General features: G+C 42.4%; 2 protein-coding genes and 1 long non-coding RNA gene across 8 annotated transcripts; 1 reads left to right on the plus strand and 2 right to left on the minus strand.

The window, feature by feature from the left end:
* Positions 1 to 16,070: 16,070 nt before the first annotated feature.
* On the minus strand, positions 16,071 to 126,102 carry FGD3 (FYVE, RhoGEF and PH domain containing 3). 3 transcript variants are annotated; one of them, XM_035106318.3, is made up of 19 exons: positions 125,785 to 126,102; positions 72,360 to 72,530; positions 69,031 to 69,202; positions 67,383 to 67,980; positions 57,855 to 57,944; positions 57,016 to 57,152; positions 55,109 to 55,265; positions 54,050 to 54,188; positions 52,030 to 52,088; positions 49,064 to 49,210; positions 47,588 to 47,680; positions 46,744 to 46,823; positions 46,405 to 46,435; positions 44,343 to 44,444; positions 41,512 to 41,574; positions 35,432 to 35,554; positions 26,633 to 26,785; positions 19,708 to 19,848; positions 16,071 to 17,590 (listed from the first exon to the last, which is right to left on the minus strand). In XM_035106318.3, the coding sequence occupies exons 1-19, from the start codon at positions 125,795 to 125,797 to the stop codon at positions 17,366 to 17,368; spliced, it is 2,694 nt and encodes an 897-aa protein (XP_034962209.2). In that variant the 5' UTR covers positions 125,798 to 126,102; the 3' UTR covers positions 16,071 to 17,365. The 3 variants fall into 3 exon arrangements, with proteins under 3 accessions (XP_034962209.2, XP_088518358.1, XP_088518359.1); XM_088662232.1 differs by lacking the exon at positions 125,785 to 126,102 and adding an exon at positions 77,210 to 77,340; XM_088662233.1 differs by lacking the exons at positions 72,360 to 72,530; positions 125,785 to 126,102 and adding an exon at positions 69,370 to 69,611.
* Positions 125,561 to 142,461, plus strand: LOC132591708 (uncharacterized). 2 transcript variants are annotated; one of them, XR_009557104.2, is made up of 5 exons: positions 125,561 to 125,694; positions 133,920 to 134,027; positions 134,817 to 134,895; positions 135,712 to 135,803; positions 142,430 to 142,461. It is a non-coding gene; the product is annotated as an uncharacterized LOC132591708 (long non-coding RNA). The 2 variants fall into 2 exon arrangements; XR_015948230.1 differs by lacking the exons at positions 134,817 to 134,895; positions 142,430 to 142,461 and having other exon boundaries at positions 135,712 to 135,792.
* On the minus strand, positions 141,902 to 235,106 carry BICD2 (BICD cargo adaptor 2). Of its 3 annotated transcripts, none has more exons than XM_035106323.3 (8): positions 234,372 to 235,106; positions 177,095 to 177,307; positions 153,808 to 153,960; positions 153,010 to 153,462; positions 151,250 to 152,269; positions 150,800 to 150,951; positions 147,795 to 147,960; positions 141,902 to 144,235 (listed from the first exon to the last, which is right to left on the minus strand). In XM_035106323.3, the coding sequence occupies exons 1-8, from the start codon at positions 234,609 to 234,611 to the stop codon at positions 144,230 to 144,232; spliced, it is 2,403 nt and encodes an 800-aa protein (XP_034962214.1). In that variant the 5' UTR covers positions 234,612 to 235,106; the 3' UTR covers positions 141,902 to 144,229. The 3 variants fall into 3 exon arrangements, with proteins under 3 accessions (XP_034962214.1, XP_034962213.1, XP_034962212.1); XM_035106322.3 differs by having other exon boundaries at positions 147,750 to 147,960; XM_035106321.3 differs by lacking the exon at positions 141,902 to 144,235 and having other exon boundaries at positions 147,564 to 147,960.
* Between the last annotated feature and the right edge of the window lie 18,409 nt (positions 235,107 to 253,515).

Genomic DNA, 253,515 nt, shown 5'->3' on the forward strand with positions numbered 1-253,515 from the left:
ACTTAGTTGGTCTCTAAGGTGCTACTGGAAGAATTTTTTTTTTATTTTTTGTTTCGACTACGTCAGACCAACACGGCTACCTACCTGTAAGGTGTAAGTAAGGTTTGTTTCATAAGGATTCAGTGTTGCATGGCTAATTCTGCTTTTTGGAAGCTGAAAAAAAGAGAAAATAACATGGTTGTGTCTATCAAGAGCTTCATGTTGCATTACAATAGCTCAGTGAAATGTCACAAGCTGTAGAATAAAAATAAATAAAAATACATGATTCAGAGATGAGTCAAAACAAAACAAAACAAAATCCTTCCAGCAGAAGCTTAGAGACCAACTAAGTTTGTCATTGGTATGAGCTTTTGTTGTGCATGCACACTTCTTCAGATGATGAGTCAAATACTGTATTGGGGGGGGGGCTTTTTAAAAAAAATCATAATATTAAAATGTTCCTTATAAAAGCTGCAAGTCACACTGGGTTTCCTCCAAACTATTGTAAACCTAGAGAGTAAATGCTTGCTCTCCCCCAGGACGAACTGGATCATTTCCTGCAGGATCAAAAGAGCCATTGTAATTCAGGCTTAACCTCCCCCTTTCGGATCTTCCCAGAAATGATGAGAAAATGAAAGACCAGGGGGAATCAAGGAAATTACAGACTGGGCAGCTAGCATCCACGCCAGGTAAATTGGTGAATAGCATTATTAAAGATATGAATATACAAGTATACTGAAGAAAAAGTCCTACTGAAGAATTAGCATGGCTTCTGCAAAGGTAAGTCCTGTCTCATTAACCTTTTAGATCTATTCAGGAGTTTCAACAAGCAGATAGAGGGGAATGATTTGATAGACATAGTGTACTTTTGGCAGTCGAAAGCATTTCACAAAGTCCCTCACCAAAGAGTACTGAGCAGACTTAGCATTCATGGAATAACAAGTAGCAGAGAAAAGGAACAAATGGGTATTATAATAATAGATAAAGCTGTAGTTGAAGTTGAAGTTGTAGTTGTAGATGTTGATGATGTTGATGTTACTCTATTTATTTCTATCCTGCCTCTCCCCCTGACAATTCAGTTTCACATTAGATAAGACATGGACAATGCGACTCTCAGAGCAGCATGGGAGCAACCACAAAGGTTAAGCAACACGTAAAGCAAAACATAGAAGGGAGTTCCCATTGACATGGCAATGAGTTTCTATAGAACGTAAATGCACAAGCCTGTGGTTGCATCTAGCAAAGTCGGCCTGTTAGCGTAAGGACCTCTGCCTGTTCATGCTCCCTGTGTGGCCCCACTAATCTGTTCTGGGGTCTCCAAAGCCCCCTGGAGCTAATTGGGGGGGGGACATGCAGGGAAAAGAGAGGGAGAGGAAGTTCATGATGACTTTGTCAGGTGCAACCGAGAGCTAGATCAAGCTCACACACCAAGCTACTTTGTCAACTTCTTTTAAACAATTCGGAACAAGGCCAGACCTTAGAGAACCAAACATGGTAAAAGGTGCTCTCGAGTGGCTTTGAATGGCAATGATTTTCTTGTCATCAGCACATTTTATCCAAAACCATGAGAATATATAAATAATTGACTAGGACCCCTCACTCCCCTCATAGCTGTTTTTGCCTCTCATTGTGAGGTAACTTGTTTTGCCTCAGCCTGCTTCCCAACTCCACCACACTAACCCCGCCGCCCATTTAGCTAGATTGAAAAATTAATAGAAAAGCACTCACACAGAAAATTGCACAGCAACAGTATTAAGTCCAACTAATTGATTTGTTAATCCATGCCTCCAGGAACAAAATGGATTTCCCATTTGTCTCCCCAGTTGTGTCCTGCATAGGCAAAAGGCTTTCATTTACAACAAGCACGGGGTGAAAATGAGGTGTGTTGGTCAGGTACTAAACTCTGGTTAACCTACATAACAATTATACAACAAGCGTAACCGGCTGCTATAATCAATCACTAATTTATAAACATATTTCTAGTTACAGGTAGGTAGCCGTGTTGGTCTGAGTCGAAGCAAAATAAAAAAATTCCTTCAGTAGCACCTTAAAGACCAACTAAGTTTATATTTTGGTATGAGCTTTCGTGTGCATGCACACTTCTTCAGATACGGTATCTGAAGAAGTGTGCATGCACACGAAAGCTCATACCAAAATATAAACTTAGTTGGTCTTTAAGGTGCTACTGAAGGAATTTTTTTATTTTATAAACATATAACGCAGAATAACTTAAATAACACAACCATAAACGTAATATCACTTGTGAGTCAATCCAACATCAGTTCAATGTATTCAGTCATATGTTGTAGTTCTTGTCCTTAAAAAAAAACAAACCCTCAAGTATTTCACATCCGTTTGGAAGTACATTTGAACCAATTTATATGTCATATGGATACCCAATATGAACTACAGCATATGACTGAATAAATTGAGCTGATGTTGGATTGAATCACGAGTGATATTACGTTTATGGTTGTGTTATTTAAGTTATTCTGCGTTATATGTTTATAAATTAGTGATTGATTATAGCAGCCGGTTACGCTTGTTGTATAATTGATACTTGCTACTCGTAACCTAGGTTTGTATTGTGTGTGGTACACGTTTTTAACCTACATAACAGGCAATGCTTGGAATTTCAAAGCTTGCTCTGTGAATGACAAATTTGTTTCATAAGCATTTTTGCAATTTAGTGTGTGAAAATTTGTTTTAAAACATAGCTTGACTTCTAGCAAACATGAGGGCATGGGCTTTACAGCACATTGTATTTTCCCCCTTATATTTTTGGCAGTTCTTATTTTATGTAAGCTGCCTTGTGTCTCATCAGGGGAAGTGGTATGAAAAAAAATGATTAATAATAATTATGATGAATATAATATGATGGTATAGCTAAAATAAACTAACCCTCAATTTATAATGTTACACTTTGGAAGCAAATGTTGGTAAGCTAAAAGCAGGATCCAGACATGTGATGATGTCATTTGTGAAAACCAGCACCTTCTCATAGGGGCTAAATGAATTATGGCACAAATTATGCCAGGCATTTGGGGAGTCCTTGGATTGCGGTGCTAATTCTGGCAAGCTCCCTGCTTGGGAAAAGCTCTTATGCATTCCCACAGAACATGCATGCCAGTGCTGCAGGTCAGACCTGGGCTCTTAGTATCATGGAATCATATAATTGTAGAGTTGGAAGGAACCCTGAGGGACCTCTAGTTCAACCCTCTGCAGTGCTGGAAACCTTTGTCCAATATGGGGCTCGAACCCATGACCCAGAGATTAAGACTCTCATGCTCTACCAACTGAGCTAGCAGCCAGGGTAATATACACCTCGTAGAATCAGTGCTTTTTCTGGTGGTACTCAAGGGCACATGGTACTGCCGCCACCCCCATGTTAAAAGTGTGGCACTTACTGTAACAACTTCGTGGGGAGTACTGGCACCTTTTTTCTCTTAAAAAAGCACTGCATAGAACCATAGAATTGTCTCTAGTCATTGTCATCATCATTAGAGGTGCTTGTCTCTTTCCACAAAAAGTATTGAAGCAACTCATGAAGTGAAGAAGAAGAAGAAGAAGAAGAAGAAGAAGAAGAAGAAGAAGAAGAAGAAGAAGAAGAAGAAGAAGAAGAAGAAGAAGAAGAAGAAGAAGAAGAAGAAGAATTGTAGCAACATACCTGTTAAAGCAAAAACGTACGACACTGGGATGAACAGCCAAGAATATCCAAAATGGCCACAAAAACCTCAGTTGGTGCCCAACCACATGGCAGAATAAATCTCTTTTCAGCTGGTGACAAAAAGATGTCAAACTTGGTGCCAGTGCTCAGCACTGTTGTACTCCAGTCCTGTTTTGGGGCTTTTTTTGCAAGCGTCTGGTAGGTCACTGCAAGAACCGAGGCTGACCTAGATGGGCCTTTGCCCTGATCCAGCAGGACTTTTCGGATGTTCTTTTGCTATGCTTCCTTGAGAGAGCATCCCACATATGTGGGGCAGCCACTGAACAGACCCATTCTATCACTGCTGCCCTGTGGAGGAAGGTATGCAGAGAAGGGAGTCAAAGGATGGTCTTAGGATCTGAATTCTGCACTAGCTGCATCTTCCAAACTGTCCTCAAACATATGAAACACACTGCAGCGATCTAATCCAAAAATAAAAGTTTAGACCAATGAAACTAGGCAATGCCTGTCCAGATAGTGTCATAGCTGAACCACCAGCTGAAGCTGATCAAAGGCACTCCATACCTTGGAGCCCACCAGAGCTTCCAGTCACAGTGAGGGATCCAGGAAGGATAGATGACTAGATTACCGTCGTCGTCTTCTTCTTCTTCTTCTTCTTCAAAAAAGGAATTTTGATACTCCTCCATTACTACTCCATTGCTCAGATATTCTTTTTGATTAGACACATTCCTCTTGATTTATTTAGCAAGTCTCTTAGTGACAGATTAATAAAGTTGTAGCAAATGAGAGTCAGGCCTCATGTTACATTCCCTGACGTGCTCAACATATTTCTACTGACACCATTCCAGAAATAAAACATCCAGGCAAAAACTGTTCTAAGACGAACTAGGTTGTACCCACTTGTAGCATGTCGTCACAGCTGCCAGAAAATGACATTTTTGGTGGGTGGGAAGGAAGTGGAGAGGGAATTAACTTGTTAAAAAAAAAGTTCCCTCAAGACTTGTTTGCACACCAAACTGATTTGATTTACAGATCTTCATTACAAACCCAATGCGTACAGAGCAAAGGTCCTGTTTTACTGACAGAGATCAATTTCAATCAGTCTTTGCAAGAAAATTTGCAGTTCCCCCCCCCCAACTGTACAGGCAGGGCATGCTGAACAAATTTATTATTTGCATTACAGTGGTAATCTATATTGTAATGCATAAATTGATTTTGTGGTTGTGGGGCCCTAATGTCACCAGAGAACAGGACAGGCCTGCCTACTCATTCATTCTTCAGATGCTTTATTCTTTCCTTGCAACTGAGATACTGAAGAACTTATAAAAGGTTGGCGTGATATTGTAACGATTGACATTGTCTACTGTGCTGTCTCATTAAAAACCTGCAAGGCAGAATGTGTGCTTTTGAACCTGCATATTTCGTAAGATATTCTAAAGGCATTTTTTTTACAACTCATTTCTCCCTTTTCAGAATCTAATAGCAATCCAAGGAAGCAAAATAAACGAATTGGCTAACATGATTTGCAGTGCCACTCTTAGTTAATCTCACTGCTTAATTTGCAATGTCTGTTGCTTGTGTTTTAAGATTATTTACTGTTTATCCACTCCTTATTTTTAGGGGGAAGGACCATAACTCAGTAGCAGAGCATCTGCTTTGTATGCAAATGTGGCTCGGAGAGCCAGTGTGGTGTAGTGGTTAAGAGCGGTAGACTCGTAATCTGGGGAACCAGGTTGACGTCTCCGCTCCTCCACATGCAGCTGCTGGGTGACCTTGGGCTAGTCACACTTCTTTGAAGTCTCTCAGCCCCACTCACCTCACAGAGTGTTTGTTGTGGGGGAGGAAGGGAAAGGAGATTGTTAGCCGTGTTGAGACTCCTTCAGGTAGTGATAAAGCGGGATATCAAATACCTCCTCCTCCTCCTCCTCCTCCTCCTCTTCTTCTTCTTCTTCTTCTTCTTCTTCTTCTTCTTCTTCTTCTTCTTCTTCTTCTTCTTCTTCTTCTTCTTCTTCTTCTTCTTCTTCTTCTTCTTCTTCCCTGTCTATGTGGCCCCCAGGACTCTCCCTGGGCCACATACCCTCCATAGCCACTGTCAGGAGTATGGGCAGGAGTCAGGCTCTGGGGCCTGTAGTGCTTTGCAGGACTGGGGCCTGCCTCAGCTTGTGCTGGAGAAGCAAGGAGTGGCCACACAGGTGAAGACCTCAGCTTGTGCTGGAGAGGCAAGGAGTGGTCACTCAGGTGAGGCCTCTTGATACCTCACTGCACCTGATGGCAGGAGCTGGGAGGGATAAAAGCTCAGCATTTCCCTTCAGCTCTTTGCCACAGCAACGCTATTCCTGCCTGGTTGCCTCTGGCCTCTTGCTCCTTGGACCCTTGCCTTGCCGACGCCTTGTTCCTTGGACCCCTGCCTCGCTGACGCCTTGCTCCATGGACCCTCGCCTTGCCAACGCCTTGATCCTCGACCCTTGGACCTTTGCCTTGCCAACGCCTTGCTCCTTGACTCCCAGACCTTCACCTCTGCCTTGCTCCTTGACCCTGCAACTGCCTGCTGCTGGACCCTCAGCCCTGCACCTGTTCCTGCTTCTACATCACCATCTTGCCTCTGGTCCTGACGTCTATGTGCCGACCAGACCATGACAGCCATCTGCTTATAGCAAATCCCTTAACTGTCCCAATTTAATTGGGACATTGTTTTGTGGGGCTGTGCTCTTGTGTGTGATTGTGGCCCCCAAAGACATGCATTTTGGGGCACCAGGCTCTCATGTGGGTCTCATGACTCGCATGTGAGCTTGGCCCCAAAGACGCACAAGCTGGTTTTCCTCTGGGATATGTTGGCTGATTTGTTATAAGTTCTGCTTTGCACTTTCCCTGAGTGTTTTTGCCTGACTGGAATGTGTCCTTCAACTCTGACAATGCAAGTGTGTGTGGATCCAAGACTCTGTCCCCTTTTGCCTCTGGCCATACCAGAGGGCACATGGAAGGATACCCAGAAGGCAATGCGGCCCTCAGGTTGAAAAAGGTTTCCAAACCACACTGGAAAGTTAAATCAGCACCTCATATGAGTTCTGTGTGATCAATATGTATGTCAGTTTACAAAGTAAAAGAGGAGAGGCTCCTCCACAAAGTGTCTTTCGGGCCACAATTTGACACTGGGAAGAAGGGGGAAAAGGAGGCAGGTGGTAGCTGGGGGTAGAATTTTCCTTTGTTTCATTCACAGAGCAATCATGGGGTTGAGAGGTTACGCCAAAAGCTTTCCAGGAAAAGCAGGTTTAGAGGAAGGACTGAGAGAAATCACACAAGTGTTCTGGGAGATCAGTTTGGGTACGGGGCAGTTTTCCAAAGAGAACAAATGTCTTCTTTTAATACATAATCAATGTTCAGTCTCTAACTTTTCTGCAAGGTAAAGGGGAAAAAATGAGAAGAAAATTGAATTGTTAGTTTTCTCCTCAGATTTTATGCCCATGGCAATAGCAGATCAGTCACTGAAAGGCATCAGATGGAGGAAGAGTTAAGTGTACATTTCATCAATTTCAGTTTGCCACATCCTCAAATCATAGGCTGTAAATCCTACTCCAATTCTGTGTGGGCTTCTGTATGAAATAGACAGCTTGCTTAATTCAGTGGAAAGATAGAGAGACCCAATGTTTAGTCAGGAAGAAAAATGATTTGGGGCAGTACATCTGAAAGGTTGCAAAGTGCCCTACGGAGACTGTCGCTGGAATGTGTTGATCTACAGAGTTTCCTTTCCATTACCCTCAGCTAATGGAAGAAATGGTTCTTCTCCCAGACCCAGCTTTATTAATATGTGTAAATGAGGCATGAGGCATATTTTGACCTGCAAGTAATTATAACACTGTTTAATGTGGGAGCTAAGTCATGGAAACTTTTTGGAAGCTTTACTTAGATAGACAGTCCCAAGGAATTTGTCTGATTTTATTTTATTTTTTACAAAGCTGCCCTGGCACCCACAATCCATTATGACAGTTGTATTTGATCCACATCCATTTCTTTTGAGTGTAGTGTTGAAAAATGCTCGTAACTGATTCTGAATGGTTATATCCTGTATCATTCAAAGAGGTGTTGACACATCATTATGAAGACTACGCTCTTGAGAAAGGTGACCACTACAGAGATTTTGTCCATTTGCCATGATTCCCAAATTCAGTTAAACTCTCATGCGCATTCAAAGTTCTTGCATGCCCCATTAGTGCCCTCAACTCACATCTGTGATAGCATAGCTGAACATTTACATTCCCTTTTTGCACATGGGCCTGGCATTTCTGTGGCTGCATTCTGTGCTGCAGAGGCTGCATTCTGTCATAACTTTAGATATTAGCATGTTAAAAAGCCATGAGGGATCTTGAACATGATTGCTTGTGACAGCCAGCACACACAACATATACTGCAAATGAACAGCTATCATGGAACACCCAGACTGGAAAGCAATAAGATGAACCAAACTGCATATGACATTCAAGAATTAGTAGAGACACAAAACAATAAGCAGCATGATGGCTCTGGTATCCCATTCTGGTCATGCACAGACCCATAATCCTTGGCACGAATAGGGATGGGGGAGGAATCCAGTTTGGCTTCATTTTAATGTGAACCTACCTAATTCACATTTTCAAAAACACATGAAGTGATGCAGATATGCATCAAAAATAATCATTCTCCAAATTTGGGAGTGCAGCTCTCCAACCAAATTATGTGTACAAAAATGTATAGTTTAGCGTAATGTGTACATAAAAATGCATATATTATTTAACATAGTCAGAGAAATTGCTTGCAAAAATGTGCATATTCAGTAGAATTGCATACAAAAATGTGTAGGAGAAATGTACACTAGAATGCTGATCAATTTTCACGAGGATTTAAAATTATATATCACAAACTGATGTGGAAATGCAGAGAACTGAATTTTTAACTGGAAAAATGAGTAATGCAGTCCATGGTCATGACATATTTAGGGTTGAATCTAACAAAGTTACTGCACGAGCAGAATGACTTCTACTTGCACAATGGAAAGTCCCTTCCCTTTCCTCCCTTCTGTGCCCTCTGACACACACACCCAAATCTGCTCTGGAGGATCGTAGGAACCGCAGAACAGAATCGATGCGTGCCGGCCATGCATGGAGAGAAAAGAGGGAAGGGAAGTTTGGCTCATATGATATCATGATACAACCCCTAGTTATGAGTTTGAGTTTCCAGTCCACAAGTCATAGGCAACAATCCAAACAATGCCAGGTTTGTATACACTGACTTTGGGAAATTAAAATTTCAACTTCACACTGGGGGTGGGGGACCAAACAAGCAAAGCTGCACACTTGCTGGAAGTTTACCAAAATAAAGACTCATTGTGAATTTGTGGGCCAATAAGCAAAAGTTTGAGTTTTTCATTTTGTTCCATGGACTAGATTTAAAGCATAACATTTATAAATTCTTCATAGCCATGCTTATTTTTTAGTATATCCCATTGATTTCAGTGGGACTTAGTTTCTAGTAAACACACATTGGAATGTGGTCTAAACTTTACAATGAATATATTTATTCATATGAATGGCTTTAGTTGAATATATCAAACAGACCGCCTGCAGCATTATCAGGATGCATTTGGAGTAAGGATAGATGTGATTTCAGCAGTGTTTTAACAGCTCCACCCGCCCCAGTTTACTGGAACTCAGTGAAATAACCTTGAAAAACAAAGCAAGTCTTGAGGGTGAGAGAGATTCATAGGATGAGCAAAAGCACAAAATATTCATAAAACTTTTGAAATTAGTTTGAACTGCTTTTCATCTCAGAGTATGATGAAAGGGTGCTTCATTTATTCAATCCAACTTAAAACACACACAAACTTTATCACATACAAAGTAAGTACACAATTTGTGATAAGTACCGCACATAGAAAAGACAGTGCAAAACAAAGCTAAAAGCCTTAATTCTACATAGTATTGTGGAATCCTACTTCTTTGTAACCATGCTTAGAAACTCTGATGGAAAGCTAACTACAATACCTAAAACTTAGCATAGTCAGAAGTTTCCAGAAATTGCCATCTTGATTATACAGTAATTCATATTATTTTGTACTGTATTGCAGTCATGTATTATATTGAACAATGTACTCAAAAAGCAGTGAACTACAAGGTTACCCCTAAGGGCCAGCTTCCACAGCTACTGCTCAGAAGTAATTTTGAATTACTGCCTTTTACTTCACTTCCCATTGGTTTCAACACAGTTGACATGGATAGATGACAGCAAGATTAGATTACTTCCATGTTTTAAAAGAAAGCTACGTAGGATATGGCTGTGCATCTTGCAAATTTAGCAAACGGTGCAGATGCCTAATTTACTAGATTATAGATGGGGAACATTTGGCCCTTCAGACGTTGTTGAGACTCCAGTTCCCATTAGCTCCAGTCAGCACAGCCAATGATCAGGAATTATGGGAGTTGCAGTCAAGCTGCATATGTAGCATCACACGTCTCCCATCCCTGTACTAGATGGAGCATCTCAAGAGCAAATGATAAGGAACATATGATGTAACAACAGGAAGAATACCACCTTATACATTTCACTTTACCTACCCAACACCCACCCAAAACAATAGGTAAATTTTGAGGGCTTTTTAATTTCAGAAGGACATCCACATATATCTTCCAGACCAAACTGCATGTCTAAAGAGGTGCTGTGGTGCAGTGGTAAGAGCATCTGCCTTACAGACCTATGGCTCCAGGTTCAGTCCCCAACATCTTCAGGTAGGTCTAGGAATGTCCCTGGCTTGAAACCTTGGGGAGCTGTTGGTCAGTGTATAGACAGAACTGAACTAAATAGGCCAATAGTCTGATTCAGCATAAGGAAGCTCAATTCTTCATATGCTGCAGATAGATTACAATCCCCTAATGACAAGCTGGTATCTGCTTTTAGGGTTGTAATGTAAACACTGGAATAGCCACCAATAAGAGTCTCTAAGGCCTCTGTAGAGTTAAAACAGTCTGCAGTTGAGTTGAGTTTAATTGTACATTTAAAAAAAATACACAAACACACCAAGATTGCTTCGTTTTCAGTATGAAATTGTGGAGAGGCTGAGGGTTGAGGTAGAAGCAAAGGGACTTTAAGTATAGGAAAATGATTTATTTTCAAGCTTGAGCAAGAGTTATGGCCCAGGTCGCTGTTGATGCTACCAACTATACCAATAAACTAGCTTTTCGATCACAGACATCCTGTTATTTCATTATCCACCAACATCTAGCCCCTGCAGAATAAATCTGGATTCCAGAATGAGATTAGGTTTTGAGTGAAGACACAGATATTTGAGGTTATCAAATATTTGAAACCAAAGCTCCTAACTTTAGTATATTAAAACAGTATCCATAAGTCTGCCTTCCTTGCTTGCTGTCAACAGAAACATGCCCTGCTGGATTTAAAATGTTCTTTTTTAAAAAGAAAAATATATGAAGCAAAAGTCACAAAATCAACATAAAATCCACTTCTTTCATGATCTGTAAAAGCAACAGGCAGAGAGGGAGGCACTAATGGGTCCACCTATTTACAAGCCCCAGTTATGAATCCATATAAGTACACACACAATTTCCATCCACTGCATGTAGTGGGGAACATGCAGACTGCAGAAGATCTGAAATGACTTTTTGGATAAGAAAGAACCCCCCCCCCTCTATTGCAGGTGCAGAGAGAGAAAATAATGGCAATGGGGAGAGGAGTGAAAGGAGGGAACATTCTCAATAATTCACACATTTTTTAAAAATATACTTTAGTTCCCAGAAAGCTCTACTTGGGATATGAAAATCAAAATCGATGGCATACCCTCTAACATGCCTCGTTATCATTTCAGAACTGGCAAGGGTTATTCCTTTTGACTGGCCAGTCCTAGTTAGCAATTGTGCCACTGCATTTTGAATTGGTTAGCTGTATGGTTTATTGGAATCTGGTCAATAGTCAGATCTGCTTTAAGAAAAAACTAATGCTCTCTTTTGTTCTCCCACAATCCTCTGCCAGTATCCCTTTTATCTTTTGTCCCCTTTAACACATCACATCCAGGCTTTTAGCCGTTGCTTGCCGGTCCATGATAAAAACACTGAATCAAAAGTTCATCACATACCCATCAACTGTTCCTATTTCAGTGGGACATCCTGGAATTACAGAGGTCATCCTGGCTTCTGATTGGATCCCAGGATTTCCTGTTTTGGCTCCTGCAAGAATGTGGCCCTAAGAGACACCCATTTTGGAGGGCTATGCTCTTGTGTGAGCCACCTGGCTCCTGCGAAAGCATGGCCCCAAAACATGGGTTTTTTTTTTGGGGGGGTGCTCTCATGTGACTTGTGCGGGAGCGCATCTCCGACAGACACACATCCCTGGATGGCTATGGCATGCACTCTTCCAGGAAGGCAAGCAGCCTGGCATCATTTTGCCACTAGATTGCTGACTGCTCTGGAACTCTTATTTGACTGAAAAGGAGGATAATAAAACAATAAGTAAATGTTCCCAAGATGGTACAAATGCTCCTAAGCGGGCTTTCAAAAGTAGCTTACAAGGTGGAATTGTGGATTTGCTCTCTAAGGGAAAGTCAATCTCTCCCTGGGCATGGATCCCAGCCACTGCATGTAAGCAAATATTTAGGAGTACACGTACTGTTCACAATGAACGGAATGAAGGCAGAAGTGGGGAACGACAGCGGGGCACGGCTATTGCTCCCCCGGTCCTTCTCGATGTCAGACACTGTGGATGCTAGAGAAGCAATATAGATGTATGAAAGAATATATGGGAAAGTCAGGAAAGTTACATCCATGTAACTTCATTGTAATAAACTAGTGCAGGAAAGTCAAGGCCAAGAATGGAAAGGGAATTTGTCACAGTAGCTTAATATGACTAACACTGTCCAGTTTAAAGAGACCTTGTAATGGATTGGGAGACAATCCATTTAGAATCTACAATTGAAGACCTCTAATATTATTTACCATATTTAGATATTTAGATGTGGACTGCCGTTAGACAGTCATCTTAAAACTATTCCTCATACTAGCCTTTGGTTTCTCCACTTCCCAGCTATAATCATTTAGTAAGTGTAACAGCATCTACTCACATTTCTGCCTCTCTCCTTCGTTTCCCCCATTGTCTTTTATTTTGTACTTGCTAAAATAATCATGCTTCACAGCTATTTTACCTGTAAATTAACTTTCCTTTCTTGCTTAGTCTGAGCGCATGTAGGTCTGCCCTTCAACAGATGCCTTATTTGTTATTTATGTTTGCAATTCTCTCCAGGCTACCCCCATTCTTCCTCCCAGAAACTCATAGCACTGTGTTAGCCACAGAACCACGGCACTTTCGGAAGAGAAACTGCAGCATGCCCCAAGGCTAAGCAGGAAGCTTCGGAAACCAAACATGGAATTGATTCTGGGCTTCAGATGACTAACTGAACTAGGAATCTTTTTGGCAGTGGTGGGAATGCAAGAACAGCTCAGGGTTCCTTTCCCCATGGGGAGGGGTTTGCCTTATCTGTTCTGTATATGACTGCAAAAAAGTAGTCTGTTTCAATAGCTGTTTGCAACCCAGATTGGGGAAAAAAACATGTCTGTGAGAAGACAAACCATAAAAGTCTGTCATCGGATTGTGAGCCTTTTCTACAGAGTGATGCATGTAAAAACATACAGTACTTTGTCTACTCAAGGAGGCAGACAGCAGTAGACGCTGTAACTGTCTGAAACCTGTCTTTCTTGGACCGGGGACCAATAGACTCATTTTATATTTTGAGAAAGTTGTTGTTGGCGGCAACGTCCATCTGCCTCAGGAGACAATGGAAGAGTGTGTCTTCAGGGGTAAAGACAAACTGTTGGAGAATTACTGAACCTGCTGTGTCTGCAGAGACCGATCCAGGAGAGAAATGTTTTATTGCAGGTGGGACAGGTGAAGGGGTACAGTGGTACCTCTGGTTACGAACGTTTCTGGTTATGAATGCTTCTGGTTATGAACTTCGCTAACCCGGAAGTAGCTGCTCCTGGTTGCGAACTTTGGCCCAGGATGCGAATGGAAACCGCGCGCACAGTGGGAGGCCCCATTAGTGGAAGTGCGCCTCAGGATAAGAACGGTTTCAGCTTAAGAACGGACCCCTGGAATGAATCAAGTTCGTAACCAGAGGTACCACTGTATTTTATTTTGCTGCTGCCGAAACCATGGTGTGCTCCTCCTGGTGGCCATTCCTCTTCTGGTCACTGCTGTGGATACATTACCTGCTGTGGGCACTACTTACAAAATGGCTATGGAGCCATGGCATATCACAAAATTAGAAAGTGTACATTCATCCCCCCTCTCCTTGGACAACCTAAGGCTTACTCTGCTTTGTCCTGCTGGTCCCAATTGTGTGATTTCTCTCTCTCTCTCTCAGGGGTCAGCAACCTTTTTCAGCTGTGGGCCGGTCCCCCATCCCTCAGACCATGTGGTGGGCCGGACTATATTTTGAAAAAAAAAAAATGAACGAATTCCTATGCCCCACAAATAACCCAGAAATGCATTTTAAATAAAAGGACACATTCTACTCATGGAAAAACCCACTGTTTCCTGGAACGTCCGTTGGCTGGATTGAGAAGGCGATTGGGCCCAGAACTGAATCTTGATTTAGGAGACTCAGACTCGGGAAAATATAAGGAAGAAGAAGAAAAGGAAGAAGAAATGGAAGAGGAAGAGGAAGAGGAAGAAGAAGAGGAGGAGGAAGAAGAAGAAGAAGAAGAAGAAGAAGAAGAAGAAGAAGAAGAAGAAGAAGAAGAAGAAGAAGAAGAAGAAGAAGAAGAAGAAGAGAGGGAAATTAGTGTTCCTCCGGTGGGAGGGGAGGAACAGGAAATGGACTTGATACAAATGTCCCCCCCAAAAGGGAAATTTAGTAAGGCTGCCACCCCAGTAAGAGAGGGGGGGCGGAGGATGCAGGTGGGGGACAGAAAGAAAAGGAGATTGAAGATAAAGAGTTGGGAATGCAGCAGGGGAGGAAGAGGGTTGAGCAAGGGGTGGAATGGGACAGAGCAGGAGTGGGGTGAAGGTGGAATATGGGCTTAATTTCTATTGAGTGGATAAAGACGGTCTGAACCTGGAAAGTTTTAAGGAACTAGCTGAAATCTCTGGAGACATCGATTCCAAGGGAAGGGGGGTTGAATTAGTTTTTAAGGATGGGATTAAAAGGGGGGGGGAAAGATATAGAAAATATGTATGGATATTTTTGGGTAGAGAATAAGGTGGGGTAAGTAAAGAGAATTATGATGTAATATATAGGATATGGAATAAAAATGAGAAAGATTTTGGCAAGGATAAATGTTTAAGATAAAGTTTTACATTATGAGATAGGACGTAAAATTAAGATTTGGAAACTGCAAAATATAATTAAAAAGGAACTCAAGAGGGGGAAGCGAGGAAGTCCGCAGGGTTAAGAAAGGCGATTAGATATTGTATTTTGCCTTTTTTTTCTTTGTTACTTTGTTTTTCATTTTTTCTTCCATGTAAAATCAATAAAAATCATTTACCAAAAAAAGAGAGAGAAGGCGATTGGGCCACATCCGGCCCACGGGCCTTAGGTTGCCTACCCCTGGTCTAGTTCACAGATGTTATATACAGTGACAAAAAGCTTTGACTCCGCCAATAGCCAGCCCAATACTCCTCAGCAACCGAGAAAGGAACCTGCACCTTCCCACCACTTCTGCCATGTTCCTGGTCTTGGGCACTGCAGGAAGGAAGACAGAGTGCTTTTAATCCATTTAGCCAAAGCAATCCCTTGCACCAGGATTCCCCTTTTAAAAAATAAATTTAAATTGTATCTGTGCAAGCTGCTTTGCTTTTTCATATAGCCATGGCTATGTGCACTACTTCTGTTCCTCAGTTGACTAGGATTGATGGGAGTCTCACACACCTGCCACCTCCCTCCCTGTCACGCCCCATTCATTTAACCCAGGTGGCTGATGGGATGGGCCTGGCTTGTGACCAGGTTTGCAGTAGCTACTGAGGAGGAGGAATGAGGGCAGAGAAGAATCAAAGGCTGATCAACATTTCGGCTCCAGCAGCAAATTCCTCACCTACTCGGACAAGTGCCCCAGCTCCACTTTTTCTGTAGCGCCTCAACACGCTGCTTCCTTCTTTTTCTTCTGACTGGTTGGTAGAAAGGGCGTGTGGTCTCATTCTCTTATGGTATCGTGTTGCAAAAGGAGCCCACGGGATGCACGATGAAGTCCTGGCCTGCATACTGAGAACACTGGAATGGAGAGGTGTGGCAAGCTGCATTGGACATGTCCATGGAAGCCATGATGAGGGAAAAACAAGAGGATTCGCAGACCAAAAGAGCCACGTGACCCAAGTGACTGAATCCAAGAATGCTGGTTTTACCTCTTAGGTGATACTCACCTAAAATTTCTACGTTGAGTACCTGGCTCAGGAATCAATGACATGGGTTTTTATTTGCATACATAAATATTTTTGCAAACAAAAGTACACAGGAAACAAATTACAAATTCAATTTATACAGGTGTCTTAACTGACAGACTAAGTTTCAGTTAGATCACTTTTGTAAAAAAAACAACAACAACAGCTTAATATGTGGTATTTACAAATTATATAAATAAATCCTTGATTACTCAAAAAAGTTAATCGTCCTAAAAAAAGTCACCTTTACTGGGTGTACTAAAATTGTCCATTTATTGGGAACATCCCAGTTTGCAGTGTAAAACATTTGATTGCATACGTTAAAAAGGAGGTTGTATAAAGAAATAAGAAAAGTGTGGGTAAAGGTAAAAAACAAATATATATATACTCGATATTTGAGATTTCAAGGTGTCTTCCACAATGCCTTTCAGAAATCTCTACAGACGTATTCTACAGTATCTGTCTAGTGAAAAAAATCATTGTAAGAAAGGACAGAGTTACCAAAAGAAACAGATCCACCACGTTATTCTTACAGCACAGAGGAGACCATTAATTTTTTTAAAAAAACCCAAAACAGAAGACAGAAAACAGCATGTCAGTGGCCAGCCACAAGCCTTGTACAACATTTAACTTAAAGGCAGCACTTTTGTAACGCACGGACTATACATATCCTTCACTTAAACAGCAATTGAAAGGAACAAAAATACAGGGTAAGGGAGTGGAGTAAGAGAATCATAGAATTGTAGCGTTGGGAGGGATCCCAAGGGTCATCTAGTCCAGCCCCCTGCAATGCAGGAATCCCAACTAGACCATACATCAACCTCTGCTTAAAAACCTCCAAGGAAGGAGAGTCCACCACGTATCGTGGGAGTCTGTTCCACTGACAAACAGCTCTTGCTGTCAGAAAGTTCTTCCTGATGTTTAGACGGAATCTCCTTTCTTGTAACTTGAAGTGGTTTGGGTCCTACCTTCTGGAGCAGGAGAAAACAAGCTTGCTCCATCTTCCATGTGACAGCCCTTTAGGTGTTTGAAGATGGCTATCTTGAATTATGATTTTTTTTTTTGCAGTTACTCTCGATAAAATTAATGCTTGCTCCTTCTTTTCTTTTCCATCAATGTCAACAAGAACACCATTAATTACTACATTTACTTTTCCCATCTAACATATATGCCAGACAATCAGTACTATGTGTGATGAATGTACAATATTAATGGGGGGGGGGGAGAAAACCATACAGATTTTGAAAGTGCCATGATTATTGAGTTCAGCCCCCTGCTCCTGAAATCTATCTTGGACCGTAGAAAAAGGCTTTAGGGCTCACTGGCTCCTTCACTTAGATCATAAATCTCCCCTTTAGATGCTTTGGTGAGAATATCCATCCATTTTATTTGCAACTCTTCGTCGTCTGCACTGAAATACATAGTCTGTTGGGACTGGCAGAGTTTGAAAACATGTTTTGAGTCAAACTTCTCACCAGAATGCGGAAATCCAACTTCATATCCTGGTAGGGGTATGCTTCGTGGAATCCGTCCATCCTAAACACACACAAAAGAAAAGCAGGAGTCAAAACCCAAAACTGGCTGGAAATAAAAAAGAAAGCAGGGAACAGGTAAGCTGGAGAAAAAAATTCAAGAGGGTAGCCATTATTTCCCGATTTCAAGAGTTTTCTAGGAATGTGTAGTACTTGAAGATAAAACATTATACAAAACACATGCATTTATCAGCATGTATTTTAAAGAAATTATTAGTGAGAGGTCATCTTATCATGATGACTGAATTATTGTGCTGTGGACCAGGGCTGGGATGATTCTGAATCCAAGAAGTCCTGGAATGCTAGCGACACAGAGGTCAAGGAAGAGACTCTCCCCAAACTGTATCAAGAACCAGCTCTGAGGAATCTTCCTCTTTGCAGAAACCTCCTGGGATGATGAAGAGCTGCCCTGTGGGGATGTCTCCCTGCCCATGTTCTCAGACACCAGTGATTTTTCCTTGTGAAATTCCACAGATCATAGCAGTCTGCATTCGGAAAGATGCCTTGCCTGTCCCTAATCACTGAACCACCTACACTTGGAGTGGCAAGCAGTCTCTATAGACTTTGCTATGCAGTGGCCTCTTTGCACTCCTTGGTCTTGAATAGTATTAGCTTGTAAACTGCCTTGGGTTTTTAGAAAAGAAAAGAAAAGAAAAGGGAATCTAGAATCTAGTTCGTGGTTTTCATTTTGTTTTTTAACAGAACTAAACAAACACAAAAATGGTTGACTCGTGTATTTGTTTTGCCTTGAGGGGTTTTAAAAGAAAACCACAACAAATGTTACAAAGTTTGGATTCAAGAGTTATGAGGCCCAGATTGCCTTCTCTCAATAACAACCTCTCTAGTGATTCTATGAGCACATTCCACCAGCTTTCTGCAAAGAGGTATATTTCAAAGAAAGCAACATTCTCTTCACTTTATTACAAGAGCAGCTACTGTTAAGACTGCATTAGCTGACGTGCCCTGCAGATCCCTCACAAATCCATGTGGGAATGCAGGAATGATAACCAGAGTAGAACCAGAGAATGCATCAGGAAGCATTCATGCACAGAGATGCACCAAGCTGCTGGGCTTTTTAAGGTATCCACTGTGATTCTTTTTCATAACAATATTAGCAAATTACTACTATTCGCTCTCACTGGCTCCTGGGGCTACCGTAGATGCGCATATGTTGACACTGCACACATAGTGATTTTCAACCCAATTGGGATGAGAAAACAATTTTTCTACATATTCTGTCAGTCAACATATTGCTCCTCTTTATCATCCCAGTATAAACGCCAGGGAGAGATCTGAAGATTGCTTCTATTACTGTATTAATCCTGTATGTATCTGGTGAATTTGATTTAGTTGTAAGTATGCCCGAGCTGAGGAAATCTACTTGTTTCATGCATTATCAAAACACATCCTCAGCACTTCTGCAAGTGCACAGATCTAATACTGTCAGAACGCTGAGCTTCATAAATCAAATGAAGATTTAAAGGCATGCCGTCTTACTGCCTCTGCCTTGTGATTTTTATCTATGGGGAGGATGAATGCTTTTCAAAGCTCAATAAACCCTTTGAGGTCTTAATTTTTTTTGGTGGGGGGAAATGCATCTCTTAAAAACGGGAGTGGGGGGTCGGATAAATAATTATCATAGTTGTACACCTTTTTGATGAAAGCAAGAAGTTCATTTATCATTTCCAAAAGACGAGAATGCTTTCTCTGAATGCTTGCAAGACATTCTGTTATTGAAAGCAAGCCAAATCCTTCTAGCCAAATCATCTGATATCAGAGCACACTTCCCCCTGCAAATAAAATTGGGGGGTGTAAGAGTCATCTGCGCTTACTGTAAAAGGTACAATGAGCTGGCTCCCTAGAGGATAGCTAATTCTCCCCAGAGGAAGCTGACTGAAGAAAGGAAAAGGGCAGAGTACTGGATCTGCAGTGGCAGGCAGCCTCAGTGGGATGTACAAAAACCTACAAATTAATCCATTAGTTTCCTGAACCTGTACGGTTCTCACGCAGCACACTCACAAGCTCTGGCACATAGCTTAGCAATAACTGTTCCAGACCATTTCTCAGTATGACATGTTTAATATCTATTTTAAGTGCTATGTAAGATGCTCTGCTTTTTACCTGACTGCCTCCTTGTAGATATAAGACGAGAGGTTCAGCCTTAGGGATGTTGACCCAAACTTTACACCAAGTCTTTCCTTTTTCTTGAAACAGGAGGTGACTGCTGAAAAGGCTGCTTTCTGCTCCCAAAACGCTTTGCTTCTATACATAACAAACAAACCAAGCAGTGTTTATTCACGCGCTTGTGCTGAAGGCATTTACAATTTATTACGCACCTTAATGGTTTATTGGTTTATGTTCAAATATTTGTTCATGAGTGGTCCATGGGAGCAGAAGTGTGATTACCAAGGTATTAATCCTTAAGCATACAGAGGTTTAATCATCATTACATATAATCAGGATTAAAAGACACGCACGTAGGTGCTGAACTGTTTTTAGAGAACGTTAAGCTGAAAACCCCACCTCCACAGTCAAAGTTGAGAACAGCAATTAAGATGATACAGCTACTTTCTTACGTAAAGTAGGTTGGAAGGAGAATGAAAATTAATTAGGAAGCTGCTTCAGCACAAGTGAATAGAGTCACAGCGCAGTGTTGCTGCAAGGATAAATAAAATCTCCAGGGTTTTTAAATTATTATTTAGGGAGGGGATTTTTTAAAATAAAAACCCCACACACATTTCCACTCCAAATCAGTGAGAACAGCCAAATCCAGTGTATATTTATTAAGAAGTAGCATTTATAGTGTTCAGTGGGACTTCCTTCCAGGCAAGTATTCACAGGATTGCTGCTAGGCAGAGCATAACCCTGCTGTTTCAGAGATGCCAGACATATTTGAAGTCTGTAATGCTGAGATTTCTATACGTCTCCTCTTTCCATAATATATGACTTTCATTAATTTGCGAGCAAACAAAACCTGGTATTGTTAAGACCATGGACCTGTAAAAGGGTAAAATAGAATTGGGATATAATTTATAATGAATTGAGGGAAAAAATGTTTAAAAACATTTTCCAAAAAAACCCCAGAGTCCTTTCTGTTGGGGATAATTCAGACTGAAATTCCCATGTGTCAAAAAATGTGGCCCGTTTTTTGTTAGCCCCAAAACGGCAAACGAGCGAGGTCCCACCTAAAGAAGAATGGGATCTTAAACTCATGGAATATGTGCAGCTTGCGGACCTAACATACAGAATAAGAGAACAAGAAGAAAATATGTTTAAAGAAGACTGGGAAATGTTTATTGAACATACTGGGGGAAATTGTGTACACTTGACATTGGCAGCATTAAGATAAATTCAACAGTGTAAATAAGTTTTGATGGATGTAATCACGGGTGTCAAACACAAGGCCCGGGGGCCTAATCCGGCCCGTCAGACCTCGTCATGTGGCCCGCATAGCCACCGCCGACAATAGCCGCTGACAGTAGTTCTGGAGCCTGCGATTGGCCGAGGGTCAAAACCGGGGGCGGGGCTGCAGGCTGAGGCCGGGGCGCTGGAGCCGCGCTGACGGCCTTGGCCAGGGAATTTCATTTTCGAATGAGGCTGAGGGAGGCGGTGGCACAGCGGCCAGAAGGGGAAGTGAGATGCAGGAGGAGGAAGCCCGCTGAGGAGGTAGGAAAGCCCTACAGGCGCCGCCGGCAAAGTTGGTGCCGGGACGGAGCAGCGCTGGATTTTTTTTTGGCGGGCTTTGCTGTTGTCTCCGAGAGCGAGTGAGGCGGCACTGGGGAGCCGCCGCCCGCCGCTTCCCTTCCTCTCCTCGGCTGCATCCGGGAGGTGGGCGAGCGAGCGGGCGAAAGGGACGCGGAGTGAGCCTGAGGGGGAAGTAGGCGAAGCGCAACAGTCGCTCTCTTGATGGAGCCGGGTTTCTCTTCCCTCTTCCCCCGTTTTCTCCTCATAGACACTCGGGAGGGTGCCTGGCTTTTGCTCTGGCCCCCACCCCCGAGCCGCCCTTTGGCTTCTCAGTTCCGGCGGAGCTGCTCCCCGGGGGTTCCTGCTCTTCCCGCTCTGCCGCCGCCTCCTCTCAGCCCCTCGTGATGTAGGGCTCCAGATGGAGTCGCCTCGCGGTTTGAGTAGGTGGGAGGGGAATTTTTTTTGGGGGGGGGAGGTTTTCAAGCCTCCTCTGCCTGCAGTCCCGGTAGGGAGAGGTGGCGGTGAAGACGACAACAGCACGGGTGGGGGGAAGAGCAGCTCTGAGGCGAAGATGCACGCCCGCTGGGGCTGCCGCCGCCTTCCTCCTCGGGAAATCCGCTGCCCTCCCTCAGCGCGAGGGGAAGGGACTCTGTCGCTGAGGAAGGAGGATGCAAAAGCAAAGCAGGGAGTTGGCGCTGCACCGCATGTTCCTGCCCCTCTCCAAAGCATGGGGTGGGTTGCAGCATGTGGCATCCTGCCTAGTGGGGTTTGGGTGTGCGTAGGGCGGGAGAGGGAAGCCCTCTTTCCATCTGCAGGTTTTTAATCCCAGCAGTGGCTTTCTCCTTCCTGCCGAAGGTTTAGTTGAGCCCCCCCCCCGGAAGCCGTCGATCCCCACCTTTTGTTCAAATTTCCCTCGTTTACATCCCCTCCCACACACGCGCCACGACGCGGGAATGTGATCCGCGTGGGGGCGGGAATGAGCTTACATTATTACAAAAAACAGTAATAATTGAATGCAGTGACAATAATTTATGATAATAAAGAGTGGACACATAGTCCTACAGACACAACCGGCCCTTTGAGGGTGACCAAACTGCTGATGCGGCCCCCGATGAATTTGAGTTTGACACCCCTGGATGTAATAATGGAATCAGGACGCAGGTGAAGCTGTGGTCTAAACTGCTGAGCCTAGGGCTTGCTGATCAGAAGGTTGGCCGTTTGAATCCTCACGACGGGGTGAGCTCCCGTTGCTCGGCCCCAGCTCCTGCCAACCTAGCAGTTCGAAAGCACGTCAAAGTGCAAGCAGATAAATAAGTGCAGCAGGAAGGTAAACGGCATTTCCGTGCACTGCTCTGGTTTTGCCAGAAGCGGCTTAGTCATGCTGGCCACATGACCTCAAAAAACTGTCTGTGGACAAATGTCGGCTCCCTCGGCCAGTAAAATGAGATTAGCGCCACAACCCCAGAGTCATTTGCGACTGGACTTAACTGTCAGGGGTCCTTTACCTTTGATAATGGAATACTGTATGGTTTAGTTTATATAAAATATGCAGGGATTTATGTTATGCAAAATGAACCATGGAAAGAGAAGAAGGGAAGTTTTTGTTATTTTAAGGTTGTTTAAATGAACATTCTAAACTGCAAAACAGAAAATTTAATTAATTAATTTGTGTGTGTGTGTGTGTGTGTGTGTGTGTGTGTGTATGAGACCGTCATAACAAAATGCAAGGGAACAACTCCTTTTTGTTTCAACAGGTCTTGCATAGGGATGGTTTTTGTGAGACTGCATCATCTAATAGCAGCATTTGCCCAAGTGTCAGGTACTGACAACTCTCAATTTGCGCCTCAGCATGCAGACAAAACTTTGAGGAGTTGGATATGCTCTGCTCCCCTTAGTAAGATATACTTTCGATTTTTTTTTTAAGCTGAAACTGTGGCATCTCCTTTGCGAAATTTACAGTCTGCAAATCCTTGCATTGGCTATGTGAACAGGCACGAGACAAGGGTGGGCTGAATGAGCACACTTGAGATGGAAAAATACCTCTGAAGAAAAACCATTAGAAATCATAGCGGCGCTATGTTCTGCAAATTGCAAATGGCAAGAGGGTTGGGTGTCCTGCCACTGACTTCACTGGAGTCTTTAGAAAAAAGAAAATCCTATTCTGTGATATGCAAATGATAGTGGTGGCGGTGGTGGTGAATTAAATCAATAATTTCCCCAGAACAAAAAAGCAGAAGAGCCTCTAGGAATGGAAACACTGTACCTATTACATTTTGTATAACAAATCTCCAGAGAAACTACACATCTGCTAATAGATCAGGAAAAAAGGCAAATCCTTGAAGAGCCACTGAGTTCATGAAATATTAATTCAGGGGAAACTCTTGAACCCCTAATCCTAGGAGCATTTCCTTGAATGCAACCCAAAGACGTCCATCCATTACTTCATAGTACAAGGAGCAGCCCAGATTAGGCTGCATTCTGTGCTATTCCCTTGTGTGTTTTACCTGAATCTCTAAGACTTAGCACAGAGCTAAATGCCTAACCCTATTAAGGAGAAGAGCTTCCATTCTCCTGAATGTGAACAGTATGCTGCCCTACTTGAGAGAGAGAGCAGGTCATATTTTACTGTATTTTAAGCATTTGCATGGCTTTAAGGATTATCCAAAAACTTGGATTTGGGGCAGCGATTCCCCCATTGCAGTTCCTCTGCAACAGCTTTCGACTGCAGTGCAAGGAACTGCTTGTAGCGCTACGAGGAGCATATTTCCAAGTAGAAGAGTAAGAAAGGTTATTAAAGCCATCTGCTGGGTCCATATATTCTCTTTGCCTCCTGTTGCTGAAACCACCAAACTTCAAGTTACTAACAGGAGCCAAACTTTTAAGTTGCCAGCAGTAACATCTAGTGGGGTGCTGCTGCCCTCCCAACCATGGTGCTGATGCTGCTTCTGAGATGGTGCAGAGAGGTCGCAGCTGCATAGGTTCAACAATAGGAGCACTAGATTGGCTCCACTGTTGTGCCCTGCAGCCTCAACCTCGTCCCTGCCCTGCCTCAACCCCCCAGGCAGTTCCAGTAAGCAGAAGTGAGGCTGCTGCTGGGAGGGTGGGGCAGTGGGGCTTCCCTCCATGCCAGGTTGCTTCTGGCTGGTGGATTGCCAAGACTTTTATTCTTTCTCCATGGCAGGTTAAGTCATTTGACAGAAGCAAAGGGAGGTCTGATCTGCAGTGAAAGCTAAGGATGGGGATTCCTAAGAGCAGAGTTCGGAGAGAGGCAAAAATAAGTCAGTAGTAGTCGTCAATATAAGGTTATCTCTCACTTGGACTACTGCAATGAGCTCTATGTGGGGTTACTTTTGAAGGTGACCCGGAAACTACAACTAATCCAGAATGTGGCAGCTAGATTGATGACTGAGAGCAGCCGCCGAGACCACATAACACCCGTCTTGAAAGACATACATCGGCTCCCAGTACGTTTCCGAGCACAATTCAAAGCGTTGGTAAAAGGTAAAGGGAACCCTGACCATTAGGTCCAGTCGTGGACGACTCTGGGGTTGTGGCGCTCAACCCGCTTTACTGGCTGAGGGAGCCAGTACAGCTTCCAGGTCATGTGGCCAGCATGACTAAGCCGCTTCTGGCAAACCAGAGCAGTGCACGGAAACGCCGTTTACCTTCCCGCCAGAGTGCTACCTATTTCTCTACTTGCACTTTGACATGCTTTCAAACTGCTAGTTTGGCAGGAGCAGGGACTGAGCAACGGGAGCTCACCCTGTCGTGGGGATTCAAACCGCCGACCTTCTGATCGGCAAGCCCTAGCCCTAAATGGCCTCGGCCCAGGATACCTGAAAGAGTGTCTCCACCCCCATTGTTTTACCCGGACACTGAGGTCCAGCGCTGAGGGCCTTCTGGCAGTTCCCTCACTGCGAGAAGCCAAGTTACAGGGAACCAGGCAGAGGGTCTTCTCAGTAGTGGCACCCACCCTGTGGAACACCCTCCCACCAGATGTCAAAGAGAACAACAACTACCAGACTTTTAGAAGACATCTGAAGGCAGCCCTTTTTAGGGAAGCTTTTAATGTTTGATGGACTACTGTATTTTAATATTCTGTTGGAAGCCACCCAGAGTGGCTGGGGAATAAATAATGAGTTGTTGTTGTTGTTGTTGTTGTTGTTGTTGTTGTTGTTGTTGTTGTTGTTGTTGTTGTTGTTGTTGTTGTTAGAGAACAGAGGAGCCAGAAAGCACCCCTGGGGGTGAAGTCAAGCACCTATGATAGCAGCACACCCAACTGGGTGCAAGCCTGGGCAATGTGTATGGAAGTCCTGAGCTTCCCAGACGACAAGTCCCCTCTCTCAACCTTGCTGATGTGGTCCAAAGTAAAACAGAGCAATATGTTTGGCACCAGCTTAGCCGCAGGAGTTGCTGGAAGGAGGCGTACAAGGTGCCATCCAACCGTCTGAGGGACTCCACAGTATATAAAAGAACTACAATAGAACAAAACCATTTGGGCAGAAAAAAACTAATACACAGCCACAGTTTTAATTCTGGAGGGAGAAGAAGAGGAAGCACTACAAATTATATAATCTGGTACACTCATCAGGTTTATGTTCCTTGCATCTATTAAAACCTTGTGTACCTTCTTGCACTGAGAATTTATTCTAAACTTTTGCAGCACAACTGTATCAATGACTTGCATGCTTACTGTTTATAGTTCTTATCCTTGATGCATGCTGACACCCATCTCTCCCTGTGTAATATGGCCATATAGCTAAAAGTGAAAGGGCAACTGCCACACACAGAACAAGCCTTGGCACAGGTTTAACTGCTTAGCTTGGATCTAAATCTTCAAGTTCCACATCCTAGCACAACAATTTGTCTGCTGCGCCAAACCAATTCTCAATATAGCAGCTGCTATTGCCTCCCCCCCCCCTTGGTTACTCTCAGATATCCACACAATCCACATTTTAAAGGAAATGAAGATTTCAGAAGGGAGAATTCTCTAATGTGCAAGTGTCAGTACATAATTGCTCTAACACAAAACAATTTCATTATACATCTATAGCTCTGCTCTTGAGAACTGGGCTTCATTCCATAATGCGCAACCCCCGTTCATGCTGAAAATTATGTGCATGGGGATGGGTTTGAGGCAGGGAGAAAGAAGGTACATATAAAATAAAATTGAAAGGACTGAAAAGACATAATGCAGCAGCAGCAACCATGAAACCAGCCCTCTGGTAGGTCTATGTAATAAATGATGGATTTCTGAATGTTTAAGTATTGTGAGGCAAGACCATGAAATGATTTTAACAATGAAAAGTATGCTTCTGCTGAGGTAACTAGTCGATTTAGGTGTTAATATGACAAAATATACCTCCGTTGCCATTTTTTTCTTTTGTTCTCCTGCACTTTCATTACCCAAGACACACGTAGTTGCTGACGGCAGTTGAAAACATTCTTTACACACTCGGTTGTGGCGGCTGTTATCAGCAAGTGTTTTAAATTCAGAGCATTTTGCGCAGATAACCTGGATGAAAAAGCACAGTACTTTATTCTTAAGTCATTATTGGAAACAAAAAAACACCGTTATAATTAGAACCACTTTGGTTCCTGTTCACAAAAGCAATGATCTTGAATGATAATAACACAGGAATTTCAGGTATTATGTCCAAGTTATGATTACTTCCTACCTGACTGGCACAAGAATGATTTTGCTATTCCATACTATCTGTTAAAACTCTACCTACAATGCGGGGGGGGGGGGGGACAAGGCTACCCTATATGGGTTTGCCTTCCTGTTCAGTGTTATGAAAAGAATTTTCAGTTACACTGGATTAAAATTTTATCAGGTTTCCTAGAAGCCCATCTAAATATAAATTTATAAGGACCCCATTAATGAAAGGATGCTAACTGGAGCTTCATAAATATGACATAAACATGACATCTTGTTTACACCAGTTCTGCATAATGCAGGGGAGAGGTAGGAATTAAGCAGTTCAATCATTTTGGCCACGTTGAACTTGAACAAGTAAGGGCATCAATATTTATTTGTTGGAAATTTTTCCAAACAGCAGAGCAACAATTAGCAAATCATTCTTTTCAAAGCAGCAAAAATTCAACAATGCAACAAACCGTGAGACAGAAGGTACTTCAACATAAGAATTTACATCTGCAAATTGATGGGTGAATAACGACTTGCTTTTTCACAGGATTCTTCCGAACACTACTTGAAACAGGAACAGCAGCAAGGAACAGGAAGCACCCCAGAGAGATATTTCTGTTGTGGGTTTTTTAGAACTATTATTGCTGTAGAGACACGGTGACAGTCGTACTAACCATTCTGATACTGCTATTTTGGGTGCAGTAACAGCAGTCTATTTTGTACAGGACCGTGAGTGACTGGAGCATTGATAATCCACAAGACAGCATGTCTTGACACACTTAACTAACTCTCATACTGGTAAGGCATTAACTGAAAGCATCCTTTTAGGTAATGGCCTTTCATATCTGGAACGCAGACTTGCAGCTAGATCCAAAACATAATGTTTGATAAAATAGATTACAATTAATGCACTGACCTATGGCTGCAGGATGCAGGGGAAGATTATACAGTGGTGCCGCGCTAGACGAATTTAATTCGTTCCACGGGTCTTTTCTTATAACGAAAAATTCGTCTAGCGAATCCCATAGGAATGCATTGAATTTTCTTTTGCCCATAGGAACACATTAATTGAATTTCAATGCATTCCTATGGGAAACCGCGATTCGCTAGACGAATTTTTCATAAAACGAATTCATCTAGCGAGGCAACCTCCGCTCGAAAAATCCTTTCGTTAAGCGGAAATTTCGTTAAGCGGGGCATTCGTTAAACGAGGCACCACTGTACCTCAATAATTTTAAAGCACAGAATGCATGAAAAATGTGATACGTATATTATTTGTGAAAGCTCATCATACCCTATTTGACTCTAATAATGGAGCTAAACTTTCCCAAAGCACGTTCTCTTATCAATAGAAAGTCCAGAATGAATTGAAGTTGTTGTTGTTGTTGTTGTTTAGTCGTTTAGTCGTGTCCGACTCTTCGTGACCCCATGGACCAGAGCACGCCAGGCACTCCTGTCTTGCACTGCCTCCCGCAGTTTGGTCAAACTCATGTTGGTAGCTTCGAGAACACTGTCCAACCATCTTGTCCTCTGTCGTCCCCTTCTCCTAGTGCCCTCAATCTTTCCCAACATCAGGGTCTTTTCCAAGGATTCTTCTCTTCTCATGAGGTGGCCAAAGTATTGGAGCCTCAGCTTCACGATCTGTCCTTCCAGGGAGCACTCAGGGCTGATTTCCTTAAGAATGGATAGGTTTGATCTTCTTGCAGTCCATGGGACTCTCAAGAGTCTCCTCCAGCACCATAATTCAAAAGCATCAATTCTTCGGCGATCAGCCTTCTTTATGGTCCAACTCTCACTTCCATACATCACTACTGGGAAAACCATAGCTTTAACTATACGGACCTTTGTCGGCAAGGTGATGTCTCTGCTTTTTAAGATGCTGTCTAGGTTTGTCATTGCTTTTCTCCCAAGAAGCAGGCGTCTTTTAATTTCGTGACTGCTGTCACCATCTGCAGTGATCAAGGAGCCCAAGAAAGTAAAATCTCTCACTGCCTCCATTTCTTCCCCTTCTATTTGCCAGGAGGTGATGGGACCAGTGGCCATGATCTTGGTTTTTTTGATGTTGAGCTTCAGACCATATTTTGCGCTCTCCTCTTTCACCCTCATTAAAAGGTTCTTTAATTCCTCCTCGCTTTCTGCCATCAAGGTTGTGTCATCTGCATATCTGAGGTTGTTGATATTTCTTCCGGCAATCTTAATTCCGGCTTGGGATTCATCTAGTCCAGCCTTTCGCATGATGAATTCTGCATATAAGTTAAATAAGCAGGGAGACAATATACAACCTTGTCGTACTCCTTTCCCAATTTTGAACCAATCAGTTGTTCCATATCCAGTTCTAACTGTAGCTTCTTGTCCCACATAGAGATTTCTCAGGAGACAGATGAGGTGATCAGGCACTCCCATTTCTTTAAGAACTTGCCATAGTTTGCTGTGGTCGACACAGTCAAAGGCTTTTGCATAGTCAATGAAGCAAAAGTAGACGTTTTTCTGGAACTCTCTAGCTTTCTCCATAATCCAGCGCATGTTTGCTATTTGGTCTCTGGTTCCTCTGCCCTTTCGAAATCCAGCTTGCACTTCTGGGAGTTCTCGGTCCACATACTGCCTAAGCCTGCCTTGTAGAATTTTAAGCATAACCTTGCTAGCGTGTGAAATGAGCGCAATTGTGCGGTAGTTGCAGCATTCTTTGGCACTGCCCTTCTTTGGAATTGGGATGTAGACTGATCTTCTCCAATCCTCTGGCCATTGCTGAGTTTTCCAAACTTGCTGGCATATTGGGTGTAGCACCTTAACAGCATCATCTTTTAAAATTTTAAACAGTTCAGCTGGAATATCATCACTTCCACTGGCCTTGTTATTAGCAATGCTTTCTAAGGCCCATTTGACTTCACTCTCCAAGATGTCTGGCTCAAGGTCAGCAACCACACTACCTGAGGTGTACGAGATCTCCATATCTTTCTGGTATAATTCCTCTGTGTATTCTTGCCACCTCTTCTTGATGTCTTCTGCTTCTGTTAGGTCCTTACCACTTTTGTCCTTGATTATGGTAATCTTTGTACGAAATGTTCCTTTCATATCTCCAATTTTCTTGAACAGATCTCTGGTTTTCCCCATTCTATTGTTTTCCTCTATTTCTTTGCATTGCTCATTTAAGAAGACCCTCTTGTCTCTCCTTGCTGTTTTTTGGAAATCTGCATTCAGTTTCCTGTATCTTTCCCTATCTCCCTTGCATTTTGCTTGCCTCCTCTCCTCCGCTATTTGTAAGGCCTCGTTGGACAGCCATTTTGCTTTCTTGCATTTCCTTTTCCTTGGGATGGTTTTCATTGCTGCCTCCTGTATAATGTTACGAGCCTCCATCCATAGTTCTTCAGGCACTCTGTCCACCAAATCTAAATCCTTAAACCTGTTCCTCACTTCCACTGTGTATTCATAAGGGATTTGATTCAGATTGTATCTTACTGGCCCAGTGGTTTTTCCTACTTTCTTCAGTTTAAGCTGGAATTTTGCTATAAGAAGCTGATGATCTGAGTTACAGTCAGCTCCAGGTCTTGTTTTTGCTGACTGTATAGAGCTTCTCCATCTTTGGCTGCAGAGAATATAATCAATCTGATTTTGATGCTGTCCATTTGGTGATATCCATGTGTAGAGTCGTCTCTTGTGTTGTTGGAATAGAGTGTTTGTGATGACCAGCTTGTTCTCTTGACAGAACTCTATTAGCCTTTGCCCTGCTTCATTTTGAACTCCAAGGCCAAACTTGCCAGTTGTTCCTTTTATCTCTTGATTCCCTACTTTAGCATTCCAGTCCCCTGTAATGAGAAGAACATCCTTCTTTGGTGTCATTTCTAGAAGGTGTTGTAGGTCTTCATAGAATTGGTCAATTTCACTTTCTTCAGCACCGGTAGTTGGTGCATAAACTTGGATTACTGTGATGTTAAAAGGTCTGCCTTGGATTCGTATCGAGATCATTCTGTCATTTTTGAGATTGCATCCCATTACAGCTTTTGCCACTCTTTTGTTGACTATGAGGGCCACTCCATTTCTGCTACAGGATTCTTGCCCACAGTAGTAGATATGATAGTCATCCGAACTGAATTCGCCCATTCCCTTCCATTTTAGTTCACTGATGCCCAGGATGTCGATATTTATTCTTGTCATCTCATTTTTGACCACATCCAGCTTACCTCTATTCATGGTTCTTACATTCCAGGTTCCTATGCAATATTTTTCTTTACAGCATCGGACTTTCCTTTCGCTTCCAGGCATATCCGCAACTGAGCGTCCTTTCGGCTTTGGCCCAGCCGCTTCATCAGCTCTGAATCTACTTGTACTTGTCCTCCGCTCTTCCTCAGTAGCATGTTGGACGCCTTCCGACCTGAGGGGCTCATCTTCCAGCGTCATAACTTTTATATGCCTGTTGTCTTTGTCCATGGAGTTTTCTTGGCAGGGATACTGGAGTGGCTTGCCAGTTCCTTCTCCAGGTGGATCACGTTTAGTCAAAACTCTCCACTATGACCTGTCCATCTTGGGTGGCCCTGCATGGCATAGCTCATAGCTTCTCTGAGTTATTCAAGCCCCTTCGCCACGACAAGGCATTGATCCATGAAGGGGGAATTGAAGTTAGTACAGTACTTTGAAATGAGTGAAGGCGAAAGGCTGAAATAAAGTCCAAATATGATTTTGGATAGGAATCTGACATATCAGCTTAATAACACTTTACCTTGTAAAAAAAAAAAAATATATGTGGATACTGGCAATAAGTGGGTTTCTTCCCCAGGTCATAAAAGTCTCTATATATTCAGCCTACATATGTGCTTGAAAATCAAACCTCATCAGACTTTGTGAATTTTCTGGAGAATCTTCTGGGAGAAATGCAGGATGTCATTCATTAGATGGGAATTGGATAGCTATATGCCAGGGGTGGAGAATCTTCTGGGAGCCATGTCAGTAGTGGGCAGGGCCAGAGAGGAAAAAGGTGGAGCAATAGGTGTGACTCCTGCCTTTGTACAGCTGGCTACATGCAGATATCAGATGTTTCTATCTACACACGCATATCTCTGCTCTCCATCCAGACAAGCAAGAGGCATCATTGTAGTTTAGGGACCAAATCGAGCCAGGGAAAGGCACCCAAGGGGGCCAAGTGAGCAGGGTGAGCAACGAGGGGTGTGGCCTGTGTAGGAGGAATGGCCATAGGAGAGTCCCAGGCCCAAATACAGATTAGGCTCCTCACCCTTGGTTTAGGCTAACAAATTGGCTCAGTGAGTTTTGATTAACAAAAAAGAAAGGTGAATCTACCATCTTTTAGTTGCAGTAGTTGGTAATTAGGGACGCATTCAGCTGGCTTACATCTGGGAGCAAGACCATGCAATGTACACTAGTGGCATGGTCTTTTGTAAAAAGTGTATTTCTGACATCTGATGGCTCATAACACCACTTTTTTGGGGGAGCAATACCATAAAATTATACATCAATGGAAAGATAATTTAATGAAGACTGTAATGCAACAAAGTTTGTTCAATTATCTGTGTTCTATCAAAAGCTATAGCCAAATAACCAGAAAAAGAAGCACAACTGGCTTCGGCTGACATGTACTGTAGTAGCTTTCCTTCATTTGAATGTAGCCAATGAGCATGAGTGTTTAGAAAACCAATCAGGTGTTATGAGCCAAAATGTTTCCACAATTTTGGCCACTAGTTAACTAAACATGTTTGGGGTTTCCCATTTAATAAGATCAGTTTCCTAGCAATATTGTCTAGAGCAGTGTTTCTCAACCAGTGTGCCTCCAGATGTTTTGGGACTACAACTCCCATCATCCCTAGCTAGCAAGACCAGTGGTCAGGAATGATGGGAGTTGTAGTCCCAAAACATCTGGAGGCACACTGGTTGAGAAATACTGGTCTAGAGTACTCTTCCTAAAGAAATGACCCATAAGCCTCATGAGATCCACAGACTCTCTGACTCAGGGATCCCCAAACCTCGGCCCTCCAGATGTTTTGGACTACAATTCCCATCATCCCTCACCACTGGTCCTCTTAGCTAGGGATCATGAGAGTTGTAGGCCAAAACATCTGGAGGGCCGCAGTTTGGGGATGCCTGCTCTGACTCTTTCCCTTCCATCACCATTGCCCCTGAATTGGTCTCTGCTTCTCTTGGGCACTGCCAGTACCTCAAACCTATTTGCTTCAATTCTGCACCACTATTGGTAATTCATACTGAAGAGGGATGATAGCTCAGAGGTTGAGCAAATGTCTTGCTCCAATATTGAATTTAATTAATGTAATCATCAAGGAAGAGTGACATAATGTTTGCTTTGTAATTGCAGGTACTCCCGAGGACAAATAGCATGGTAAGAAAATGAAATGCTCATCAGGAGAATGGTGAATTGATAACGTCTCTATCGCACAATAAACCAAACAAATAGATGCCATAAGATGGAGAGGTTTTGATTTCAAAACAAAAGAATGCAAATAAAGATGGCCACCATCCAAAATGAGATATATAAATGGGGTCAGGAGAACTCTCTATTTTAAGAATTTCTGTTGTTCTGCAAATCAAGGGACAGAACAACATATTCCCAATTATTCAAAGTTGCTTGAGAAGTATTGTGCACTTTCAATAAGCAAGTCCTGGAAAGAGGAATATGAAAATATATACATTTTCTTTTTCTAGAAGCAGGCATGTTGCTACTCTTTGAACCGCATATCAAGAAAGTAGTTTTTTAATAATAAAAAAGGAAAAAGGAAAATATCTATACAGCAAAGCTGGCAACGTAGTTGTAATTCAAAATGTATGAGATTTTAAACTCTGGCTGAAATAGGCATGGAAACTGCTGATATTTCAAACATTATCAGCTAAAACTGTTACAAAGCTGTTCATTTTTGCCCTATCAATAGGTATGTTTCACCCATCTACCCCCGACCTCCACGAATCCGCTACACAGAGATGGGACGGTCTATGATGAAGTATTTGCTATAAAAATCTGGAAAATGAGGGTATGCATTTTCTGCGGCATGCATTTTATCTTAAAACCTTTCTAATGGATTCCTAGTTCCATGCTATTCTTTGTAAATAATGTGTTGCAGCAAACTATACATTAAGATTACCATAACCATTTCTTAACAGTGTGCAGTTCCTAGATGAAAGGAAAGAGGTACTGAAAGAGGCAGATGTTGCAAAACATTTCCTGGCTTCACCTCTCAGGCCATGTCTGTGTCTCTTCCTAATGCTTGCAGTATTACACATACTTTTTTGACTCGGCATTTTGGACTTGCTGTTTTTTATTTATTTATAAATAAATTTTTAAAAAACCTCACTGATAAATAAAATAGATTCTTCAAAAGTGGCTATGAAATTCTTGTTAGATTAATACCAACAAGTCATTCAACAGATATTAGATGTCTTGATAGGTTCAGGTTTACTGAGATAATTTGCAGGAAACCAAATGCAGCCTAGTAAACACCAATATAATTTAACAAAAGTCTCTAGCCTCATTAGCTTGTTTTATATTACTCTACTGAGCTCAGAAAATTCAAACGTCCTTCATTTGTGCAGTTACCAGAAGAAGTGTTGGTGCTGACCTTTAAAGCCATAAATGGCCTCAGCCCTGTATACCTGAAGGAATGTGTCCACCCCCATTGTTTAACCCGAACACTGAGATCTAGCTCCAATGGCCTTCTGGCGGTTCCCTCACGGAGAGAAGTGAAGTTATAGGGAACCAGACAGAGGACCATCTCAGTAGTGGCGCCCGCCCTGTGGAATGCCTTCTCATCAGATGACAAGTACATAAGTAACTATATAACCTTCATAAGGCATCTGAAGGCAGCTCTGTATAGGGAATGTCTTTAATATTTAATGTTTTATTATGTTTTTATTTTTGTTGGAAGCTGCCCAGAGTGGCTGGGGCAACCCAGTCAGATGGGTGAGGTAAAAATATTAAAACTATTAAAACTATTGTTGTTGTTATATTAGAATGTAAGTGGTTAAGGAACAAAGCTATTTAAAAGTTGGGGTTAATTATTTATCAATGAGAGGTACATCTGACACTGGGTTCCGTTAGATGAGAAAGATAATCTGTAGCTTTAAATAACAGCAAGTTTTAATGTTTGGATGATTCGTGTTAAATTAAGCAAAACATGGGCAAAATAGCTGTGATTGGAAAAAACTGAAAACAAATACCAATTACTGGATTTCAACAGAATTTAATTCGAAGTATCTATGTTTAAAAAGAAAAAAAACTTTTTTCTTATTTAGAAATAGTATGAAATTTGTCCTAAGACCTTTTGATCCTGATTTTCCCATTGTTAAGGAGCATGGCATACCAGAAGATAAAAACATGGAAAGGGGTCAATCAGTCTACTTATGCAGACAGTCTTGGGAACTGAAGGACAGTATAATACTTGAGAAGATGATATTCTTTTTTCTTTTCTTTTTGCAGAATTTTATAAAGAAAAACCAGCTTGTTCCAAATGAGTAAAAATGCACATACATATAAATAGTAATTTTCACTCCAATACTCACTGCCCCACATTGCTTGCAATGGTGACGCCTTTTCGTAATGGAGTTGAAGCTTTCACTGCAACTTTTGCAAGCTTGCTTCTCCTTTTCTCTCTTTGATTTGGAGGATTTTCTGCAACACTCAGGCTGGAATGAAAAAATAAAATTGAAATGTTAAACAATGTGACTTTGAACCAGTGAGGGCAGCTTGAGCTCCACAAGTGTATTATTATTATTATTATTATTATTATTATTATTATTATTATTATTATTATTATTATTATTTTAAAGTTTGGTATCTATAATGTTGAGATTTTAACACACATGGTTAGCAGAGTTGCATTTAGAGTGCCAGATATACCTTAACTTAAGTTTTGCCAGTTGTTTTGGGCCAATAAAACTTTCACAGCCAAACAGTTCTAGACATTTAGAATGATGGCTAGACCAGCTATTTTAAAAGCCTCTAACAAGGGTTGAACTAGCACTGTTTAGTTAAGAATTACAGATTTTCTAATAAGTCTATTATTTGCATGCTCAAGGTCTCTTTACCCTTCCTGATACGTGAGCTGCCTTCTCCCTCAGAAAGTATTTCCTGCTGTGCAAGCAGCATGCAAGAAAACTACCTGCAAGGATGTATATTTTGAACGAGACTTCTTTGTCTGAAGAATTTGAGACAACTACTCAAAAGGAAGAATGCAGGTCTTCCCAGGCAGTTACAGGCAGATGTCAGGAGAACTTCAAACCTATTGAAAAGCCAACAACTGGTCATGGTTTCAGAATGGCTACAAATCATAATCTGTTAGGATGAAACAAATTACGATCCTGCATTTGGACATAACATTCCTGCATTTGTTTACCTGCTCTCACTGGGAAGGAGCTAAGTGGAAACAACTAGGCTGCATGCACAGCCAAGAACCTTAGCCTGCCAAGTACCATACGTGTGCACGAGCAGATTTTAATCGTTCAATCCCATTGTTTACAAGCAAAGCAGCAACTGCAACACTTTCCAGTTCAGAACCGAGCATATGGTTCATTTCAGAGAAGTTGTTTAATTTATATTAACATTCATTTCTTGCCCCAAAGTGCACAAAGATCGTTTTTTAAAGGTATAGGTATGGCCTGTAATTAAACTTTATGGAGTGCTTTATCCATGCACTGCCTTTTCTGCTCACATTACAAACCACACAATCAGAGGCTGTTTCAGCATGTCACTTGGTTGTAAAGAAGCTTTCCATTACTATAGCAACTAAGAAATACAAGTGTCCTGAATATTAGCTAATAATGACATTTATTTCAGGTGTACACAAAAGCTTTTGAAATAAATAAATTAAAGGGCCATTCCACATCAGGCTAGCATTGTGTTGCTGATCATTCAGGCTCAGACTACAACACCACCACCACCACCAATTTGCACCTTTGCTGTCACTGGGGCCTGTGATTTGCCTCAGCCTTAGTGCTAGGGATTTCCACCAAGTTGTACTTTATCAGGTGCAACATCTATTAGAGAGCCCTGCAAATAACACTGAGTGAAAGAAATGCCTTGCCAGCTCCTACATTCCCCAACAACCCTGCATGCAGTGAACAGGTCTCAGCCCTCCTTAACCACCAAAAGGATCCAACAGAAAGGAATTGGGCAAATGTCATCAGAACCCAATTCAGCTTCCCCCCAGGATATTTCAGTGGTAGTGGGTGAAGCACTTCCCATCCATCACCAAAAAGAGTCTTGTTGCACGGCAACTTCAGGGAAGTGGAAAAATAAAGGATGCAAGGGTTTTTTCTTTCTTCTTTGGCGATCACGCGTAGCCGAGTAAGATTGTCTTCCATAAACACAGTTTTAATAATGGGTCCGTAAGTGACTGTGGAGGCCAATTCTGGACCCACACGTCCTTCCACAGTGGGGAAATTGGTTCCCGGGTGGGAGTTGATCACGGTGTGGATTTGCCAAGCGTGCCTTCCTCTTAGCATGTTTCTCCCTTACGTTCTGAGTTCAAGTGTCTTCAAAGTCCATGGCACCTTTGGTAAAGGCTGATCTCCAACTGGACCACTCACAGGCCAGTGTTTCCCAGTTGTCAGTGTTTATACTACATTTTTTTTAGATTTGCCTTGAGACAGATGCAACGGTTACCGATGCCAGCGCCTTGGAACTCTCGGGGTATGAGTATTGCCTCCCCTGAATCCTCCTGCCTTGTGGATGTGTGCTGGTGCCTTGAGGAAATGGTACATGTGCAGCCTGCATTGAGTGCACTTTGTGGTTCTGCGTAGGTTGAGAGTTTATTCCCACAGCCCCACTACTTTTCTACAAGAATAGGGGGTTCTCCAACATAAGAATAGCCTGCTTGATCAGGTCAATGGACCCTGTGGTCCTGCATCCAGTACCCACAGTGGCTAACCAGATGCCTGTAGGACACCAGCAAGCAAGACCCGAGCACAAGAGCCCTCTCTCCTCCCGTGTGATTTCCAGCAACAGGTATTCAGAAGCATTGCTGCCTCCAACTGCAACAGCAGAGCGTAGCCATCAATATCCCTCTCCTCCATGAATTTGTCTGAGTCTGGTGAGCATCATGGCCTTCTGGGGGAGTGAGTTTCATAGACCCCTTTCCAGCACAGCAGAATCCCTAGTGTTCTGCCTTCAGCATTTGCATGCCGGCATGGAAACTCACTAACCAGGGAAACAGGCATGATTTCACAATGATGGGAGTGAAACTGACAGAATGCTCAATTACTCAACCCCGTGTAATGCTACAGGCTTTGCAATTTACTTCCGTTTATATTTTAGAGAGTGACTGTATGATGTAAATAACGCAACCTATATAAAAATGGCAGTGAAGACATGGTCACTGCTCAATGACAATTCTGAAAAGAATGCCAACCAGCAAATAATAAAAAAAAGCAACAGAAACTTCAGTGTATTTGGGATGCAAAAAGTGCAGTATTTACTAATGTATTTTACATCATTTGAATACCCTACCCCACAATTTTAACTATCTGGTATAGCTTTCTTAATTAATACTGGCCATATCGCAATGTCTTAAGCATTCCTTTAGGAAGCTGGAAAGAATAAAGAAGGCAGCTTCTAGTTTGCTGCCTATCACCACCACCAAGTGGTTCAGCTGTATAAAGACTTAAGGGGGGGGGGGCTGTGCTTAACACAGAAGCTCTTGAATGGCACAATCCAGCTAGCTGCTGATGGGTGCTTTTCAAACGCTAGGAGAAAGATTCACACACAAATGTATAAATATGAACCTTGATTTCAACTTTTACCGAGAGCTTTAAGTGGCATTCCTATTAAACAGAAAAGCCATCTGGCTTTTTATTAAAAAGTAGCATGTCTATTGTAAGCAAAATACACGGATTAATTTTTTAAAAAACAACAACAACAACAACAACAATGAAGATTTAAATGGGTAACACAATTGAGATGAAGTACAGAAATGTTATAATGCAAAATATATAAAGCTGCTATCTTCTTTAATGCTTTTGTAGTTCAAAAAACCTAATTGATACTTATAATAATATTGTACATTAATATAAAAAAGGTAACCACTGTTCACAGCAAGACCCAAAGAATTCCCCACAGCAAAAAGCTCTCCAAGGCATTTATGCATTTCCTCTTCTCCCATACCAGGGCAAGCAGCCAAGCCCTGGCAAACACCAGATGTTAACAGCGATTTACCATCCCCGCCAGCTGCCATTCAAGAACTGATGGGACTGCTGGGACTATTCAGAGCAGTTGCAACAAATCCCAACCAAGAAATTAAGTTGTCATGTCCCTACAGTTGTCCACCAAGCCCTTTATGAAAATGCCAGGCAGTTGCGCAGCATCTCCAATTGTTGAATGACAAACAGAATATGCTGTTTCCCAGCCCAAATTTATATATATATATATATATATATATATATATATATATATATATGTGTGTGTGTGTGTGTGTGTGTGTGTGTGTGTGTGTGTCTATATACCCTGTTTCTCATATTTTAAGACATGCCCATAAAATAAGCCATAGCAGGATTTTTAAGCATTCAAGGAATATAAGCCATACCCCGAAAATAAGACATAGTGATAGGCGCAGCAACAATGCCGGCCGCGGCAGGAGGAGGAGGAAAAAAATAAGACATCCCTTGAAAATAAGCCATAGTGTGTTTTTTTGAGGAAAAAATAAATATAAGACGTGTCTTATAATATGAGAAACACGGTATATATATATATATATATATATATATATATATATATATATATATATATATATATATATATAAATAATTATAATTATATACTGCTGGATCATTTAAAAAATCAAAACAGCTTGCAACAGCGACTACCTCTAATAAAAACTTTGATGTTTCTACAGATGATCTCAATGACTGAATTAGGTTATAAGGGTTTAGGCCAGGCATGGCCAAACTTGGACCTCCAAGTGTTTTGGGGCTACAACTCCCATCATCCCTAGATAACAGGACCAGTGGTCAGGGATGATGGGAATTGGTAGTCCCAAAAAATCTGGACGGCCAACTTTGGCCATGCCTGGTTTAGGCAATCCAGGACCCAGGTTTTTCAGGGCTCTGTTAATTAATGTAAGGATCTAGAATCTGGTTTGGTAGTAGATGGACAGCAAATGCAGATTTTCTAAGAAAGGTATTGCATGTTGAGTTTATTGAAGGGCCTGGGACTATGTCTCCAGGTGTTGCTAGACTACAACTCCCATTAGCTATGCTGACTGAGGATGATAGGAGACAGAATTCTGGAGGGTACCACAATGACTACCCCTTCCGTTGAGTTACACAGCATAATGGTCTTGTGGACTGTGGCAGGGGAACCCCCCCCCCCCTTTTAGCCACATGATCTTTTTCTTCAAAACCTCATAGGAAATCATTCTGGCAGCACACTTTATTATGGGTCGTACTTAACTCAGTTTCACTCAGGGTAGACCACTGAAATTAGTGGGCCTAACTTAGTCAAATAGCCTGTATGAATCCCTGGAGTGCACGCTTGTTTACAACAAGACATTTTGAGTTTGAGAATACTATGGTGTGACTGAAGCAAGCTAAACTGTAAGAAGGGCTGCAATACTTAATCAGTGAATATACCTAATTACCATTTGAGTGGCTAAAAATGTGCCCTTCATTTAAGCAGGCAGCATATTTTTAAAATGGAAAATGGTTTAAATGCAAGTGCTTCCAAAAACTGTAGGTGACAGGCACCATCTCAGAAAGGGGACTCCACCTCCTGCTCTCTCGCAAAGGATGCCTCTTCTAAGATGATGCCTGCTGGGACATATGAGTGTGACATCGAAAAAACAAGAGATATATGTCCCCCCAGCATTACTATTCACATGCAAATTTACACAGATTTAATCAACCAATCTTACTAGAATGAAACTCATCTGATTAATTGGCTACAATTTCTTTCATCAGGTGAAAGCCCTAATTATAAAGAATGCCAAGTACAGCACGCTGAATTAAAGCAGTTTAGCCTAGAGCGGCAGCTTTTCATGTAAGAAACACCATCTGATATCTTAGCTGGTGAACATCCAAACCAGACCTAAGACTATAGTTTCCTAATAAAAGACATCTGTGGCATATTATGTATATGAGCTATGATTTGCAGTGCTTACATTGAAAACCATCATTAGGGGGGAAATTACTGTGCCTTTCCCAGCTGCCGAAAGTAAAGCGTTTCTGCTGATAATTCAAAGACTTCTAGTGAAACACAGAATGGACAAGCTTATATTTCTAGTCTTCAGCTCAAACTTAAGGAAACATGTATGTCAAGTAACAATGGCTTATTTTGTACTGGCTTCAGGAGTCCTACTCGCTTTTAAATAGAAGACAATGATTTCTTTTCCAACAGTATTCAAAGGAAGCTAACTCAGTCTGCATATGGACTCGTGTTTCAGAAGTGAGGTAAGTGTTAAAAGTTTTACATTAGAAAAGGTCAGGAGCAATTTTCACTAATGGTGAAAAGGCACAGTTCAAGTAAATAAATTCAAATATAGAATATAGGCTAATGCATGACCATGTCTGGAATGGGCCTGCTCCCCCCCCCTCCCCAAAACAAAACATTTGAACATTTGATTTAATGAGGCATCCTCCTCACAATCGCTTACCCCTCCAGATGTGCTGCTACCATCTGTTCCTGGCATGGATTCCACAGAACTGGTGCTCGCTATCTGTTGTGGGAAAGCCATCAGAAAGCACATGAATACTAATAAAACACCTAGCTCTTTAATCGCTCATTACTATGAGCTCATGCACTGGCAAAGGAGTGTTTGGGAAGGGTCACTGTGACCACTGTTACACCGTTCTTGTGGTTGCAAGGTGACCCAGAGGTGCAATGAAGGTCTGCACTGTTACATGGGCACCAGACTGTAATGGTATATGACACCACTGAAGAAAGAGCTCTCGTGAAACATACACAGAACAGCCAAAGACAATGGGCGGCAACACAAAATACCACATTTTTGTAGAGGCATTTTAGCCACTATGGATACAGTTCTACCCAACATTGTAATTTAACTTTGTGGAATGATAAATGAGGCACCAGAATAGACCTTCTCTGTCTAATATACACAGGATATCAGTAGTTATACTTTATTAAAGTCTATCCAGCTTTTGTCCAGGGAGTTCCCATTTTAGCATTTCCCAGCAAAGCACCCGCATGTTAGGACTGCCCAAGATATATTGGCTTGCTCAAGGACCCAGTGAACTTCATATCTGTGGCGATTTGAACCTGGATTCAAAAGGCTCATACAAACATGCCATAGGCTAGACCGCACTGGCTCTTTTGGTGCACCCCAACTTATATCTGCCCATGATATAACGTTTTGGTCCTAATAGAACAAAAAATCATTGTATTTAGAATTCTTTAAAGCTAGCAACACTGGAAGGGGTGTCACTATGTACATCAATGGGTACGGTGTCCAACAAGCTAGAAATCCCCAAAGGGGCTCCTCCACATAACTGTTGTGGGTGGCTTCCAAGAGCAATTTAGTACTGGGGGTGTACTATCATCACCCTGACCAAAGTGCTGAGAGAATCTTGAGATGGAGAATAAAATCCAGCAGACATCCAAAGGAGAACTGCTGTAGTAATGGATGACTTTAATTACCCTCATACAGACAGGCTATATGCTCCAAACATAACAAACTGGTAACATCTATTTCTAGATATCCTAAATCAGTGTTCCCCAACCTTGGGCCTCCAGCTGTTTTTGGACTACAATTCCCATCATCCCTGACCACTGGTCTTGCTAGCTAGCGATGATGGGAGTTGTAGTCCAACATCAGCTGGAGGCCCAAGGTTGGGGAACACTGTCCTAAATGATGGCGTTCTATGGAATCAACTAGAGGGGTAGCACTCAGAACCTGGTGTGAGATATAAGTACTGTTGAGCCAATTGGGAACAGTGATCCATAATGCTATCCAATTTAACATGTATGTAAGCAGACAATTGCCCAGAAAGTTCTACACAGTCACATTTGATTTCAAAAGAGAAAAGCTCCCCAGAATGAAGGAACTGGTAAAAAGGAAGCTAAGAGGCAAAGTAAAGAGGACCCAATTTCTCCAGAATGCTTGGGGTTTTTCAAAACCACAATGAAAGCTCGACTAGAATGTATACCGCAGTTCGAGAAAGATACCACCAGGGCCAAGGGGATGTCAGCGTGGTTAGCAAGCGGAGAAAAGGAAGCTCTTAGAGGCTATTAGAGAACGTTTTCTTGAGAAAATTGCAGCTTTGTTGAAAAGGGAGGGAGAGGAATTCAAGGAACACATTGTTAAAAACATAAAGACCACCAACAAAAAAACTCTTTAAATACATGAATAGCAGGAAACCAGCTAGGAAAGCAGCTGGATTTTTGAATGACATGGGTATCAAAAGACTGTTAAAGGATAGAAGAGAAAGTTCAGAGAAGCTGAATGAATTCTTGTGCCTGCCTTCACAGAAGATGTAGGATAAATCCCTGTGTCTCAACTTTCTTAGAGATGGAGTATGAGAATAGCAGTGATAAGAGACTATGTTCTAGGTCTTATGGGCAAATTGAAAACTGACAAATCACTGGGTCCAGATGGCATCCACTTGAGAGTTCTTAAAGAGTTTAAATATGAAATTGCTGATCTTCTAAGAAAAATATGTAACATGTGCCTAATATCAACCCACATGCCTGAGGAGTGGAAAGTAGCCAACTTAACATGAATCTCTTTTAAAGGGATCCAGCAAATTACAGACCAGTTTACTTATTCCTGGAAAACTGGTGAAAAGCTTTATTAAAGGTAGAACTCCCAAACATATAGAAGAACAAGTTTCAGCAAAGGTAGATCCTGTCTCACTAACTTTTCTTAGTACTTTGAGAGTGTCAACAAGTTTATAGATAAAAGTACATAATCAAATATTCCTGGGTTAGTTTATCAGTCACAGAGGAGAGGTCCTCTTAAGAGTCAGTTACTGGGTAAGAAACAGGAAGCAGAGAGCAGGAATAAGTGGATAGTTCTCCTAATGGATGGAAGCAGAAAGTGGAATCCACCAAGCAGGAGAGCCAACCTTGCATAATCAATCAAAGACACAGCACACACATGCTATTTGAATGGGAATGCCCATCTACTTTAGGTGGAGGGGGCCCTCAAATATTTTATGGGGGAGAGCGAAAGGACCTTGACCCATAGGAGTTGGTTCCTATGCCACCAAGAATTGGTACTAGGACCTGTGCTTTTAAGCATGTTCATAAAGTGACTAATGTAACTCAATATAAGCAAGTGTCAAGAGATGGAGAAAATTGCCACCCTTTGTCCAGTTCCCCAATGGAAAGCCCGAGGAGTGAAGTTCCACTTACGGGAACTCTGGATCAAAACCACAGGCTACAAATTAAAAACAAAAAGATTGCAAGTTTAAGTGCAATATATATGACAGCAAAGACCCACAGGAATAATGATCACTAAATGCTTACTGATGAATCTGGGAGATGCTCATCTTCTTGAGAAAAAGAGCTATTATAAGCTCTAAACGTTTCACTGTTCTGTTTATGTTTTTCAATTGTTGCTTGAATGACCTGCAATAAAATTCCAAGAAATGCAGTAAGTAAAAGTAACCTGCAAAATCTTATTTAGAACACAAAACCAAAAACCTTTTAAAAACAAAACAAAACTGTTTGCAGATGTCATTACTTAAGAGTGTTGTTTCTACAAGATGAAGAATTTCCAAGTATGACTTACAAAAGTAGAGCCTCAAATTAAGAATGTATTCTGTAAAAACTGAAGGGTCACTTCAGTTAACTAACTATAAGGAATAAAAGCACTATCAGAATTATATAAATGTAATGGGAGAGGTAGGCAATGGGTCTTCTGCTAAAACACCAATAAGATTTCATTGCAGAAGTCATCAGTTCCTCACCCCGAAGCAATATTTTCCATTACTGTAATAGAGTACATGTGAGGCTACCATTGAAGATGCAGTTAGTGTAAAATACTATTGTGAAAATGCTAACTGGGACTCGGCATTAGGAATCCATCTTGCTTGTTCTGAAGCATCTACATTGGCTATTCGTCTATGTCCAGGCTCACATTAAAGTGATTACCGTATAAGACGACTGGGCATATAAGACGACCCCCAACTTTTCCAGTTAAAATATAGAGTTTGGGATATACTCGCCGTATAAGAAATACGACCCGGCGTATAAGATGACTCCCAACTTTTGAGAAGATTTTCCTGGGTTAAAAAGTAGTCTTATACGCAGGAATATACAGGTATATGCTCACTTTTAAAGTTATTTCTTCATGGCTTGGGACATATTTGACCATTTTCTTCACGAGTGCCTTAAGACAGTGTTTCTCAACCTTTTTTGGGCCAAGGCACACTTGTTCCATGAAAAAAATCACGAGGCACACCACCATTAAAAAAGTTAAAAAATTTAACTCTGTGCCGCCCTATATTGACTATATAATTATGACTGTAAGAAACACTTGCCAATTGCTGTGTTGGTTGCAATCTCCTGTAATAAGGCTTCACAAGCCGCTGATTTCTCTGCCAGCACAATCCTTTGCTCAGCAAGTTTCAGGTTGAGCTCATCCAGCCAGCTTCTTTAAGTTTGTCTAAAACCACCCTCCCGTGGTGGTGGCTGTTGAGAGCTGCGCTCGCCCCGCGTCGTGACCCGGCCGGCTTCCTTTCCGGCGGGTCAGTGCTGTATATTGGCGGCCGCCAGGCACGTGACAATGCAAATCGCCCTTCTCGTCGCCACACGTCGCGGCACACCAGCCAGCGTCTCGCGGCACACTAGTGTGCCGCGGAACAGCGGTTGAGAAACGCTGCCTTAAGATAATCCTAAGAGACTTTGGATACCCACCATGAATACAGGGCTGTATCCGACCAAGCTACATAATTACTTCTGCTTGCATAAGGGGACTTCCTCTCCCTCTACTCCCTCACCAATCTGCTGTGGAGGGTTGGAGGAAACCCCAGGATAGATCTGGGTGGAGTGCAGCATTACATAGGGCAGAGAGGCTGTTCTGTTGTTCAGGCAGAAGTCCTTGCACTAATAGGATGGCTTTGCTAGATACAACCCTTTGTGGATTATGATTAGGGAGCAGCCTTTTCTGTTACAGTCCTAGTTATGAAATACCATCGGGAGGTTCACATTTGCCTACTCTGATGTCATCTTAGCACCAAAGTCTATCTCAGGCATGTTAATGGCATGCTTTCATCTCCAGTGTCTGTTTTTTTATAATGCTTTAAAACAACAACAACAACAACAACAACAACAACAACAACAACAACTTTTGCTAGCTTTATTGTTCTTTTACTCAGCTTTAATTATCTTTGTATAGTTGTATTTTATTGTTCTATTCTAAGTTGCTCAGAGATATGTGTCTTTTTGGCAGGGTGGGGTATAACAGCTTGGAAATAATGAAATGGAGGAAAAAGTTCCTATATGCAGCTTAATGTACTTAGCAAAGAAGAACACCGAAAATGAAATGGGCTGGCACAAAGGCTAAGTAAAATATGCTTATATTGACCTGGATCCATTCTTTCTTCTCTTCTTCTGTCCTATAAAATGCAGAAAAGGCATACATGTTATATACATGTAGTATATTCAGGAGCTGTTTTAATATCTGCAGTCTTATAAGCAAATAGTCTTATTCATCTCTACAGTAAATTCGTGTTTTGTTGCTGGAATCTGATATGCCTATTCTAAACTCAGCAGCATATAATTGAAAACTACCCTTTCCTTTCCCTTTACCTTACTGAGGATTTAAAACAATAGAATGGACTAGAATGAATTATTTTACCAATTGCTCCTACAGCCTAACATTCCTTGCTCAAAACATGCAGAATGAATGAACAAAATTCTGTACCTGGCTTGTAGCTCCAATGATCTCTTCTTTCCGGTTATTGAGAATGTATGAGCCACGTTCTGCTTGCTGATTTCCTGGACCTAGAAAACCAAGAATATTTTGCTATAATTTAAAATGTAATTTCCCAAACACTTTTAAGATTACCAAACAAACATTTACCCTCTCTAAATAAACAGCAGCAACTATTAATAATAATTAACTGTTTGTTTAAAAGTAACATCAAGTGTCTACTTTTTAATGGCAATTCTTTCAGAGGCATTATTTACACAAAGGTTTTTCTGAGATACAAACAAGGTTTGCCAGCTGTAAGGTGCAGAAGCAGTTGGTGGAAGAGACTCGAACTCTAACCTAGACTGTATTTGCGACTTGTCTAGGCATGGAGAAATATATGGGTCCACATCCACTATGTTTTAAGCTCAGTGGCTTTCAAGTGGCACTGACGGTACTGCAATGCCAAAGGAGAAACTGACTGTGGTTTTATTGTTGTTATTGTTTGCATGGTCCCCCTGTTGAAGTCTGCAATACTGCATACTCATTTCCTGCAGTTCCATCTTCAATAACAGCATGTCATGTTCCGCCTTCCACACTGCCTGTGTTTTACTTTGTTATGCATTTGGGGAATGGCCAAAGTGCTTGTTTCTCAACAAGACTGACAAATCCTGAATCACAGAAGGGAACCTGAGGATCAACTAGTCCAACCTTCTGCAATGCAGGACTAAGCAGTTGTCCCTTATGGGGATCGAACCTGCAACCTTGGCATTATCAGCAGCATGCTCTAACCAACTGAGCCATCCAAGCACTGTTATAAAAGTATATTATAAATGCAAGCAAACAAGATACAAACCTGCAATCCTGCAATATCGATCTTTTCTCGCACACTGAATTTCTGGCCTATTAATCTCAGTTTGGGCACACAGTACAACACCATGCTGTTAAACTGCAATTGATGGAAAATTCTTGTTATGGTATGTGGAAATCACTTTAATATTCAGCTCAGCCACACCCTTCATTATAAAATCAGTAAGCATAGCCACACACTTAATGGCAAAATCAGTTGTTATAGTTCATTTCTTCAGGTGCTCTAGAACTTAAATAATCCAATAAAGGATGAAATTTCTAGCACTGTGGTGTGTGAAATTTATCAGGAATTCATTTTTATAGCAACAGCTCATGGGGGGACTGAGGAAAGCTCGATTTTGACTGTGAATCGTCTACATCCTATGAATTGTGATTTATTATTATTATTATTAAATTTCTTGGCCGCTTTATCTTGCCCAGGGCAACCCAAAGCAACTTACAACCAAGCAGACAAACAAACAACACCCCACAATAAATACATTAAAAGCAAGAGGAAAAAGAAACACATTAAAAACACCCTGGCCATGTACACAGATATAGTTAAAGGTCAAAGGCCTGCTTACAGAAGAAAAAAATTGCCTGGCAATAATTGTAAGTGAAATTCAATGCCGTTGCCAGACAGAATGACACTCCCCACCGCCACCGCCCCCACTGCCCTCTTCTCCACACGCACTATATTGGTTGTTCTCCTACTCACCCACCCCAGAGCCAATTTCCAGGGAGGGAAAAGACCCCTTGCACAAGCAGAAGTCCTCATGTGGGGCTTGTGACAACAGGAGTCAGGTGAATCCTGCCCTATACCTGCAATGTACAATATACCTGTGCAAAACCAACCCACAACATGCTGGGAAAATGCCAGAGTGTTTTCCAGCAGATATTTCAGTAGTATTCTCTGCAGAACTATAAAAATAAGAAAAGCCTTCTATGTCACATGTGGACTCACACAGAGAGAAACTATGTGTGGATATTATATTCAGAGAGCTATGTCAGAAGATCAACAGCTAATGGCTGGCCGGGCCTGACCTCAGATTTCCAAAGTGCTGCTCCTGTTTTTTGCATGAAATGGTTGACGCTGTCCACAGAAGCCTGTGATTGTTAATGATAATTTAGAAGATAATTTAGGAGAATTTAGAAGATAATTTAGATTATACTTAAGTCTGGTTGCAATGGGTTTGTCATGTTAATGTCTGTGGACTATTTAATATTCAGCAGCATAATACTATGGGATAAACTAATAAAAGAAAAGTGCCAATTACACAAAAACCAAAGCATCATCAAATAGTGGTATGGCAACAGAATGAACATTTTCTTTAAAACAGAATAGAATCTGCTTTTGTGAAAGAAGTGTACATGTGCAATACAGAGCAGACTCCACCAGCACGACCTGACCAATCAGATGAAAGGAGACTTTGTGTCTACAAAGTAGGTGAACACTTGACTCCTGGGAAATGAAGTAACTCACCAGAAATAGATACCTATCCTGAGCGGTGCCATTCTTTGCTGAGAGTTTCTGAATATGCCCTTCTTTAATCAATTCATTGGCTGGATTAACAATATCCTCTTCTCCTCCAAGGCGCTCATACACTTCTAACAGCTTGTGCATCTTTTCCTACAAGCACAAAAAGGAAATGCCAACTCAGCTTACAGCTAGTCTTTGTCTATTGCTTTATGATACACACACTAGAAGAAAAAAAATAATTCAGTTAATTAATGGGGGAAATGCTACCTACTGAAGAATTACTAAATATTGGTATTAAAAAACAAAAAACAACGAACCAACAAAAAAATACATGAAAGAAGAAATATACAGTACAAGTCCGTGGTTTTTCACAGCCTTAAAAAAGCAACCATGAAAACAGAATTCACTCTAGCAACATAAAGCATTTAATCCTCTCTATTTTAATCATCTCTTGGTACTTCATTGCATTGCCACAGAATCCCAAATAGCTCTTCTGTCAAAGTAGTCAGGAAATTGATTCCCAAGATCATAAAGAAGATAAAAGTCTAGCCCCCATAGCAGCAGTAATAAGAGCTGGAAGCTAGAGAAAGACACTTCACGGGGATCTGATGCCCACATATGAATTTTAGCAAGCAGGGGCTGCCTTATATGTGTCACAAAGGTCTGTATACCAATTTCCAGTGCAGCCATTACAGTGGTACCTTGGTTTAAGACCGTCCGGTTTACGAACTATTCAGTTTACAAACTCAGCACAACCGGAAATAGTGTCTTGGTTTGAGAACTTTATCTTGGTCTAAGAACGGAAGCCAAATGGTGGAAGGGCACTGGCGGCGGGAGGCGTCATTAGGGAAAGTGCACCTCAGTTTAAGAACAGTTTGGTTTAAGAACGGGCTTCTGGAAAGTATTAAGTTCGTAAACCAAGGTACTACTGTAAATTTTTCCTGACAACCAAATTCTTCTCAGGGTAGACCCATTGGCATTGAAGTACATGAGGTACTAATGTTTATTGATTTCAACAGATCTATTCTGAGTACAACTAGCATGTTGTTGTTGTTGTTGATGATCCCTCAACCCATTTTCCCTGACATAGTTCAAGGTGGCTTACAAGTACATTAAAAACCGCTAAAAACAATAATTAAAAAACAATTAAACATTGATAGGATTAAAACTACACACACTTCAGCTTCCTTAGCAACTGTTCCCCATGCCTTGCTATACGTGTGTGTTGCAAGCTGCATGGTTTCTTTATTATTGCCAGCCTTTGATCCCATCCACTTGGCACTCGGAGCACTGGCAAGATAAGACCCTTTGCATCCAAATGTTCCCTACTCTTGTGCAAGAATAATGGTGTCTCAATAAGGAAGATGAAAACACCTCTAACTTGTGAATCTGAGAAAGAGAAGAAGCCACAACTACTTCCTGTAAAGAACGCCCAGAGTGAGAAACGAGTGGGTTCATTTAAAACATTGCCTATAATTATTTCTTACAAAAACAGAAGTGTTGTTGGGAGGTAAAATTAGACAAGTAAATATGTAACATCTAAAACAAACCTTGTATTTTCTTTAAAATGTTTTCAAGAGAAGGCAGGATGATTTTTATTAAATAAACACATACACAAAGCTTGGGTCTTATAGAAATTGTCTCAGTATCACACACACACACACACAGTTTTATGGAGTTTCGGTGTTTCAACATGATTACAAAGAAGAATTGCTAATCTTTGTAAATGGAAATCAGACTATGCCTGCCTTTCAGAGTTTGACTAACTTAAACATCATCTGCTCAACCACATGAACACTAACACTTAAAGAAGCTCTACAACAGGCATCCCCAAACTGCGGCCCTCCAGATGTTTTGGCCTACAACTCCCATGATCCCTAGCTAAAAGGACCAGTGGCCAGGGATTATGGGAATTGTAGTCCAAAACATCTGGAGGGCCGAAGTTTGGGGATGCCTGCTCTACAACTATTGAAACTAGAAACTTCTGCAGGCAAAGCATATGCTCTGCTGCTTATTCCATCACTGTTATATTTCTTATACCGTGTTTCTCATATTATAAGACATGTCTTATATTTATTTTTTCCTCAAAAAACCACACTATGGCTTATTTTCAAGGGATGTCTTATTTTTTTCCTCCTCCTCCTGCTGCGGCCGGCATTGCTGCTGTGCCTATCACTATGTCTTATTTTCGGGGTATGGCTTATATTCCTTGAATGCTTAAAAATCCTGCTATGGCTTATTTTATGGGTATGTCTTAAAATATGAGAAACAGGGTAGGATCTACAGTTATAAACAACTGTCTTTATATATGTCTTCTTAATGACAAAAACATGGTCTTTAATTTGAGTTTGACTTATTTTTCACTTGGCAGAGCTGGGATGAACCTTAGGAACATGTTCACTTGCCACACTATGAATAAGCTCATTGTGAGCCATGCATTAATTTGCCTAATGATCAGAATACCTTCTGCCCCCAAAATGGTATTAGGGTCACAGGCAATTGCAATTTCACACAACACCTATCTCATATACAGTATGTTCATGTTCATATATGGGTAAAAAAGGTAAATATATGGACCTGCTCTCTGCCATATATAGGGTCAAACCCCCTAATTGGCCTGTTTCATTTGCAAGAACAACGGCTGAATATTTTAACTATGCTAAAACTTATGAACATTTTTAGAATACACAGGAAAGAAACTACAACAAAAGATGAGTTTTTGAAAATAGCTACATAAATTAGTATCAGTCACAAGAGAGAAAATGCCGGGGGGACAGACCTCATATACATAAATAATAGATAATAACTATAGAAAGGCACTAACTTATACTTCAGTTTGATCTAGATAGTTTGAATAAGTATGAAAAACCAACATTAAGGTTTCATGTAGTAATGAGAAAACCACTGGTTCAAATAGGCAGCTCAGTTAATGGCTCAGGTGATGATTCAGTTACACAATTTCTACTCACCATCTTTCGGATGGCTGCATTTGAATGGTTTGCCGCAGTAGAAATGAGCTCCAGTGATTCTGCAATAAAGCAGCAGCAGTTACACATTCTTGAGATCATTATCGGTTAATAGTGCAGTTTTTTATTTCCCTGATGTGTACAGCATTCCTGCAAAAATGCGGCTGCACATAAATGACAGCTTGTAAGGAGAAATCCATTGCATCATATTCCTGCGCTTGTGACGGTCAAGTGTGTATGCAAGAGTATTAACATAGGACACATTTTTAAAAACTGAAATAAGTAGCGCAGATAACTTGCAACTTGTGTGCATTCAAATTTACATGCTTGGCAAAAGAACTAAAAAATAAAATAAAAAGGGGAAGGAGGGAGGTTGTTCCAGGAAAAATGACTTTGGCAATCCTACCTGCCATTGAACCCAATGAGTTTTGATTATATGCAATTTTGGTTTTATGTGTGATACCCTGAATGTAACTCCTGCGTAAGTCGAGAGTCCCCTGTCTACAGTGGGCAACAGTAAATTACCCAGCATAGCTGCCAAGTTATCCCTTTTTTACAGGGATTTTCCCTTATGCTGAATAGGCTTCCTCGCGAGAAAAGGGAAAACTTGGCAGCTATGTTACCCAGTAAATTACCAAGAGAGGAAAGCATTGCTTAGGCACAGCCCTATTTATACAATGTCCTGTGCAGGAACAGGAATTTCTCTTCCCTAATTTATGCTTGGTGTTAATGTAGGTTCTTAATGTTCAAGCCCAGCCTCAAACACCTCTCTGAAGGTGTTTCACATCTGAAACATAATTTGTGCTTTTTCTGGTTGCTTCCAAGGCACATATTCATTATATAGAAGGAAGTTGTCTTTAGCAAATGCTTCTCTTCAGTTGCCCAGAATCAGCATAAGGCACTGCAAGTCCCCTTTTGTCTGTACTTTTCTTTGTGGAAGGAAACCTGCAGGGGAACTGATATCACATTAGACTTTCAGCCAGTTAAGCATACAAAGCAGATCAGGCAAGACTGAGCGTATGGCAAGCTATGCGAGGAAGGCTTGCTTCTCTGTCCCAGAACATGTTGAGTCTATATATGTGGGTGGGAGGATTGCATGAACTGGCCTGAATACTTTTGAACAGGAAGAATCCTACATCCAACTCATAGCACCTAGGGGAGGGAATGGCCAAAGATACATTCTTTACATGTAATACATACAATAATGTATTATGGCATTAAAAAGATATAGATCAGCATATGGGGAACCTATGCCACTCCATATTTATTTATTGTTATTGTTATTAAATTTTATATACCTTCATCTGAAGATCACAAGACAGTTTACAATATAAAAACACATAAATGGTCAAAGAGTCTTGGGTTGATGGGATTTGGCGTCCAACAACATCTGGAGGGCACAGGTTGCCCATCCCTGAACTAGATGATTACTACCAATCAATTACTTTAAGGATCTAAACCTAGCAGCCATTGTGACCCGCTGTCTTTGTCCTTGTCTCAGATTCCTTTCTTACTCCCATGCCCATTGTTCTCCCAGCTCTATTGCCTCTTGAGCTCTGCCTCTTAGTTTACCTATTTCCAATGATATCTTCCTTATACTGAGACTCCTCTCAAATCTATTTCTGTCCCTGTGTAAAGTTGAAATCCTACCCAATCAGAAACTTCAATTTCTCTCTCAAAAAAGTTGGCTGGCAAACGGTTGAAATGTCAGGAAACGTTATGCACCATCATGACACTTCAGCCAACTGATGTCAGAAGATTTACTACCACAGAATAAGTTAATTGGAACTACTGTATCATGATCATGCAATAGGTATGTATCAGGTGCTGTGCACTAAGTAAAAAAGAAATGACACGTTTCGTTTAACAGGTTCACAATTGAAATCCATCCGTCAAAGAGAGTTGTTGTCAGATTTTGACAGAAGAGGAAAAGGTTTAATTTTGGAAAGCTATAACTTGATGCATATTATTTGCCCCCACACAGAATAAGATGCCGAACCATGTCGATGAAAAGTGTACATACTTTCAGCATCTTTTCGGTCTAGTGACTCTTCAGGAAGTTTTTTAAGGTAATCCTTTAGCAGAAGCTCATAGCGTGGAATTCTCTGTACAGGTTCCAGCATGTGATGCTGTAACGTCAAGTTTCCACATATTTCTTCTTTCTGTAATTAAAGGAAAACAGGCTGATTTTCTGAATAATTTTTTTTTTGCCATATCCTTGTACTTAAACCATTTAATGATGTAGGACTGTAGAAAGAGATTCATATGCTTAATTAGTTTTTTAGATTATAAAGATGCTGGCGGTCATGGCAAGGTAAATACAAAATCAAGCAAAGTGTTCTATAGAACTGCTTTCAGGTGTACAAATCATAATAAAAAGGGACATTTAGTTACTATATCATGCTGGATTCAGGCCCAAAGGCATCTCTTACTGATACCTTGGTTTCAACCTAGGCTCAGTCCACCACAGCAGTCCATCCCCACATCTACTACCCAATTCATGTTCCTTTCCTGTAACAGCATTATTTATTTCATTATCTCTCAGTGGTATAGTCATCACAAAACAAACAAGTACGAAGTGTTGTATATAGAATAGACCCAATGGAAGGAAGTCAACATCAAGGTCTTCTGATCATTCCACCAGTGCAAGCATTTCACCTTACTGGGCAGAACAATCCCGTCTCCTCCCACCATCCACTGTTCTGGGAGTTCTCCTGACCACCCTACCACCACAACCAGTCACTTTAGGGAGGTGTAGGGGTGCATGCAGGGGGAGGAGAAGGCTCACTGTGCAGGAAGAAATCTGGACCTAATGGTCAGGGGTCCCTTTACCCTTTACCTATTTATACAATAGTCTTTGTGTAAAACCAATGAGCTGGCCAGAGATCTAGCTGGCACAATCACATGTAACTAAAATCAACCCTGCCTTCCCTAAAAGGTTTTCTTGGCTACAGAGCTACATAGGCAGACCTATCCAGAATATAATACCATAAAATAAGTGTGTGGAGTGGAACTTTTCCTGGTTTCACTCCCTCTCATGTGTAATGTCAACAAGGTTGTGAGAAGTACAAATGATTTATACCTGTATGTTTTGAATAACAGCTTTAAAAGGAACAGATCTCTGCATCCATGTGTTCAACATGTCCATTGCTCTGTCAAAATTCTTTACATATTCTCCATACATCTTCAGAAACGGAGCAAGTTTTTGGACGATGTCTCCGAGCCTTGGGTTTGTATTCCTGTAGACAGAAGAAACAACAAAACAAATTTAAAGAAAAACACGGAAATGGAAGATGACATCAGCTGGGAACTGCAAGTGCTCATCCTATGTTTGAATGCAGTCTGATATAATTGATCTTAATAAATTACGAGCATAGTTAAAATGACGTGGATGGGTGGGGAAATTCTACTTACTCACTTGCATCAAAATTAAAGACGAGTTTGAAAACAACACTTCCATTGTTTTGTAAACAAGTGCTTCTATTATTACACCATTTGGAATTCAAAATTACAAGTTTTGTAAAAGTGCATATTTGAATTATCTTGCATCAAGTTGTGTGGCACTAAAGCTGTTAGCATGTTTGCTAAGCTAAGCAGGGCACAGTATCGTTTAAAACTGGATGGGGGGGTTGTGTGTTAAGATTCCTGCATTGCAGGGGGTTGGGCTAGATGGCCCCCGGGGTGCCTTCAAACTCTACAATTCTATGATTGTACAGGCAAACACCAGTTGGAGTCCTCACACCAGTGGTGTATGGGGGGAGCAGCAGTAGCAGCAGCCTCCTTGCATTGGAGCTGGCAGTGATGGAGATGGGAAGCCCTAGGATGGCAGTGGTGGCCCCACAAGCACACACATGCCCTGTTGCCAAGCTGCAGCTCCTCCGATCTCACCACACCCCATCCTAGCAAGTACAGCATCATTGCAAGTAGGGAGCAACAGTCATGCTGCCCCTTCTCAAGGATTGATGCTGTAATTTCATAAATGTTTAGGAAATTGTATTCCTGTTCTCTATGAAACTTTATTCTTTCTCCCATGCTTTAATACCCGGGACTGACCAATTCGAATGATTTGGTGTCTTCTGCAATTATGGATGCTACCATATTATTTGCATTTTTCAAGAACAAGTTAAACAGCAATGAAGATTCACGAGGGACAGCCATGGTTACACCTCTGTTCATTATGAAAATTCGTTTATACATATATTTTCCCCATCTTTTAACCAGGTTCTCATCCTTAAGAGGAGCTGTCCTCTTATCCAAGGACAGCTTTATTTCCATACAGGAACTCAACCAAAACTTTTTAACAATCTAAATGTATGTTTTTCAATAAGCAAAGTGTACATGACTTTTTAAAGGACATGTCAAAGGGGACTGAGCACACGCCTCACTGCATTTTTGGCTGCAGGTGTGAAATAGTCACACAAAAACTAAACAGATAGCTATCTCCACGCATGAATTCTTATTGGGGAATACTTTTTCCAAAGACATTTGGGTGCTTATAGTGCAATTCTATTTCCCGTCCAAGGCTTTGGATGCTAGATTTGGAAATGGAGCTTTCACAAAGATGGGCTTCCCTGGGGCTAGTTCCAAGCATGCAGTTCAGATGGAAGCAGGTAACAGTGCCTAACATTGAAGACAATGAGAAAGAGCATTGTTCCTGCACCAGCTTCTGATCCCTGCCTCTGAAAGCAAAACAAGATAGAAGCTTGTGTTAATATGGGCGAGGCTTAGTGGGTGCTATAGTTTCAGATGCAGCAGGGGTTTCAAAGCTAGTGAAACCACATGGTGGAACTATTTCAGGAGGGCCATCTCCTGAACTTTATTCTGTAAAGTTCATGGAACACTCAGGAGTGTAGGGATGTGACATACAGATACATTCCAATAACAGTGCATTATATTTTGTTGTGCTAGCACGTTACAGAAGTGGACGTTTTCAGTTTCTAGGAAATTCTTAACATAGAAACATTTGTTTGTAGTCCTTCATTTACCCACCACTCATCTGTAATCCTTGTTTTGAGCTCAGGCAGAAGAAACTGTTCGTGGAAGCGATAGATGGAAGAAATATTTGAAAAGATTCCTGTTACCACATCAGGTGGAATCCCCGCCTCAAACAATTTAGTGCAAAAAACCTGCACCAAAAACACACACACAACATCAGAACCAAAAGTATATTATTTATACTAATTTAAGCAGCTGGATGTTGACAGATAACGGATATGGATTTTTGAATTTCTCCTCAAGATGTATTCAATAGACATGTCTAGCTTGTTAGAAGGACTCATCAACTAAACACATCCATATATATTTCCAATAAATCTGCCACCTGCTTATTTCAGAGGCATTTGTTATGTTAGCCATTTAGAGTGAAAGCCAACTAAAGAAAAACAATGGATGTAAAAGAGCAACTCAACATATAAATCAAAAGGTGCTTTACAAATATTTTCAAGTATCATTCTTAATTAACATTTGGCTAAACAGAAAATCTAGTGAAAGAAAGAAAGAAAGAAAGAAAGAAAGAAAGAAAGAAAGAAAGAAAGAAAGAAAGAAAGAAAGAAAGAAAGAAAGAGGCTAAATGGAAAGGTTTCTTTACAATGTGGTTCAATTATATATGTTTCTACTTCCGCACTAGACATTGCACAATTGGTTAAAAGACAACAGACATCTGACTCAGCTATTACAGATATATATGACTTATGAGGAAGTTAATTGTCCAAAATAACTACCATCAGCTATACAGACAAACTTGTTCAAAATGAACTGATCTAGTAGAGAAAAATGAAGTTTTCTTACAAGTTTTTAGCAAGGCTGATTTCCCATAGAAGTAGACTTACCTGATCCAGAAGATGAAGCCTTTTAACATAAGCTTCTTCCGTATGAAGAAGTTCACTTGCAATGTTAAACAGCTTCTGTGGCTCTGAACACTGCAGACAACATGAAAAAGGCAATGTGAATTTTCAGTCAAGATTACAAATGCTGAGGAAGTAATCATTTTCATATTATGTTCTTGCAACTGATGAAGAGCACACTACCGTAAAAAGAAGTATTCCATTTTACTGAGCTGATGAAGTACGCATTTGCATAGTTCACAAATCTCTTTATGGATGGTGTACATTTCACCGTTTCTCTAAAATCTATTTAGTACAGAGCAACCTCTTACAGTATAGTTACAACCATCTAATTTACATATTTCACTCATTGTCATCAAATGTGAACTATGGAACCCTCTCACAAGGCATCCTTTAGTAAAATTTAGTACGATGTGGAGCAAAAAAAGGGATAGTATGCCTATCCTGTGGTTCACTAGTGGTAATCACCTCCACAGAAAATGTCCAAATTCAACTTATGACCTTAAAACATTGCTGCTGCTGCTTCTTAAAAAAACCACAAAAACACCCCAAGAAATGAAAAAGGGAAAGCAAACACGTTTAGGTGCAAAGTATGACAGATTCTCTTATTGATTTGTGATCTTGCATAGTCAATAGCTAATCAAATGCTTTTATGAGGAACAAAAAAGTTAAAAGGTGTTTATGGGTTGTTGTTGTTGTTGTTGTTGTTATGTCTCTCTAGCCCTGAAATCCCTTCTCCCTAGGAAAAAAAAGCTATAGTCCATGCATTAGGGCAAAAAAAAAGAGGGCAAAACCACTCTCAACTTTTTTTTAAATTTGGCTCCGAATTACTGGTTTCAGAAAACTAGATAAAAATACCTACCGTAACCTTTGCAATGCAATGTGGGTTTTTTCAAAACTTCCTTATTGACTTCTGGCCTGAGCAAATCTGATGACAAAACTCTTAACAGATGGCTTTGGAGCAAGACCCAAAAACATTTCAATTTAAGGCTCCCTGCACCTCCTAAGCACTGCATCACACACCAAGTTTATTTGTTACCAGGGCTGATGGTAACAGCCAAGCATTACACTTGATCAGAGCAAGGAGATGAAGCAGCCTAAGTTCTCAGCCCAGAACTTCATCTCTGGATTTCAGGGTTTATGGAGACACATTCACAACTATTACTCTATTCTGCTTCCTCCTCAGGATACAATGCTGCTCACCAGCAGGAAGAGAAGAGGGCAAAGGAAGTGAAGACCGAGTAAGTGAACTGAGACAATCCCACTCTTTACATGCTGGTAGCTAATAAAATATGATAACATGGCAACTGTCTTCCATCTCCAAAAACAATAGACTTCAATGAAAAGAAAGCCTTCACTTGATTAGCTTATTCATCTCTATACAAGATATGCTTGGGCCTCTCTCATTCCTACCACTTAGCACTAATACTGTATAGAATATTTCCATATCTCTTCTTTCCACTTTTTTATTACCAGTCTAGTTAACCAAATAAAATATAGTATGGCAGTTGTGCTTGAACATGGGTACACTCTTGCAAAATCGCTAAAATTAATCGCTTTCATGTCATTTCTTCTTTTAGAAGTATCCAGGCTGAGATATCCCATATACAACGCCAGCAACGTCAGTCAGAGAGACATTATCAAAACTAATAAGCTCCTTCTTGTCTGTTTCCATTGGGCAAAAGACAGAGAAGACACACAATTATTCAGTCATGTGTGTTCAGGTTGTAATAAATGCTCAATGACATAGATGCCTTATAGCATAAAATAAGACTCCATAAAAGAATGGTGTGGAATGAGGCATTTCGTACTTTCAGGAATACTATCTTTAACAAGGTTAATCAGTATTTTCATTTCTGTATTTTACACACAAATGTGGCCATTAATTGTTAATTATTGCCCATTTTCTCACTATGGTTTTTTGGGGGGAGGGGTCTAAATAGAATGCACAGCAAAGTATTAGTCGGCCAAAATTAGAGTAATTTAAGAATAATGCCGTGAAATGGCTATTTATTTGGATTTTTTAAAAAAGAAAATATCAATAATTTATTTCATCTTTCCACTCATAGAAACAGTGAGTAACTTAAGGAAAAACAATTTAATGTGATCCAGTGATATTTCAACACTGAATTTCTCAAGTATCTGTTTTTCTGTATTCCATTATGAATTGACCTTATCATTACCTCTTGACTAATGTGTAGATAAGAACTCAGTAATCCACCAGTTTTCACATTTCCTAGAATTGTAGGGTCATCCAATCTAATCCTCTGCATTGCAGGAATCTCAACTATATCATACAGGACAGATGACCATCTGCAACAGTTCTTTCAGATTAAAAAAAACTTAACATGTGTATTTTGAGAGAAAATACAATTTAAAATATGTATTCTTTTAAAGTTGTGATTAAAAAAAAATCACAGATTTACGCAGAAATAGAACACAGGAGACTTATGGGTAAAGACATGCTAAAGTGACATGGAATGGTATCTCTACCCCAGCATCAACACTCAAACTAAGCTGAGTGAAAAAGAGCAGAGATCATGGCAAAAGAATGGAGAACCTATCATTTTGTGAAATAATCTGGATGATGTGCTCAAATGGTTTTTCATGCCCAAGGTCCCAAGTTCAATGATTCACAATGAAGAATCTCAGGTAATAGGCTAGGAAATACCTATCTTCAGAGACCTTGGCCAACAGTCAACATAACTGGCATCAGGTTAGACCACTGGTTTTCAACTGGTGAGTCATGACTTGACAAGAGCATAAGAAGAACCCATGTGGGTCTCTCCAGGGCAAATTATAATTATAACTATAATTATACTCCACCCATCTGACTGGGTTGCCCCAGCCACTCTGGGCGGCTTCCAACACATATAAAAAAACATAATAAAACATTAATAGTAGGAATCTGATCCAATATAAAAAGTCACAATAACTTTAAAATAAACAACTTATATCAAACAAAGCAACATTTAACAATTCATCAGAATCTAAATTAAACTTCAGCAAATAATAATGAAACAGTTTATATTTATCAACAACAATAAAGAATTACCAATCTATAATAAATAAAAATAACAGCAAATCACAATGCATAACATACCACAAAACATACAAAACCATGTAAAAAGATCAAATTGAGAAGCAAGGACACATAACTTATAAAACTATTTTTTTAAATACCCCTGAGCTCCGCTCTTCCCAGCTGCTGCTGCTGCTGCTGCTGCTGCTGTTCTCAAAGTCATGGTCTGGGAAAGGCTTCCAGGGCTGGAGGGTGGGGCAAGGCAGGTGGGAACGCCATTGCCTGATGAAGAACAGAAAGTCTCTCTCCCCTCACCTAGTCCAACATCCTATACTCCCAGTGACCAATCAAATATCTCTGGAAAGCTCAGAAACAGGACCTGAGAACAACAGCCCCAGCAGCAGCAGCAGCAACTGGTATTCAGAGACAAGCTGCCTCTGATAGTGGAAGCAGAACATAGCTATTATGGCTAGTAGCCATTAAGAGCCTTATCCTCCACGAAGGATGGGTTGCAACATCAGCACTACTGCATACAAATATCGGGGGGGGGGGATTAAGGAGCAGGCTTCCAAACACATGTTTGGATTAAAGGAGGATTTGAGTCTAATAGACTGAAGACTGCTGGATTAGACAAATCAATGACCTGCCTTCACATAAGGAAGCTCCTACCAATTACCATCACAGTAGTCAGCTATTGTTGCAATGACTATAGAGAAAGGTTTGTTTTGAACAGAGTGCAATATAAAAAGAACTGAAAAATGCTATTGAAAAATAATTGTTGTGCACACTACAAAAAGACACTAATTTAGGAGATGAAGAGGTGCAACAGAGCAAATGAAAACCTGAATTAGTGTTTTCAAGAGGTTTCTACTCATAATTATAAAGAGTAGCTCAGTCTTTTGAAGAGATCTCATCAAACTTACAACAATGTATCTCTCTACATTATGAATGCCTACATCACACCAGGAAGTGCCCAGAAAACAGCACATGTAAATGTGATCAAGAATCCTTATCCTGGTTTTAAAAAGAGTAAAGAAAATTGAAATTGGGGTGGGAGTGGAAGTACCCTCTCAAGTGCTCCACTTAAGACTCTTCTTGTGACATTGCTGGTCCTCCTTTATTCCCCATAGCTAGTTATATTAATTACTTCAACTGTGTCATTTTTGGTTAAGTGATGTCAACAACATTCTGGAGTCCCCAGAGCAAGACAGGCTATCAGACACATTTGATCAGGAACTTACCACACTTCCTGTCCAGAGCTTTAGTGCAGAAAGTAGCTCCTGTGCAATGAATGCAATGCAATGTTATGCCTATCAATATTAATCCTTTCACCATGAATTGGGAAATAGAGCATATGCACATTCAGCAGTTCCACACTTCAGTTCTGTGGACATGAGTAGAGGGTGGAGTCCATGCCCAGGAGGACTATGTGGCTTGCATGGATAAGGTGTACTGAATTATTAGCGTACACAACATGATGGTCATGATAATACCTGCATGTAAAGGTAAAGGTAAAGGGACCCCTGACCATTAGGTCCAGTCGTGATCGACTCTGGGGTTGCAGAGCTCATCTGGCGTTATTGGCCAAGGGAGCCAGCGTACAGCTTCTGGGTCATGTGGCCAGCATGACAAAGCCGCTTCTGGCGAACCAGAGCAGCACACAAAAATGCCGTTTACCTTCCCACCGGAGCGGTACCTATTTATCTACTTGCACTTTGATGTGCTTCCGAACTGCTAGGTTGGCAGGAGCAGGGACTGAGCAACGGGAGCTCACCCCATCGCGGGGATTCGAACTGCCGACCATCTGATCGGCAAGCCCTAGGCTCTGTGGTTTAACCCACGTCCCCCCCCCCAAAAAAAAAATTGGGTAGAATTGCCCAAAATCCAAGTGCACTTTTAAAAAACAAAACAGGGAAACAGAAATTGGTTAACACAGGATTCACTTTCCTCGTTTAGCTAATTTCAGAACATGCCATACCACTGCAGAAGAACACAGGCAATTCACGTGCCGTTGGAATGTACTGGGCCCCAGAGTATTGCCTGAAGGCAAATGAAGCTGTCACCCTATCGGAGCTAAGCAGGTCTGCTTCTAGCCAGTATCTAGGTGGGCTACCTTGGATTCCATGAAAGAAGAAAGGAAATTGGGGAAATGTAACAAAGTAAATAATTTAATTTCCCATTTTTAGTTTGAACAAAATCTGCCTTTAACATTACAATTCTAGTTCTCCAAACAGTAATACTCCTAGCATTTACCCTACAACAGCAGGAACTGAAGAGTATATCAGTCCTGCATACCTGAGGCCCATGGTCTTCCCTCCCTTATCTATTTCTAGACCTCCTTGTGGAGCATGCTCTACAGAATGCTGAGAAAGAAGGTGAACGGGGTGGGAGGGATGGAACGATATGGGTTGCAAAGAAGGAGAAAGGTTAGCAAATTTAAAAAGAAAAAAAAATCAAATTGTATGAGTTGTGAATCCCTGCCTCAGAGAAAGCCTCACTGTACTTTGCATCTTCAGGTCTATAGAAGAAGGCATTTGAACAGGGATGCCATGGATATTAAAAAAAATAACAACACATCACATCTGCATAATATACAAGCAAAACGTAGCCCAGTATCATACAATGGTGGAGGAAAATGGTCAAACATATATGAGATCTTGCTATAATTGAACATGGGGAAATTTAACTTCCAACTAAATGAAAGCCATTCAAAACATTTGGTCAAACTAATTTAAAAGTCATTCCATATATATTGCCAATTTAAAGGTTCAGGTTAAAAATATTCTAAGCTTCATGTTGCAGTTATAAAGTTATTTATTTCCTGTTTTTATTCAAGGGAAAGGTCAAAACACCCCACAGATAACATTATTTGTTAAAATAATGCATTATATTAATATGTATATTAATAAAATGTATTATTCAATTAAGATGATTATTAATAAAATGGATTGATTACCGTATATAATGCATCTCATATGTATGGGCATCTAGGTATGCATAGTTAAATAAAATAGCTGGAAAACTGATCCTAAGAATTGATGTGTACTTAAAAGATCCATCAGCTATGGTTGTAATTAAATCTGGACTCCCACTATATAGATATTACTAGCTCCATATCTATAAATTAATTTTTTGCCATGACATATTTTATTGTATTGGAGACTGTGTTCGTTCATCATGCTATATTCTAGAGCAAAGCACACACACTGAGAGACTACATTCTTTAGAATATACTTCCAGGTTTTGCCTCAATGTTGGCCATTACTCTACCATTAATGGTTGCAATGACACCAAAATCAATGTTTCTTGCCCTTTCTTCTGACTTGACTCATATTAATACACTGATTAGTCTCAGACATATGAATAAAGAAGCAAACTATTTCAGAGCCTAAGCCCAAGTGAGTCAATTGCAGTACTTACTATATCTCTGATGTGGAAAGGTAGCAAACTATGTCTTTATGGCTATTTGAACTCATAATGTTACTTATGATTCTATTAATGCTATGCTTGCTAACAAAACTGTAAACTGCTTCAGAAGTTCTGCCTAAATATGGAATATACGGTACATCTTTTAAATTGCCCCCGTCACTACCGGTAGAAGCTGTGCAAGTACCCACACTTCAATCTTAATGATTCATTTCATCCTCTCATTTTCTAACTCATGACATCTCCCCCTAGATCTCCTCTGTAAATCCAAATCCTTCAAGATCTATTGATAGAAAGCTGTATATAAATGAGTTAAATAAATAAAGACATTTCCATGGCGGCCCCCCGGCTTAATGCTAGTTTGGAGTCAACCTGGATTTTGAATTACATCCTCTTGAAAAATAATCAAGAGCAGTGTAGTATCTTTGTTGTTGGGACTAAAGACTATTAATACAGTCATCCCTATGGACCTTGTTGCAGATGTACATGATAAGCTTCAGGGCAAAAAGAAGCCACAATATTTATTACTGCTGATTGAAAACATTATTATAAGGTTTTGGGGCAGGTGAGCAATCATTGACTTATCAATATGGTGATACGAGTATTCCATAGAATTTTAGCTTTGGAAGAGAACCCAATGGGCATCCAGTCCAACCCCCCTGCATTGCAGGATTCACAACTAAAGCATACATGACAGATAGGCATCCAAGCTCTGCTTAAAAACCTCCAGGGAAGAAGAGTCCACTACGTCCCGAGGGTTACCGTTCCACTGTTGAACAGCTCTTACAGCATGGTTACTAAACTCTGGGAGCAGGTCATCAGAAGAAAAGCCCTGCAGAATCAGGATAAGGGTGATCCAGTCCAGCATCCTGCTCTCACAGTGGCCAATCAGATGCATATGGGAAGCAGGAAATGAGTGTGACAACACTTTCCCCACTCGTGGTTTCTGGCACTGCTAGCAGCTCCATTAATCAGTCTATAAGGAGTATCTTCTATAATAATATTTCCGATGTATGTGCATGTAAAAACTTGTCTATGTGAAAATCTTTACTTCTTAATCATATCAGTGACACAGACAGGAGCTAAAAGCGAAAGGGAACCTCTGAATAGAGACACATACCCCCGTTCTCCAAAAAAGAGCAGTAATAAACAGGTGCTTAATGGAGAGTGAAAAGAAATTGTGGTATCAGCTTGCTTTGTCTGCCCCTCCCTCTGCCCTTTGCATGTCTGGAAGTTTTGAATATCAACCATGAAGCTGCTGGCCTGTATGCTGCAGATTTCAAAATGAGAACAGCAATCACATTTCAGTCTAACAGGCAGATTTAAAAGGCCAACAACAGGCTTCCGGTTCCACTCTGCCTTATTGGAGGCAGCCCCCATGACAGTGAGAAATCGTTGGAGAAGGAAAAACAAGGATGATTGAGGGTAATTATGCCTGACAGGCTTCACACACAGTTTGTCTTGGGACCTGGCTCTCACTCCAGCATGGAATGTGGGGGAAAGGGAGAAGCGGAGTGTAAAAGCACTTTGCCTGTCGAAAACCCTCCAAAGCCGCCATTAAGTACATTAAGTACATTAAGTACAGGTGCGTGCTAGAAGAGATGAGATCACAAACTGTGGAAGAAATCAGCTACAAGATTTTAAGGTCTGAACTTGAGATAAGTTCAAGAGACATGGAGCTAAAGACAGTGGGGAGCGTACGGTTTCTTTCTTTAAAGTTTTCTTCTCTACATTTATGATTCGGCAACCCTCCTCTGAATGTTAGTTCAAATTATATTTGTACAAGCGAGGGTGGAATTAATTGGATTATAAATATGGAATATAACATCAAACGGAACTGTGTGTGTAAAAAAAGGAAAAAGGGAGGGAAGCTCTATTTTGCAAAAAGGTTTATGATGGAAATTTAGAGTTGACTCTTCCCCATCCTTTACTATTTATGAAGTGAACTGAATAACACTAAGAGGACTTGGAATTTAATTTAATTTGGAAGTATAATTGCTCAGGTATCTTCAGTTAGAAGACAGGATGAAAGGAGTCTGTGAACTGCCAAAGGAACTGATAAGGTTCTTTACTGAGTCATCTGCAGTTCTACAGAATGCTCTTCTTCCCAGGCTGAGGGGGGAAATGGTGACAACAGGTTATTTGCTGGGACCGAGTGACTTTTGCAACTGTTATTAAAGTTGCAAAACAATGAAGCACAGGACGGAGCGATGGAGAAACTTTTGGAACAACAATGGGATATCAGCTCTGACCAAGGCATGATGGATAACAGCAACAACTGGGGGAAAGAAAGACATAACATCTTACAAGGAAAGGAAGAAACAGCATGGACAGAATAACTGCCACACAAAGGAAGAACAAGGATATAGCTTGAGTTCTTCACTTGTAGTTTTATAAATCATTTAATGGATCAACACGAATATAAGTTATTAATATTGCAGTTGTTCTATAAGGGATTATTTTTTGACTGGAATGAAACTGAAATCAATAAGATTTTGGAACGTAGAAATAAATAAAGTCATCAAACTTATCACACAGGGGGGAACACTTTATCTAAATTATATAGTTCAGTATTTGAACGATTGGCATTAATAATTGTATTATAAGTTGGTATTGTTATCATGAGGCTATTATTGGACTATAATTTAAAACTAATAAAAATAATTAAATAAAAAAAATAAAAGGCCAACATCAATACTTCCCAGAAAACAATAACAAACCAAGGGGAAGTTGGAGACCTCAGAAAGAAAGAAGGCTGGGTCTGAAACTCAAACTGACTACATAGCCACGATAGACTAGGACTGAAGAAAAGAAAATAATAGGAAAGACAAGGGAGCTCACTCCTCAGCAACGGAACAACGCTTTGCATACAAGTGACAGGCGTCTGACTGAAGGCCTTAGAGAGTCACTGCCAAACAGTACTCAGTTACTGGGGAAGAAGTGTCACAGACTATCTGACTCAAAATCATGCAGCTTCACATGCTCAGCAAATTTTGAAGATCATTCTGAAAGTGAACTTGCGCACTGCATCCTGTTATCAAACCAATACAAAAGATAATATTTACCTTGTTAATGTCCACACATTCCAGTTTTGGCACCTCCACTGTCTCTTGCTCCTCACTGCTTCCCTCGTCTATGTCACTGTCTTCATCCTGAGCAGAGTCTCTTTTCTGCTCTCCAGCGGAAAACCTGGCAGCCTTTTTGTCCGTCTCCACCTCCGCTGGGTTTCCTGTCACAGTGACCTTTTTCTGCTCCGCACCGTCTTCATTCAGGAAAGTCTCTCCCGCCACACTACAAGAAGGGCTGTCAATCCCACTGTCCCTATTGGGAATTTTACCATTACTGTTCAGCTCCACGGATGAGTCCTTAGGCCCAGGCTCTTCCGTGGGGTCTTTCCTGACCTGCACATCAGCACAATCTTCAGCGCTTGTGGTGTCATCTATATTTAGTTCTTTAATTTTCATTATGTCTGCGTTAGACAGTTCAGTGCTACATAACATGCCAGGTTCGTTCTCATCCAGCTCTTTATTTTCATTGGTAGAAGATGCAGTAGAACCTACTGCATCACAGATGCTTGGGCAACACTGTTTGGAAGAGTCTGTCTCAGGTTCCATTTTAAAAGCTAAGTTGAACTGGTTTCTTTGAACAGCATGGATGGGCCTCCTGCAAATGAAGACAAAGACAAAGACACTGGGTCGTTGGCATCACATACAAATCCACTTTGAAGCTAGTGTCCTTGGTTTAACCTCTAGTGCCTTTCAGACCAGAGGCTATGTCTAATTTCAGATTGAGTGAGGTGGCCTGCCTCAAGTGGCAAATTCTGGGTCTGTCATTAAAAAGCCAGCTAATTGTCAAGCTTGCTTACCACTACGAGGTATGTCAGCTGAACTTTCTGCTTCATGCCCTCAAATGCTTTGGGCTGTCTCTGTAAGCTTCTTCTTTTCATTTATTTAAAACTACAACCGGGTACAGAAATGTCTTTAAAATATCTTTAAAATATAACAAGTGGTTGCCATAAATATTTATATTATATTAAACCATAACAAATTTCAGTTTTTAAAGGAATTGAAACCCACAAATTCGTCCCATTAGAAATTTAAGAGAACCATATTGAGGAAGTCATGGCCTTCAGCAAAGTCACTCCTAAATAATGAATAAATCATTTATGGTTTGCTAAAAGACTAGCCAGATATATTTATCTTCATAACAGACTGCAACATCCCAAGGGAATGAAATTATAAAAGTAATTTATAGCATACTTACTCAACATTTTTAACACCAAGAAACAGTCATATCAGTTCTTGGTTCTCTGATAAGTTAACCAGTTTTAAAATCAATCATGTCTAGAGAAAATCTGTCCAACCTAAATAAATCACTTGTTGTCCAAGCACACCTATGCCAGGACTGAATCGTGTCTCTTAGTGTATGGTTATGTATTTATCCTATTGGAATCTGGGCTGGCAGCCCAACATCATTTTTACTGGTGCATAAAAAACTTGTAAACCATCATCAATTATCAGGCACATTTCAAAACTCTCCATTAGGTTTTAGATGGACTTGGCTTAATTGCTGTATTAAAATAGACACACCATTTTATGTATTTCACATTTTTGAGTTGTTATACTTTCATTCTGCATTGTTACAACGTATTTTCCCCTCCATGAGTTATTTAAGGAAGAGAGGTGGACAGCAAAAGTAACCAAAAGTACTTACCTAATACTTTCGAATTTTTCAATGAGTCTGTTAATGTCTGGTGAGGTCTGTGTTGTTTCTTCTTCAGGCACTGGGCTTCTTGTTGACTTGGGATCTGCTGGCAAAGGCCTAGATGGTGCTGGAGGAATCTTCTCATGCCCGGCAGGCTGGAGATGAACAGGTTTTGGAGGTACTGAAAACAAACAAGAGAGAGAAAAAGGAATGTTCTGTCTTTCAGCGACCAAGCCGATTGCTCCACCTCTACAAAGCTGAAAAGGCCATTGCTTTATTACAGTAACATCAATGTAGCGCCAGGCTGTCTTTATATATAAGAGCAATTTGTTTCAAGCCAAGACTCACTGGGCTTCTCTTTTGCATTTTGGTAGATCTTTCAAAGACTGACAGAACGTAACCACTTCCTTGTTGCTAAACAGGATGCATAGCACACATAGACACTGCATTTTGCAAAAGCTCTACCACAACCCCCAGTCTTGAGATGAGCATTTTCGGTAGTAGTGACCCAGAACTTTGAGTTCTTTTGGATTAAAGCACTGAACAAAACTGATTAGCTTTAATAGCGATTTTTAAAGATCTTCTCTCATGCTTATTCTCCTGGAAATTCAGAAAGCAAATCAAGAATTGACCGTATTCCTTTCTTTTTTCCTGCCCCCACCTCTTTAAGGTATAAACCGCAGAAATTTCCTTCCTCTTTTGCTGCTGCACTAAACATGCTACTGTAAGAAAGCCCTTACCAAGTACTGCACTCTACTCTTTTGGTGGGGGCGGGAAAGAGCATTAGTCCTACTGCAGCAGTCTTTTGGAAAATGCAGCAAGCCATGCGAGGTCCTCATATTGTTCACAAGTAAATAGTAGTTTTTCAAGCATGCAAGTGGTTACCCATAGCAACAGGGTTCATGTCATCTCACTGTTCCATACAGCCGAAAGCAACTTAACTTAACTGGCCTTTAAACTAGATACTGTAAAAAAAGGGCAATTAACTCCAGTTGTTCGCATCCTTCAACAGTTGCTGGCAAAATATGCTCAGGTTCAGACTGCTTAATGGGGAAAAGGGTAAAGTTTAAAATTTTGAGACTCTCTCTAAAGCGTGTTGGGTTCAACATTAAAATAAATATGCACTGTGTTTTTGTATAATATCATCAACATATATGACACGTTACAAAGAAACATATGCAAAACAGACAGGAATTTTTTAAAAAATATTTAACCCAGTGGGAAACATCAAAGTAAAACATAAAATGTTGTCAACTTCCTCTTAACTTGAAGCAGGTGGAGGGTGCGGTGGGCGGGGGGGGGGGAGGATGGGACAAAAGTGGCTAAAATGAAAAGAGAAAGAAAAGGTTTGGAAAACTATTACGTTTTAACACTTACTGGCACTGTAAGTGCTAAGGTATGAATATATCACCTGCAATGGACAAAGCAAAGTAAAGATATAAAAATTGATGTCCACGAGGAACATTTTGCATTGCGATTTGTCAGGTAACCCATTAAAATATATGTTGGAACGCTGATTTCTGCCTTAAAGGGAGGGACCCCTGACCATTAGGTCCAGTCGTGACCGACTCTGGGGTTGCGCGCTCATCTCGCATTCTTGGCCGGCATACAGCTTCCAGGTCATGTGGCCAGCATGACAAAGCCGCTTCTGGCAAACCAGAGCAGCACATGGAAACGCCGTTTACCTTCCCGCTGTAGCGGTTCCTATTTATCTACTTGCATTTTGACGTGCTTTCGAACTTAAAGGAGTTCATTAAAGAACATCAGCTTACAAGACATCATTTGGGGGCATTACAGTTAGAATCCATCAAGGGGTCTGGTTTCCAGGTTCAGAGGGAGCTGGTTATTAGTCCCAAATAAGCATGATCCCAGGTAAGGTCCAAAAATGGCAACCACTGGGCAGAAGGTGGTCACATGATAGGCAAGAGGTAAAGTTCCAATATTTTTTTTCAGCAGCGACACATCATTCATTCAACCTGTATTCTAAGAAAGAACATGCCAGACCTGGAGATGGTGCAAGAAATGTGTGGTTGTGAGTGGATGGAAGGGCTTCCAGGCTGTATCCTGTTAAAGGATATAATTTGATTATTAATGATCCAACCCATCTTTTTCTATATATACTGGCATAGAAAACAATTTAATAGATCTTGCAGATTGTGAAATTTAGACTGCATACACACTATACCTTCAAAGCACATTCCTTCCCTCAAACAATTCTAGGCACTGCAGTTTATCCCTCACTGCCTTGCAATTTTTTAGCAAACCCTTAACAAACTACAGTGCTCAGAATTCTTTGAAGGGGAAAATGTGTTTTGAATATGCTTTAAAGGTATACTGTGTATGCAGTCACACATTTTTCATACAACAGATCCTGGAGAAATCTCTTTGGAATGAACCTTTTAAATATATATTTATTACCCTTAGACTGGATTTCAATTGCTAACACGTTATTTCAATTAAATTTAGCATGCTATACTTTTTTTAGTTCAGAAGCAGCCATTCTTCAAGATTGTCCTGGCCCACCTGCCATGTGCAAATGTCTCAATCCCTGAAGATTTTAATGGAACAGAATGGCAGCAAATTAGTCTATCATACTAGTTTTAGGGAAGTTTTTAATCTGTGATATTTGATGTATTTTAATGTTTGTTGGAAGCCGCCCAGAGTGATAGGGGAAGCCCAGCCAGATGGGCGGGGTATGAATATATTATTATTATTATTATTATTATTATTATTATTATTATTATTCAGAACATGCCTTCGAGGTGAATAGTGGGCAAATGGTGCACTGCAATAAAAATCAACACAAAAAGTGGAACCCAAACCGTACCTTTCTGTTCCATTGATATCAACCCAGTTGAAGTAATAAACCTCCGTGCCACTGCAATGTGCTTCAGATCAAAACTTACACCACTTATGCTACTTTCTGAATAGCCTTGTGAAGTCCAGCCCTCACTATTATTACTATAATTAATAAATTTCTATATTGCCCTTCATCCAAGGATCGCAGGGAGGTTTAAAATAAAAAACCACAAATATACTAACACAGTAACAAACAAAAACAATAACCCACCTAGTTATCGTTACAGGTAGGTAGCCGTGTTGGTCTGAGTCGAAGCAAAATAATAAAAAAAATTCCTTCAGTAGCACCTTAAAGACCAACTAAGTTTTTATTTTGGTATGAGCTTTCGTGTGCATGCACACTTCATCAGATACACTTGAAACAGTTATCGCAATCCATACATGGAAGCCCTCTAGCTCATACAGCCTCTCAGAAGGCCTAATGGGGTAAGCATGTATTTTTCAACACATTTTTTTAATAACACCAATAAATTACAAACCTTGGGGTTTTGGCAGAGGATGTTTTTTGGCCAAATGGCATTTGGTTTTGGGCTTTCTTCCAGGTTGAAGAGTGCACTGAATGGGATCCACACGCTGCAACTCACTACATGTTTCCAGCACTGTCCTTGAGTCAATGTGACATTTGATTTGAAAAGAAGAATGAGGGCAACCTGGAATAAAGAAATGAATTCGTATTTACTCCCTCCTTTTGCGAATGAGTAAGCAAAAGACTCTGTCACGTGAAGTGATCTAATGATTGACACATCTACTGTACGCCAAAGTCATCAGTTTAAATTTATCCATCCCTACTGTCATCATGCAAAGGATGGCTGATAACAGAAAGATAGCAGCTTTCATGAACAATTTTTCAAGAAGAGTATTACATAATCTGCATTGAGGTTCTTCTGCAATCAAGTGGTGTATACATTTTAGAAATAAACAAATAATCCAGACCAGGGCTGTGGAAACTATGACCCTGAAGGCATGGTGTTGGCTTCCAACTCCCATCAGTCCTAGTCAGCATGACCAATTGTCAGGAATGATGGGAGCTGTAGTCCGGCAATGTTTGGAGGGCCACAGATTCCTCAACCTTGCTCTAAATTTATTAAAATAATCTAAACTTGAATGGCTGTGGGGATACTCATATAATTGGGGGAAAAAATTGTGTGGTGACAGGGACCATGTCAACCCCCACCTCTGATGTACATGTGCTGAAAAATTCAAAATATTATATAACACGCTAGCAGGCATTAGTAATAGCTACCAGTTAGGTATTATCAGGAACTGATTGGTCGTTTAACCAACTGAGCTGGTGTGTTTGCTCATTTAAAGTACTAGAAGGAAAAGAAAAACACCATTATGAATATATGTGCCATCAGTGTTGCATTTCAGAAGTTCTGAGGACCTGCCCTCTTCCTCAACCCAGTATGGTTAATGTTCATGAGCAACTCAAAAAGTAATGTTATCCATATTTTTACTTCAATTTTGAGAAAACTGAAAACAAACCCATATGCTCCCTTAAAAGGACCAAGTTGAAAATAACACTACAGCTCTATGTGGTCTGTCTGCTGATCTCAAAGAGTCAATACTAGTGATAAGTGCCAACCAATGACCACAAAAAAACCAGAATCGTAGAGTTGGAAGGCACACCAAGGGGGATATAGTCCAACCCCCTGCAATGTAGGAATCGCGACTAAAGTATCCATGAAACTAATACCCTGGTTCATGCAAGCAATGTAATGACACGCAAGCAAACAAACATAGATGTTCACACACCCCCTTCTGTGAACTCTGAAACCACAACTTGCCAAAGTTCCCATTCACAAAAAAGTAACTGCAATGCGTCATGTGAATTCATAACTTCGATATCATAGTGGTCATTACTTTAAGGTTACCAGGCGTCCCCGTTTCCCGGGGACAGTCCCCGGATTTACAAATCAGTCCCCTGACAAAATCCATCTATTTAGTAGGAAGTTGAAAAGTGTTCCTGGATTCTTTTTTTTTGGGGGGGGGGAATTGGTAACCTTACATTACTTGGCATCATTTATCTCTCTGCCTCTGTCTCTCTGTCATTCTCAAAGGTTATACACTTGCTAGTCAAAGACTAAAAAGAATCACACTTGCATATCCAGGTTGAAATGCAGCTAGGAGGTGAGGAAGAGAGGAGACCAAAGGAGTTGTGTGTCCACTCCTGGCTTCATGAGTGCAGCCACAACACACAGCACTTTCCAGATGAAAGTGTGGGGGGGAGAGGGGCCTTGGAACTGGGTTTATGTGATCACTCAGCAGAGCTGCAGGCTGAGTGGAAGGGTTTGAGCAACCATCCCTGGACTGCTTATTCTCAAGACTGAATCATTACAGGGTGTTTGTGAAATAGTGGTAAAAACATTATTTCATCCTCCTACTTTTAAAAGCATTATTTATTTCTAATACTTGCTTTGGAAATGCATCCATGTATCACAAACTGATAAAAGCAGCGTTTTCTGGGATGGTGCAAGCTAACAGCTCAGTTGTTTTAAATGGACCTCATCAATCTATATCAGCTAACAATCTTTCTCAGAGAATGCAAAGAACATGGTTCAGTGAACTCCTAGTTGATTATTAAAAAGCCACTTCCTTATCAAAAGTCACCACCTACGTCATAAGTGAAAACAAGAAACAAGCAATGCTTTAAGAAAAAGAAAAACCCAACATCATGCAATAGAAGCAAGCTACACAGTACACTCTTCCACTCCCCCCCCAAAAAAAACCACCTTATGGTGACATTATATTTATATTAATAATAATTTATAACTGCACTAGAAATATAGGCGCAGTACAGAAATAAAAATTCCCAATCCTGTCCATAGGTCGCAATCTAAAGTGCATGAGACAAATAGCAGGGGCACAGCAATAACAAAATTACTGCCCCTTCTCTTCTGGGCTGCCTATGGGACAAGTATAGCAGAACCCTGAAAGTGGCAGACAGATGGTGGAAGAACCCTGAGGGAAATGGACTGGATCATGAGTCCACTTTAGTCCTGTGGATACCATTACAAGGTGGTATGAGGGCTGCAGCACTGCCTTTGTCCATTCCTCACTGCTTTTACAAAGCTCCAGAAGTCACCCAGTCACTCACAGCCTTGTGTGTTAGTGTGCTGGGCTCCTTGCTGCTGTGTGCTTTGAAAGGAATTGAGCAAATTCCCCTGGGAGTGAGGGCACCTGATGACATTCTGTTGCTCTCAGAAGAAGCTGTATTAGGGAAAACATGGCTGCCTCCAGTAAAAACTGAGGGCTGTCATTCTTTTTACCTTGTATGAGATCCCTCTGAGAGCCAGCGTGGTGCAGTGGACCTGGGAGACCAGGGTTCATATCCCCACTTGGCCATGAAGCTCACTGGGTGACCTTGGGCCAGTCACTCACTGCTAGGGTTGCCAGACTCAATAGTGGACAGGACTTCTGTGCCTTTAATTGCCCTGCTCTCTTTTGAGTCTGGAAACCTTTAAGAGAAACCAGCAGACCCTTTGCTTGGAAATTAAACAAAGGGTCTGCTGGTTTCTCTTTAAGGTTTCCAGACTCAAAAGAGAGCAGGGCAATTAAAGGCATAGAGGTCCTGTCCACTATTGAGTCTGGCAACCCTATTCACTGCCTCTCAGCCTAAGCTGCCTCATAGGGCTGTTGTAATGATAAAATGGGGAGCAGGAGAACTATGTATGCTATCTTGAGTTTCTTGAAGAAAGAGGCAGGAGAGAAATGAAATGAAATGCTTGGTGCCACCTGTGCTGGTAAGGTACTATCCCATCTAATCAGCCCACTCAACAATATTATCTAGTTCATATCATATGCTATCTAGCCACGGGAACCAACAGCCACAGTTAAGACAAACTGGCCTTATCCAAGACATGTAACTATGTCGCACAATAGCAAGAAACTACTCACAAACACTATATAGCCTGGCCTGAGCTACTAAAATGTCGCCTTACATATCCTATTTGGGACGTTGCTTCTCTAATTCAGCTGACACTCACACTTAGACCACACATCTGAAAACAAGAAGCAAGAGTGAATCTGTCAATGGGAACCAAATCATCTCAAGAATTAATATTTTCTTTCCAAATGAAGTAACTCTTTAGGACTGTTTAGGTTTTTAAATTAAAACCTTTATCTTTTAACAATTCCAGTTCAAACAAGATAACTATAAACAGTCAATTAATAAAGCAATAGAAGTTGACCACTTAGTTCATCATCTAAGGCCCCATCTGCACTATACATTGAAAACACTATCAAACAACTTTAAACAGTCATGGCTTCTTCCAAAAATTCCTGGGAAATGTAGTTTGTTAATGTGTTCTGCACATTCTGAGGAAACTCCTATTCCATTCACAGAACTTCCATTCGCAAAGTTCCCTGGGAAGAGGGACTGACTGTTAAAAACCCTCTGAGACCGATATCTCTGTGAGGAAACATGGGTTTCCTAAATATGCATCATCCACCATTGTGCTATCATATAGCTGCTCCTACACCATTCCCAGTAACATATTCAAATTTCAGCATATGTTGATAGGGCAGATTGCATAGTTACATTTTACTCTAACAATGACTGCAGCTTCAGGGTTTAAAAAATGTGTACAATAAAAGTATATTTAAATATAGTTGTTGCAAGTACTTGTCCACATTACATATTCCACTGAAGGAATTAGCAGAAGCAGAAAAAGATAACTGCCAAGAGTTGTTCACAGTAAATTTTCTAACAAAAATTTTGTTGCATAGAGCAACCACTGCTTGATAGTCTTCAACTGCAATCCTACACACACCTGGGAGAAAGTCCCATTGAAGTCAAAGAGGTTTCCTGCTGAGTAGGCATGTATAGGATTGTGCTATTATTGATTTACTTCAAATAGGTGTTTGTCTGCCCTTCATTGCAAAGCAACATCATGGCAGACTCCATAATCACTGAAGCAGCGCATATATTAAAATACTCTTCGTAGCCAGGAAATGACACATAAATAAGAACAGACATTAAAGGAAAAGCAACTAAATGCCTGGACAAAAAGATATGTCCTCAGCTACTGCCTAAAACCCATAAGAGGAGGTGAAAGCCATATCTCAAGACAGAAGGGCTTGGGTTGTCACAAAGAGAGTCTTAGCAAGCTGCGAAACCACCAGGTCTCTCCTCCCCCACAGATGGGCAGGTCAATATGGGAGAAGGTCAGGGTATTTTCAAGTGCTTGCAGCACTTACTAAGTACACTGTGAGCACCCAGATATCAAGAAGATTGTGGGGTGGAGGGAGGGGTAGTCAATAAAAGCATTCCAGTACAGTCTGTAGTTGCACCTTTAATGGTAAAAGCAAGCCAGCAAGCAATACTTACATGCGCTTCAGTTGTTTCCAGATATAAAACGCATGCTCCTCTGTGAACTTTCACTTCACCCGCTGCCAAAGTGAATCTCGTTTTTTTACTTCTGCTTTGCTCTATGCACTACCTTTGCATTTAACAGGAACTGAGCTTTTGTAAAAACACATGAACTGCAGTTGTCATAGCAAAGACTGATAAAAATCAACCCACTTTGTATCCCTGAAAAACTTTGCTTAATAAATAAAAGGATGCTATTTCATGTTAAGGAGAAGCAAATGCTGTTTAAAAACCATTTGTTTTAAAGCAAAACATGGCTTATACAATACAATAAAGTAGGAAACTAATATTTTTGTAAGGAAACCTTCAACTTTCGAGATCAGCTGGACAGAGAAAATGGGAGGCTTGAGAGAAGCACCACTGTTGCTTAGTGAAATAGGATAACTAGACCAAGCAAGAAGTCTTTTGGCATGCCTTTCATAAAAGCACCAATGTTTTAATCTCAGCTATTGACAGAGCAAAATTATCCTTATAGATAAAAAGTTGAGACGTATAAAAGGAAAGTATACAAGTAAGCATGCCCAGACTCACAAAGATTAAGTGAAAGAACTTACTAGAATGTATCAATAAAATGTTCCCATGAAACAAGACAACAGAAACAAGCACTGTGTATTTCAAGTAATAAAACCCATCACACATCTTGATGCAATTTACGTGTGTATATGAAAAGAAACAATTAAAACTACCCAGGTCAGGGAGCAAGGTTGTACACACATGGAAACGGAGTGTACAACCCCCCCTCAACATAGTCCACACACAATCTAGATCTTTTGCCTATTTTTTTGCTAAAGAGCACTTCTTAAGAATCTGGTTTCATTGCAGGAATAAAAACTCATTGCTGATTGATTCTGATTTGCCCTGCAGTGTGTCCACTGAAAACAGATGGGGGCAGTTGTGGCAATGGGACCCGTGCCAAATGACACTGTGGGTCAATGTATACCAAGATCACAATCACACTTCCTTCTTTGCTTACCTGAAAGATTGGCACCAAAGGAAAGGCAGTAGAATGCCAGTATGCTTACATTTATTAAAAATATAACTTTGCAAGGGATTGTAACTGATGAGATTTTGTGGGTATATTTTGGAATGGCAAAGAAAAATGTCTGATAACTGTGACTGGTGCCCTTCTTCCAACAGAAACTAAACCCAGATAAGAATTGCACCCCTGAAGCCTTCCCCCTACTCAGACCAGTGTGGTGATTATAAACATATAATTTTATAACCTGAAAATACATTGTTTCTCTGTATGTTATTACTAGCTAAGCAATCTGATCCCAGTCTTCATTTTAATGTGGAGGAATAATCTGCTCATAGTATGAATGTCTTTTGTTCTTCAGGCCTAAATCTCTTCTCTTTATAATCATCTGTGCCATTGAGAAATCTAGCAGCTGCTCTGGCCTTCCATACTGAGTTTACATACCACACTTCTGACTGCAGAAATCCATTGTTGTGACTTTAAGTATGTTGTCCAGAGCACAAAAACAGCTCAAATTAAATGAGGTCTGCAGTTAATTAGACAGTTGATTTTTGCATGAAGGTGCATCAAAGCTCCAGAACTATCAAGCCAAAGTACAATGTAACTATCAAACACAATCATTTGACAAAGGCATCCAAGGTACCTCTAATATCAACACTGTACATTCATCACCATACAGTATTTGGAAGGCAGCTGTGACTAAGGGTTTACTAAAGGGAAGGAGCTGGATTGGAATATAGAGGAAAAACATACATCATTTGGCAGAAACTATCTGACTTTGTCTCTAAAGACTAATTATGCATCTTGAAACGAAAACCACTAGCATGGTAATATTCCATGAATACAAAGAAATTACTAAAAAAGAAAAAGCAGATACATTTCATATTCACTGAGTAAACTGGGTGATGACAAAAGAAGACCTGAAGATAACACAGCTGGGGCAAACAGCTTCTCTTTGTGCACCCAGAAAAGAAAACATGAAAACAAAAAACAGTAATACTCAAAAGAGATCAAATGAAAAACAAATCCACCATTTATCTAAAGTTTTTAAAGTTCTGTTAGTTTATAATAGATGACAATCTGATTACAAATTTATTTAGGAGCCTTTTGGCACTTTGTTGTTGTTTAGTCGTTTAGTCGTGTCCACCTCTTCGTGACCCCATGGACCAGAGCATGCCAGGCACTCCTGTCTTCCACTGCCTCCCGCAGTTTGGTCAAACTCATGTTTGTAGCTTCGAGAACACTGTCCAACCATCTTGTCCTCTGTCGTCCCCTTCTCCTAGTGCCCTCCATCTTTCCCAACATCAGGGTCTTTTCCAAGGATTCTTCTCTTCTCATGAGGTGGCCAAAGTATTGGAGCCTCAGCTTCACGATCTGTCCTTCCAGTGAGCACTCAGGGCTGATTTCCTTAAGAATGGATAGGTTTGATCTTCTTGCAGTCCATGGGACTCTCAAGAGTCTCCTCCAGCACCATAATTCAAAAGCATCAATTCTTCGGCGATCAGCCTTCTTTATGGTCCAGCTCTCACTTCCATACATCACTACTGGGAAAACCATACCCTGATTCTCATATTTTAAGACATACCCATAAAATAAGCCATAGCAGGATTTTTAAGCATTCAAGGAATATAAGCCATACCCCGAAAATAAGACATAGTGATAGGCGCAGCAGCAATGCCGGCCGCGGCAGGAGGAGGAGGAAAAAATAAGACATCCCTTGAAAATAAGCCACAGTGTGTTTTTTTGAGGAAAAAATAAATATAAGACGTGTCTTATAATATGAGAAACACGGTAGCTTTAACTATACGGACCTTTGTCGGCAAGGTGATGTCTCTGCTTTTTAAGATGCTGTCTAGGTTTGTCATTGCTTTTCTCCCAAGAAGCAGGCGTCTTTTAATTTCGTGACTGCTGTCACCATCTGCAGTGATCAAGGAGCCCAAGAAAGTAAAATCTGTTCCCCTCGATGATGGTGAGAGGAAGATATTTGGGTCTCCCAGAATCAGAGCGTCTCTGCAAATGTAGTAAACAGGAACCTGATACTTTGGAGCATATTTTCTTTTCCTGTGAATTTGGAACTCATGCCAGAAGACAACTATTAGAGGCCTTGCAACTCAATTGGCTGATTTCCAAACTACCAACCGTTCAGGTCCTACTATCGGACAGGGATGATCAAATTACTACATCCGTAGCTGAATTTTTGAGTGCTGTCCATGCAGAAAGGCTGGGCCATTACAAAGAGAGTTAGTGCTCCTTAATTGGTAGGTGGTGTGGCAGTGTTTGGTGTAGTATTTATATATATCTATACTCTTCCTGGAGTTAAGGAACTGACTGGGATAAGCCTTGCTCAACTGAGTCTGTATTTTATATAATCTGTATATAAATTTTATGTGATAATGTGTGGTTTGATATGCCTAATAAAGGATATTTGAACGTAAAATCTCTCACTGCCTCCATTTCTTCCCCTTCTATTTGCCAGGAGGTGATGGGACCAGTGGCCATGATCTTGGTTTTTTTTATGTTGAGCTTCAGACCATATTTTGCACTCTCCTCTTTCACCCTCATTAAAAGGTTCTTTAATTCCTCCTCGCTTTCTGCCATCAAGGTTGTCTCATCTGCATATCTGAGGTTGTTGATATTTCTTCCAGCAATCTTAATTCCGGCTTGGGATTCATCTAGTCCAGCCTTTCGCATGATGAATTCTGCATATAAGTTAAATAAGCAGGGAGACAATATACAACCTTGTCGTACTCCTTTCCCAATTTTGAACCAATCAGTTGTTCCATATCCAGTTCTAACTGTAGCTTCTTGTCCCACATAGAGATTTCTCAGGAGACAGATGAGGTGATCAGGCACTCCCATTTCTTTAAGAACTTGCCATAGTTTGCTGTGGTCGACACAGTCAAAGGCTTTTGCATAGTCAATGAAGCAGAAGTAGACGTTTTGGCACTTTAAAAGTGATCCCCCCTCCCCATCCCCACCCCTCCCCACCCCTTCTCTACATAAGTGCCTGGAAACTTCCATTTCACTGTATCTGAAGAAGTGTGCATGCACACGAAAGCTCATACCAAAATAAAAACTTAGTTGGTCTTTAAGGTGCTACTGAAGGAATTTTTTTATTGGCACTTTAAAGAATAACAGATTTATGAGATTCATGAAGTAGAAAGATGGTGGAGAATTTCATTCTGTTTGTTCTTTAATGCCAAACTACCTAATTTGCACTAGCGGCAGCTAGACTGGTGACTGGGAGCGGCCGCCAAGACCACAGAACACCGGTCCTGAAAGATCTACATTGGCTCCCAGTATGTTTCCAAGCACAGTTCAAAGTGTTGGTGCTGACCTTTAAAGCCCTAAATGGCCTCGGTCCAGTATACCTGAAGGAGCGTCTCCACCCCCATCATTCTGCCCGGACACTGAGGTCCAGTACCGAGGGCCTTCTGGCGGTTCCCTCGTTGCGAGAAGCCAAGTTACAGGGAACCAGGCAGAGGGCCTTCTCGGTGGTGGCGCCCGCCCTGTGGAACGCCCTCCCATCAGATGTCAAAGAGAAAAACAGCTACCAAATTTTTAGAAGACATCTGAAGGCAGCCCTGTTTAGGGAGGCTTTTAATGTTTAATAGATTATTTTATTTCATTTTTCTGTTGTAAGCCGCCCAGAGTGGCTGGGGAAACCCAGCCAGATGGGCGGGGTATAAATAATAAATTATTATTATTATTGTGCTTTTACAAATGTGGGGAACACGATCAGGCTAAAAGAAAGCAATAATAAAAGCTCTATGTATTTCAATATAATGAGGTAAAACCAGAGCCACGAAGTTATACTCAATTAGCAATACTCCAGAGACTTGGGGAAGGGCAGTCTCTCGGTGGTACACCATTTCTTCTGGATGTATCCCAGGATCAATCTCTGAAATCTGCAGGTAGGGTGGGAAATGTCTCATGTCTGAAACCCTGGATAGCCACCTCTGGCTAGAGAGGCCAATAATTTATAGAATCATATAATTGCAGAATTGGAAGGGGTACCAATGGTAATCTAGTTCAGGCCCCTACAAAGCAGGAATCTTTTGCCCAACGTGGGGCTCGAACCCATGATATTGAGATTAAGAGTCCCATGCTCTACCAACTGAGCTATCCCAGCTCAATATAAGGCAGCTTCCTATGTCTATTTTCTACAAATACATGTACACTCCAAGTGGCTTATAGAAAACAAAAAGTCTACAACAACAATACAGTCTGAGAATAGGAAACTCTGGGCTTCCAGTTCCTGTCCTGCGCCATGGCGATGGCTCTCTCAACATCAGGCACAGGCTGAAAAAAGGGGATGGACGGGGTTAAACCATCCCTTATAAACCTCTCAGGGTACACACAGATCAGCGCATGGATAGGTGGAGGCGCTAGGAGGTTCTACGCACTTTGCCCTGATGCGAACCCCCCCCCTCCCAAATCGCCATTGGATGCTGTGATGTTCCTATGGACCCACTGAAGTTCCTATAGAGATTATAAACTTGGCTAAGCAATGCCCACAAATTACACAGCAAGCTAGAACCAAGCCACGTGTGTCATCTTTTACAAGGTGATGGTTCATGACTCATACCATCTTATGACCACAGTTAATGAGCTCACCACAGAGAATGACAAGATTTAAGAAGGACGTAAAGTAAATCCAACACACATAACTAAAGTCTTGGCAGTCAGGATTTCCCCCCCTTCAAATGAGAACTCATCCAACCTGCATGGAAAAGAAACAAAATTACTTACATTCAGGTTGGTGAGTAATAGCCAAATCCTCTCCCACATACAAAAGAGAGTATACAAGTTACTGAAAAAAGGAGCGAACTACAACGTCTAGACATTTGTGTCACAGCACCAAGTCATTTTAGATCAAATTTACACAAAAGTTTAGGGATTAGCCGCAGATTCAGAATGCTAGCTTACATCTTGAGCTAACTATGCTTGCTAACAGGGATGAAAAGCCTTTTTGTGTTCATGAGCACATTTGCAAACTAGAAAAGCTGCCATGCGTACCCCCCACCACACACACGCCACAACCTATTCTATTAGCTACAATAGAATTCTTCATTTAAACCAAATGTCAGTATTGGGAGGGACCCTGTATTAGCAAAACCATCAGTTTATTTTTGCTCACTAGATTTTTGTTTCATTTCATTCTTTCAACTGCAAAATAGCTATCTAGAATTTGTGGTCTGTTCATGCTGAGTCTAAGTGACGACTGGCAAATCTGCTTTGGATTGTGATGTATTTTAATGCATTTTAATCTTTGATTTATTGTCTCATTGTGAACTGACCTTCCATTATTGATGTGGGGTGGCGTAAAATGTTTTAAATTATTATTACTATTACTGCCACCCCTTTTCAGATGTTCAGTAGTACTCAATGTGTTTAAACTAACACGAGGAAGAATACGAGACTGTCACGCATTCATGCTTTTGTACAGCTGCAAAGCTACATAAACACACAGTGTTCCCAATTATGTGGAGACAGGTTGCAGAATACACAAGCAAATGTGTGCATTGCTAGGCGGACTGCTGCAGAGATGCTTCCTCCACTGATCATGCATCACACTGCCAGAACATATGAAAAGGCCTCACATGGCATCACTAGGCCCATTCCAGGCAAAGGGAACTGTGGATAAATCATTAAAAAAATTCCTTCAGTAGCACCTTAAAGACCAACTAAGTTTTTATTTTGGTATGAGCTTTCGTGTGCATGCACACTTCATCAGTTAGCTTTCAGTCGCTTACACGTTCTTCTGGGAAATATGTAGGGCTGCTCCACTTGTTACATATATCCAGTGAAGAGTATTTCTAAATGATGAGTATTCCGTGCTAAAAGGATGCTACAAATCTCTTGTCCCATTCTTCTAGTTCCTCATCAAAGGGATGTGCCAGCCCCACCACCACTATGATGGTGCCAATGCAGACAAGAAACAAGTCAGCAGAGAATAGTGTACATATGCCCGAGACAGTCAGAGCTCCAACAACAAAACAACGAACAGATTCAAAACAACTAAAACAGCTCTAACAAATCTAATATAACAAAGGCGGCAGCAAAAAAACATCATGTAAATAGCAACTGAGCAATATTTGCCTCCAACATCAGTGAAGCATCAATCTGACAAAGGCATTTTTCCAAGGCTAGCAGAGAATGGCACATCTGTGCCATCTAATTCAGTTAAACACACATAGCCTAAATAATTCACAGATTCAAAAGCAGCTCTTGCAAGACACACCAAGAGCTGTAGTTTACTAAAAATCCTTCCTAGATAGCTCCTACACAAAAGCATTTGACTGTGTCGACCACAGCAAACTATGGCAAGCTCCTAGGCAGTATGTGCAGGCTTCAGCAGTATGTGGACCGAGAACTCCCAGAAGTGCAAGCTAGATTTCAAAGGGGCAGAGGAACCAGAGACCAAATAGCAAACATGCTCTGGATTATGGAGAAAGCTGGAGAGTTCCAGAAAGACATATACATTACTTCTGCTTCATCGACTATGCAAAAGCCTTTGACTTTGTCGACCACAGCAAACTACGGCAAGTTCTTAAAGAAATGGGAGTGCCTGATCACTTCATCTGTCTCCTCATCTGTCTCCTGAGAAATCTCTATGTGGGACAAGAAGCTACAGTTAGAACTGGATATGGAATAACTGATTGGTTCCAAATTGGGAAAGGAGTACGACAAGGCTATATATCGCTCCCTGCTTATTTAACTTATATGCAGAATTCATCATGCAAAAGGCTGGACTGGATGAATCCCAAACGGGAATTAAGATTGCCGGAAGAATTATCAACAACCTCAGATATGCTGATGACACAACCCTGATGGCAGAAAGTGAGGAGGAATTAAAGAACCTCTTAATGAGGGTGAAAGAGGAGAGCACAAAATATGGTCTAAAGCTCAACATCAAAAAACCAAGATCATGGCCACTGGTCCCATCACCTCCTGGCAAATAGAAAGGGAAGAAATGGAGACAATGAGAGATTTTACTTTCTTGGGTTCCATGATCACTGCAGATGGTGACAGCAGTCACGAAATTAAAAGACGCCTGCTTCTTGGGAGAAAAGCAATGACAAACCTAACAGCATCTTAAAAAGCAGAGACATCACCTTGCCGACAAAGGTCCATATAGTTAAAGCTATTGTTTTCCCAGTAGTGATGTATGGAAGTGAGAACTGGACCATAAAGAAGGCTGATCGCCAAAGAATTGATGCTTTTGAATTATGGTGCTGGAGGAGACTCTTGAGAGTCCCATGGACTGCAAGAAGATTAAACCTATCCATTCTGAAGGAAATCAGCCCTGAGTGCTCACTAGAAGGACAGATCCTGAAGCTGAGGCTCCAATACTTTGGCCACCTCATGAGAAGAGAAGACTCCCGGGAAAAGACCCTGATGCTGGGAAAGATTGAGGGCACTAGGAGAAGTGGACGACAGAGGACAAGATGGTTGGACAGTGTTCTTGAAGCTACGAACATGAGTCTGACCAAACTGCGGGAGGCAGTGGGAGACAGGAGTGCCTGGCATGCTCTGGTCCATGGGGTCACGAAGAGTCAGACACGACTAAACGACTAAACAACAACAAGATAGTTCCTGTAAATTCTGAAGATGTTGGGTTTACCTAAATATTTGACCTGAGCCAAAATTGATGTTCACATGGATGTTTAGCAAAGCTTTCTCTCACCCTGCAAAAATGTCCCACCTTCTAGCTGAAGCAACTGCATGACACTACCATGACTTTGAGCACTGTGAAAAACAATGAACTCCCCCCCTCCTTACAGTGCAGCATGGGAAATGCAACATGCCCGGTTGCCTCGGTGGGAGAGGAAAGGAAGAAGGCAAATGAGCACCACTCTCAGTCTTCCTGCTCTACAATGCAAGGGTGGGTTCATAACCCCTCTTGGCAATGGAAGATGTTGAGCAATTTGGTTCAGCCATTAGGAAAATATTCTTCTCCTTTACAGTGGGGGCAATGCAGCTTCATATGCCCTCAGTAATAAAAGTATATAGCTAAATAGGATTTGGTACTATAGCAGTGTGATGTCCTCTTGCTCATTTCTGAGATCCTTGATTGGTTTAGTGTGGGGAAGAGAAATGGTGCTGGAAAAACATAATCACTGCCAAGAAAAGGATCTGAATGAATCCATTATTGACCATTATTTAGTCAATGTCTGTCTTTAAAATGAATTCTCTGGCATTTCTACTGATTACTTGACACAGAATTTCATTGCAAACTACTACACTAATGAGGATCAAAGCTTCAACTCCATCCACATATGCACCTCAAGTGTTTTCTAACTGGCAGGAAAGCATGTCTACTTTGCTTGCTGTCCAGGTATGGGAAGGTATAATTTACAAACAAAGCACTAGCTAAGAAAGATGCTTTGCTACCTCTGCAATAAATATAGTAAGTTAGAGAATGTCATCTGGATTCTGTATAACCTGAGGACTTTTGCTAGCACATTGCATTTCTAGTACTAAAAACAATTCATTGGGAAGGGGCCTGAGAAATCTCTTCTCAAATTATTGAGATATTCAAGCAGTTACAGATGGGGTTTCTCAGCTTTCCCCACAGTTGAAATAGCTTTTAGCAAATGTGCCATAGCCAAATCTGAAGTATGAAATGAAATGAACTACAGTGGTACCTCTGGTTAAGAACTTAATTCGTTCCGGAGGTCCGTTCTTAACCCGAAACTGTTCTTAACCTGAAGCACCACTTTAGCTAATGGGGCCTCCTGCTGCCACCGTGCCGCTGTAGCACAATTTCTGTTCTCATCCTGAAGCAAAGTTCTTAACCAAAGGTACTATTTCTGGGTTAGCGGAGTCTGTAACCTGAAGCGTTTGTAACCCGAGGTACCACTGTACATATGTAGCAAACACTACATATGTAGTTCCCCGGGTCTTGAAATACAGAGTCACTATTAAGTAGCAACTGAGCACTAAAGGGGCAGCAAGGAGTGAAGTGTCAACTTTATGCTGCTGCTCCATCAGTAATCCAAACTTTTGCTGGATTTTCCATCAGTAAGCCTAAGCTGGAGGTCTGAATTCTGCTGAAGTACTGTCAAAGCACAACATAAAAGTATTGGTAGGATCTCTTGTGTGCAATCTGAGCAGTACAAACTTGGGCTGAAATGTTTGTATGAATGACCTTTGCATAGGAACATGGGTGTTTACTATGATTGATTGTTCTGATAGCAATCTACCAGTCATATATTTGTGCAAAGGCAACACCAGCTGAAGGGATGCTGGTGGCACTGTGGTCTAAACCACTGAGCCTAGGGCTTGCCGATCAGAAGGTCGGCAGTTTGAATCCCCGTGACGGAGTGAGCTCCCGTTGCTCAGTCCCAGCTCCTGCCCACCTAGCAGTTCGAAAGCACATCAAAGTAGATAAATAGGTACCACTCCGGCGGGAATGTAAATGGCATTTCCGTGTGCTGCTCTGGTTCGCCAGAAGCGGCTTAGTCATGCTGGCCACATGACCCGGAAGCTGTCTGCGGACAAACGCCAGCTCCCTCGGCCTATAGAGTGAGATGAGCGTGCAACCCCAGAGTCGTTCACGACTGTACCTAACGGTCAGGGGTACCTTTACCTTTACCTTTACCACCAGCTGAATTCATGTCCAAGCACTCATAACCAATTCATTAGTTTTAGCACCTACGTATTTTGAACTTTGAGCCAAAATGTGTTGTTGTATGAGCAGAAGGCGCTGCAATTCAAGCAATGGGGTTCCCAATTTTTGGCAGTTTCCCCAGCTACATATCATTCTTCTACAGAGGGTCTCCCAACCCTTAGAAATGAATTTCCAAGAAGTGTAAAAGTCTGCAAAGGGAAGGGAGAGTCAGAAATGCTTGATTATGTGAACAGAATTCCATTCTGTTCATGGGATAGAAATTAGGGCTCTGTTTCGGTGTTTAAGAAATCCCTAGCATTATTTTTTTTTAAAAAAAAAAGACTGTAGAAACTTTTAAAGTTTTGCTAGGAACCAGCAAGGAAGATTAGTAGCTGCTGAGGGTAAAACTCTGTCTCTGCAATTTGCATGTCCTCCCTTCTAATAGGAAAGTATGGTAATAAACTCACTGTCACTTCCATAACAACAAATTCAGTTGCAGATGCAGGTTTTTTTTGTTTTTTTGTTTACTCCTCTAGGAATTAAACTAAGCTGTAAGACTTCTCCAGAAGAATCACATCTAGAAACTTTTCTGACACCCCAATTTTAAATAGTCACCCAAGCCATCTGTCTATGATGCCATAGCATCTCTGGTGCAAAACCATCAAACCTCACGCTTTATATTCTTAATGGCTCGATCATGCAGCTGTTATTATAACTTTCTCCTAAGCTGTCCCCAGAAATGCTGTGCTGTTCTCAGAAGTCCAGAGATTGATTAGGCTATCAGGGATCTATCAAAATGCCTTTATTAGTACATATCACTTCTTCTTCTTTTGTCTCTATGCCAAATGTTTTTTTTGAAATGGAGCAGATGCGTACTGCTGAATTTGTTCATGATAAAATAAAAAACCTATACACATATTTATAGACACTAAAACACATTCTAAAAGAATGCTCTGATTCCATCGCAGGAAGCCATGCTGAATGGAAACAGGGAATGCAGAGAAGGAAAGGTCAAGCTTCAAGGATACAGAGTAGAAGCATCGGGGGCAGTGGAATCACATCCGGAGGGATCTGATACTTTGAGCACAAGGATCCAGAAGGCAAACCACAGAAACTAACAGGAGTATTTTGAGGAAGGCTGCCCAAGCATAGCATTTCAGCATCTTCACTCATGTTGGCAGGAGCCGTTTCTAATAAAGTTATTTTACATTATGTGTGTTTATTCATCTAAATAGAGACACCACCTTCATTCTCAACATATACAAAATCAGGAATAGCTCTGTTTGTGCATGCTGACGTGATTTTGTTTCCCGATAAAATGTGCAGTTGTAATGATAGAACAATTCAAGTATACAAAGGAGGGGAAATGGATGAAGTGGGTAGATTACATGAAGATATGTAGAGAACGATACAGCTTAATATTCAATAATGAGTTTGTAAGCATTATGCTAAGGACAGAATACTGTTCTCACATTATGCATTGCCATTACTTTTATCTGCTTAAAAAGGCGTGTGTAAAGGTTTCCACAGCATACAGTAGTAAGAAAACGTGAAATGGAAACCATGTTGTCATGGTGATTCTCCAATCATTATGTACTTCACATTTTTAAGGTAGGTTTTTATTGCCGTAACGCAAGTCGGCCACACATTGTCCCAGTTTCACAAAATGAAATACTATTAACAGATAAAAACAGGTATAAAACACCCATCAGGGAACCAGTTGGTGTCAGTTCATGCTTTCAAACAAACAAAGGTATATATATATTTTAAAATAAGACTGTTGACACATCACTTTGTGATGCAGATAGACTAACAGGAAATAAAATGTATTTTAAATATGATGAAAATTCAACATATGAAATTGTATGAATTTAACCCTTTGCATTTTTTGCATTTTAAAAAAAATGTTAAAGGTGCTTGAAGAAAAGCTTCTTAATTTCTAGATGACCCTTTAAAAAATAATAATAATAATAAAGTCAACCCAGGTCATTAAGGCAGGAAGAGCAGCAAAAAGATGTATAGCATCAAATGTCATTTTGTGCACACAAAATCTGAGATGACAAATACAACTAAATGTATCTTTTGGGGGGGACATTAGAAGGCAAATTTGTAACATGAGAACCTATTAAGACACCATTTTCTAAACAAATCTTGGATGCACATTAAAGAGTATACAAGAAAAATGAGATTTGCAGTTGATCACAGCATGAGAGCTTACCCGCAATTCACCAGCATAGCACATCCAGCCATCTGCCCATTTTTTCCTTGAACTGGATTCAGGGAATTGCCCTGTTGATTTCACAGAACGATCATTCCGATAACACCTACCCCCACAAAGTTAATCAATTAATCAATTAATGAAGATTGCTTTTCCATAGCAAGCAATGTGCTGACAACTAGGTCATAGGAAGGTTGCCTCTCGGTTCCTTCATTAGGGTCCCCCTTTTCAAAAACAAACAGTCCATCCGAAATGCTGCTTATTCTGATATTCATTCAGGAGCTGGAGGAATACACTGAGCCCTTCACAATGCCAGCTTGCATGATGAAAGAGCAAAAGTAGTTTTCAGGCTGCAGAATGCCTTAAAAGGGTTACCATGGAAATAAATGTGGAAAGGGGAGGGGGCTTCTCTGATGACAAATGCTGCTTCTGAACAGAGACAAGCTTTGAAGGGAGGCTGAATGGGGGCTGTGAAAGAGGGGAAGAAAATGCATTTTACTATTACTACTAGGATCAGACCTGCATTTGATTTAGATTTCAATTGTTTCACTATGAAGCTGAATTTATTTATTTTTAAATGCATACGGAGTTGCCATAGAAACACAGGAGGAAGGTCCTTAAAGCAGCTGCTGATCTCTAGTGCCATCAAGAACTAGGACACCTGAAAAGTGCTTTATTTGCATTTCCACAGAGAAGTCTTTGTGCCAGCCAGTTTTGACATTTAGATGAAAATATCAGTGTTGGTAGACAGCAAACTTGTTGCAGCGTTAGATAGGAAGAACTGAGATGAATTAAAATTGAGAATGTGCTTTAGTATTTGAAATGCTACAAATGTGTTCTTGGAGTGCTCTTTTCTAAAGGAGAATTCAGTGAACACTGTTCAGTTAACAGTCCACACATGGAACAAAAAGCAGAATACTTGGCATCATCAGTCAAGATGGAGCGAGTCAGTGTTTCCATTAAAAGACAACTCAAACTATTCACGTTAGATTGAAAACTTTGCATTGAAGATCTTCATGTGCACATCACCATCTTTCTACAACTTGGTTATTGGGCTTTGCACACACTGACTACACAGGGGTGGGGTGGGGACACACACACACAAAGAGGTCTAAGCCCGTCTTAAAAATGAGTCTACAAAAGTTACTAGCCTACGAAATATTTTACTAGTCTGCAGAGGACTGTGAGAAGAGTTCTGACCCTCATCCAGCAGCTCAGTTTATTTCCGTGCTGGGCACAGAGTCCAGTCTGGTTTCCATGCTGGGCACAGATGAGTGGCATAGCCCTGTGTCTCTTTTACAACAGCCCATACCCTTGCCTTGTCATGTAATCACCTGTCACCGAGATCACCAATGGCTACGAGGTGAGAGCTTGAATTCAAGACTTCCCCTGAAATCTATAGATGAATTAAAATATTCATATAACACCTCTGGATATTTTTAAATTAAAAAATCATATTATAATAAACACACTACCTAAAAAAGCATTTATACCATCATCTCGAAAATATTTGCCTTCATGAACTGTGAGCTTGTAAGAGAAAGGACGTTCTGGGAAAGAAACCTATCTGGGTGTATCTGCAGTCTGTAGCGAAGGAATAGAAGGCACCATATAGAGAAACCTCACCCTTCTTCATTTAGGGTTTTGAATCTTTTAAACATATGAAGTTGTCTTATACCAAGTTAGTCTAACTTCATTCATTACAGGTAGGTAGCCGTGTTGGTCTGAGTCAAAGCAAAATAAAAAAAAATATCCTTCAGTAGCACCTTAAAGACCAACTAAGTTTTTATTTTGGTATGAGCTTTCGTGTGCATGCACACCGGTATCTGACGAAGTGTGCATGCACACGAAAGCTCATACCAAAATAAAAACTTAGTTGGTCTTTAAGGTGCTACTGAAGGATTTTTTTTATTTTTCATTCATTACATTTATATTGGAACTCCCAGCAATATTTGACCTTTCAAAAGAAAAGCTCAAATGCTACATCCCCAATAAATGTCCCTGGAAAGTTCCTCCCTGTGGCTTTACTCCAGATTAAAGGGGACACTGCATGTGTTTGGGCTGACATGTTTGACAAAATACTTTAAAATGCTATCACTTATGCATGGGGTGCTACTGTGGGGAAAAGTTTTTGTGCTGTACATATCAAAATGCAAAAAAAAACCAAAACCTCCCCATAATAGTACCCTCTTTCAAAGATCTGTCAAAAAAGCAGGCTTTGTGCCATGCAAATCTAAAACCATTCTAGGTGGCGCAGGTGCCACTAAGAGGCCTCCTGCCCTACACAATCCTGTGGGGAAAACCTTTCCCATATTCTTTGACAACACTTATATAAGCCTGTCATATCAATAACACCCTATGGGACTGGACTGAAGATTGATTATGTCACTAAAAGGGTACTGGAATCAGTGCCATTACTACCTAAAGCTGTGACACAAAAGCACACAGTGGCAGATATTAAGGGTAGACAGCTTTTCAGAGAGTTGCAGATGGCACTGAAGAAATGTCATTTGGGGTTCTAATGTTTCGTGATGGACAATAGTCTGACTGATCTTGCAGAGTTCTGAAAGATGGAATTCCAACAGCATCCCAGAGAAGATTTCATGGCTGTTGCAATAGCATTATTTTGGTGAGACTGTCCCAGGATGACAAACTCTGTCCTCTTCTGTATCCTATAACCCCAAAATAGCCAGTGTAGCTTTGAAATCAGTTTAAGAGGCTTGTTTTAAATTAGCTGCATTGCTCTGTTACATTGGAGGCAGATGAGGCACTGCAAGCCCTGAGTTGGTGCCTGAACACAGTGGTGGGCTGGATGAGAGATAATGCGATGAGGCTGAATCCAGGAAAAACTGAGGTATTGTGAGTGGGTGGGTGGTTCCCAGGTCCAAGAATCTGGAAGAATGCCTGTTCAGAATGGTGTTCCTGGATCCATCTTTGCTGCAAGAGACAGAAGTGGCTACCATAGTTTAAAGAACGCCTTCTGTGCTTCTGCTAGTGTGGTAGGTATGGCCATTCCTGGACATAACGTCAAGATTAGACTACTGTGATGTGCTGTGTGTGGGGCTGGGCTTAAGATTGGTCTGGAAGCTGCAGTTATTGCAGAAAGTGGCAGCTTGGCTGTTGAGTGGAGCTTCCTACCAAAGGCATACAACATCACTTTTAAAAGAATTGCACATTAATAAATAAACTAACTTCAGCATGTTAAAGGATGTGCAGTTGTCAACATATCCACACAATGTGCACTGGAAAAGAAAAAAGAGGCAATGCAGCTCTATTTCTCTCACAGTCCTTAGGAAAGGAATTGGCCAGCTGCTTTTTAATCGGTCAGTTTCAGCACTCTACTGAATTGTATTAGTCAAGAAGAAGGAGCTAGTATTACAAATTTGGATAGGAATTATACTAAGCCAAAACTACTCACAAATTTCAGCAGGGTAAAGAAATGTTTCAGTTTTCTAATCACTTTTTTTTTGTATTCCCTGCAGTTAGAGCTTTCAATTACATTGCCCAGACTTGCTCTTGGTATCAGTAGGTTTCACTTGCCCCTTGTTCGCACATAGCTCAAAGCCAAACCATGGCTTAACACGAATAGGCAAATGTGTAGGCTCCTGGAGAGGAAAGCACAGTCACTGTGATCAAGCCTTTGTGAAAGCTCACAGTTTCTCTGCAAAGAGCTAACTCACAGGTGACACACTAAGCCAAACCACATCTTAACTCAGCACAGCGCAAGAGCAAAATGACTAGGGGAAAGGAAAGCAGCCATGAAATCTTCTCTGGGAGGCTGCCCGTTGACTTGTTAGCTCAAAGCCATGGTTTGGCTCAGTGTTATGTGTGAACCAGGCCTGTGTGCTTATTGCATGCCATAATCTTTTCGGCTGAATTGTGATTTTATCCTGCTCACTGTATGATCCCGGTTTGGAAGTAATCCAGCAGTGAAAAGGGAAGTCTGGGGGAAACCAACGCCAAGCAACACTGGAGAAGGATGAATATCCAGACACAGTGATTTTCTGGAAGTATTTCTACCCTGCTAAGACAGCTATTCTTACCCTAAAAATTGAGAATATTTGGCACAGCAAGGTTCTCTTCCCAAAACATGTTACGTACAAAGCTAACAGTGCTTGACTGGGGTTACTACATTGACATCACTGAGGGATGGGAGAAGTACCTCCAATTTTCCTGCATAAACTATCATCTCCATACCATTTTAAAGCACTGTATCTAAAGAATTTAGATATGATGAACTAAGATGAATTATCTACACAAAAGATAATGAGCTGTATTTTGAATGTTACACCTCATTAATTGTACAGCTACATATTTACTTAAAACCAGTGGAGTTCCAGAGCTATAAAGAACACTGAAGTTGTGCAGGCCCTGTTCAGAAACGTGGCGTTAAATCTGGAAGAGGGCCTTCCAATTATATTTACTTAAAACCAGTGGAGTTCCAGAGCTATAAAGAACACTGAAGTTGTGCAGGCCCTGTTCAGAAACGTGGCGTGTCGTGAGCAGACATACCAGACGACAAGGTCTACATTAAGTAGAGATCTAAATAACAGTTTGTGTGCGTCAATACGTTTAAAGAATCGTGGGTCTAAAATTAACATTGTGTGAAACCAAGACTAGGTCATGTGATGTCTCACTTTGAAACTATTTCAACACACCTTATTTTTCTGTGCCGTCTTAATATAACAGCTCTGCATTCTGGCAGTATTAAGATCAAAAGGATCTCACTCACAAAGCAGAAATGCCGACTGGCTGGAAGAGAGAATCAAAGATCCCAGCACAGTCTCTCACTTATGTATGGTAATATATATAAAGTGAAAAAGAATTTCTGAGACAGAAAGAGATCACAAGTGAGCAGCCTTTATAGGGTGACTGATTGTCAAAACTAATTCAGAACCACGTACACACTGACATCAATACATCCCCCCTCCATAAGTTAACCTACCAAAAGTTGGATCCTCAACTATTTTCTTTTAAATCTGGAAGAGGGCCTTCCAATTAGATAAAATGGTTTGCTTCTAACAGCATACTGTATCACAGAAATGGACACATTTATATCAAGAATGTCTACATAATTTTTTTAAAAAAATGTTTATTGAGTCGTGTTTCATTGAGATCTATCAGTGTTCAAGAAAGGTATGATATTGTGGTGCATCTTATAACTTTCCTAATTCCACAAAATACACATCGGGTGTGTGTGTCAAACTGGTATTAAAACTGAAAGTTCCAAATTCAATCCAACATCAAAGGAGACAAAGAAATAAAAGCCAAACAACATGTTAAAACCAATGGTCTTGCTTCATTTTGTTCAGCCTACAGGCCACAATGCATTGCCGGCAACTGAGCAAAACAATATACTTCAGTAAAATTATGGGTCAGTTTAAATGTGATGCTTGCTGCATGCAAGAGTAGGGAAAATTCCTTTGTTAGATGAACCACTCAACCATCAACACATTTAGAAAGTTATTATTATCCTGTGTACTATTTGCCTTTAAGTGATCTCAAGCCCATGAAGTCACGCTGCTGTGCATGGTGTTGGTCTAATGAAGTAGGCTTGAGTCCATGAAAGCTTATGCCATAACACATTTGTTTAGTCTTTAAGGCGCCACAATAGGGCGTGTCATTTAAGGACGGAAATTCATTTATTTTTGAGAATTTGCTCAATGAGGGGTTCTAAAAATATGTTATTGCACATGAGGAATCCAAATCTGCAATTATTTTTATGATTGGTTGATGATTAGCTTGGTAAATTGAGATCTGTCTGAAATACACTTTAAAAAAGCCAAAAACTCGCATTTTGAAGCGAAGTTAAAGTTTTTATTCATTTTATACAAGCGAAAATATAAAGAAATTTTGTTTCCAGCTGTAACAACATATCATTACTTTATCTTATAATGTCCTACTATAGTAAAAAAAATAAAAAATAAAAATAAATGAACAACTTCAAGGGCTGGTGTCACATGATCATGTATCTGCTGAGGGCCCACATCTGAGCAGGAGAGCCACTGGCAGAAGCCCCCTGGACCATGCTCTTCAAAAGAAGTGTACACTGTTAAAATTTGATTCCTGTAGAATCTAAAGGCCTGCTCTTGATCCTCACAAAGATGGTGTCAGACTTAGAGAAACCATATTCCATGCAGGTCAAGACTTCTGTTCATTTAATGGTTCTGAAGCAGGAGAATATATAGTATTTCCATCCTTCACTGTGATAGAAGGGTTACCATAATGCTTATTATCCATGCTACTATTGAAGGAACTAAACTATTGTCTTTCTTAAAATGTGGCAATCCTTCTCTTAAGATTGGGTGCCTGTCCAACAGCCTGAATCCTACACTATCAGAATGCTGTTTTTGCACCCCCAATTTATCCAATAAGGAAAGATTGTCACTCGACTGAACTTTGGTAACTCTACTTTACAGTGTATTTTTAACACCTCCAAGTAGTTGCATAGTCCTCTGCATAGACTTCATTATTGTGTTTATCATCATAGCTATTCTTCAAAGAAAACATGCTTTTCTCCTTCATGGGAATAAAATTCTGTTTGCAAAGGGTGGGAGTGAGCAACAAAGGGACACAATTCTCTGCTGAATATAGTATGTATGTATATATGTGTGTGTGTGTGTGTGTGTGTATATATATATAGTATAATAGTATAATAAAATGATGTTGTGTTTGATAACCACACAATTGTTCTGGTACCAGAGATGCTCTGTAACATTCAAGCAAGACCCCAGCCCCCAGTCTCCAATGCAACACAGAAGACAATTGCTAGGGCTGGTTTAGATGTCCTCATGCCCCCCCCCATTCTGTCTATCTCAGATAGACGATAAATCTATTTGTCAGAGCATTTTGGCTTTGAAACCCCAATGACCTCAGTGGGTGGACTGGTGGTAGAAAGCAAAAAAAGATATCACATACTGTTGTATAATATTAATATTAATAGTACAGATAACTACAATACATATATAAGAGAACTACAATACAGTGGTACCCCACAAGACGAATGCCTCATGCAACAAAAAACTCACAAGATGAAAGCATTTTGCGTTGCGTGAGGCATCTCGCAAGACGAAGTTTCCTATGACTGCGCATCACAAGATGAATAGGATTGCATTAACTAAATGGGTAGATCGGGTAAACCAGGAAAATTTTAAACCATGCTTCGCAAGATGAATTTTTTGCTATACAAAACCACATATGGAACGAATTATTTTCATTTTGCAAGGTACCACTGTATCTTGTAATCAATTTTAGGCACTTATCCACATCTGTTTTCATGAAAATTGGGGAATAACCTATACCTTTAAATGACAGAAAATTTTTTAAAAAATCAAACTTGCTCTTCCTTCATCACCTTCTAGAGGTGCATAAAACCAATTTGTTTCGGATAGGATTTGATTGGCATTTCACTATTTTTGCTGTTGTTGCTTTGCTTTCTATTGGTGTTACTGATTTTATAATACAGTACTGTACTGGCTTTGTGTGAGCCATGTTGAATGATGGAAGTGAGCACCAACTTCACTTATCCATGCTCTGTTAACTTCCAGGCTGGGATACTATGATGTGCTTTAGTGGGGCTGCTTTCAAATACCATATAGAAGCAGCAGTGAGCTCACAACACATCTAAACAGGGATGCTTCAGACATTTAGAAGTCCTGCTTCAGAGTGGGGAATTAAAACAAAATAATCCATTGGATCTTTTCCCAGAGTTGCAATTCTAGGATCACATTATTTAGTGCTGTGCCAAAAACCTGCCTTCCTATTTCCAGGAAGTTGTCTTCCATTGCAAAATAGGCCTCCGTTTTTGCTGCTTCGTTCTTGGGGCACTTTAGAATTTCTTGAGAATTCCAGTGGGTACAAGATTTTGATCTTAACATATCATTAAGAAGTTGTTAAGGGTGGTGTATGAATTTCTCTTTCTAGTAAACATTTTCCCAGCACTATGCAGCCTCCCTGGCTGCTCATGCTGTGGAAGTACTTAATTATGTCCTCTCATGTGCTTTTATTGAAGTGCGAGCACCCAGGGAAGCCATACTGTGCAGGCCACTGGCAAGATGATTTGTAGAATGAATGAATGAAAACTGGCTAAAAGCAGGATCTGAACACTCCTCAGTTTAAATTTTTCCTCTGCAGGAAACACACTAGGATGCAAACCATATTCTCTTCAGGATATTATGAGGAAAATAATACAAGCACTCTTTATACAGTAACGATTACAGAGAGAATGTATATGAAGCATTTTGTATATTCTGTTTACAGGTAGGTAGCCGTGTTGGTCTGAGTCGAAGCAAAATAAAAAAAAATTCCTTCAGTAGCACCTTAAAGACCAACTAAATTTTTATTTTGGTATGAGCTTTAGTGTGCATGCACACTTCTTCAGATACACTTGAAACAGAAGAGTCAGACCCTTATGTATATACAGAGGGTGGGGGGGGGGGAATGGGTGATGGGCTGATGGGAGTGGTAAATCTGTAGACTCTGACTCTTCTGTTTCAAGTGTATCTGAAGAAGTGGGCATGCACACGAAAGCTCATACCAAAATAAAAACTTAGTTGGTCTTTAAGGGGCTACTGAAGGAATTTTTGTATATTCTGTGATCTCTATAAATAATGGTGGCTAAAAATAAAAAAGAACCCAACATTAAAGAGCCAATGGAAGGAGCATTGTACATTAAACTTTAAAATGTTTTCTTTAGAAAGTCCATTTAGTATTGGCTGAATGAACTGCAAGAAAGTAGGATAAGTAGAGTTTGAAACATGAAAGCAGGAAAAGGAGGATAGGCACGTTTTGTGCAAATCCACTAGAGATCAGACTGAACTGCCTGGTTTGCTATGTAATTTATGAACACTGCAAGCATGAGGTTAGGGGGGGGGGAGAGAACTTTCATCAATCTTTGATGAGCCAGGAAAAAGGGACAAGGAAAATTCAAGGCAATAACCTCTTTATACAAGAAAAAAAATGACAACACCATCCTTTACATGCCTTTATCTACCCCAAAACATTCTTAGTTATATAGGAAGATTGTGATAAATTGCGTGTTTCTGGAAGGAAAGGGGGCTTTGTAATATGGATTTCTTAACACTGCTACTGCAGCTCTAAAAGAAATTGGAACAGGAGCACAAAACTGTTTATAAATCATAGGCGCCTTCTAAATTTTCAGTGGCCTGCATGGAAATAAATACCAGGGCTGCTGTGTCTATGACAAGGTCCCATAGTTACAATAAATCTTTAGCTGAAAAAGTTGTGCTAGATAACATTTCATTGTTGAACAAACCACTAGAGGGCAACATGCTTCCATATGTATATAACTGGTCGATGCAACAGCTAGATGTCTAAAACACACCAATGTTGTTTTTTTCAAAGTTCCAATTTTAGTTCAAAGCAAAGGAAGTATATTAAGTGTTTGTGAAAAAGCACAGAGTAAAAAGTTCTTCAGCACATTACATAAATTCATTACCAGTACATGTTGCAACAGCAACAAGCACCAAAGCTTGAAAATAAGTATCATAACTGAATCAATTTAGGTGACTACTGCCATGAAGTCTACAAGAGCACCATCCACATTTAGACAATTCCAGCAGCATACTGGTTGTGGAGATAGACAATAGGACTAGACAAGGGAAGGGCAATAGCTCAGTAGGACAGCATCTGCTTTGCATGCAAAAGGTCCCGGGTCCAATCCCCACCATCTCCAGGCAGAGGCATGGCTAGGGGGGTGGCACTTACCGTGAGGCCTGCAGGCTCTGCACTGCCCAAAATAGCAGTGTGGGGCTTGCGCCTGCTCACCACCTCCCCTTCAGCTGCCCTACAGCTGAGGGGGAGGCGGAGAGCGGACTCCTTGGAGGCTCTGCGCAGTGTGCAGTGTGCAGTGCACACCACCCTGGGCACCCAAGCGACTAGCTATGGCCACTGTCTCCAGGTGGGACTAGGGAAGATTCCCTGTCTGAAATCTTGGAGAGCCATTGCCAGTCAGTGCAGACAATTCTGAGCTAGATGGAGCAATGGCAAGACTCAGTATAAGGCAGATTCCTCTGCTCCTATGTTCACTGTCAGAAGAGAAAAGGCAGAGCCCAGCATGACAAAACTCATATACCATGCAACATGAGGGATGCTAATGCTTGACTGAAAAGTCTTGAAAGAGGTAAGCTAGCAACTTGGCTTCCTCCATCTGCCTTGGTCGGCAGTGCTAATAACTTCACGTTCTTCCTCCCAGATGCAACTCATTCATTACCGATTATAAGAAAGATATCCGAGCAATGTTCAGCTTCCATCACTAAGCCTTCCAATTAAACAGCAGTAAACACGTAACAGATTCTCTTTTTCTAAATTAGTGGCATACAGTGAAATATTAAAATGCGAAACATCTGCATTTTGTAACCCACATGTTTAAAATTGCAAAGGCAATGTGGAAAGTCTTTGGGGAGGAGGAATCCAATTGTCAGTGGAAATGTATTAATTTTTTTTCAACCATAATCATCAAGTGTCATCTGGTGGATTGATGCAGAATTGCATTGCAGAAATCATTTTTGGCAGCATAGTTCTATTATTGACCAGGCATAGTCCTGCACCTTTAAAAATGATAGGAGTGTCACCAATAACTTTATTGGGATACAGTTTTCATCTATAGCCAGATAGATCTAAGTCTAACCGAAAACAATTTTAATGTTACTGCTAAATTGTGTGTTTAATTGCAGTAAGATAGATTTTGTACGAAATAGGAAGGAGACATGCAATTGCTTAGACTGCTCTCGGGCTCTTAATTACAGTTAACAGCAAATCTACCAGCACTGATTGTTAGACAAACTCCATACACAGTAGATGCCCAAAGCAGATTTTTTGTGGTAGAAGAAAATGCATTTTAGGGGGTACATTAATCCAGAATACTAGCTGAATAATGACAATGTCATGTGGCAGCATGCAAAAAAATCTGAAAAAACTACACCACTATAAATGGTAAATGAACATTCCTTGGACTGAATTCTATGCATAAACTATATGGATGGAAACGGAGTATAGATTCTTAAAATCCTGCCTTTGGTAGCAATGAGCTATTAACTTATTTGTAATTCTAATTTGTATCTGGTATTATATTGTCAATGTCCACTTTGGACACTGAAATTTCTGGTTGATACTCATACAATCTAACTAGCTATTCTTTTCACTGAGGTGCTAGTATGTGAAACAAGGGTGGTCTCCAAAACTGTTTAGCCCCACAAAAGTTCAGCCACAAATTAAATTAAGTGCATATAAATATTAAATTGGGATAATTGAATCAATGTTCCCTAACAACATATAGCAGTAAAGACTGGATATCCCACATCAATGAAAAAGTAGTAATTCTCACCATTTGAAACAAGTATTTGACAGAAACCAACAAGAATTTATTAAGGGAGCCATATGGAAGGCATTGAAGTAGATGTTGCAGAAGAAGACAACAACTGCATGGGCTAAAGCGGTCTACTTTCAAAATTTCCAGGCACTATTATGACATATGGATTGTGCAATGTCCTTCTTTATGAAGATGGCAAATATCTAAACATGGTATGAGTCATTTTGGTTGGTAGTCAAAGGACTCAGCCATACAGCTACAAATAAAACGTTTTAAATGTGTTGTAAAGTGCAATATACAAATGCTACACTCGATGGCGAAAGTGAGGTATGAAAAATTCAATGTATTTTTCAAAACTTTATTTAAAAGCATTTTCACAGCATTTTTTATATGTGTGTAGATTCCACCGTAGCCTATTCAGACCAAGGAAATTATGTGAAACTACTTCAGAAAATTTACTTGTATACTAGTTGCGAACTCTCTTCGCTCTCTATAGACTACTTTGCACATTATGCAATGGGAAACTTGAGTTCTCTATCAAGTATCAAGAGTATTTTTAAAAACCATAAGCCGCTTTTGTGTGTCCACAGATAGAAAACCAAGGAAGAAATAATTCATAAAATTGAAATCAACAACAAGTTGTTATATGAAAACAATGATTTTACTGTTATTTACTATTCAGAAATTCAAGGGATCTTGGTGATCGTTCAGTTGCTTGACAAAGGGCGGGGTCATAGCTGCCAAGTTATCCCTTTTTTAAAGGGATTTTCCCTTATGCTGAATAGGCTTCCTTGCGAGAAAACGGAAAACTTGGCAGCTGTGGGCGGGGTTCAACTAACAAGTCCTGTTGGCAGAAGTCCACACGATGACTTCCACTAGGGTAGCAGGGCTTCCCCACTGTCCTCCCCCTGCATGCCACCCAAGGTTGGGTATTTGGGGGGGGGTTGTCGGGAAAACCTCAGAACAGCATGCAGAGGGAGGAGAGGAGGTATTGTTCCATCCACCAACCTAAAATGCTTGAGCTGATGAAACGACTGCCATAGCACAATCTTGAATTCCTCCCCCAAATTTTCTTCTCAGGCTCAGCCTCTGTCAAACGATAAATCATGACTTCTCACTAAATTAAAGTTCCCACTGAACCTATGAGCATTATTAGTTCTGTTGTTACCGCGTGTGCCACATTTATCACAGCCTATTGGTTGAAGCCTGTGGTATCACTGGTGATGAGCAACACAGATACCCATGTCCCAAGCAGTCTTTAAACTTATACTCAAAAGGTTTTTATTTCTCCTGCCCTGTCAAACAAAGGCTGAGCCCTTTAAGAGAAGGGGATACTAGTGTAATGGCACTCCATCCTTCTCCATGTGCCATAGCCAGTTAATCAGGAGCATTTCCTTTCTTCAGACGCGACACCAACTGAACCAAAAGTTGTTTGCAAACCTAAGCTGTTTGTGATCCAACTCTGTCGTTTTCAACATTAATTGTAGTGGATTTCTCAAAATGGCTGCAATTAGGAATACAGAAAATAGTGCTTCTGCACTCATCTCAAGTCAGTGGTTTTTAAATGGCAATTTCAGGGAAGCCTTGGTGCCTCAGAAGCTTAGCAGTAACGCCTGATAATCTTCCCAAAAGAAACGATCCCCCTTCCTCCCTCACATCCGTACAGTTATCAAATAACCAACACGAACTAATTTTAGAACCAGTGAGGTGTAGCTGAAAACGTGTTGGATTAGGACAAGGAAACCCTGGGTTCAAATTCCCTCTCAGCCATGCTCACCCACGGCCATCCATTTATAATATAATAATTTATTATTTATACCCTGCCCACCTGGCTGGGTTTCCCCAGCTACTCTGGGTGGCTTCCAACAAACATTAAAATACAATAATTTATTAAACATTAAAAGCTTCCCTAAACAGGGCTGCCTTCAGATGTCTCCTAAAAGTCTGGTTGGTAGTTGTTGTTCTCTTTGACATCTGGTGGGAGGGCATTCCACAGGGCGTGTGCCACTACTAAGAAGGCCCTCTGCCTGGTTCCATGTAACTTGGCTTCTCGAAGCGAGGGAACTGCCAGAAGGCCCTCAGCACTGGACCTCAGTGTCTGGGCAGAACGATGAGGGTGGGGACGCTCCTTCAGGTATACTGGACCAAGGCCATTTAGGGCTTTAAAGGTCAGCACCAACACTTTGAATTTTGCTCGGAAACATACTGGGAGCCAATGTAGGTCTTTCAAGACCGGTGTTATGTGGTCTCGGCAGCTGCTCCCAGTCACCAGTCTAGCTGCCGCATTCTGGATTAGTTGTAGTTTCCGGGTCACCTCCAAAGGTAGCCCCACATAGAGCGCATTGCAGTAGTCCAAGCGAGAGATAACTAGAGCATGCACCACTCTGGCAAGACAGTCTCTTAGCCATATTCACCTCACGCAGTTGGTGTGAGGATAAAATCGGCATGAGGAGAGCCACATGTGTCATCCTGAGCTCTTGGAGGAAGGACAGGATCATCTATCAATACTATACCAGTCTTTCCTTTGTTAAGATGCAGCTGAAATATGTAAGAAGATGCAGTACTGGGAGTGCTCTCACACACACTGTAAGTTCATGTAATACAATCCTGAGGTCTTGCCCATGTGAACAGAGTGTGTGTCCTAAATCTGCAGCAACATGCATGGGTTTCCTGGCAGGAGAGCCACTAAAAAGGGGTTGAAAGTCACCTGCCTTGCTGTACCCACTCCATAGAAATATTTAGCAAAGAAATCAGTAGACCCAACCAGCAAAAATCATCTAATATTTCCTGACCACTAATATCAGCTAAGGTGGCATGCTCCAGAAGTTCCCAAGGCGTTCAATTGCGGTCTCTTAAGGCTGCCACCTTCTGTTGTGTGCAGGGGAGGAATATAAGATGAAAAGAAGCCCTCCATTCTCCCATAACCAGCTTTAAAAGAAGCAGTTCCAGTATGAGCTAGAGACTTTAGAAGCAGTGTTTAAGGATCAACACACATGCCAGCAGTTTAAAGAAGATTTGTATAGACATTCACCATCATAATACAAATCCCTTCTCAGCTGACATGAGAAATGCATGGTCTTCAAGCAAGTTTTTTTTTATAAAGGCTGATTAATACAAGATGAAATCTAGACAGCACAGAAGAACTGCTTCTCTGTTCTCAATCTCTACGTGCATTTTTTTAATGTCTTAATTCTCTTCTAGGATTTCCTTGGTTGTCACAGTGCCTACGGCAATGCTCGCCAGCCCTGGAGTAAGTCAAACTGGCAGTGTGGAAAACAAATATCCCTAACAAAATTAACAATTTGGAATTTCCTGCAGAGCACCAGCTGGCAGAAGATGATTATTGAAGAGGACAGGCACGTGTTGTTGTTTTTTTTCATCTAGCAGGCTGACCTAACCACTGCAGGAGCCAAAGGAAACCTCACTGCCACCTGGGCTCCCTGAAAGACTGCAGCAAAGAGGACTAGCAAGTGCAGAGGGGTTTAGGGTTCCAAAACTGAGCCTGATGTAATAGCAGCACTGCAAAGTGGTAAAGTAAAACAGGAATTCTTTTATCCCTTTAGCAGACAGCCATTATACCCCCTCCTCAAGCCCTCCTCCCACCACAATCTTACCAGCCAGAGTCCTTTGGATCAGCTGTCGCAAAGAAAAAGCATGCTATCTACAATCCAGGTTGAAGGACTATATGTCACAGCTGCAGCTCTCCAGGAACAGCCTCCCGTGAACAAAAGCTAAGTTACATTTCCATGCTGCCGAACATCAGCTCTTCCAGACTCGGAACTGTTACTCATTAGCAAAACTGCATTCTCTTATTAACTTAGCTCTGCAGAACAGGGAACCCATGATCTTCTCTCAAAATGAGTCGAAACAAAAAATAAAAAAAATTGCTTCCAGTAGCACCTTAGAGAACAACTAAGTTTGTCATAGGTATGAGCTATCGTGTGCATGCACACTTCTTCAGATACCTCAAAATGAGGATTTTGTTGTTGTTGTTGTTCATTTGTTTGAAGTTCTCAACTGACTTTTTTTCCCCAAGTGGAACAGTGGGGTGTAGCCTGATAGAAAGTACAACTCTTTATCACTTCCTCTTTTTAAAAAAACACCCTACTATGCCATCTGAACTGTAAGGTCCATATCAAGCCTATAATTAAAGAACAAGTGGAAAAAAAGAACTGAAAAACAGGCTGTACTACTCTGTTTTTCCTAATGGTACCACTATGTTGGTTGAAGAAAAAATGTTAACTCTTCTATGTCCTTATAAAAGCATAGCAATACAAAGCTTCTAAACATCAAGGCCATGACATACTGCTGAATTTCCCCAAAAACCAGGTTTTTTGGAAGAACCACAAAAGTGGTCTTTAACATCACTTAAGTTTCAAAGGACTTTAAGTATTCGTATTGAGCTCTTTAAAAAATGTCATTAGTCAACTACACTCCTTTACATGACTCCCACACCACTTTGCCTTTGTATATACAGTCATACCTCAGTTTAAGTACGCTTCGGTTTGAGTACTTTCAGTTTAAGTACTCCATGGACCCGTCTGGAACGGATTAATCCACTTTCTGTTACTTTCAATGGGAAAGTTTGCTTCAGGTTAAGTACGCTTCAGTTTAAGTACTCCGCGGACCGTCTGGAACGGATTAATCCACTTTCCATTACTTTCAATGGGAAAGTTCGCTTCAGGTTAAGTACGCTTCAGTTTAAGTACTCCGCGGACCGTCTGGAACGGATTAATCCACTTTCCATTACTTTCAATGGGAAAGTTCGCTTCAGGTTAAGTACGCTTCAGGTTAAGTACAGACTTCTGGAACCAATTGTGTGCTTAAACACAATTGGACATAGCACAGTTAAAGAAAGCAAAAAAAATTTTTTTCTTGTTTTCCTCCTTTAAAAACTAGGTGCGTCCTGTGGTCAGGTGCGTCCTATGGAGCGAAAAATACAGTACTCTATCCCACCTCCCTCCACTGATTAGCATAGTGATACAAATATCACTTCCCCATCCTTCCTTAGCCAGGTACAGGTTTCAGTACTACTGAGGTAGATTGGCAAGATCTCAAATTCCTTCATTTTACAAATATGCCCTACATCTATGATTACTTTTATGTCTATCGTTCTTGTTCTTAATTGTGTGCATTACTCTCAACAAATTTATTTTAGCATCCCAGTGCTGAATTATTGCAACAGAGAGATCAAAGGGGATCTATGCCAGGTTAATATGCTGCTGTATTAAGACACCCTTTCACTGTCTCTCAATCCATTTAACAAGCACATCATGGAAAGTATTGTCTATTCCAATAGTTCAGACAAGGTTTTATCTCTCTCTGTCCTCTGCTAATCTATTTAAGTGTGACCTCTCCTTGCTGTCTGGCCCAGCAAAACAAGCTGAGCAAGATATGGGACAGCGAGGGAGGGAAGGAAATAAAGCAGAATGAACAATTAGCAGTATAGGAAAACTCCTTTCATACCCAGCATGGTAAAACAATGAAAGAACAGCATAACTGTGACTATTTTTCTTAAACCAATGGGAGTGCATATTGTTTTCCTGCCTTTAAGAATAATCTTAGCAAATATTATTAGCAAATAATCTTAGCAAAATATAAATCTGAGTGAGGCACTATGTGTCAATGTACTTGAAAGAAAGAAAAAATGTTTACCATAACAATTTCACAATATTTATTATTATGTACATAACAGCCTAAACATGTGTTAGGCTCCTGGAATTTTCAGAATTCTACACCAATACTATGTCCAGAATTAATTATTTAGATGCTGTTGTATGGTCACTTATTGGAGCAAGATTTGTACCTTTAAAAAATACTAACTCATTACTGTACAGTACATTTTTGCTCAGAAGTCCCGCTAACTTCAATGTGATCTACCTCCAATTCAAGGGGAAGTGTTCTTACTCTAATTGTCTTACTTGTCTGTAAAGACCTGGAAGCCTTTTTCTGTGGGGGGACCTGAATATTAAGAGGTGCAGAACTCCCCATTGTTGTTTTCTTGAATATTTTTACAGCTGTTCTCATTCCTCGTATTGTTTCCTAGTTCCCAAGTTTCCAGTTTTGTACAGCGCCTTTAAAATACAGTGTGGTTTTCAGTAACAATTTCAACATCTCTCTTCATGAAAACAAAATTGGAAAGTTAGAGGAATGAAGTAATGTACAAGAAAAAATATTAAATCTAGAAGCATTAAATAACAAAATACACCCATATTGTAATGTAAGTTTTTCCCCCAGCATGAGTCCCTAGTAAGTTTAAGTTACTTTGCTAGCCACATCTCAAAATAAAAACAATTCCGTATACTTTCTGCTGGCAGATTCTGGACTACAGATAGAACAGATGGCTTGGTCCATCAGAGTCATGCTATACTATTATACATCAATGGTGTGTTAGCTGGGTCCTGATGACTGATTTAAGTAACAGCAAGTAAGTGGAGTCATGTAACACGAGGAGGCCCATTTGTGTACAGTTACTGCTGCTCACATGATGAACTTCATCAACTGATTTGGCATGGCGTATGGCCACCATATGAAGAATTCCTACATTCTAAACTTAGAAGTTGCAACAACACAGCCAAGAATGAACAATAAGCCCCTGATCTCCAAAGTAACAGTAATACCTTTTATGATACGAAGACTTGCATAAACTTTCAGTGGGATGCATTAACATAACACAACACAACACAACACAACATAACATAACATAAATTTTCATTTTTTATGTGTATCCTAGTTTTATGATGGTAAGTTGTTTTAGGATGTTTTTCATATTGTGTTTTAATGCTGTAGCCCACCCTGGAACCTTGGGGGAATAAATAAATAAATAAGCAAGCAAGCATTGGCAGGATTATAGAATATGCAAGGAGGGTTGCTTCTTTGTTCCATCTTTGTTCATGGAGGCAGTTTCTATGGCAGAGAGCACCTATCACCAGCTATGGCTGGTGTGCCAACTGCACTCTTTCCTAGGAAGGGATAATTTGGCCACTGTGACATATGTTGGTAACACCAGGTTATAGACTGCTGTAATGTGTTATATTTGGGGCTTCCCTTATGGCTGGTCCAGAAGTTGCAGCTGGCGCAGAATGCCATGGCCCAGTGGTAAGTGGTGCACTTTATTGGGTGCACATCATACTAGTGCTAAGGGATCTGCATTGGCTGCCTATTAACCACTGAACTACCATAGTTGAAAGACACCCACCCTACTTATATGTAAATCTCTAAACAACTCTGGGGCAGGTTACCCGGAAGACTATCTTTTGCCTCCATTGCCTGGTAAGGGCAAGAAAGTGTAAAGCAACAAGTAAGCATAACAACAACAACAACAGCTAGCCTCAAAGTACAGATTGTTGAACACATTATAATTCAGTCCTTGTCTCCATAACAAGTAGAAGCTCTGGTTTTAAAAACTGTGCTTAGGGTACTTCTATTCGAAACAAGAATCAAATGGTTTCCATAGCAGCCTGAAAGTAAGACTAAAACATGGCTTGATTGTTAATGCTCCATGGGAAACCTTAATCTAAGCCATCAATTACTTTTCAATAGTAGAGAAATTTGTCACAAGCCAATTTGCAGAACTGAAACATAAGAGTTTTCCTCTGAATGCCTATGGGAAGCCCACAAGCAAGACATAAGTGAAAAAGCCCTCTACATTTGTACCCTCTCTGCATGCTAGAATACAAGCAGATCTCCTAATTGACTTCTCCAGATACACGCCCCTTAGAAGGAAAGCTTAGCTTGCCAAATTGAACTATGATTTTACTACACCTTCGGAATCTTCTCTAAAGCTGAAGCAGCAGCTATGGTCAGTGTTGACCACAGCTGTGTGTTACAGTATGTTGCCACTGGCTAACAATGCAGATATACTATGCAACCACAATTAACACAAACCATGGTTTGCAAACCAACTACAATCATCAACTTGCCAGGGATCTTCAGACAGTGCCTTCATTTCACAGGCTCCACCTTCTGATCCCAAATTCTGCTGCGATGGTCAGTACATTTCTGTAGTCCTTACAGCATGCAGAAAAATTCAAGAATAGTAATAGTGATGAACCCCTATAGTCTGGTGAGGTTTACCACTTAAGACTTTCTTTGATCGGGACACTCTTTGGGGAAGTTGAAAGCACTAGATTGACTCTGCCAGCGTGCCTTCACACTACCACCCCTGCCTTGTCCAGATAAGCTGCAGGAACATCAGTGTTAGGAAGATGACTTCACAGCTCATTTTTTTCACAAAGGCCAACTAGCCAGGACTGGCTAGCCTTCTTTCACATGTAACTAGGATTAAAGCTATGGTTTTCCAAGTAGTGATGTATGGAAGTGAGAGCTGGACCATAAAGAAGGCTGATCGCCGAAGAATTGATGCTTTTGAATTATGGTGCTGGAGGAGGAAACTCTTGAGAGTCCCATGGACTGCAAGAAGATCAAACCTATCCATTCTTAAATAAATCAGCCCCGAGTGCTCACTGGAAGGACAGATCCTGAAGCTGAGGCTCCAATACTTTGGCCACCTCATGAGAAGAGATGACGCCCTGGAAAAGACCCTGTTGTTGGGAAAGATTGAGGGCACTAGGAGAAGGGGATGACAGAGGACGAGATGGTTGGACAGTGTTCTTGAAGCTACGAACATGAGTTTGACCAAGCTGCAGGAGGCAGTGGAAGACAGGAGTGCCTGGCATGCTCTGGTCCATGGGGTCACGAAGAGTCGGACACGATAAAACAACTAAACAACAATTATTATTATTATTATTATTATTATTATTATTATTATTATTAACACAATAAATAAATAATAAACTGCAACTGCAGTCAGTAGTCAAAAAAGCAGAACTAGAATCAAGTTTAGTTGTGTATTTTTAAAATGTTTTGTTTATTGTTCATGACTACTTTTATGTTGTAGTTATATATATTTTTCATGTTGTAAGCTGCCTTGAGCATGGTTAGAACTGTGGAAAGGCAGCGTACAAATAAAATTCTGTAGGTAGGTAGATATGGAGAGGCATGGGAGAGGCATGGGAACAGGGTTATTTGGGGGATATTTTGTGCAGTCTTAATGGCTGTGTGTGAGATATATAGATATATTGACATACCGTGTTTCCCCTTTTTTAAGACACCGTCTTATAACTTTTTTCCCTCAAAAAAACACGGGGTGTCTTATTTTCGGTGGGGTGTCTTAATTTTGCCCGACTTCATTCTGCATCCCTCCACACTGCCCACGATTCTTCTGCCCTGGGGTCAACTCACAAACCCCCAGCTTCTCTTCTGCCTTCATCCAGGAGTCTTTTCCAACGCTCCAAGCTGCAGCCGCCAGTTCCGGGCGGCGGGGAGGCAGACCTCCTTGACCGGACCAGACGGAGGCCGCTGGCTCAGGCGTTCCGCCCGGCCCGACAGGGCGCTCCAAGCGCTCGGCGCTGTGGAGCGCTTGGTGCGCTTGGCGCTGCAGCCGCCAGTTCCGGGCGGCGGGGAGGCAGGCCTCCTCGACTGGGCCAGGCGGAGGCCGCTGGCTCAGGCGCTCCGCCCAGCCCGACAGGGCGCTCCAAGCACTCGGCACTGCAGCCGCCAGTTCCGGGCGGCGGGGAGGCAGACCTCCTTGGCCGGGCCAGGCGGAGGCTGCTGGCTCAGGCGTTCCGCCCGGCCCGACAGGGCGCTCCAAGCGCTCGGCGCTGCGGAGCGCTTGGTGCGCTCGGTGCTGCAGCCGCCAGTTCCGGGCAGCAGGGAGGCAGGCCTTCTCGGCCGGGCCAGCCGGAGGCCACTGGCTCAGGCGCTCCGCCCAGCCCGACAGGGCGCTCCAAGCGCTCGGCACTGCAGCCGCCAGTTCCGGGCGGCGGGGAGGCAGACCTCCTTGGCCGGGCCAGGCGGAGGCTGCTGGCTCAGGCACTCCGCCTGGCCCGAACGGCGCTGCGTAGCGCTCGGCATGCTCCACGCATAGGGAGAACGAGGAGCTTTCGGCTTGGCTTTCCGTCTCGGAAAACTTCACCAGGGAGTGGGGAACTGGCAGCGAGGAGCCTTCCCAGACGCAAACGCCAGAGGGAAACGGAGCTTCCCTGTTTCTCTGCGCTGCTGCTGCTGCTGTGGTCGCCGTCTCCTCCTCCTCCCGCTTCGGCAGCCCTCGCCGCGGCTTCCCACCTTGGCGCGCACTGGCCTCGCCAGCAGCCACGCACGCACGCGCGCATGCTACCATCCCTCCGCACGTTTTCCCGGTCTCAGCCTCGGTGCTGGAATTCCCCCGTCTTCGCCCAGTGAACTGCCGGAGCAGCAGCAGCAGCTGTTCCCATTAACGGGCTGCTCCCCCATTCCGGCCGCAAGCAACGAGCTTCTCTCTCTTTCCTCCTGCTGCTTGTGCCCTTGGTGCTCCGTGCGGCACTGCTGCACGCTTTATCAGTGCTGCAGCAGCCGCCGCCGCTTCCGGGCACCGACCCGACCCGGCAGGCTTCCTCCTGTCGCGGCCGGTGTGCTGGGTCCCGCTAGCTGGCTGGGGTGCTCGGTGGTCTTGCTCCGCGCGGCGCGGAAGTATGGCTTATTTTCGGGGTATGTCTTATAGTTCTCAAATGCTTAAAAACCCTGCCATGTCTTACTTTATGACTACGTATTAAAAAGGGGGAAACACGGTAGATATATAATATTTTTTCTGCAGAATAGGCAGCAGATAGATTCTGAGGATTGTGCTTATATCATCATGACATGGCACCCAAACATCCAAAACATAAAGGAGGATGCAAACCCTGTATTTGTGTGTGGGCACCCTGGACTTTGCAACAGGTTGGCCCTCTTTCAAAGTAATTAATTAGATCTTTTAAGATTTACAAGCAGAGCAGAGCTCAGCAGCAGGTCTGACATTTTTTACAATGACTGAGAATTACTTTGCTGATTTACTTTCTGGTTCAAGATGCTTTGCCTCTGTACAAAAAAGCCAGCTGTTAGACCTAAGAAGGTTAGCATGCAAGTGTGTGAATCAACATTTAGTCTGAGATGTGCCACTGATCCCAGCTTCCAATCTGCAGAGGAAGAGGATTGGTGATGAAAAACCATTGTAAATGAGTTGTAAGACAGCAGAACAGGTGTTTACTGCCAGAGTGCCTTACGTTACAGTGTTCATCCTTTTGAGCCCATGAATGAATGTAAGTGCCTTAATGCTCTTAACATGAAGTGGGGGGTGTTTTAGAATATTTATACTTGTACCAAAAATAATAATAATACAATTTGCTGTTGAAAATTTCAAGATACAACCGCTTGTTCAGACGGCTAGCTTAATAGTTTTTAATCTTTAGGCTGCTTTTCTTCTGCATCAGACAGACACCATCCATTCAGCAAATAAAGATTCAAATGCTGCCATCAAACTGCAGTTGCATCACACCCCAGAGGTCACTATAAACCATTTATGATTCAGCTTTGCAATATGTATGAAAGGCTCTGAGACAGCAGAATCACAAGCACTTTATTCATTCATGCCTCAGTCAGGCATAAAAATGCTTTTTTCTGTAACTGAACAGTCATGCATCTAAACGGAAGCTATCAAAGGAATATCCAATACATCACAGTCCAATAAAGTGTTTTAAAAGAAAATAAAATATGGCCTGAAAGTATCAAGTTATTCATGTTCACATTAAAGAAAAATCATGAGGCCCTAAAATATTTAATAATATGTTACTACAATAGAGTAGCTTTAGCCAACTTTAGGTTACTCTTCTAATTCCTTGAAGACTGTGTAATCAAATGAAATGCTTTTTCCTACCCGGAAAAGATCTGAAGCAGAGCAGAATGTTTTTCCATTCATTCCTTACATGCAGAACTCTTAACTCACAGTGTAATCCACTGTATTGTAATACGGCATTGTTTAGAGGTTTGTGTTGGATGGGGCTGTTGCTGTTCTTGATATTATTTTTGTATCTTTATTTAATGTGTAGATAGGCTATTGGCTGTTTACTTCTGAGTGCTCTATTATGTTTGCAATTATGTATTTTTTCATGTAAGCCAGTTTGAGCACAGTCTGAACTATGGAAAGGCAGCATGCAAATAAAGCTATGTATGAAAGTATTTATGCACTGTACTCAGAAGTCATTCCTATTGAGCTCAACACTGCTCACTTCCAGGGAAGTGTATACAGGTGGCAACCATTTTGCGTGCACCCAACTGACGCACAATTGCCAAAATGCACATTGTTCTCAGCCCCAGAAGGGGACAGAACAGGGGCAGAACTGGGGGTGGGGGTGGGCAGAAGGTGTTTATGCCAACTATTGACCCAGCACGCAACCCCCGTGCAAACAGGGATTTGCCTATATATTAGACCACTCAAAATTATTCTACAAATAAAATTCTGCTAGCTTTTGTCCTATCATACCTCCAGTCTACTTTTCACAATAAACCAACTCTTGTTTATCTTTTGTCCAAAAGTAAGGAATGAATTGTTGTCTACATTCCACAGCGTGGCACTACGATCTTCCATAGAATAGCTATTGTCTAATGACTGCATGAGGTTCCCCTCAGCGATTTGAGAGCTTACAATCACTGTTTTAGTGCTCATATTTTGTCCAAAGATTTTCCTTTTGATTAGTACAAATAATGTGGAGCAGTTCTGCAGGCAACTGATGGGCTAAATTCTGAAGGCAATTGTCTCTTCCAGACAATTTTTGACTATTATATGACAGCTAACTGATTCAAAAACTTTAAGCAAGGACATCTCTCAGAGTGGATATGCACATTTGTGAGAAGGTAGCAGAAGCACTGGTGAACTGAGATGTGACAAATATCGATGAAATAAAATATCATCTCTAAATATTAATTGAGCATACAGTCGTACCTCGAAAGTTGAATGCCTTGTGAATTGAACATTTTGGCTCCTGGACGCTGCAAGTGTTCCGGTTTGCGAACGTTCTTTGGAACCCAGACGTCCGACATGGCTTACTCAGCTTCCAATTGGCTGCAAGAGCTTCCTGCAGCCAATCAGAAGCCGTGCCTTGGTTTCTGAACGTTTTGGAAGTCGAATGGACTTCTGGAACGGATTCCGTTCAACTTCTGAGGTACGACTGTATTTAAGGAATGCAAAAGGAGTCCTGCTGAAGTAATCTGGTCAAGAATTCTGCTCTCACAATGGCCAGCCAGATGCCTATGAGAAGACCACAAGTGGGATATGAGTGCAACAGCCTTCCTTGCTGATTCTCAACAACTGCAATTCAGAAGCGTACCTCCTTCAACACTGGAGGCAGAATACTGATTCTACCTTATTCTCCATGAACTTACCCAATTTCCTTTTAAAGCTATCCAGGTCAGGGCTCATCACAATATATTGTGTGCTGTGTGAAATAGTACCAGTACTTCCTTTTTCTGACCTGAACCTGCCATTTCTTTATGTGCACAATGGTGCCATATGACAACTTGACAGATACCATAGAAAAAATGGTGTGTATATAGGCACCAAGTCACACAGAATGCAAGCTTATTTATAATTCTGAACTGGTGTAATTGAGACTATTACATCAAACCCATACAGAGGCTATTATCCAGTACCTACTTACATGAGATTTTATTCTTTTTAAAACCCATTGAACTCAATGGAAATTACTTCTGAGCAGGCATACGTAGGATTGCACTGTGAACATTTCACAAATTCACAATGCCCAATCAAAAAAAGGCCTATAGGAAAAACCAGTGGAGATATCCCTGATTATTTCAATGCTTGTGAGAATGACAAAAAAACCATTGTTTGGCATCACGTGGAGTCTGTGCTCTCTGACAGAAGCTAATAGAATTCAGCAGCATCTGCCTGAGTTGTCATAGGCAGGAAGGCTATCCTGTACAGTATATGCATTTGTGTTTCTAATGCTTTTTGAAACAAACCTGAATGCTAAAGGCAGTATGATCCATTTCACTAGGCTTTAGCCTGCACTTCCTAATTTTGAGAGGGAAATATTTAGCGTTTAAAATATATATATATAACTTTTACTAAAAGTATATTCCCTCTATCCCCCTTTTCCAAACATCTCAAGGGGGGAGGGCGCGTCTTGCCATGCCCCAGTAATACATTTATACACTGTGTAAAATGCAGTGCCACAAATTTAACAAAGCATGCCATTCTCATCTAAGGGCTCATTCACACTTGTGCTTGTCCCATGCCTAGAAAGCATGGGCCTGAGCAGTTTCCCACTTGTTCAATGCTGCTTCCCCAGGAAACAAATGTCAATCTGGAGAAAACCTGATTGACGTTTGCTCCAGTTCAGTGGTAAAGATCAGGTTTCCTCGGGGGAAAGCGGCAGGGCAAGGGCAAGTCTGGATGAGACCTGAGGGAGCCTAGGGAAGCCATTCTTATTTCTTTTCCAATGCGTGTGTGCATGCTTTGGCTTGTGTATGTGGTTCATCTGAGAGTGTGCGCAAATATTTAACCAAACCCACCAGTGGCATAACTACCGCACAATTGCGCTCATTTCACACGCTAGCAAGGTTATGCTTAAAATTCTACAAGGCAGGCTTAGGCAGTATGTGGACCGAGAACTCTCAGAAGTGCAAGCTGGATTTCGAAAGGGCAGAGGAACCAGAGACCAAATAGCAAACATGCGCTGGATTATGGAGAAAGCTAGAGAGTTCCAGAAAAACGTCTACTTCTGCTTCATTGACTATGCAAAAGCCTTTGACTGTGTCGACCACAGCAAACTATGGCAAGTTCTTAAAGAAATGGGAGTGCCTGATCACCTCATCTGTCTCCTGAGAAATCTCTATGTGGGACAAGAAGCTACAGTTAGAACTGGATATGGAACAACTGATTGGTTCAAAATTGGGAAAGGAGTACGACAAGGTTGTATATTGTCTCCCTGCTTATTTAACTTATATGCAGAATTCATCATGCGAAAGGCTGGACTAGATGAATCCCAAGCCGGAATTAAGATTGTCGGAAGAAATATCAACAACCTCAGATATGCAGATGACACAACCTTGATGGCAGAAAGCGAGGAGGAATTAAAGAACCTTTTAATGAGGGTGAAAGAGGAGAGCGCGAAATATGGTCTGAAGCTCAACATCAAAAAAACCAAGATCATGGCCAATGGTCCCATCACCTCCTGGCAAATAGAAGGGGAAGAAATGGAGGCAGTGAGAGATTTTACTTTCTTGGGCTCCTTGATCACTACAGATGGTGACAGCAGTCACGAAATTAAAAGACGCCTGCTTCTTGGGAGAAAAGCAATGACAAACCTAGACAGCATCTTAAAAAGCAGAGACATCACCTTGCCGACAAAGGTCCGTATAGTTAAAGCTATGGTTTTCCCAGTAGTGATGTATGGAAGTGAGAGCTGGACCATAAAGAAGGCTGATCGCCGAAGAATTGATGCTTTTGAATTATGGTGCTGGAGGAGACTCTTGAGAGTCCCATGGACTGCAAGAAGATCAAACCTATCCATTCTTAAGGAAATCAGCCCTGAGTGCTCCCTGGAAGGACAGATCGTGAAGCTGAGGCTCCAATACTTTGGCCACCTCATGAGAAGAGAAGAATCCTTGGAAAAGACCCTGATGTTGGGAAAGATTGAGGGCACTAGGAGAAGGGGACGACAGAGGACAAGATGGTTGGACAGTGTTCTCGAAGCTACGAACATGAGTTTGACCAAATTGCGGGAGGCAGTGCAAGACAGGAGTGCCTGGCGTGCTATGGTCCATGGGGTCACGAAGAGTCGGACACGACTAAACGACTAAACAACAACAACCAGTGGCATATGACCAGTGCAATGTGGCCCTCCTGTTTCTTCTTCTTTATCTATTTTCTTTTAATTCTTATCTTCTTCTATTTTTTTAAAAAAAATGCTTGATATTTCTGTATGCTGTCTTTTCTTTGTTCTTTCAAGTTTTAATAAAAGAAATTTTAAAAGGAGGTGAATGTCAGCCAGCCCTAACCTACACTCACAGCAGCACACTGTTGTGCTTCTCTACTGCTAACCTCTGACACAGAGTGATTTGAGAGCAGAGAAGCAGCAGCCAAAAGGGTAGGGGGAGGTTAACCTTTCCTCTACTTGGCTATTTTCCTCCTGCAATTTCCTAAGTTCCTTTCCCCCCAGTTGAGGTAGTGAACGCATGTCTGATCATTCTGGCTAGTAGAAAGGGAACTGCAGGGAGGAGCTCTCAGTAAAAAAGTAGCAGGTGGAGATCAAGTTAGACACCCATCCAGTCTGCTGCTACTACCTGGCACAGCCATACAATTCCTGTCACCACTACCGTGTTTCTCCAAAAATAAGACACCGTCTTATATTTATTTTTCCTCAAAAAAAAACACTATGGCTTATTTTCAGGGGGTGTCTTATTTTTTTCCTCCTCCTCCTGCCACGGCCGGCATTGCTGCTGCGACTATCACTATGTCTTATTTTCGGGGTATGGCTTATATTCCTTGAATGCTTAAAAATCCTGCTATGGCTTATTTTATGGGTATGTCTTAAATTTGAGAAACAGGGTAGATGCAGCTACGTGTTGTAGTTTTGGCTTCAGGTCTGCATTTGCCAATGCAAATATCCAGCAGTGTCTTGCTTAGGTAGGAAAGGGACGGTAAGTAAACAAACAAACAAACAAAAACCCACTAGAATGTTATTTTCAAACAACACTCTGACCACAAATCAGAGTGTGGGGTGGAGAAGAAGAAGAAAATGAGTTATCTCTTCTTTATATGACCATGGTGTAGCATTTTAAGCATTTTCCCCATCAGGTAAAATAACCGTTTAAAAAATAGGCAAGTACTTTCATAATGGAAAACGCGGTGAGCAACTATAGGCATCAATGTACACAAATTGCTATCTCTTGAGTGGAATGTTAGTTTCCACATTAAAACTAAATGTGATGCAATGAAAACAAACTCAGTAGTTAACCATGACTGTTGATCAAAAATCCAGTTTAATTAACAAAGTGACAGAAAACTGAACTAGGTGTTAACACTTTTTAAAAGATTATTAATGTGACAAGCGGTTTGCAGCACAATCCACTGTAAAGCAGCTTGAACATAGCACAGTAAATGCAGTTACCCGTCTTCTTAGTCCAGGCATGCAGTAATTATGTAAAATGTTCTTTTTGTTTAAAAGTCCAGATACTTTTGTGTCATGCAACTGGCCTATTTTCTTCAATGGAGAGCCTTTGACTTTACAACCTGACTGAGACTCAGTATTTCACCAGAAGAAACCTGGTTGGTGGCAGCGGAAGAATAAAGCAGTGGTGTACAGGTCAATAGTCCATGAAACGACTGGGAGCTCTGTACAAACGCCACAGTGTTAACTATAGTATTAACTATGGCAGAGGTTTTTAGAATCATAGAGTTGGAAGAGACCACAAGGGCCATCCAGTCCAACCCCCTGCCAAGCAGGAAACACCATCAAAGCATTCCTGACAAATGGCTGTCAAGCCTCCGCTTAAAGAACTCCAAAGAAGGAGACTCCACCACACTCCTTGGCAGCAAATTCCACTGTCGAACAGCTCTTACTGTCAGGAAGTTCTTCCTAATGTTTAGGTGGAATCTTCTTTCTTGTAGCTTGAATCCATTGCTCCGTGTCCGCTTCTCTGGAGCAGCAGAAAACAACCTTTCACCCTCTTCTATATGACATCCTTTTATATATTTGAACATGGCTATCATATCACCCCTCAACCTTCTCTTCACTGCTTTTGGTCTGTGAGTTCCATTTGGTTGGCCTGTGGAAAAGCTGCAGCACATTCAAAATATATCTGCACTCCCCCTGCACTTACTTTCCTTGATGTGTTGATGCCCAGCAAAGGGACCATGATTCACATAGCAGCACAGAACCCCAAGAAGTGCATCTTTTGTTGCGTGTGAGTCTGCTGGCTCGATGGAACTGTCAGTTGCCAATCTGGCACCCAGGAATCTCTACCTAGTTGCACCAGTAGCAAAACACACCAGACGCCTTGGGAATTTCGAGCACTGGAAGGGTGGGATATAAATTTAACAAAAGCTGTTCCCCATCCCTGAGTTATGGCAAGCTGGCTTAGCTTTAGATCCCAGCCCCAGCTTTTAGCATGCAAGAGAACAATTTTGAACTCGATTCTAATCAGCTACTCTGAAGTAAATTTTGCTGAAATCAATGAACCTCACATTTGAGCTCTGAGTTAATGGTGCCAGCATTTATAAATAATTTACAAAACAGTCTTGTTCAGACTACAGTCTTATTTTCTATAAGCTTTACAAGTTGATAAAGGGCTGTAACGTGACTATTGGAGCCGTTATATTTAAGTTGCTTAATGTCATCTAGACCTTTATCAGATGGGCTAGCTCCAATCAAGTTTGCAACAACCAAGCTACCTATTTAAGGTGATGTCATTTTCATTAATCTATTAATATTAATATTACAAAACTTTACTTCCAAAGATTTGTAACTAGCTTTTAAAATGTGCACTGTAAATGGGAACTGGGCCTTTACTGTAGCAGCGGTTCTTGTGATTACATTATTACTTCTTTTAGCCATTATACATGGAAGATGGAAGATAGCTGTAAAACTGAATTCCTATTATGCATACAAAGTTAGCATTTGTTTGCCAGGAATATTGTGCAGCTGCAGTTTAAGATATAAGGTACATCCCTACATTCCATTGAAAACAGAGTCTCACATTTCATCAGTTTCAAAAGAAACGTTTCCACCCTTTACAGTCGTGGGAAATATGTTAAAACAGAGTTGTCAGACAAAAGAAGCCAAACAGCAAAGTTAGTAACACTGCAAGATTGTCACATTTATAATTCTGAAATGCTGTTCAGGAGTTTTAGACATTGCAGGTTTACTCATAACATCCCAAGATGTTATATTTTACCAAAAGAGGGACTTGAAATGTGCTTACATTATGATTCCTGGAAACCAACTGTTTCCTATAGTGTATTTTATCATTGTGTATTTTATTGCCTTTTTAGGAATTACACCAAAGTGGAGCAGCATGCCTGCTACATGGACAAATGAACTGAATACAATACAATACAAAAGACAGCAAAAAAAAAAAAGAAGAAGCCTAAACTATGCTATAAATGGTTTGTTGAGCAAGAAACAATCGCCCTATAGGTTCTGCATATGTTCTTAAAGAACACAGGGACAAGTTGTCCGTGGCTTTGAAGTTCAAAAACATCAGCAGCTATTCCCTAGAAAACAATGGGGAGCTGGTATAAACTGGAACGCTATTATAATATGGTACTAGTATGTAACCCTGTCAGGAGATGGCTACCACATTCTGCACAAACTAAACCTCTCAAACAGTCATGAAAGATGTAAGTCTTTAAAGTGTAAGTCCCACTTTAAGGTTGCAAAGGTGGTCTACATAGCTGACTTGTAAAGGAGAGGCTGCAGCCTTTTTAGCAAGTGGAATAGAGAAAAGCCTGTCTGGCCACTGTAAAACCAGCATTCAGGCACCGCAGTTAATGTAGAAATGCCTCAGTGCTGTGACCCTGAATGATCTAAGAAAGCAAAAACTTCATAACCAGAATTCAAATACCGTAAGTCGGAACTTGTTTAAGCTTTTCAACTTCAATCATCTCGACTGCATCCAGCCTCCAACACAACTGTACACTAGGTAATCCAGAAGTTGCTAACTTCTATTCCACGGGTGCAGTGGTGCCCTTAAGGTCAGGTCTTCCGCTGGAACCCATGAAGTCTCTGCCATCATCACCCACCCCACATGAAAATCATTGCTCACTCACTGCTCCCTTGGTCATGAAATGGTGAGAGTGGCTACCTTTCTCTCCCTTGAGAAGCATATAGACAGCTGAATGCCAAAGTTGGAAGAGGGACACTCTTTCCCACGTTTCCTGACTATGTACACATTAGCTCAAAACACAGTGGGGGACATATACACACACACACACACATACCATGAATTTCAAGTGCATTAGCACTTGCTGTACACATCAGAGAGGGGGCAGGGTTGTTTCCACAGCCCATTACCTGCAACTCCCTCCAAAAAAAACCCTATTCAAAAAAGCTATTATCCGTGCATGTACAAAGGCTGTCTGAACTGTACACATTGAATAGAAGGTGGTTTAAAGGAATACAGTGGTACCTTTGGTTACGAACGCTTCTGGTTACGAACTCTTCTAACCCGAAAGTAGCTACTCATGGTTGCGAACTTTGCCTCAGGATGCGAATGGAAATCGCACATCAGAGGCACGCACGCAGCGGGAAGCCCCATTAGCGAAAGCGCACCTCAGGATAAGAACGCTTTCAGCTTAAGAACGGACCTCTGGAACGAATTCAGTTTGTAACCAGAGGTACCACTGTACATCAAACAAAAGTACTTATCAAGACGCTACAGGATACACATGGATTGTGGCAAATGTCATGTGTATTCAGCTTCAGACACCAGTGGTGGGAGCACATGGGAGCCAAACAGTGATGGGTACTCAGCCCTTCTTTCTTTGTGGATTTCATGGATCAGAGTAATTCTACTGAATCTGACTTTTACCCAGATACCAGACATATTTCTGGTGGCGTGGGGTGTGAGCTGATGCAGGGGAAAGCAAAGAAAAGGGAATAAAGGAAATATTGCCCACAGCACCTGCTCAAAAATCCATTTGTGACCCTCAGCCCTAAACAGGTTGGAAACTCCTGAGCTAACCTGTAGCAGTACCTGTAGAAAAAACGAAGGGGGGCTAGATATGGTATCAGGTGCCACTAAACATTATGTCTGTCCTCTCACCTACTGGCCTTAAATATACGTTGAACAGACTGGGGAGACAGATGGAATCACAATGGAACCCCAAATGCAATGATCAAGAGAGTGGCAAGGCAGGAGAGCCTCCTCCACTGGCGTGCCTGGGATGAAGTGCCAGTTGGCTCCATGTTGATGACTGAAAAAAGCAACACAGATCCAAGTTGGTTTTGTTTTACTTTCTAAGCCTACCGTAAATCAGTATTGGGTAACCTGAGACCCAAATGCAGACTTATAGGCCTCTTTCTCCAGGTCCTGCTTCAATGGATGGCTGGAGAGGTGTGTCTTCCCTGTGTGTGTGTAGCCCCTTGACTTTTGCATAGCTGGGATGTAATCTACTATACAAACACTAAAGTTCCATGTGTTGCTCTGCCCATTTTTGCCTCAGGCCCTGCCCATCAGTGGTATAAGAACATAAGAGGAATCCCACTGGATCAGACCACCAGGGTCCATCTAGTCCAGCAACTTGTTCTCAGTGGCCAACCAGATGTATTATGGAAAGCCCATAAGCATGAGCACAACAGCACTTTCCCCACTTGTGCTCCCCAGTTAATGGTGTTCAGAAGCATAGCACATCCCAACCCAAACTGCAGGAAGTACACAGCCATCACAGCTAGAGGCTGTAGATAGCCTTGCCTTCCATTAATTTGTCTAAAACCCTTTTAAATCCATTAAGGTTGGTGGCCTTTACTATATCTTGCAGTAGTTAATTTCATAGTTTTATTATGTGGTGTATGAAGAAGTACTTCCTTTTGTATTTCCTGATTCTTCCAACGTTCACCTTTATTGGATAAGACTAAGTTCTAGTATTATGGGAGAAGGAGGGGGGAATTCTCTTTACAGTATCTACTTTCTCCTCACGATACACAATTTTATATCTCTATCATGTCCCCCTCCCTTATTCACCTCCCCCCCTATACAGTAAGGCTGTTCCCAAAATACAAGGCTGTCCCAACAGTATTGGTTCTTATACAGGGAACCATCAGCTGTTCTACATCGTCCTCAAACCTTAAAAAAGCCCATTACATTACATTACAAGTGCAGACCTTTAGAGAGGCTGGGACAGGCCCAAATGACTGTGAATTGTCCACCTCTTTTCTTTCCGAAAGTGGTGGAGATATGCTTGATACTGAACTTCAACATGCATTTCGGAAATAGAAACTGTGGGAAATATGAGGTTTGCATGAACAGTTTCAAATGTTCTATAAATGCGTCTCAAACAGTTTTCTTCGCTCTTTTTAAAATATGCTAGATACCTCAGTAAGCCAGTGGTTATGAACAGGAAAAGTTAAAATAGCATTACATTCACTGCAATACCTCAAACAGGTTTCTAAAAGGGCAACAAATATATGCTATACTGTACACACACACTAGGGGAGGAACAGCACATGCAAATCTGGGGCCTTGCATAAACCTTTTATGCACATAGAAACTAGCAAGCATCCTTAAGAGGGGAAATGGGTTCAGTTTCTACCTTAGCAATTCTAAGAGAATAACAGGTCGAAGCCTTTAAAGGTAACCCTAACCTCACAGGTCTGGTGAAATCTTTAGAACCTGCTTCAAGCACTCCTGGGATGTCTCAAGATGCAATATGCACTTGGTATACATTCCCACTGAACAATAATTGAACGCAGCAGCTGTTCCAGTCTGCCAAATCTACCACGCAATGATCTTGGCAGGCCAGATCAGCAGTCAGTTGTTAACTTGAACTTATATCCTGGCCCTCAACGAAGAAGTTGGTTTAATGTAAGGGGAAAGAAAGAAAATAGGAGCAGCACCCAAGATGTTTGGAACTATTCACAGCATTGAAGTCTCTGTCCCAGAAAGCAAACAGATGATAGACAATTAATGAAGTGATAGAAAAACAAAGAAAGTGAACTTTTCATTGAATAAGTATACAGAGTTTCTTTTACTGTGCTTAGCTTTGGTTACTAATGTCTTATAATATGTACTATTCTGGTTGTCCCACCTCAAACTGGACATTTATTATATTTATATCCCACCCTTTAAGCCTTCAGTCTTCAACCTCAGGCACAGAGCTGGGAAAGATCCAGCTGAAACCAACCACCGAATGAATCAATGAACTATACAGACCAATGGTATAAAACAACTTCCTATGTTTCCTGTATCCAAAAGGCTTTCAGAGTGGCTAACCAATTAAAATAATCCATTAAAACAACAATCTTCCCAACAAAAAAACCAGAACATTAAAAAATCAGGGGCTAGACATTAAAAGCACACAAAGCCAGAGCCATATGCTAGACACTGAACATCTTCACTCTTGGGAAGCATTTGGGGCCTTTTAAGCTAAAACAAAGGTAGAGATACTATATTATAAACATTGTGGAGAGACTGCACAGGCTCTTATAATACCAAGTCCATTGGCTCCATTGAGACACTAGCAGCTGCCTTTGGCTCTCCTTCAGCTGTCACCTACCAGCAACCATTTGATCATCTCCATCAGATAAGTTGAGAGACCAACTCCTTTTGGCTCCTCCTCTCCCAGAACTGTTTCCTTCCCAGCTGGTTATAAGGACTCTGCAACTGCTGCCTGATTTTGCTTTCCCCTTCCCCCTCTTCATTGTTTTCTCCTTTTATGCCTCTCTTTCTCTCTCTTTTAAATTGTAAATCTGAAAACAGGGGCTGTCTTCTTTTTATTCACCTGGAAGCTGCTCTGGAAGCCCTTTCTATTGAGGAACGGAGTCAGAATGATTTAAAATAAATAAATAAATAAATGCTAGGAGGCAGCGGATTCAACACAGACAAAGCCAAAAGGTAGCACTTATTCACACAATGGATCTGGCTTAATGAAATCTGCCACTGCAAAGTACTGTGACAGACACTAGCTTTAATTCATTTATCAAAAGGGAGTAAATCACTCAATGGAGAGTAGCTCCATGTTCAAAACCAGTATACTGTACCTGGCAGTCAAGTGCTAATGCAAAAAGGGGTTGGCACCTGCCGTCATATGTTACACTGAGAACTTTCCAAGTATCTGTGGCAAGCTACTACTGGAAGCATGGCTACAAGACTACAGTCTTAACCAACATTGAATTCTTAACCATCAGGAAGGGGTTTCCCCAGTATTGTTGTTTGAAAAATGTCAGGAACAAACTAACCACAGGTACAATCATCATTAAGATGCACATCAATCCAATCCTTTCTAATCACACCAAGAAAGGAGGTCATGTGCCAAAATATATAAACCCCTGTCCTCTCCCTTTCTTCAACCTTCCACATTTTTCAGCAAGGTGTTTCCCTCCAAGGCAGAGCCAGAACAAACCATTTGGCGCCTATTGAGTGAAATGTGGGCCGCCGGATTTATTAGCAGGCAATCCAGGCTGGTTTCAAGGAAAACGCAGGTCTGGGGAGTCGGTTGATATTAACACTTCCAGCGAAACCTTGCATGTTGGAAGTTTAAAAAAGAAAGCCCATTCACTCCAGCACATTCCGCCGCCAGACAGCAAGCTCCCCCTCGATCAAACCTTGAGGAAAGTCTTGAAGGAGGGGGGGGGGGGCAGACAGAGAACAATGCAGGACTTTGGCTTCCGTGCAGTGAGATTTGGCAGTCCCAAGCCAACTTGAACGGAAAGTTTTTCCCGAGGCGCAGGGACATGAGAAGCACATGCAAGCAGGGAGCCTTGGAAAAGGGGTAAGAGAGAGAGAGAGAGATTTAGCAACACCCCCCTGCCCGCTCCCGCCCCCGAGTAGCAAAAACTGCCACCCGCCACCCCAACCTCACCTTCCGGCTCCATCTCCGTTTTATGCCCCTCGGGAGAAGCGCCTCCGCAGCTTTGGACGGGCCCTGAGGCGCACGACTGGGCTGCACAACGGCGAAGGAGGCGCCCTCAGAAGGGGACGCGGGGAGCCGCTCGCTGTCTCTCCCGCGCGCGCTTTCTTTCCGGCGCCTGCATCTCGCCCTGAGGCACCGGCCGGGAGGAGGAAGAGGAGGGAGGCGGCGGCGGCGGCGGCGCGCCTCCCGACAGGGCTGCCCGCCACCGCGGTCCCCGCGGCTCTCGCCGCACACAGGCGCCCGCCTCGCCTTCCACACCCCCTCGCCGCCGAGAGCCAGGCTCGTGCGCTCTCCTGGTTGGGGGCCGGCCGACCAAGGCGTGCGGCCCGGCGGAGAGGAACGTGCCCAGCCTGCCAAGGCGCCAGGTGCAGCTGCAGCGGGGAAAGGGGGGTGGGCGCCTTTTGGGTTCAGGTTTCTTCCACTCCCCGCTCACATCCCACAGCCAGGAAGAACGAGAAGCCTCTTCTGGCTTCGCTCAAAGTCGGGGGGATTGTGGGTAAAAAGAAGGCCTGGGGAGGGGGGGTCCCAACTTAGCTAAAAGTTTGGCTTTGGTCTTTTGTTGTCTGGTGCAGCAAAAGCAACAAGGATCTTTTGGTAAGACTCTGCTCCTCTTAATATAAAACAATAAATCTTCCTCAGTGTTGTGCACTCTTGGAGTAACTTGCAGGAGGGAATCTTACTGCCAGGTCTTCTGCAAAGATGCACCTGCCTTTGAGAGGTGAAGCAAAGTGATAAAATCTGGCAAATATTTGAGTAATGGGTGCCCTGGGCAGGGCCAGACCGATCATTATTTTAACATTGTTTACTTATTTATTCGAATGTGCTCATCATTGTCTGCACAATCCCAGAACAAGAAGCACTAAAACAATACACATTAGTTCATTTAAATCCAACTTAATATGTAAACAGTCAGTGCCCTAACAACATAAATACATCAGCTGAGCAAGGGACGCCACTCTAATAAGCAGCATTGACTAAAGATTGAACTAGCTGTCACTTTCTGTCGGATTGTCATATTTCAAACAGTTAAAACCTGGACAGAAAAGTTGTTGAGCTATTTTTATCCAAAAAAAAAAGGCACTGCTGGCACAGGCTGCCATACATCCGATTTTTCCTGGACATTTTTCTGATTTCTGCCCGGACACTGCTGCAGACATATGGCAACCCTACCTTTTGAAAGGAGGAGGCATCGGCCCGGGAGGTGCCCTATGACATCTCTCTGCCTTGGTGATGGTGCTGATGGGTACTAGATGCACCTTGAAAACTATTTCCCACTACCACTTTAAGTTCCTAGCTTTCAGTCACATTATGTTAAAGTATGTACCGGTACATACAACTGGCAGCAATGAAACTGCTAGCACACTTGCAAAGCTAAGCAGGGTCCAGTATGGTTTCAAATTGGATGAGAGACTGTGTGTTGTGATTCTTGCATTGCAGTAGATTAGACTATGGACTCAGCTATACAGCTGCAAATAAAACATTTTAATTGTGTTTTAAGTGCAATATACAATGTGACACTAGATGGAGATGGTGAGCTTTATGGAAAATCCATGTACTTTTAAAAACGCTTTAAAGCCAAGTGCTTTAAATGTATAGGTTGGATGTGACCCATAGCACTTGAACCCACACTTCTCACACTTGTATCACCTTTGACTCCCTTGTCATCCAAGTGTTCCACCACCTCCCTCGCTAGTCTCTTGTTGCCTACTAATGTAATTAAAGTGGGTTTTTTATGCTTATCTTTTTTGTTTTTAGCAATGCACTCCTTGATTTTTTCTTATGCATTCCTTCTTGTCTGCTTGCATTCCTTTTGCCGAAGTTTGTCTTCTCTTTTGTTCTCATTTGGACAAGACTTCTATTTTCTAAAGGGTGCCTTCTTGCCTCTTGCCTCTAATAGTCTCAGGATGATAATGGAGAAATTTGTAGCAATTAATTAGATTAAAATTATGTGCCTGATTACAGAAAGACATTGTTGGGTCGGATAAACACATTTGTTTGTTTGTTTGTTAACTTTAAAGCTTTTTTTTACCCTGCTTCTTCGGCCAAAAAGGATTGTAGTTCAGGTTACAGGACATAGGTCGTTACAAGTGTAACAACAAAAGGGGGGAGTCCTTTGAGGGAGCAGATGGTCAAGTGGCAGAGCTGGAGGACTAAAGGTGACAAGAAAGTGTGGTTTGAGTCATAAGAGTAGTAAGATGGTGTGGGGAGGACCTGAGCTTTGAAGGTAAGGACAAGGGTTTGTGCTGTATCCAGGAGTGGACAGAAAACTAGCGTTGGGATTTAAGGTGGGGTATCATGGGAACAGAGCAACAAGGAAGGTGCATTATTTTGCCATGATATCTGCTGTTTTTTATGAGCAAATGCTTATACGGTACTATTTTTTGAGAAAAAGAGGGTGCTTGAACTCATTATGAACGCCACCCTTGGGTTTTTTTTTACAATGGCAATGGGCACCCACCTGAGAGGTGTTCCGGCTGGGGGGGGGGGAAAGCCCTGTGCTTATACATATGGGAATAACATAACAGCTTTGTAGGATCAGGCCAAAAGTGTATTTCCTGTGTTTGGTTTCTTGGAGAGGAGGAGGGGATGGTTATCAGTGTGGAAATACCATTTATTCTTGAAAGCCAGTGTGAAATTAAAAGAAGGCTTATGTATCTCATTGATGAAAGAACAGGGTTGATGGTTTTTCAGTGCTTGTGGTTTCCTTTAAGCTGCCACATGAAACACTACAAAACCTGGGTGGGTAGGGGAGGAGGGGGAGGAGTTCAGCTCTAGTGCTCCTTAACTAATGTGGTTTGAATTTTATTTGCCTCCCAAGGCAAAATGTAAGGCTCATCTATTACTCATTGCTGTCATCTAATATTCCACAGTGGAGTTGGCATTACAAATCACATCAGAAAAGAGAACCTGCCAGAATGACTAAAAAAAATAGGCTATATAATACTTAATAAATCGTAGTCTCTGGCAGCTAATGAAAATGCAAATAATCACAAAGGCAGTGTTATTACTATACTGTAGGAGGAAAGGACTTAAGCATTCATATACAACACCAACTACTGTATATATTTTATTAGCAAGCAGTGTCAAAATACCCTTTAAAAACTACACTTCGTGGTACTTCCTGTATAATAGGAGTCCACATCTTTCATGCTGACCATTCTGTGGAGTACATTTCACGCAGGTAGGCATTACAAGTTTCTGTTATGATTTTCCACTTTTTCAGCAATGATTTGACAAACAGCTCAGTCCTAATCACGTTTTGTCACTGAGTTAAGTGAGACATTTCCTGGTACTTCCCATCTCGCAATTAGAGCTGGAGATAATAGAATCTATGGTATGTAACACTTGATTTGAGGTTATCATCATAAAGGCAGCATTTCCAGTAAATGAGGATAGCTGCTTTAGTTCAGATTTTATTTTTCCGTCTCTGGTGCAAAATGAAATATTTTAACGTGGAGCTTTTCTTCATTATCTCATTACGCCACAAGAGCAGCAACGCACAAGGAGTAAGGAGGATCGGTTCAACTTGAATTTATATACTCATTCATTTTTGCTCACCATAATGCATTGCTATTGATCCAGAAGGAAAACATTTTGTGCACTGTTCTGTTCTTCCTGGTGGTATGCTTTTCACATTACTGAAGATTCCCAAAATATGCTCATGATAAATAAATCTATGCATATAAATTCCTCTGCATTTTATGAGTCATCAGAGACTATAAACCACAACATCTGAAAGTAGATAGTTTCTCCTGACACAATTTTCATATAAGAGATATGTGTTTCATTCACTGTTGTATGAGGTAATCCTTAGGGTGACCCTCATGTGCTTTTGCCATCATATGATACTCTACTGAATGTACAAAATGCTTCCTTTGTGCAACAGCTCCCTATTTATAAATGGCAGGATTTTAAATTAGAGCCCACTTCCTTCAACAAGAATTTTTCTCATGAAGATGAATTAAAATTGTTGTACCCTGAATATTTATGAACTTTGCTACTGAAGTTCTTTGGACTGAGATCCTATCACATGTAAACAAACAGCAAAGCAGTGAATTACAATTATGCCACAAATGGGAAGCACAGTTATACTTACACCAAACTCTATGATGTTATTCTGGATGCAGAAAACTGAAATGTATACTAAGAAATGGCTTTCAGAGTGCAAGTTTATAATAACTCATTGTCAAGCAGTCTATAGCTCAGGAAACAGATATGGCTGGGGCTAGAGGAATAGGCTGGAAAAAAATGCTACAGCAACTGCTTGCTATTAAGACTTCCTGGGTAAGAAGGAGATAAACACAGGTCCCCTGGATCAAGCATCACATACAGTTCTCTGCCCACAAAGCTGTTCTATTCATTTAAATGCAGAGAGGGTTCACATGTCCACAATTCACACATATGTTTAGCTTTATTGGAATTCATGGTGCAGCTCACCTGTGCACAAGCTCCAAGGGTACATGAGCACATGCAACTAGATCAATAGGGTGCACTTGTATGAACTGCTGCCACAGTTCAAACATAACAGAACAATAACATGCTCAGGACAGTTAAGGCTCTGTTGCTGTGTGCAGCCTGATCCAATGGATGGCTTATTCTGATTCAGTCCCACTCAATGCAGTGGGATTTCAGCCTAATACTGTACTGTAGTGATGTTTGTCCTTAGCACAAGTACTTTATTATGTCTTTACTTCAAACAGCAAGTGGCAACATCTCAAAATTACCTAAACATTTTGATCTGTAAAGCACTCAAATGCTCTGGTTTGTTTCTAAAATACTATTGTTTTTATTTTGTTTTCAGGAAACAGCTGGCTTGAGCAGGTTTTTTGTGATAATAATGTTTTTTGCCATAAGTTAATACTTCTGATGATGTCCTTAACAAATAGCCCATTTCAAGGAACTTGTATATGCAACAGAGAGAGAGAGAGAGAGAGAGAGAGAGAGAGAGAGAGAGAGAGAGAGAGAGAGAGAATGTGTGTGTGTGTGTGTGTGTGTGAGGGTGTATACAATACTCAAAGAGAATAAAAGTTCCAAGCACTGTTTGAGTCTCACAATGACTTCCTGAGGTAAATTAGGCAGAGAAAGCAGTCAATTAGCCTTAGGTCACATGGCAGGCTTCATATTTAAATCCAGTAGTCTAGTCGCTTCATCACACACTGTGGTCACACTGACATTGCTGCTGTTACTGCAAAACTCATTGCTGTATAGCAGGTTTTCAACCTTTTTGAGTCCACAGCTCCCCTGACCAACCACATTCTTTCTTCAGCATCCCTGTGAAGCTCAAGAGCCCAGTTGTGTCACCCCTTGCCTGCAGAGCCGGCAGCCCTTCAGCCCTTTTCAAACACCATCCCTTGTGGAGTGTTCCCTCAGCCTCTTCTCTCCTCTGGGCATCTGCAGCTTCCACCCTTGGTCTCTGAGCTGCCCCCCCTTGCCCCAAAGAGAGGTGCCTCCTCACACTGCCCCCCCCCCGGGGCCTGGGAAGCACCCCCTGGCCAGCCCCAGAGGCACCACTTACCTGCGGAGCTTGTAGCCGGGGCTGCTACAACAAACAACTATGTAAGCCTTTGGGAGGCAGAGACATGAGAGGGCATCAGAGAAGGGAGGGAAGGAAAGAGGGAAAGAGGCCAGCGTTGCCCGCGGCACCCCTGACCATTATTCAAGGCACCCCAGGGGGCCGCAACACACTGGTTGAAAACCACTGCTGTATAGTATCAGGCTTAGACCCAGTAGGAGACCAGCAGGGGGAGTACTTTTCTTCCTTACTGGAGCACTCACAGCCAAGCTAGTGGCATACAGTACAGTAGTAAGATTTCTATCACTGGAATATGAAAGGGGTGTTGCCTTAGACATTATTCCTTAACAGCATTGGGGTGTGCACCCAGATATTTTTATTGATTATTTATTTCAACAAAGAAGGGAGTGGTGGTATGGGAAACAACAAGACAAATAAATAAGGACAAGGAAGAGGCACAGAGGCAAAAAGCCAACATAACAACCACAACAAAAGTGGTCAAGAAACCAAAAGAGAGAGATTTTCCCCGCAGAGAAGACCTGTGCCAAGTTGACCAGAGCAGGACAGATCTGGATGGCCAAGGGCTGGATGACTCCTCTTTCTCCTTGATTGCGCAGCACACAAGCAGCCCCTCACTCCCATGGATCTCTCTGCAAAAGGTGGCCAGCGAAGCTCCAATGGAAACAGAGACATGAGACAATGACAGACACAGGCAGAAGAAAAAAGGTGGAATGAATCCTGCAGAGGAGGAAGTCCCTCTTCCTCCATTACTGCTGCTGCTGGAGCCAATCACCAGGGACAGATGCAGGCAGAAGCTGCAGTTCTATTCCAGCCTTTTTATTCTTCCTGCAACCCTCTGCTTCCCTTGATCCCCCCTCCCCCTTAAGAAAGGGGGTCTGCCTGAGCATTAGAGTGTGGTTGACACACCTCATGCGCACATCTATGCTTAAGAGTAATGTAAAGGTAAAGGTAAAGGGACCCCTGACCATTAGGTCCAGTCGTGACCGACTCTGGGGTTGCGCGCTCATCTCGCATTATTGGCCGAGGGAGCCGGCGTATAGCTTCCAGGTCATGTGGCCAGCATGACAAAGCCGCTTCTGGCAAACCAGAGCAGCGCATGGAAACGCCGTTTACCTTCCCGCTGTAGCGGTACCTATTTATCTACTTGCATTTTGACGTGCTTTCGAACTGCTAGGTTGGCAGGAATGTATGTAAGAAAGGAAGAGTAATGTATGACCATACAAATAAAGAACATACAGGGAGTGCTTTTCAGGGCTCCAGAGGGCCTCAAACAAGTGCTGTTCAGGTCTCTCCAGAGGAGGGGAACTTTCCCTGCTACTCTGAGCGGCTTGCTGGCAAGTCTTGCACATGTTGTTCGGGTGTGAGATTGCTCCCTGACTCTAGAATTCCCTCTCTTTAGAGGCATGGATGGAGAAGCCATTGTTGTCCTCCACTACACACTTGTCCAGCAACCACCAGGAACGTTATCTTCCTCTGATGTTAATATATGGGCAGATAGATACAGGACAATGCATTCTCTAAGATATCATGCTATCTCAAAAATGGCGTGAGACCTCTTTGTCATGAAAATACTTGTTTACTGCACTTCTGTTGTTAACAAACCACTTTGACATTTATTTGTTTAACACACCTGGACAATGTTAACCATTCTTGTATATGCAGTCCTTGTTGTCTCCTCCACCCTCTTATTTACCATCAAAGCAAATATTTGATCATCTATCTATCACATCTGCTGCCTCTGCTCTTCAGAGCAACAGCGGCTTCAAGGCCAAAGGCAGGTGGTCACACAAATATAATTTAGATTAGAGTGATGACCAATATAGATGGCAGCTGGTGATGCCTTCCTGCTGAACTATTGAGATCAAGAGGAGAAAAATACAGATGAGGTCTCCTCATCCTTGCCATTACTCACAGCACTAGCTCACACATTATGATGCTATAATTTCATGCTGATAACCATCCCTCATCGCTGAAATAACAGTACAATCCTAAGCATTCTGACTGAGCCTCTTGAGCTTGCCAATCAGAAAGTTGGTGGTTCAAATCCCTGTGACAGGGTGAGCTCCCGTTGCTCTGTCCCAGCTCCTGCCAACCTAGCAGTTCGAAAGCACATCAGTGTGAGTAGATAAATAGGTACCGCTCCGGCAGGAAGGTAAATGCCGTTTCCATGCGCTCTGGTTTCCATCAGCTGTTTCCATCAGAACTGGTTTCCATCAGTTCTGTTGCACCATAAGCAGTTTAGTCATGCTGGCCACATGACATGGAAAGCTGTCTGTGGACAAACACCGTCTCCCTCAGCCTGAAAGCAAGATGAGCACCACAACACCATAGTCGCCTTTGACTGGACTTTTAACCATCCAGGTGTCCTTTTGCTTTAGCTTTATTATACTCTAGTAAAAATGTTTAGGTTTCAGTGTAAATGTCTTTAAAAAAAACCTCTTCAGCAGCAAGTTTTTCTGGATGGCTACTATGGGAGGAGGACAGATTTCATAGACTTGTGTCGAGTTCTGTTAGTATAACTGCCCTTTTCTTTTCTTTTCTTTAACTCTAGGTAACAAGGAAGGATGCAAAGCTTCTCATATGGTCAGATTTGGCCTGGGACCTCCAGTTGATGATCCCTCCCTTAAATATTGTATACAAGGAATAAAGGATTTATGAGGTGAGCCTATCCCACACTGTAGCAATTAAGAACTTTTTACAGGCCTTCTGTTTGTTTGCTGTATCGGATTATAATATTTAAATAAAATAATAAAAGTTGGGCAGATGAAGCAGAGTTCCTTCGTGGCCTTACCACTGGAAAGCAGAAACTTTGAAGTCCAGCTCTAGTTCATCAGCTGATTTTCTATGCCCAGGAGGCAAGCAGCAAACATGCATGATATCCAGAGATTTTATATAATTTAAGAAAGGCATAAATGATGCCAGATACAGTATTTGTTAGCTTGCCAATATTTATAGCAACTCACAGAAGCAGGGTAACCACTGTAGGCCACAGAAAATACATACTTTCTTCCTTGGATTGTACACCCTAAATACAGTGGGGAATAATATCCAATATCACCTAAATGGATTTCTGCTTACGCAGCAAGACTTCTCCTCCTTCTCTTCCCCCAAGCACCTCCCCAAGACACACACACAAACACACACCAGTCTCTTTCAGAGGGTCCTCCCTTCTCCAGTGAATGCTGCTGGCTAATATCTAGTGAACATTACACAAAAGCAAGTTTAAATTGAAAACAGCACACGAAGAGCTGTGGCCCAGAACTTCAATAATACATTGTGGAACCAACATATATTTGTTTTAGATGCATGCAAGAAAAAAATGCCTCACCCTTTAAAAACCAAAATCCCAAGTACTTCCAGATTAAGAAAGATGTGAACCTCAGAAGATTGCATGGTCCTATTGAAAAAAAGCATACACAAATAACAACTTTTTTTTTTTTTTGCAAAGGAAACATTTCTTCTGAGACACAGTGAAGGATGACGGTGAAGTGAGGAGTCAAGTGCCCCAAGTAGAAGGGAATTTTAAGGTTTGTGCTGACTAATACAGCTGCATGACATCTCCACCTATGGTACTTGCATTGATTGTTGTAAGACAATTTTGTGCAGTACTACCATCTAGTGGTCCCTTTGTAGTATTTTAAATTCTTTAATTCATGCATAGAAATGTTTCCTTGAGTTTCTCACTAGTATTAAGAAGTACCTAGCAGTTTCTGCATGGAAGAGGGCCATCCACAGTTAAGTAGCTGTTTGCCACCTACTTTCCAATAGTAATCCTGTGCCGTTAAACCATAGCAGGAGGCCGAAACCTACTAAATGCTACATCACAACAATCCTGAATTCAAGGGCCAAATATTCGTCATCCATGTACTCAGTATCCTTTGTAAAAGACAGAGTAAAGCAGAGAGATGTTACTTGAGAATAATTGTCCAAGGGCAGTGAGCAGAAAAGCACATATCCCGATAAGTCTATTTATAATTGCATTCAGATCCCCTGCCTGCACTAGATGTTAGGGAAGCACAAACGCTGGCTGGTTTTAGGTGCTTGCTAAAGAACTGGGCTGCCATCTGACTAACATCTGAGTAGACATGGTGAATATTGCCGTGTTCTATATTTTCTAAACATTCACTGCTGTTATTACCTAGCTCACAGTATTTTAATTTTGCTACTGTGGATTTTCTGGTGGGGTGGGTGTGTTCTTGTACAGCATGGTTTGTATTTAATTGTTGTAAACCACCTGGGATTTTCCATGAAGAAGGATATATAAATGTTTTTTTAAAAAAAAATGAAACAAAAATAGTCCAAAGTTTGATAAGAGCAGCTCTACTTCTCCTTTTCATCTGCAGGTGTGGCAGTGGATGTGCTGGGCTGCTGTCTTACCTTGGTGATGTACTGGATGAGAGGGAACAAACTGAAGTTCAATCCAGATAAGATTGAGGTACTGTTAGTGGGTGGTTCCCTACACTGGATGGGTGGCAGGTTGCCTGCTCTTGAGGGGTTCCACTCGCTCTGAAGGAGTGGGTACATAGCTCGAGCGTACTTCTGAACCCACTGCTGTTCCTTGAGGTTCAGGTGGCCTCGGTGGCGCAGAATGCCTTCCATCAGTTTTGGCTGGTGGCCCAGCTACACCCCTATCTGGACAGGTATAGTTTAACTTCTGTCATCTATGCTCTGGTAACCTGGTAACCTCTAGGTTAGATTACGCAGGCACGTCCAACAGGTAGATCATAATCTACTGGTAGATCACTGGACGTCTGTGGTAGATCAGTGGTTGATCACAGCCTCTCCCCCCCCCCCATAGAAGCTCGCCTTAAAAAAGCTCAACAGTTTCTCCCTGCACCCCCCCCCCCAAAACAGGGCTTTCCTCCTCCCTAAAAAAGAGCTAACAACTCTTTCACCTGAAACCCAAAAAACAGGGCTTTTGTTCCTAAAAAAAAAGCTCAACAACTTTGACCTGAACCCCCCAAAGGGTGGTAGATCACTGCCAGTTTTTAACTCTGTGAGTAGATCGCAGTCACTTGGGAAGTGGTCACCCCTGGATTACAGCAACATGTTCTACATTGGACAGCCTCTGAAGAGGATTCAGAAACTTTAGCTGGTGCAGAATTCAGTGACCCAGGTTGTTCATTCATCAGGGCAAGGCGGTTTGAGCATATTACAGGGATCCTGGCCCAACTGCACTGGCTGTCAATTAGTTTCCGGGCTCAATTCAAAGTGCGGGTTTTGACCTATAAAGCCTTAAATAGCTCAGGATCACAGTTCCTCAAGGACCACCTCTTCCCATATGGACCGACCTGGACCCTCCTGTGAGGTCTGGGGGTGGCAACATGAGAACGGGCCTTTTCTGTGGTGGCTTCTGACTTGTAGATTTCTCTCCACAGAGAGGTTCACCAGGCACCTTCATTACATATCTTTAGGTGCCAGGTGAAAATGGTTCTCTTTAACCAGGACTTTGGCTGATTGACATTCCTTTTAAATGGGTTTGTGGGATGGGGGTTATTGGGTTTTTCTTGTTTTATTATGTATTTTGGATTCTATGTTGTGAACCACCCCCTGATCTTCAGATGAAGGGCAGTATACAAAATTAAATAAATAAATAAATAAATAAATAAATAAATAATAGTCCTTTTATTCCCTGAAAGGTATTCAAATGAAACAATGGTGTGAGCTTCACTACTAAACTTTGTTTTACTGAGCTGTTTTTTATTCTTATATTATTTTGTTGTTGCTTTGTTTTTGAACTGCCTTTGTACTTTTTGAAATGAAGTGTGCTATATACTGTACATGGTTTTAACAAACAGTCAATCAACCAACAGGGAATTTAATTTTTTAATATCCATACCCAATACTGTATCAAATAGAGGAAACTGACTCCCATGTTTATGGCCCCCTGTATAAAATGGGGAAAAAACATGTACTTTTCACCTAATATTATCTTAGAAAATGCAAGCCAGATGTGAAATCTGAGTAAGAAGCAAACAAGATACACAGGAAGGAAAACCTAGAGGAGAAAGAGGCTTCAGGTATCACATTCCCTGTATAGACAGCCCTGCTGTCATTAGTTGTGATAAAGAGCAGTTGCAGAAAGCGGAGATGTCAGGAAATGGTTCTGTCAAACTGCCCAGAATAGCCAATAAATTTGCAGAAAGTGATCATGACACTTGTCTAGGCTGACAGGAATAAACTGCTAGCAATGCCTGAATTGTTGCAATGCTAGTGCTGGTACGTAGGTTTATGAAACAAGGACATTGAGGGGTAATAATGCACTCTGCGCAAGTATAGAGGACATGCATGCACGCATGCAAAATTATTTGTGAGGATTTAGTTGTGAAGGGTTTATAATCCTTTTGTTTTCCTGTTTAGGAGTTTTATACAACCTGAGGTGCTGAGGAGAGAACAAAGCAATGACTCTCTCTCATGAGCAAGCATATCTGTCAATACGATTTAAAAACCAAACAAATAACCTTGGGTGAAGATGTCTTACAACCATATCATTGGTTTATCTCGTTTTGTATTTTCTACTGGCAGTGGCTCTCCCCATGTCTCTGGCCTGGCTCTTTTCCAGCTCTGCAACCTGGGGAACTACAAGCCATGTGGACCACATGTCAACAGTGAACAGGAACCAAAGGCAAAGGCGAGCAGGGATGCAACTCTTCCTATTGTACAGCAGGCTACAGTACAGCTAGCTGTGTCTTCTTCTGCCCAGGCAAACAAGAGGCATTAGCTTAGTTCACGGGCCAGGTAAAAGCATTGGACAGGGCATAGAGCAGCGCCAGGAAGGGGTGTGGTCTGGGAGGTACACGACATGGCTAGCCCTGAGGACCAGAGGGGCCTGCTCAGGCTCCATCCAGCGCCAGGCCTGAGGTTCTCCCACTACTGATTTAGCTGGAGATGACAGGAAGGGAACCCAACACCACTGCAATGCAAGGTATGTGCTCTGTCTCTAAGCCACGGACTCTCAACCTGCAGCCCAGCTGAAACCATCGTTTTATGTGGCTTCAGGGCTTTTTAGATGGAACTCAACAGAACTCAGTTCCTGCACTTCTCAGGTGGGCACCATTGCCATTCAAGGGAGTTCATGGTGAGCTCCAGCACCTTTTTTCTAATCTCTCTCTCTCTCTCTCTCTCTCTCTCTCTCTCTCTCTCTCTCTCTCTCTCTCTCTCTCTCTCTCTCTCTCTCTCTATATATATATATATATATATATATATATATATATATATATATATTAGCACTGGGTAGCTTTATTTTTGCAAGCCAGACTCCAAAGCCACAGACCCTATTTTTAGAAAGCCCACTCCTCAATCTGCAATATCTCCAAAATTATGATCTTCTTTATATGGTGGTTGTGAGAACTGCAGATAGCAAAATGTGAAGCACTCTACAATGCCACATTTAATACCCTAGTAATAGGGATTTATGTGGAATTAGAAGTAAAAGAAAGTGGAGTGCAGAGATTTCAGATGGAAACAAGAGCAGGGGGAAATCCCTCTCAAATAGTGTGGCAGTTAAAAAAAACACAGTGTGGCAGTTTTAAAACATCCCAAAGGATGGATCTTTGTTTGTCAGTCCTTTTTGCCCGCCTTTTAACACATTTTTAAAGTCTATCTCCACTGGACCACTACATTTGGCATTGGAAAGGATTATGGTGGTGGTCTGATTCTAGTGCTGTATAGCCCAATTCCGCCATATTCACTTGAAAATAAGGATTACTGTCTTAACCGCAGATTGCTAGTTCCACTATCTGTGTTGGACAGGTTGAGAACTATCCTTCAAGGACAATGTAGTCACAGCATATCTAAGAAAAGACAATAAACAAGACAGTGTGGCTGCAAAACATGGCATCATACTATCTATTTTTTACTCCACTTATCTCATGAGGCTTCAAAGCAGCTTATAATAAATAGTACAGTGAAAATGTTTCTGACATAAATGAACACACAAAGGTGGCTGTCTTCCACTTGATGTGCCTTCTTTCTCCTTTTTATTGGTTTCCTCCTTCAGTGACGGGGCGATCAACTTAGTTTGCTGCTCTGAAGAACTGCCCTCTCACCTATCAGTCACTTCAGACAGAAATGGTGTTCCATATTTGGAGATATTTGAAAATGAGTGTTGGAAGGGAGGCTGAGACTCTCTGCATTCTTTGCCAGCTTCAGATTGTTCCCCACCCTCCACACTAAGAAGTTCTAATATTAACTGTGCATCTAATTTAATACCATCTGTGCCCATTATGTGTAAATGTACTAGGGAAATAGTACAGTGGTGCCTCGCTTAACGAATGCCCTGCTTAACGAAATTTTCGCTTAACGAAAGGATTTTTCAAGCAGAGGTTGCCTCACTAGACGAATTCGTTCTATGAAAAATTCGTCTAGCGAATCGCAGTTTCCCATAGGAATGCATTGAAATTCAATTAATGTGTTCCTATCGGCAAAAAAAAAAAAAAAATTCAATGCATTTCTATGGGATTCGCTAGACAAATTTTTCATTATAAGAAAAGACCCGTGGAATGAATTAAATTCGTCTAGCGAGGCACCACTGTACAGGGCTGGTTGCAGATTGTAGATACAAAGCAATGAAGGTTGCCCAGTATGTTCAAAGGATGTGCTTATCTAGAACTTTGTGGCACAGTCCAGCCTATGGCTTTTATCACTTTTGTGATGTCATGGTAGCCAGATGCATTGTTTCTGGGTAGAAATGTTGCCCATGAGTGCTGGTTCCTTTATATCTAGGTACTGTTGCACTTAACTGCCAAAATGAATTCACTTTTTACATCCTCCTAGGCAAGAGAAGGCATCACTGCTGCCATCTCCCTTTCAGAGTCAGGAACGTGGGCTACAGAAAATCCATATTCTTCCGCAATGTGACATGCCAGGAAGGCAAATAATTCCAGCATTCCCTGTAGTTAACAAAACAGTGATGGAATTCAGCAGCTAAACAGATCAGTCACCTAGTTCTTTTAAACTCAGTCTTGCTCTCATAACGAATGTCTACACTATAATTCAATTATTATTTTTGACTGTGAAGAGCCTCACTATAGGCAGGCAACAAGCACTCAGCATTAAATTGTTGATTGTTCATGACAGGTGGGAGTAAGCGTTAGGTTAATAGAAGGTTCCTCGCCCTGAGATTAAGCAGAGCAACATCTGTCAGGCTGAAGTTCTACCCCTTGCAAAGATGCAAGCTTGTAACTCCTTGTTTAACAACAATAATCAGACCTGCATCTAAAATCAAGCCCTTAATAGTGTTATTACTGATGACACTCTTCCTTTTGCTTCATGTAAAACTGAAGCACCCAATTCAACATAAGAAAGGGAGAGAGAAAATGTGTGCCAAGATAACTACGGTAGGTATTGTTTTTGATGTGGACTAAATGCTTCTCCTAATGAACTATTTTATTAACAGGTACATTGATTTAGATTTGCTATCACGGCTGCTGGAATAAATTCATACCACCTTTTTTGTTCCATATCCAAAAGCAGAAAGGCTTGTTTTTTAATACAAGTTATATTGGATCAACGATAAAGATCTGTTATCAAGAAGCTTGGTTCTGCTGATACTTTCTGTATGCTCCAAAACTATGTGTGTGGTTTGCTTTTGCTCTGAGAGTTTCATTGTGGTAGCAGGGAACACCTCAGAAGTGCAAGCCACAGATAATTCAAACATGTGCCACCCACAGACAGTGGACTCTAATTACCTAGTTGATTCCTGGAACCAATTACCATATCTCATGCAAGTATTGCCTATCATTTGGCCATAAATAATCTCAGTTGAATGAATGGATACCAGCCAACAAGCATATCCTGCTTTGAGTAAACAAAAATACAACATGTTCTGAAGAGTTTCAAGCTCCTCCCCTTTCAACAGGTGTGGCTATTGCTGGCTCTCCAGAGCAAGTACACTAATATTGGTTCTCTGTTTGATCATCGCTGAGCAAGGTATTTGAAGGAAATGCCGTTCTGTCGGTAGCATGCAATCATCTTCATTAAAGATCCCAAGAGCAGCATGAGCCCGCTTCAAGAATCATTGGTGTGCACAGAGCTCGCCCTATGATGAGGCAGAGTGAGCCGGCTGCCTCAGGTGGCAGGTGATGAGGTGCGGGCAGTGGCTGGAGCTGTGAATGCCATGTGACCTGTCTTGTACCCCCTATGCTAGCCTGCTGCCCTCAAGTGCAGTGGAAGACACTGGCCTTTCACCAGTACTGGAGCAAAGTTCAACGGTCGGTCCAATTGGCTTCTGTATGTGCCTTGTGGGAGGGCACTATCTTGTCCTTCGATTCAGGCCTCAAAATGTCTTGTGCCGGTCCTGGATGTACATCTAAAAGCAGGACGGAAGCCATTCTAAGACTCGTTAATTTCAATGGGAGTGTTATATACACACGTTTCAACCTCTCCCATTGAAATAAAAGGGTTTTAAAAGTGATGAACTTTGGCTGACTCATGCCTACACATGTCAAGACTTCATACATTAATACTGTTAAGAGGTCTAGAAATACTTCAGCAAACAAAAGTGGTGCAATTAAAAAACAAACCAGCCAGAAACTCTTTCTTTCTCCTTTATTGATACTGCCAATATGACTACCTTTACACAGGTAGATTGCTTTCCTACACAACATGCACTCTTTTTGGATTAATTTGGAATTAATTTGTTTTTGTCTTCTACACCTCCTAAAATTATCAAATTAACACAAGAGCTGTACCTTAATCAGTTTCATGTCTTGCTTTTAAGCAATTATATCAGCTTCCTTTCCCCCCCCCCCCAAGTCTGTGTAAAGGTTACTTGGCAAGAGTACATGCATATGACAATGAAACAAAGACCAATCCACCACTAAAAGATAATGCACGTAAAAACATAATACAGTACTTTGACATTTCAAATAAATACCCACATAGAGATGTAATTTTAAAATGTAATCATACCACTTATGAATCAATACTGTAACCAAAAAAAAGATGAAAATATATGTCCCCACCTCTAGGAATAATAAAGTTTCTTCCAGCAAACAGAAATCTTTTTCCCACGTCATTTATTATTACAATTTCTACTCTTTTTTTCTTTTCTTTTTAAAGGAAGGTGGTTTCTCCTCCCCTGAAAAGTACCAAATTTGATAATTCAAAGTTACCCTCAACAAATAGCACCATCAGGTCCATCTTTGTTGATGCACATCTCAGTTTCTGTTTCCTGAAATCACCATGGATTAGATACAACATGCAAGAGAAAAAATATATTAAATGCATTGTTCCTCTTTTTCTTCTCCACATTTGCAAACAATACTATGGTTAACTGATCCACCACCATACAAAGCTACCAGAACACCAATATTCCCAAAACAACCTCTGTACTGCAACCACAAATGTGTTAATACATCTTGCTTCTTATTTTGTTCAATAAAGTTTGTTTGGTTTGCAAAGTATATTTTGGGGTGTTTCTTTTCTTCTTCTTCTTCTTCTTTTAATAGTTGTCTGCTTGTTCTTTTCTTCTATGCCCCTGAATTTGCATGATGAAGTATCATTGGCTAACAGAATTTTTTACAATTTCGCGCATATATCATCTCTATAGTAGGTCTACCCATTTAAAAAAAAGAATGTGCGGCAGGGGAGTTTGCTTTGCGCTTATTGCTCCACATCATGACTAGGTTCCAAAGCCGTGGTTCCTTTCCTTTAAGGACAGACTAAGCTAGCCTAGGCTTCTCCCTTTAAAATTATGAAAGGCACTACTGGCAACAATTAAATCACAAAAAAGGCGCTGAAATAGAACACCCTAGCACTGACAACTTTTAGAATTTGTCTTTCTAAAATGCACCACAATTTGGCACAATAAAACAAAGTAGTAACAAAAAACAATTCCAATTTGGAATTTAAGTGGTAATAGTTGTATAAAATTCTGTTAACCAATCATACACCATTAAGATTTTTCCTAAAACCCAGACATTCTGGAATTTATAGGTAACACTAATATTTCTTTTTCAAGTGCCTATAACTGTTTTAACCAGAGCAAAGTCAAGTTTTCTTCTTGTTACATTGAACTATTCCTAAGAATAATAATACAATATGAAAAAACCCCAGAATTTGAATACCCTGGATTTCTCAGTTAACATGGCAGTTAAAAATCAGTAATTTAAAACAGATAAAGCTTAACATTTTATAAGGAAAAAAAAAGCTGCTGATGCACAGCACATATACAGTTTAGCAGAACTCCTGGCTTGTGTTGGAAGTTCTTTTCTAAACACAGTGTAGAGCAAAACAATATCATATAAAACTCTGCCACATGCGGATGGGAAAACAGCAAGCACAAGTCCAAAATGGAGAGAGACTATGTGCATAAGTCACTGGACTTCCCCCCTCCATATAAACTCTTCTACAAAAAAGAATAAAAAGACGTTAAAGTAAATAGCAAAATATTAAAAGTGCACAGGTTTAAACAATCAGACCATTGTTGGTTGTTGTTGTTTCACATGAATGCTCTATAATGAAAGTTACAAAAAATAATAATACCCATGTGAACCTTTCTAATAGGCCATAATAAGCTACCATGGCAATTATCAGATGATGAAGTAGGTTTCTTCAGCATTTGTAAGTTTTCTTCCTGCAGCAGCACTTAAAATGATAAAGCTTTGTTTGTTTGTATCCAGACATAATATGCCAAAAAGAAAAAAAATATATGGTTGAAAGCGAGGGGGAAGAATACCCAACAATGCATGTTGCATATTAAAAATTATGTGGTTTTTGCCTTTTTTTTAGGGGGGGAGAGAGGTTCATGGTCAATGGTATCCATTCTTTTGTGCAACAGGCTACCGCCACTTCTAACCACAACGACACAGGCTAAGATACGAAGTTGCACAGTTGCAATAGGCTTCTCCGGGAGCTACTCTACAGCTGGAAAGTGGAAAGGGGGGGGGGGGAGAAAAAGAACACAAAAACCATTAGAAATGAAAAAAAAGAAAAGAAAAAACCTGGTCATTATTCTTCAACTCAAGAACGGAAAACTTCAAATACACACAGGGGTGTGCTGCAAGAGCCCCATCGCACATTAGTCAGCTGAGGGGAACCGGTTAGTCTTCTAAGGTAAAGCAGTCAATGCAGCTCACGTGTGCTTTTCAAGCATCTGGAACAAATGCTTTGATGCATACTGTTAGCAAAAAGCTGTGCAGGAAGAAAAGTCCCTTACAAGTCCTGAATCAATATGCTACTCAAGCGGTAAGTAGGCAGCGGTGAGTACACGAGGGAACTTATCAATGAAGCGTAGCGCAGCCCCTCTGGAAACATGCAGCTCAGTCAGTGTATCATGCCAGCCAATGAACAGAACAGGAAGTCATCCAGGAGAAAAGTCCTGCTTTGTAGAGGTAGGTGATGGCTTAGTAGGTTTTCCATGCTGTATCCCAACTCAACAAGAGCAAAAAACAAAAGCATTAAAAAAACAAACTGAGACACTGATTTAGCAGGAGTTGGTCTGAGGAAGCCGATAGCACAACCCCAAACATCTTTTATCAAAGCTTACACGCAAGAAGAAGAAAATCACCTGGGGATTATTCAGAGTTTCTCTTCCTAGCAAGTTTAAAAACCAATCCGGGCATAGGAAACTGACAAATGTCAGAGTCTATCTGGGCTGCTCCGGAACACAAGTCTGCTAGCTAGGCAGAGTGACTCTGAATACTCCAGACGTAAAATGGTGCAAAGCCTTTGTGGTCGTAAAACAGCCGTAGAGATCACCATGAAAATTGTTAGTAAGCCAGCTGAAAACTGTAAATATGCTGCCTTGAGCAATATGAACAGACACTGTCACCATCTCACAACACCCAGACTTCCCTATTTCATTTCAGTTAACTTGAAAACTTGCCAATGCTATTGATTCCATAAAACTTCCTTTTCTCCCCCCCCACCCCCACCTGAGTATTCCTGTGTTACAAGCACCACCAGAGAAAACGATATATTTAGAAAGGTTATTATCAGCTCCCCATCAATGCAAAAGCAATAGCAACCACTGCTACTAATGGAGCAAAATTGTTCAGTATTCTAAATGCCTAGTTATTCCCAAGGCATTTTGTTTCAAAAGGGGTGGGTTCAAAAGGCCTTTTGGATTATTGTGCATCAAAGAGGAGAAAAGCAGGATTGAACATTTGCTAAAAGGTGTTCTGCTTCTAAAAATATCAAAGCCTGCTATTAAAGCTCAAAATCAGGAGAATAGGCTGTGTTTTCTGCAAATGTAGTAATAAAGTGAGTTGTATGAGACTTGCCGTTCTGACAACAATTTTTCTAATATTGTGTTTGCCCATTCTTCAGCAATACATTAAAACTGGATCATTCAGAATTGTTTATACATCGGCAGATATAATGTCAATTGTGTCATTTCTAGTTGCCAGATTCTCTCTTTTTTTCCCTTGCAATTTTTTTGCAATTTGTTTTTGTGCCTAATCTCTTGAGGGGTCCAAGCACCACTCTGCTTCCTTCTGCCAGGAAAACAGGAAAGACTCCCCTTATTACCTTACAGTAACACTGCTATATCTCCTAACTACTTTATAGGCAGAGCGGCAACACAGAGGAAGCAAGCTGCTAGTCATCTAAAAAGAATAATGTAAGATGATGCAGTAACAACACAAAGATCACTGTTATTATTAGCATGGCTTTGGGAGGAGGGGAATATTACTACGGTCAGCAGACGCAGCTGTGCCGTCCTGCATTACTTCTTAGTAGTATTCTAAGCATACAAAGTTATTTGAAAAGAGTACAAAACGAACAGGGCTTTACATTAAAATAAAGTCTGAGGCTAGGCACTTTTGAATTGTTTTGTTTCTCTTTCTTTACAAAAATGTGCCTTGTTGTGCTCCTTAAATTTATCACAATTTAAAAAGCATCATTCCCCACTCCCAGTCTTGTATCATTACAATTTCTATAGGCACCAATTATGAAGTACACTTTTTAACAATTATCAAACTTATTGAAATTAAGTGGCTAAAAAGGCCCCTTAAAAGTTCAATAATGGACAAATCATCTTTTTTAATAGATGAATATGCATTTACTAACCTACTTCATAATTACATAAAAACAAGAATAAACTGGTTATTTTTTTATTTCCTGTGCCTAGAATGTAGAGCCCTGTGAAATGTGTGCTTGCATTAAAAATGCAATTTTATTTCATCTTTATTTTTTGCTTGAACAAAAGACAGAGCTCTGTAATACTATCCTATTAAGCCTTAATACTGACAGTTAAAGAGAAATGCATTGCAACTTGACAATACTAGAACACACTCCTATTAATTCTGTACACGTATACTGTGCAGATATAGTAATAATGAGCATGACCTTACGCGCTTTAAAATCCCATTGATTGAAACAGAAGAGAGTTAAGCACTTGTTTAACTTTCTCAATGAAAATCAAGGAGATTTAAAGTTAGACTAACTTTGGCTGAACGGTGCCCAATATATAATGCACCTTCTTCCTGGCAAATTACACTGCCAGAAGCAACAACAACATAATACTACAGAAATCTTTGTAGTATATGGTATTGTCCCACAACATAACTATTCTGAAACATTGAGATTCTAATTTTGCTTTCTTTTAGTGTAAAGTTCCGTTCCAGAATCTCCTCTCTCTCTCTTTTAATTGTGCAATTTTCAATAGGTTAACCCTCTGAAGCGAAGCAAGGAAGGAAACACAAGAATTTCAGAAGGTATCCTTCCTACTAGGTTGTCCTAGCTCTTAACAGCTTATAACAAAGCTTTTTTGGCTTTTGCTAAGTGGTAATAATGAAAGCAACTACCTGCTATAGCAGATTTAATTTAGATTTGTTTCTGGTTCAAAACACAGATTTCTTAACACCCAACATTACACATCTAATTTTTAAGCACTGCATTTCACCACTTCGCAGGCGTATTAAACAAGGAGATGGCTCTTGCCAGTGAAATTATCTCCATTGCTTGAAGAACTGCTTAGAACCCAGGGGAAAGGATCACATCTGCGCTAGACAAGCTACAGTTAGTAACGCCAGGCATCGTACACCTGGCCTGCACCTTTAACACTTACCCATAAACAGCAAAACCAAAGTCGCTCCTTCTGGAAACAGCCACGTGCTTTTCCATCATTAGCTTGTTAACAGCATCCCCCCTCCCCATGCTTGTGAATCAGTTACAGTTAAGACCACTATAATACAACCTGTATTACATGGTTTAACAACATACTAGTACAAAGCCACGCACCACCGCAACATTAATATAGTGGGGATTTATGCTGACATTCAAACAGCACAAACATCAGATGCATTATTTACGGCCTCTCTCTTTCTTTCTTTTCGCCTTCTTAATCGCAATAGATCTTATACTTCTCGCTGCAAAACACCTGGTTATTAAGCACAGATCCTTCGGATCTGTCTCCGCACGACCGTATGTGACTTACACTGGGGTTACTACTCTTGGCTTTGGAAGCAGATTTTGTGCGCACCCTTTTGGACTGCTCATGGTCCAGCTCAAGATGCTCAAGGCGCTGGGTCAAAGCCAGCTTTTGCTGGATGGCCATACGGAGCAACGAGTTCAGCGTCTTCTTTTCGTCTTCGGCCGCGGCAAGCTGGCGTTGCATTTCGTCCAGCTGGGTAACATACTCGTCACACCTGCAATGAGAAAGAACTTTTAAAGCGGCATGGCTTTTTTGCTACCAGCACCCAAGAGTTGGTTCACGTATTAACTTTCAGACACATTCTTTGGACTCACAAGGACAGGCTACTCGTACAGATAGCAGGCACTTACATGTCAAGAGAGCATACTGATCTCAGCTGCAGCAGCTTCTAGGGGCTCTGAAGGGGCAAAATAGATCTTTCAGCTTGGGAAGGTTGCTATAACTGAGACCCACGAGTTCCTGGCTTACGTGTTCTACCAATTATGGAAGCATATGGCTTCTATGACTTACAGAAGTAATCAAGATTAATCAGTTCCAAGACTGCTGTGTCGCAAAGGCTATGAGATGCAAGGTTTTCATAGAGAGCACAAGATTTTGATGTTGACATGTGCCTTTAGCAAGTGAACCCCCAAACACACACAGCAATTTGAGGAGTTACATATCCTTCAACCAACAGGTAATATTACCAAGTTGGCATCTGTTGACTCTGCATACAATTAGGCACCTCAAATAAATCTCCAGCATTGCTAATATAAAAGAACACAATCTTTCCCTTCTCTTCTGCTCTCTGCTTCACAAAATCCTGAGTGTTGTTGTTTTTTAAGGCTGGAGACAGAACCGAATAAAGTATGAGATTTTACATTTTCATCAATGGGGAATGATAGAATCAGAGTAGAGCTGGAAGAGACCCTGAGGAACATCTAGTCCAACCCCCTGCAATGCAAGAATACGCAGCTGTCCCATATGGGGATTGAACCTGCAACCTTGTGTGTTATTAGCACCATGCTGTAACCAACTGAGCTTTCCGTTTTTTTGCTTCTTAGCTCCAGTAGTCCTGGGTGCATTCTGCAATCTGTCTTTCACCCAGCAAGACTCCTAATCCTATTCCATTTTAAGATGGCTTTAACTGCAGACTTTGGGGTAACAAGATCATGCCTAGATTCTTCTACACCCTGACCCTGTTTTGCTTGATGTAACATCTGAATAGTTCTGGAGAACATGAAAGTTTGCTCACACCTTTGTAACATTTTCATCATTTAAAAAAAAAAACCAACCTTGGGGTTTTATTTATGTAATTCATGCTAGTAAACTAGGTTAAGTGCTGGCCATAATTTAATGTGATTCAGAAACTTCTTCATTCAAACAATATATATATATATATATATATATATATATATATATATATATATATATATACCGTGTTTCTCATATTATAAGACACGTCTTATATTTATTTTTTCCTCAAAAAAAAACACTATGCTTATTTTCAAGGGATGTCTTATTTTTTTCCTCCTCCTCCTGCCGCGGCCGGCATTGCTGCTGCTCCTATCACTATGTCTTATTTTCGGGGTATGGCTTATATTCCTTGAATGCTTAAAAATCCTGCTATGGCTTATTTTATGGGGATGCCTTAAAATATGAGAAACAGGGTGTATATATATATATGATCCAGATACTAAGGCAATTCCACTCTGAAAGTTACTACACATCTTATAATTCCACTATTGAAACGTGTTTGTATTTTTACCAGTATACCCTGCGCTGTAGTTCAAGCCTCATACCGGTTTCTGTTACATAGGAGCAGAGGAAGCTGCCTTATACTGAGTCAGACTTTTGGTCCATCTAGCTCAGTATTGTCTACACTGACTGGCAGCTGCTCTCCAGGACTTCAGGCCCAGCCCTATCTGGAGCTGTCAGGGATTGAACCTGGGACCTTCTGCTTGCAAGACAGATGCTCAACCACGGAGCGCCATTCCCCTCAGATCCTAGGCATGCATTTAGAACTATTGCGATATTTTAAAACCACAGCTATATTGCAGCTCTGCGTTGCTCATCCTCATTTGTTAGTTCAGGACACCATAATTTCCATTTATTGCTTTTTCCTTGCTGGAAGGCATCCATAATACATTTTATGTAAGCATAACATAAAAGCTAGGAAACAGTCTTCAAAAAAGAGATACTGTGCCTTCTGGTGCTGGATAAAGACCTTACAGATTGTTGTGCATGAGACTTCCAGTGCTATTTAAGCTAGGTATCCCATGTGCACACACATTACTGCCCGTGTTGGACTAGAACCTTCTTGCTTTCTTATGGTAAAAGAAGACACATATTCAACTGCTGGGATTCTGTGTGTGTGTGTGTGTGTGTGTGTGTGTGTGTGTGTGTTGCAGGCTGAGCATTATATGTTGCATGTTAAGCATTTTAACATTTTTGAAGGCCTTACTTTTGTGTAAAATCAGAAAAATGTGTATTTAGCAGCATGATCTTATGCACGTGAACTTGGATGTCATTGTGTTCAATGGGACTTACTCTCTAGTATAGATTTGCATCCTTAGTGTGCAATTTCTCTCTCTCACCTACCCAGCCACCCACACAATATTCATTGGGATCTGACTCTTGCCATAAACCACAGAGTAGGCAGATTACCTTGTGCACAAGCTAAGTCCTTATGCATTCAGCTCAAGCCCTCCCTGCTTCCCTCTTCCCTTCCTTGAGTGGGGAAAACAAACCATGGAGCAGCTGGCTTCATGTGGTGTTCAAACCAGCTCTGAGAGTTTGTTTCTAACAAACCAACCATGACTGGGAAGCTTTTTTGTTGTTGTTGTTGGGAAAAGAAACCATGAGTGCTCCTTTGGATATAAAGCTAAGCTACCAGCTCTCAAGGAGTGAAGGAGCACAAGCGAATTCATCTGACTAGGGATGATGGTGTTACTACCCAACACGACCACCGAGGAAGCTTGTGTCGGTACATTTCCCAGGGTACATTGGTCCTGTAGCAAGTTCTATTTGTTCCCCCCGTTACCAACTTTTGTTGACATTTCAGTGTATTTTACCTGGTAGCAAACATGGCCCTCAGAGAAGAGAAGGTAGCAGCATCTTCTTTTAAAGCCTTCAGCTCATTACGCAGCTTCATCATTGTCTCCGTAACCATGGCCTTTTCGTTTTCATACTTGCTTTTCAAGTTGGCCAGAGCAACTTCTGCTGTCTTAAAAGTTTACCAAAACCAGCAAAAGAAAATAATCACAGTTAATGAGATTATAGATAATTAAGAAATGGAGAACATCCAAGAACATCAGCGTTCCACACCTGTTTGGAACCTTTACTAGGATCTGAACACAGAATCACCAATGAGCACCCTAAGGTAGTCGTCTACCTTAGTGTATTGGGCACATGTGAAGAGATTATTAAAAATATTATTTACATGAATGGATGCATATCAACATTTATCTAATGAATCCCTTTTGTTGACAACGTAAGCTGTGTAAAATTACAGGATTGCTTACCTGCTTGTTAGCCTTTAGGACAGTCCTCAGAGTTGCTATCTGCTCCCTCTTGGTGCTTAGCAGAGACTTCAGCTTCAGGATTTCCTCCATTAGAGCCTCTTTGTCTTTGTCTACTACCGGCCCGAGTTCCTGGGTGGTTACCCGCTGCCGAGACAGCTCTGTCGTTCTGTCAACCGCTTGCTGAAGATGCTTGATCTGGTCGCGGATTATGGCAATCAGGTTGTAAATGTTCATGGGCTCCTTCCGGGGATCAGATACTGGGGACGGGAGAGACGACACTGGCGAAGGACTGCTGTCCCCACTCCCACTTTCTGATTTTCCTAAGTCTATGGACAACAAGCCTTTAGAGAGCAGGATGGGCGATTTGCGGCCTTTGCCCTCTGGACTGGTACGGCCTCCTTTACCCTCTTTGTAGTAATCCAGCATGACACGGTTTGGAGTTTCATTGTTGCACATGCAGACATGATGGTACAAGTTGGCTAACTCCTCGCTGAAGGAGACCAGCTCATCCTGAGCGACGCTGAGGCTTCCCTGTGTTTCTCCAGCAACATCACTTACTTTCTTGAGTTCCTTCTCCAGTCTAACTACCTGCTCTCTATCTTGCCTGCTCGATTTTTCCAATGAAGTAATCTTCTCGGTCAGAGCTTGAGAGTCGGTCTCATACCTGCTCTTCTCCTCTTCGTATTTGGATTCACACTCTTCATATTTGGCTTTTAGGCCTTTGAGCTCGTCTTTTAAGTCACTCATCTCCGCCACAGCCACTTTGTACTTGCATTCCAGAATCTCTGGGCCATTGATGTCAACCTCATAATAATCTCCATCTTCGTGGCTATCTCGCTCCTTTTCATTGTCAAGAGCTGACTGGCGCTCCTTGCTGACCTGGAGCTTTTTCATGGCACTGAGGTTCTCGGTGAGCCTGACTACCTTCTCATTCTGCTCAGACAGAGCTCCTCGGGTGTTCTCCAGCTGCTTTTGAAACTCTTGGAGTGTAGACAACAAATTCATTTTTTCTCTTTCCATCTACAATAATAATAATAATAATAATAATTTATTATTTATACCCCGCCCATCTGGCCGGGTTCCCCCAGCCACTCTGGGCGGCTTCCAACAAAACAGAAATTCTAAAATACAGAGATCCTGAATGAATAAAAAGCAATGTTTACCCTTTCTGAAAGTGCATCTACTGTAACATCTGCCATAAAGGATACAAGGTTCATTCTTTGCGTATATAAAATTCCTGGGTTCAACTTCCAGCACCTCCAGTACTAGTTACAAACAGGCCTTCCTCCTGCACTGCAGGTGGTCGTAAAGATGACCCTTAGGGTCCTTTCCAACTCTACAATTCTATCATCCTGTGTACACACAACCCCTTACCCTTCCTTCATGGTGTGAGCAACCAAACCAGGAATTAACAGCAGTACCATGGGTACCAGCTTCAAAACAAGCTATGATATTGAGCCTATTGATAATAATAAATAATAATAATAATAATATCAAGAACCACTTTGTTCATAAATGGCTTTAGATAAATGCTTAATTTTCAGCTATATAGGGCCAGATTCAACTAAATAGCTGCACCGTGGGAAGTTTCACTAGTACAACGGGGCTTCCCCCCTCTTCATTCCCCTGCACACACCCCAATCAGGTCAGCGTAACCCCCAGTACAGTGCCTAGAACAGGAGAAAGCATTCCATCAGGCGATAAGAAATGCTTGCGCTGACGGAACGATCAAATTCCAGCCACCGTTAGCAAGGATTTACCTGCATAAGCTGCTGCTTCAGCTTCTGGATTTCAGATATATTCAACTCACTCAAGAGATCAGACACAAGACTAGGCGCTGGAGGGAAGCTCTCGCTTTTCTTCGGCGTTGATGCCTTATTATTGCCATTGTTGATTTTACTCAGGCAGTTCTGCTCAAAGCCGTTCACAATTTCATCATTATTGGGCTCCGTGGTCTCATCGCTGAACTTCAGCCCATCCAGAGAGAAGTTCAAATGGCTCGTGTACATGGAATCATTGATGTTCATATAATGAGACAGCTCCTTCCGAAGGTTGTTCTTCTGCTCTCGTTCTGTCTTCAGGGTCTCCAAGGACTCCTCAAGCTGGCGCTCAGATATCTCTTTTAACCGTATGGCATCTTCCAGCTGGCTGTTGAGGAATTCGGTAACTTCTTCGAGCCTCTTGATTTCATGTTTCAGCCCTTCAAATTCCACCTAGGACACAGAAAGCATCACTAAAATGCCTGACACCAAAAACGGGGGGTGGCAAAGCAGGAAACGCTCACCGTTGCTTACTAGTAGGAAGAGGGGGACACGAGGGGGGGCAGCATGATACAGCAAACGCACTGGCAGAGCCTCTTGTTAGGCAGCGCAAATCCTGCTGTTTGGGGGGGGGGGGTGTCAGGTAAGCACTGCTGCACCCAAACTTCATCTGCTATTAGTCATGGGGTCCAGAGGACTGGAATCTGTGGCATCAGAGAAGAGCTACAAGCTTTCCACAAGCACAACTGAATCTGAGCCCCCACCCGAAGAGCAAGATATGGCCATTTCAATACCCACCTGGTTCTGCTTCAGGACTGACACCTGCTTCTGAAGGCAGATGTTCTCCTCCTCGAGCTCAGTGTAATCTTGCAGCAAACGGGCTTCTCGGAATTTGTACTCCTTTATGTCGTCTCGCAAGCGACCCCTCTGGAGTTCCACGTTCTGATTTATCTGCAACAGGTAATAATAATACTTGACTACAATTTGCGTCTGCCACAAAAACTTGCAGTCTCAAAGATTGTAAGCAATCATCAGATGTTTCACAAAATAACCATGTGTCTTCCTCATTCCCCTTGCCCAGAAAAGGAAGCACCATAAAGGGCATAAGCCCCTAAGGGGTAGAAATTGATTATGTTTTTTTAAGGAGCGTTCTTTCAAAAGGCCATATGCTTCAAGTGCTAATTTAAAAACTGTATGTCCACATTTAGCCATTTCTTTAAAGTGGCCATTCTAAAAGACTGCTATAAAGAGAAGACAACATGACCTCTTAAAATCAGGATGGATGCTAACTAGTGCTTTTAAAAGCAAGCATGGCTTGTTCTTTATTTATTAAAGAGAACAAAATTGACCAGAGAAAATGTGGAGTCGGTTTCTCTTGAGGTTTAAAATATGGAGTAAATGAGCATCTGTCAGGTACAATTTAAGTACAGAGAAGAAAGCCAATGGATCTGTGATGCGCCTATGAATCTATGATTTATGTAAATTGTTTGATAAATGTTCTCATCAATTTGGGAGGGTGGAGGGTGGGGAGAAGAGGCAAAAAAGGAAGCTGTGGACCACAAGTCTTCAACTGGTGAGTTGGAACATACCAAGATTGCAGCCCTAAAATATTACCCAGTACGTTTCCGAGCACAATTCAAAGTGTTGGTGCTAACCTTTAAAGCCCTAAATGGCCTCAGTCCAGTATACCTGAAGGAGTGTCTCCACCCCCATCATTCTGCCCAGACACTGAGGTCCAGTGCTGAGGGCCTTCTGGCGGTTCCCTCGCTGCGAGAAGCCAAGTTACAGGGAACCAGGCAGAGGGCCTTCTCAGTAGTGGCACCCACCCTGTGGAACGCCCTCCCAACAGATGTCAAAGAGAACAACAACTACCAGACTTTTGGAAGACATCTGAAGTCAGCCCCGTTTAGGGAAGCTTTTAATGTTTAATAGATTATTGTATGTTAATATCCTTCTGGAAGCCGCCCAGAGTGGCTGGGGAAACCCAGCCAGATGGGTTGGGTATAAATAATAATATATTATTATTATTATTATTATTATTATTATTATTATTATTATTATTATTATTATTATTATTACCTCTATTCCCTGTCTGCCCCCTGCATCATATTCTGTACCTGTGTGTGTTTTGACAGCCTTGGTAAGTAACATAGCACAATTGTTAAAATGATACTTGTAAGAAAGGAAGTTTTGCAAAGAAATCATGTTTGTGATAATAGCGTAATCTGACCTAAAGCCTTTTGTTGTTTAGGACAGAAGCCGAATAACGTGAGCAACAAATCCAATAAAGCTAACAATAGCTGTCACTCAGGCTGGGATTAAACCATGCAAGTCAGTCATACTGGTCCCACAGGAGTAGAAAATAGAGCGGTACAGCATGCACAGCTGGGGGCTGACCACCGAGTCATACAATACATTAAGAGTGGATCAGCTTGTTTCTGTTCTGTTATCAGTTTCACATGTGCTCGATCACAGGCCTGTTCCATCCTCGTTCCACGGATTTTTTAAAAAATCACATTTAAACAGTACTCGTTTTTGATACGTCTTATGCATGCTACCCCTAAAATATGCATTTTTAAAAGGCGTTTCCATGCATCTTCCCAGGGTATGTGCATTTTTGTTTGCGGGTTTTGAAACTAGACTGCAAATTTCAGAGAAGTATGAGATATGACTGATGGCTGCACTCTGATCGACATTTAAGTCCACGACTGGCAAATCAGGCCAAAGCGCTTTCAAATGCAAACCAAACAAATTTATTCATTGTACCTACAACAGATACAATCAACGAAAAGAGTGATAGCAGTTATATATATTTATTTGCTGGTTTTTGTATTACAGTGGTACTTCGGTTTAAGTACACAACTGGTTCTGGAAGTCTGTACTTAACCTGAAGCGTTCATAAACTGAAGCGAACTTTCCCATTGAAAGTAATGGAAAGTGGATTAATCCGTTCCAGACGGGTCCGCGGAGTACTCAACCTGAAGCGTACTTAACCTGAAGTATGAGTGTAATTGGTTCTGGAAATCTGTACTAAACCTGAAGCGAACTTCCCCATTGAAAGTAATGGAAAGTGGATTAATCCGTTCCAGACAGGTCCGCGGAGTACTTAAACTGCAAGTACTCAAACCAAAGTGTACTTAAACCGAGGTATGACTGTAATTGATTTTATTTATGTTATGTATGTGTGTTTTTTTTATTTGTATGCTTTGTTTTGAATTTCAATAAAGATTAATTTTTTAAAAAAGAAAGAAAAGAGCACAACCCATGTTTCGGAGCTACGTAACAACATACAGAGCCTCATTCAAAGCGTAACCTGGAAGAGATCTAAAATTTAAGGTAGAGAAAGACTGAAAATGAGAATTCCACACTTTAACCTCTATGGGGCAAGGGTAGGGAATCTCTTTCAGCCCAAGAGATGCATTCTTACCTGGCCAACCTTCATGGCAAGAAAATTGCAAAGGTGAAGGGAGGCACAAAGTGGGCTGGTCCAAAAGTGAAGGCTACACTTTTGGTTAGCTAAAACAGCCTCACTGGCTGAAGGGCTGAATTAAGGCTGCAGGCCAGAGATTCCCCACTGCTGACCAAGGGCCATGATGTAGCTCTAGCACAGCTGTAGATGCTTTGTACATTGCCTGGCATCACTGCGCAGTTAAAAGAAGGAGGAGGAGGAGGAAGAGACCAGGAAAAGGTGTTCACGCCATCCAGTTGGGTATGCAGAGTCCTGGGAGACAACAGCGCTCAACAGGGAAAGTAGAGCAGAGCAGCCAGCAAGAATGAAGAAGGCTGTGCAAAGCCACAGTGCACACATCACTCAAAGCCAGAGTAATAATAATTTATTATTATTTATACCCCACCCATCTGGCTGGATTTTCCCCAGCCACTCTGGGCGGCTTCCCACAAAATATTAAAAGACAATGGTCTGTAAAACATGATGAGGCCTGAATCCCGACTGGAAGGGATCCAAATGGTCCACTTCCTCCAGGCGTGCCTGGAGTTGTTCAGCAACCACCCGCTCAATCACCTTGCCCAGGAATGGTAGATTTGAGACTGGGCAATAGTTGGCCATATTGGCCGGGTCTAAAGATGTTTTTTAAAGAAGCGGTTTAATTATCACCTCTTTCAGTGGATCTGGGAAAGCTCCCTCACAGAGAGAAGCCTTTACCACCTGGCAAAGCCCATCGCCCAGCCCTTCCCGCCTAGCTTTTATAAGCCAGGATGGGCAACGATCAAGGAGACAGGTGGTTGGTTTCACTCGTCCAAGCAGCCTGTCCACATCCTCAGAGGTAACAGATTGGAACTGATCCCATGCAATTTGACTAGACAGGACTCTAGCACTCTCCCGCCCCTGCCCTGCTTCCATGGTGAAGTCTACCTCTTCCCGAATCTGAGCGACCTTATCTGCAAAAAACTGCAAAAAAATCACTGCAGGAGATAATGTGGCCTGTACTGGGCCCCAATGGTGCAGGTGGTTCTGCTAAATTGCGAGTCTCCTGCTGCTGATGCAATAGAGATGGTGAAGAAAGACTTCTTTGCCATCGCTATCGCCACTTGGTAGGCTCGACATTGAGCTCTAACCCATGTCCGGTCAGCTTCAGAATGAGTTATCCACCACTGGCGCTCTAGCCGTCTCAGTGATTGTTTCATTGCCCTCAGATCTGTGGAAAACCATAGGGCTGTCTGGGCTCCATGCAATCGGAGAGGGCGCTTCGGAGCCAAACAGTCAGTAGCCCTGGTTAACTCCATATTCCAGTGGGCCACCAGAGAATCCATCAACATGGAATAAAGCATCCCCTACGACTCTCTGGAAACCATCTGGATCCATTAAGTGGGGGGGGGACCATCCAAATCGGTCCCTTCTCCCTGCAGAGGACAATCCATATGTTTACAAGTTTCTTATAATAAACTTTTTTTTTTTTTACAATCTATATCCATTCAAAAGAAATTACAGTACAGGTTTGCACCTAACAACCTAAACCCCTACTCTTGGTTTGCCTAATAAAGGTATTGCCCTAATATCGTTACGGAAACCTTTCTCGCGAGAAAGCCCAGTTCCCTTTACTTTTTGCTTATCTGTTTGCTTTAAAATTACGCATTAAAAAAATGTGTCGTTCTCCAAGCAGACCGCATCATATTAACTTTTCTTGTTTTAGTTTAATAATTTTTCTGTGCTTGGTTATCTCAGGAAAAGGCAGTCTCCTTTATTCCTGACATGAGTAAAAACCTTCCATGGAAGTGGAGTCTGGGAGGCAGTGGCAGCGAAAGAGATGAGGATTTCATTGCTGCTGGGCGGTTGAGAAGTTCCACATACAGTATTCCTTCCACTGCTTATCAGTCATCTAGTGGGGTAAAGCCCCTGTAAATTTCACGTAAAGCCCGTAGGACTGCGGGAAGAAGGCCTGCAGCAACGAGATTATTTTTGTTCAGGAGGGCTTGGAGAAAGGGTTAAGAAATAGTGGAAGCCAGTCTCCATGTGGTGAGTCTAGTAATGGAAGAAGGAAGAACAGCTGGCTTGCATCTCAGAAAGGCCAGAGGCAGCTGAATGTCTCTGAGGAGGCCGCAGTTTGCGTTCCCTGCTCCTGTTTCTGCTGCCTGTTACTGGTATGAGAACTAGTGACCCAGTAAGACTGTGCCAGCCTTTGGCTGTCTCAAAGGTGTTCACTGAAGAAATTGGAAGAACCTGTTGCTACACTGATATTACTTATGAATTTAAGAATTAGAAATGACCGTTTCCCATAAAAGCTTTTCTCAGCAAACATCAGAAATTAAAAATATCATGTTTTCCCACACAGCTGCTGTTTTATTTCTACACGTTTTTACAGCTGTTTAATCACTCCCTCTCCTGCTTTTTTTGCTCTCTGGTTTATTTAAAGTTTTCCATTACAACTAAGCCTAAAAGCTTAGTAAGTGTTTTCAATCCAAACAGAGGTCCATACCTCTAAGAGTATACGTGATTTTAGATAACAATTCTGGAAGACTCAAAAAATAAAACTACACATCTCTTTTTCCTCCTTGAATACATCGAACCGTAAATTTCCTGTTGCAACTGTTCCAGGGAAGACGATTTTGCATAGATGGATCACAATTTTAAAACATCCAGTTATTTCTGGAGTGGGGAAGGAAATTAACATAAATGTTTTGGCCATCTTGAAAATGGTGCCCTGTGTAATTTACTGCATGCCAAGAAACTTTAAAGGGGCAAATTAAGTGAGCCAAGACCTTGTCGAAATTTCCAAGTACAAGGTACATTATTGGCAAAGTGTTTCTGCTTACCTAAGACACATAACACACTATGTAAAAGATGCATATAACATGTTAGGTAGGAAGGAAGTGCTCTCACAACACACACACAAACACACACAAACACCATATTTCACACACATCATATTTCATGCAAGGATTGTAATTGTGCTGGTGAATTTCCATTCATTTACATCCGGTTGTGTTCCTGGATTAGGAATTGCATTCTCACAATACTCAACGTTTTGGTGACATAAATGAAATCAAGACTTATCGCTCCAAGAGTTAACAGAAATATACCTTAAATCCATCCATAGAAAGCTAACTGCACATTTCTTGCAACTCCCAGCTAGCAACTAAATCTCAGGCCTTGAGGGCAAGTTAAAGCACAAGCCAATTTATTCAGAACACAGGGAGCTGCTAATGGACATTACTTTTCAAAAACAGAGTCATAAGAGATTGCTTTGATAAGACAAATAAATAGATTCCAAAGGAATGTCCAAGATAAGAAAAGCCAAATGATTTCAAACCAATAATTAAAAAAAAAATCTTTACTTATTTCACTGTGCTGTTTGGTCTTCATTTAGATTCTAAATTTAGAATATGGACCACCTCTTGGGCAACGAATGTCACAAACTCTTGAGTGACCAGATCTGCCTGTCCCTTTTGGAGTCAGATGGAGCACAGCGTTCATCTTATAGCACCGGCTGGTTCATGGCAATGTTGCATGTTGCTACCAATCTTGCTTTCAGGTTTTCAGAGCCTACCAGCTGCCATGTCTCATTAATGTCCTGTGTGCAAAAAGTCCAGAAATTGATTTTATCTCATATGGGGGCGGGGAGAGAGAGTGTAGTTTGGAGCTGAGACCAACAAATATCTCACCACCACCACCACCCCGATAACGTTTCAAAGTCAAAACAGTGGAAAAGGTATTAAAGGATCTTTTACAGCAGAGAGTGTTTGGCAGGAATTAATACACCAAAGAGGGGAAGTGGGTAAGATTTGAAAATGCCTCCCAAACACTGCACTAAAACTATAACAAAATAAAGGGAAATGGTCTCTCTGAGATAAGACACATCTTAACATGATGTTACACTGGAAACTAGCTATTTGTGGAAGTGACTGCTAGTTATAAATTTCAGATTTATGAATGAACATTAAGATATGATTATGGATTCAGGGCATCCTACCGCTCACCCCAGAAGTCAAACCTTTATCATCATTCCAAGCGAACATTTGCAAAAAAAACCCTATGGCTTAACTTTAGCTACGTGAAGGTAGTGGCCAGCCCCAAGCCCTAGCAGAGTCTCTTTCCTTGCCAGTGAAGTAAGGCAAGATCCTGACCCTCTGTTTTTCATTCGTGCCAAGGGGAAGACCCTACAGCTCGGCCTGGGATCATCTGCTACCATGTTTCTCCGAAAATAAGACACTGTCTTATATTTATTTTTCCTCAAAAAAACACACAATGGCTTGTTTTCAGGAGATGTCTTATTTTTTTCCTCCTCCTCCTGCCGTGGCCGGCATTGCTGCTGCGCCTATCACTATGTCTTATAATCGGGGTATGGCTTATATTCCTTGAATGCTTAAAAACCCTGCTACGGCTTATTTTATGGCTACGTCTTAAATTCGGAGAAACAGGGTATCTACTTCCTGCGCCCTAAATCAAGTTGCTAGGCCTTGGGGAAGGGAAGGCGATTGTGACTTGCAAGATCAAGGATCCCATTTGCAAACACAGGATATCACAGAGTGGTGGCAACCATTATAATATATGGGGATGTAAAGTTACAAACAAAATAGCAATCTTTGACAGAATACCTGGCTGTCCTTTCCCAAGTGCTTCTGTCTGCCTCAATCATGGGGCAACCATGAGCCACACCTATTGGGATCTGAGTCAATGTTAAGCCATCAAGCAGCCACCCTGTCTTCAGTGACAAACAAAGCATACAAACAGCAGTGACAGCAGTGTGGCTCAATGAGCATGTCATGTTGTTACAGGAAGTTGAAATTGATTCTCTTTTAGAAAGGAAACAAAGTTCTAGCTGCCACCCAACCTAATTGGTAGTGGTTGCAGGAAGTGGAGGCCCTGCCAACACTGTTGGATACGGTGGCTGGATCTAGCATCTTCCTCTAGCTCTTTGCTCCTCTTCACTGCAAGACGAGATTGAACAGGAGAAGGAGCTGGAACAAAGGGCTTGGTGGACTGCCTAGGGCTGTGTCACACGCCTGCCTAACCCATATTTTGACAGATGTGTGCAGCAACACAATAAAGCAGGAGTGAACCTGTGGTTTCCTAGAGATTCCTGGACTACAATTCCCATTATCCCTATTGGCCATGCTGGCTAGGGCTGGTGGGAGGGGCCCCCTGGTAGGGGGGCAGCAGGTCCCCCTACCTTTGCAAGAAGCAAAGAGCAGTGGACCATGGCCTGAAAAACAAAAAATACAGTCTTACCTCATGATACGTCTGCTGCGGGTTGCGTCTTTTCAGGTTACGGATGCGCCGAACCCGGAAGTCCCGAACGGGTTACTTCTGGCTTCAGCGCATCTGTAACCTGCGTGCATGCGCAGAAGCACTAAATCACGCTTTGCGCATGCGCAGATGTGGCACTTCAGGATGCGCCCTTTTCATGTTGCAAACGGGCCTCCGGAACGGATCCCGTTCGCAACAAGAGGTACCACTGTATAACAAAAGCAACAATGCCACACACAACAAAGCATGACAAATGGAATTCCAAACATGGGTCATAACTGCTCTGTGGTGTAGAAAGGTGAGAACATAAAGGCAGAGGGGGGTTGGGACTGCAGTGTGGTGCTCCAATAGTTAACTAATTGTGCCCTCTCATGCCCTTGATTTTGCCCAGCTCAGGTGTCAGCTCTCTAGACGTTTCGTAGATAAGAGAAATGGATATTGTTCCACAGAACTAAATTATATAATCACCCAGTTCTCACACTAATGTGACATTTTAAATTGGGTTAAAGCAGCAGGGCTAACAGAAGCTTTTCATTTTTGACGTATCTGCAAAATATATACTTCGTTTGGCTGTCTTCTTTTTAAACTAAGCAAGAAAGAAAATATTTCATCAGCAAAGACCTTGCTGGAGCCACACCCACAAAAATATTGCTGAGGAATGGCATATACTGGTCATCCTTTGACTATGGTCTGGTCCTCTTCTCTAGAGACTATTTGGACAGGGGTCTAAAGTTTCAGATAAAAAGGTAAAGGGACCCCTGACCATTAGGTCCGGTCGTGACAGACTCTGGGGTTGCGGCACTCATCTCGTGTTATTGGCCGAGGGAGCCGGCGTACAGCTTCCAGGTCATGTGGCCAGCATGACTAAGCCGCTTCTGGCGAGCCAGAGCAGCACACGGAAACGCCGTTTATCTTCCCGCCGGAGCAGTACCTATTTATCTACTTGCACTTTGACGTGCTTTCGAACTGCTAGGTTGGCAGGAGCTGGGACCGAGCAAAGGGAACTCACCCACCTTGCCAATTTAGTGGCCCATCTTTCTGACAACGAGCAGTGGGGGGGGGCATCATATGTGTAGCCTAAAGTACTCAAAAAATGATAATAACTTGAGTCCAGAACTATAACCCAGGGGTAGGAGGGAGAGGCTTTCCTTGACATTTATTCATACTATTTTCATAAGACAACATCCCAGAATCTTTTATTCCTTCAGAGGCAGTTCTTTGCGGGAAGCCTATGCTGATTAATGGGGAGAGAAAGGAAATCCCTCGAAAAAATATATCCAGAGACTGTTTAATGTCTGTCCAAATTACAATCTCTCCCCATTTGTTTCTCTAAATTGTACAGCAGCTGAAAGGCATCATTTGTGGGTAAACTGAACAGGTTTCTTCATAACAAATGTTACATTTTTATTTAACGGAAGCAAGAATGTTTTCCAGTGCCTTTTACTTCCCTCCCCACCCTCCCAGGAAAATAATGCTACACAGAAATGGCAGCACAAATAACAGTAGTAATGTGCTAGCTTTCCAAAGATACTCTTTAATTTTAGGTTTACTGTCTGCGCATAAGAATATATTCAGATATTTAGGCTTACTGTCTGCATAGGAATACATTCAGATTCGAGTGATGGGTGCATTGATCATTTGTGGCGAGGATTAGTCAAGCTTATGCCTGAATCCTTGGATCCCATATCCAGAATGAAGGGGGGCGGAATGCCTCCAAATTTAGGAGTCTCAGCTGTGGCTCCAGCTGTGGTGAGCAATCTAAAGGATGTCAACGTCACTAATATGAATTAAAACTGGCAGGGTCTATCATGTTTGTGAGACTACTTCTGGGTCATTTGGAAAAACAAAAACAAAGGAGTCAATAGAAAACTGAATGTACCGTGTTTCTCCGAAAATAAGACACCATCCTATATTTATTTTTCCTCAAAAAAAAGCACACTATGGCTTATTTTCAGGGGATGTCTTATTTTTTCTCCTCCTCCTCCTCCTCCTGCCACGGCCGGCATTGCTGCTGCGCCTATCACTATGTCTTATTTTCAGGGTATGGCTTATATTCCTTGAATACTTAAAAATCCTGCTACGGCTTATTTTATGGCTACGTCTTATTTTTGGAGAAACAGGGTAGTTACAGCACTGAAGAAGAAGAAGAGATGCAGTTAGTTACTGGTATTCTAGTCCAGCCTTCTCCATCTGGTGCCATCCAGGTAGTTAGGACTGGTCAAGCTGTCAGAACTTTTAATCTGCTAATAACACCTGAACTTTGGAACTCCCCATGTAGTGCACTTGGCATGCCTATCTGTGACATTATTCTCAGTCTGAAGTGTGGGCGCCTCACACTCCCCTTCTTTTTTAACTGAAGGAAGTGAGAAAGGCCGCCACACGCTCTGCGATGCAATATCTGAAGACAAGCCTCTAAAACACTGTGATTTAAAAGTTCAAATTAACTTGTATGCAAATAAAGAACACACCTTGAGCCATGGTACTCATGCATAGACAGGCTACGTTTCTAGCAAGATCCTGAATTCTGGGCCGGCGGGGGGGGGGGGGAGCCACCAAATCTCTTCGTTGAAAAAGTAGAATAAAATCCTATTTCTTCAAGCATGCCTATCTTACAGCATCTTTTTGTGAAAAGGACGTTTGGGATTCAAAAACTAAGCTGTGTGAATAAATATTTAAATATGTGTTTGAGGCAAAACCTTTGTTAAACTGCTGAGTGCCTGTTTTTTAAATTGATTTATTTTTTATGCACAGTTGCGTTTTGGAAAGCAGACTTTTATATGGTATATTATGTGTGTGTGTGTGTGTGTGTGTGTGTGTGTGTGTGTGTGTGTGTAGCATATTCTGTTGTGCCCCAGTCATGGTAGTAAATCATGAAGTGCTTTAGAGAACGAAAGAGGAGGATGGAAAGGGTAAAGTTAGAAGGAGAATGTGTAAATAAAATTACTAAAACTGTGATGTGCTTAGTGTTGAGATTGAGCCATGACTTTAAAGGAGAAAAATCTTTAGAAATGTATTAGTAGCCTAGGGTGCCACCTTCAAAAACAAGAGGAATTTGTGTGTTTGGGCAGGGGAATGTGGCCTTCCAGGTGATGTTGTACTTCTGCTCCCATTAACCCTAGTCAACAAGGGCAAAGGTCAGGGATTATGGGAGTTGTAGTACAACAACACCTGGAAGGTCAGAGTTCCCCCATCCCTGGTCTAGTAAATTCTAGATTTAGGTTCATCTACTGCAGGAATCTGCAGAGATAATTCAATATGAGACAGGGGCAAAATTAATAAGGATAACCTTGGGCTGAAGAGGGAAGCAGTTTGCTTTACATTTTGACAAGCTTCTTCTACAGTGAACCTTTTCAGGATCTGGAATTCAGGACTTTTAAATTAATTCAATCAATAAAACTACTAGAAATGTTATTGACATCTTTATGTGAAGTATTGTTGTTGTGTCAAGTACTATTAAACATATTGGAGCACCTACACTCAGATGTTTGCTGTTTCTCATTTGCATCTGATATTCTGTACCCTCAAATCTGTTCCTCACCCCCACACTAACAAACACTATTCTGAAACAGCCTAATTGTGGCTCTTTTGGGGTGGGTATACAGCTTATTCTTTAGCAGACTGAGGGTCAAAATAAAAGTCAAGGTATGCTACATCTAAAAACACACAGAGGCACACACACACACCATCAGGATGTGGCTTTTGACGACATAATGGTTTAATTAAAAGTTAAATGAACTTCAGTCGTGCATGGTATGAGTTCTCAAATAATAGACTACAGTCAGGATAATGAACTTCAATACACTTGGGGAATGGATTTATTCATTTAGTATATAAAACCAAAACATTAAATTGTGTCTGCCCTGATAAAACCAAAGTTTCCTGAAAACGCTGTACACTTCAAAATCAGGCTGTATCTCCAGATTTCTGTTAGATGCCGAGACTTTCTACGCTGTCACCTTTAAAAGATATGTTCTGCTTTAAAATAGCTTCCTTTCAAGTATATCAATGCACAACATCAATAAAGCAAATCAGGAACAGATGCCTCCTTAAATAATATGCAAAGCAGACCAAGTGCATTTCCATGACAATTCATCATCTTCGGAATGCTTCCCCCCCCCCCCATTATGGGCTCTCAAAAGGGCTACAAATGATAAATGATAGGTTCTCATTGAGTGAAATAGAAAATTCTTATAATTTTTGTAGGGGGGGGCAAAAGAAAGAAAAACTGTCAGTTTAAAATCAGCTTTGATAAAGATAAAAGGTGAGAAGCCCAGCAGCTGCCATCTGCTACAGCCCACACTATGCTGAGGGAGCACCATTCTCTACATCTGAATTTCCCTGCAACGAACAAAAGAAAATGCAGGAGCGCTGCCTATTTATCCTGCAGTTCTTTGTGGTGCCTTAAAGTCAAAGCGTTTGAGGGGGGAAGCAAAAAAGAAACCATATACTGATCTTCCTAATTTGGTCTTACCTAATGCTGGGTAAGGTCGACAAGTCCCGCAGACCCAATATGATATGGTGAGTTCCTTGGGGACACAAAGCTTATATCTAATCTGTGTTTTATGAATGCCTTTGGTAAGCATACATTGGCAGTAGAGGGTGGCGAGGGAGGGGAGGGGGCTGCCTTCTAGACAATATTTGAACACTGTACCAGTGCTGCCAGGCAAATTTAGTTGAAATGTGCCTATAACTTCACTGTGCAATTTAGTCTATAATCCAAAATATGCCTTGAAGATTGTGCACTAAACCTTTTTTTTAAGGAGGGAGGGAAGGTATGGCATGTCATCAGTTTTGTCAAAGAATGCATTTTTAAAAGAAATATTCTCAGATGGTACTCTTGGCAAAATAATAACAATAACAATAACAAAACAATAGCAATAATAAAGCAATTAGTATCTCGCACTGCACTAAATACCATTGGCGACCTTTGGGGTTTCATTTCTGGCCCCCTCCCCGCAGGTCGGCAGAACGTGTATAAGAGTGCGCTGTCCCGTTCTGCCCCCCCTTCTGTTCTTTTAGTGATGTGTTTAGTAATGTTTTCAGGTTATTTCCGGGTCCAGCATCATGCACGTGTGTGCAATTGCGCATCATTTGAATGTCTGCCATTTGAAGGATGGGCGATTAAATTTCTCAAATAAAATCTGAATGCCTGTTTATTAACAGGGTATAACAGAGTGAAACACGATACCATAATGTGTAAAAAACAACCACAAAGGATTTAAATCCAAAGGCAATTTTATGGAATAACTGAATTGCAGGATTATAATTTAGAAAACCAAATCACCTAGTGAGAGAGCCCCACACCACAAACGGGGGGGGGGTAGCTCTTAGCCCCAGTGACACGTCAACCTAAGAAGACAGCTAAATCACTGAGCAATTTTGGCAGCAGGGCGAGAAGGCCTTCCCTTTGTGACCTAAGAAATCCCAAGCACTCAATAACTATTCCCCACCAGATATGCAGGTAGAAATTTAACAGGGATGTTGAGGCTATCTGTGTACTGCACAGAATGTCACATACACAACTACCTGCCTGCTGCACTACCGACCCATCCAGTGAGAGGAAATTTCAAAGAGGGTGGATTTAGGTCCATTTTGCTTCCTGGGAACGCACCTCTTTGCTCACACAACAGCGTTATGTGATCCCTGCCTTTCTTCTCACCGACCAATTTTCTCATTTTGCTACCATTCTCTCTCCCCACCCCCACCCCACGTTTATCTTTATTGCTGTTGAGTGCCCTTTCAGATGACTTTATTTTAGTGGGCATTTAATGAAGTACTACCATCTCCTGCCATATCACAAACACATTCCAGACATGCAATATATCCGCCTTGCATAATCTCATTCCCACCTACTTCTTTTTCATGTTCACTAAGAGCCAATTCACAGGACAAGTAGTTTTCAAGGGATGTACTTAACCTATTATAAACCCCTTCGTCGCATGAAACAAGACATAGGATCTGCTTAGGCTAAGCAGGGTTTCCAATTTAGCTACACTTCAAAATAACCTGGTAACCCTGATTTCAAAGCCTAGTTCAACTGGAACCCTGGTTGCTCAGCTGTGGTTAACCTTTCCACCTACGTAATGCTTCACTTCTCCAACCTGGGATCCTTCAGGTGTTGCTGGATTACAACTCTCATCATCCTTGACCACTGATCAGGCTTGCTGGGGATGATGGAATTTGTAGTCCAAAAAAAACCCTGGAAGGAACCCATTTAGGGAAGGCTGAGTGAAGGCAAGGTGACAGACCTGGGAAAGAAGAGCATGATACTTGGATCCTGTTCGCATTGATTATGTACTAATGGGTGCTTCAACTGTACATGCCCTAACATACTTGAGTAAAGCTTGCAATTCTTTATGTTGAAAGTGTGATTCATCTACAGGCAAGCTTTATATTACGTAGACATTTAAGCAGAACAATCAGTAGGGGTTTTCACTAGATATGGACAAATCCTGGGACAAAGAGGCAGGTTGTATTTTGAAGAGCCAAACTGAACTGAACCCTGTGTTCGGCGCACACTCCGAATAACCGTGCTCCTGTTTCTGCAGATCCAGAGTAGAGTCCCTAAGCTGGTTGGGTGGTGCCTTGTACTTCTTCTAGCAATTCCTGCAGCCAAGCTGGTTGCCAGATGTATTGCTCTGCTTTCCTTTGGACCACAATACACACAGCCAAGGCTTGCACTCCTTGGGAGGTCACTTCAGTGCTGCTAATGCAGCAGTTCGACTTCACCCCCGGAGGTGCACTCCATGATCTCTCGAGACAAACAGATGCCAACAATTTTCTGCTTTGTATGAATCCTGTCAGCACAAGTCACCAATGTCTATTATGAAAAGCAATGGGGTTTAAATTCTAATATTTATGTTGGGTATGAGTTGTGAAATTCATTACGGGACCGCCTCTCCCGGTATGCCCCGCGGAGGACCTTCAGATCCATAAATAGTAACACCCTAGAGGTCCCGGGCCCGAAGGAAGTTAGATTAGCCTCAACTAGAACCAGGGCCTTTTCAACACTGGCTCCGACCTGGTGGAACGCTCTGTCTCATGAGACCAGGGCCCTGCAGGACCTGATTTCTTCCGCAGGACCTGTAAGACAGAGTTGTTCCGCCTGGCATTTGGCGTGGAGCCAACCTGATCCCCTCCCCCACTTTCCCTTTTACTTCAATATGAGGCTGTGTTTTAATTTTAATTTTAATGTTGTATTTAATCTTGTTTTTAAGTTGTATCTTAATCAGTTGTTTAATTTTTGGTGTGTTAGCCGCCCTGAGCCTGGTCTTGGCAGGGGAGGGCAGGGTATAAATAAAATTTGTTGTTGTTGTTGTGCTTATGCATGTTGAATTTATTTTATTTATAACTCACCTTTCTCCCAGTTCAAGAACCAAGGCAACTCACAGAATAAGTACAACTAAAAGCACACAATAAATATAAACGATCATTTAAATAAGTAACTATATTAAAAACAGCACTGAACATACTTAACACCATTTAAAAGCTACCTTCCCATGGGAAGTGAGTTCCACAGTCTGGGAGCAGTCACCAAGTAGGCCCTCGGTGCCAATAATGCATGTCAAAGTTAAATTTGAAAGATATTCTGGAGAGATCTGTGAACCATTGACTTCTGCAAAATTCTAGGTATATTTGAGGGCCAACCCCTTGATTCGGGCTACAGAGCATGAAAAGCATAGAGTGGTTTACTGTAAATCTAAAAGCACCTTAAATGTCAGTTCTTCCCCATTCTAACAGAATTGTGTGTGACCAAAAATGTGCATGTGGCTTAATGAATTTTTCATATTTAGCTGCAGGGCTGTCCCTCACCCTTCCATTTGACAGTCTACCCTCTCCTTTGCATTCTTACATTGCACGTGTACTTTCACGACAGCTTCCTGAATTATTTCCCTCTCTTTTTTTTGTTAGCTGCCAAACACCTCTTGCACCATGCTACAGCATTTATTATCTTGTTCACTTCTATTCCTGCTTACTCTTTTTTTAAAAAAAAAAAAACCGAAACGAAACAATAGAGTCCGTTTTCTTTCGATAGCATCTTTGGAACAGGGAGCGAGATGAATCCTGTCAAATCTGCACATATGATTCATTTGCATCTTATACCTCATCTTGCTGTGCTGCAATTACAAGTCTGGGCTTTTATTCTGAACTGTCACTGGAGTGAGTCAGATTTGTTCATGTCCTTTCAGTCATGTTTTTCAGCTTGGACAACACTCTGGTAACATTAACAAAGCAGAGACAATATCCCTTTTTTATAATGCATACATACCTATCACTCATTTAATAAGCCAGTATTCATGAACCAACCATCCCACAATGCAGACTCTTCCTTAAGAGCACCCACATTAATACATGTAAAGAGGTTGGTCCGCTTCTTTTAAAACAAGAACTACTGTATTTTTCCCATCTATAAGACGCCCCCATGTATAAGATGCCCCCTATTTTGGGGGACTCCGATTTAAGAAAATAGGGGGAGATGTATCTGTGTATAAAAAAAGGTAAAGGACCCCTGACAGTTAAGTCCAGTCGCGAACGACTCTGGGGTTGCGGCACTCATCTCGCTTTACTGGCCGAGGGAGCTGGCATTTGTCCGCAGACAGTTTTTCCGGGTCATGTGGCCAGCATGATTAAGCCGCTTCTGGAGAAACCAGAGCAGCTCATGGAAATGCTGTTTACCTTCCCGCTGGAGCGGTACCTATTTATCTACTTGCACTTTGATGTGCTTTCGAACTGCTAAGATTGGCAGGAGCTGGGACCAAGCAACGGGAGCTCACCCCGTTGCGGCAATTCGAACTGCCGACCTTCCAATCGGCAAGCCCTAGGCTCAGTGGTTTAGACCACAGCGCCACCCGCGTCCCATCTATGTATAAGGTGCCACCAAATTTTTGACATTATTTTTTAGGGGGGAAACCTAGTCTTATACATGGAAAAATACGGTATTTGTAAGTCAAGTTCTTCTGCTTAGAACATATGACTTAGGCTTGGCTCATACCGCAAACTTTGGAAACCCCCCAGCTGGAAGAGTAAGTTTTGTCCTGTCCTTAAAAAACACACACCCAAAACACACACCCAAAACACACACACACACACACACACACACACACACACACACACACACACACTAGTATAACAGTTTCTGAGAGACAAGAGGATAACAACACACAAAGGACTAATCAGCATTTTAGCTATAAATCCCATTGGGGAATAGAAGTGTGCCCCTGACTTTAGGAATACTCTGCCCTCAGTAATGATGTCAAGGCAGGTGCTTATGGGAACTTGGAGATATGGAACAATTAGGCTACTGTGTATATAGAAAAGAGCACCAGACAGAGCCAATGTAGGCAGATGGGGCCTAACAACAAGCTTAGCTGGCTACTATGGTGACAGACCTGGCACCTAAAAATAAACACTTGCTGAAAATAACACTGGTTGAATGGGGGAGATAAAAGAGCCAGTGGGGGAGAAATCCTATATACAGTCAGACAAATCTGAATGAATAGACCGGAACCCAAGATTTCTTCATTCTCTTTCCCCCAGCCATACATTTCTTGTGTTCCATTTGTATTTTTAAAAGGTGAAATTAAAGGCTGTAAGCTCTCAGGGTGCGGGAAACCCTGCTAGGAGTTTTGCAGTTTTTAAAAGGGGAAAATATTTAACTCCACCTTATATGAAAGAGCAGAATCCTCTCCCCATGTACATCTGAAGACTGTTCAGGAACATCTGAAGGGCAAACGTAGGCAGAAAGGTCAAGGGAGCAAGAGCTAAACACAAAGGACAGTGATGCATGGAGAGGGAGGCAGGTGGATGACATGACCACTGGCTGCAGGACTGCGGAGGATAATTTGTGCCATAAACTCTGGGTTAAAATTGCTGCATGACGACAGGAAGCAAGTGGACTTGGGGAGAGGGAGCAGAGAAACAGCTTGAAAGAGCTTGTTTGTTTATCCTGCAAAGCAAACCAATGCAGGGTTCAAAATGGCCAATCCCGAGCATTTAAAACACAAAGGAAACCACAACCAGCACAACTCTTCCTTCTAGCTTTCACGTCATGGGAACAGACTAATGGCAGATGACCAACATCTGAAGTCTTCCAATGGGTTCAAACTGGCTGCTGCAATCAAACAAAAATCATAGGAATCCCAGCTTGAAAAAGGAAGACAGTCTAGAAAGCTCGTTCATGCGACAGCGGCACAAAATGAAAAATTAGGAAGGAGAACATTCAGCTTTGGATTAATTCCCCAGTACATGCACCATTCATTCATTCTGCCTACCTTCTTTCACTCACCCCTAAAGTTCTTTATCTGGGAGAAGAGAAAGGGCTGGTCTACTCTCTGTAAATAACCAAATGAATTTTTATAGCTTTAGGTGAATTTATAGCTCCGGGACAGTTTTATTGAATAAAACCCTGATTGCTAATGTAAACCATGATTGAAAAGTGGGGGGGGGGAGTGGGCCGTACTGAAATCATTATAATCAGAAAACTCCATTTTGAGGATTAACATGTGGTTTATTTATGCTGCTCAGCATATGCTGCCATAACGCAGACAGAAAGTACCAATGAACCTTCTTCAAAAGCAGCCTCAGAAAAATTGCCACTTTTATGGTTTTTAAAAAGAAATGGAAATTGCTTGTACCTTCCCAATACCACTGAATGAACTGAGGGCTGGCGTGTTTTCCCCCCCTAAAGATGGTTTAGTCAAAGATTAGGAGAGACTGGTGAGCTGATTTGACTTAAAAGCAAATAAATTGTATAAACTGCATAAGTATTTGGTTTTTCACTCTGTTCTAAAAATGGAACGGCTCACCTTAGAGAACAACAATCTCGTGTTATGTTTGTTACATGTGCCCACTGGAATATAGGAATCTGCCTTATACAGAGCCGGATCATTCCTTAATCTAGTACAGTGGTATCTCGGGTTACGTACCTGATTTGTTCCGGGGTGCAGTTCGTAACCCGAAAAGTACGTAACCCGAACGGCAGTGATTTCTTTTGGATAGTATGTCTCAAAAGATCATAATGCCTTAAGAAATAGGCAGATTGTTTCTGTGCATGGGAGTAAGAATCTGTTTCAATCATTACAATGGTTTGAAGATGCATACACAAAACAGACAGCTGTCTTAAAAATGCATTCATTCTCTCTCTCTCTCTCTCTCTCTCTCTCTCTCTCTCACACACACACACACACACACACACACACACCAACAACCAGGAATGACTGTGCCCTAGTATTTAGGGCCCTGCAACTGTGACAAAAAAGCACTGAAGCAACCATGCCCAAGGTCTAAGGTTTACAGTGGCTGAGTTGTGATGTGCACAGTTGTGAGTTCTGCCTCTGGATACTGGGAGAAGGCTCTTCTTGCCTCTGCTCCAAAAGAATCTGATTGGCTGCTGTAGGCATCGTGAAACTGAACTAAATAGACAGATCTTTGGTCTGATCCAGAAGAGCTATCTTATGGCTAAGTTACCAGCTTAGCAACTGTCAGTCACAGAAAAGCGTTCTGACATGTTAAAGGAAGGGAAGCAATGAGCAATGCTGCTCTCTGATTGATGCTGGTTTAGTGGTTCCTTTTAACTTGGGTTCCTCTTGCCCAGACTTGTATTGCTCTGAAACCGAGCAGAGCAGTCCTAGCTCTGGCTGGGGAGCCATGGCCAGAGGTCCATAAAAGGCAAACACTGGCTCCACCATCGCATCTAAAGCCTTGACACCTGCATTGGTCAAGGGAGGTGGTGGATGTGATGGAGAGCAGTTTTTTGGGTAAGGTCTGCTGAACCAGTACCAGGCTGGCATAGCAGAGGCCCAGGCCCCTGTCTGGCAAATGATCAGCATGAAATCAGGCAAATTTATGGACAGCCCTGCTCCACCTCATTTTGAGATTCCATGCCAACTTCTGCAAGCAGGCACACTTCCAGCGGTTCTGCTTATGCTACTGTGCCTTCTACCATGAATTACAATGCTGCTAAACCAGACATCCCCAAACTTCAGCCCTCCAGATGTTCTGGACTACAAACCCCATCATCCCTGACCACTGGTCCTGTTAGCTAGGGATCATGGGAGTTGTAGGCCAAAACATCTGGAGGGCCGCAGTTTGGGGGTGCCTTTGCTAAACCCTAACCCCCTCCAGCGGTTAAGGATCAGGGCCTTAGTCTCCTTACTCTGCAAAATGGACCGTCAAAACTTCTTCTTGAAAGAATGAACTTCAGTGCTATGGCAAACAGTTTGATTCCCCCACCATCTGCTTACTAAACCCTTTGACTTTTTCACAAGAAGGCTCCACAAAGCAGGAAAAGTGGCTTTTCCTGTTAGAATTTGACAAAAAGGCAAAAGCAAATATTATTGCCGTATAGAATCATGAGGCAGCAGGGAACAAAAATGGAAGAAGCCCAGAGTGGCTGGGGCAACCAAGTCAGATGAGTGGGGTACAAAAAAATAAGTAATTATTATTACTGCGGGTGGCGCTGTGGGTTAAACCACAGAGCCTAGGGCTTGCTGATCAGAAGGTCGGCAGTTTGAATCCCTGCAACGGGGTTAGCTCCCGTTGTTTGGTCCCAGCTCCTGCCAACCTAGCAGTTCGAAAGCATGTCAAATTGAAAGTAGATAAATAGGTACTGCTACAGCAGGAAGGTAAACGGTGTTTCCGTGTGCTGCTCTGGTTCGCCAGAAGCGGCTTTGTCATGACCTGGAAGCTGTATGCCGGCTCCCTCGGCCAATAACGCGAGATGAGTGCCACAACCCCAGAGTCAGTCACGACTGGACCTAATGGTCAGGGGTCCCTTTACCTTTAACTCCTACTACTACTACTGGAAGTCTACTACATTCTGTCTACTTCCAATCATATCCTAGCTGTATCACATTTGTTTGAACATTATCTTCTGAAAGAATGGGAGGTTTTCGCAATAGCATCATCAAAGAAATGAGGCATAGCCTAGACCAGGCACCCCCAAACTTTGGCCCTCCAGATGTTTTCGACTACAATTCCCATCATCCCTGACCACTGGTCCTCTTAGCTAGGGATCATGGGAGTTGTAGGCCAAAACATCTGGAGGACCGCTGTTTGGGGATGCCTGGCCTAGACTTATGCATTATTATTCTTCATTTTAAAAAATGGGCGGGGGGGGCTACATATTTGCATACATATGTGTTCAAGACTCTTACTGGGACTGGTAGCAAGAGTCATCTCCAACTCTACCTCAGAATGCCAGGGACTGAACCTAGGACTTTTCTGTATGCAAAGCATACAACCGAGAGCAAGGCCCCCCCTTCCCCTTCATTTCCCCCTCCACACTTCTGGTGGATTCCAGCCAGTGAATCAGAAACTACTCTGATCTTACTCATCCCTGCCATTGAGAGACTTCTGTTCTGCATTACACAGATATCTCATCTGCAGCCTGTCCTCATACACAGTGTTGATGAAGCAAGACAGCTTCACACAGTCTCAACAGCTCCCTAAAGATCAGCCCCACTTGCTTTCAGCACTTTTTTGCCGCACAATCTCATACAACCAAAAGCTTCAAATAAATCTGTGAGGCCTACACTTTTCATTCACCGCCACGGTATTTCTTCTCAGTTTCTCTCAACTAAAACAAACTCAACTAAACAAACCGCTCAATGTTGCGGGAGGAGGATGAAGTAGGAACGCTTATGAAATCTGCAACTTTCATAACCAGTTGAAGCAGATATATACAAAGTTTAAAATAACCTGATACTCTTGTTTCACACTGTTTCCAAGAGATGGAAACTGAAGCAGTCAACTTTGCAGCTTTTTGTGGAGGGGGAAAGCCAACATGTTCCCATTTCTACATTTAATGCCTTATTTCACCAGGGGGGAAAAATGAGACTGGGAGGAGCATAAGAGAAATGAAAAATCGACCAAACATAAATTATGTTTGTAAAACATGTTAAAGACAGAAAATCTATTTTTTTGCCATAGCTTTAACAATCTATATATATACACACACAGAGAGAGAGAATCAGATCCAGATATCTGCAAACAAGCATTTACAAAACAAAACTTTAGACTTTGATACAACATCTAATCCATAGCGCCATCAGAAGAGCTTCTTCCTATTTAATGTGGCTAATGCTTCCTCAATATGGCAAACAGCATAACGTTCAGAGAGGACACAAGAACAAAGTGGCAATTAGGAATCACCAAAAGCAAAAAACAAAAATACAAAAAGAGTGGGAATGTGTAAAGGAATATCTAGATAAATGCTGTCCTCGAATAAAATCCTTGATGTGTTTAAATTAAAATTTGCAAAATAAAAGAATAGTTAGATAAGATACATGATATAATAAAGAAGAAACAAGAATAACAACACAGGGGATGAGAGAGAGAGAGAATAAAAGAAGCTGTAATGAGGTGGTGGGAAATCCCTGGGGAAGATATGGGATTATTGTATGTATTTTGACATATCATTCATATATATATATATATATGGAAAATAATGGAATATGTATATGTACATGTATAAGAATAAGAATAAGTAACTGAAAAATCAATAAAAAATAATTAAAAATTAATATATAAATTAATCACAAAAAAAGAACAAAGTGCTGTAGGTCACAGCTCCCACATCTAGGATATTGCCTAGCCAACTATGTTCTCTAGAAGGGTTCACAGCAGGCTAACCTCAAAAACAACATATGAAGCTCATAAATAAATAAATAAATAAATAAATAATAAACCAATAATCCAACATCCTTTCATATTAAAGATAAATTAAGTTTTGTTGTTGCTTCTCCAGGCATGTAGGATGGCCATCTAATTATTACTTTTAGCTCACTGCTACTTGTATGCAGTTTTTAGGAAACCTTAAAACTATTTCCTTTAATGTGACAAGCTTTTAACATTTAGATTTTAACTAGGGGCTGCCGACCCTACTTGCTCTGCTCTCCAACCACACCTGCTCTCTAACCACACCTATCCCTTTGCTATCTGTGTCACATCTGACCAAATCCCCTCTTTTCACACCACACCCACACCATTGCAGATCCCCTCACAGCTTTCCCCAACCCCTTTTAAAAGAGAAAGGAGGCACTTCACAGAGCAACTTAAACAGTTCACTTGGGCCACCTGCCAACTGTGCTTCTGGCTTGGCCACTTGCCTGCTGTGCCTCACACTGCAGTTGCAAACTGCAACGTGTCAACAGCCTTACGTTTTTATGTATATGGACAGATATAGTGTAGTTAGTTTGAGGAGCAACTTCCTGGGCCCTGCTGAACTGAATGGAAGATAGGGAGATGCCTTTGAAAGTCCCCAGCATGCCTAATTTAAGAAGAGTCTATCAGAAACATAAATAGGCATGGCTTTCCAAGGGAGTATAACAAGACAGCCTCAGAGCTTTTGCACTTCAGGCATTATTGGTCAATAAATCTCACCTCTCTCAGTTCCTGAGCAACAGAATTCAAGCGTTCATTTTCAGACTGGGTGTTGGCAAGGACATTCCTCAGCTGCTTTAGCTCTGTCTGCAGTTCCATGACTTTCTTCATGTAGTACTCTTCCTTTGTGGCGGACTCTTGAATCAAGGTTTCTTCCCTGCTCTCTCCATCTGCTGCTACTTTCTTGTGGTTAGTGTGAGCCTGACCAAAAGCCTGGGGGGAAATCAGAAAGATATTTAATAATTTTAGCAACATGAATGTTTATTGTGCATTGAGTATACCCTGGTTAAGAAGCTGAAGAGTACATCAGTCTCCCCAAATCCGTTAATGGGCAGAAACATAAATATTTGCTGTATTTCACACATTATGGGGTATTTGAGTTGTAACCAGTGAAGCTGTCCCATTTGCACAGATGGAAGTACTTGCACCATGGAACTTTCTTTTCTTTTCCCCTCCCCTCCTCATGCATGCCCCAACTCTTCTCCAGATGGTTGGTGAACCCCAAAACAGATCGGGGAAGCATGCAGAGAGAAAAGAAGAGGAAAGAAAAAGAAAAGAATAGGTCTTCTTGCATGGGTAGGAATCCTTGCAGTAATGGGACAACTTGGTTGGATATAACCTTGTGCTCTTTTCCTTTTCTAACACGATTATCTCCTTGTTGTGAGGTGAGGATTTGCATTTGTGCTAAAGAGAACTCCCATTTTTCAAAATGGCGACCTTGTAAGTCAAGTAATTGTTTAAAACAATCAAGTGTGAACACTTGTGAAATCATCACAACATCCCTGTCAGTTGGATCACTATAATTCCCATTTTACAGATATGAGGATGAGGCATAGAAATGCACTACGGGCCATGTTCCAAAACCATAAATTGAGTGGAGATTTCTGCATGAGGAGGGTCTACATGCCTATATCTCTTGGTCTGAACAGCCCTATTTCCTTCAATAACATTAAAATACAGTGGTGGTTGTTGTTTAGTCGTGTCCAACTCTTCGTGACCCCATGGCCCCTTCATGGATCAATGCCTTGTCGTGGCAAAGGGGCTTGAATAACTCAGAGAAGCTATGAGCTATGCCATGCAGGGCCACCCAAGATGGACAGGTCATAGTGGAGAGTTTTGACTAAACGTGATCCTCCTGGAGAAGGAACTGGCAAGCCACTCCAGTATCCCTGCCAAGAAAACTCCATGGACAAAGACAACAGGCATATTTATACAGTGGTATCTCGGGTTAAGAACTTAATTCGTTCCAAAGGTCCGTTCTTAACCTGAAACTGTTCTTAACCTGAGGTACCACTTTAGCTAATGGGGTCTCCCGCTGCCGCTCTGCCGCTGCCACGCAATTTCTGTTCTCATCCTGAGGTAAAGTTCTTAACCAGAGGTACTATTTCTGGGTTAGCAGAGTCTGTAACATGAAGCGCTTGTAACCTGAAGCGTCTGTAACCCGATGTACCACTGTATATGAGTTGGTGTCTTCTCAGAAAAAGCCACAATGCTGCTTTCTGAAGTAATTTCCTCGGGCTCTATCACTCATCATTTCCCTCTATTTCAGGCAGCCCAGCACTTATTTTGAACTAGAAGCTTCCCTAGATTACCTTAATGTACTTCAAATAAATTGGCTCAGTTGCTCTGAAGAACACCAATCCAAAGGGCTAACATTAAAAACATTTGGCTGTGATAAATGGGTGGCCACCATGCTGCCAGAAACCTAAAGTACATATTGAAGTATACTGGCCACGCATAAAGCACATAGTTGGTGATCAAAGAATCCTATGATTAATACAGTGTGTAAAACAGTTCGTACAACTCTACTTGCTCAAAGAGTACTGTCCCATTACCAACAGAAATTATTTTTACTATAGATGTATAATGATTAGGAACGCTTATTGTTAAACCAAATCTATACTGTTCACATGTACTACTGTAAATTTGTTGGGATTTTTTCTTTCTTCATTGGTAACAAGCTATTTTTCTCCCCATGACCAAGTTGGAATCTGCTCCAATATGTTGATGTGTTTCTATGTACCTCTTTGTAAAGACACCTGCAATTAGCTCTTCAGAGAGCTCAATTTTTTTTATATATTTATAAAGGCAAATTGTCCTACCATTTTAAGAAGCCATATTTTCAATGGGATCCACCTGACAGATGGACTGATGTGTAAGAGCTGAAATGAATGGTATCTTTGAACTACAATATGTCTTTGCAACTACTACCTTCCAAGATAGATTTGAGTCTTTCGAGAGAATGGGTATGTTCAACATGCCAGTTATGGTATTTCATTCATTTCATATAAAGATTGCTGGTACGAATGCTGCATTTTCAACCTGGTCAAGGGCAAACCAGAATCTCTCCTCCTTCTCCAAACACTGCTCCCTGTTTAATGATCTATCGAGTTTTCCATTGGCCATTTATGTCCTAGCCGTTCAGACTGTATCTGTCATCACAGGAGGAAATTTATTTCCTGCATGCAAGAAGTAGGCCTCAGAATTTCATTGCTTCAGCATATTAGATAGGAAGCATTCGCTGATACGGTAATTATTGAACAAACAGGGCTAAAGCATATGATTGAACATGTCTGCGCCATCTTGTATGCAAGGCACCCACTCACTGCTCCTATCAGATCGAATCTGATCTCAGATAAGCAAATTAGAAAAACCAGAGACAAATACCCATTGAGGAAATTCTGGCCAGGTTCACACTACAGTCCTTAGGGAAATTAAAAAGCGTCACATTTCAGACAGAAAGTAACATGCCATCTGTGCAAGTTACTGTCAAATGAGTTTCAACTGCACACAGCAGCTTAAAAGCCTAATGGCCGAGATCTCTATATATGTTAGAGTGTTAGCAGACCAATATATAAGCATTTCCTCAACACATCAGCTTCTTTTTGCTACCCCAAAGAACTAAAATTCTTTTACAGGACAATAAAGAATAAAGTTCTAGTACCCAATTAAAGCACTTTTGAATTGTTTATTTAAATGGCTATATATTTACAAATGCAGAAGAGACTAAAATAAGATTAAAAAGTGTAGCAAAGTTTACAGAAACTTATAATAACCCCCCCCCCTGATTCGCAAACCAATTTCTAATATCAAAATCAATCACATTGTAAATTGTTAACTGTATCAGGACTTCTTTTACCTGTTTCTGAGTCATTATGTACTCTGTCTGCTTCAATATTCAATTTGTGCTCCAGGTCACTCTGCATAAAGCTATGTTCCCTATTCACCCTTATGGGGAATTTAAAATCTGTGTTAACTTTTCCTCCTTTCATCAGAAGCGGATAAAATTTCCAGGCACAAGAGCATTCCCCAAAGTGGATGAAACTTGCAAATTTTCAGCTTTTGTTGAGGAAGCAAAAGTAATTCTAGAACAAGTCCTTTATATAGAAGTACTTTGCCATAAAAGACTTTTGAAATGACAGTATTTTTCACTTAGTACAACACACACACACTTAATTGTATGCATGTGCACACAGAAATACTATGCACCTTCCTATTACTGAGGTATATGAGTTAAAACTCACTATTAGAGACAGACACACACACAATTTGCATTTGTTATTACACAACTGGCTGTTTTGATTTTTAAGGTGTTTGCAGCACACCTTTTCCTGGGTGTTTGCCCTCTTCAAATTTGTGAAATGCGAGCTATATTGGGGCGGGGCGGGGGGGGGGCTGCTTCCAAATCCAAAGCATTTTATGAAAAGGTCTGGTTTTCTTTGTTATAAATATACAATATAAAGATTTTCTGCCTCCTACCTGAGGTCTCAGTTCTTAAGATATCATGCTGACTGAACCTTTGCCTTTCCTTTTAAGCTCATAAATCAGATGCTTATCATAAGGACTTTCTTTTCTCATTCCTATCGACCCATTTGAACTTGTAAAGAATTGTTGCTATGGCAGTTTACACTCTCAGACCTTTCAGCAAGGCATTCTTCCTTTCAAATGCATTTGCTGTACAGCCACCTCAACATTTCTCATTGCAATTAAAGAAACAAAAAAAACAAAAAAAAACCCACAACCGTTAAATTTTTATTAATCATTTCTGAACGTTTGAATAAAGTGCAAGTTTGATCTCAGGTTACACAGCCGATATTTTCCCCATGAAGCTATTATGGATTTTGACACCTCTTGTTTTCCTGTGCCATGAAGGTTCATCACAATAATATGATTCTGTTAAGCTGCACATGCAAGAGCACACAACAAGTTGCACATATAGATTTATGTCATTTTTGAAAAGGTATGTGCTGCTGCACACAGGGCAGGTGTTAACAAAAAAAAAACATTCCCATTGCCCTGAAACTCCTAACTTGTGAGCTTGTATATCAAAACCTTCATAACGCCAATGGCCACAGATGCATATCTTTCGTTCAGACCAAATGCCTTCCCACATGCTCAGGTTTTTTTATAGCTAGAACCAAGTTAACCATCAATTCTTCCTTTTATTATTTTATTTTACAAAAGTTACACACTGCTTACTAGAACAGAATCAGTTTTCCATTATGCTGTTTGTACTCTCCAGGGGTCTTTCAGAAATCACTGCATACCAAAAGTCTGCCTCCCCTAAGGCCTCTTTACACATTACTCGCATGTAGAAGACAAGCAGGGTGAAAGTAGCTGTGGGGTCATTTATTTAGCCTCACCCCCAAAGTAGCACTGCCTCGCTCCTGCCCCCACTGCCACTGTCACCATGTTAAGCATTAACTTCTGCAGCCTTCCCTGTGGGTTGTGAATTCTCCCTTGATTTTAAAGGGCTGGTTGCTAACGGAGACCCCATGCCCATTCACGGCCCATAGCCCCGTTCAATTTGCTTGGCCTCAGCATGAAAATTAATGCTTGAAAAAGACTCTAGTCATACACACATTATGCCCTGTTTTGATCTTCTGCATCTCAACAGTGAGCTGTGCGCCCATCAGTTCTAGTATTGAGGCAGGCGATGAAATTGCCAGGTAGCCAACTGTGCAGCTCATACACACTCTATACCAGGGGTAGACAACCTAAGGCCCGTGGGCCAGATGCGGCCCAATTGCCTTCTCAATCCGGCTTGCGGACGGTCTGGGAATCGGCGTGTTTTTACATGAGTAGAATGTGTGCTTTTATTTAAAATGCATCTCTGGGTTATTTGTGGGGCCTGTCTGGTGTTTTTACATGAGCAGAATGTGTGCTTTTATTTAAAATGCATCTCTGGGTTATTTGTGGGGCATAGGAATTCGTTCTTTTTTCTTTTTTTTCAAAATATAGGCCCCCCACATGGTCTGAGGGACAGTGGACCGGCCCACAGGTGAAAAAGGTTGCTGACCCTGGCTCTATACACACACACACTCTGATCTGACCAGAGAAGAATATCCTGAACTGTAGCCTAGTATAAGCCTAGTACAATTGTGGTGATGGGGGACACTTGATTCTACCATCTATACAAAACAATGGTAGTTTTGGGGTGCTGCTACCATAGATGCATTTTCACACCATGAGTGGGCAAGTGCTGATGCCCAATTCTGATCTCTCTGTTCAAAAGCTGCCTGTGATTCTCTTACACCTACTGAGCAAGCAGTTTTGCTGCCATTGTAATTTTAACCATACCAGTGGAGCCTTAGGATGAAATATTTTAAATGCTAAGGTTGATTTTCAAGCGAGCAAAATTAACTTTGCAAACAAAATAAGTTGCCAATTTGGAACTGTTATAAGAATTTTAAGGTCGGTCACACACACACACACACACACACACACACACACATATGAAATATAAATGCTCATAACTGTAATGTATATAAAAACCACATGTCTGAAACCCAACAGAACAGAACCCAACAGAAAAGGTCCTGAACAAATTGACCTCATTGGGAAAGGAGTACAACAAGGTTGTATATTGTCTCCCTACTTATTTAACATATGCAGAATTCATCATGTGAAAGGCTGGACTGGATGACTCCCAAGCCGGAATTAAGATCGCTGGAAGAAATATCAACAACCTCAGATAAAGTGAGGAGGAATTAAAGAACCTTTTAATGAGGGTGAAAGAGGAGAGCGCAAAATATGGTCTGAGGCTCGACATCAAAAAAACTAAGATCATGGCCACTGGTCCCATCACCTCCTGGCAAATAGAAGGGGAAGAAATGGAGGCAGTGAGAGATTTGAGATTTTACTTTCTTGGGTGTCATGATCACTGCAGATGGTGACAGCAGTCACGAAATTAAAAGACGCCTGCTTCTTGGGAGAAAAGCAATGACAAACCTAGACAACATCTTAAAAAGCAGAGATACCACCTTGCCGGCAAAGGTCCGTATAGTTAAAGCTATGGTTTTCCCAGTAGTGATGTATGGAAGTGAGAGCTGGACCATAAAGAAGGCTGATCACCGAAGAATGGATGCTTTTGAATTATGGTGCTGGAGGAGACTCTTGAGAGTCCCATGGACTGCAAGAAGATCAAACCTATCCATTCTGAAGGAAATCAGCCCTGAGTGCTCACTGGAAGGACAGATCCTGAAGTTGAGGCTCCGATACTTTGGCCACCTCATGAGAAGAGAAGACTCCCTGGAAAAGACCCTGATGTTGGGAAAGATGGAGGGCAATAGGAGAAGGGGACGACAGAGGACGAGATAGTTGGACAGTGTTCTCGAAGCTTCCAACATGAGTTTGACCAAGCTGCGGGAGGCAGTGGAAGACAGGAGTGCCTGGCGTGCTCTGGTCCATGGGGTCACGAAGAGTCGGACACGACTAAACGACTAAACAACAACAACAACATTTCTCTGCAAGGTCAAAGTGGGAAACCTCCCCATTGTCTCTTTCCTCACAAATCCTGTCTTCACAAATCCTGTCTTAAGGGCACATTCAAGATATGAACAGGGTGTGAGCCTGTGACCTGTGACCTAGATTCAAGAATTAAGTAGTTATAATAACAAAAGAGTGGCCAAAACCCAGATAATGCAATCAGGTAACTTGCCAGACAACAAACTCAGGATTCTGTTTTAGACCACCCCTTCTGCGATGTATGTATGATGTATTTGGGGGGTGGTGGTCCTGGGCTACACCCCTTCTGTGATGTATGTATGATGTTTCTGCAGGTGGTCTGGAGTTTGAAGGTGGGCTTGCGTGCCTGTGCTCGAGGTCTTCTCCCCCCCCCCCCCGGTGTGTGGGGAGCAGGCTTAGTAGCTAGCTGCCTTGGTATTCTCTGGTTGGCCTCTGTTATTTTCTCCTACTGATAGAGAACCTAAAAAGAGGACTCTATATGGGCTCTTGGGTACCCCATAAGGGGGAAAAGAGCAGTTTTTTGAACTGCTGGTTATTCATCTGCAAGAACCACGGGGAGGCCAACACAAACTTAAATATTGTGTATATGCAGCATGTTAAAAAAAACAGTATAGCAATTAAAGAACATTTTAGTGGCTGGTGTTTAGTAGGGAGGGGTTGGGGGGGGGAGTAAGCAATTTGCATGCCTCCTACTATATTATTTTAATAAGTTTTTCCAGCACAGCAATTATGGCCTGATTAGTAATACTTTATGCATCCTGCTGTGACCTTGTGCATCATTATTGATGTGTTTCTTGACAGGGCTAGTAGTCAGGTGGAGCTAGCAATATGCAAATTTATCTTCTCCATTATGCTGCGTTTCAGGAGGGGAAAATAATTCACAGATTAAACTCAGAGTAGCACACTAAGAAGATGACACAGTCTCTCTCTTGATCTGGTAATATCTTTGCTGGCATTTTGAATCTGTTTCTACTCACCTTCGTTGCTTCCCCCATCAACATATTCATTAAAAAAAATCCAGGGCATTAACATGAAGAGAAATGGATTTTACAAATTAAAGGAGAACAACCCCCACCTTGCAAAAAAAAATGGGAGCTGTCTCTGATATCTATTAAATAAATACAATTAGCAATCAGTTCAGTTCCTCAACACATGGAGCCATATAATGAACATTCAAATAGACAGGAGTTCATTACACACGCTGACAGAGATGACACCATGAATGTAGATCATGATGATATTTGAATAACTAAGGCATAAATAAATTGCTGTGGATCTGCAGAACAGAAGGAAAGCACATTCTGGGCTAAGCCAGGGGAGCAAGGTTTTCCAGTAGTTGCACCCCCTGCCTCCCAGGAAGAACATCACAGCAAGGGAAGACTACCCTTTCCCTATCCATCAGCCAGGGGGAAAAGACCTGCAGCGGAGCATTTGCTGCCTTCTCCCCCATGTCAAAAGAACACTCGGCTTTAGCTACAAGCTCCTCTGTCCCCATCTGTTGACCAGGAAAAGAAGGGCTGTTGAGCTGTATGGGTTTGGGGTGTGTGTTATTATTACAGATACAGTGAAAACCACTTTGAGGATCATCTGGATTAAAGGGTGGGGTAGAAATCTTCCAAATAAATAATACACTATATATATATATATATATATATATATATATATATATATATGGGCCAAACTGGATGTTACCTGAAAGGTGTAACCACAGCCAAATCACATCCTTTTCCTGTCACTCCTGATGACATCAGGTAAAGCTGATGCACAATATGTCAGAATTTCCTCATCTTAAAGCAGTGCTGAATGCGCTGATGGTCACATCACGTATCTCTTTAACTAATGTCACCAGGAGGCAAAGATCAGCCACACCTTTTAAGTCTGAAGCTGACTTACTTTTATTCATGCAGTCAGGCAACAACGCCTCTGACATTAAGCAGACACGACGTTGCAATTATACAGAAGGACTTTCTGCACTCAACATTTTCTAAACGTTTCCCTCTAAGCTGGTCGTCCCCCATCCCACCCCACCCCAAAAATCCAGAATAATTCTTAAAGTTCTCTAAAATGGTTGAGAGCACTAAATGAAGGGCAAAAGGCTAGCCTTGCCATGTTTGCATTCTTTATTTAGTTGAATTTCATTGTATTTATATGCCACTTGATTGTAAAAAAAAAAAACCCACAAAAACTCCAAGGGGTTACACAGTGCATGTGCAGTACAGTTCATAAAATGGCATCACCACATCATGAGCTTCACAGGTGAGGCACATACACCTACTCATGTTCCATCACTGCCATTATGAAGCTCCTTATGGCAAGCTAATGAAGAACACAACATGCCACACCTGGGAAATGTACAGTGGTACCTCTGGTTAAAAACTTAATTCGTTCTGGAGGTCCATTCTTAACCTGAAGACCTCCCACTGCCACCGCGCCACGATTTCTGTTCTCATCCACGGGCAAATTTCTTAACCCAAGGTACTACTTCCGGGTTAGCGGAGTCTGGTGTTTGTAACCCGAGGTACCACTGTACTTTGCTATACAGACCAACTGCCTACACAACTTCAGGCTGGAACCAGCTTGAAACAGAAACATGATGCAGGATTACAGAGAAAATGCCAACCATGAGAAGAGACAGAGGAAATGAGAAGAATGGAAGGCAGCATGGTAGAAAATAAATTGGCGGTAGAGACAAAAGAATAGAGAACAGGAACAAGTGTCCTCTGAATTTCTCGTACTGAGTGTATCTCAAATGTCCTAACCAGTCCTACTTGGAGCTTCAAGAGGCAGGATATATACAAAGGAACCTACAGTATTTCCAATGCTCCCAGTTACATTATTATTATTTTATATACAAAGTATTGAAGGAGGGGTGGGATTCCTGGGTCTTCTGATTGTACAATGCAGTGTAAAAAAAAAAAGAAGCCGTATCATTAGGTCACTTGAGCTTGCTGTGCTTTTCTGGCAATGCTCCAGACCCAAATACAGCCAGCCCCAGACGGTCAGACTGCTGCTGAATTTAATCCCCAGAGTTTGTTGCAGTGCGGACATCTGTCTGCAAGCAACTTCCCCGAAGCCATTGAATTTGCACACATGGGCCACTAGCCATCCATCAACGAGTAATTGCTTTTGGTCCCAGCTGACTAAAGGCAAGCGGATCTGGCTTGAAAGAACAGTCAGTCTCCTGAGCCATCCCGTTCCACTTATTAGTGCAATAATTAGAGGCGAAAAGAACTCAAGACACATCCATTTTATTCAAAGAGTCCGTAAAGAAATAACGCCACCTTTCATTCTAGTCAGCACAGGGTGATCTTCTGCCACTGTTGCACAGAGGGTGCTGGGGGAGATGGAGACAGGCATGCACATACACATTTTGTTTTACAGTGGTACCTCGGTTTATGAACACAATTGGTTCCGGAAGTCTGTTCATAAACTGAAGCGTTCATAAACTGAAGTGAACTTTTCCATTGAAAGTAATGGAAAGTGGATTAATCCGTTCCAGACGGTCCGCAGAGTACTTAAACTGAAGCGTTCATAAACTGAAGCATGGGTGTAATTGGTTCCGGAAGTCTGTTCATAAACTGAAGCGTTCATAAACTGAAGCGAACTTTCCCATTGAAAGTAATGGAAAATGAATTAATCTGTTCCAGCTGGGTCCACGGTGTTCATAAACCGAAAATTCATAAACCGAGGTGTTCATAAACCGAGGTTCCACTGTACAATGAATGCACTGAGCTGCAGTAATTCCTCGCTGGCCCCTACACACGTGGAGACCCTAGGAGACAGATGGTCTGGTGCACTCATTCCAGGCCCCTCCATCTCCCTAGACTCTAAACTATATCCAACAGTACTTGTGACAACACTGACTTAAAATTTGCACAGGGTACATTATGCATAAATGACGGAATACTTGGGATCTGCGTGAGATGTATCGGCAGTGCTTTCTCTCTTGCTGGCATACATGATCCTGATCTGATTTGTCAGGATACTGCCCTTTGCCAAAATGTATACCATGTATCCAGAAATGAATAGCAAGCAGAAGAATCCCATCCTAGTTCCCTCCGCCACCTGCCCTCTCTCCAGAGCAATTTCTCTTGTTCTAAGCCAGGGGTAGGCAACCTAAGGCCCATGGGCCACAAGCAGCCCACGGGGGTTGTTTAACCAGCCCACGAGCCCCCCCTGAACTGAGCCGGCCACGGAGAGTCCCTGCACGCTGGGCTAAACCGGCGCAGCACGGCATGGGGACTTGCTTCCGAGGCGTCAGAAATTGCGTCTGTGCAGATGCAGACACCGGAAATTGTGTCTGCGCAGACGCCGGAAATCACACATGCACAAATCCGGCCCACGGAGGGATCTCCGCTGGAGTGAACCGGCCCAGGCGAGGTAAACCTTGCCGACCCCTGTTCTAAGCAGCTACACCATGGGTAGGCAAACTAAGGCCCGGGGGCCGGATCCAGCCCAATCGCCTTCTAAATCTGGCCCACAGATGGTCCGAGAATCAGCCTGTTGTTACATGAGTAGAATGTGTCCTTTTATTTAAAATGCATCTCTGGGTTATTTGTGGGGCATAAGAATTAGTTCATTTCCCCCCAAAAAATATAATCCGGCCTCCCACAAGGTCTGAGGGACAGTGGACTGGCCCCCTGCTGAAAATGTTTGCTGACCCCTGAGCTACTCCAAAACCAGGCATTTTGAGCCATTGCTTGATTGATGGCAAACATCACCTGACCAGACCACACCTGGAAAGCTTTACAGAATTCTGGCATGGCATATTTCCAGCATTCCCCTCACTCCCCCCCCCTAACAATTACTTCCTAATTGTTGAACAATAGATGTACTGTTAAGGCAAAGGGTCCACTGAGCACCTCTGAGGCTAGAAAGCTTTTTTTTGCCAATGCAATCCCACAGACCGCACGTGACCTGCCTTGCCCTGCAAACAGATTTGCCAGCAAATGGGTCAGGCTGTCCTGCATAATTCATAGCAGCCTCCACATGATTTGTTAAGGTTAATAAACCAGACAAGCCAAGCAGGCGTGCAGCGTTACAGGGCAAGAGTTCCGAAATTTTCAGCATTACTATCCTGCAGCACAACTAACCCCTCCCCTCTCAAAAAATAAAATAAAAATAGCCACTGCCCTAGGAACTGTGACACACAAAGACATAAACCTACCCCCTTCTCACCACAAACTCAGTTGAATATCACCCTTAGTCTTTAACCCTTTGTTCTTGGTAAAAAATCAAGCTTTCAGGCTTGCCATTGCAATGCAGTTTAATTGGTTAAAATACAAATTGCAAGCCTATAAGAAAATGTAAATTGTAATCTTGACAAGATCAGGATCTGAGTGAATCCCAGGAATAGATTAAAAATACGAAGGTCATTCCCCCAGCCAAAATCCAGATGCGAAATTAATTTGAGTTCAGATTCAGGTCTTCAGTTTGGGATTATTATAACAGGTTTTTTAAAAAATGGTTCCGCTCCCTCTCCCCACCCCCTTCTTATGCACACCCCCAATAATTAATTAGGAAGCAGTTACCCCAAGAGAATAATAATTCTAGCCAATTCTGACTTTTACATATTGGTTTCCAGTGAGCGTGATTCTTGGAAACTGTGCTGTAACCCTCTCAAAAGAACAGAAGGATTGAAGTTCATGTATAAAGAGGATGATATAGCTATGGGGTCAAACACTGGTCAGCAGCATGGCGATGACATGAATCTCTATAAACTGAAGACTAATCTGGGGTTGGCACAGTAACATCCAGAAGAAGAAGCATCTCAAGCTGTTAAATCAGGCTTTAGTGTATGCCCTGCATATACATATTCTAATCACTTATTACCTCCAGCTGAAAACTCTCATCCAAACATTCCTCCTCAGCAAAAATTATCAGAATTTATAGGGTGGTGGTGATTTTCTTTAAAAAGTAAGTTCATTTAAAGTTTTGGTTTTTTCCCTTTTGCTGATTATAAAATGGTACAAGGATAAAGCAGCATTCGTGCTTACTCAAATAAGACCCCACTGTGCTGTAGGTTTTCATCTTAAAAAAAAAAAGATTAAACTCAATGAGGATTACTTCTGCGCACATGTGTATACAATTCCTGAAATGCTGAGCATTAGTCAAGTCCTGTGTGCTGGCTGTTGTGCTCAAGTCTTGTTTGGGGGCTCCCACAGGCATCTAGTTGGCCACTGTGACAAAAAAAGGAAGCTGGACTAGACAAGACACTGGCCTGATCCAACAGGCTTTTCTCGTGTTCTTTGATTAAAATATCCTACTGTGCTCTTGATGTTGACTTGAGTGTGGCGAGCTCCTTGGTGTTCTCCCTTCCTGTCTTTGACAAGAGAGAGGGGGACAGTCTGGACAAGAACAAAGCATTTTGAACAATATTTTTCTTTCTTTCAGTGTTGCACTGATCTTTACCATCTCCTAAGAAGATTGTGCAAAACTGGCTTCCAGGATTTCCACAAATTTTTTAATATTCACTGGCAACCACTTGACAACCCAACCACAAGAGCCACTATGTTTATGCTTCTAGAAAAGGGGTGGGGTTTCTGTCCAAGGGCAGTATTCGCTTACGGAAAACCATCTGAAGGCACATATCAAAAGTAGACATCACCTGAGTCAAATGGTGGTGGGACCAGAAGTAAAAGTGAGCCAGAGCAGCAGATGTGGTTCAAACAGTAGGCTACATTCCAACCACACAAGAGCCAGAACTTTCTAAGTGCACACACAAAAATTATCTACCGTGTTTCCCCTTTTTTAATACGTACTCATAAAGTAAGCCAGGGCAGCAATTTTAAGCATTTGAGCAATATAAGACATACCCCGAAAATAAGACATACCCCCATGCCTGCCAGCTCGGGGCCTGGAACCAGCTGCTGCAGCGTGGAACGCTCAGCAGTGGTGGGCAAAGCAAGGAAGCAGAGCGCGGAGATACGGATTAGCTGTAGCACGAGAATCAGCTGTTCCTGGCTCAGCTGCAGCGCGCGCCTACCGGTAGCTAAGTCAGCCGTGAGGAGGGAAAATGGCGTTTAAAAACGCCGTTTGAAGTGATTTCAGCCTGCCACCCCGCCACCCGGAACCGGCTGCTGCAGCGCAGAGCGCTCAGCAGCGCCCGGGTGGAGCGCCCAGCAGCGCAGACGGGAGCGCCCACTGGCGCGGACGGAGCGCTCGGCAGCGGCGGGGCGGCAGGCCTCCTTGGCAGGGCCAGGAAGAGATGAGGCCGCTGGCTAGGGCGCTCCTGACCCCAGCCGCTTCCACGCGGCAGCAGCAAAAGAGCCGTGCGGTCACATGGAGAGGCGAGCGCCCGAGCGGGAGACGCGCGCTCTGCAAAGCTCCGCACTCACTTCATCTGCCCGCCGGGAAAGCAAAGTGGGGAAGAGAAAAAGAGAAAAAACTGAAGCGGCTCTTTTTCTCTTCCCCACTTTGCTTGGGGAGGCGAGCGCCCGAGCAGGAGACGCACGCTCTGCAAAGCTCTGCACTCACTTCATCTGCCCGACGGGAAAGTGAAGTGGGGAAGAGAAAAAGAGCTTTGCAGAGCGCGCGTCTCCTGCTCGGGCGCTCGCCTCTCCAAGCAAAGTGGGGAAGAGAAAAAGAGCCGCTTCAGTTTTTTCTCTTCCCCGCTTCGCTTTCCCGTCGGGCGGATGAAGTGAGTGCAGAGCTTTGTAGAGCGCACGTCTCCCGCTCGGGCTCTCGCCTCTCCAAGCGAAGTGGGGAAGAGAAAAATCAAGTGTGGAAGACCCTCTGTTAATGGTAGAAAATGGGTGGATTTCTTGCCTTTTCCAGTCCTAGAATGCTATGCTTAATATTAATTATGCAAAGCAGTAATATGTATGCAATCATGTGTATGCAAATACCTTTAATTAACATAACTTGCTCAATTGGCATATTTTCTTCTTAACCAGATATTTGAGTATTAGGAGAATTTACAGTTCTTTTGGCAGAGGGTGGTGGAATGGCTGGATGAAATGCATGCATGGGTGGTAATAGGAGAACAAAGATGAAGGGCACAAAGGTGGACCAGGAGGCTAGGAAGAGCCACCCAACCTTACTGCCCTAAGAAGTGTAGCCTTCTGGAGATAAGTGCTCCAATGCAGAAATTTATTGTGGGTGCAGGAGCCCTGGCTCTCCCATGGGTTAGCATGTTCTCTTGAGCACATTGATCTTTTCTCTCTACTGAAATTAGTGGAGCATCCTATGCTTATTCGAGTTCTCTGTGTGCATCACATCTCCAGGCCGTGGCTCAGTTGCAAAGCATCTGCTTTGCATGCAGAAGGTCCCAGGTACAATCCCCAGAATCTCCAGGTAGGACTGGGAGAGACTTCCCACCTGAAATCCTGCAGAAGAGCCATTGCCAATCAGTGTAAACAACACTGAGCTGGATTGACAATCGTCTGACTAGGTCTAAGGCAGCTTCTTATGGTCTGGATGGGTATTTTCGGATATTCTCTATGAAAACTAGACACACGTTTTAGAAAAAAGCTAAATTATGCACCTGATGCCATACATACTTCTGTCCATGCATAACTAATGATGTTGATGATGGTGATGATGGAGTCATATTTATAGTGGATCACAAACTGGATGTGCCAGAAAGTGTCATGTGTGATTGCACTGACTACTAGAACACCAAGCCTTAAGACATCCCCTGAAAATAAGACACCGTGTGTGTTTTTGAGGAAAAAAAGTTATAAGACGGTGTCTTAAAAAAGGGGAAACACGGTATCACCCATTTGGGCAAGCAACAGGTATCATTGTAGTTCAAGGATGCAGTGCTCCTTGAGGAGGGCATGGAGCAAGACTGGTGAGGGGTGTGGCCTGAGAAGGGGTGGAGCCAGAGGAAGAGTCCTGAGGATTAAAGAGAGAGATCTGGAAGACTGCATTTGGCTGAGGTTTCTCACTCCAGATTATACCAGCTAGGGGATGATCAATATTACACACCAATCATTCAATATCAGGGCTATCAACTCATCAACAAAAAAAATCTACATTAGGGCCTTCTTATACTTGTCAGACAGGCATGTTCATCAGAGTGCAGATCTCCAAGTGTGCACTTGGCCTTGAATCCAAGTTTGCTGCTGTATTTGAATATGCTAGTGTATTAGGTGCCACAGGCATTGTGCTCAAGTGGCTTGTTTTCCCTTTATGTGCAAAGACCTGCTGGCTTATGCAGAAACGATAAAACTTTGTATTCAATGAGAGAAGGTGCTGGTTCCACAGGAAAAGCTCGGAGAAAACCCGCCTGCTTTCTTTCTCTTTTTTGTGATCTCCTGTAAAGCATGTGGATTTAAGTGTAGTAGTAGTAGTAGAAGAAGAAGAAGAAGAAGAAGAAGAAGAAGAAGAAGAAGAAGAAGAAGAAGAAGAAGAAGAGTAGTTTGGATTTGATATCCCGCTTTATCACTACCCGAAGGAGTCTCAAAGCGGCTAACAATCTCCTTTCCCCTCCTCCCCCACAACAGACACCCTGTGAGGTGGGTGGGGCTGAGAGACTTCAGAGAAGTGTGACTAGCCCAAGGTCACCCAGCAGCTGCATGTGGAGGAGCAGAGACGCGAACCTGGTTCCCCAGATTACGAGGCTACCGCTCTTAACCACTACACCACACTGGCTCACTAGAATAGATCCACCTTCAGACAGCATGTGAACAGGGAATACCTGAAGTAAATCCACATAAAATTCCCAGGGGAAAAGCCTGGAAGGTGATCCAGGAATTAACAATGAGAATGCTATCTACGTCCCCAGCAACTAAACCCAATGTCACTAGTAATCTGAGCAGAGCCAAAATAACCCCAAGTATGCACTTAAGAGCCTAATAAAACATTTTGTTCTCTACCCTACTTCTTTCCAATTTGCAGAGCCAAGCACTTTTTCTCCCACACCTAACGAGAGAGAGAGAGAGAGAGAGAGAGAGAGAGAGAGAGAGAGAGACTCTTCCATGAGGCATGCTTAGGCAACTGAAGATCTGGGTTGCCAATGAACACCACAGATTCTGCATGCAAAGCAAATGCTCTATCACTTTGCTGCGGCCCTCCCCCAAGATGCTATCGCAAACACCACTTCTGCTTGTCTGCAAATTTTCCATTTAAACACAATGCATTTGTATGAACCACCCCAAATTGCCCCACCCGATGGAGGCTGCACCATCTGAAATGTCTGCTGCACTGAAAAGCAACAGCGCTATCCTGTCACCCTCCTTCCCCTTGTGTGTCATCATAAAGAAGATAAAGCTGTGTGTGTGTGTGTGTGTGTGTGTGTTTTGTGTGTGTGTGTGTGTGTGTGTGTGTGTTTTGTCTGTGTGTGTGTGTGTGTGTGTGTGTGTGTGTGTGTAGAGAGAGAGAGGGGTGGGGGAAGAGCTCAACATATTATCACAATCCAGAGTGGCAGTGAAATGATGTAACCTTTATCACACTGCAGGCCTCCTGGAATCAGAGCTCTCCTCACAGCAGGCTCCAATTAAACACTTCTGCTGGAAGTGCGAGAAGGGGCATCACTAATAGCCCATGGAGATGTCTGTCTAGCAACTTTTTCCTAGAAAGCAAAAAAGGGGAAAGCATTCACACTTGGGAGCCCCGTCCCTCCCCACACCACCACCGCCACTTCTAAAGCAGAGGGTCTCCATTCGCTTCCACATCTCCAAGGCACTGCCAGTTTCAATCCAAGTCCCACATAGACATTGTTGTGTCCCCCAGTCTCCCCCATTCCTCCAGCTGAGACACCCAGTGACATGTGGCTCTGAAATGTCAAAGCAGAACAAGGCCGTCCTTTAATAAATGCCACACTGCCCTTTTCTCTGAAGTGAAAGGCTGATAGATGAAGCTAATTGTACTCAACAGTTGAACCAACGCTGAGACATTAACTGCTGCTTTCCCCATTCACATGGCGCATTTCAAGGCAGGCTGGATTCTCCCCATTACATTTACATTGCCATGTACAGCATCCCCCCCTTGACAATAATGCTGTGTTTGGAAGCTAACGGGCATGGACACGTGATTACAACAAATGCCGCTAAAAGGCATTTATTGTAATTCAGTCGAGGAAAGAAGCACCCCCCAAGAGAAAGTGCTGGTGCGGGAAGAAGCATTAAAAATAAAGCAGTCTTATTGAGAAGAGGTCCCCATTGCCCTTGTTAAGTGAATAGGCCTTGAGCGAACGTCTTCTTTAAGGGGGAAGAATAAGAAAGGAATCCAGCAATCCAGAAACATGACCCTTATTAGCTGGATTCAGAAATGGGCACTAAGGAATGTTAGCACATTAAACTGTCCCTGCTGAGCCTCAAGTTTCATTTTCGTCTACTAGAATCCAAACAAGATCAGAGAAGGAGGCGGGGGGAAGCCATGGTCTTGCTCTGTGCTCCATTTTCCAAAGGACTATATTAGATGTGCATGTACAAGAAACTTCACAAATTCTAGGTGATCAGAATGAAAAGAGAACATCTTTGGGTTGTGAAAGGCAGTAAAAATTCAGCCACAGCCAATATTTTCAAGGTTTTTGTTTTGTTTTTTAAAAAGCCCCCAACCCTTGAAGATTTACTAGACCGCTTCTGGAAAAAAAACAGTAAAGCTGGTCTAAAAGTTAAAAACCACCACAAAGAGGCAACCCTCAAAAATTAACCCATGTGGCAGCTAGTTTGACCTGTGCTAAGCTTCAAAGGTACAAATACTGTATAGAGAATTCGTAAACACCACAGCAAATGCCCCAAATAAACATAGTTCCATTGGCATACAGAAAACTTCCTTGACCACAGGATGTTCTGCTGCTGGCAAATGGTTTCCTACACTAGAACTTGCACATGGGAGTAACTTAAACCGGCTTCCACGTGATGGCAAGGTTTAACCTGTGTTCATCATCATGCAAAGTAATATATGTCCTACGCTTACCCTCCCTTCCTCTGACCAACCCTATAATTAATTATTAAATGTAGTTCTGCAGTTCTGGTTGGATTATTCAATAGCCCTTTGAGCAAGTGTTTGAATTTTGAAATCTTCTGAGGTCCCTCAGCTGACAGTGCTCCCATCATTGCTTTTGAGACCTAAAGCCTTCTCTCAGGGCCCATGATCTCCAGTATGCATTTAAAGCTTTATCATATCACTTTTAAAAGTCATGGCTTCCCCAAAAGAACCCTGGGAACTGTGGTTTGTTAAAGGTTCTGAAACTCCTGTTCCCCTCACAGAGGGACAACTTCTAGAGTGGTTTAACAAACAAGCCCACTTCTGGGAACTGTAGCTTTTTGAGGGAAATGGGGGTGGGTCCTAAGCACTCTCAGCACCCTTAAACTGCAGATCCCAGGACCACATAAAGTGGCATGATACTGCTTTAAATGTCTGGAGTAGATGGGGCCTCAGTGATGGAACCCAAGTTACCTGTCATCGTCCTTATTGTTTTTTTAAGAAAGTTTTTGTTGTTGCTGCTGATGATGTTCAAACTGGTTGAAATCATCTTCTGGTGTGTTGTCAGTTTCAGTTATTGTCTCTTGAGATGGTTTCCCCAATGCCAATGTGATTCTCTCAATTCTTTTGACTGGGTGGTCTTATTTCTCTTGCAAATTTGCTAGGGGACAGTCTAAAACCGCAGTACATTTATGCTATAATAAATTGACTACTTATTGCAAGGAGCTCAACGTGCTGTACATGGTTCTCTCCCTCCCCATTTAATCCCCAGAACAACCCTGTGAGGTAGGTTAAGCTTAGAGGCCATGGTTAGCCCAATGTCACCCAGTGAGTTTCATAGCAAAGTGGGGATTCGAACCCTGGTTTCCCAGGTCCTAGTCCTACACACTAACCACTAGACCACATTGGCTGTCTAGTCTCGCTGGTGTTAAGTCTTTTAAGGTGCCAGTGGATATTTTGCTGTGTTTTTTTCAGGCACCTTGACATACAGATTGCTTGCATGGAGCTGTCCCCCATGCAGAAGGCCTCACTTCTGTGTTTGAAACGTTTTACAAACACTGCATAAATCAGCCACATTCCCAAAAGTGAGAAATTATGTGATCCTACGATTAATTACATGGCATCAAGAGCCAGGGGACATTAGTCACAGCAAGGAGGGTGCTTCATTTGTCAGCATTTATTTTTTCCGCTTTGAAGAAAGTGAACTCTTTTGACCAGGAAACAGGAAATCAAACACTGTTTGCCCCACGGAGTGGCAATTTGGTTTTGTTACACACAGTTGAGGCTGTAATCATTATTCACAGCCTTGGAAATGAGATCCTTGTCACAGACATGCCAAGTGAGCCCTCCATGCCAAAACACACTTGGGCATTTAGCACGACATCTTTTCAGCTCCTCTTTTTCCTGCTGCATGCCATGTGCCTCCTTGTGCCCTGCTCTCAGGAGGCCAGAAGAGGCAGGAGAGAGGTTGAGGGGAAGGAAATCATCTTGATGGCCCTTCGACAGGACTGACTGGCTGCCCGGAAAAAAAGCTATCCTGGGGAGCTCAAAAATTGCTTGGGGGTAAACTGCTAAACCAACAGCTGCTTGAGCTGTTTTTAAGTGGCTTAAAAACAGACTGGCAGCCAGAGATCTTCAGAGAACATAGCAAAGTAGTTGCAGAGGAGGAGAAAAATTAAAGGTTCCCCAAATAATTTTGCTGACTGTAATTAAGAGGTTTTTGGTTCATTCAGAAGCAGGGACAGGAGAATTAAAGGGATGGAAAAGGCTGCACTGAATAGTAATTTTGAAGTTTTTTGGGAAATGTTAATAAATAATAATAATAATATACATACCCCGTCCATCTGACTGATAATGTCCCATCCCCGCCCCACGTATGTTTTTCTGAACCATCATAATGTGCCAGCAAACTAACCAATACGGTGGTACCTCGGTTTACAAACACAATTGGTTCCGGAAGTCTGTACTTAAGCTGAAGCGAACTTTCCCATTGAAAGTAATGGAAAGTGGATTAATCTGTTCCAGACAGGTCCGTGGAGTACTTAAACTGAAAGTACTCAAACCGAAGCATACTTAAACCGAGGTATGACTGCACATTCAGTCTGCCAGTAGCAGGCATCTGCACTTAAGCCCCTCCCCAGCTCCACAACCACCTGGATAACACCTGCCCCCCCAGCCCAGCTCTCTCCTGGACTGGGTGTGGGTATCAACCTGCAACTGACACTGCTCCAGCCACGTTTTCTTGCACCTCTCTGCATTTTTGTCTATTCACTCTTCTCTCTTCCTACTCCACCCCCCTAATGCTGGCCTGTGTCAGTCAGTTCTCTTTCTCAGTTCTCCTTCTGTCCTTTCTCGGTCTTCTTCCTTTTTCGGTCTTGCCAAGCTGCCTGCCAGCTCTTCCTTCAGCTACTTTCCTCTCCTGGCTTCAACCTGTGACCTCTTTGCTCCATTTCCCTGACTGTTCTGATCCTGCAAATGCTTTCTTACTTCTTCCCATCCAGCCTCCCCCTTCTGGGGCTATCCAAGGCATTTTGCCAGCTTCCATGTCATGCCACAGGCAGGCTCCAGGTGCCACAGACATCCTATACTGGTGCCAAACTGACTGGGAGGCTGAGAGAAACATGACTAAAAAGCAATCCATTTAAATGCTACTAATATCTCTAGAGCATCTGTGTGAAGGAACTCACGGGCTGCATTACAAAGCCTTCCTGATGGTGATGTCACTGGTCAACAGCGAGTCAAGGTCATTCCAAAAACAAAACAAAACAAAACGGATAATTCTCTCTGGAGATATATTTGGTCAGAGGTCTCTCCAAGGAATAAGCAGTGCCAACATTTAGTTACAAAATGGAAAACAGGAAGGAGTAGTTACTTAACACATGTCCTGAATTTTGCCCAATAGGACTCCTTTAGATTTATTTATTTTTAAAAAAACCATGCAAGCAGAAGGGAAATTATAGGATCATATGACATTACTTAATAGCAGATGGCTATTTTTAAGCTGTCATGTCAAAAATGCTTTTTGCAGGGGAAAACCAACTACAGTACAAGGAAATCATTCTGAGTACCAGTTGCTGGAAACTGCAGGAGAGCAAAATGCTGTCTGGTTGGCCACTATGAGAACAGGGTGCTGGAGTCAGACTAGATGGGCCTTTGGCTATTCTGCTCTGATGCAGATTGTCTCTTCATCCAAGTACCCCGGTAGGTTCGGAAACCCACGTCTGTTACTGCAAGTCTCATGCATCCCTCTCATGCTTGAAGTCCTGGTTGGCCCCATTGCTAGCACATGCAATGTCCCCCTTGAAGCAGCTGAGGTCAGAATCCTGGCTCTCGGGCGGGGCAAGAAAAAGTCACATAAGCAGGCCCCCAATGGGACCTTTACCAGTATTAGCCTTGCTACTCCAAAAGGAAATCGCTCATGCTCCAAACTCAGAGCCTTCGGAAATATATATGAAAATCCAGACACCCCAGATTTTCTTGGATGATCTCTATTGCTTTGTGCAATAACCACACACAAAATCGCAGCAAGTCAAAAAGATTTATTAATGATATGGAAGAACAATAGGGAGGGTTAAGGAAAAAATACAGAACAATGTTGGGCAGCAAAAGAGAAATGTCAACAGTTTTATGCCTAACAGGAGAATGCAGAGGCTACTTTCCAGCATTAACATATATTGGTACACCCTCTCTGTACCCACTTCTACAGCTGGCCAAGTTATTTCCCTTTTCTTTAAAAACTACCTTTGAAAATCCTCTTGGCTGCCTCCACAGATTCTTCTTCTGTTCGGTCCCTGTCGATCTATCTGTACAGTATTGTAGAGAACGGATAAGGACAGGGGTAGGCAACCTAAGGCCTGGGGGCCCCGTGGAGGGTCCAGGAATCAGCGTGTTTTTACATTAGTAGAATGTGTCCTTTTATTTAAAATGCACCTCTGGGTTATTTGTGGGGCATAGGAATTAGTTCATTATTATTTTTTCAAAATATAGTCTGGCCTCCCACATGGTCTGAGGGACGGTGGACCGGCCCACAGCTGAAAAAGGTTGCTGACCCCTGGATAAGGGTGTTCTGCCTTGCCTTTCACATGCAGCCAAGAAAGAAGAGAAGAGTTTGGATTTGATATCCCACTTTATCACCACCCAAAGGAGTCTCAAAGCGGCTGACAATCTCCTTTCCCCTCCTCTCCCACAACAGACACCCTGTGAGGTGAGTGGGGCTGAGAGACTTCAGAGAAGTGTGACTAGCCCAAGGTCACCCAGCAGCTGCATGTGGAGGAGCGGAGACGCGAACCCGGCTCCCCAGATTACGAGTCTACCGCTCTTAACCACTACACCATACTTACGGATACTACTAGATATTAATGTCTGGTAATCATGGAGACATAAAAAGGGAGCCTGGAGGTAAAAGGCAAGGTAAGGGGGGGAGCATCAAACCTGAAGTCCAGCAGGTGAAACCGAACAATAACCTGAACCTGAAATTCTAACCTCCCATTCATTACTTGCATTAAATGTTTCAGTGCCTCAACATTTCAGCTCTTTCTAATATCATTGTGCCAGTGGGAACTGCCATATTTTGGTACCTGTCCAAAAACAACAGAAAGTGGCCTGCACTGTGTTAAAAATAGAACCAAGTTCCTGTATTCCAGACTTAGCTTTAGAGTTAGCTGAAGAACAGGGATCCATTTTGCAGGCTAAACCAGGCTTTAAAACAAAGCAACGGCACAACGCAGCTAATCAAAGGTGATGCTAATTATTTTTTAAAAAGCTACATCTGCTGAACAAGAGGTCTGTCATGCTCTTAGAACAGAGACTAATGAGTCAGGTCAGAAAGCCTGGTATGCAATTTTAAAGTTATTACAGTTCAGCAAAACTATTCACCTGCTGTGGAGATGCCCTGCTGCTATTACCCTTCTAATTGCTTGGGAGTTGGAATCTTCACAGCGCAAAGCTGATATTCAGCAATGTAGGGTTTTTTCTTTCTTTCAAAAGATCAGTTTGTATATTAAAAAGGAATGTTTTTACCACCAGTCCCAACAGCTTCTTACATTGCACAAATGCTCACCCTGGTACAGTATAAACTTTTGTAGATGTTTGATAAAGATGCAGTTCTCAGATCACCTTTGCATTTAAGAAACAAGATCCAGGAGCATAAAAAGTCGCAATAAACGCATCTTCTCTTTCACTGCCCTAATTTCATAGAATCATAGAGTTGGAAGAGACCACAAGGGCCATCCAGTCCAACCCCCTGCCAAGCAGGAAACACCATCAAAGCATTCTTGACATGTGGCTGTCAAGCCTCTGCTTAAATACCTCCAAAGAAGGAGACTCCACCACACTCCTTGGTAGCAAATTCCACTGCCGAACAACTCTTACTGTCAGGAAGTTCTTCCTAATGTTTAGGTGGAATCTTCTTTCTTGAAATTTGAATCCATTGCTCCGTGTCCGCTTCTCTGGAGCAGCAGAAAACAATATTATGCCGTTTTGCTTCTGTAAACACAAAAGTGCTTTTTGCCAGGGTTTGAAGGCAGTGCTGATGCAACAGTGAAGTCATCTTCTATGAATAATGCCTAAACTGTGCTCTCTCTGCACACAGGAAAATGGTAATCAAAGCTGCTCCATAGTTTTCAATGAGCACAAGGGACAGATTTTGCTGAGAGGAAGCTTCAACTGCAGAGCAAAATATCAGGCATGGCACAACTTGAATTAACCTCAAGATATTAAAGTGTATTGCTTTACTTATTCTTGCTACGAAAGGGCGAAGCTGCTAAAAAAGGGGGGGGAATACAAACTTTCAGATGTGAGCTGAATATATTGAACATTGTGTCAAGCAGTTAACACAGCAAAAATGAAGGCAACTCTTGACATAGCTGAGCAGCACAGAGCAGGAAGCAGGATAGGGCAGCTGTGTGCCCAAATTTTCCACAATGTCTGGCCCTCATGCTCCCAATATATTTTTGTCCATGCCAGAGAGGATCAGAAACAGCTATCAACTCATTCCGTCTAGGATCATCTTCACAACTGGAAGATTTCAAACAATTTCAAGTTCCCACAAATTCATGAATGCAATTCCACTGTGGGAATGTCTTCAGCAGAGAAGGCACTTTCCAGAAATGGTTGAAGAAAAATTTGTTCCGATAGGCTTTCCCAGCTGGATAAATGGGCCTTTGCCATGAGTATTTTGCTATTTTAATTGTACATTGCCTTGAGATGGTTGTGTAGAGGTTGATTAATAAATTATTAATAATAAATGAATGATAATGTTTTATTATTGTCATCAGCCTCATCATCGATAAGAAAAGCTAATTTGTGCTGGATTATGTTTCCAGTATACAGTGGACGCTCGGGTTGTGAACGTGATCCATGCAGGAGGCACGTTCGCAACCCACAACGGCGCGCATGCGCGAACACCGAAACCCGGAAGTAACCCGTTCCCAGACTTCCGAGTTCAGCGCGACGCGCAACCTGAAGCAGCCATAACCCGAAATATGACTGTAATTCATTGTCCACTTATCCCTTGCCTGTGTACAAAATACAGTCATAAGCAGTAGCAGAGCATACAACAAAAGCAAGGCAGCTGCAGTCTTGGCTACAGCAGAATATGCAGAGCAACCATGTGGTCCAGGTAGCAATGACCTTATGTCCTGTTGTACGACACATGCTTGGTCAGGTTCCTGGAAGGTACATGGTCATAAAAGAGCCACACAATTTATGTGACACTGACAACCTTCAGGAACAATGAACTGATTAAGATACTCAAGAGACCCAAAGCATTACTGATAGAGTATGTGTTACTTATTTGACTATGAAAAATTATATCCAAATTATAAAGACACACACAAAAACATGATATGAGGCCACTGAAAAACAAGACCAATCTTGAAATCAAATTAGACCTGCCCCATATAATTAGGATTTTAGACAGTGTATAAAGAATTGTTTAGGATTACCACTCGCTGGGGTGAGGGGGTGGTGGTGGTGGAATCAGTTACAGAAACATGAATGGAAAAATGGACCAAGGGAAACAGTCCAAGTTTTAAAAGCCTTATCTAAACCTGATTATTGTTTTTTTTCTGTGGTGAAGGTGGCTAAAAATAAATTCCTTATTGCAGTCAGCAGTGAGTAAATATTGTTTTATTGCCTGCTTTGGAAGTCGTTCCCTACAGGAAGCCATCAAGGCAACATGAGCAGAGCTTAAAATCAGATTTAGTAGAATTTGCAGGCATGCTCTCCAAGATAATGGAGCTAAGGTAACAAATCCTCATGTTCCACAAGCCTAGAGGAAGAATTCTGCACCTAGTGTGTGACTTTCAATTCTATTATTTGCTGGACAGCATTAAGTACTATATGTAATGTTACAATTGTTACATTCATTCCAGATACAAGGGACATTGTTCCTTATCTTTCTGTAGCATGCATGGGTATTTGCCATCTATAGTAAGATTCTAAAATTTTCTGCACTTGTGCAACACTAACACAATGCTTTCATTTGAATGGTGCTCTTAAAAGGGCTCCATAATTTAAATCAGACTACAACCTAGTACAGACATAACATTGGCTCCTTATAAATGATGGTTTGCAAAAACAGAAATTAGTTTGGGGCACACTTATTCCCCTCCCCTCCACTTAATTTATTCCCTCTTCAGAACAATTCCCCTCTCTTTTACGTGTACTGATGCAAAGTTGGCAAGGCAAGGCAAACAAGGAACCCTTCTGACCACAGCTTGCAAAAACACTGCAAACCATGGTTTCAATCACTGGCTTATAGGGGGGATAAACCATGGTTTGCATTACCCCCTCATCTGTGTCACTCTACAAGTATAATGTGAGGCATAACTAGCACCAGGAATGGTGATCACTTTCAAAAGGGTGGCTTCATATCTCCTTTGTTTCTCTTTTTTTTTTATAAAAAAAAAACACAACCCAAAACCCACGTTTTCAATTATTGCAGGCAGGCAGCACTAAAGCAGAGCCATACCATACCGTTCTAGGGAAATAAAAGAAAGTTAAACAATGCCCATGCTCATTAGTTTGCTTCTGTACTTCTTGCTCAGCAGTATTGGCCCATGTTTTTATAAACAGTTGTAAATCAAAAGCTACCTTTTTCGCCTAAGCTACTTAACAACATGCTGCCCTACTGCAACCGTGACCTAAATCTGATGCATAGTTGTTGGCACGCCAGCCTTTCAAGTCCGTTCTTCAGATTGGGCTGCAGAGCATATTGGTGAGAGGTTGCTAATGTATTATCTCCAAGCAGTTCAACTAGGTTTTTGTCACAGATGGCAGCAACTAATTGAAAACTTCTTATAATTAAATTTACCCAGGACCCCCAGCATTCAGCCAAGGACCTCATTGCCTGCTGGTCTGCACATCTAATAAAAAGCCTGTGTCAATTTTGTTTTAATTGACTATAGGAGCACTAGACGGATTACACACACACACACACAAACACAGCCTGGGGGTTATTGATTCCAACACACCTCCTGCCACCTTCTCAGAAAGCATTTTATTTTCCAGTTAGGCCAGTGTTATCAAGATATAGCTGCATAACTCGTGAATGCTAAAAATTAAGACCGAAAGACAGCTTAATATCATCTATATCTGAATGCTGAGTGTCATAATCCAGACGCGGGAGTTTCTGTGTCAGTATCCAATACTTTTGGCTGGTACGGCCATAAAGACAGCTCCCTGTAAACTACATTCTGCAACTTGGAAGCCAATCTCAGAGATGCACCCCACTCACCGCCCTTCTCCCCTTTTCATGGGCATAGCCGGTGGGGGAGCCAAGGGGGCAGCTGCCACCCTAAATCAAGTAAATAAATAGAAATACTTAACTAACTGACCAATTGCATCACAGATCTCTCAGTTCTGCCCCCCCCCCACACACATAAAGCCTGCCCCACCCCCTAAAATAAATCCTGACTATGCCCATGCCCCTTTTCCATAGTAATTCCACCTCGCTTCCCAGCATTAACCGTATTTTGCTTTGTAGTAGCAAAGCTGAGCCAATGTTCTCTCTTGTCTGTAGGAGAGTAGTGTGTGTTGATGCCGCGTGTTGTTGAAATTTTCCCCTCTCAATTAAAATTTATTCTGGCTGTGCTCCACCAAACTGGCAGCTGATTTGGCAGAAGTGTGTGTGTGTGTGTGTGTGTGTGTGTGTGTGTGTGTGTTGCTGTTTTTGTTTTTTGAAAACCAGGACTTATCATACCTGGAAAGCAATCACAATAAATCAAAGACCGTGCATTGAAAAGGATGCTATCACAATTTCCAATCTGATTTGGCTACATAACAATATCACAAAGTCTGTTGAGACTAAGCAATGCTCCCTGGATCTGCATTACAAGTACTCTGTATGCTGATCCTTTCATAGCACCCTCACATTGCCAATGGAGCACTTTTCCAAGCATCCCTCCACTCCTGCTCAGTACAATGATCTCATTCGTGTATACCTAGGACAGTGTTTCTCAACCAGTGTGCCTCCAGATGTTTTGGGACTACAACTCCCATCATTCCTGACCACTGGTCTTGCTAGCTAGGGATGATGGGAGTTGTAGTCCCAAAACATCTGGAGGCACACTGGTTGAGAAACACTGACCTAGGATAGCCAACATGGTGGCCTGCAGGTATTGCACTACAACTCCCAACAGCCTCAGTCAGCATGGTCAGTGGTTAGGGGTGATGGGATAGTCCAACAACTGGAGGTTACCACATTAACTACCCTTGATGAATGCTCAGCAGTTTGGAAAGGCTGTTTCTGCTGCCAACTGCAGCCCATCCTAAAACAGTTCTGGCTCAAACATTAACAACATTAATGCTGCAATCCTTGAATGGCAGGGGCCTTCAGACTTGCATTAGGAACAGTAGTCCAGTGGCCTTCTTTTGGAACCTGTCAAAATGTGTCCAAATAAAAGAGTATTTTATTTGGTTTGGTTAATCGGTTGAGATTAGCTGCTTTTGTGTCGTATCCATTAGAACAAATCGAAGGGCACAGAAATTGTACACTAGCAGCTTTATTTCTAACCAACAAGGCAGACATTCATTTACTGACCAATCCTTAACGTAACCGCTCTCCCATTTACCATTGTGTGTGCCATTAGGAAAAGTCAGTGGGTCGGCAAGCCAACTTAGGGTTGACCAAGACACCACCACCACCACCATTATCACTCACCCACAGGTAAGAGGGAGTAGATTCCAGCAGGCTGACCAAGAGGGGTGAGCAGATGAGCTTTGAGCCAGATGGCAAGGATTCGGTGGTATGCAACTAAGCTTTGCTCAGAGCAAACCTATTGAAATTCCTGGACCTAATTTTGTCACAGCCATTAATTTCAATGAGTCTACTCTGAGTAAAACTTAGCTAAATACCACCCAAGAACACTATCCACAGCAAACGCTACAAGTTGTCAACCTTTACAAAATCAACGAGGTGAATGAACCCCTCAGTTAAAATTAGACGTGATGAGGCATGTATTACACAGAAGCTCACATCTATGCAGGGCCGGCTCTAGGGGTAGGCTGGGTGGCGCAGGGCGCCAGGGTGCTGGGCCCATGGGGGGAGCCACGCAGAAGCCCACCAGCCGCGGCAAGAAACGGGGCGGGGGCGCCGGAGCGATCTCCGCACCACGGCGCCCGACATGCTTGAGACGACCCTGCATCTATGTCACCCAAGAAGATAAGTTTATTATTCTAAATAGCAAGTAGAATCTCCCCTCCCCCAAGTTTGAAAACAAGAGACAAATGAGATATTTCTCTTGTGATAGTGGAGACTTTTGACTGCCTATGCAATTCTTCCTTGAATTAGTGTGTGTGTGTGAGAGTGTTGAGAATTCTACCACAAGTTATTGAAGACCACTGTTGGACTACTGGATTGGTCACTGTCCGAAACAATAAGCTCTTTTTAGAAAACCAGGGATTCATCCTCTTAATGTGGCATGAGAGAGGGATTTAAGCTTAATTTAGCACCATTTAGAAAAGATTACCCCTTAATTGCAACAGAAGCTGGCAGGCAGCAGCAACAATGAAAAGCTATTATCCAGTGAATCTTTGTGTGCTGGCTAAACTACAGAGCCAGGAAAGAAGAGTAACCAAGTGAACTATATCCATAAAGGCTCTCTTGCTATCAGAACTCAAAATTCTCATTCAGCATGGAGTCCTTGTCCACAAGGCAAGGAGACACACACCACAGGGAGGAAAATAAACTCGGATTCTTTAGGAACAGCTGCTGGCTGTTTTGCATATACATCCCCATTTCACTTCAGGCACAAACCACTCATTCATCAGCATGCAAATCAAGGGAAAGGTGGGGGGAGAAGACAGACAGAGAGAGAGAGAGAGAGAGAGAGAGAGAGAGAGAGAGAGAGAGAGAGAGAGAGAGAGAGAGAGAGACATGAGAAGTTGTCAAATTGTACAGGGAACAACTCCCAGGCTGCTGGAGGCTTGAGGTGTAAGAGAAAAGAAAGCAAAACAAAGCAGATGCCTTACTGGAACTAAACATTGCAGGATTTTCACTCAACAAAAGCAAGGGATAGGAGACAATGGACTTCCACATATCGCAGTGGCGAATGCTGTCGTCAAACAGAAAATTACCTGATTTGAATCAAATCTCTGTTCTAGGGCCTTGCGAAGAAGGAAATGAATCGGAAGCTGTGGCTTCTGATTCGTAGCTGCGCTTGAATTTTAACATGGCCCCTTTAGCAGTGTGTGTCATTTTGGGGCATGCTCTGCAGCACTTGGGGCCACCCATAAGCAGCAAGGCATTGTTATCAGGCCAAAACACGCACTTCCACACAAACCTTCAAAATTAGGGACATAACACAACACTGAAATTTGGCAACATGCATGCACACACATACATGAGCAAAGTCTCTTAAGCTAAAGGAACAACGGTATACAAAAAATCACTTCTGCAGGGAGCAAAGGTCCTAATCATTTATCGCATTTGTATCCCATCTTTTTCTCCAAGAAGTTCAAGATGGTGTACATGGTTCCCCTTCCTCCTCATATAACCCCCCCCCCAACAACCCTGTGAGGTATATTATGCTGAGAGGCAGCGACTGATCCAACATCATTCAGTGGAGCTTCATGGCCCAGTGAGAGTTTGAACCCTGGTCTCCTGGGTCCTAGTCCAACACTACTGGCCCCATGCCCATTAAGTGGCCTACTGGCAAGTCAAACTCTTGAACCCAGCTCACTGGGAGCATATCAAGGGCATTGATACATTCTCATTTTACATCAGAGAAGTGGCTAGCTGAAAGTTCTTCTCACATCCTGGCTTTTCTCATTACGAAATCCACCCTTGAAATTATAGCAACACCCATCTGTGTGAACCAGAGTTGTCACGCAGCAAAATTTGCCACATCACCACAGCCAGTGCCCGCTAGTAACAGAGATGGGGCAGGGGGAAAATCACTAGGGCAGGGACATTGCTCAGTGATACATACTCCATGTACAGAAGCCCCATGTTTCATCCTGTCATTTCAGTAGCAAAGCTGGCAACATATTTGCCTCAGAAGAGACACACAACATTGAGTGAGATGATCTGGTAGATCCAATGGGGGGAAGGGCAGCTTCCTGAGTATACATCTGAACTTAACTTGTTCTCTATATAAAGTGTGGGGAGAAAACACACTTCATGCCAGCATGTGTGTCTTTTGAAGGCAACCATAAAGGATTCTGCAGCACTTTTAAGTCAAGACCCATTGTTCCTCAAGCGTAAGGAGGAACAAAACAAAGGCACTTTTTTCCATGCAAAGTGTAACAATAGAAATACATTTATACACTGCCCCCCCTCCTTCCAAAGCTCTAGGGGTGGCAAATCACAATGGGGAGCAAATCACAGCTGTAGATCCCCAAAAGGCAACAGAAAAATATAAAATGGAGACTGAAAGCAGACAACTGGGGGGGGGGACTCTATTATGTGGAAACATTGCTTTGTGCCTGCAGAAGAGTGGAACTCTGCATTTGAGAGGGGAAAGCTATAGATACCACAAGAGTTATTACAGCAATTGCAGATACAATGACAGCACGTTTTTTCCAGCGCACCGTGCACCAATAATGTCTCGGAATGGTGTCGAGAAGGGAAAGCTTTTCATTTGCAATAAACATGTTTCTGTTTCACCTCACAGCGAACACATTGCCTCACAACATTGCCTCCCTTCCAACTGTTCCCATCAATTTGCAGATCGTGCCTTTAAAGCCACAGAAGCACTGGAGCATTTCTACAACGGCCTCGGAATGACGCCATAAAAATGACATACAATTTCGATTATTACTATCCTGGGCGGTCCAGTGTTATCAGGGCATTTCGCAATGTGGGTAGAGAAAGGCCAAGCTACCTTACAACAACAGGAAGGCTTCAGAATTTTGATTGCTGCTAACAAAGAGAAAGTATTCGTTAAACAGACAAACAATTAGCTTTGGGCCTCTTCAGGCAAGCTTCGCCACAAAATGGAAAGCTCTCTAACTCCTTTCAGCAGTGCTATAATGCAGGGGGAGGGAAATCACCCAAACACTGGATTGCCTCCATGCCTTTGAGTGAATGGAAGCTTTCAGTGCTTACTGAAGTGCAAGGCCCATATCTGACAAACAAAAGCTAACATTATGTACAGTACCCACAAAAGCAATGACAAAACTAAGACAGCATGGCTCCACTCAGCAAGTCTTGAAGCCAGAGGCAAAAAGGAAGGAGAGTGAGCCGCTGCAGGCAACTTGCGTGGCTGACCCCGATTGCAAGAAGGAACAATGGAAACAGAATGTGGAAAAGGGCATTCCTTTATGAAGTACACTTAAAACACAATGCAAGACTTAACAGTATCCCATGACTTCATGTGGCTGGGGTGGGGGAGGGATGCACATGACCGAAATGGTGTGAAACAAGAGGGATAAAGAACTACTCTACAGCAAAATAAGCAGACGAGGCTAAAGGATCAATGCATTCTCTCCATCCTTGCAATTTCAGGAACGCTAAGAACCCCATATTCTATTATGACACCTTTGCCAGAGACATACTGGAGGAAAAGGAGATTCTACGACACAGACTCCAGCTGCAGTCCAGCACACTGGCAGGAAAAGAAAGAAAGAAAGAAAGAAAGAAAGAAAGAAAGAAAGAAAGAAAGAAAGAAAGAAAGAAAGAAAGAAAGAAAGAAAGAAAGAAAGAAAGAAAAGAAACAAATACTTTCCTACGTTTCTGCAAGTAACAACAATGGGAAGGTCAGAGGCAACACCCGACCAATTTTTAGGCTTACAGACTTACTGCCAGAAAAGAAAAACGAAGCCACATTTTGTTCAGATCAGTTATAATCTATTTGTATCTCAGAGCATCTGGCCATGCAAGGTTAAACAAAGCAGAAACAATTGCAAAAAGAACTACCCTAGATGCTTATGTAAATACAAAGCAACTAGTACACAATTTGTTTTATGGTATGTGTGGTTTTCTCACTGAGCCAATTAAGCACAACTCTGAAACAGGCTTGTTTTATAGCCACCCACCTGCATATCTGTTACAAGAAGTGCAGGGAGCGGGTGGCATTGTGGTCTAAACCACTGAGCCTCTTGGGCTTGCTGAAGGTTGGTGGTTCAAATCCACATGATGGTGTGCGCTCCCGTTGCTCTGTCCCAGCTCCTGCCAACCTAGCAATTCGAAAGCATACCAGTGCAAGTAGAAAAATAGGTACTGCTGTGGTGGGAAGGTAAACAGCGTTTCCGTGAGCTCTGGTTTCTGTCACGGTGTTCCGTTGCTCCAGAAGCGCTTTAGTCATGTTGGCCACATGACCCAGAAAGCTGTCTGTGGACAAACACTGGCTCCATCAGCATCACAACCCCATAGTCGCCTTTGACTGGACTTAACTGTCCAGGGGTCCTTTACCTTTTTACCTTTTACAAGAAGTGGCTCCAAGAAAGCAAACTGGAGGCGAGTGGACTACTTATGTACCCCAAACAACTTGTATCTGTATGTATGGAAAAGTAGTCTAGTAAAATTGGTTGCAGGCTAGTACCGGTATCCAACCCAATCCGAATCACTTTATTGTACTAGCCATTGGCCATGACAAATCTGAATCAAAAATAAATACAAGTAAAAGGAGTGTCGCGCCACAGATAATGGTCTCTATCTAGATCTCTGCATCTCCCTTACAGGCTAGTATCTTTTCTAGCCGAACTAGCAAGACTGCTATAGAGTATTTTGCAGACAATTAAATGTTGTACAATTCTTCCATTTCACTACAAATCTCACATAACAGACAATTTAGGATTTGTCAAACTGCCAGTTAGGAATAAATAGCAGGGAAATGTGGTGTTTTTATGTATGTAGTTGCAGATTCTAACAATTCTCTGTTGGTCAATGGCTGTAGGCTAGTTTCGCAATTTGCAGAAGCACCAACAGTGGCCACACACACAACCTTTCATCCCCCTCAGAGTTTTCCAACAACCCACAAATCCTGTTCACAGACAACCCTTTTGGAGATCCTTGTGAACATTTCAAGGTGATTAATTGCTACTGACATGAACATATGGACAAGACCAAACACTGTTCAGAATAATAAGAATGGCTAGGAGGAATATTCCCAATCGGTTATAGTTTTTCCTCAAATAAATAAGAGACAACCCAAGTTCAGAGAGGCATTTCATAGTATGTGAAGCATCAACTCTATTACTTAGTAGAATCACATAATCATAGAACTGAAGGGACCCCCAGTGAGAAGCAAAACCCACAAATCAATATTTTTCCATGTTTAGACTTATACTCCTCAACATATTTATGAGTAGTAATGTAAGGGTTTCAATTACATGTTCAAGGAGAATTTAAGGTAGCCTAATTCTTCAGGTATCTGAAGAAGTGTGCATGCACACGAAAGCTCATACCAAAATAAAAACTTAGTTGGTCTTTAAGGTGCTACTGAAGGAATTTTTTTTATTAAGGTAGCATAATAATTCTGTCTTCCTTTTCTGCTCTTATATCCCCCCTTGCTTCTCTTGTTTGCTTAGATCCGCCTTCTAAGCCCCCCACACCTCCTCAAAATCTATCTCTTCCATGAAGCCTTTGGCACAAGACCCCCTAGTTCCCACACCCTCTGATAACACACCCTGCGGCAAAGTTTAAGCTAACTTTCCTGTTTCCTCCTCTCTCCTCCACACTGAATTTTAGATGGTATGTTCCTCAGGACAGGGGCCTGTCTTCTACGGTATTACTTCACTGATGGCACCAAACAGCAACACAAATATGAAAACACATCAGACTAAGAACAGATGTGCAAGGAGCAGCTCACCTGTGGCCAGAGAGAATCATCTCCAGATTTCTATATGCAAGGAAATATGGCTGTTCTTCTTTTTGCTAGGCCGCATGTTAAATGCAGGAATGCAAATATCTGAAGCTAGTGATTAGACTAAGGCTGCACTCCTAAGCATATCTGGAAGCAAATTCTACTGAATTCAGCGGGGCTTACTCCCATGTAAGCAGGATTTGTACAGCAGCCTAATATGCAAGGCTGCCATCACAATGAATGGAAACACTTTCCCTGCAGGCAGATTCAGCTCTTCTGTCTCCTACCATTATCATATCACACACTCCCCAGCTATTTTTATTGAGCTAATTATGTGTGGGAACATACAAAGAATGTATACAGCTAACTATGTTTGGGTTAACAAAAGCAGCTGGGAAGCTTATTAGCACAATTACATTATTGTCTAAATTCCATGCGGCAGATTGTGCTTCATCATGCAAAGATTACACAGTTACATATCTCCCCCCTCCTCTCTCCTTAAATAGGAGAACAATGTAAGAACAGCTATGGACTCTCCCTCTTAGCATCAGCCCACTGGAATAGGAGGTATGGTCCCTTGGCCAAACTAGACATGCTTCAGCAGGGGCCAGCAAACTTTTTCAGCAGGGGGCCGGTCCACTGTCCCTCAGACCTTGTGGGGGGCCGGACTATATTTTGAAAAATAATAATGAATGAATTCCTATGCCCCACAAATAACCCAGAGATGCATTTTAAATAAAAGCACACATTCTAGTACTCATGTAAAAACACGCTGATTGCTGGAGCGTCCATGGGCCGGATTTAGAAGGCAATTGAGCCAGATCTGGCCTCCGGGCCTTAGTGTGCCTACCCATGTGCTAAAGGGAATCTGTGATGTTACAAGTAATCATTGATCTCTCTCTCTCTCTCTCCTCTCTCTCCTCTCTCTCTCATTAGCAGCCTCACTTAGCTTTGTACCTCTGAGTTTCCCCCACTTAGAGCCAACACGTTTAGTTTGGATTGAGAAAGAGGTGGGGGAGGCTCAAATATTTGCACTTCTCCGGTCTTCAAACCAACAACTTGGATCTCCTAATTAGTAATACAAACACAATTCACAGGAGATCCTGATCATGGATCTCTCGCATAATGCCTAGCTTGGTCATCAATGGCAGTGAAATATACCAAGCCCAAGCCCAAGCCTCAATGATAGCTGCTTTGCCCCTCTGATTAATAGGGGAAAGAAGCATTTTTTTTATGGTAAGCAGAAATGCAGTGACTGAATGTGCCCATGCAGACACAGGTAACTGCATTAAAAAAATACATTCTGCATTCTTCTGAGCCTTCAATATATTATCTTTGTTCCATTCAACTCTCAATAGTAAGAAGTATTCAATTCTTACTTCAAAATTAACTGAAAGTCACCAGCCATTTCAGTAGGTTGAGTCCCCTTGATTAAAACTGCCAAATGTTATTTGCTTTTACACTGCCCCTCTCCAAAGGGATTTTATTATTATGCATCCTCCCCACAAGGCTACACAAAAAAATGCTAATTTACAACCCTATGAAATGTAATTAGGGGGTGGGGTTTCAAAATACAAAGTAACTCTCTTACATACAAACTATTATGGTTTGCATTATCATTCCCCCGGCCCCACCCACACATAATGTGCTAAAGACAAAAGAAAATTCAATGTGAATCCACATCTAAGGGTGAGCTCACAATCCTAGGAATTTTGCCAAAACAGCAACAAAACAACAATCCCAAACAATAAGCAGTTATTTCCCCAGCTGTAACATTCCCATTAATTTATATAATCATGTGCCCCAGCAGCATCCCATAGAATTTAAAGTGACATCCTCTTCCAGTTGTGTGTCAAGGGGACAGATGCTTTTAAAATGATTAGGTTTCATGATGTGCTCAAAGAGATTTCTTAATGTAGTTCACATCAAGGTCACATTAAATTAGCTAAGCCCATCCACTCAGGGTTTAACTGCCTGCACTGTTCCTCAGATGCAAAGCGGGTATGGGGGAGGAATTTCCACACACCAGAGCTGATCTAATAGACTTTGGTTTAGGGAATTAGGGAGCACTGTTTATGCAATTCTTGATTCATGTTCTGCTCTGAATGAGGGCTCTCGCAACTGCCAAGCGCACATGCCTCTCCTTGCGTATTCCATCACTCTAAATATTATAATCTCTGAACAAAGCTCAGCGAACAGGCTGAAATCTCAGATTAAACCCCAGAACTGAGCCATGCACGCACCAAAATCACTTTCCTCTAATTTGCACTCTTGCAAATTTAATGAGGGGAAAGAACATCCTTTGCACAGTCATTGACTTCATAGCAAAAGTATGTTAACACAGATAGAGAACATTAGAATCTAGCCCTCTATTCCCAGTGAACTGGGCATGTGTCCTGATTTATATGAATCAAGACTCTTCCTTGCTTAAGAATGTAGCTACCAAGAGCGACAATTCAGAGGAAGCCACATAATTGTTTCTGCCTGGCTGATCCACACAGTATGGCCCAATCTGATGCTCTGGAACAGAGGCAGCTGCCTTATAACAGGTCAGACAATGGCCTGATTTGGACAATCACATCTTGACTTAATAAGCCAAGATAGGAACCACAGCTTTGTGCCGTCACATGCAGCCCCTTCTGTGTGTGTCATGCAGTAATTAAGCCAACAATTCTCCAATTAACTGCAGCTTTTCATTTGTCTGAACTAGGAAACTATGGTCAACAGATTCAGAACAAGCCAGAATCTTAAAACCATCAGCCTGGCCTGTTCCAAACCTGCCAACCACAGTTTCCTGATTCAGACAAAATAGGAAACAATGGCTAATTGGAGACTTCTGGATGTAATGACTAACTCCCACAAAGAGAAGACAGAAGGAGATATGTATGTATGGGTAACAAAGCTCATTTATATCTCAGACTGGAAAGCTTAGGTGCAATTGTGCAACTCAGGCATATTTGTCTATCTAGGCCAGTGCTGTCTACCTTGCCTAGCAGTCATATTTCCAATCAACCCCTACCTGTTCTTCCTAACTGGAGATGCCAGTGGTTGAGCCTTGGAATTCTTGAATGCAAAGTATGAGCTACAGCTATGAACTATGGTCTCAACCCCAGAAACATAACATTAAAAAAAAAACATTTGCAGAAAGGAACTATTACATCTCTAGTGTGGCTGTTGAATCACTACCTACTGAAATACAAACTGCACTCCTTTGATAAGTCAGTAAAACAACCTCTGAAGCACGTGATACCTTTCAGGATCCTGTATTGCCAATATGTAGTTCCTAACATGAAGCTTATTGAGTTGAGGACCAGGGCGATGCCTAAGAGTATAAGCTCTGAAACAGGCAATCTGCTGGTCAGACCTCATCACAGCCATGAGCTCTGCCTCAGTCCCATATCTGCAATATGGGAATGGCAACACTCCCCCACCTTTGAAGACTTGCATGATTTAAATGCAAATAAACAGCAGCTGCTAGGACATAGAGCAGTGGTGGCAAACCTATGGCATGTGTGCCAGAGGCGGCACTCAGAGCTCTCTCTGTGGGCACGCGCACTGTCACCAAAGCAGGGACATTGGGGGTTGGTGAAGTGGGCGGCCGCTCCCACCCACCACATATGCCGCTGCGGGCGGGAAACGCTCCATAGAGCATGTGCCCGCAGCAGTGTTGGGTGGTGTTGTGCACCCGCCAGCCAGCTGGCATGGAAGGGGGGTAGGGGAGCAGGGAAGTGATGGGTGTATGGGCGAGAGAGTGCGCACACACAAAGGAACACTCACATGAATCATGCACCACACCTCCTTCTCCGGGCTGTGTGGGAGGAGCGTCACCCCTGGTCTAGGCAGACGACGCTTCATCAGGGCTCCTGAAAGACGTGAGCAGGAAATTCTCTCCGGGTATAGTGCGTGTGATTGTGTGATCGGTGGCTGTGTCAAGGGCTGTTTTCGATTGGGTGCCATTGCAGTGGAGACGATCGGTGTAAGTCTGTGGTGTTGGTGAGCATTTTTCTGCAATTCCTCCCCAAAAAGCTCAACAACTCTTGATAATCCCCCCCAAAAAGCTCAACAACTCTGGACAATCCCCCCTCCAAGCTCTTAGTAGCTCTTAGTACAGCCCTCCAGTGAACCTTCTGGGGAAAGTGTATTTCCAAGGTTCGATGCTTCATAACACTACTTTTTTTCTGTAGGGACACATGCCCCTAAACATTTTGTGAATTTAATAGGTGAAGAAATTCACTGTATTTATTTTTCCCAATTAGAAGTGTATTTATTTTTCCTGATGGTGATTTTCTTGAGTCAAAATGAGAGAATCCCTAAACATTATTTTTTTAAAAAAAACACCAAGTTGTACCATAAAATTATATATCAATGAAAAGGGTTACATTAACCCTAATGTATGAGTTGTTTTTTCTAAACTTTGTTGTTGTTGTTTAGTCGTTTAGTCGTGTCCGACTCTTCGTGACCCCATGGACCATAGCACGCCAGGCACTCCTGTCTTGCACTGCCTCCCACAGTTTGGTCAAACTCATGTTCGTAGCTTCTAAACTAAAACCTCAGTATTCAGGTTAAATTGCCATGTTGGCACTTTGCGATAAATAAATGGGTTTTGGGTTGCAGTTTGGGCACTTGGTCTCTAAAAGGTTCGCCACCACTGACATAGGGACTCTCATGGCCTTCTTTGCCCCCAGGATTCTAAACTGCATGGGCCATTTCTGATCCCCGATGTCCCTTGTGTTGCTTGCCAAACATGCCAGAGATGTACTTCCAGGGAGAGAATTACAGGTATCAAACTGATTTGGGGCTGCTAGGTTTTGTTTTTGGTTTGTTCCTCTCTTGTAGCCTTTACAGGTTTCCTTGATTGCATTTGGACTGATCCTTGGAGCTCTTTATATGCAAAACTACTCTCTATGCGCAGCTATGAGAAACTTATAAGTCTTGCCATGCCACTAAAGCCCTGTTATCATGCCCATGCAATTGTTTCCAGGCCTTATTCTGAGATTGAGCTGAAATTTAATGGGACAGTTTTTACTAAGAAAAAGAAAACCCTTTGGCTGTTTATTGTTTTTAACTTTAATAAATTAAGCACTAGAATTAAAATGTATACACACAAAAAGATCACATACAGCTTGTTACAATAAAAACATCACAGAACCAGCCCTTCCTTTAAAAGCAGTCCTACCTAAATAGAGAATAACGTTCCCAAAGGTTGATTGTGGCCAGCTGCTGATGCTGTGGGTTCACTCTATCTGTACTTAAACATAGCTGCCAAGTTATCCCTTTTTTAAGTGATTTTCCCTTATGCTGAATAGGCTTCCTCGCGAGAAAAGGGAAAACTTGGCAGCTATGCTTAAAAGCAGTCATAAAAACAGAAAAAATAAAATCACAAGATAATAAAATAATAAGCATACTAAGCATAGAAAGCATAAAAAGAATGACTGGCATAAAATAAATTACATAGTGGTTCATATCTGTACCAAACATACCAATAGGGTTGCCAATCTCAATAGTGGACAGGACTTCTGTGCCTTTAATTGCCCTACTCTCTTTTGAGTCTGGAAACCTTAAAGAGAAACCAGCAGACCCTTTGTTTAATTTCCAAGCAAAGGGTCTGCTGGTTTCTCTTTAAGGTTTCCAGGCTCAAAAGAGAGCAGGGCAATTAAAGGCACAGAAGTCCTGCCCACTATTGAGTCTGGCAACCCTACATACCAAATATTCATGGCTGTTGCCAAATAAACTTATATTTAGTGTGAATGTGCCAACCATGAGATTGTTTGGCTCCCAAGCAGAAGCAAAGTTGGAGGGGTCCACAACGCCCCTGGCAGCACATATTTTATGAGTCAGTTTTCAGAAATGGCAATAAACATGAATTTTTAAAACCACAGATCCATAGATAACAAGATGTGTCTTTCCACCCCTGAGAGATCACAAGATGAGCAGCAACAATAGATATAGAATTAATTGTTGAGAATTAAGACTTCGCTGGCAGCATAAGATACATGGCTTAGCATCTAGGGTGACCTGCATGCCAACAATAATAGCAATCTCCATTACAACCTGCTTCTAGAACTTATGCACTGTACATAGTTACATCCCTACCACATATGCCAATACTGTATGTTCCTCATCCCTTACAATCCCGTCTGCCTAAGGGGGCTGCTTAATTAAGTGAACCCATTTTAAGGCTTAAGAATACCATTTGCTATTTATTATTATTATTATTATTATTATTATTATTATTAAAAAATGTTCTCTCCTACCCTTCCACCCAAAGAGGCTCAGGGTGGCAAACGCAAATACAATACAATGAAAAAGAAAATCACATTTAAAATGTCCAAAAATATTTGCATATACCACATCACTGTGAATTATGGTTAAATTCTCTTTCACTAGCATATTGTAATTGTATAAAAACAACAGATTCAGATTAAATTCAGGACATTTCATTGATTTGGAAGCCCTTTATTTTGTCATTTTGACAAGCTGAAAGTTGGACTAAATAAAAGTCTTTAAAATGCCCCTTACAAAGATTGTAGTCTTAACAAACACTCCATTGGAACTGCACAAGTTTTGATCTGAGTTCTGTAGAGATCCCTTGGATACCATCTGGGGGTGGGGGAGTTCCACATGTTCCCTTTGGTTTGAGATTTATTCAAACCAGCTGTGTGTATGAACCAGAAGTTCCTATTTCCTGTCCATAAAACATTGCTAAATGATTCGAAATGCAGAGGGGAAACATGGGCAGGGCCAAAACAACAAACCAGCTTCTGCTTTAACAGCAGACTAAAGCTGATCCTGAAAATTAAAGCAGCATTTTGTGAAAAACAGATGAAAGCATGGCGATCTTGCTTAGTGAATGCAAAAATTGTGCTCCAGCATACTGCTGGGGGAGAATACTGCATTTGCCAAATCTATCCATCCAAGGGTCTTGGAAAAGACCCTGATGTTGGGAAAGATTGAGGGCGGCCGCCAGGCATGTGACAATGCAAATCGCCCTTCTCGTCGCCGCACGTCGCGGCACACCAGCCAGCGTCTCGCGGCACACTAGTGTGCCGCGGAACAGCGGTTGAGAAACGCTGCAGTATGGCTGTTCTGTAGGGATGGAACAGTGTAGCAGGTCTAGAAAATCACCCCTAGACTGGGGTTGGGAGTCTTACATTGATGGGGTGGGTTGGTGGGTGTGCAGGTTCTCTATTCCTGATGTCTCAGCTTTTGCTCACATTCCTCCTTTCCAAATAGGTTCAGTCCTTCACCGCCACTCTAACCCTAAGATTGCACACACTTTCAGGCACAGACTTGTCAGCTGCTGACACTGCCAGTTACGTTATGGCAGTTAATGATGATTATATAGCCTCAAAGTTAATTTAGTTTCTTTGTTGAGCCCCAGGGCATAAAAACAACAACAGGCAGATTGAAACAAAACCATTGTTAAAACATACATGTATCAGTCAACAATATTCTCTCATATATATATATAGGCATTTCATAGCTGCCAGAGGATATAACACCACGGTGCAGGTAACATCTTCTATTGCTTGCCAAGAGCCACTCCAGCATCAGCAAAAGGCCATGTAGTTCAATGCACAGCATCTGTCTTGCATGTAGAAGATCTCCAGGTAGGGAAGGCAGAGACCCCTGCCTCAAATCCTGGAGAACTGCTGCCAGTCAGAGTAGGCAGAACTGAGCTAGAGTCTGACTCCATATATGGCAGCTTCCTATGTTCCTATCCGCTGGTTCAAACAGTTTGCATAATCCACCAGGAACACACAAGCAGAAACTGGGAGTATGGCTGCAATCCTGAACTTATTGACTAGGAAGCAAGTATTCTGAAGCCAGGACTGCATTCCTTTACGGGCAGCACCTCAAGAGTGGCCAGACAAAGGATGTGACTCTCACCTTTTGTACAGTAAACTACATTCCAGCCATACAAAAGTGGAAGGTGCACACACATCTTTGTCACCTCCATTGAGGCGAGCAAGAGGCATTGTCAAAGTTGAATGACATTCCACCCAGCAAAATCAATGAAGGAGGATTCAGGGCTTGGAGGGGTGGTGAGCATAGTCTGGGGAGAATCCTAAGGACCAGTGAGGCATTGCCCCACCCCTGCCTCAGATTATACAACCATTTTTTTAAAAAATTCACTTCAGCTAAGTGAACTTTGCTTATTCTAGTTATTCAGAAAATTGCAGTAAAAATATAAAAGACATACATTGGTTGTCAAGCGACCTGGAACTCAGATGTTTTGGCTCCTGAACGCCACAAGCCCAGAGGTGATTGCTCGGGTTTGCAAATGTTCTTTTGGAACCCAAACGTCTGACGGGGATTCCATGGCTTCTGATTGGCTGCAGGAGCTTCCTGCAGCCAATCAGAAGCCGCAATTTGGTTTTCGAACATTTTGGAAGTGGAACGGACTTCCGGAACAGATTCAGTTTGACTTCCAAGGTATGACTGTTCTTGTTTATACCAACATAACATGAAGGTAAAGGAAGGGCTCGTTTAATACAGCATATACACAATTACAAGGAAACTTTCCCCTAGGACATTTGCCCAGCCATTATCTAACAATGCATTTTATTTTCTTTCCTATTTTTAAACATCTCCTCCCCCACCTTCGATAAAGAATTATAATCTCATACAGCAAGCTACCATACAACTAGCATGGAACATTGAACTAGCAAAGTTCAAATTCAATGAATCAGCCTATGGCAAAAAAAGTCTGCAATAAATAAATAACAACAAAATAGCCTGCAGGAATAATGTCCTGGGGGTGGGGTAGAATTCTCCTCCCACATCAGCCCGTTTATTTCTTGCAAGATCGGCAGTTTCTCGCTACCAAGGATCCAGTCAGAGTCTAATTCTTTCTTTTTTGTTCTTCGTTGTGAGAATTACTTAGATGCCAAAGTTTATTTGTGTCCCTTCCTTGTGTTAAAGTTTTCATAGATCATATTCCAAATCCATGCTATATTTTTCCCTGTTGCTCAGCTACCAACTCTGAACAAATACATCTCTGCATTCTGCCAGAAGTGGAGAGGCAAAGAAAAACAGAGAGAGAGAGAGAGAGAGAGAGAGAGAGAGAGAGAGAGAGAGAGAGAGAGAGAGAGAGAGAGAGAGAGAGAGCCCAGACAAATGCCTGGAGAATGAATCACCCACTGGAAGTCGCCTTATGCCCCTGCAGTGTAACTGATTAGTCATAACCTCACATACAGTAGAATGGGAACAGAAAATGGTGAAGCTATTCACTGCCCCCTGCCCCCAGCTCCTCCTTGCCGCCCACTGCTCAGAAGGAGGCTATTATCACATCACATGGCTTCAGCTCACAAAAATGTGAGCCTTCAAATACAGGCTTTCAGGGAAATTCAACTCTTGTGCGATACGCCTGAAAGCAAAGGTTGGCACTGACTGGCCTGGGTGCCAATCTGCTCCCAGGACAAGGTTTTAAGGCTTTGTGTACTGATCAGGTAAATAATAAGTAAAGAGTGAGTGAATAGATACGCTTTAAAAAGCAAATGTAAGCTCACCACAGCTGGTGCTTGATGTATTTCGGAGATGAGTTCCCTCCACAAACTGGGGGCCAACATGGACATAGAGAAGGCTGTCCTCCAAGCTGCCACAAAAAGAAACCTCTGCAAGCCATGGCATAACTAATGGGGTCTCCCCTGAAAATATTACATGTACAGGCAGATCTATATGGGAGAAAGTGTTATTTCAGATAATCTACACCTGCAGAGGTAACTGGGGTGGATGGCCTTTTGCATGGTGGTCCCCAGCCTATGAAATAAACTTCCCACTGAAACACAGCAGACACGTACTGTAATGAGCTTCTAATTGCTCTTCAAAACATCATCTAGTTATTAAAACTTTCCATGGCCTCCAAATCCAATTGAATGATTCCCAGTTACTGTAATTGTGATAGGTTGCTTTTACTGGATCGTATTAATTGCATACTCCATTTTTTGTTTTGCATTGGATTGCTTTATCGCAATGTCCAGCGCACCTTGGTATAAATGCTTTAAATAAATATTAAAGACATAGTCATTTTAAGACACAAAGTTGTTTCAGACAACACATTTTTACAGTCTCCAATTAGGCAGGTCACCTAAAAAAACGAACAGAGGATATAGGCCAGGGCAAGTTGTGCAGATGCTGTGCTGGTGAATGTATCCCAACACATTGGGGAGAGGTAAAAAAAAGTTGGGTCTTAAAGCTCATTTTCAGGCCATCTGTAAAATTATTTGGGGCTTCTTGATATTTCTTCTTGGTTTTGCTCAGGTTGCAATAACAATTCTCCTCCAAGAAAACACTCTGCTTCTTGGCAACTCTCCATCATAAGAGTCCAAGCTCTGAGCAACTGACCTCACTGTATGTAGAGGAAAAGGGCAAGGTAGATGGGGGCAGAGAAAGGCCAAAAACATTCTTATTTTACACATATAAGTGCAGAATCCTATATACTCAGAAGATACCGTACTGTATGTCTAACTGAATTCAATACAGCTTAGCTCCAGATAAGTGGGTATATAGGATTGCAGCCTAAGAGAATGCTACCTGTGCATAAATAAAAGAAAATGTCTAGAATATGCAGGCTAACTGGTTCTTCTAGACATCCTGCACAAGAAAAACTGGAATACATGAAGCAAATTAGTTCCTTCTATTGTAAGCAAAGTTTTTAGAATTTAAAAACTTATCAGTTTGCCTTAGCCCCTCTATTGTTCTTTATTATTACGGGTGGGGGAGAGAGAGAGATTTTAAAAAATTGTTTGCGCAGCCAAAATGAGGCAGGCACTTCAGACAGAAGAGGAGGAGACTACAGATCCAGCCACAGGTTTGCTCAAGAGAATTGGATTGTGCCCTAAATGGAATAAACAACAGCTTTTCAAGAGCTTAAACAAATAAAATCCCTGGTGGATTGGGCCCCATGCCACATGCAGCATGTGCTTGCAATAAAATAAAATCCTACCTTATAATTTTAAAGATTTTTTTCAAAAACAGCTTGCAAATAAATTCTAGGAACAAACTAACATGATTCATATAAAATACAATCCTGTGGAACATCAGCAATAGAAAAACAGTGACAGCATTTTAAATAAGATCAGAAACAGAACCAACAAATTTACTGCAGATTTAAAAAGATAGAAGTTGGGCCGGGGTGGTGGTGAGGGGACAACTATTGGCATGGCACCAAACACTCCAGTCTAGGCACTACAGTAATGCCCAACACAGCATGAGGCAAGTGGTGCTAGATACAGCACTGCAAGTTGAGGTGCCACCACCAGCTAGTCCCCCTTCCGCAGTCACCATCCACTTCATTTAAGAAGACATTGGGGACCCTTTGGACATGATCTCAGCTTAAAGGGAACTACCTGGATTTTCTGCCCAATACATGAACCAAGACTTTGGCTTTTAGTAAACCATTGAGCTAGTCTAAGATCATTCTCCTTAAAAGGGGTTGCTTTTGTTGTAGGAATTTTAAGGTCTTTTATATATAAAATAGGTGTTCATAAATGTACCAAACAAACACATACAAATATGTATACCGTACAACATGTCTGAAACCCACAGAAAAGTCCTGAAACCATTCTCTCTCTCCCAAAATGACCTCAAATATTTCTCTGCAAGGTCGAAGCAAATGGGAAATCTCCCCATTGTCTCTTTCACAAATCCTGTATCTCAAGGGCACATTTAAGATATGAATAGGGTGTGAGCCTGTGACCTGGATTCAGAAACTGAATAACAAGAGAGTGGCCAGGATGCCCAGGTAATCCAATCAAGCAACCTAGCAGACAAGAGAAATAAACAACGCACTCAGATTTCTGTTGTAGTCCGCCCCTCCTATGATGTATGTATGATGCATTGGGGGAGGTGGTCCTGGGATACACCCCTTCTGCCATGTATGTATGATCTGGAGTTTGAGGGTGGGCAATTTAATAAGTCTATATAAGGGCGGGCACACCTTTGTTCTGGGTCCCTCCCCTGCCCCGTGTGTGTGGGGAGCACCCTGTTGCAACAGCTTTAATAAAGATCAGGCTTACTAGCTGCTTTGCTTCTCAATATTCTCTGGTTGGTCTCTGGTATTTTCTCTTACTGATAGAGAACCTACAAAAGGACTCTGTATGGGCTCTTGGGTACATAGCTGCCAAGTCTCCCGTTTTCCCCGGGAAATCCCCGTTTTTCCAGCTGTTCCTAACTGGGAAAAAACGGATTTTTTTGTTTTTTCCCGGTTTATTCTGGCGCGGCGGCCTTTTGGAACTGGGTGGAGCATGCTCAGAAGTGACTTTTGATGCTGCTCTGCCCAGTTCCAAAATGGCTGCAGTGCGACTTCTGGCGCGGCGGTCATTTTGGAACTTGGCAAAGCAGCATCAAAAGCCACTTCTGAGCATGCTCCGCCCCGTTCCAAAGTGGCGGCAGCGCTACTTCCGGTCTGCTATTTCCGGCCCGGTCCCTTATTTCTCTGACAGCAACTTGGCAGGTATGCTTGGGTACCCCATAAGGAAAAAGGAGCAGTTTTTCTCATAACAATTTCTACATACCGGAGGTATTTGGTCTCGCATGTTTGTTACACGGCAGAGCATTAAAAAACAAATTTGTACTTTCCTTAACTTAAGAAAGCTTTTTATCGCATAATTTTGCTGAACATGAAGTTCTTTGCTAAGTGGCCATTTGGAATGAAAATGGCTTATTCTCTCCCCAAAGCGCCCCCACACTAAAATCAGCAAGACCTAAAAGTATTTAGCTACGCCCTTTCCCAATAACCACCTCAAATGTATCCTCGCCCTTTCCCAATAACCACCTCAAATGTAAAGAGGAATGTGGGTTTTGAATTAGCAATACACCTACGCCCTTTCTGCAAAAGCTTTAAAAGGCTCTGGCCTCATCTTTTAAGCCAACCACTCAATCTCATATATATGTATGTCTTACTATTGCATATCCCTTGTATTATAGAAATAAATGATTCAAACTATTATCAGGTCTGTGAGCGCTAAGGAATCGAATCATGAGAATTACATCCACTGGCCTCACCATTGGCTAATCAGAAAGCAGTTCCAAACAGGAGGAGCCAGTTTCAGTTTCAGTTTCCAGCAAGCTATAAATCTTGCAGACATCACTTAATACAGATCAAAGCACTAGGCAAAGGAGATAACCTCTTTTGAAGTCGGGGATTGTAGGCCTTTGTTCCCCCCAGCCCCCACCAAATGAATTGTCAAGACTGCAGATAATTAGGCTCTGCATACAATCCCTCTTTCAAGTCAAAGTTGACTCTGCAAAACTTCAGAGAAGGAACCCTGATTTGTATGTGGCTATCTCACATAGGACTGGATGCTTTTTCCCCTCCAACCAAAAGCAAAGGTTAAAAGGTGCAGCTAAACCCTGGATTTACTTGGTTGCTCTTAGTCAGGGGTCCCCAGACTACGTCCCGGGGGCCACATATAGCCCTCGAGGCTCTTTTATGCCGCCCCCGGGGACTCCCGCCGCCCGCTGCCACTGCCGCTCTTACCGGCACAGTGCGGCGCGGCTGCCGACTTGCAACCCGGAAAAGCAACGGAGGTAGCATGCGTGCACGCACGTCATTTCCGGTGTACTTCCAGGTCGGAGGAGGCTTGCGCACAAGCTATTTCCAGAGCTTTCCAGGTCGGGAGTGTGCCAGAAATAGTGTTTGCGCATGTGCATGGGCATGCACAGCTACGCGCTCCCGCACCCCCATGCACGCTCCCCCACCCCCCCGGCCCACCACGCGATCGGCACGGCAGGCATCCGGCCCAAAGCCGGGTAAGTTTGGGGACCCCTGCTCTTAGTGCTACTAACTTTCATGGTTGTACCAAAAAGGCATGAGTTAAAGAGGGGAGTACCACATAGCTCCAAGCGCAGAATGAGGTTCCACTCATGCAACAATATTCCCCCCACTGTGTTCTGGAGGTTCCTCCAACTAGCCAGAGCAGACTTAGGGTTGCATGAGTGGACCTCACACCATGCATGCAACAACTCAGTAGAATCCCACCCAAAGAATCAAGAACAGAAGAGGCTAGGACAAATGTTCACTTATCAGGAAAAATAGCACACGGGTCTTGCAGAACCTCTCCAGTACTCCCAACTCCACTGCTGACCCTAACTGCTCCCCCCCATATATTCTTATTTCTTCCTTGCTCTCTGCCGATCCAGTTCAACATTTATTGCAGATGCCTACTTGTTACCCTGTTTTGCAATTTGCAATTTACATTCACAGAAAATGGGTTGGGGGCATTCAAAGTGCAGAATTTGGATCTGGCTATCCAAACAAATCAATATGGCAAATGAGTCTAATCTTATTGGATAGCAAGTCCACACCTGACATTTTTCCTGCAAATGCTACATTTTATTTCACATAATATTTGCACTGCTGCTAATTATAAGACGAGGTAAGCAAAGAATTCCTGAATCTAAAGCAGAATCCCTTTAAGGGAGGAAAATGAGAAACTACATCAATTGAAGAATACATTTCCACAAGTAAGTGAGAGATTCTTTGTGTGGAAATAGGGACAGTCCTACAAAGATCAGATGAGGATAAGCACAGAATCATCTTATCTCATGAAGCAAGGTGATTCACCTAAAAGCTAGCTGGGAGCATTTTACACTTTATCATTCCTCCATGGAAGTGACATCATTTACAGATCTTCATGCACTGTAGCAAGCTTCTGCACCAAACATGTTTCTGCATGCAAACCTGGCCCAGCATGCACATGGCAAAACAGATGGTCTGTGCTGTCAAAAGTCTCCAAGATAGGGTAATGTTGGGGAATGTGCACATGGATCTAGTTAAGCCACTAGCTGCAGAATTTTTTTTACCGTGCACAAAGAGAACAACATGGTGACTGTACAAGTTCTAGTTACATCCTTCCTCAGAGGAAATAATACACATTTTCACACATAAAATTTCAGGATGTAAAGCAGAGGCAAATAGAGAGACAAAGAAAGAAAGAAAGAAAGAAAGAAAGAAAGAAAGAAAGAAAGAAAGAAAGAAAGAAAGAAAGAGAAATTACATTACAGACCTACCTTTCAACCATTAACTAACATGAGGACAAGGAATAGAGGAGAAATTTAATTCAGTACACATTTAAAGCCAAATCTACTAAATTACCTCTTTCTGAAGCACAGCTATCCTTCTAAATTTATACACAGCCATATTTTGTGATGAAGTTCTCCAACCAAGGTTTTCAAAAATGCATATATTAAGGGAAAGTATGCACAAAAATGAAAATATTAATTAAAATAACATGTGATGTTGTTTGACATCCACATGAAACTGCTGAATGGGATCATCTGGAGTCTTTGAGTTCATTGTCAACAATATGCTGGTGATACACAGCTCTGCTTCTCCTTTGCATCTACAGGGGTGGCAATGGATGAGCTGGACCAATGTCTTGCTTTGGTAATAAAGTGGATGTATGTCAGTATACTGAAGCTCAATCCAGATAAAACTGAGGCACTGTTAGTGTCTGGTTCCCTAGACCAGGTGGCCTGCTCTTGATGTGGTTACACTACTTCTGAAAGAGCAGATACATGGGAGGTCTTCTGGATCCATCACTGTTGCTTGAGTCTTAAGTGGCATGGCAGGCTTTTCACCAACTCTGGCTCCTTTCTGGACAGGGATAGCCTAACTTCTATTGTCAACACTCTGGTAACCTCTAGGTTAGATTACTGCAATGAGTTATATGTGGGGCTGCCATTGAAGATTGTTTGTAAACTACAGTTGGCCCAGAATTCAGTGGCCAGGTTGCTCACTAAGACAAGATAGTCAGAGCACAAAACACCAATCTTGGCCAGATTGCACTGGCTACCAATGAGTTTCTGAGCCCAGTTCAACGTACTGGGTTTAACTATAAAGCCTTATGCCGCTCAGGAGCCCAATACTTCAAAGACCTCCTCACCAACTCTGACCAGAATCTGAGGCTGTTTTCTGTGTGCCCCCTCCATAGGAGTTCTGGAGGGAGACAACACAAGAACGGGTATTTTCAGACTCCCCACTTGTGGAATGCTCTCCCCAAAGAGGCTCACCTGGTAACATTCTTACATACTTTTAGGCATCACGCATACATACTTTGTTTCCCAACAGGCCTTTGGCTTTTAACTATCCATGGCCTCTTTTAGTGGGTGAGATGTTTCAATCCTGCCTTCTAAAAATATGGATGTGTTTTAGATTTTTCTGTTTTATTTGATTTGGCTTTTAACCTGAATGTCATTTGATTATTGTTGCACATGGCTTTGAGTTGCTTTTGTAATAAAAGGGCAACTAATAATTTAAACAAATAAATGAAGAGACTTGATTTTATGACTGGAAAAATGAGAAATTGAGGCAACCAGAATGGACAGATCCTTTCATCCCTAGTAAGCTCTTATATATATAAAAATCATTCCCAACATAAGCATTATTATGCAAGTGGATGAGAACAATGAAGTGTTGCAGCGTGGAGTGCTCCTGTTCACTGTGCTAGTCAGCCAGGCCCTCATCCACAATTCTCCATTCCTCCTCTCACTGGGTTTTCTGCTTTACCTCCCTCAACATTCAGTCAGCATACTATAGTAGGGTTGCCAGACTCAATAGAGGACAGGACTTAATTGCCCTGCTCTCTTTTGAGTCTAGAAACCTTAAAGAGAAACCAGCAAATTAATTACCAAGCAAAGGGTCTGCTGGTTTCTCTTTAAGGTTTCCAAGAGCAGGGCAATTAAAGGCACAGAAGTCCTGTCCACTATTGAGTCTGGCAACCCGGTATAGTCACTAACTGTTGGAGTAGGGGTGGGGATTCCCATCCTAAGTTTTCTTCTTTAAAAATTTAGTACTTCTCCAAGCCTGTTGATACATCCCCGTCTTGTGTGTGGGTGGTACTATTTTGGCCACATAAGCAATGACACTCGTGCTGGAGCATAATAAATAGATGGAATGACAAAACTAACAGGGATGTCTTCACAAAAGGTCTGCTTCATTTTGTTTAATGACCCTGTACTTCTTTTTAAAATGTACTTGGCTGCCAAAGTCTAAAGAACCTGCTTTGTATGACAATCTCAAATTAGCAGTTATTGGATCTGACAATCTCCATAAATGGTCTGCTGGTTTCTACAAAAAATGCTGAGATGACTGGCTGCAGGACCCACTTTTTCTTTTTTTAAAAAAAGAAAGGATACTCCTAATTATATTGGCTTCATCCTACAGAAGTTCCACAGCCACCAATTTTCAGTGCATTGATGCCTTCAGAGGTCTGGTTCTCACATAATGCTAAACCAAACCATGGCTTAGCATAAACGAGCAACCATGCCGGCTTCTGGAGGAGACTGTGACTGTGTTTTGCTCCTCCTCCAGACATTCTGTTGTTGTGCTGTGCTGAACTAAGCATGGTTTGGCTTATAGCCTGAACCTAGGTTTGCGGTTTAGCACTCTCCAAAACAACCACAAGCTTGTCCATTGTTTTACAGCTCATGGATTGCCTGGGAGAGCAAAACCATGAGCTTGGGTTCAGACGACATGCTAAGCCAAACCATGGCTTAGCGCAACATCAGAACAATGAGGGAGGAGCAAAGTGTCTGTGATCTTCTCTCCAAGAGGCTGCATGTTTGTGGTAAGCCATGGTTTCACTTAGCATTGTGTGCAAATGAGGACAGAGTGATCAGATTTCACTGTATGACTACATCACTATGCCATGTGTTGTGAGCACAGCCTAAATACTGTCATTCGGGTTGAGTTTTGAAACCAAAGAGAATAAGGTTCTCTACTTCATACGCTCAGGAACTTCTATTGTAGAATATGTGCAGCTTCTAAAGCCAACATTCCTGTGGAGCAACTTGAAAACACAGCACAGAACTGTAGCTTATCAAGTAAGCCCCACTATGATCAGGCAAATTTACTCCTGTGTACAAGATAATATTAAAAATCTTCTAAGTAAACTTACCAAAAAAAAAACAGGTTCAGAGGTGGGGGGCATAGACATTAAATAGGTTTCCTCCCACCCACCACAAAAGCCTGTTCAGCATACATCTGTTAAAGATTTAGTCAATCTCTAATGGGATCCAGATTCCTCCATAACATCATAAAGGTCTAAAAAACTATAATTTCCCCTATGCCAGCCCATAGACAATCAGTCCTTGCATCAACACTGTGTATATACTTCAGGTTTTTAAAAATGCTGCACAAACAAAAACTGAATTCTGTCAATCATGCAAATTGAGAGCATGTGCTTATAATCTGCTTATTTTTGCGTAACATATTCCAGTTCTAGGAGTCAGATGAAAGGGCAAAGAGCTAAGAAAGGGATGCTGTATTGAGTGTATTCCTATGCTTTGATCACTGAAATCCCTCTTCCCCTCCGCCTATCATCGACCCACAAAAAGTCCTCACATCTGTGCTCATGTTAATGGATGCAGATGCTCCATTAGCACAAGGTACAGAATAGAAGGGGTGGAGAACAGAGAGCAAAGAGAGATTAAACTGTTTTGACACATACAAACACATTCCCTATATACAGTAATAACTTTCCCCATGATTCCATATTAGCATTTCCAGACATACCCACGAGTCCACAGACATGCATTTCCAGCAATATAAAAATATTTGAAAACATGTACAGCTTTAAATGGGTCCTGAAAGACACCCTGCTTTAATTAATGTGGACACTATTAAGCACATTGCTCTAAATCAGGTTTCATTACGAAACTGCATCAGCACAGGGATTTGCAGTATCTAATTAAATCAACTCTGATTTTGCTCTCTTAAGGAGACATTTAAGTTGGCCTTGCACTGCTGCCCTCACTACTGCCAGATTTCAGGGTGAGAGGAGTTTCGAAGTTCCTATGGCTCTCAGCTGGTACCAGTGTTAGAAACTCAGATATATAAGCTAAACACCAAATGGCACTTTAAACCTGGGTCACAGTCACCACAATTGAATGTGTAGGTAACTCTTTTTTTGCAATGAAATATAACGTTATTGTTCTAGTTACAAGTAGGTAGCCGTGTTGGTCTGCTGTAGTCGAAACAAAATTTTAAAAAAATTCCTTCCAGTAGCACCTTAGAGACCAACTAACAAACTTAGTTGGTTGTTATAGTGGTTATTATTCATTTCCTTTCTATACCACCATATATACACACACACACACACACACACACACACACACACACACACACACACACTCTGTAGCAGTGATTTTAGATTGATGCTGGCAAACTGCATCAGATAAAAAGCTAGCTATCAAACCCTCAGCTGTCAAACACAACGTACAGTGCTGGCAAACCTTCCTGTACGTCAGTATGCACAAACACGCATCCACAAGTTAGGTCAGGGGGACATTAGAGGGCAGCAGGTCACTACTGGGCTGGCCAGAGTTGGGAGGATCCTGATGGAACCAGTTAGAGCAGGTTAGAACAGGGGAGGCTGGTTCAAGCCTGAAGGGTCAGACCCAGGTGAGGAGAAAGACAAAAACCCCAAGGATCACAAGATTGAGAGGAGGGGGATGTTTAAGGAGTAGGCATGTGACAGGCGAGGTCTGAGGAGTATGTGAGGACCAGGCACTTCCTCTATGGCGGAGTTTTGGGATGTTGGCAGGATGTGACCTATGCAAGAACACCACCTCTTTGGGGCTTGACCAATTGTCATTGGATGAAGGATGCACCTCTGGTTAAACATTGACAGTTCTTAAAATTTTCAATAAAAGGGGGCGCCTGCTTTCGTTCTGCGCGACCTTCCGGATCCACATTCTGTCTCCCGCTGTGTTCTTTATTGCAATCTCCCCACAATACACACACATACATACTCTGTGTGTGTGTGTGCGTGTATATATGCGGTTTACAACACATTAAAACAGGGGTCAGCAAACTTTTCCAGCAGGGGGCCTGTCCACTGTCCTTCAGACCTTGTGGGGGGCCAGACTATGTTTTGGGGGAAAGAATGAACAGATTCCTATGCCCCACAAATAACCCAGAGATGCATTCTAAATAAAAGGACACATTCTACTTTTGTTAAAACATGCTGATTCCTGGACCGTCCACAGGCCGGATTTAGAAGGTGATTGTGCCTGATGTGGTCCTGGCCTTAGTTTGCCTACCCATGCATTAAAACATCAAATAAAACAATCCAGAATAAACAAATTCAAGCTTCAAGGAAAATATTTCAGATCCTTCTCTAAGGGACATTTTGCTTTTCCCATATTTATTTACCTACCGGTACTTAATTTATAGATCTGACCCATAGCAGTACTCTAGGAGTGTGGTGTAGTGGTTACAGTATCAGACTAGAACCTGGAAGATCAGGGTTCAAATCCCTCCTCACGAAGCTCACATGGGCCAGTCACAGCCTCCTAACCTCCCTCAAAGGGTTGTTGTAGAGATTAAATGAGAAGGGGGAGAACCATGTACTCCTTGGATGAAAAGGTGGGATAAAAAATGTAATAAATAAGCCCTTCTGCTTACCTTCTCAAGAAAGCTGGGGGAGCCAGCCAGATAGAAATGTCAGTCGCTAACTTGGCATCCAGAGATCTCCATGTGGGTGCCATTGGCACAGGGCCCAACTGATGCCTAGCAACTTACTGCAAGCATGTTGTGCCAGAGCAAAAAGTATCCCTCAAATACTGTACACCACTCTAAGTTTTTTTCTAGTTAGCCACTTCCAAACCACATGCAAGGGATAAGTCTCCCCCTTCCTAATTCACCACTCCACACAACTGAGATGGCAAAACAGAATCTGTGTATCATGCCATCCCAATACGCATCGTTGCAGTCTTTCCCTTAATATCTTTCCTCCTTCCTATCATGTTGTTGAGTGGAACAGAGAAAAATGAAGCTACTTTAATTCCTCAGCCCCAACCATAGTGTCCCCAACAGGATGGGAGGAAGAACTACAGTTGTTTGCACAATAAAAATGTCAGAGCACAACTAAAAAGTTAAACAACTGATGTCCCAGAGTTGAAAACCTAGCACCGGATAAAACACACAAAACATTATAAACCATACCGGTAGGCACCCACTCTTCCATTAGTTTGTGATTACAGAAATGAACTGAGAACAGTGGAGAGGCAAGTAGCTGCACAAGAGACCTTCTGTGAAACACACGTTTGGTAAAAAGCATGTATTATATAACTAGAAACATACAATGGGCCAGCACTAGAAAAACAATATTTCAGATTCTTAGGGGCCAGGCTTGCACGGAGCCAAACAGTATTTCAAAATTGTAGGCTGATTCTCAAAGTGCACAAGCATTCAAGATAGCAGGCTTTCTGACGCCTTCTGAATTTACTCAGTGACCTCTGATCAGTTTATGCTGGCACAAGCAATACGCCTAATATTAATTCTTCAAATATTAATGTTACAACCTCTGAGCAAGGAAAACTTGAAAACTAATGAACTCTTAACTGAGCCATTTAAGATTCAGATTCGTTTCTGCACAAACGTCAAGCAATATCGTTAATCCTGCAAATTTATGCTTCCAAAACATCAAAACTCTACATCAGCCAGTTGACGTGGGCAGAAATAATTTAATTCCCTCCAGGTCTGACAGAGGCCTATCCTGGGTTCCCTCCCATTAAATGGCAGGAGACAGGGGATCTTCACCAACAAGGCAGGCAGGAGAGATCCCTGCAAGAGGGGAAGGAGAGAAAACGACGGTCTCTGGTGGACAGATGTCACCCGAGCCCAAGAGTATTAATCTCAAAGTATCCTCTGTCCGGCACATTTCACGCCAGTGCAAGAAGATACGGCAGATGTCACAGGAAGGACACGGTGCATTAGAGGCGCAGACATTGCCGAGCTACCCCTTTAAGGCGTGACGCCAGCAAAAGGGGAGGGCCGAAGGCTCCGGATCGGCTTCTTTCTGTGACACTGCATCGCGGGGGCCGGCGAGAGAGAAGGCTGGTGAGCCTCCCGCGAGCTGGGCGAATCCAAAAGGCGAGGCAGCCAACAGCTGCCTTCCGCGGAGAGCTGCGCACCCGCAGACCTTCCCAAGCCATGGGGAGGGTTTGCAAGGCGCTGCATTTGCCACGCGCCCGGCACGCACTGGCGAGCCAGGCCCAGCTGGCCTTTGCGATCGTGGGGACGGGGCTGCTCGGGAAGCCTTTACGCCTAGGCAGGCGCGCGCGCTCCCCGTAACACCCACCACTGCCCCCTGAAAACGTTAATCCACAGAATGCACACGTCTCCACAAGCAAGCAGACAGGTAGGGGAGCCTTGTGCGCTGTAGTCTCGATTGTGAGCTAACCATTAGCCCATGCTGCCTGCCTGCCTGCCTGCTATATTTATTCCCGCCCCTTCCCGCAAAAAGCAGCCGGCGTTCAGCACAGTCCCCCCTCTCCCCTGCATCGCGCACCGCCTCCTTGCGCCCGCTAAACCCCATTAGATACGCAGCCGCAGCAGCTGTTGCTACCGCACGACCCCCGCAAAATGAAGAAAGCGGCTGGGTGAGCTCCGCCCTCACCTCCTTCAGCTGCTCCATCTCGGTGCGGATGGTCTCGTACTCCAGCTCCAGCTCCTCATACTGCTGCTTGAGCTGCTGCTTCTCCTCCAGCACCGCCAGCCCGTACTCGGCAGCCTGGATCTTCTGGCGGGTGGTTTCGCCCAGCTCCTGGAAGAGCCGCTTGATCTCGGTGCGGAGCCACTCGGGCCCCGACTCCATCACCAGCTTGGCGTAGTCCTCTTCTTCGACGGCCAGAGACATCTTGGCGGGGGCGAGGCTGCTCAGAGTGCGGGGTGGTGGTACGTCTCCAGACGGGAGTTGGGAGAAGGGAGGAAATGCGGCAAAGCGCGAGAGCAGCAGGATGGATCCGGCGGCGGCAGCGGCAGCAGCAACGCCGCCCCGCTCCCTGCAGTTTTTAAGACCAGTCGACCCCCCGAGCTGCCATGCCCCTCTCTTCTCCAGCGCCCCTAGCCCTGGCTGCCATGAAATGTGCAGGCTCCTTGTGCCCCTGGTCCCCCGCGCCAGCGAACCGGCGGCTCCTTTACACCATGATTCCTGCGCCCTCGTCCTCTTGCTGCTGCTGCTGCTGCTGCTGCTGCTCGTCTAGCTTAGGGAATGTGGGCAAACCGCAGTGAAATCATTCAAAAGGAACGGCCAGTCAGTCGCCCCGAGGCATTATAGGGCTTGTAGTCCCGGCTCCTCCGAGGCCGAGCCGGTCGCTGCGCCCCGAAGACTACGAGTCCCACAATGCAGAGGGAGGAGAGCCCCAGATGGAAGCCTGGCCCAGCCCTCTTGAAGGAATTCTTGGAGAAGGGGAAGGACCTGGCAGCGAGCGCTGTTGTTCGTCATCGGCTGCGCTGGAAGCCGCTTGAGCGCTGCCCCCTGCAGGCCGTGCCCAGAACTGCCTGGCGTTTGGGCTACATTGCAGGCGGATGGCCTCTTGTCTTGCAACAATTACATACATACCAGGGCTCTGTTCTGTTTAGACATCCTTCCTTCCTTCCTTCTCTACGGTGGCTACCGGCATTGTTCATGGCACCAATAACAATGAAATCCTACGGGCGTTGCCCGTGGGCTTTTTGCCTAGCCTGGTTGCAGAGCATAGCTGGGGAGGAACCTTAGGCGGCAGGACCAGAGCTGCCCACAAAAGAGGCAGGGTGAACCAGTTGCCTCAGGCAACGGTGACACAAGAGGCAGCTTCCCTCCTACCCACCCCTCTGCTTCCAAAGAAGCTTGGCAAGAGGGAAACCCCTAGGGACAGAGAGGCCAGTGCCAAAGCTGTCTGGAACACCCTCTCTCACTGAGTTTCCGTTCTGGATGCCCTGGCGGAGTTTGTCCCTGGCAAGGCTTTGCAAGGACTTTTCCTTGAAGCATTTGCAAATGCTCATGCCCCCCAACACACCATTTCAGGGGTGGCAGTGGGATTTTTGCCTCGGGTGCAAAAATGCCTCACTCCACCCCTGGGCAGGGCTGAAGCCTGGATTTAATTGGGGCCTGAGCAAGGTGCCTCCTGGGCTCCCCTCCCCAACCACACCATGATATCCTGCCATCCTTCCCCACCCCCCACCCCCAGTTTACCAGGCAGCTGGGACAGGACAGGCTTCCCCTTTTCTACATTATTGCTGGGGAGGTAGTGCTTATCTTGGCATTATGAAGTGATGCAAACCATCCCACCAGGTGAGGTGGCAGCAGCTTGCAGCCTTCATTTCCCCAAGAATGCCCCTAGGTTCTGCTTGTTGTTGTTTAGTCATTTAGTCGTGTCCGACTCTTCGTCACCCCATGGACCAGAGCACGCCAGGCACTCCTGTCTTCCACTGCCTCCCGCAGCTTGGTCAAACTCATGTTGGAAGCTTCGAGAACACTGTCCAACTATCTCGTCCTCTGTCGTCCCCTTCTCCTTGTGCCCTCCATCTTTCCCAACATCAGTGTCTTTTCCAGGGAGTCTTCTCTTCTCATGAGGTGGCCAAAGTATCGGAGCCTCAACTTCAGGATCTGTCCTTCCAGTGAGCACTCAGGGCTGATTTCCTTCAGAATGGATAGGTTTGATCTTCTTGCAGTCCATGGGACTCTCAAGAGTCTCCTCCAGCACCATAATTCAAAAGCATCAATTCTTCAGCGATCAGCCTTCTTAATGGTCCAGCTCTCACTTCCATACATCACTACTGGGAAAACCATAGCTTTAACTATATGTGATGTAGGTTCTGCTACATCAGGCAAATGGAAGTAAATGTCATTATCATGTTGGCATCCCGCTACACTGGAGGCCAGAGGCATTCTGTGGAAATGGAGGTAGCAGGGGCTGTCAGGCTTTCCCACAGCTCCATAATGTTGGCTTGCGCACCACCATCCCTCCACTTTAGTAAAAAGAAGAAAAAGCAACGTCAGTGACTCCAGCAATCTACTCTCTCCTATGTACACTTAAAAGGTAAAGGTAAAGGACCCCTGACAGTTAAGTCCAGTTGCACACAACTCTGGGGTTGCAGCGCTCATCTCGCTTTACAGGCTGAGGGAGCCGGCGTTTGTCCACAGACAGTTTTTCCAGGTCATGTGGCCAGCATGACTAAGCCGCTTCTGGCGAAACCAGAGCAGTGCACAGAAGTGCTGTTTACCTTCCTGCCGGAGCGCTACCTATATATCTACTTGCACTTTGACGTGCTTTTGAACTGCTAGGTTGGCAGGAGCTGGGACTGAACAACAGGGGGATTCGAACTGCTGACCTTCCGATCGGCAAGCCCAAGGCTCAGTGGTTTACACTTAAGACCTTTCAATTTACCCAGGACTTTTTTTGACTGGAAAAAGTTGTTATCTGCTAATAACCTTTTGGTCATAGTATATTATTCTTATACTTATTTGAGGGGGGGGGTTGTACACCACATTGATATGGAGTGGCTTATAAGTTTTTAATATAAATAAACACAGAAACTTTTCTATCACAAAACTGGTGCTGATGCCAGATCTGTGGGAGCAAAGTTATTTGTCAGTTGTATCCCAAATTCCCTCCAAGAAGCGTAGAGCAGCAGCATTACCAGGGCCGTCTCAAGCAGGTCGGGCACCCTGGCGCCATGGCTCGGAGATCGCTCCGGCGCCCCCGCCCTAGTGGGCGGGTGCAGCACGGCTTCACCGCACAGCGCCCACCTGCTGGCCCGGCGCCCTGGCACCCCGCGCCACCAGGGCTACCCCTAGAGCCGGGCCTGAGCATTACAACCCCACAAAAGCTTTGTGAGAGGGGTCAGGCTGAGTGAGAAAGCTCTAGGCAACCCAGTGGGCCTCATAGACGAATAGAGCTTTTAATCAGAGTTTCCCTATATTTTGCTCACCCTTTCCAAGTGCTACTTGGCATGCATTGTATTCTGTGGTGGAGAGCCAGTGTGGTGTAGTGGTTAAGAGTAGTAGACTCCTAATCTGGTGAACTAGGTTCGTGTCTCCGCTCCTCCACATGCAGCTGCTGGGTGACCTTGGGCTAGTCACACTTCTCTGAAGTCTCTCAGCCCCACTCACCTCACAGAGTGTTTGTTGTGGTGGAGGAAGTGAAAGGAGAATGTTAGCCGCTTTGAGACCGTAGGGTAGTGATAAAGCGGGATATCAAATCCAAACTCCAACTACTCCTCCTCCTCCTCTTCTTCTTCTTCTTCTTCTTCTTCTTCTTCTTCTTCTTCTTCTTCTTCTTCTTCTTCTTCTTCTTCTTCTTCTTCTTCGATTTCAAATAATGTTTGACAAAGTCCCTCACCATGGGATAAGAGGACAGGTCTTCATAAGAGGATTGGAAACTTGTTAAAGAACAGGAAGCAGGGAGTAGGAACATAGAGGAACTATTCTGCCAGTGGAGGAACATAAGAAGTGAGGTCTCCTGATGATGTTTTTTAACTTGTTCATAAATGTTCTAGAGTTAGGGGTCAGTGGTAAGGAGGCTAGGTTTGTTTATGACACCAGGATAGCTAAAAAGATGGTGAAGAACTCCAACAGGATCTATGGAATTCATTCCCACGAGGCAGCGATAGCCACCAACTTGGGTGGCTTCAGTATAAAATTAGATAAATTCGTACTGTCAAAGGCAGTATGCTTCTCAATGCCAGTTACTGGAAACCACAAGAGGGGAGAGTGCTGTTGAACTCAGTTCCTGCCTTTCCATGGGCATAAGGTTGGCCACTGGACTATATACACACATACATTTATTTGTATGCAGCCTTTCCACAGTTCAAACCATGCTCAAAGCAGCTTACAGCATAAAAACTATAACATAACAAAAGTAGATGGGCAACTGGTCAGATCTGTTGGGGCTATTCTAATGTTCCTACCTCCCCAAACTGGATGAATGGGCATTAAACTGGCAAAATAGTTTACTGAAGCAAATGCAACTCACCATTTTTCTTCTCATCAGAAATAATGGGCAGTGAACAGAAAAGTGCCAACCAAAAGAAAAGAAAAGAACAAAACAATTATCCATTCTGAACACACCTGAAAATTAGATCACTCATCATTTGCCCCACCTACTGCCAGGGGCTTTATAAAATGCTTTAATCATCCACCTTTCAATTATTTTAATCCTCTTTGGCACATGTAAAACATTGCCCTTTTAATAAAGGGACTCATCAGCACAAGTTTATCAGCAGAATCACGTGGAATCCTGGCTAATTTTTTTATTATGGATTTTTATGCATACTCAGTAATTCACATGATGCATATAGTGAGGCTGGATTTATCATGTGAAAAAACGTGGAGGCAACACCCTCCTTTGCTGCTTTGTTATAAAACTTGCCTGAAAGCAAAATATTAATGGTTTGACGTAATCCGTTCTGATGGAGCTAATGAACGTTTGTTTTCTTTCTCTTCAGCCCTCGTTCTTCTTTGTTAATTGGCTCAAACATGAAAATTCTCACATGTCCTCGAACACTTTAGCATGTATTCAGTTCAGTATTCCATCTGTTCATGTTAGGTCCACGTGCCCAGGAATGAATTACAGTATACTCTTAATGGCTTTCGTTTTAATGTCTCATGAGCTTAATGGGAGCGAGCAACAAGAAGCATGCAATGCTGCAGAATTTTTTTTTACATTTATATCCCACTTTCCATCCAAGGAGCTCATGGTTCTCCCCCTCCCTGTGAGGTTGGTTAGATTGATGGTGACTGGCCCGAGGAATCTGAATGCTGATTTCCCAGCTCCTCCTCCAACACTCTGACCACCACACTACACCAAACAATGTTGTTGTTTTATTTGGATACTGCCCATGCAACCATGTTCTCTGAGCAGCTTACATAGACAGTACAATACAATTCACACAAAAATACTGAAACGAAAATAAATAAGCAAAAAGCCCATGAGGAAAAAAGCTTCAAGTGCAGCTAAACTCAGCATAAAACCTAGCAAGAGGGAATGATCCCCAAACTAAAGCACCCTATAAATTGTCATTAAAAGGTCTGGGAAGCCAAGGAGGTTTCTTCACCTAACACCTAAAAGACCAGGACATCCCATAAGCAGGGCACCACGATCACAGAGGCCGTCTCCTTAGTACCTACCCACCTAAGAACACTAAAGAGCCAAAATACAAAAGATCAGCAGAAGAGCAGAGCTACCTCTGCAAGTTGGTACCCTCATCACCACCAGCCAATGCCTATCTGCAGCATCTTCTGCTTCCTTCCTGTTTCCTTGAATCCTCTTGATTCTAATCTGCAGTTTAAACTCTTCATTTCCCACTGACTCAGTGAAGCTACATTGTGGGAGAGGGAGAGAGAGAGAGAACATTACTGTCAAGGGGGGACACATGCAAGTTTCGTGAGCAACCTGGGACCTAGCCTACTTTCCCTGCAGTAAATATGCTGCAGAGATTACAGCTGCAGTTTTATACCCCAAAGCAGGCTTTATTAAAGCATAACTTTATAACAAATCCTGCACTTTATGATTAGAAGTTGAAATACCATGGTTGAAAATTGTTGTGTTGATAAGCAGCTGTAAAGGTGATCCCCTGACACTGCCTCTAACTGAAAACAAATACTGTATATTCCTGTGTATAAGACTACTTTTTAACCCAGGAAAATCTTCTCAAAAGTCGGGGGTCGTCTTATACGCCGGGTCGTATTTCTTATATGGCGAGTATATCCCAAACTCTATATTTTAACTGGAAAAGTTGGGGGTCGTCTTATATGCCCAGTCGTCTTATACTGTACGCCGGAATATATGGGTAGCTTAAAGGAGCCTGTGTAAACTGCAGCATGGTAACTCTCAAGCTGATGAGTCGAGTAGGAAATATACTAAGGTGTAGTCTAAGTCACAATTGTGGAAAGCAAAGGAATGCTTCAGGCACCTCCCTCTAGCCACTTCGATCTCTGTGGTAAGAGGTGGGTTCTGCCCCTTCTCACCTGCCCTACTTTGAAGCTGTTTATCTTGTCCCATAGAATTCATTGGAAGCCATCAAGTACACAGCTAGCCACAGCTGCATTACCCAGCTGGATTCAGCTTCTTGGTGGTACAACAGTTTAAACAGAAAACTGTTTGCTGACTGTCATTTTTTGTATGGATGTACCAGCGCTGTTGCCTGTCATTCAAGGAAGAGTTGTGTCAGTAGCCTTGGCACAAATTAAGCCTTACTTGCACCAAAACAGGTGGCATATATGCCTGCAACTCGGGAAACAACATCATGTTTTTCCATGTTGCACTGGCACAGCCGTGGGTACATTGCATTCTGAATCCTGACTTGTGCATTCATGCAGGGACAAGCCTGGCAATAAATCTCCCCTTCGGGTTGCATCCAAACAAGGGCTTTGAAAGAGCGAGCAGTGCCTGTGGTTGAAACCAAATTCCCAGTTCCAGCAAAGCACTGAAGAGGCATCCATTTATAACATTCCTAAATTCGGTGGCGACAATCATGTTTTGATCTATTTTCTCTCTCCTTTCATGTTCTTCCCTCTGTCTCACAGCCTCTACTCCAGCCTCTCTTCATTTAGTTCAGAAAGAACCACAGCTTTATTTGAAAAGGCTGGGTAAGAAAATGTTGCACAGCATCCTCCACCCATTCAGTACATGCACACAAAGAACTTCCGAGTATTCTCAGAAGTTGCATTAAGCAAATTAACATAAGAAGCTCTGCCATGTGACAGAAGAAAAGTAATGGCATTCATTGCTCTGGGCATCAAAAGCCCCACGTTTTGTTACACCAGCAGATGTCAATTTTTTGATTGTGCCTTTCTGAAGATAGCCCTTGTTTACAGGCTGTTGTTGTTGTTGTTTAGTCGTTTAGTCGTGCCCGACTCTTCGTGACCCCATGGACCATAGCACGCCAGGCACTCCTGTCTTGCACTGCCTCCCGCAGTTTGGTCAAACTCATGTTCGTAGCTTCGAGAACACTGTCCAACCATCTTGTCCTCTGTCGTCCCCTTCTCCTAGTGCCCTCAATCTTTCCCAACATCAGGGTCTTTTCCAAGGATTCTTCTCTTCTCATGAGGTGGCCAAAGTATTGGAGCCTCAGCTTCACGATCTGTCCTTCCAGGGAGCACTCAGGGCTGATTTCCTTAAGAATGGATAGGTTTGATCTTCTAGCAGTCCATGGGACTCTCAAGAGTCTCCTCCAGCACCATAATTCAAAAGCATCAATTCTTCGACGATCAGCCTTCTTTATGGTCCAGCTCTCACTTCCATACATCACTACTGGGAAAACCATAGCTTTAACTATACGGACCTTTGTCGGCAAGGTGATGTCTCTGCTTTTTAAGATGCTGTCTAGGTTTGTCATTGCTTTTCTCCCAAGAAGCAGGCGTGTTTTAATTTCGTGACTGCTGTCACCATCTGCAGTGATCAAGGAGCCCAAGAAAGTAAAATCTCTCACTGCCTCCATTTCTTCCCCTTCTATTTGCCAGGAGGTGATGGGACCAGTGGCCATGATCTTGGTTTTTTTGATGTTGAGCTTCAGACCATATTTTGCGCTCTCCTCTTTCACCCTCATTAAAAGGTTCTTTAATTCCTCCTCGCTTTCTGCCATCAAGGTTGTGTCATCTGCATATCTGAGGTTGTTGATATTTCTTCCGGCAATCTTAATTCCGGCTTGGGATTCATCTAGTCCAGCCTTTCGCATGATGAATTCTGCATATAAGTTAAATAAGCAGGGAGACAATATACAACCTTGTCGTACTCCTTTCCCAATTTTGAACCAATCAGTTGTTCCATATCCAGTTCTAACTGTAGCTTCTTGTCCCACATAACTGTAGCTTCTTGTCCCACATAACTGTAGCTTCTTGTTCAGTTATGTAGTACACATAACTGTAGCTTCTTGTCCCACAAGAAACTGTAGCTTCTTGTTTACAGGCTACTGAGTATAATAACTTTCAAGTATGCCTCTTCCATCCTGCTCCATGCCTATTCCAACATGCATTTAGCAGGTAAAAGGCCTGCAAGGCAGGGAGCAGGTCTTCCAGGACTCACAGCCCAAGATGTTCTCTGAAATGCAAGATATTGCTTCAATATTCTCCAATAATTCAGATGTTCAGACTTTAATGTGAACAATTTCTCCATTGTTCTAGATTCAGGTAGGTAGCCGTGTTGGTCTGATGTTGGTCTGAAGAAGTGTGCATGCACACGAAAGCTTATACCAAGAACAAACTTAGTTGGTCTCTAAGGTGCTACTGGACATTTTTAATTTTTTAAAATATAAATTTATCCATTATTTGTTAACCAGGATCCGAAGTCCTACGAAGAGAAGCCTTTCCAGAAAATTCGCATAATATTTGGTATAGTTGGTGTCTAAGGTGCTACTGGAAGGATTTTTTTATTTTGTTTTGACTGCGTCAGACCAACACGGCTATTTGGTATGCAGTACATCAATGATTTCCTATGAACCCTGTAAATAGCATGAGCACACTGAATGCCCATTGAGGTGCAACCAGTCGCAAGAAACATTTATGCAGAGTGTTGGGGCACTAAGCAGTATGGTATTATACTTCAGAAAGCTATAGAACCATCCATACATCAGAGCCAGCCAACCTCCAAAGAACAGAGAAGCTGAATTTCCATATGTGAACAAAATGGCTTTTTGCTATGGATGATCAGTGAGTCTGTGTGTTTTCACATATGCATTTGCCTTCCAAAATCTCTTTTGATAGCACTACCATCCCAAAACATGAAGGACAATGTTCAGCAGCAAGCAGGAGCCTCTATTTCACAGCACATCTGGTTGCTTTTCAGAAATGGCAGATTGCCAAGTACAGAGCTCATGCGAGAGGATGAGGCTATGTGATTAGCATAATAAAAGCTTGTAATGACTGTTATGTCCAGACTGGCATGAGTCCAGAACCACCACACCTGCATCAAGGCATAATTATCTTAACACTGCTTTTGGGAATTCTGTCTCCGCTAGGCAGGAAATGACTGGCCTCTGCAATCCGCCCACTTTTCCCTTTTAACCTACTGACTACATTATTGAAGTCATGATGAGAGACACAATAATGCTTAACATTATTTCTATTGTGTATTTCAAATATTCAGAGTTTGTGTGCATTATATCATCAGGCCTTTTAACAGCCTTTGATGGTAGAACTATTTTTGCATTGCATATGATGAAGGCTGAGGAATATAATAAATAAATGTGGCTTGCCTAAAGATGTTCAGTTAGTTCAGGGGTGCCCAAACTACGGACCGCGGGCCAGATGCGGCCCAATTGGCCTGCCAATCCGGCCTGCGAAAGGTCTGGGGATCAGCATGGCCATTCTGCACTTAAATTTTTTTTTTAAGCCAAAAGCCATTTCCCCCCCCTGCGTCGCCATTTCCTCCCTCTCCTTCACCGTGGCAGGCCAGTAGCAGCCAATCAAAAAGTCGAAGTGCTTCAGGCCCCAGCCAATGGGCGGGCAGCAGCTGCACGTGTACAGGAGGAAGGGGGCTGTGCTAAGCTGGCTGATTGCCATTTTCAGCAGCCGCTTCTTGCCAGAGCAGAGCCAGCCCGAGAAACCTATTTGCTGCCGCTCCACCCTCCGCCGCCAGCAGCCCCTGCTGCAAGACACAGTGGTACCTCAACTTCCGAACGACTTACGCTGCCCCACGCTCACCGCCGCCGCTGCTCTGCCAGCCTTCTGCCGGCCTTGCACGATCAGCCGCCGCTGTGTGCGCAATCTGGCTCTCCCCACCACCTCCGCCGCTGCAAGGCCGGCCTTCTGCCGGCCTCAGGGATCGGGCCCGCAATCGGCCGCCGCCACTGTGCATGCAATCGGGCTCTCCCCACCGCAGATTGGGCCCGCGATCAGATGCTGCTGCTGCCGCTGCACGTGTGATCGGCTTCTCGCCGTCGTGGATCGGGCCCGCGATCACGCTCTCCCCACCGCGATCTGGGCCTGTGATCGGCTGCTGCTGCGCACGCGATCACACTCTCCCCGCCGCGGATCGGGCCCGCAATCGCCGCCGCTGCTGTGCACGCGACCCAGCTCTCCCCGCCGTCTCCGCCGTTCGCGGGATCGTGCCCTCCCGCTGCTGCGAGGCCGGATCGGGCTCTCCCCGCTGCCTCCGCTGCTGCGGGATTGGGCCCTTGCATCGCCCGCTCTACCTGCCATAGGGCTGGATCGGGCCCTCGCCACCGCTGCCGCTGGCCACCCGCCGCCCACGCTACCTGCTGATCTGCAATGTGCATAGGATTTCGGCTCCCCCCCCCAATATATATACTCTGGCCCAGCACAGGGTCTGAGGGTGGTGGACCGGCCCCCAGCTGAAAACATTTGGGGACCCCTAAGTTAGTTTGTTGCAACAGTAGGATTTGGGGGGTGGAAGGCTGCCAAAGTCACATTTCACTACATTGCCACCTTTTGTCAGGCAAAATAAAGGACAGGTCTGGCAAAACACAGGACAGGTTGGGAAGGCCATGCAAACCCCCTCTCTACTACACCAGTGTGGTGTAGTGGTTAAGAGCGGTAGACTCGTAATCTGGGGAATCGGGTTCGTGTCTCCACTCCTCCACATGCAGCTGCTGGGTGACCTTGGGCTAGTCACACTTCTCTGAAGTCTCTCAGCCCCACCCACCTCACAGGGTGTTTGTTGTGGTGGAGGAGGGGAAAGGAGATTGTTAGCCGCTTTGAGACTCCTCCTTCAGGTAGTGATAAAGCAGGATACAGTGGTACCTCGGTTTATGAACACAATTGGTTCCGGAAGTCTGTTCATAAACTGAAGCGTTCATAAACTGAAGCGAACTTTCCCATTGAAAGTAATGGAAAGTGGATTAATCCGTTCCAGACGGTCCGCGGAGTAACCGTTCATAAACTGAAGCAAACTTTTCCATTGAAAGTCATGGAAAGTGGATTAATCCGTTCCAGACGGGTCCGCGAAGTACTTAAACTGAAGCGTTCATGAACTGAAACATGGGTGTAATTGGTTCCGGAAGTCTGTTCATAAACTGAAGCGTTCATAAATTGAAGCGAACTTTCCCATTAAAAGTAATGGAAAATGAATTAATCCGTTCCAGATGGGTCCGCGGCGTTCATAAACCGAAAATTCATAAACCGAGGTGTTCATAAACCGAGGTTCCACTGTATAAAATCCAAAGTCTCCTCCTCCTCCTCCTCCTCCTCCTCCTCCTCCTCCTCCTCCTCCTCCTCCTCCTCCTCCTTCTTCTCTTTGACTCAGAGTCTCTGTCTCCAACCCACCTGCCTCTGCCCACACAAAAACTCTCCCCCCCAGGTTATGCAAACCGCCTCTCTCGCTGTTCACCCCACTCCTGCTGCCACCAAAATGCTCCTCCAAAAAGCCCAACAACTGTGGCTGATCTCCTTAAAAAAAGGCTGATCACATTTTTCTAGGGATGGGTGGCAACCCTACATTCAGGGCCGTTTTAAGCATATCTGGCGCCCTGGCGCGAAGATCCCTCTGGCGCCCCCCCGCCCCGTTTCCCAGTGCGGCTGTCTGGCGGGTGCAGCACACATCGTGGCTGCTGCTGGCGCTGCAGCGCGGCACCCCCCTGGCGGCCCAGCGCCCTGGCGCATTGCGCCACCCAGCTTTGCCTTAGGGCCGGCCCTGCCTACATTTCACACCCTTAGGCTGCAAAGCTCCACCCACTTACCTGCGAGTAAGCGCAACTGAACTCAACGGGGGTTACATTTGATATAGGATTGCACTGAGCTTCATGACTGAGTGGGAATTATTTGAACGCTTATCTCCTAAGTCCTAATACAACATTCTAATCAATGCCCCACACTGGCTCCCAATATAAAAAGCCATTCATTTAATATTGAATTGTACTGGTGGTACTATTTCTATTACAATGTTACATTGCAACATTATAATTTTATGTGTGCTAATATTGTATTAATGTTGTCTATGAATGCCATAAATAAACAGAGCAATTTGCTTCCCTCTGTTGAACACCATGTATTAATTGTGGGAAATGTGGTATGTAAATACAGATATAACAATATGTACTAGAAATGGGATGTGTTTCTAAAAAAAAAAAAAAGCTGAAATAGCAGCAGACAGAGAATTAAGTTATTTTAATCCAAAATCCGAGCAGACTGGTTTGACTGAATTTCAAGAAAGTAGCTCTAAATGGGGAGAGGAGGGGGGCTGCCTATCTTTCGCTGACAGCTTTGTGTTGGCTCATTGCAGAGGGGAGAGACACAGGGGGGAAGACGAGCAGAGGCCAAATTCTGGGATGTCTGGCATGCCATCTGCCAGTGTGTATTGCAAACTGGATACTGGGCGTGCTCACTCAGCAAGAAACTGCAAATCCAGGCAAGGCAGGGATGGAATGGTTGCGTGTAGGAGGGAAATATTTAATCTTCAGCTGTTCACCTAGAGCTACACACAGCCCCTTTGTTTAAAGCCTGCTAAGGCTCCACTCAGGGACTGGTAATTATCCTTCCTTCCAAATCCCGCTCCTAATCTTCATTTATGTATTTATTTTCTTCCCTTGCATTGGTTACTTTGTATTGCCTCTGACTTTTAGTGGAGAGAGAATCTGTATGAGATTATTTATTTCTGGAAATTCTAGCTCTCTAAGAATTCCTTTGAAAAGCTTCAAATTCAGATTCGAACTAATATCCAGAGACTAGCATCACATCTGAATTTGGGAACTGTAGTACGTGATGTGCGGTCAGGGCCGGCCCTATGGCCAGGCTGGGTGGCGCAGAGCACCACGGTGCTGGCCTGCCAGGGGGGGGCGCCGCGACTGTGCCCGCCCGCTGGCCGGCCGGTCCGCCGGTCCGCCGCGCAGCTGCGCCCATGGCAACCGCGCTGTGCCTGCCCACCCGCCTCACAGCACGGCACCAGGGGCGCTTAAGATGGCCCTGTGTGTGGTGACTCCAAAGACCTAGTTTTTGCAGCACCCTTCACTAACTACAGTTCCCAGGATTCATCATAGCTATTAAAGTGGTATCAGAGTGCTTTAAATGTATGGTCTATATTCCAAGCCCCCATGAGGTTACTGATACCCATTTGGTCATCACACACCACAGGGGATTAATCATTCCTGGATGGCAGTGCAACCACACCTATTCAGAAGTCAGTCCTATTGTATTCAGTGGGTTTTACTTAGATTGCAGCTTTAAAGCAGACCTCCGCCTTGTAGAAGCCTTGCATTGCAATGGGATTTCCTGGCTGACATTATTTGGTGCCTGTGAACCTTTTTGGTGCTTGGAGGAGGTGTGAAAAGGACACTGTCTTGGTTTTGCTCCAGCTGTTTAAAGGGAGACTGTTTCCTACTGCTAGCTTTCTTGATCAGATTAAGGCAGAATTAGTAGAGGTCATCCTATTAATTAGAAAGGTTATTTTGCTAAACAATGCACACCCAGTCTGATTTCATTATTTTGAGCTCCCAGGAACCAGAACTGTACATGGTATTCCAAGTGTGGTAACAAAATAGATCAGTATAAAGCTACGTCTAAACTGACATTTACTTACTCAGAATTACTTTCAAATGATGTTTACTTTTTTAAAAGAACATTCCAAGGTGGTGTACCCTATTGCCATGGACTGGTTGGATGCAGAAAAATGGTGGGAGGGACTAGCTGGGGGAAGGAGGCTCAGAGCCTAGGGAGTGGTGGTGGGACAATGATGAGTGGTCAGAAGGAGAAGACTGGGAAGAGGTGGTGTCAGGAGCCATGGAAGTAACAGGGCTTAGTGAGCTGGGAGAGCCTGTGGCAGAGAGAAGTCCAGAATTGGAAGCAGAAGCTAAAGCAGGAGTGTGGAAGGAGGGAGGCCAAGAGGCAGAGATGAGTCAGGCTAGTGCAGAGTCACAGGTCTCCCCCTCCCATCTCCCAGAACCAAAAGAGGGCTGAAATGGACAGAGCAGTGACAAACTGTATGCAGGTACAGTCTCCAATTGCTTGGGAAATGCCCTGGAGAGGAGGTGACTTAGACAGCTGTGGAGAGGCAGGGACTTTCAATCTCAGCAACTGATTTCACAGGGAATGAGCTCATTAGGCCTGAAACTCAACCCAGCCTGTGGAGGTCCTGGTTTTGCTAATGAAGTGATACCTCAGACTTTGAACTGTGGGTGATCTGCTGACCAGCATGTTCTGTGACTCCTTTCAATGTAAAAAAAACAACAACAGTAAGACTACATTAAAACAAGACACAATATCCAAATACAGAGAAATATCTACAGCTGAGTATCAGCGGCCAGAAAATGCCTGTGTGAATAAATGCATTTTTAACAGACAATGAAAGCACCTAACTTTCAGTGCCCTGCTGTATTTCAGATATTAGCACCTATATTTTTAACTCCTTTCCAAAAATGGTCCAGTGTTCTATCTTATGGACTTCAAACTGATAACATTCCCTAACAAGTTTAAAGTTAGAAGGAATTAAGAGTGGATTAAACCTGGGACCGCTTGTATGCAAAGCATGGGCTCTACCACTGGGCCACAGACCTTCCACCTTGCCTTTATTACCATCCTCACCACCATCATAATCTTATTTATTCAGTCACCAATAATAACTAGGTGCTGCACACAATTTGTTTTACAAAGTCTATTCCTATTCCTAGACCCACAGAGTCACAATATAAACTTGACTGACACAATAAGGTAGGGAGGGAAGGAAGTAAGGGAGGGAGGGAGGGAGGGATAGCATGTTGTTGTTATTTTTAAAATTATAAATAATAAGCCAAACTGTTCCTCAGAAGCCATGGGAGATTTTATTCAGCAGCTGGTGCAGAGGGAGAAATGTACAGCAGAAAACTTCATAGGCTCAAGGCTCCCGGCTGGAGGATTTCAAGAAAAGACGTAGGCATTTTCATTTGGAGAGTACATTGCTCCTGATGGCTGACTGATGTATTTTCCTGTAGTATTTTACATGCCATTGACAGCACAAAGCTTACCAGCAAATAGTTGCAGATTTCAAGGGCTCTATTCTGAGTGAAATGAATGCTTTCAAAAATCACTTGGAGATAGACAGCGCATGAGAGTGAAAAGGGAGAATGGAAGAGAAATTAAAAAGTTGTAAACAGCAGGACTGAGTCTTTCTTGCGTTCATTAGTTTTCTTCAGACTGTGGAGTCTACTGCTGTGCATATGAAGCAAATATAAATATCCTAGTTTGGAATCCTTTTGTCTCCAGTAGTGTTCTCTTCCTGCCTACAATTTTTCAAATGGTTCTTTTCCTTTTGTCCGCTACTGTTTCCAGAATCACTCCCTTCCGTGCTCGCATTCACTCTCACCAGCAACAGCAACTTAACTGTAACTAGAGGTCACTTCATGTGTGAATTGTGTGCATCACATGCAGAACCCGACATGATCCAGGTCCAAACTTGCACAGAAAGCTGTTGTGTGGAGAGGTCAACGCACACAGACTTTCCTCTGGAGAGTTCCAAACCTTGGGTCAGGTCTGAGAAGCCAGGCAGGCACCAGGCAGACTTTCTTGACCCATTATGCCCCTTCCTGGGATTGACACTTGAAGTGGGCTGAGAATGTGATATGAAAAGCAAGAATTACTCTGAAAGTACCATATTCATTTTTAAGTTCAACGGCCAACTGAACTCTGGCATTTTGAATTATTTTAATAATCACCTCTTCCTCTTCCTCTTCTTCTTCCCACTAACAATAATATTCCTGTCCCCACACAAACAGGCACAGCTTACAAAAATGGGGGAAGATGTGAACTTCTGCACAGGAGATATATAGTGAGAGAATGGTCAGCCCCCGGAATGATTTTTTTAAAAAAATCTTAAAACAAAACAAAAAGAATAAATCATATTAACAGTGGAATATAGTGTAGGTGCCCCCCTCTACTATTTTAACTGTGTTTCTAGGCAGAAGCTGAATTAGCAGGAGACACAAATTACATTTTAAAAAACGGCATGGGAAGCAAAACCCCTCAAAGAAAAGAACTGGTAAAACAAAATGTTCGCAAAATGATCCTGGAATGAAGGCTGGACTACTATCACTGACCACGAATTATGACACAAATTGTATGACTTAAGTTCCCATTACAAAAATAACTACATACTGCACATTACAATTAGGTGTCCATTGTACACGTGTGTGTGCTGACACACACACACACACACCCCACAACTTTCCATGCAATGGCTGTAATGTCCTATTTGAAGGAAACAGCTCATTATTTCAGGTATAAAATATTGCAAAGTATTGGGTGTGTGTGTTTTAAGGGCTATTTATTCAACAAAAGCACAACACTGAGACAATGTGGATTGGACACAAGACTGAAAACAGTATTGTCTTTTTTTTAAGGCACATGGTTGTTAATGCCCACCTAGAGTGTCATTTTGTAAACAGGTGGGATATAAATGTACAAAACAAATACTAAACTCGCAAACAAATACACATTTTTTAAATGTTAAAAAAGAGGTGTGTATAGATAAGCCCCGAGTAAGAAGCAATTCCTTTTTGCTTAAGAGGTAAGAATATTGCTCTGTAGTAAAGGATTAGAACACATTCCACAGTGCTCATACAAAAACAACACACACACACACACACACACACACACACACACACAAATACAAATCCAGTTCTCTGTTTCATTCTCCCTGTTTGCCATAACTATACTGTATTGCCACAAGCTGCTGTCCTTCAGGTGTATGGCATTCCCATAAAGAGTAATTCTGCCTGGAAGTGCAGAATATGCTCTCTGCTAATGCCAGCAATTTGTATGGAAATTATGGTCCATTGTACTATACAAAAGACACTCACAGTCAAGGTGATTATTACCATTAAGTGAAAACATGCATGTTGTGCTGGTAAGAGCAGAAAAACCAGCAGGCTCTTGTATATTACTTAAAAACACACCTGTGATGCACAATGCTCTTTGCATGACTGAACCCATTCTGGGATGGGGTGTAGCTTCAAGATACACCTTTATAACGACAGCCCAAAATTTGCATTTGCAATATGTCCACATATACCCAAACTGATTTGAAATCTAAGTGAGGCTTAGAATGTAAAGACACAGGAACTGCCTTAGTAGATCAGGTCGAACTCCAGCAGGGCCAGCCTGTTGAATGATTGTGTAAAAGTGTCATTATTGTTTCACTGTACCTTTAAGAGTCAGGAAAGATTTAGTGACTGGGGCTCTGCAGCTGTGGAGCAGCTCGACAGGTGTTGCTGTGAAGCTGATGATGCAGGGTATATCAGGGGTGTTGTGTGTTGCCTCTGTGTTGGGTGATTTCCCAGTGTGCTCTTGGTGGGTGGTTTGTGTAAGCCTAATTTAATTTTGTTATTTTTACTTTCTCCATTAAACCAAGCATTTGTTTAAGTCTTGGTATGGCTCTATGTGTAAGTCCCTCAGCCAGCTCCTGCTGATGCGACTCATTTGCTTCTTCTAACCCTAACACAGCCATGCCATTAGGCAAAGCAAGATGGCCACCTCAAGCAGCTGCCTTTGGATATCATAAAAGGAGAGCAAGTTGTTAGTTGCTGCATCTTTTTTTATGACTGCTAGTGCCTCTAGGGGACTTGGGTACTATCCAGCTTGACTTGTGGGGGAAGGTGCTATTCAGTGGCAGAGCTAGGCGGTCGCACACCTGGAGCGGTGCACACAAGGGCGGGGTGATCCTCCCAGGCGGCGGGCCGATCTGCCCCCTGGGAGGATCATTGCGTTGGTTATCCCCGGGGATGGTGACGAAATCGCCCCTGAGCAGATCATCGCAGCGGTCATCAGCCCGGGGAGGTGACAAAATCGCTCCCCGAGCGGATCGGCGCATGGGCAAATCCACCTGGGGGCGATGTTATCACACACCCATTAGGCATGACACCTGGGGTGGAGCACCCCTCCGCTTCCCCCCCCCCCATCCATATGCCACTGGTGTTTTTGCTGCTCTGCCTCTGGCATCAAAATGTCTTGGGCCGCTACTACCAAGGTCCGCCAAGTCCCGTATCCTGTTATCAACAGCAACAGGTCAGATGCCTCTGAGAAGCTGAGAGGAAGGGATTCTTGTAGGGAAGCGAAAGGAAAGTCTGATGCTGTAAAGAAAAATATTGCATAGGAACCTGGAATATAAGAACCATGGATGGAGGTAAGCTGGATGTGGTCAAAAATGCTTGTACTCAGCACCTGGTTATACTCTACATACATGTTTAATCATTCTCTTCTTTTTAAACCTTCCCTCTTTTTCCAGAGATGACAACTCCCATAATCCCTAACCATTGGCCATGCTAGTTTGGGCTGATAGGAGTTTTGAGACTGGAGGGTCTCCATCCCACTTCTTAAATAGTATGAAAAAATAAGGAAAAAATAAGGAAAATAAAAAATTCCTTCAGTAGCACCTTAAAGACCAACTAAGTTTTTATTTTGGTATGGTATACCTACCTGTAACCAAAAAATAATTAAAAATGATTAAAAAACATGTTTTAGTGGAAACTTTCCTCAGGGACTCAAGAATGTAACTTGAGTGTTTCTGCAACGTTTTGTCTGCTGTGGGGCGACTAGAGTAGGAGGACTCACAAAAAATCACCGTTGTGGCTTGCACAACAGTGTTTTCTGTTAGCACAGAGGCATCACTAGATAAAACCCATTTTATTTTATTTTATTTTATTTTAAAGAAGGAAGAGTGTGTTGTTGTACAGCTATAGCCACATGTTTCATTCCTAGAATAAACAGTCTAAAATATTCCTTCCAGGCTTTGAAGAATATGCATAATTTGATTACTATCGCTTTCAAGATCTTTTATAAAGTGCAATGCAAATGTATAATCTCTTAATCTAGTCATTATTTGATAAACTTTCTTTTTCCTTCATGTTAGTCCAAGGAATAT

The sequence above is a fragment of the Zootoca vivipara genome, chromosome 2 (genome assembly GCF_965207765.1).
Source record: "Zootoca vivipara chromosome 2, rZooViv2.hap1.1, whole genome shotgun sequence".
In the NCBI taxonomy this organism is placed as follows: Eukaryota; Metazoa; Chordata; class Lepidosauria; order Squamata; family Lacertidae; genus Zootoca; species Zootoca vivipara.

Coding starts and splice junctions, on each gene's coding strand:
- FGD3 (XM_035106318.3), bottom strand. Junction 46,436..46,743: donor TCATTGGAGCTACAAGCCAG/GTACAGAATTTT, acceptor TGCATTTTATAG/GACAGAAGAAGAGAAGAAAG. Junction 41,575..44,342: donor AGCATCTCCCAGATTCATCA/GTAAGCATTTAG, acceptor TTCCCACAACAG/ATAGCGAGCACCAGTTCTGT.
- BICD2 (XM_035106321.3), bottom strand. CDS start 234,611: ATGTCTCTGGCCGTCGAAGAAGAGGACTACGCCAAGCTGGTGATGGAG. Junction 152,270..153,009: donor TGAAGCAGCAGCTTATGCAG/GTAAATCCTTGC, acceptor TTATTATTGTAG/ATGGAAAGAGAAAAAATGAA. Junction 147,961..150,799: donor AGGGCCATGTTTGCTACCAG/GTAAAATACACT, acceptor TTCTCATTGCAG/GTGTGACGAGTATGTTACCC.